Source organism: Zonotrichia leucophrys, chromosome 2 (assembly GCF_028769735.1).
Source record: "Zonotrichia leucophrys gambelii isolate GWCS_2022_RI chromosome 2, RI_Zleu_2.0, whole genome shotgun sequence".
Classification (NCBI taxonomy): domain Eukaryota; kingdom Metazoa; phylum Chordata; class Aves; order Passeriformes; family Passerellidae; genus Zonotrichia; species Zonotrichia leucophrys.
Genome location: NC_088171.1, coordinates 97,423,852 through 97,712,209, shown reverse-complemented (window position 1 = coordinate 97,712,209; position 288,358 = coordinate 97,423,852). Strand labels below are relative to the sequence as shown.

Here is a 288,358-nt window from a genome sequence, read left to right as displayed (position 1 = left end):
ATTAAAATCCTTTCGTAATTTGAGATATGAATGGGAAGAAAACTGCACAGGGATCAGTGCAAGTATATGTCTCCATTTTGTAGAAGATTTCGTAGTAAGTAACACAGAACAGAAAAGCAGATTTTTTCTGTTTGGCACTGAGAAGATGAGTTTAATAGTCACCACAGTTGTCAGATTTTAATTCTAAGATTATTTTTTACATATGCTAAATTACTAATGAAATTCAGATTGAAAATTACTAAAAAAGTCTTAGTTTCCTAAGTAAATATCTAAATGTCAGGATCTTCAGAGTGCTTGAAAGAGCTTAAAAAATATCTAGGTTTTTTTCTTAAAGGCTATCTTGGAGAAGAGAACAAAAAGAACATGAGAAATTGAGTATTTGGGAGAAAAAACTGAAACAGGAATTGTTGCATTTTGTTAGTAATGAAACCATAAGACATTTTCCAAGCACATTAACACCTTTGGCATTTTATGTTCTAAATGCCTAAGAAAACAATAAATTGATTTCATGTTGTATTACTGCTGCTCAGCTGTAGAGGATGGCATTAAATCTCATTAAAGGTAAAATAAAATCGAAGTAATCTGTTTAAAATGTTCACCACATAGTTGAAAGGGGAAAGAAAAATAAGTCCTAGAAGGCCACGATGTCAGATACAAATCCTGCACCGGACATTTTACTATAAATTTGTTGTTGATGTAAACAATCTCTTTCCAATGCTGCTCAGTTGGAAAATTATGTTCAGGGTGCAGTGAGATAGAAGTATGCTTTTTCGTCAACCATTTTAGTGGAGAAAATGGGCAGTGTATCCATATTCAGTCCCTGACATGCTGATTTCTGCACATACTGATCAAAAATGGGACATCTGTTTCTGTATTTGTTCCAATATTGTTCACAGGTAAATATAATGTCCATGGTAATGAATTTCTTTAGAATAACTACCATGCCTTTGAATTTGTACTTGACAGTTACATTGATGATATGTTGTTTTAAGTCCATCCAGGATGAAATTTTCAATCTGAATTTTAACATAAAGCAGAAAAAGCCAATGGCAACTCCAATATAAGGTTCTGTTTTTTCATTATAAAAAACACCGAATGACAGATACTTGGAACTTTAGTTTCAAAGTATTAACTGGCTTACTTGCTTGGAGGAAGAATCTCGAATGACCTCCAATGCCTTAAACTAAGAACTGTCATCTACAACCTGCCTTGGACCAGTCCCATTCAGTGCCTTATTAACAACCTAGATAATGTAATAGAGTGTCAACTAGAAGGACATTTCTTGATATTCAACAGAGTGGTCAGTGAGATAAACTCAGCTTTATAAAACTGCATTTTACCTTAGGTAGGAGGTGAAAACCAAAGCACAGATATGGAGGAAGCAGCACAGCAGGGAAGAATCTATTGTAATGAATAACAGACAAGGGAATGTCACTACCATCCCCTTTCCTAAACCTGCTAATTAATACTTTAGCATGAGAACTTCAAATACACTTAAAGGAAGGTCTAGAGGAGGTGAGAAAAATCTATGAGCCACAAAAATGTAAGAGAAAAAAGTGCAGGGATATTTCAGGTTGTATGATTTTTACTGATGGCTATTTCAAAAGCTGTCTAGCAAAAGAAAAGAGAGGAATATAATTTCACAAAAAAAAAAAAAATAGAAAGAGCTGTTACTTTTTTTCCATATGTTTATGTCCTGTAATAAATGAATTTTGCATAAAGTAATTCTATGGTAAAGATTTCATTAGATATTTTAATAACTTCCCTATTATTAAAATAAGATTAAATAATAGAGAAGCTGTGGAATTCCCTTTACTGCAGAGTTGTTGTTTTTTGGTCTTTTTTTTTTTTTAAGCAATATCTTGTTTATCTGAAGAACCCAATTACAAGTCATCCAGACAAATAAAAGCTTCAACTCATTCCTGAGATAATATATTTTCTGAACTCAACCAAGTCATTTGAGGGAAAGGTTACTAGGGAAGCTGAATCTCCCTTTCTTGTCCTGAATGGACTCTAAGACCAAAGACCAGAGTCCTTGTTTCAGTAAACCTCAGAATAACCTATGAACCTTCTGAAGTGCTGTCAAACTTCCCAAAAGTAAAAATCAGAATCTGACTAGCAGCAGACTCTTTTGTTTAATCTGTACTTTAAAGTAAATACCTATTAAACTAATCTTCATGGACAAAGATGTGCATCCATAATCTTTGATTTGATTATTCAACTCTATTGTAAGACTTGATATAATTCCTAAGAATAAAGTAATTTTTTGCCACTTGCAAATATTTTTAAAATGACAGTTTAATAAATTAAGTGAAGCTGTACACCCAAGCAAAGAAAAGCAAATTATTTATTCACTACTCCACATTGGCAGAAAGATGCTCAACCACTTTCTGTAGAGCAGGATCTCAGCATATGTCGTGTTTACTTGCGAAGACAAACTTCATTTCTTCAAATGCCTTCACTTCCTCTTCCTGTGCCCAAGCCTGTGTCATGAAATCCAACATCATGTCATTTGGAATATCCCTTTGGTCAGTTCAAGCTGGCTGTACTGAAGCTGTACTTCGAGCCTTTGTAATGCTGGGACTGCCTACCTACTGCTGGGACAGAGTGGGAAAAACAAATAAATAAACAAAGAATGCCTTGATGCTGTGCAAGCACTACTCAGCAAGAGCCAAAACAGCAGTGTGCTATCAATACTGTATTAGTCACAAATCAAAAACCCAGCACCACAGCACCATACAGACTACTATGAGGAAAATCCACTTCTCCCCAGACAAAATCAGTAGACTGTAACAAATAAATTTTAAAGCACTTGGACTTTAAAACTCACAAAGTATATTTGGACTTTCATCAAGATCAAGTATTCTTAAAATTTACAATGGTCTTAAATTTCCACAAACAATCTGAGTAAAATTAACTCCAAGTAAGATATCTAGCTTGTATAAAGAGATGCCTCTAGCTCATTCTAACTCAACTAGGGGACATATTTGTTCCTAAAAAATTGGGCCCCAACCATTGAACAATTTCATATTATGTTAAACATTAAGTGAAAGAGGCAGACATGAAATCCAGCTATAAAAAAGTCTCACATCAAAGAGATTTGTGAGTTATATTTTTGGTATTGACATTCATCACATGCTTTTTGGGACAGAATAACTCATTAGCAGTGTGGCTGTGTGTTAATGGCCTGGAGCAACATATCCAAGGGCTTGTCAGCAGTATTTCAGTAGTGTACACTGATGGTCAGATTATAATGCAGCCTGCGTTCTTCCATATCCTATTCATGTTGTTTTCTTATTCATGGTCAGAAACATGTGTTTTCTCCATGATTAAAGTGAAATATTGCCTCTTAACCAGGGAAAAGGGAAATCATTATTCCAGTTTGTAGGCTGGACTTCATTCTCTTACTAAATATGCAATAGTTAATGCCCATAATCTCAAATCTATAGAATTAATCACAGAAAAGTATAGACAAGAACACAGAAAGAAAGCCAGAAGAATCAGAATGTTAAATATTCTTTGGTTAGATAAAATATAAATTATTCACCACCATGCATCAAATTTCATAATATAGCTTATTTTTTATTCTATTCTTTCCCTAAATTTAAGCAGCTGTTTTCTTTTTAATAATGTTAAAATCAGATCTACAGAAAGGGAAGTCCGCAACATATTTGACAATCTATTGTCTACTGCAATTGCTATAAAGGTCATCTGCTACCACATATATTGAAGCCCAGATACACTGCAGTAGACTGATATTTAGAAGAAAAAGATACATAAGCCCAGGTATATTCCAAAAACAAAATTAAATCAGTGCAGCAAGGAAAGTCAAAAAACATATGATAAATTCTTATCAGGATAATTTCTGTTGTTTTACTTCTTTCAGAAGTTTCATATTGCCATCATTTTGTAACAAGTTGATCCATGAAATTATCAGATGTGATTAAAGTCCACCTTTGCAGAAAAAGTGTTAGTAATTACAGTTCTAATCTAGAGCCTAAGTGAAAGTATAATTTTTTAGTCTAAAAAAAAGGCAATAAAATGGCAATTACTTTTATTTTCCTTTTTTCTAATTCTACCATTTGTCTTCTGGGGGTTTTTTTTGGTTCTTTTACAATTACTGCAATTGTCAGATCCCTCACTTCAGAACATTCCTATAATTCAGAAAATTACTCTTCACTGTAGTGGCAATAATTCTTCTTGGGTTGATTTCTTCTCATTTTAGTAAATGCTAGCAGGTCAGTAAAGTTTCAGATTTCAGAAGTTATGAATGATATAAACACCATTTGTTATCATCATATTTGAAGACATTGGCTCATCCAGGCAAACATACACCATGAATAGCAGCCCTACAACACTGGATTGAGCAGTTCACAACCACAGTAAAGACTGGAAACACTGCCTTTAAGATACACTGCGTGTATTGTGAAAACCTGTGTTTCTAGACAGTAAACTTGTTAATCCAAGAGAATATATATGTGTAAATCACAAGTTATTACAATTATAATCATATATAAAAACTAAATCCATTTATTTTCAGAAATGTCTTCATCCAAAAGACCTCAGCAAAGGAAATAGTTACTGTTAACAAAACATAATGAGAAGCATTCTGTATGCTCAGGAGTTTCATGATATATCCCACTCAGCCTTCTGATGTATGGCAATTTTCTTGTCACAATGATTGTTCACAGCTGCGCTGTGAGTTTTGTACTTCACAAAAGTATGATCCTTTCTTTCTCACACTACACTTCAACATGCAAATTTGGATCATATGTGAATCTTTCAGTTTTTGCCTTGGAAACCATCTAATTTCTGTATATTTCCCAAACACATATTTATTATATGTGTTTGGGAAATATTATATTATTTCATCTGGTGATATATCTACAGCATTATTTATGAAAGTATGAAACTTTTAATCGTTTTTATATTACACTGAATGCACGTTTTTTCAAACATTTTAATGAAAATATAAATTACCAGTGATAGACCTGTGTTAAATACCATCTAAATTTCACCATTTTACATCAGTGATGAAACTCAGTCATTATGAATCATCTTGCTCGAGGATGAATTTAATAGAAAATCCAAGGAAACAGTAGGTATGGAATAGAAGATAAAAGACCATGGGGAACTATGTAGTTGGAAACCAAGCATACAGAAAAGTAAAACATCTGGAACTATTAAATCACAGATTTACTTTAAAATATGGTAAATGCACTTTGGAATATGAATCCCTCTTTTTACTTTTAGCAATGTCATAATTATTTGTACAGCTGTAGAAGGGAAAAACTGAAAGTTCTCAAAAGAAGGTATACTGGCATAAATACAAACCAGAACTGACACCAAGTCTTGCTGCATTTTTTGTCCTATTTTTTCTTGAATAGTTCTTTTTCCACTTTATTCACATAACGAATCCCATTTTTTCAGTCTCAGCCACTTAGATCTGTTATCATCAATCCAGGAGCCATATGTGGGGAATACGCAGTCGTGCCGATAGTGGATTCTCTTGCTCCAAACTATGCTTCCAATACTAGGACAGACTCCGAGGGACAGGGTACACCTGTATTGAGTAACACATGCAGAAAGATCTCAAATGTTATTGTCTTCCCCTACATTTCCAGAATTACTGATGGCCATAGCAAATATATGATCCAATATGAAATTCCTTTAAACCACTACTTTCAAGATCCAAAATGTCCAATTGATTAAAAATGTAATCCTTTATGACCTGAAGATGTGTTCACATCTGTGAAATGTATTTCCCTATTCTGAAAGTCCTAGTTTACTGTTTCTACCAGAATGAAGGACCTGGTCATGCAGCAATGGCTCATCTAACTAGGTCTTGAAGAGTGAGACACAACTGAAATCATTTGTGATTTGCAATCCCATGAGGAGGAGGCTGTAAAGGCTTGTGACTGACTCACAAACATTACAGATGGCAATCCATTATGCATAGCTCATATACTACTTCTTCCCTGCAATACTTTTTGTTAAAACAGAGGCAGTGATGGAATTGGTACCATCAGGGTGTGTTCCCCGGGGAATGTGTTAGTTGGTGCATTCCAGAAATGGATAGCCTGGAGCAACATGAGCACGTGTCAGAAACTAGGACTGGTGCCTCTAAAATGTAGACTTAATAAGATAAACCCAATAAAGGGCAAAAAACTAGTTGCAACTGTGTCCAAAGTAGCTGATATTGCTTTGTTTGCAGTATGTCTAAAGATAAGAACCTCAACTGCCTAAGGAAGATTTAAGAGAATACAAACAAGGAGATAAAGATCTCAGTCAAGCAATATTTCTAGTCTATATTAGAATTAGAAAGAGTGAAATGGAACTGCCCTGAAGGCAGTAAAAAATGAGATCTTTAGATATCAACAGATGTTAGAACATGTAATGGTTTTTTTATGATGCGTTCTTAAGCACACATTAAATACTTCTATATACCATTCAATTAAAAGAGTGGAAAACTGAATATGCCAAAGCATGGGGTAATTACCCTGATGTATCTAAATGTCATTATTCTGCCTGTAATAACTTAGAAATCAGCACCACTTTCGGCAAAAGTTAGTCAAAATATAGTTGAGGCTCTTTTTCATTTAGCAAAACCAAACAGTTTCAAACTCTATTTTTATTTCTCAACAGCTGACAGCAAGAATTTGCAGCCTACCAATCTATGTCTAAAGCAAAAGTGATAGAGCCTAATAAGAACCTGGGATGAGACAGTAACAGATAACAAGGGGATGTGTGATATGTAAATTACAAGGATGACTGGAATCAAGATGTGTTCTCCAACCAGCACTCCGATTTTGTTTTGAGAGATAGTGTAACAACATCTTTATGCGTAGCCAGAACAGAAATAGAAGCTGTTTGGAAGCGATAAAGTAAATTCCTACAAATGAAAAAATAATACAGTATTACAGGCAGTCTTTGGCCTAGATAAGACATAAGTGATACCTCTTTTAGGATTTTAAAAATAAGAAAAAGAGATACTACCAAAATATATTTCAAGTGGTAAGAACACTGTGCTACATCATTAATACAACATCAGAAAAGATAGCTTGAACTAGAAGGTAATTTCCACTTCTCTGCACACTTGTAATTAATCTTTTGTCAATCAGAGAGAAAAACACATTAAAATGCTGCCAATTTTGAGGTGGCAAATATCTCCTCATTTCTTTATTTTCTCCCTAACTCAGGTAACAAAGAATTCAGTAGCAGAGATGAAAATATAACCTGGATGATCAAACAAAAACTAGTTATGAGACACCAGGGCTATTTCATGAGCTATCTAGGAAAACAGATTTGTAATATGCCCTTTAAAGAAAAAAAGGAAAAGGAACAGAAAGGGTTAAGGTAACCTCCTGAGGTTTTTATGGGTTGACTACTTTTTAGAGCTGTCATATATTTTCTGTTGGAAGAAGAATTGACCAAAAATGCAAATGAGGAAAAAGACTAAAGGTTTGGTAGCAGCAAGAGGATGGGGAAAAGGTTGGATGATGCAGGCTGCTGACACGGGGCAGGAAAAAAGAGAAGCCTCATAGACCTGAAGCAACTCATAAGATTCAAAAAATTATCTGTCACTGAAAAGGGCTTTTTGAAATCCTATCCAAACAGTGCCCCTCAGAAAGTGTTCTTTATACAGCATTTTAGCAGAATTTTGTCTGCAAAATTCTAAGAGACTAAGCTGCAAATGGGCCTTCAGTCCCACTCCTTTTTGAGGAAAATCTGCATTGTTCCTGAAAAAGGAAGAAGGTGAAGCTCTTAAAATTGAAGTCCTCATAGTGCCAAAATTTTTACATCCACTAAATGACACTGCAACTCAATGGCATTTATATGAGATATAAATATATTTAAAGGTTGGAGGAAATGTGATTGCTTCATGTAGATCCTGTACCAAAAAGAAAGTCCTCATGGCTAAATATGTAGTGTTCTGAGCAGACACCAATTCCTTTCTGCTGCCCTGTATTCTGAAAAAAACAAAGTAGCAATATTTACATTTTCTATTATAATTTCTATTGCAATAGCATCTATTAAGCATGTTACACTGCTTATTCTACTATAGAAATAGACACTGAACACAGAAACTGAAGGAAATTTCTAAACTTCATGCCAGGATGCTATAATGTTATTTTTTGCAGTATAGTGCTATTTAAAGAAAAATTCTCTTTTTTTTCCTGTAAAAATATTACAGGTGAATTATCTCTATCTCTTCCCTGAAAAAAATCAGTTACAGAAGCCTTATTGATCTATGAGATTTTTTTGTATTTCTCTGTTGCTAAGAGACTATGTCATCCCAATGTTATTTAATTAACGATTGTTTTATCATGGCAGATGTTACTCCTAATTACTCAAATCGAAATAGGAACACTCAGCCAATATTTCAACTCTGAAATACCAGCTGGCCACAACTGGGTAACACTAATTCAGGGTTTTTTAGAGAAGCATCAAGTAAACCTGATAAATATTAAGTCAATACAGCCTACTTCCCCACTGGTCAGAAGTGACTGGGGTAAGGTACTTTCTGCATAAGAATGGTTTAATACCAAAATCTTTGTACATCCATAGCATTTAATTTACACCAACATAATTTAATGTTTCTTGTTGATGATGTGAGTTCTATGTTTAAGAAGTGAACAGCCTCTGTTAGCTACCTGTACATGTCAACTGATCTTACTGTGTAACAGGTAAACCACAAAAGGAAGAAAAAGGACCTGATGAGTACTTTAGAAAATGACAGAAACACCGAGCTGGGTGTGTTGTCATAGGAACAGCAAGAGACCTAAATCTCAGTCTGTGTCTCTGAATGGGCAAAATACAAATCTGTATTTTACACTAAAAATAATAGCTTAAAAAAGGTAAAAAAGAATGTAGAGTTCAAAATTAAGACCTTAGTTAAGAATTGTCAGAACTGATATGGATGGAGTTCTTCAATTCATGTTTTTAAAACATTTCCAACTGTAGCCTGAAATCCTATTTTGCACACTTCCAATTTTTCTTCTGTTGTTCAGTGCTAGGAGCAGCAAAGTGTAGATATAATCAGTTGTGCATTCAGTTCTGGGTTTTGAAGGTAAATTTTCTGCAGCAATCAACAATGCTTTGACCTAGCCCACAGCCTCCTGCACTGCCCCTTGTCCCTGCTCTGTCCCTGGCATTTCCCCTCACAGCACATTTGCTCACCTCCTCCTAAAACCCCACCCAAGGCCCCGAGTCATCTCAGCTTTAGGTCTGGTCAGCTCCCAGCCTTGTGCTGTTTTATACCACACTTCACCTTTTATCCTTACTTACTTCCTGACTCTTTTCCTTGCAATTTTTTTCTCCCCTTTACTCACAAATCTATCCATTTCTCCTTTATAACCTTTCCTATCACATCCATCCTGTTATTCTTCATGCTCTCTAGGTACCAACAGCAGATGTAATGCTTAACAAAGACTGACTCTTACCAAGCCTTTTCCGCTCTTTTCCTCCCCAGCTTAGATGTTAATACGTTAGAGGAAGGACTAGAAGGAAAATGCAGGAATAAAAACGCCTGGAAATACCATGCAAGTCTTCTACAATCCTATCAACACTTACAAAATTATATTTTCTTGTAATTTAGATAAGTTATAAAAATATCTCTGTATGGATAACAAATAAATTTTGTGGTTTTCATAATGTGACTAAAAGCTGGGTAAGTTCACACTATTGCTAATAAACCCCCATTTAATTTTGAGTTGAAAAAGCTTTTAAAATGGAAATCTAAATTTAAAAGTGAACTAATTGTTTGAACTTGGGTATAAGAGCACTTTTCTCCTAACCTACTCCTCAGAAATGTCAATTTTTTAATCTGAACTATTCATTGAAATGTTTGGCATGTTTTAGTAATATCTTCTTGAAAATGTCTGCTTGAATTGATTAAACTGTAGCAAAGTGGTAAGGAACTGAAAACAGATATCCATAGAAAGTATCAGAAAAAATTCAGATGTAGACTTTTAAAAATTCATTTATACCTCAATATATTATAAATAGTCATATAACTAGCAAATATCAACTTGGGAGTTACTTTCCTGTTATATTAGTTAGAAATATGATCAAAAGCAAATAAAAAATTTTGTCCAAAATATTTGCACGTTAAGAATTTATTAAAGCTGAGAGTTTTCCATCAGTCAAGAGGAGAAAGAAAACAACTCTGTGGTACTTTAATGTTGTCTATATAAATGTTGTCTATACAAATGTATAATGTTGTTCTATATAAACTTTCCATGAAGGCAAAGCAACACCTGAGAATTTATTAAAAATGAAGAAGGTAGACTGCAGTGGTATATTTCAAATCTGAGCAAAGTTCATGAATGAACTAAAGTGGCTGCCTCCTACAACAGAAAACTAGAAAATGTTCACATTGACACAGAGTGAGGTGGTAAAGTATTGCTGAATCTCAGTGTTTGGAGTTACATAGATGCCCTGTCTATCTTTGCTATTCAATATTGATGATTTTCCTATTGATTCTTTCTCTGGGATTACTGCTGCACATCTGCCCATTACTTCATTGGGCTCCTGCCCCCAGATCCCACTCAGCCCTAGACTTTCATGTATCTGGCAAGAATAAAACAAGCTATACTAAAATGGTTTGGAAGGGCAGATTAACCCCTGCTTCAGCTGAGGGCCAGAGAACTTTGTCATTATGCCCACAGATTTAGAGTGACCTGCTTTTGAGTGCAGCCTCCAGGGTAGGAAATTCAATCCTCTAAGCAGAGTTACCAGAGAATCCCATGCTCATTCCACACTTCCTCACTAGAAGTGGAGCACTAATTGATGTCCCACATGCTGGAAGTAACCAGGCTATAACCAAAAGCACTGAAAATTTTCAGCAATTTTTGGAAATATTAGAATTGACAAGGAAAAGTCACGTTACAATGTGGTCATTTGGAAGGTAACACGTCTCGCTTCAAACTACATAAATGATCACCAACACATGCACGTCATCTACTCTCTATTATGGTTCATTTAGCTAATGAAATGCTTTGGCAGCTAGTCATAGATTTGCAAGACAGAACACACTAACAGAATACATATTATGAAATAATGGGACATTTTAGCACATAACAGATCAGCTGCACATTGCCTTTAATCCACAGGGGTTTCTTTTTACTATAATCTTATTGAGCGGTAGAGGGTTCTATAAATATCTAAATGTCATCACCGCTAATTCTTTTATTGACAACCATTTTGCTAAGAAACACCACAGGTATTTCTAAACTAATTTACAAAATAGCAAATGCCAGAGACACCATGTGGTATTCATAATGTACTGTTATGAAAGCAGAACAAATTTGATTTCTTTAGTAGATGAAAAGCTGGAAGTGATAAGGACCTTTTGAAAACAAGAACCCAAAAAATGCTAGTTTAAGTCATGAAAGATTTAAGGAAATACAGCTGCTATAAAATCTAGCCTTTCTGGTGCAGAAAACCATTAAACTATAAATAGATGCAATCACATGGAAAACAGAACTCCCTTGTCCATTTTCTACGTTCTAAATCCTCGCCGTACCTGTGAAAATGAGCACAGAAAGAGAGAGGGTTCTTCAGGAATCGGAAGTAGGATTAAATGAGAGTTATTCCATGAGAGCATGGTACTTGGCCTTCATATGAGGAATGAGTTACAGACTGCTCCTGAACCTCTGCAGCAGTTCAACTACCCTTTTAAAGTTTTACAGCCTTTTAGGTGGTGTTTACCAGATCTGAGAGGCCTGGAGTGAGGAGCTGTGTTGACAAGTTAAAGTAAAGCCTTCAGTCAGTCAGTGGAGGCAGTGACTCTTGGGAGTAGGGTTACGGATCAAAAACTTAATATAGATGTTGGGAATCTCCCTATGGATGAAACTACAGTTGCTCTGACCTGTGCCATTATCCTATATTTATTTTTATCTGTCACCAACAAGTCTCAACACCCCTTAAAGGAAGATCTATGGTGATTTCTGAAGAGGAAGATCAGGAATTTATATTTAAGACCTTCTTAGCCCAGAAACTGAAGGTGCAGAGTCATGTAGCCAAAGAAAGCATAATAAATACAACCTGCCTGTAAATATACTATTAATTTTTTAATTATATAAAAAATCATAGAAATAACTTCTCAGTAAGGTATTTTGCCATCAGTGTAGAAATTAGCCATTTTGAAACTGTTTCTGTGTTGAATCTGTGTTGCCTTGTAATGAGATGCACAATTTCATGTGGCCTGTCCCTTTATCATTCAAACTCCTCACATGGGAACTCAAAAGATCTTGGAGGAAGTCCAGGTTAAAGCTAGTGAAATCTGCAGAGCATATTTTTATTAATGTTCAGATTTTCCAAGTGAAGTCCACACTAATTTTTTCCTTGTTTGGAGTCCAAATCCTTGCAGGAATAGAGGAGCTAAGAAAACTTACTCTTCTGAGTCCAGCAAAGATTAGAAGGTTTAATATTTCTATAAATTGAAAAAAAACCCCTATGGTTTAAAAAATGTAAACCAAAGGTTTAAAAAATGTAAACCAAAGGTAGATGTATTTTGTTCACAGAGGTTACAATTCAGTGTAACTGTTCAAATGAAGGAAGATAAATTCTTCAATACAAATAATCAGAAAATCATGGGCCAGTCTGTGTCCTAAGAGCACACCATTGCCACTGTTGCCCATTAACGTAGTTGTTACTGGGGAAATGTTACCACATTTATGTTACAGTACGTACAATGGTATAAAGACTACTTCTGGGGAAAAAATCTAACTAAAATAATCTATTGTTCTCATAGTCAATGTATAACTTTTAAAAAGAAATATCTTTTGCCACCTTTATTTAATAATACCATGTTTATTTCACATATCAAAACCAGTTATATGCTAGTATTGTCATCTCAAATAAAAGTGTTTCTATGATATCATCCTCTACTACTTCATGTTTCATTTCACTTGAAAGGTAATTAGTTATTATTTAAAGTAAAATTTTTGGTTTAGTTTGTTTTGCTCAAGAGACAGCAAAACTGGGTACTATTTATGCAATTATCTAGCTTTGAAAATCTTGTAAGATCCCTGCATTCTCAAGTGGAATAAACAGTTAGATTTCTCCAGATATTGCTGAGAAGAGACAATTAAATCTAAAACCACATTTAAATTTCAAAATACTTTTAAATTTAAAGATCTGGCTACCAATTTAAAATATTTTTGTCCCATGCATTTTTCTCCATTCTGTGGAGTGAATAGAGCTGTACCCCTGCTCCCTGTTAAAACCATGGCAGAAAATGAAAAGTGGGAGCGGTCCAGCCTTTCAAACAAATTCTGCAATATTTGCAAGACAACTCTTTAAATGCTACTGATTCTTACACCAAGAAGTAATAATAAGATTTTGACTCAGCATTTAAAATTTCAAAGGTTAAAAAAGATCAGAGAAACTTTGTTTTTCCTCCAGAAATGGATACATATCTGATTTAGCATAGGTTCCAGGAAGTGGAAGAAAACATCTAAGGAACCCTATTAATATACTAGCAGGAGTGTTTGAAGGACAGTGTGCCAAAATGGAAATGGAGGATTTTTGGATGCCAGACAAAAGGTTGAAAATCTGTTCTGTGCTAGAAGCTGATCAAGAGATTGCATGAGAGGCAAAAATACATTAAAGGTAATTCTGCACATAAAGAGCTGTGTGAAAATCAGTTCAGAGAAATAAAAAGCATCTGTTGGTAGAGAGGGAAACTTTGTACCTATATTCCTCATAGTGTCTTCTCTATCTCATTTTTTAGTTAAAGAGTGTTCCACTATTTTAGGTCTCTATTGACATAACTGTCTCCCAGTTTTAAAATATTTAAAATGTTTGGTTTTGTACTGAAAGAAAGAAGATACATTCCTATTGTACTTTTGACTAAGTTAGCAAAAGTTAACCAAATTTTGGCTGCCTTGGTGAATTTCTCATGGATTTTGTTATGTGCTTGACCATTTGTTTTAGAAAGTTGATGTAAAAAGATTGGGGTGTGGGTTTTTTGCCATAAAAATATGATTCTATCTTCATAGATCAAAGAATATTTAGTTTATTTTTTGGGATTTTGAAATCAGTTCGAAGGAAAATAAAATAAGATCTTAGGAAGCCAACACACCTTCTTCATACTTTAAAAATATCAAACAGGTTTTGCAAAATTCTTAGTAAATTTGAGTTCTATTTTGTACATAGAAACATCAAAGAAATGTAACAGCGGAATCCCTTATTATGTGGCTATGGCCTTGAGCATCCTAATTTAGCTTTGAAGTTAGACGAGTTTGGACTAGATGATCCATAACATCTCTTTTCCCTCTTTGAACTCTTTCTATGAATAGGAGCAGCAAAGAATATAACCAGAGATGGAAGACAACTTTCAAATTTACAATATCTGAACCTATTTCAATCTCAAAGAGTCATTTTTATTGCATAGGTGATTTAATAGAGTAAGGTTACTTTTTTCAGATGGTACAAAATATTTGGTACAATTATTTTACAAATATGTGGGGATATGTTTAGGGTTGATTACGATGGTGTTAGGTTGACAGGTGGATAAGATGACTTTGGAGGTATCTTCTAACCTTGATGATTCAGTGATATTTAAAGTAAAATTATTTTTTTTTAAGTGGGTAACACAGATCCTAACTGCCGTAGTCTCTAAAGCTTTCAGTCATCTCCCTACGGGAAATAGTTTGACTGTAAGGAATTTCTGTAAGCTTGAAGGGAGAACATATCCCACAACCCAGTGAAATTATGTATTTCACTGAGATTCATATGGTCCTTGCACTTCATCCTAAAGCTAAAGGCACACCCAAAGAGAATTTATTATGATATATTTATTTGAAATGAGTATTTAATGCAAAAATTCTAGGCATCTGAGATTACAGTTATTTGAGAGTTTGCAGGGGGCAAAAATGTTTGCTTTCTTTGATATGCTTAAGAAATTTCTTCATCTATCTCTTGATTTCACACATACAAACATATTTACAGCTGTAGAAAACTCACTGGCAAGTGAAGTTTGTTCAATAGTACAGAACAGATGATTGGGGATAAAAGCATCATATAATCAACCCAGGAAAACATGCAATCTATGGTATTCCAAATATGCAAAATATTTTTCCCTCTTAACACAGGGTGACATGACCTACATTGTCCCAAGACATTTATTTGTCTTTCTGATGCTGAGCACCTCAGAATAGCCACAAGCCTCAAATAGAGCAGTGACATTTCATGTTTGTGCACAAACTTGTGAGTGTCTCATCTACTTTGGACTTTGTATCGTTTAAAGCTTCAGACTTTGTACATTTTAAATCACTTCCAGCTTTTCTTGATTAGCATTTATCAGAAATGAAGCATTATGTCCAGTGTGACAAACCATTAATTTAAAAACCTAAAATTAGTTGGGCATGCTTGCCCTCTGGAAGTTTTCAAAGGCACCCAAGTCTATTAACTACTTGGGAAATGTCAGCATTATTTTGGATACAATACCAAATTTCACTGGATCCTTGAAATTCATGATGACATATTTTTACTTGAGCTATGTAGACTAGATTTCCATTATAAATGTCTGAATAATATTTTTAAAAACCTCTTCTTGTTCCATTTGGCAGATTAGCTCTTTAACACTGATTATTATAAGTTTGGCAGTGGGATTGTTCCTCCATAATTTTCAGTGTTTGTAATCATGATCTCAGAACAATTGAGAAACAACCAGTGCCACCTCATAGATTGTCAATGGTAGGGCCAGAGGGTGGGATTCTTACTATTCTAAAAATGCAAGGCCTCAAAAATCAGTGGGAAAAAATTTCAGCCATACTTTCTGAGACAGAGACTAGCTCAGTACAGTACTCAATGTCTGTAAACACATGTGCAGCTCCAAACAACTGTGAGCAAACCTTTCCTGAGGAATTATACTTCTTGAGATTCAAAACTGTGGGATTTAGTATGTTTTGGGAGCACTGCCTGATGAACTGCACATTCTGATACTATGTCCTTCACATTTAACTCAAAGCAGTAAAAGCTTCCCATCTAAATACAATAATTTTATTCAGTGAATAAAAATTGAACAGGTGGCAAAATCCTTTGTGCAATATCAGCACAGATGAATAACACATCAGAATGCTTGGTTGGTAATGGCCACCAGATGTCCAGTCAAGAAAAAGAGACAAAAAATTTTCATCTCTCTGGTACTGAAGTTCTGTAAAAAAAAACCTTACCATTATATATAATAACATCAATCTTAAACAAAAAAAAAAAAAAGAAGAAAAAAAGTAAAAATCTAATATCTAACAGGAGCATAACAGTTGTTCAGTCTCATCAATTTTTGAATTAGGCGTAAAGAGAATTTTCCAATGCTGTAGGAAACAATCATGTATATGTTTCACTCATAATGAGAAACAAGTAATTTGCAGTCAGTCGGATGGGCAAGGAACCATTGAAAGGCAGAGAATTCATCTTTATTTACTATTCTTTCTAAACATCTGAGTGATATGTGAAGCAATCAACAAATATTGAGATTGAAAAAAGTTTAAAACATGATTTTTAAACTTACATCAGACAGAAATACTCTAAAACAACTGGTGATATTTATATAGAGCATTCATATTTCATGATAACATCCCAACAGGTTGTGTGTATACAACACACTGAAATGATGTGACAAAGAACATCATTCAGATGAAAGCTTTTCTTTTCATTTTCCCTCACAGATACGCAAAAAAAAAAAAATCATGTCTAATGTATTCAGGATTTTTTTTCCAGATGTCTAATTATCTAGCTCTTAATAACTAAAATGATCTCTAGAAACTGATACTCTGAAACTGAGAAATTAGCTTTATCTACAGAATTCCAAATTAAATAGTTAGGAGGCTGTAACAGGGATGTCATAATAGGCTGAAAACACTGATTTTTTATTTACTGTTTTCTATCCACTTTTTCCTCAAGTAGAGATCTGAAAGCCTCTAGACAATACCAAAACCCTGTGTGCTACTCTACTTGCTATATAACATTAATACCTGCACTTACATACAAATCAGATAGAGGCAACACTTCAGTAATCTCCTCTGAGCAGCTCCTCTACTTAATTATAAGTGTTTGTAACCACTGATGTGAACATGAATGGGTCCAGCTGTGTGGACTCTCAGTGTTTTCCCAAAAAAGAGCTGGAGAATAGTGTCATTTGGATCTCTGTAACAGAGTCTGTAAAACAGGGTCAGCTCTTTCTAGAAAACAATACCATTTTAATTTCACTGGACATTTTCCCTGAACCAATATTTAAGTAGAACATCTTTACCAACAGATACTTCATATTCCTTCCTTTTTTATTTTTGGGTTTTTTGTTTTTTGGTTTTGTTTTGTTTTTTTGTTTTGTTTTGTTTTGTTTTGTTTTTTTAAATATATATATATATATATATAGGGTTTGCTCAGGAATTCAGAATCAAGCAGGATTAAAAATATTTAAGATGGCATGGTTTCCAGATACCCAGTAGGTTAACAACTCTCTTTACTCTTCTCTCCTTCTCCAAAAAAACAGAATTGATTGGAACACTTATTTTGTTTCAGTAGCTCTCAGAGTTTAACTCCAGGAGTGCATGAACTTTACATGAGAGGGATAACTCAAAAGATCGAAAATTTTAAATACTGTTTATTCCTTTAATTAATAAATGCTTTTATATTCTGAAAGATTACAACAACTGCAAGCAATAGGGAAAAATCCACTGTTAAAAATTGCTTTATAACAAGAATCAATAAAATAAGTTTCCTTTCAGAGTTTTCTTCTTGAATGCAGTTCAGTTTTCAATCATCTAAAAAAGTACTTTTATGTCAATAAATAAATCCTTCATACTCATAAAGTTACAATTCTCTCATGAGTTCAATAGCATTTATTCCACACTCAGTTTCAGTATGTTTATACCATAATAGTAATCTAATATATACAAGTAATGCAAAAATGAAGTGTAATTTAGGATTTCTAACAAACAACTTCCTCTGATTTAGAATTACATGTACGGAACTGATTTTCAAAAATGGTATTGCTGGATATGTGATTGGTGATAGGTCATAATTTTAACTATAAAAGGTTTTTTTTTTTAAATATACATTCAACTAATATGGAAAGAAGACTATGAGAAGGAAAATAAAATGCAGACCTTGCTTTCATAGCAATGCTGCTGTGGTAATAAAGATATTTTAAGCTCTTTGTTATGCTCTGCTGTTTGCAAGTTTAAATGACTATTTAAGCAAACTCTGCTATTGAAAGTAAATGGTGTCTCTTCTGTAGTAGATAAGTGCTGAAGCATCACAATGCTGCTGTGGCTAAAGATTGTTATCCTTAAAAACATAATTAAATTACTTGTGAATAGAGCATTTGAATAGCCAGATAAGCAATGAAGATAAATCAGATAAAAATTAACAGATAAAACTCTGCCTTTCCTGAGACACTCAGCAGAAACCAAGGACCTGAGCATTCTGTGTTTTGAATCGTTCTTTACTCTCTTTTCTGCCTGACATTAGTGAAAAGAAAGACCTTCCTTTAAAGACATAATTTTAAAAATACCCAGTGGGAGTAAACAGACTGTCTAGAATGGAAAAATCACAATGACTGCAATGATATCTTATCTTTACAGAAGCAAAATAAAGTGTCAACAACAGTGAGAAAGAGAAAAAGGTGACACACAAAGACAGCGGGATTTTTGTCTTCCCTGATCCAAGTCCAATCAAGCAAGTGTGGAGGAGAAAAACTGACAGTGCAGAACATAGCCTAGAATTAAAGAAAAAAAAATTAAATATCTATAGTAGTCAAAATATATCCAGCTTTATCCAAACCAGCATGAATTATACACAATACAGCCATTTTTCCTCTTGCCTTTGGAGATTCACTTGAAAGAGAATCTGGACACAGCTAAGGTACCAACTGCTTAATTCCAGCAAGTTTGAAAAGAATTGACTTGTCTGTCTTCCTTCTCTGTCCTTTCATATCTAATTAAAAATCTTTCACGTAAGAACCTTTTCTTTGTGAACAGGTTGACTTTGACACTACAAGGATTTAATTTTTTGACTTCAAAGGACTTCACATGCTGAATTGTAATGCAAAGGCCTGTTTTATCCATAAACTACTAATATATCTTATCCAGTGAACTTTGAGGATTTATACTTCTTTGTCTTTTGTTATACAAACAGGTGTTTTTGAAATGGATCATGACCTGCTTTAGATTAATCTAATTGGGTACATTTTCAATTATTGTAGACTAATTTAAAGGAACTTCAAGGGTCCAGTTTCTCAACTGCTTAATATCAGAGAGTTTTCAATGGAAATAAGCAAATTTTAAAGATCTGTGTCTATATATATATATATATAATATAATTTGATTTTCACAACAGTAAGATTTTAAAGTAGTCATTTATTATACAAATGTTTTTAAAATAGACCACAGTTAAAATGAGTAAGATTTAAGTTGCAAAATATGTTATAAATTAGAAAGCATTTAACTCAACATTCATGTAGGTTTTTATATTTCAAACTTGAATAGCATTAGCTTGTTCTTCACTGTGTTTAGGGCTTATGTTAATTATTAGAACAAGCTTCAATGTAAATAAGGCTTATGTGAAAGTGCTATAAGTAGCAATACACACAGTGTTTCTTGTATGCAAACACAAATTAAAGTTGAAAAAGTACATTTTGTACTGCTTTAGTCTCATTTTCCTTATCATAGGTTTCTATATATATGTTCACTTACCATTTTCCAAAATTCTGTAAAGGAGGAATGCAGTAAGTAGTATGAATATCTCTTTTAACTGTATGATTAAGCAAAAGTGTAAAAAAAAAACAACACAGAAGGGCCATGCATTTTTTCTGTTGGGTTTAAAGTGTAGGTCTACCTTTGTACCAGGATCACAGAACAACAGAATATCCTGAGCTGGAAGAGACCTACAAGGATAACCATGTCCAACTTCTAACTTCAAAAAGGGTAACACAAAAGTTAAAACATATGTCTAAGAGCATTTCCCAATTGCTTCTTGAACACTGACAGCTCGGGGCTGTAACCACCCGCCAGGGGAATTTGTTCCAGTGTTTGACCATCCTCTCAGTAAAACATTTTTATCTAGTATATAATCTAAACTCCAAACTGCAAATTTAAGTCATTCCACCTGACAGCAGAGATCAGCAGTAGGACCACCTCTGTCCCCATCACGAGGAAATTGTCAACGACACGGTCACCGCTCCATCCCCTCCAAACTGAACAAACCCAGCATCCTCACCCACCCATACTGAGCCATGCCCTCCACTCCTTTCACCACTGCTTCCCATCTGGGGTCATCACATTATATTTTCATATCCTACTGATCTTGTGGAGCCCAAAACTGTACAGAATACTCCAGCTGAGGCCACAGCAGTGCTCTGGTTTAGCAGGACAACCCGTTCTTTATGCCCATTCTCTGTACTGTGCTTAAAGCACCCCAAGATACAGTTGGCCCTTTTGGAACACTCACAGTTCATTGTGAACTTCCCATCATGCAAAATCTCCAGATCACTTTCTGCAGGGCTGCATGTGCAGCTCTTGTCTCTCAGTCTCTACTTATATCCATAGAAATATACTTAGAATCTTACAGCCATAGAAGTAGACTTTCATACTTATATATTACACAGTCCCAGGTGCAGAATCCAGTATTTGTCCTTGTTTCACGTGGTTATACCATGAGGAAAAAAGCTAATGCTGCTTTTAATTAAGGATAAACCTGAGAGAAAAGTATTTTCAATTACAGGTCATTCAAAACTATTATTACAAAGCAATTAAAAGCAAATTCTTCAAGTTATTTCACGTACATGTCAATGTAAAATATTTCTCCACTGAAATCAAAGCTGAGGATTGCATTATTTTGTCAGCCAGACAATTTCCTCTCCCAGAGGAAAAATAAGTAGCAGATAAAAAATAGGTAATAACACAGGATAGATGACTGCTTAGAGTGGGAAGCCTTCAGAAAATTTTAGTGTCATTCCCCTTTTAATGCAATGAATAATTTGCTGTCCAACAAACCCTTGTTACTCCTGTGGATATGTTAGGAACTTGGGGCATTCTCTGGCTGCAGTTAACCATCCTACTTCGTGGCAACAAAATGGCAGCCAAAAGATATCTGTAGTACTCTTGAGAGATATTTTTTAAAGGAGCTAGTTAATGAACTGTGTTATTCTTTTTTTGATAAACTGAAAGAGTAATTTGAAGCATAATGTAAGGGTTTGGAAGATCTTAAGATGTCAAAAATGACAGAAAGCCCTCGACAGAATGTTATTTTCATTCCTTTTTATATTTTGCTTTTTGTTAAGGACAAAAGAAGGCTCTTTTTCACAACTGTAAGGCGAAATTCACAATTTGGGTTCTTATTCTTTGTGTAACTATTGAGCTCATCTGTAATTTTAGAAAAAGTTATGCATCTCTGAGATTAACAAGGCATTAAATTTTTAAAAACACTGAAGAAACTGAAGTGACTTACATTTCTTCACTCTTTAGGATGAACATTAGAGGGCTTCATACACCACCTTAACATTCATAAACACCTAGTCATTTTTGCCTAAAATGTCTTTTTTGGCAGACGACATGGGATTGTACCTTCATGTGTGAAGCAGTTGAGAGGAGAGTTTGATGGAAATAGTGTGATACTTTTCAAGGATTCTGCTGAGCAAAATCTCAACCCAAAGGCACTCAGACCCATTTTATCATCCTCTTATGATTGTCCTAGATGATTCTGCTCAGATCTTCCATTAAAATTCAGCTGTACTAAAAAAAAAAAAAAAGAAAAAGTGTATAGGGATAATTATTGTATCTGAGAAAAAGAATACAAGGTTTTCTTTTTCAGTCTCCTTTTCTATCTAGCCTGGTTACACACAGGGCCAAGAACTAGATTCCCATAGAGCACACCTATACTAGCAGGTAGTGCTGTATCAAGGTTTTGGCTGTGAAGTGAAACCCTTCACTGACTCCCTCAGTGCATGGCTCATCCCTGGAGCTGTCCCTGGCACACGAGCTGGGTTCCTTCTGACTCACTCTGAAGATCTGCTCCTGTTCCGCTGTGCTGCTTGCTAATGAAGACATAGCCAAATGCAGCTCAAAAACCTGATTAAATATTTATTTGGAGAATAGCTTTAATTCCGGCCTTTTAGGAAGGAAATCCCCTTAGAGATGGAAGGTGTGTGTTTGAACTTCTCAAGATGAGGCAGTGCTTAACCTGAATTCCTTTACAGCCTTACTCACTCTTTCACTTCCCTCGTAAAAGGAAAGCAGCACTTCTTCAAAGGAAAGCAGTGGGGAATATTGTGTTTCAGTGAAATTTAACCCAGCTGGTTTGCCCTGGTATCATACTCCTCCCTCCACAACAGAAACAGCAGAGCCAAAGCACTGCCATACCAGGCCACATCAAAGGTCCTCACAGCCCAGCATCTGTCCCCAACAGAGGCCCATAGGAAATGCCTTGGGAAGGGGATAATTACAGGACAGAATGTTGTTCTTTACTTACTTGAAACTATTTCATTCCTTTGATCATTATTACTGCCCTTTCCTGAACGCTTTGAAGGTGCAATACTTTTCAGGAGATAAAAATACAAGAATGACACAGAGTTTAATAGATTTTAGTGATTTGAAATTAAGACATAGGGGTTTTTTATCATTATTCTTTTCCTAATAATTTTAATATCCTATCTGCTTCCAGCTGCTACTGGACATGGAGTTTTTCAAAAAATATTGCAATTCTAAGATCAGATTCCCAAATGGCTGGTTAAACTGCATCCTTGCACAGGTGAAGTCAGGTTTTGGGATGTGAATTCTCTTTACATCATTTCACACTCATCTACATTGATTTTCTTTTGCCATTTTGTCCCCAGCTAACTCAGGCAGACCTTCCACTGGGTCTCATGGTCTTACTCTCACTTTGAATACTTTAGGTTGTTAGGACACCTTTTCACCTTACTTCCCATATTATTTCCCAAATAATAGCTGAATATTCTGAAAAGTATAAGCTCCCTGAAAATCTCTCTCGGAAAACATTAACATTTATTCCCATGCTAATATTACAGGTTTGTATGGTATTACTCACACAGGTAAGAACCTTCACTTTCAATCCAAGAATCTCATGTTTGTAGGTGTTAGTAGCTCTCACCAAGACAACCTTTCATTGTTTTAAGTTCTTTCTTAAGATTAATTCATTCTTAAGCTTTATGCATAGAAGCAGAATTTTGGGCATTTAAAATACTTTCAGGACTGGCTGTAAACACAGCTGAAGTAACAAACTGTGCTTGTCACCAGACTTAACTCACTTTTACTGAGGGAAAAAAACCTGGAAACACAGCAGGTGGTGGCTGCCATCACAGGCTGCTGTGGGAGCAAGAGAACAGAACAGAAACTGTGTTGGGCTAGGAGCAAGCAGAATTGTCTCTCAGTGGCAGGAAAATTCATGCCAGGGACACATTGCTTTTTCTGTGATTCTTCTATGGGTGGATTGATCTCTTGTAGGTTCCCACTGGAATACTATATCATTTTTCTTCCTAACTGATATATTCTATTCTATTCTATTCTATTCTATTCTATTCTATTCTATTCTATTCTATTCTATTCTATTCCATTCCATTCCATTCCATTCCATTCCATTCCATTCCATTCCACTCTTCCTTATGGTCGCACCACACCTCTCTGTGTCAACACAGCAAAACACTGAGGCCAAATTCTTTAACAGTAAAATTTAATTTTACTCAACCTGGCTATGACTTTTAAGCTACATCTCAGCCCATAGGAAAAAAAAAAAAAAAAAAAAGGAAAGATTGACTCTGTGTTCACTTTTGGCATTTCTACAAACCTGTCTATCTAGGCATCTCGTGTCAGCCTTTGCAAAAGACTAACAGTGTCTCTCAGTTTATCTAGACAGCTCAGTATTATCAGCACAAACCCCATTTCCTACCTGTGCTTTTGAAATTTCATTTCCCTTGGCCAGAAATCCTTTTCTGCGAGAGTACACATCTGAAAATGAAAGGCATAGGAAAAGCCAGAATCTCTGGAGAATTAAGTTTGGCTCAAACATCAAATAATACTTTGGATCTTAAGATGGTCTTAAACTAAAAACGATTTTTCATTTCTCCACACAGAAAGGATTTCTTTTTTTATTTCAGAGAGAAATACAGCTTTTTGTCACGTAATCTTCCAGAGCATCCAGACTCATCAGCAGTATAGTTTGTGAGTATCTAACTTGCCTGTCAGTCTGTATCATACTCAAGAGCATCTGCTACCACACTGCATAGAGAGAGCTACAGATTTCATGAACAGGTGTTTATTCAATACTGAATTTATTTAAAAGGTGTTCTGTTGTCAATTGATATGCTTCCAGCAACACCAAGATGTTTCAGGAATAAAAATATCAGGCACTTAATGAGAATTCTGTCTGTAACAGGTGAGAAGACTATGAAACAGGTCAAATTCACTCCTTGGCAACACTGGTTAAAAAGTTTTCCTAGCAAATACCCAAAATCAAGGCAGAAAAAGTTGTACCTGCTAATAACAAGAAACCTTTCCTGCACAGTGTCTCAACGTATCTCTTGCACTAAGAATTCCAATGGAAAATCTGAAGCCTTTCAAGGGTGCAGGAGAACTATAGGAAGCCAAAACTATTATCTACTATTAGCCTTTATGTAACACTCCTTATGATGAGAGTAGTGAATATGCAAGAGGTGTAGAATTGGATGAAATTTGCAGATTAAATGACTCAAAATAAAAAGGGAAAACAAATTGTACACATTAAATTTTGAGGCAAGTATCTTCAGAATCCTACATGCTTATGGTCCCTATTTTTAAGACAGAGTTCATTTTATACCTCTTTTGACTTGATGAAGTTTTAAAATGCATCTCACGTAATACAATTACAAGAAAATGTGTATTTGTTGCCAAGATGATTAGAAAAGTGTGGGTTTATTTAGCACAGCAGGTCATATTTATATGAATGACATGTAAAATAAGTGGAGTATTACTCCTTTTTTTACATATACTCTAGAACTCAAACCTAAACTATGAAATCTTCACCTTATATGGATCTCTGCAAAAAAATCTGCAATCATGGTGATTCACAAAGATCCTGAATTAAAGGTAAGAGTAAAAATCTTCAAATATTTAAATTTCCTTCAATGTGTAAAACAACAGCCATTTTTTCTGGCAAAAGACTGATACCTGTGGCAATGAAAAAAACATGAGGTCACTACAATTTATAAAATCTCATGGAATTCTTGAGCAATTGTTTAATGAAAATATGGACACAAAGGTCTGTGTGTTAATTATAACTGTAATGAATATTCATTCCAAAAATTCCTGTGGTGTCCTAACAACATATTTCTAACAGAGAAGAGGTAAGGAGGAGAGCAAAGGCAGAAATCATTTTAATATGCCCACTTTTTGCATCTTCCTCTTTTTCTAACAGTATTTCTTCTTCACCTTTTCTTTCCTTCACGTTCATTTCCTTTTATAAGTTTTCTCCCTGCCAGCCCAGAAGATATGCAGTAGCTGGCTTCCTTGAAGCAGGAATATTGTTCATAATTTATAATCCATTGCCACTGAAAGGTACAGGGAGAAAGAGAAGAGGAAGAGAAGAGAGAAAGAGAGAGAGAGAGAGAACAGAAACACAGAAAAATGAATGGTAGCCTGCAATAAAACCAGTCATTCTTCTCAAGCTAAGGGAGAAAACAGAAGCCATGAAATAATGATGGGTCTTGCAGCCCATTTGTTGACTTTTTGAAATAGGATGTAGTAAGCACAAGCAGGATAATTTAAAATATCAATTTTAAATTGGAGCTTGAAGCAGAGGAGAGGATGGAGGATGCTCAGGTGTGGCTGGTGGTACTGACAACTGGCATGGGGACTGAGAACTACCCGAGCCACATCAGTGCAGGCAACTCCAAAATGAAACTCCTGTCAACTCCATTTCATCTCCACCAGTGTCAACACTGCACTCCCTCCATTATTACAGTAGCCTTCTATCTCTTTTCTGATTGCTATTGCAGTTGATACCTCAGGGAATAATGCTGCATTATTTTTCACTTTGTGGATAATCACCTGTCTCTTTAAATCAACATCAGGTGTCAGCTCAGGACCTTCACAACTAAAAAACCTCTTACTGAGTTGGTGGGAAGTAAGACTCATATCCTAGTGCCTAATCAGTTTTTTTAGCAGCTGCTTTATGAAAGCAGCCTCACAGAAGAATCACATTTTCACCTGTTTTTATTGTCCTGACACCATTGTTTTTGTTGTGGAAGTGTGCTTCTCTGGCTCAATTTGCTTTGCTAGGACACACTGCACTGGGGCTTTCACAGCCACTCCTGATTTGCAAAAGAAATACCATTACAGCAGTGCCATATTTCTGTGTGGTTTTCTTTCCCCAAATGATGTATGGATAATTCTGATTGGGATAATCCCAACATTTTATGGCTAAATATGTCGAATTAGAAACCCAAAAAATCCATCAAAAAGCCAAAAACAGGTGAAAATCACATCACTTCATTTTAAAAAAGTATTTACATGGTTATGATTCCTTCTAAGGAGGAAAGTCTAGGAAGATGAAATCTGACCATTGAGGAAATACAGAATGAAGCTCTGTGGATGCAGCTAGGTAATTAGAGGGTAGACACAAGTTCTGCTGGTTGGAGAGTGTAATGGTTTAAGCCAAAACCAGCACAGAGAGCGTTAGTCTTCAGGCACTGCCCCTGCCTGAGGCAACTCAGTGAGACCCAGGAACTGGCCACAGCAACAGCAGTTCATCCAAGAAAATACATATTCATGCAAAGTGACTAACCAAGGTCAAAATGTTAATTTTCTCCAGGAAGACAGACAGTGGAACCTCCTCTAGACCTGTATTTTGCATCCTTTTTCCATCTGATGCTATTGGTTGACAGGTACTTCACATATTAAAATCCTTCTAGTCAACCCAGATAGGTAAGAAAGGTGTAAGTGTGTGATTTTTGCCTTTATTTCTTTAGAAACCCCAGAGATTCACCAGTACAAAGAAAGGGAAGGAGAAAGAACAGGGAATAAGGAGCAAGACAAATTATTAAGAGCACCTTCAGCAATCACTGTATCCCTTTTGAATGGCTCGTGATGAGCTGCACCTGTCCCATTTTCAGCTAAGAAGTATTTGAGATGTCTGAGAAGATGAAAAGACTGATAATGAAGGTATAAAAAAAAAAAAAAAAGAGGGGTATCATTTCTGCAGATATAAGAAAGAGGAATTGGTGTCCAAGCTGCAAAAGGAAGGAAGAGAAAGGTTATATGTGGTACAGATTAAGGGGTAGAAATCTGCAGATAGAGAAGAGAATTGAGGATAAAAAACACATAAAGAAGAAATGACAGAGGAAATAAGCTAAGGGGTAAGAAATGAGAAAGGAGTAGCAAAATTAGAAGATCATGTCTCAACATGGCTTTGCTGGAGAGAAAAACATCTGTTGAGGTAATCAGAGCAGTTGTTGGCCACCGACACCCTCTTCTGTCAGGTGCTAGGGTGGCTCCATGGGTCTGTGGTAACAGAGAAGAGGCTCATGAGGGTCAAAGTGCCCTTAGAGAAAGCACACTTGATCCTGCTTCATCACAGGGACAGATAAAACTAAATAGAGAAATGAACTCGGCTTTTTGAATGGAGAAATTATTGGCACCTTTTGTGGCTTTTTTTTTTCTTTGGGTCCTATCTTTTCGATAGTCTTTAGAGACAACAAGAGAAATTTACTTAATTTAATATACTTACAGTTAGAACAAACTTTTGAAGATTGATTTTGGTATTAAGAAAAAAAAGTGCAACTTAAACAATTAAACAAATGCTTAGGGAAAAATCCTTTGTCTGCCCTCGCCATGCTAACTTCATTCCAACACCTTTTGTGGTGAACAAAAATCGTCTACTTTTCACAGTCAAATCTGAAATCAAGAAGCCTTTTATATTCCTATACATAGTCTGCTGTTAATTACAGGACTAAAATTGTTATTGATGAAAAGACTCATTAATTCCAACAATACAGACTAAATGGAATGTTTTTCTGCATATAAGCAATAAATATCTCTACTGTTGTAGACCATAACTTCTGTCCTATGTTAAACCTGCCAATTAACTACAGTAGTTATGATTGATTTCAACACCCACCTTTCCTCCACAATTAAAATTAATCCTTCTACTTTATGCTCATTAGTGAATAATTTAGTGTGCTTGGAAATCATTCCCTTTTTGCTTACCTGTGTCCATCTTGAGAGTCAAGAAGAGAATTCCTTGTAACTTTTTTAAATATAAAACTATACTTTTTGCCATATAGGTCAGTTTTGGAGGTGTTGCTGCGGGGGATTAAGACATCATCATTAAATTCCCTTTGGCAAAAACAGCCTCAAAAACATTTTGGACCTTTCACCCCTGCATTTATTTCTCAGAGTTTTAGGACTGAGAATAATGAGAAAATAGATGTTTTTGTAAGATATATATATATAAGGAAAAAATGTCCCAACTACTGACTTTAATTTATACACTTACTAAATAATTGAAGATAAGAAGATAATACTAGACCTGCAAAAGCATATACTCTGAGAAGAAATTAGATCATTTTGGATGCTTAACAAGAGCATGAGAGCCATTAAAGAAAGAAAATGTTACCCAAGAAGGTTTTTTTATGCTGAAGTAGAAGTCCAGCTGATGTGCTTTCCAAATTTCATATGAAATGTTGAATTTCATTGAATTAGCTCAATTTCTTTCCCTTTACTTTTTGATTTCCATAGGTGCTAATGTGCAGCAAGAGAGGGCAGGGGTGGAGTGTGCACTGCAATCGTGATTTCTGAGGAAACACTTTTAAATGCTGTGCAGTGCAGTTCAGTGCAATGCACAAGATTGTTTGCTTATCCAGGAAAATAAGACATCTGAATAATAACTGAAATGTAGAAAAGCAAACAAACGGACAAACAAGTAACAAAACTACTTCCTGCTATCATGGAGCCCTGCTAGCATTTGGAAAAAATGGATTTCTCTGAAAAAAAACATTGATGAACTTCTTCAGAAACAGACACCTGAGCTGAGGGAAGGGATTATATATAAATCAGAGCAAAGGAGGTGAAGAAGAAGGATTAGCAGAACTAAGTGTAACCGAAGCAATTTACCCCTCACTGAATTTACTTTGAGCTACTTAGGAGAGAAACACTCTTGTGCTAGCATTTGAGCCTTAAAGGGACAAGGTGCTCTTTAAAGCTAAAGTATTGTACAGATGCACTTAAAGGCTGTTTGCCAGTCAACTGCTATTCAACCAGTTTGTTCCCTACATCACACACAATGTACAAGAACTGACATATTGCCATGAAAAGGGCAGCCAGGCGTTCTCTGGATATAACCAACATAAAACATAACCTTGGCTATAGAAACATAATAGTATTGTCTAGTGGTACATAGCTTCTACTATTAGTAGTCTTTTTGGTATCAGAATCACTCCTTGATGCACTGTTTTGAAAAGGTTTATTTACCCACACACAGAACACATAGTTTAAAAAAATCTTTAAAGTTTTATGATGTCCTGCTGACTAACAGTACAAGTCATCCTTATTTGCTAAATGATCAGGTTAGCTGCTAAATGGCCAGCTGATGGAATAAGTTATAATTTTGTTTTAAAAGCTGACATGCCACTGTCCTGTGGCATTAAGACAATTACATTGCCCTGTAATTGTCTTAACACAAATCACAGATGTTTTAATTACAAATTTCATAACAGCTGTCCTTCACCTTAGCTGCCCTACACTTGCTTGAATATCTGCAGCCACCAAGTAGTGAAATTCCTCACAGCCTCCTTTGATTCCCTTACTCTTACCATTTCCTCCAGTCCTCCAATTCTCCATTAGCAGTCACTCTGACTACCTTAAAATGAGTCCAAGTTCTGCATTTTCATACTTAACAACTTATTTATAATAACATGCCACCTTCTGCATGAGTTAAAGCCTTTCATTTCTACTTAGAGCATGATTAACAGAACTAAACACATACTTTTCAGTGTTGATAAGCAGGACAAAAAGATGACAAATGAGAAAGAGGGAAGGGTATTTTTAGGTGTTTGGTTGGTTGATTGGTTGGTTTTGGGAGGGAAACACATTCTGTGCTGCATGTTTACAACCAAGACCCGATAAACAACAAAACTGAAAAAAGATAAAAACATCTCACACACACGTACACAGACAGACTCACACCCAATTTTAATAACAGGTGCTCTGCTCCCATACATTGCTCCTGGCTTTTCTTGAATGCACATCATTGACTGCCCATCTTAAGTCATTCGTCATGAAGAAGAAATTACACAACTTCTTATTTGTCATAGGCTTTCAGAGTCTGCAGTGCTATTTTCAGGGAGCATTTGTAAGTGCTTTCAGCTACAATCTAGGCTTTGATTCCTCATCCTTTTGGCAGTAGGGAAATTTCTAACTCAGGCTTCATGAGCACCTGCATGCCTGGCTTTCACAAAGTATGGTGGATTTTGGAAATTTCAACTGTTAAAAAAAAAGTTAACACTACACAAAAGAATATTGTTCTACATCTTTCCACTGAGATGGCTTTAGTCTACTATAGCCACCTCTGGAAAATTTTAAAGTTACAATATTAATTTCAAAGACTACTGGACAACTTTTCTATTATTTATTTTTCAGCTCAGATTTTCAGCAGAAGCACATGTCTTAGTAAGTAGAATTGGTGCAATCACATTTATGACAAACACTGAAATCTAGATTTTCAAGTAGCTAATGCCTTTGATTTCAGATTATCAACTTGAAAGCCAAGAAACAAATTTTCACAATTCTCCCTTAAAAATTGTTCCTTAAAGTTGCTCTAAGGTATATAGTCAGATCTTTGGAGCTCCACATGAGCTTGCAGAAATTTGAGCTCAAAAATTCAGATGAAATTACAACATACAGCACTATTTTTTCCTTCTATAATATATCTTTATAAACTACAAATAGATATACAAATATATATACAAAATGATGCAACATTGTCTTTAATCATGGTATGAATATCTGCTAAGAATGTATATTCACAAAAATAATTGTGATCTGCAAGGAACTCATGGATCATAGACTTTTTGTTCCTTACTAGAGTAAAAAAAAAAGCTTATTTTTTTTCTTGAGTAACTCTAAAAATTAGTTTGCATGAAACTATTTATGCATTTTTCTATTACTTATTTTCTATGGCTATTCTTATTCATCACAGGCAGAATGTTTTAATTGTTTCCTAATTCCTTTTTTCTTATGATTTGTCCTATAAATCATACAAATAGAATAACAAACATTCTTTACATCTGTTCTCTGCCTGCCTGTATTTTATTTACCACAGTTGTTTAAAGAACAGCTGAAATATAACTTTCATAAACACTTATTTGCAAGAAACAAAAATTACAAAAATCTCTTCTCTAGTGAATTATAATTAGTGTAAAAATACTTTTATTTTCTATTGATTTTTTTTTTTTTTGAAGGCTTGGACCTACCTACTTTGCATGAGATGGCTTCTGCTGAAGCCTGACGTCTGAAAATATCATCATTGTTAAACCAAGCAGACATATATCTGCAAAATTCAGTAACTGTCAAAGTTTTGCCTCATTACAAAGGACCATCCAGATGCCAAAGCACTGGAACAGAGTCTACAAGAGGCAGCATCTGGCACTTTGGCAAACTAGGCTGGCAGATGGTTTTACATTTGCTGTTGCTACTATTTTTTTTTTTTACTGCCATATCCTCTTTTTTTTGTTCTTGAAAGAACTTCATTTTAGAAAACTAGACACTATTTGAGTAACTGTTCTATTCTATACAAAAATTTCCTTGCTTTCAAATAAGTGATAAAAATTAAAGAAAGAATAAAATTAAAAAGACTGTGGCTCTGCATCTGTATTGTAATTACAGTGAACTCACCCATATAGCATGCATTTACTTGTGTGTAGATATTGAATTCTGAATTCAGACATCATGTTGATTTTTTGAAACAGATGAGATATGTGTGTCTTTTTACAAACAGCCTCACAGTAAATTTGTATCTGAGAAGCATGAGTAAGCTTCTTAAATGGGGACATTTTATAAACTCCTGTTTTCATAACAATTATCAAAGACCCACTTCTATCTTGACTTTTAAAAATAATCTCATTAATAGCTATGATGAACAACTCCACACCACTGAGTTTAAATTTCTCTTCTGTTTTAGAGTGAAAATACCACATACTTCAGTTATTTATTTCCCTGAGCAAAAAGCTCAGGCCTTGCTACTGACTAAAGAAAAAAAATAAAATTATTGGATCTGGATTTGAAATCCAAAGCTTCACAATGAATTTCTACCTTTTCCAAGGAAGAAACAGCTAAGAAAGACTCCAGGGAGGTAGAAAGTCTGTTTAAGTGATTCCAGGTTTATGTCAATATCTCAGATTTGCAAGAATCTTTAATATCTACCAGTTGCTAACAGTGTTTGGCATCTGCAGTGTGGTGTGACATTTGCTGGTGGACATTGGTTCATCAAAAGTCATTTCATGATGCCTAAATACACAACTTTCCTACTCAAATAGTAGTTACGTGCTCTACCAGCTATGTCATTGAATGTGTGTGTCTCTACTGCCACCTATCAGTGTCTGCACATTTTAAAAAACCTATAGAAACTATGAAGGCAAAAATAAAAGAAATAAAAGGCAGAAATAAAACATCATCCAAAACTGCACAAAGGACAATATTTTTCTAATTCCTGCCAGGCAAAAAGGATCTGAATCTATTCATATTGTTGCACAAAGGTAAAATTTTCTGTACTGGGTTACCCTAAGTCTTCAGTGGTTTTCATCTCAAGTCTTCATCTCATTTACTTCTCAGTCTTTCACCAAAATCACAGCAATATACTTTGAAAAGATGAGTTATTTATACATAGACTTGATGCACTTATACATATGACTAAAAGATTATCTTAAAAGCAATGTAAAAAAAAATGAAAACACTAAGTGCAATTAATGATGAATCAAGTGAAAAGTGTAGGCAATTCTTGTCCTTTTTTGAAAACAGAAATCTTGAAAAGAACACAGTGAACTCTTACAGTAAGGGCAATACGGAGAAGGAAGCAACATGAGAAGGTAAAGTAAAATTCAGGACACAATGTGGCACATAAGTTTAGAAAACAAGTGAGGAAGCCCTCAAACTTAAGAGGAGTTACTGCCCTGATAATGATAGGCCTTGGATTCACTACGGGACTGATTCACTTTGACTCATAAAGTCACTGCCAAGAGGCTAAGCACTGGAGCAGTGCAGTCTAAATTATGCCGTAAGGTCTACACATGTAACCTGGTAATTTGCCAAGGCCAATGTCAGTACATTATGTTTGCTCACTGTTTGCAGAATAGACATTTTGTTGCGTGAAGAATTTTAACTTTTTCTTTACTTTGATGAACTCTGAGTCCTGAAAGTTGAATATGTGTGAGAATTTTGCCACCACTGTCCAAACATAATGACTAATACACTGAGGTTTCTCTTGGTATTTTTCTTGTAAATAGCAGACAGAAAATGTACTATTTCAAAGTACAGCAAGAACAACAGCTAGAGTAACTATTTTTTTTTTTCCTTTACAAAGGTTTTTTTTCCAGTGTCTTTTCATTTCAGTGGGGAACCCATTCAAGCATTGTACTAAAGAAGAAAGAAAACATGAATGATAAAACATAAATGGTCCTGAGAACATTGCAAGTGGCTGTAGACTTTTCAACGCATGTATGAGGCCCTACAGTCTTTATGTCATCAGATAGGTGCCACATTTGAAAAAATATTCCTGTATTACTCAGCATATTATAATAATGTTGGCTGCAATTTACTTCCCAATGTACTTGCAATTGAGGTGTGAAAGGCCCCTGGCAAATGCATGTATTTGTTTTTGTGAGCTGAAGTTACGATGCAGATTTTGTCCAAGAAGACTGATATGAGGAAGGGGAAGAAAACCTCTTGGTCTCATGCCTGGAACATGTTGACAGTGAATGCCAATGACACAGACAGGACTGTGAGGTTTTACTATCACAAATTATTGACAAATTATTGGGAAAAAATGACCTCCATTAGCCGAGAGAGTGGCATTGCTTGGCAAGGACCACCAGACAGGCGCTGTAAGGAGCGTCAGAGAGCACATCAGCCAACATGGACCTGAGACAGAGCCCTGATGCTCATGGCAGAAACTCACCGTCAGAAAGACAGTGGATAATGCCTGCGTGGAGCTGAGTGTCTGCCAGACATAATCCCTATGGACTAGAGACAGCCAGCAGTTCAGCTGAGTAGGATGAAGAGAAACAAATGCAGCCTTTCCAGAACACATTCCCAAGGCAAGGCCAGAGGAACCCCATCTCCATGAATGTACTGGGTTTGCGTGGCAAAGTTTCAGTAGTGGGGTGAGGAGGGCTAATCAGGTGGCTTCTGTGGGAAACTGACAGAAGCTTCCATTCCCAATGGAAGCAATGCCAGCTGGCTCCAAGATGGGCCCACCACTTGGCAAGGCCAGTCAACATCAGCAGTAGTGTCTCTGGGGTAACAGAGATAAGAAGGGGAAAAAAGATGTTGTGCAGCAATAAATGGGGCCAGAGAAGAAAAGAATCAGGATATGTGAGAGGAGCAGCCCTGCAGACACTACAGTCAGTGAAGAAGGAGGAGTAGAAGCTGCTCCACGCACAACAGCAGAGATTCCCCTCCTGCCAAGGAGACCATGGTGAGGAAGCTGTGTCCCTGCAGCCCATGGAGAACAATGGGGATGCAGAGACTCACCTGTAGCCCATGGATGACCCCACACCAGAGCAGGTGCATGTCAGGAGGTTGTAGCCCCATGGGAAGCCTGGACTGTAGAAGACTTCTGCTAGGACCTCGGCCTCTTGGAGAGAGGAGCCATGCTGGACCAGGTTTAGTGGCAGGGATTGCGACCCCATGGAGAATCCATGCTATTCTTGAAGGACTGCATCCCATGAAAGGGACCCACACCAGAGCAGCTAATGGAGGTAATTGTCTCATGGGAATGGCCCCATGTTGGAGCAGGAGAGAAGTGTGAGGAGTGCTCCCTTAAGAGGGAGGAAGAGCAAAAACAATGTGTGATGAACTGACCAGAACCCCCACTCCCTTTTCATCTGCACCATTCAGATGTTCCAAGGTTACAGCTGTAGTGGCTTCAAACTCCCTAAGGGGTTTTGGGAGAGGTTGCAGAGACAGGGACTGCAAAAGAAGGACATTACAGACCATTCACGGCAATTAGAACCTCCACTCCCTCCAAACTCTGACAATTTGGATATTACCTTATATATTTACAGGTGAGTGTGGGGACAAAGGTGGAAATCACAAGATGTGCAGTGCAGTCAAGGTAGGATGAACTGATTGCTGTGAGATCTTTGGGGACACGTGGATTTCTGCACAGTCAGGGGTCAGGAGATACCCTTTCTAGGCTGAACATGGTTAGGGTATTTAGGATGTTGCAGTTTGAACAAAAAAAAAACATTTTTCAGAATGAGCTTCTACTGACAACACCATTTGGAAAATACACGTGGCATAATAAGTGAATAAGAGCAGCTAATTGTGCAGAGGTGTAGGGTAAACTAGTTATCTGATTGTCTTCTTCTTGGGGAAAAAAACCCCTCAAAACATAAAAAGAAAACAACTATGCATCCATATGGTTTAAAAAAAATCTCATTTGAGATATTAAATACAGCATACAAATTCATAAAGTTTCATTTAAGATATGCCTGTTCCTCAAGGTATTTCTGTAGCGTTACTTTCTTATACTCCTGGTTAGCCAAGTGTGGTACCCTGTAGAAGTCAGACATGATATTTGTGATTCTTATTTGTGGGCTACACTGTGTGGAAATCCCACCTCCAAAAGTCTCATCCAAGACTTCCTAAGGAAAAGGTTTATCTCTGTTTTCAGTCCTTCACCTCAGGAGGTACACCTTGGCACCTGCAGGGATGCTGCAAACATGGCCAGCTGGTGTAACTTAATCCCTAAGGGAAAAAGTCAAGTTACCCACAGTATCCTATGAGTTACATGCAATAGGATATATATCTCTCTAAAAATTCAGAAACTAAATGGTATACAAAGAGAATGTAAGCTTTTCAGACAAGTGTAAAAGGCCTCACCTTTAATACCTTACTATTAAAGCAACACACTTTAAAATGTTGTGAGTCTCTAAAATAAAAAATCATTTGAGTGTTTTGCAAGGTTTGAAAGTCCAGTTAGCTTTCACTTAAAATTATTCTGTTAGGTGTGACTTAGCTTCCTCACCCCACTGAACTATCTAGAAAAGACAGAATATGAAAGAATCTAACATTACAATTTCTGGATTCTATATGAAATACCATATCAGCTTAAATAATAGTATTATTTGGTACAAGTAAAAAACTCTTACTTACTACTACATTATATAGTCAACTGTCAGAATTTCCAAGCTGCAGAATCAAGTAAGACTCCCACAAACCACAGTATCATAAAAACACCATCATTGTTAAAAACACCTAGGTTAAATCAGCCATTTCAATTCCATTCTTAGCTATATTCCACCAAGGCATTCCCTTCATGCCAAATGTGCAGAAATCCCAACACAGTGAACACTGGGACTATCATACTTTGAAAAACTCAACTAAACCTTGAACAATAATCTGAGCAGATGTTCTTGTTTATCTCACAGTATTTTGCTGGTTTAAAGCTGCACAGGACTAGAAATCTGTTGATTAAGGCCACTCTGAATGCCCCCAGCAAGGGTGGAGGGGAGAGAAACTTAACAGATGCAGCAAAACTCATCTGACCTCCTAATTACAAGTGATCCATGGGAAATACTGCAAGTGTATTGGAGAATGGAAGTATGGACTTCAGTCTTTCTCTAGCAGATGAGCAGTGCCTTGAAGAAGCTGCCAGCTGGCATGACCTATAGTAATTGGAACCTAAAATGTCCTAAACAACTCTGCAGATCTTCCGTCAGAACTAGAGAACCACAACAGACTCTAAAGACCTTTTTGTGGGATTTCTTTTAGTCCTAATTAAATGTTTTTGGAATACAAACCCAAAACTTCTAGTACTTCTCTGAATCTCTTTTTATTTTCCCCATCTGCAACAATTTTTTGTACATTTGTCCAACATTTGGCCAATCATGCAATTTCTGGCGGAGAATGGCACAGCAGCTGCGGCTAAAAAGACAAACTCCACTACTAACCTGTAGTATATAAAGTATACAGGCATTATGGAGGAAAGAGTGATGTATTCTCACCTAACCCACTTTAATATAAGCCAATATTCAGCAAAAAGTTCCCATCTAGTGTCAAGAGGAATGTACTCCCACCTTGTTGAACAGCTAGATATATAAAGTTGTTACAGATGGAAGGCAAACATCTGTCATGATGCCTTACCTAGCCATTGTCCCGGCTCAACCGCTCTTTTCCTTTCTGTTCACACAGTAGCATTTGTCAGCATGAGAAGATAAAGTGCACAGAAGAAAAGGACTGCAGAAGCAAATTTAATCTGTTCCTTCATCAGAGGAAATTTTAGGAGCAGAATTATAGCAGGGAAGTTTCCATAGTTAAAGCTTCCATAATTAAAAGTTTCCATAGTAAAAGCTGGGTATTTATATGCTGACATTTGGAGGGTTCTGTCAGTTTCAGAACACAGGAATCCTTTTTGATCTCAACCAACAGCCTGGCTTATGTAAAAATCAGATCTACATTTTCTCATTATTGGATAAACTGAAAGATCAAGTCCTGTGTGTTTACTGGTAGAGTTGCTTTTTGAAATTAGCATACATTCTTGAAATGAAACCAATTTATGGCACTACAAAAGGAACACGTACAGACTGCAGTTGTGCACTGTGTGGTGTGTAAACCCCATTTCTCACAAACCGCAAGAGAGAAGCCAATTCCAGAGCTCACAGCTGGGTCCCCACTCCCTCGGGTGACCTTGTTAGCAGCCTCCCTGCCAACTCAGTCCCACACTGCACACTCCCCAGTCCCTCTCCCTCTGTTAAATACCAGGTATCCTAATGAAACACGGATTGCCAGTCAGCAGGGAATGTGAAGCATTGCTTGTCTTCATTTTATGCTTTAAACACATCATTTGTTTCGTTGCTTTCCTTCCCCTTCCCAGTCGTTACCTGCTGTCATGTCATCCTGTCTCAATTCTTCCCTGATGCTTTATGTTTCATTGCTTTTCTTTCACCTTCTCTCCATGCTCTGCTAAGCACCTTGGCTGCAGCCAGCTAGAGGAGATGCTCTCCCTCGTTTTGTGGCTTAACAATCACCATGCCAAACCCTGTTCAGTTTCACTGGGTGCATTGGAATTAATAACCATTTGTTGTCTCCATGCCTTTTTTACTCTGTCACTGATTTAATGGAGAAAAAAAAATGTTTTTACTGGACAAAAAAATCTACAGCAAATTACATAATTTTGAGGTATATCAAATCCACTTTACTCCATTAATTGAAAAATATATTTTCATATAATTTCACATCTGTGCAAGCTGCTGAGTGTAAATGTGCCTTAAAATCTACATTGGTCTTAGGTGAAATATCTAGAAAATCAGGAATGAACATGATAAATGTGGGAATCGTTTTGAGAGGATAGGAAATAGATTTTGCCTATATACATGGAGAGGCAAAAAGTGAGGAAACAACTTGTTTATCACCATTTATCCTTCTACCATGCTTCCACCTCACCTTCCCTTGGCATGGCATTATACTCAAAGCAGGACATGGGCTCAGTTTCTCCACAATTGTAGACGATCTCCTGTTTGATGATTTAACTCAGCTGCCAGTTTCAGTGGTATTTACATTCCAAAACATAAGGCTCTTAATGTATGTCATGTCCATAAAATGGAAATATTTAGGGTGATGCTACACCCTGTAATTCCTGATGCTTATAAGCTTGCCTGGGAAAGCTATATTAACTCCAGCTGTGCCTTTCCGGTGAAGCATGAAGGGTATTTTTGGCATGGATTGTTTATGTGTTGACAGGGAGTTCCCACTGACTTAGATATCTGATCTTGATGTTAATATGTTTTTTGACCTAATTAAATAGGTTTAAGTGGTAAAAAAATGTAAGCTACATGGGTTTTTTCAGGTTTGCAGTAAAATGGTGTATATATGAAATACTTAGGTTATTTCAGGCTCTTTCTCCTAAAATTCAATTTAGAGTAAGGGATTAATCTTGAAAAAAATCATACAGGCTTGTGTGACTCATGAATTATTGTGATTGATAGGCCCTTAACTTGACTGAAATTATCTTTTCTCACTGGAGTGTGAGTTCAATGCATGGCATATGCAGTGTTTCCAGTTTGTGAATGAATAAGTTCGTATCATTTTTCCCAGCATGCTGAGAGGACGCAGCATGACACAGCCTGCTATATGAGGAATTGATAAGGAAAAATCATGCCTATTCAAGCAATCGCAAACAATTGCTTCTGCAGTTGCAGTCAGGGGAAGAACCTAGAAAGCATTCATGGAAAGATATATTTCATTCACCTCGTCTTTTACCACAATGTGAAAGTGACAGCGAAACCAAGTACAGAAAAAGAACAGATCAGCTGATTGGGCAGGGGCCTTCAGAAATTGACTGCTCAGGAGTGAACACAATGCTCACTAGTACAAGATCACTGCATGACACATACAATACATACACTTATGTTTATAATGTGTGCATCTGCACTAGAATTACGAGACAGAGGTGTGCTTTTAAAGCTTAACCTCTCAAATCTCCATTATGTGCTTTGCTTTATACTTCAAAGTCATCTCAAAACACACAAAACAGCATTTCTTTTGTGCAAGATGACCTGGAAAATCAGCTCCACCCATTCACATGTACTACTGAAACAGATATTCTTGGGATATTGGATTCTCAGCATCAACTGCTCAACTTTACCACTTCACTTGCCTTTCCATGTAAACACACTTTTATGAACCAAGGGGAAAGTTAGTGGGCACAAAATATTGTATACATATACTGTACTCAGCGAAGCTTTTTCAGAAGTAGGGAGCCTAGCCTACTTCTAAGAAGGCATCTCCTATTTCCTGATACTCCAGGACACGCCTGCCTGGAAAGGGAAGACTGTAAAGCATCAGTCACTTTACTCATTGGGGTTTTTTTAAATTCAAAATGTCATAAACATTTTTCAGTAGAATAGTTCATTTTGAATAATTTCTATCTTACTGTTTTGTGTATTCTTCATTTGTCTTAATTAAATAGCATTTTTCCTGTGCTGGATGAGTGCAGAGAAAGACATTGGAAAGATTTAAGATGGACACACAGACATCTGGACGAAGCTCTTAATGACAGGGACATTCACAAACACGTCCCTCTTAAAAACAGTGGGGATTAAAATTTGCCTGCACTATTTTTTTTCCTTCTTTCTGTATTTGTTTAAGGAAAATGGTTGCAAATGTTATCCAAGTGACTCAGACTCACTCATTCAAATAAACATTTGCAAATACTTCCTGCTCTCACTTGTTCTACGCATTTTATTAGCAAAAGCATTCAGATTATTCTGACTACTTGCCTGAACACAGAAAAACTAAACATTTCTGAGATAGTTTTTGATGTTTTTGTACATTCCATGCAGTGAAACAGGTATATAAGTTTACATATTCATATTTGGAATGAAACCACTGATTTTTAACTCCTTGAGGAGGAGCATGGCTTTGTATTTCTTTTTTTTTTTTTTTTGTAAAGAAATCTCCTGTACTGTTTGGGTAAAAATAAGCAAACTCAGAGGAATGTTCAAATACATGTCATGATGCTAAACACATCCTGTAGACTCTCCAAAGCACAGAACAGGCACTACCAATAAAATGGTCTTCATGAAGAGGGACTGTAACTATCTACATAACTATCCTGCTGGAAAAAAATTAAAGGTCTAAATTTGAATGAAAAGCTCTGATGAAGTCACAGAAATCAAAAGAGCACAAGTATTTGCCCTCCTGAGTTCCATTTTGTTGCATCTCCTCATGTTTATTTACCAAAATCCATTCAGAAATAAGTAATAGTGGAAACATTTTAGTAGCAACTATGCTCATCTAACTGCTTTCTCCTACTTTTCCTGTCTTTACTCATTACTACTATGTAAATTATAGAACTTACAGAGAATTTCTATAAATTATAGAGAAAGACCCTATGATGTTTGAATGGAATAGAGCTTTACACTGCAGTTTCATAACCAGTTTAAGACGACATAAGCCAGCTCAACCATCAAAGAGTCATCCACCACCCCCTCATTCTTGGGTGATTATTTCTCCACCCATAACTGCAAGCACATGAAGTCATATGGCCTTGCAATGAACTACCTCAGGGAAGTCATCTGAGATAATTAACCTGGGGAAAAAAAAGCCAACAGGAAAAAAAAAAAACAAACTATATTTAAATCTCCTTCTTCCAGCTAGGTGTTTTTTCAAAGAACATCTCTTCAGCTGTTTCATGGTGTTGTTTTTTTTCCTATTTTTACATCACAAAGGACAATGCTTGGGTCAAGAAAACACTGCCAAGAATTTCAGGTAGTAGTGCCACCTTATGCAGACCTAAACTAACATGAAATGATGTCATCTTCAATTCTGAGCACTTTAAAGAGCTATTAGCTAAAACGAATACAATGCTACTTAAAGCAAAATGAAAACGACCTGCTTAAAAAAAACCCCAATGAAATATGAAGTAAAAAGCATATTTTTAGAATGTATGTCATGAAGAAACATTCAATGCCAGCTTATATATCTATGGCTTAAAAAAAGAAGCAGGAAATCTGTGAATTTTTCACATATTAAAAAAAAAAATCAAATTACCTGTGTTATTTCACAACCCAGCTTCTGTTTCCTGCATAAGTAAGAAAATGGACAGGTATCTTGCATCATCAGAATTCACCTTAGCATTTGTTATTTTTTCATGAAATGAAGGTGAATTTCACAGTAGGTTAAAGTTCATAAAGTGAGATGCTGACAAATGCAGGCACGTACATGCAGAGTTCTGAGGACTTTTGCTTGGAGGCACTGTAATTCTGTACGTGGCCAGTTTGCTTCTTCAAACTCGGCAGTTTGCACATCCCACTCGTACTCTCTGAGCAGTGTCAGCAGCTGATTTGTACCAAAAAACCAGGTCAAGATCCACGAGTCTAACATTCCTTAGCACACTTGGCACTGATAGAATTGACATTCCTATAAAGCGCAGCTACTGTTTTCTTTCATGGGGGAGGAGATGATCTTATCTTTTGTATTCCACAGACTGTTGAACAGCTCATCCTCACAGCAGAGGGAAATACCCTTAACTAGAAGAATGGCATGTCACTTCACCCTAGGCCATTTTTTGCAACATATCTAACATATCTTTCACTTCTCATTTTGAATCTCTGCTGCTGAACTGAGAGAAATGAATGGGTCAGGACATTTCTGAGCTGTAGAGAAGCAATGAGAATGTCTGAGTAGCCAAATATTTAAGGTATTAGCCTAGGAAGAGAGAATCCCTGTTTTCCTGTCTTCACTCCAAAATTATCTCCTGGTTTTGCTTTTCTTAAGACACTTTATCAGGTACTGGGTAAAATATAGATGTGGTGCTTAGAATCATATGCTCGCTCCACCTTAACATCGGTACTGTAAAATCATACTGTACCTCAGCGTGAGTCACCTACAGCCCTCCAGGATTTGTTCTTCTCATCCATACTCCCTGCTGGACAGTTCCAGGATCCTTTGGCATGGTGAGCTGCATGGGATAATTTTGAGGCAGGAAACTTCCTTTGTTCACTGTGTGGGAATTTATGATATTTGTTGGTGTGTTTGACTGCATTTGGGGAACCTGACCACTAAAAATTCAGCAGTGAGGCAATTTGTCCATCTGGAAATGGTCTGCCCTTTTTCATGCTGGTTTCTATAAATTATTTATACTGTAAATTGGAGGCTTAAAATGCAGGACCATAGTAATTAATAATAGTGCTTACTAAGTAAGGAATAATATTATTCACTATTGATGCAGTCATAACAATAGAAGTAGAAAATAATTAACAATTTAAAAGGAAAATTTATATTATTATAGAATAAAGCTATGGGGGAAGAGGAAACAAGGTTTATTTAAGAACATCTGCCTTTCAAGCAAATAACTTCTTCAACAGAAAATGGTTTTTTATCACATCAAGTATAAAATCAACTTCTTATTTTACCTCAAGTTCATTCTTTCAAAAGTTCTATTATATATTTTTTTTGCTTGAGACACATTTGCTCTCTCAGTATTTATTATGAATAACATTGTGATATTTATTCTTCACAGGCACACCTTAAGGTTGAAAATTTATTTGAGGTAGAGATGCAAACATCGCAATATTAAGCTCTGCCTTATCCCAATTTTCCAGGGATTTTGTCAGTAATTAGTATTCTTCTGTGTCAATAAATCATTTATATTTTCATTCTGAAACATAATTTCAGCCCAGAGAGAAGCTGTAATAAATACTTATTATGCACATGATATATTACTAATGAAGAAGATGATAAATTGCTAATAGAAAAAAAAAAAGTAATGTGTAAGCCTTGCTGAAATACAGGTAATAAATTACTACTAGAATACTTAGAATACAATTTTCAGGTGATCAAACATTTTTATTAGGTTTCATATGCCCTTCATACACACAGTGCTCATCCAGAAAAATTCTACAGTTTTCTTCCTGCTCCACTGAATCCATCAGGACTTTGGACACTGATATCTGGGAATTAGTGAAGGAAGAAAGACATCTAACATGATTATATGCATCAGCAGGTTGTCCCATTGTCCCACATGATGTCAAGTCTGAAATAAAAGAAAATTGTCTGAGGAATATTTAGCAAAATCAGTCCTAGAAGAAAATGGGAGGAATCAGAATTCTGAGTGGAGGTCAGCGTGCTTGTCAGGAAGCTGCTCCATGGAGGAAGCTGAGAGCCAAATGTGACAGTGTTGCCATCAGGGCAGGGACCTCACCAGCATGGGATCTGCTCCTGCTCCTGAGCAGGAAGGGCAGAGCAGGGCCTGAGCAGGGTCACAGCTGCAGGCTGGGCTGGCAGGGACACGGGGATGGGGATGGGGATGAGCTGAAGCCAGGCTGGGGAGGTGGTCAGGGTCAGGCATGAAGAAGTGGGAGGCTCAGGGACACCTCCACCCAGCGCAGGCAAGACCAAGGGCAAGAGCTGCAGCTTCAAACCAGGTCAGGGTGAAGACAGGGGGGACCTCACCTCTCTCAGCCACTTGCACACAGCTCTGCTGCGTGGCTGCATGGCTCCAGGATTAGCCTACAGGTGGGTGGGTGGAGGAGGGAAGATTTGCACACAGGAAGGCTTTGAAATGTTCTGCTGCTCCTTCCTGGGGTTTTAATCATACAGTCATCAGCTATACGATAACATTTCCAGAGTTAAATACCAGATACCAAAGCGATTACAAGAGGTCAGACAAGTAGAACCATCTCTCATATATATAAAATACAAATTCAAATTTCTTATCATCTCAGAAAGGAGAAATATTCCCAGTGAACATCTGCCAAAGAAAGAGTTTGTCATTCAGTTCAATAATCTTGGATATAAATAACACAAAATGGAGACTCACATTTTAATGCAAAATCCTTAGTCCAGTTAATTTAAAATCCAGAATTTTAACATCCTGAGAGATGTTAGGCAAGGTCAAAACTTGGAGTACAAGCTCTGCATTCCCAGAAAGCTCAAGCAGATTTCCTTAATAGTAAATCAAATATATTAAATGCAAATCTTTACTCTTTTGAGAGTATGTATATTCTACCAGACATTAGAAAGTAGATGTCAAAAGTTCTTAATTATAAGAGGATATTTTAGCATCATTATATACTGATTTTAGACACTAGGAATGTCTACAACAAGATGCCAGTTATTTCCTTCCAAATAATCTACTTCAATGCTTTGATGAGGTTTATTTTTAAGGTTTTTCACATTCAAGCTCTAAATACTTCAATATTTTAGTTATCCCTCAAAATGTTTTTTAGACAAAACCACACATTTTGTTCCTGCCCCCCAGGTAACTTAAACTATTGAATCAACATACAGGATGTTTTCTATTTGGAGAAAAATAAAAATACTTACATTACTAAGTACATTACATTACCTCTTTTTCTGATTAATATTACTTTAATCAGACTTTCTGTCATAAAAAATGTCACTTGTGTATTATTCTCTATTGTTTTTAAACAGAACCAAGTAGTTACTTTCTTCCAATCCAATATCACAAACTACCTAGTAGTTTTCCTTCTTTTAATACCTGAGACATATGGTTTAGAATTAAAATGCTCATATTTCACTCTATTATCTTTTGGATATAGCGTTCACAGCTTATTAACTAGGGATTCATTAAGCCATATGGTGAGTAGTAGTTTCACATCAGGTACGACTCAGTCAAATAAGGAAACAGTTGCTCTGTTCTAAATGCACTTTTCAGTCCCAATGGGACAGGTGAAGATAATGCTTACTTAAACATTATTCTACTTAAGTGCACTTAAAATAGATTCATATCCTGGTTTGTAGCAGCAACTCAAATCCAAATAGATGTGTGCCTAATGTCATTATCTTTTAATCAAATACAAAATTGTGCCAAATAATAAAGCGGGGCTCAGACCTCTCATTAAGGAAGAGCTCCTTTTGTCTTTCCAAACAATAATAGGGGTTTATCAGCAGCAATTTACACTTTAATAGTTTCTGACAAAACTCTTCTGCTCGCATAAAAGCTTAGCAAAAGCATCTTAAAATTTGTAATCCAAATTGAGTTTGCCTCTTCAAGTTTTTTTATTAATGCAAAAAAGTCTAGCTGTGTTAAGTATAGGTTGTCAAATTCTGTCTTACTCCAACCTGAGTCCTAAGATGATAAACAACTTGCACTGTATCCAACATGTATTGCTGAAAATTCCCATGTTCTTAGCTCTGAAGTGCTTTAAAATTAAATGATAACAGAAAAAGTACACCTTTCTGTCCATTATCTGCTTTTATATTACAACAAAAAGATTTGATTTTTTTTTCCTATTTTCAGATGTTTGCTGATTCACACAAAGAAAACCCCAGATAATGTCGCTATTTAAAATACTCTACAAATTTAAATGGATTTTAGCTGTTTGGGAAATTATTCACTGTAGAGATGTCAAAGAATTATTTATGCTACAACTGAAAGTATATTTTCACTTTTTAAGATTTATATACAAGAGATTTTAGATCCAGTATATCAATGCATGTTTGCTGGTACTTGTGAAAGGAAGATCAGTACCTTAGCCCTATTGTAGCTCATTTTTAAACACAAGACCAAACTGAGTAGAATTAAACATTTTAATGAAAATATAGTCAATAAATAATGAGCTTCAAAAGTTGCAGAAAAGTATCATCCACACATTTAGTTGTTTTAGCTTACTCTTATTAGTACTATTAGCATTCATCTACTTGTACTCTTTGTATTTATAGTTGTTCTACTGAAACTAAAAAAAAAAAAAAAAGAAAAAATAAGTTAAAGCTATTTAGCTGCTCTACATAACCAAAATAACACAAATGTAAACTACTTAATACTTCCACCACATGGCCTTGAAGAGAGATTCCCAAATAATTTCAAATTTCCTTGTTCTCCAAATATGGATCCTCTCTATTCAGAATACTTGTGTGCGCCAATTCTTCAGTCATGGCAGCAGCAGGCCTGGAGCTGGGAGAATCTGTACATGATTGAGATTATACTACACTGACTGAAAGACTGCACACTGCTGCTGTGAGAAAATTTTATACACAATTAACACTTTTCAACCTAATTTTACTTAGGAAAGTAAAATGGAGATATGCAGATGGAAATATATACATTTTGATAGGTATATTTGTAACTATAAAAACTATTTCATCTTTGAATACAGTATCTGGCACAAGTTTTTTGCAAATGCTTTCCTCTGTCAGCTTTCTAGAGCTCTGTTGGCTAAGATACAGAAGAGGAAATAAAAGATGACGTTTATAAGCAACTCAAGTAATTTACATCCCTACAAATTAAATCTTCTTGTAGATAGCCACTTGCTAAAAAGCAGCACACAGGACAAGCTTTGAAAGAAAGCAACAGAGATGAATGCATTTGGGAACAGAAGGAGTTGAACCAGAAATATCTACAACGCCTTTTCTACATCATCTATGTTAAGACTAATGTTTAGGAGCCTTCGCCTTCATTAATACATTCATTTCCCTCTAAAAATAAATGAGGAATATGATGCTATCTGGATGGCAATGTGTTAGTGGTCCAGACAAGGAGCCAGGAAATGTTACATAGTTTGCCTTCAGCTTTCTAGAGACACCCAAGAAAAAAAACATGTACAAAGGAGGAGGTGGAAAAAAATTATGTTATGGGGATTATGGACACCACTCAAAGCAATAGTTACATCCATCCCTCTGGGATTCAGCAGAACAAAGCTAAATCTTTCTTTTAGAGTACAACCAGCATCAAGTGCCTGGGAAATGTCCTATCTGATTCTTTGCTCACTGGAAATGAATAAGTCCTTTGCATCCAGAAATGCCCTTCCCAGACAGAGAAAATTACTGTCTCCTCTGTAATGGGGAAGAGAAAGACAGCACCCTTCTGTTACAGATGGGAAAAAAGATAATACCGTGGGAGAAACACAAGGAAAGCAAATCCTTTGGGATATTGACAAGACATTTAACTGTGCCCTAGATTTTGGGTCTAGCTTGGAACCGTACTCACATTTGGTGCTAAAGATAAACATTAAAGTGTAGCTTCAATACAAATTATGAGGGCAATTTATAAACTTTGCAGATATGTGTGTGTTATATTCATTCTCAGCACATCAGGGATTAGACCATTTAAAGGCATTTGGCCTGGAAATACCCAGCTTCTCAACCTTGGCTAAAGAGTAATGAGAAGTACGCCAGGTTCAATGCAGATCTCGCTGGCACAAAAGTTGATACATATTGGAACATAAATCTCAGGCACCTCAAAACTTTAAAAAGAAGCAGCAAGGCTCCTGCAGGGTTTGCATATCAGCAGAATTAAGCAGTATCCATCACAAAAACTTCAGCATTGCAATTTTGGGCATTTAGTCTCTAAATTTTGCCTTGTATGAAATAACCCTTCCATATCTTATTTCTGTCTGATCTATGGTCTTCAAATAAACTTCATACCTAGTTTTATATAAGCATATGAAGTTTCACTGCAAAGTTTTTATAAACCAGGTCTCAATGAATCCTGTTTATCATTCCTTCTGCATTGATACTGTCCTTGGCAAACGGCTTCAGTCAGTGATGCAGAGAAGTGCACTTTAGTATTCAGCTAATGTACAGCTGGGACCCCTAATGACTCATGCTATTATAAAATTGACTGAGATCACCTAAAGGAAAGAAACAAGATCATTACAAAAACCTCAGTATTCTCCAAGTCTTGTAATGCTTGTGCTCTGAAGACAGAATTCTCTATTAGGTACTCTGAAATGTCTAATGAAGGCTGTTGCAGCAATTTTGACAATATTTGCAATTGAGGAGTCTCTAGCTATTCTAATTGTTCCACTTGTTTGGAAAAGAGATGAAGGATAAACAAAGGTCAAAATGAAATTAACAGATAAGCAAAAATTAGAGATGAAGATGCCACATTTAGCTCAGTCAGAATTAAGGAGTATTTCTAGGTCAGGGTTAATAGCAAGTGTCTCAGCTCTCTACCCAGAAACTGCTGTAGATGATGGATTAGGTTTACTGGAATATTTCAAGAGATTGGAAAAGCAAGGATTCCTGGTAATGTTTATCTCAAAGACCAGCATTTTCTTATTTCTAATGAATCTAAAGCCAACTTGACATACTGTCATAGTTTTATTGAAATTTGAGGTTTGATATTCAGAAAAAGGAATCAGAGAAACAAGAATCACAGAACAGATTTTCTAAAAGGAAATGGTAGATACTGGCGACATTTACTCACACCATGAAGATTTTTCCCTCCTTTACACATAACTCCTAGTTTTCTAGATATTTGATTTTGTAGTTTTATTCCCACCAAATCATATGCAGCAGTGAATGCTCTTTATCCAAATGCAGCAGCAATGATCCAAAGCCTTCACTAAACCTATCTTATGGAGAAAACACCCATGCAATTTCAATGTATGATGCGTAGTGAACACACAAAAAGGTACAGATTGCTCAAATAAACAAAGCCATCTACTGAACACCATCAACAGCAACTTTTCTCAGGATGGAAGAAAAAGTTATGATTAGTTGAAAAGTTAGACAGGTGTGGCCAGTTAGTTACAAAACATAATTTAAAATCCAAATTAATGATTTCTATAAACAAGTAACAGGATAGTAATGAGGGCTCAGCTGTTCACATACACTGAATTTGATCCTTGGGTTGGGAACAGTTTCTGCTTTCAGCCCTGCATTAGTGTCTTGTACTAAACTTCTATTTCAGCGTTATTCAGAGTCAGAAAGTTACTAAACACAAATAAGCATAAAAGCACACTATGTACCATACTTTGCAGTTCAAAGACAAAGAGGAAGGAAGAACATATAAAGGCGAGGAAGAATTTCCTCCCATTAAGGCATTGAAGGAAAGAAAGCTGTCAAGTGTTTGAATAGGATTTCCTTCTACAAACAAAGACTTTTTCTTAGGTCTGCAAAAACACCTCTGGAAATGCAGCATGAAGGAATCAACTTTTGAAAAGTCAGATATAATGGAAGTATACAATAGGTGACATAAAATTGCTGTTTAATAAATAAATAAATCCTTGTTATCTTTTGCATTTTGAATATTTTCACATTTTCCTGGTCAGCATATTTAATTGCTTTATTTTTATACGATTCATAGTATATGTTCCAAAATATTCTGCCTTATTTTAACACTAAATAAAATTACTACAGTGTTTCTTTAATTTAATCTTCTTGTCTGATACAATACATAAAATTTAATTTACCTCTATAACTAATGCTAGGTAGGAAATTTGTCCATTGAGTTATACCTTTCAACATTTTTCTTGCAGGTAATGGAATATATAAAAATAAATCACATTTTACTCCAGTACTTTATGGTATGCTGTCAGCAAATGTCCAAAGAAACACAAACCTAAAGCATTAAAAGCAAAACCATTAACTTGCAGATAAATCACAGAAACTTCTCATTTAAAAATGATTTGTAAAGGTCTAATGAACTGTTAGGGATAAGAACTGAAAATTACCACATATTAGAATGGTAATTTTCCTCATCTCTAAAATAAATACAACCTAATTTTAGCTGGACTCAAAAGTAAATTCCACTAGTCCCATTTATACCTTTTAAACCATAGAAAGGGTAACTATAACAATGCATGAGCAAACACCTTCTTTCACATTCATCGCCTAGGGAAAAATGTGAATATATTTCCCTCACTTAAATAAAATTCATGCCTGAACTGAGATTAAAATTAGAAATTTATTCCTGAACACATAAATATGACAGTACTGTATTTAATTTCTGACGACTATAACTGTCATGCTTGAGTTGGCTGTTCATTCTCTAAAATAGACGTATTTATGTATCACACCACATTACTGAATACTGTTAATCTTCAAAATATTTAATACATTAGGCCAAAAAAAAAAAAGTTTCTTGTGGGTTTTACTGCAAGAAAGTATAATTGAGACAGTCATTTTGGTCTGACTTTGCCAGTTGTGGGGGGAAAAAAAGACAAACAAACCAAGCCACCACAAAACAAAACAGAAATTTTGTGGAAATTTAAAACTTGTCTCCTGACAAAGGAAGTACCTTGTAAAATATAGGTTAGAGCCTTCCATTTAGAGATGCCTAAGAAGAAGATAATTTAAATTCTGCTGGTTTTGGGGCTTTTTGTCATTATTGGTTTGGGGGTTCTTTTTCTTTAGTTGTTCACATGTTGCCCACCCCCTCTGCCCCCCAATGAGTATGAGACAGTACAACGGACTTTGATAAGATACTATGAGCTACCCTTTGTTACTGCCATGCTGTGCGAGACAACAATAGCCTCAATATCATTTATTCAGTATTAGAACAATTTTGAACCTAAAAGATTTCTGCCTTCCCCTATGGCTCTAGTTAGAACGAATTTACTCCATTTTTCAAAAGCAATGCATATTCAGTATACATGGCAGAAAGAGTGTGAGTTGAGGTTGCACATGCTCTCAACAACTCCAATGACCAAAACTTTGGAGCTTCTGAAATATGCAGTCAGGCTGTTTCTCAAAAATTAAGTACATCAGAGAAGTCATGCCACTACTGGGAAAAGGAATCTGAAATGTCATTTGAGAATTATGTAGCTATCATGTACTATTGACACTTTAAAAAAAAAAAATCACATTTTTTCTTTAGGAAATACTGTCAGTATCTTATCTATCTCTTCCTCTGCCACCCAAAGGTTTGCTCATTTTGGCATTTCTGTGGATTGAAAGTTTTACAGAGCAAAGGAAAAACTCATGCAACAAGTGGAAAAGTTTATTGAGAGAAAAGAGGATGGCTTCATTTTTCCTCTAACATCAAACTAAGTATTTCGGGTAAAGTAAGAAATCCACAGACTTCCCCTAACTTCAGATCTTATTCTGAAGCCTAGTTTTCGTACCTTGAGGAAAAGAACAGGAAATTTAACAGAAATGAAGTGGAGGGAAGATATCACAAACCAGTTCACTCGCAGAGATTTAGTCTTCACCTTTTAAGCAGTATTTACTGAAAAAAAAAAAAAAAAAAAGAAACCAAAACAATAGAATGACAGGTGGTTTTTTAAATTTTTATTTTTATTGTCAGTCAGGCAAAGAAATTCTCAGCACATATCTAACGCAGACTATTGAAACTGTGTAAAAAAAACAAAGTCACTGAGTTACGATCACTCTACTACAATATCCAGGCAAATCTTTCTTCTAGCCTACTCAGAATTCCTATGCAGTTGATAGTGTTGGCATGTTCATAGCTACCATCTGACACCACACTATCTCAAAATCCTCAGAAGGTTACTCAATCTCATCACATAGGGGTGTAAACTACAATGATACTACTGAAATACTATTGCTACATGGCTGAAGATTCTGCAGCACCAGCAAAACTACCTTACCACAAAACCCCACTAACACTTGCTACTAAATTAATGGACTACTTTACTAAAGACAAATAATGGAGGGATGGGAGGTGTTGTTAGAATCCAAAATTCTTATGAGCAAATCTAAAATTCAGGGATAGTTTCATTATGAAAATGTATAATTTCAACTCCTAAAACACCTGGAGAAGGCTAGCACTGGAACAGTACCATCAGCTGAAGAAGACACAGTACATTTCATTCACCTTAAAAACTTTCACCTGGGAGGACTGGATGTTGCAAAGGAAGGATAACCTCATTCTTCCTTTTCTAAGTTCAGGTCTAGGGGCAGACTTTTCCTAGCTATACAAAAAAAAAGGCACAGCTGTGGAATTAGAGCTTTTCCTAGTAACTTAAATGCCTATAAGGTACGTGAGAAAATTTTTGAAATATGCTCTATGAAAAACAGTCAGTTGTGAAAGCCAATATATTGTATTGATTTTTCATTGAGTTTTTCAGACTTTCTAACATGACCTCTGTATTCTTGATACTAGGTCTCTAATACATCAAGAGTAGTAAAACTAAAATTACTACTTAAAAAAGGAAAAAAATATTAAATAAAGACACAATTAAACTCTTCAGCTGATTTGTAACGATTTAGTTGCTCTGCGACCTCCACAGTTTTCAGTGTTACACAGCTAGGGAGACAGAGTGCACGCAGAACTGACCTGAGCCACAAAAATGCTGGGGTTCAGGGGCCCAGTGTCTGTTAGGTGAGACATAAGACACGTCTGCTGTCACCTCTGCAGCATCCCAAGGACAGCACAATTCACGCAGGGAGATAGATTTGCTATGAGTGCTGTAGCCCAGGGAGATCTGAGAAATGTGCATTGCAAAAAATCAAGAGAGGAGAGAGTGAAAGCACATCATTTATAAAACAGCTTGACTGAGCAAGTAAGTCTGATTACCTGCGCCGTGCCACTATTGTCACGACGGCTCCACAGGGAGCACATTCATTTGTCATTTCCACCGTACCGTATCTCAAGACATACAAGTATTACATCGAATGCATCCCTCAGCAGTTGGCTCGCAGCCTGCTTTCTGGCACATCTCAAATCCATAGATAAATGCTCAGGAGCAGCACGCTGCTCTTCATCACCCTATTTCTAACCTCTTGTAAAGCATCTGCACGCAGGCTTTATTTCACTGGTTTCAGCTTTTCCCAGGTTACTCGCCGTTACAGGTATTTGCGTCTGAAATAGGTGAGAGTGCTCCTTGTGGGACTCCAGGGCCTGCGGGACCCTGCCAGGGCCAGGGTACTGCCAGAGGGGCAGGAGCCGGAGCGAGTCAGGGCGGCGTAGGCAGAGGGAGAGGGGGAGGCGGAGCGGGGTAGGGTAGCGTAGCCAGAGCGGGACAAGGTGTAGGACGAGCGGTTCAAGGAGCTGTAGGGAGGGCGTGAAAGGGTGCCGTAGGTGGCACGGGTCGAGGAGTAGCCCAAGCGCCCCTCGGGGCTCCACAACGATCGGGAGGCGGGAGCCCACGTGGAGCCAAAGCGAGAGGTGCTCTCATAGGAAGGGCCCCACTGAGAGCCACACAAGGAGCGAGAGCCAGAGGTGCCCACAAGCTGGGAGAGGGAGCGAGAGGTGGGGGCACAGAGCGAGCGGGCTGTGGGACCCGCCAGGGGCCGCGGCGATGGGGAGCACGGCAGGCAGGCCGCAGCCGAGGAGTCCAAGGGCTGAGCGGCCGGCGAGCTGGCGGGGCGGGCCCCCGCGGCCACCAGCGAGGCGGAGCTGGGCGAGCACAGCGAGTGGGCGGCGGGGGGCCCGACGGGGCGGGGGGCCGGAGAGCACAGCGAGTGCGAGGCCGGGGGTCCCACGGGACGCTGGGGTGCCGGGGAGCACAGCGAGTGGGATGCGGAGGCAGTGCCCACCTGCAGCACTGTCGGGGTGCTGCTGCGGTCAGCAGCGCGGGGCACCGGGGAGGCCACTGGGGAGCACAGGCCGTGCGCTACGGCGGCATTCAGGGGCTGGGAGGACAGCGTGGCCGCTGGGCCGCACTGAGGCTGGGTGCTGGGAGAGGGTGTGGAGCTGCAAACGACGTGTGAGATGGAGGCACCGGGCACTGAAAGGGGAGTTGCAGACTGGATGGGGTTGCCAATGGTGTGGATTACTGGAGAGCACATGGAGTAGGATGGCGGAGCAGTCATAGGGACTGCTTGGGTTGCCCCGTTGGGACTGGGGCCACCCATGAAGTGGGTCAGCAGCGCACTCACCGCATTATTCGTGGGGACAGAGACAGAATAGGACATCGGCCCCCCTCCACCTCCAGCAGGGTGTGTGGGAGCAGGACCTGTCTCAAACACCACGTGAGGCATAGTGGTGCAAACAGGGTTGGATGCTGGGGCTGGCATGGAGCTGTACATGGATGGAGCCATTGGAGCACACGTAGCAGGAGGTACAGTCTCACATATGACACGGAAGCCAGGATCACATCCCATCTCAAAACCGGGATTGATGCTTGCATTGAAGCCTTGGTTGCAGATGGTGTTGCATAAGGGATGGCCTGCAGGGAGGTACACAAAATCGTACACAGGCTGTCCCCCTGCGCTGCAATTTGGGTTGCACACTGGGATACATATATATTCACACATGGAGTTGAAGGCAGGGTCTGCCACAGGGACAGCCGTTCCGGCTCCCCCAGCGCCGTTCATGGGGACGGAGCCATTCTCACACACGGGGAGTGACCCGTTCTGGCCGATGGGCAGGACACCGTTCTGGCCTGCCGAGCAGCATACTTCAGCTTTGGCACATCCCTTGCAGTAGGCAAACTTGTGGCACCCGAGGTTGGCCAGGAGCCGGTGGCAGCCAAGCCTGTAAGGTGTAAACTCCACGATGGTCCGTGCCTGTTGGTTGGATGCCAGCGTTCCCAAACTGGAGCAAGACAAAGAAAAGAATTAGGACCCTAATCTTTAACACTCAGAGACCTAAGCGCTACAAGATGAGCGCACAAATAAATTTGATTTGCTATGACATACTTTAGAAACAAACTGCTATGACAATTTTGTTATTCTTGTGTTTTTCCAAAAACCCCATATTCTCTTGTGAAAAGCATGGGAAAGCTTTTGTCCCAAGAGAAGATTTGGAAGACTCCCATAGTCACTTTTGTAATGGGAATTGGAAAACCATTTGTGGTACTGACTTGAATTCTTAAAAAATGCAGCACCTTTCTGCCTCAAAGATGTATTTATTGCTTACCATTTCCAGCAGTTCAACAGGGCAGCTTTGTGGAATCCAGTTCATTACTATTCAGTGAGAACAATTCTTAACTTCTTGCCCTCAAAACTAGTCATACTTTTGTCAGTTCTCCTTGTCATGAAGAGAAGCAATGCATATTAATGAACAGCTACTTTTACTAGAATGTTACAGCTACTCGAAAGCTTCCCGTTTCCTGTGATTAACGTGTTATGAGCTTAGAATGCATATTGCTATTTCTCGCTGTTGTTCTCTAATTGTTCCTATATGTGGTTAGTGCCAGTTCATGAATATTTAGAGGAATTTTATTATAAATTCAATACGATTGTAAGGGATGGGGGACCTAGCTAGTACTTCTTGTAAAGAGAAGTGTGCAGACAGATATTTGATGCACCCACTTAAATTAAATCTTGAGAAAAATGAAGCAGCAGCATTCCTTGCCAGCTTTAAATGATCAGTTTCAAGAGGAGTGAGGCTTTTAATAGAGTCTCAAACTAACAAGAGGCAAAATGTCCTGTTCATGTGCTAAATGCCAAAAATATCAGAACTATTTTCTCTCTCAAAACCTGTTCTGAACTTGCACACTTTAGTCAAACCCCAATATTGTCCCCATTTCCAGAACTGATGAACTTACTCAATGGTCATTGGCTCTTTGAATAAACCACAGCCTTCTAATGTCATTACACAATTCTTCATATCCTCCTGGAGAGGATTACAGAAGGAGATCTCTGCTGTACATGGTACTTTCAGTCTGGGTTGGCTCAGTAGCTAGTTAAAAAAGAAATAAACATATTTTATTATTTTTAATCCTTACAAAATTGACAATGAGGTAAATAAATGGAAGGGGGAAAATTAAAGTATTATTAATATTTCTTTTTTACTTGCTTCTATGATCTCTATACATTACTAAGTCAACTATTTTACTTTAAAAATCACACCAATATCACTGTATTTTAAAAAGGCAATAATATAGAAGAAAAATGTAAAATATTTCAAGTTTATTTGCATTGCACTTAGGGAGTGGCCAATAAGAGTCCCCAGGTCTGTTCCTTAGATCCCAAATTCCATAATAAAAGTTACTTACCTTTACAATAACAGGTGGTCTGTTGACCACAATATCCCTGCTCACCATCAGAATTTCTCCACACTCAGGGTCTGAGACAGCAACCACTTTCATAATGTTGTGATCACAGAGATAAGGTCCATATTGATTATATGATATACACAGTGGAATTTTTTTCACTGTAAAACAAATTTTTTTCTTTTATTTTTCTGTATTTTTTATTAGTATTTCCACTTTCCTTCCTCCTAATGTTTAACTCATGCTGACAAGGGCTTAATTAAGTATTAAGTTATCATGGCATCTTTGAAAATAGACAGAATTTTTTCCTGACTTAGGGTGATACATTGCTATCTTCAGCAACCAGTTTCGCAGTTTTCAATTCATCTATTAGTGAATTTGCAAGATTAGTCGATGATAATGATGATGATAATTATTAAGCAAAATTTGGAGTCTTTCCTTCCAGTGCAATTCTTAAAACAATAATTCAAATACAGGCAAATTAAAGCCTCGTAAAATAGAATTTTAATATCAGTATGAAATTCTGTCTTATAATGGTGTGGTTTAATGAAAGAGATCTTGTTTCTTCTAGAAAAAAGACATTAACCATGAAAACAGGTGTTGATGTTCTGCTACACGTTTGCACTTCCAAGCATATGGTATGCCTAGGTGCTCTAAGCAAGTGTTTTACACTGGCTGATATCTTCTGGCCAAAGAAAACATTACTTTTCTGATAGACAGCTGCAGCTTTATCTTTGTATTGAGTATGGAGTTCAGAATTGAAATTTCAATGAAACAATTTTTTAAACTATCATAAGAATCTCTAAACCTTGAGAAATTAAGGAAAGACTACAATTTACTTGTCACTATACATGTAGAATTGACATGGTGTTGATTTTTGAGTGATCACCCTAAAGGGAATTCAGCTGTCAATATTTAACACTGCACATCTCACTTCCCACCACTATTAGGAAGTCTCCACAGATCCTAAAAACCAACTAGCTCTGAAAAACAGCTGAGTGTCAAGACAATTTCACCCTCTTACCTTCCCTTGGACCCAATGTGACATTCACACAGTCTTTCCAAAACTGATCCATTGGGACACCACTGTAGGTTATAATTTGCGCGCACAAATTGAACTTCAGGGTTTTGTTCTCATTACGCAAATTTTCAAGCAGCCAGTTCAGCTGGACATCTTCACCATACATTGGGCAGTTGGCCATCTTTAACCTCATGTTAATTCCAGAGTCACTCAGAAATGGGTTTTTCAGAGACGATAGCTCCCTGTCGATATGACAGTTGGAAGCGTTGCAGTACCCTGGGTGAATCCTTCTGTAAGCCCGGTAATAGGCTTCTTTGTTTTTCACAGAACCTGTTGAAGAAGATATATGATAATGAATCTGCTGGAGGCACAAGAACCCTATTATTATTCTACCCAAATAATAAAGATAATTAAATTTATTGCTGCTTCTTCCTGAAACCCAAAGTAGCAGGTTGTTGTAGAACGAATGCACCAGGTAATGAAATATAAGATACAGCAGACTGAATGCACGGAAGGAAATGAACACCTCAGGGAAAAAAAAGAAAAAATTATAAACCTTATTTTACTTTTAAGTAGTTAAATATAAAAAATGGTCATGTAAATCTCAAAATGTATAGTTAGTAAAAAACTGGAAATACAACTCTCTAAAAGAATAAGGGTGAATATGAGATGCTACCATTCTCTCAAAAGGCAAAATATGCCATTAAAACAAAGAAACTGTCAATTGTTTTCCAACCAACCAACCAACCAAAAATAAACAAAAATCCCCACAGAGCTTGCAAATGTACAATCAGCTGTGATCTACTGTTCAGTCCTTTATGCAGTCTTGCTAGTTGAACTCCTCCTGTCTACTGGAATATGAAAATCAGTAACCTCAAAGTAAGAGCAGCAGAATATGCTAATAATACATGAATTTAGTAAGTAGGCATATTTTGTGACAGACCCAGTACAAGAAGCAACAAGTAAGGTGTTAATCCTAGGTTTAGAAGAATTTATGGGTTTTTTTAGATTATCTTGAGTCTGCTAATATTTAAAACTACTTTCAAGGTGAGACCAAAACATATACCTATAAACAGTGTTATTTAAAGCACTGGAATGCACATCCTGTTAAGAACAGGTAAAAATATTTGGGTTTGTCTAGTTTGGAGAAAAGCAGGCTGAGCAGCAACCTCATTGTTCTTCCTAGCTTCCTGAGAAGAGGAAGTGGAAGGGGAGGTGCTGAGCTCTTTTTCCTGGTGTCAGTGACAGGTAGCATGGCAATGGTTGAAAGCTGTGCATGGGAGGTTTAGTCTAGACATTAGGAACAATTATTTAATTGTGAAGCTGGTCAAACAGTAGAACAGACTTCCTAGAGAGGTGGTTTATGGGCCGTGGTTGTCAGTGCCTTAAAAAGAGATATTTAATAGTATGTTTCGACTTTCATTTAGTCCTGACATGTGACCAGGATGAGATGGTCATTGTAGGTCCTTCCAGCTGAAATTATCCTATCCTGTCCTGTCCTATCCTATCCTATCCTATCCTATCCTATCCTATCCATTAGTATGTGCTTTGTTTGAATCATCTAAATATATTTAGAAGTTTTAAAAGCACGACGTTTGAAGAGAAAAGCATCTGCCTCTTTCTCAAAAATGAAAAGACAATTTCAGATTGTTCTGCACATTTAAACACAGGAGAGATTACTTCAATCATATAAAATGTGAGAGATCACATTTTATATGATTAGTCTGTATAATTTCCTCTAACCCATTCAATATGTTTTCGTCATACCTAGCTCATACTTGTAAGCTCCAGTGATATCTTCAAATTGCTCACTGCCAACACTCTTGGTGATTAGGCGTTGTCCACATGGCCATGTGTCACAGAAAAATTTTGTTCTTTTGGCATTGTTTTGGGAAAGCCAGCCAACGTAGTTTGAATTTACTCGAGAAAACATATGATGACCATCATAATCCAAGTCCAGTTCCCCTTCCCTGATGCTCCGAACCCATGTAGGACCACTGCAAGCTGAACCTAAACCAGAGAACAAAAATGTTATAACACATTGTAACCTGAATAGCAGGGAAACTCAGCAGCGTAATCTGAGTAATATTATTCCAACTATAGTAAAATTACCTCTGCCTGTTTCCAGAGGTGTTGGATCCAGACACTGCCAGTCACCACAGCACTGATTTATATCTCTGCGAGCCATCCAAGATTCATTCCAGCAGTGGTATCGCCTGTAGAATGGGGGAATATACAATTAAAGATGTCTCTTGGATTACCAAATTTAACACCTATGACAGAGGAAAACCATGTCAGCAATAATTTTTTGATCAACTGAAGATTTTGTATGTCCAAACACTGTTAATGACATTTACGACGGGAGTGGTTTTGTTCACTTTATATCTCTCAGGCTGGAAATTTGTTCCAGAACCCCATAGACCTGATTGCAAAACATGTTTCTTTTAGTAGATAACATGACAACACAGTTCTTTAGATTAAGTTTAGTAGATAACATGACAACACAGTTCTTTAGATTAAGTTTAACAGGCATTGAAAGATTTATAAGAATTCCATTCATTAAGATTTATAAGAATTCCATCCATTCCATAAGAAGTCCATTACAAGGAGCATCAGGAGGACAGGACAGCACAGGTATCAACCAAGTGATTGTGATTGGAGATAAAAGTCCAAATTAGGGATAAATTTTCCCTAGAATTTAGTGATCTACTGTACACTTTTACAGCTTCTAAGCTTGATGGCCTTATTTTTTTCAGCTGAGAGTGATAAGCAAGCAGCATGGATTCTCACAAGAGGTTCTGCATTTTTCTTTTTTGAAAATCTACACTGAGTGGACTGCCTCTTTAGTAATGTCATGGTTTTGAAATGCATTATTAGGAAACTGAAGAGCATTACCCAGATAAAGAAAGAGATACACCAAAGAGAGACACGATCTGCTAAATATATACTGGTTTTCCTATTATGTAATTTTTAAAAGGGAAAAAGAGCTTAATATTTTTCTTATTTACCATAGTTTGTCTTTGCCACACAGGTTTTTACCAGTAGAGTCAAAAATCTCATTGATACCAAGGGGATTCTCAATTGAGCAAGGAAAACAGAAGCTTGTGACAACACGGCTTGGAATTCCCAAACATCTCATCACTGTAAGAAAAAATATGAATGAATCATTACAAATCACAATTAGTCAGTCAAATCCCTCACTTATTTTATAAATTATTATCTTATATTCTAATTTACAGTTATAGAAACACAATGGCTAGGAAGCAATATTTGGGGTGCTGTATCTTAAAAATTCTTTTTAGTTCTTGAAAAGTAGTTTGAAAAAAAGCCTAGCAGAAAGGAATGTTTTTGTACTCTTCCATCTTAAAATAAAAACCAAAAACATCCACAAAAACAGATGGTTTAAATTCAGAAATCATTAACCTGATTCTGCACTAATAAAACAATTTTTTTTAATAAATAGTGTGGCACATATAGATTCACCTACAGGACTTCAATTTAACTTTCTTCATTCAATGTAGAGGCCAGTTCAGTAGATAAATTAACTCAGATCTTCTGTCTGTAGAGTTTAGTGCACTATTATCTAATCTTTTGCATTAAAAGGAGAATATAGCCTTGTACTTGTGTTTTGGGGGAGACATTACAATAGATCTTCCTGCTCATAACTTAATGTTTTTTCTTATCCTTCAAACATCACCCAAAGCATAAATTTTGGCTCTGCAATGGGGTTGTGGAGGTTATGTTGGTTCTTTCCAACCCCAATTACTCTATGATTCAACAATGCTGCACTTGCTCTGAGTTTTAATAAAAGTTTCAGTATTGATAACTGGATAATATAAAGGTAACAGAGAAGGTGGAACTACTTTTCTTGCTCTTCAACCTGTGTAGGAAAGCAAAAGGTTGCTAATAAACACTTTATCAGGAGCATGAGAAAAATATTTCATTTCTTTTCTAGAAAAATTCTTACAAGTGAAATTATTCAGGTAGATTTTAGGGTCAGATGTTTTTGACCCTTGTTTTCTTTCTTCTTTTTTCTATAAACTAGATAAAGGCAAACTGAAATATCATACCTGTGCACATGACTGAAGCAAGAGATCCACAGTACCCATATCTGACCGGCCTACATCTACCACTGTACCACTGCTGTAGAATAGGGACACTTCCATTCCAGGAAAATGGCTTTGTTCCTTTCAGGTAATCACTGTTTTCTGGAATCTTCATGATACTGTTAGTGGTATGGCTGCTTATCTAGAAAGAGAAAAGAAAAACAACCATTTCAAATGACCGACCATGTCTTCACATTCTAAGCATGCCTCAAAATCATCAGAGGTTAGCATTAAAAGTTTAATTTTCCTGTGAATCTGAGCAGAGGAAGGATTTCCCCCACTTGCCTGCTGCGTTAGATTACTGTGCAGTCTGTCCTTCTACAATATAATGAAGTGTGACCTGATCTATTCCGAGGTCTCACATGCCCACAGATCTTACCATGTGATTCACCACCATGCTGACATGCACGGGGTCATTGCGCCAGCAGTGGTCACGATCAGAGCCGTGATGGTAACTCGCACCCATATCTAAGATCTTCAAGCAGATATCCAGAATCCCATCTTCAAACTGAGGAAAAAAAACAATAACATAGGCATCATGGTATGCTGATGTTGCTAAAGTAACTTTCTTATCAAAAATCCAGTCTTTTTTAATTATATGAGTTGCTTTTCACCTCTCCTTTGGTTTTTATTTTCTTTTTTTTTTTTTTAATTTTGTTAAATCAAGCACAGCTCCTAGTGGTCTGCATGGTATTGCCTATCTGCCTGAAGGAAAACCAAAGGCAAAAACATGTCATTTTTATGTTTGACCAATGGAATAATTTTCCTTCTGAAGCACAGTGTTTGTTCCACCTGTTCCCAGAACATTGTGCAATTTCCCTCATTTTACTAGATAAAACTTTTTTCCAGTTATTTGGGCTACAGTGAAATTCTCAGACATTTTGGTTCATGTATACATAGTCTGAACTGATCCTAAAAGCCTTTGCACTACAAATAGGGCATACATTTCTGAAAAAATACAAACAACACTTAATTTATCAGTATGTGGATGTCATCTATTTCTGGACAAGTATTAAAAATATACCTGTCCAAAGTGCCATGGTCGAGAGGTTATGTGCTTGTGAACTCCTTCATATAGTATGCCGTGTTCATTCAGAACATATTCTTCTCTATGAGCCTGATTGTCCAAATATACAGGATCATCTGGAAAAGATGAAGAGCTTTCATTCAGACAAAATGTACCTTTCTAGTACTTCTGTGTTTCTGCATCACTGGATCCCTCTCTCCTTTACTACCAGTTTTTGATGTATACTTTTATGTTGAAGGTTGTGGGCTCTTTAAGCACTCACAGACAACTCATTCCTACTTACAGCTAGATAATATCTTTATTAAATCTCTCCCTGCTGTAAAACACATTAATGGAGGAGTTTGCAATTTATCTTCACACTAAGCTGTTCTACAAGTCAAACACTCAGCAACATAGAGTTGTGTATCTGATTTAGATCAAATCAGCACAGACAATGTGAATATTTGTCACGTAATGATTTTGGCGAGGTCCTACAGACTCCAGAATTGCTTGCTACCTGAGCCAGATCTAAAGAATTTAATTTGTATTTGTACTGTATTATTTTATGATGACAACACAGTATTCACAGAATTACAAAATGGTTGAAGTTGGAAGGGGCCTCTGGAGGTGATCTGGTCCAACCTCCAGCCAGTTTCCCAGGCCATATCCAGATGGCTTTTGAATATCTCCAAGGATGCAGACTCCTTAAACTCTCTGGGCAGCCTGTGCTAGTGCTCAGTCACTCTCACAGCAAAAATGCATTTCCTGACAAACAGAGGAAGTTTCCCAATGCTTTCTGTCCTGTCAAAACACTGTAATATTGTGGGGAAAAAATTATACCTCACCCCTACTACCACTAAAAATAAACCTGAAACAATGGCTTGAGACAGTCTTGAACTTGGAGGAAAAAGATTAAGAAGAACAGAATTAAATCTCTCCTTGATTCTCATTGTTTCTGTTACTACATCCTTTACGCACCAGGTAAATAATAAATATATTCTACAGTTTTACTCATCACTAGTTTTTTTTCTTAAAACAATCTGATTGTCATTAGAGTTCTTACCTGCACACCAAGGGTTAAAAAGGACATAAAAATCTCCAAGACAGCGCTGGTATGTGTGACCACAAGATGTGATTTGCATATTGAGAATATAACGGCCAATGCAGACATTGGAAGGAGGAAACACGCTGATAGTGATGCATTTTGGCTGATGAACTTTGTAGGAAGCACTCCAGCAGGTTTGATCCAGACATCTGCCCATTGGGAAGGTGCATTTTGTCTCATTTGATTCACAAGGTCTGAGGCCTTTTCAGGAAAATAAAAACCACTTCCATCAGACTACTAAACAAAGCACATGTAAAAGGCTGGTAATTTGCTTAGGCATCATTTGCAAGGCGAAGCTCCCAAGGGTGGATTTCTTTTTCACTTGTCACTTCTCTAGCAGAGTGAGAAAACTTTACATCTTAGAAGAACTGCCTGATTTAGGGGAGCGTAGTCTCTTCACATAGAACATGAGTAGGTTATGGGAATATGAAGACTATGAAAGAAGTCTTCTGAAGTCTATGGGAAATATTATTAATCAACAAAGGCCTAGGAAAGTCTGCAGAGTGCTTGGGAGTGACTACCTGTCTCCACGGTGAAAGCAGCCTGGTCCACAGAGTCATCCCATTCTCGATTTTGGAAGCGAGCATATAAGCTGAAGGCTTGCCCTCTCCTTATTATCTGTCTGTCAGTTCCGAAGAAATGGGTATTATGTATTTGACAGTTGGAAGGACAGTTCAAGTCAACTTCTCCCAGCTCAATAACTGCAGGACAGAGAAAGGAGCACAAAGAAAAACCCCATATAATTAAGTTCCCAGCTTCGACTGTGGTTAAGATTAACTGACAGAGGAGACAACGATGAAAGAGAGATAACTCTTTCAAAATACATTCAAGACTTTGTTCAGAATTCAGTGAGACTAAAATTGAGACATACATCCATAAAAGTTCCTTTACAAGTTCACCACTTTTCTAGCTTGCAGATGGAAACTTGTCTAACTCTTTGATTTTTGTTGCTGTCCTACGAGTTTCACTTCTTTTACATAGTGCCTGATTGTATTATAAATACCTGATGCTGAAGGCCAATATTAGTATCTCTACTTGAAAAGCTGACTTTGCATTGTAATAGTCTCTCCACACATTATAACATTCTGTCCACAGTTACAGTTTTGCACATGCTATCATTTGAGGTGTTTGAGTTTTTTATAAAAGAAATTAAAAAATTAAATAGAATAAATAAAAAAATTGATAACATGTATGTATTTGAAAGTTTAAGTAGCACTCCAAATTATTTATGAAAAAAATAGATATGTATAAATATCTATCCAAGACTTAAAATAATGTTAAATATGCTTGCAGATGTCTCAGTCTGCACTCCCAAAGTCATAAAAAAGTTTGCAGATGTCATTGAGGAACTTAATGGAAAAGGAAATATTCACAAATTGTGACATTTTAAAATGCTGACGATCAATCCCAGGTGCTGTGATAAGCTTGACAAAAATCTTGGCCGATTCCCCCTTAGGCATCCTGCTTGCATATCAGTCATTTCATAGGAGTAATTATGACACTGGTGCCAGAAGGATGGGTGGCAACATTCATCTTTACTTATTTGCATACAACTTTTTATTTTCCAAAGTTCTTCATTCTAATTAAAGATGATGGGAGCCACAGATTCTCAGCAGTTTTGGAAATTGGCTTTACTGATGTGCAAAGTCTTGTATTTTATTATAATATTAAAGTGTTAAGTTTGGTCCTGCTAAGCCTACAGACAAATCTAAAAATGCAACTTCTCTAACTACATGGGTACCTACAGAATTAATATTTAAGGGAAAATACTTTTTCCTATCCAATATCAAGGGTGTATCCAATCAAGGGGAGACACATAGCTAAGCCCTTAGGATCAGGAAATTTTTAACACAAACCAGTGGAGTTTCCCAGGATCACATCCTGAATTAAATAATAATTTAAATTAACTGGGGAGAGAGTGGGAACGGGTGGAATAGGTAGAGAAGAGGCAAAAAAAAAAAAAAAAGCAATTTTTTCTAATTTGTTTTCCTTGAATAAAAATAATCTTGTTTCTCATCTAACTATTTAAACTTAGTCATGCATTGGTCATTCAGATCTTCACCAGAGATCAGCAACAAATGCAGAGCTGCGTGCTACCATGATAAAAATTTGCACACGATCAACAATAACCAAAAAATACAGGAGTGCATTGCATCATTATTGCTCATGAATACAACATACCTGCTGACAAGAATGAGCAACAGAACTGAACTGAACTGAAAATCTCATATCTTAATGAGAGTTGTCAACCATAACAAAAAGTATTCTGGTCACACCGAAAGTACTTACAGCACACATGGCAAATTCCTGCGGTCAAGAACACTGAAAGAACCTGATTCTTGCCTGGCCTCTGGAAGTGTTTATAAACCAAGACAACTACTCTTCATCCACTCAGTAATCCAGCTGAACTGGAACATCAGGGAGCTGAGGTATTACATTTCCCAGGGATGTTCTCTAAAGTCAGCCCACAGTTTGCTTATCAGATTTAAGTATCGCAACTGGATCATAAACGAGCTAATGATTACTTTCTTAAGCAAAGACAGCGCAGAAAAAATACGAAAGGCAATTCAGTTTCACGTTTCTTATTGGTTTTCTGCCTCTGGTCTGGGAGAAACCTGACTATCCATACCAGTCACAGGGTTTTCTCTATCAATTCATATTTTCCCTTCATTCAAGACAGAATATGTCAGGCATTCACTGGAAAATAATTGCTTCTATCATGAGAATACTGAAAGCTAGTACTCTGTACTAATGCTAGCAATAAAGTTTATTCTTTTCCATGCTATTTCCTATTTTCAGAATTGACTGTTGTTTCACTAAATCTTTTCCATAGCTTTATCCTTCATAGTAGTTTTTTTAAAAGTAGTTTTTTTTTCCCTTTCTCTCTAGTTCCACAAAGAACATCCAAACATGCAAGTAATCCCTACACAAAAATATGTGCAATTTTTTAGGCCCGTACACATGATCATTTAATTATTTCTGTTTTCAGTCCTGGTTTAAGGGACATTAAAGTTTCAAGACACTTACCTTCCATTTTTTCTTCTTCTACATGTACTTGTGTCAGAAGCACAGTACTGGTGGATATACCAGCTCCTCAGCAAGACGCACTGCAAGGTCTGGCTGATCTCCTCTGCCAACCAACCTAATTTCCTCTCAGTAACACTTATATTCAGAACTAAGAGGCCGTCACACGTGTTGCATCAACAAAATACCAGTTTTAAAAGAGGCCCCACCCATGTGTCTACTGATGCTCATAAATGATTCATTTTAACATCCAGCATTATTAGGGAGAGTCCTGGGGCTGAAGGGAGGGAAGAGATCTTGGTAACCTCACCTATAGCACAGTGCTCTCAGTGTCCCACAGCTTGCCCTGTCTCAAAAATACTTTAAAGCCAAGGTGAATCTAAACACATTTCAGGGTAAGCCATTATTTGTAGCCATCCAAAGTTGCCATAAATACCAGCACCTACAGTTCCCTTCTGGCTAGTCATCTTCAGAGAGCTATGGAAAACAATAAGGAATACTAGACTAAAGCTGAATTTACGCTCTCAGAATATGATAAGCAGTGGACATTTTTAGCATAATGTAAGCAGAAAGCCCAGTTTTCAGACAGTCTGCACAGCACTCCCTCCAAGGGGAGGTCAGAACAAAAACAATCAGCTACAAACTTTTCCAACTAAATTGTAAAATATGCAGAGAGCGTTGAAGTTGACAATAAAATTTAACCTGAAAAGTACATAAGTTGTTTATACTATGTATGTATTTATTTCCTAGCACACAGTTTTGCATCTTCTTAGCTTACTTCACCTCATTATCCTGAAATTTTGAAAACCATTTCAAACAATATCTGTGAATAAAAACCATGTTAATGCTTTAACACAAAATTTGTGCTATTTATTTAGGTTCCAGGCATATGTAATAAAATAAAACAAAACAACTACAGCAGTGTTCTCTTTGTACTTTCAGTGATGAGTAGTTTAGCCTGCAAATAGGAGACATGGGCTGAAATTTCTTCTGGCAAAACCAGAACAAACATGTGCTACTAGCTTCCTCCTATCCTTCTTATGCCTCTGTGCCAAGCTTTACTCCATAAGCTATCTTTTGAATCCCTCAAAGTTATTCTTTGGGTTGAAAAAACCTAACGCTAAAATAAAAAAACCAAAAAACTCCAAACCAAGAAAAACTAAACACAAAAATCATTCATTGATACAGAAAGATTCAGACACAATGACTGAAGTTCAATGATTTGCATAACTGCCTGGATTCTAGACAGTGCTTTAAGAAATCATGAAATGAAAAAGCTTAACAAACAGTGAAATAACTTAGTAAGCATAACTTAACAGCTCAGGTATTGTGAAATAACTTCAGAGAAATTAAAGCAAAGAAAAAAATCACATCAACAGTGAGTTTGGAAGAGAGCAGTTAAAAAAGTTTGTATGACTGATGCATATGAAAGTGAATGTAATTTTCAATGTGTTCATATTTTGAAAATTATAAATGTTTGGCTCGTCACTAGACAGACATAAAAAGTCTGAATCCTAAGTAGTTCATTCACCTCTCATATATCAGAAAGATTTCTTTTCCTTAGTATTTGCCATTTGAGTATTGAAATTCAACTCACTGAATAAAGAAAAATTAAAACCACCACTTTTTCATAAGAAATAATTTAGCAGCCATACATACATAACCAACTTTCAATCAGCCTACAAAATTGGAATGGTAGTAGTCAAGCCAGCCACCAGAGACCTGCCTCTAAGCAGATGCACATAGTTGCATCCAGATAATAGAACAGGAAAGTACCAAAGTTGTTCACAGTTTCCAAGAATATATTAAAATCCCCTCAAATACATCTAGTTCAGTCTTCTGACTGAAATATCTTGGTAAATGAAAGCCTGTGACAAATAAAAGAAAACAAATAGCAAGCATCAGTAAGTGGCTGCACCTGTGGGTTCAAAGAGACTTAATTAAGCATTTAAAATAATAAAGACCTGAATCAGGAGAAGAACACTTTCTGTATGGATATGAGTCACTGGCTTTAGTAAGTATGCTTGCTTAGATCCTTGAAGCTGCTTTGGTGCCTATCTGTCTCTGCAGGATCATTATATAGATGCCCAGCCCCACAGCAAAGCCTCCCAGAGACCCAAGTTCCTGCCTATCGGTGTCTGCAGAGCCATCCAATTGCTGCTGCCAGCTCACAGCTATCAGACTGGTTGGTCCTCTCACTCAGGCCCAAGCCTCATGCACCTAAAGTAAGAATCTTTAACAAGGCAGAAAATCATAGCATTCTGGCTCTCTTGAGTTCTTACTCCTTTTGCCTACTAAGCCCTGCATCGTGTTCCTTGCATTCGGGCCATCCGTACAGTAAGGGCCACCACACAATAAAAGAGCCATGGGAAACTGAGCACAAACAGGAAACACAGATATGGTTCAAAGAAAGGTTTTGCCTCTCACTTTATGGTGCCTCTGATGTGTCCAGACTGCTGACTTCCAAGGCAGGCTGCTGACGTCTGTCCCAAGTGTCTCCTCCTGGATAGAAACAGTTCCCCTCCCTGCCTGACAGTGAGGTTGCCAAGCTGAGGCTGATGAGCCCTTGGCCCCAGCTTTCCACTCTGCCTCCATCTTTTTCCCTCACACTTTACTCATCATTCACACAAGCTGTCCTTGAGGTTACTACAGTATCTTGCACATCCAATATTCTCTGACATGTACAAATCAGATGAATGCCTGATGCAAGCCTGAAAATTCTGCAAGATAGCATAATTAGGAAGATATTCCAAAATTTAAGCCATTTAGGTTATTAAGTTTCTTTAATGACCTTGACATTGGCCTTACAACAGTAATGCTAAACTTAAGTTTTGCAGTGGCTTGGTGTTTTTAAATATTCCTTATGTTGCAATAGACTGACACGTGATGAGCATTTACAAAGTCAAGTGGTGGGACTGCTAAGGGTCCAAAACCCCCATAGCTTTCAATTACCCATTAAGCCACCAGGAAAGGGTGAGGATTGAACAACAGGGCATTGCAATCACAGGAAGAACATCTGTGAATGGCACTGATGCAGTTCCACCGCATCACTAATATATTTGGGAACAGTAATCAAGCATCCAAGCAAGGAATCCTTTCAGGAAAAAAGTACACAAAATGACTGCTCAACAGGGGAAAATCAGAAATTATGCGAACTGAGATTAAAGTATTTTGGTGAAAGTGTCATCTACTGGAAAGCTGGGGTTATTGCAGTTGTTAAAAAATATTTTTCAACTTATGCATGTTTCAACAACCAGCCCTAAAGTTCAGTTTTTGTACTTGGTAATATAACTGTATTCCTTTGATCACTGGACCTGGAGTTGATCTTATAGCAATGACTGACAGTGTAAAAAGATAGTGTCAAGATAGTGTATTTGAAATCATTAAGTGGCATCACCTTCTGCTCCAGAGAGTTCAGGAATATTCATGTCTAACAAGGAAGGGGGATAGAGAAGAAAAAAACAGATGCCACAGGTTAACTCTAAAATAAGCACGTGTTAGGAATCCACATCTGACCTTCTGAAGTTTCATATTACAAGGGCTACAGGCTGGCAAACTAATAGAACTCTGTCACAGAACACACCCAGAGTTTCTTAAAATTCATAAATTAATTTGCAATGAAGTTGCCTTTCATTAAAGAGCCTGAAAGCACTGGCAGGTACTCTGTTAAGTGTAAGCAAGCATTACAACATCATATTTACAGATGAATTAGGACAAAGAAATGCTTCAAATGAAATCTTAAACAAGAAGTCTGTGTGTTTTAAGAAGTAGATGGCAGCTTTGTCTTTCTAGAAGCTGGAGGAAATTAGTAGCATTAAATAATTATAGGTGGTTTCTGACACAACCAAACCACCACTCCTCATACAAAGAAACCAAAAACTCCTTCAAGGGAGTTCCCATCCCATCCAAGCTGGACCATCACTTGGAGTTGTGGTGGAGCTACTTGCTCTCTTGTCTCAGCCTCTTTACTGGGTTTGCATTTACTGTATAAGCCACTATTTTGCTCCATGCAGTAGGACTTTTTTTCAATATCTCTGGTGCAGATGAGGAGCACACATACACCTATAATGTTGCAGTATATGCAGAATTCAGAAAGGTCAGTTACAGGACATGTACCTCATGACAGCAGGCAACATCATTTGTGCTTAAGGCATATTGTCAACATATTTAGAATAGAACCTAGGTAAAATGCTAATCCATGTACCTTAGTAACAACAGTGACCAGGTTAACTGAATAGAATAGAGCCATAAACATTACATAAGTTTCAATTAGTAGGTTATAATAAAAAGAAAAATTTGATTTGTTTACCAAAAAAATTCCCAAAAAACCCCAACAAAAAAACCCAAAAAACCAAGGCCCCACGCCCTTTTCACAAACTAAGCTAGAACTTATAGCTGAGTAATTTGCCAGGTAACCTACTGTAAGTACTGTAAATTCACTTTCAAATGAGCTTGTTCCCAACTATATTTAAAAATGGAACTGGAATAAACTAGCACTACTGTAAATTCAAACCTCAGCTCACTGAGCAGTAACTTTCCCACACAGGAAAACCTATAAATCACCCAGCTGTGATTATAACCCACCAGTCTAACTGCCCCAACAATCCAGCAGATACCACGGATCTGCTACCTGCACAGACAATGCTAATTGGAGGAGATTCAGTCTGAGCAGTGGGAGTTGAAAGAATAAAACAAGGTGAGACATTTACCAGGTTGGATCATAGGAGATTTGAGGCTCTCTGGAAGGATGCAAATTGGCTCCTATTCTGTTAATTTAAAGCTGTAATTTTTAATGGAGTTGTTTGTTGTTTAAAAATACCCGTTTTCTCCTCTAATGCTTTTCTAGTAGATGTTTGTTTAAAATTTAGTCATATAGGAGTAGACTTCAACATCTTGGGACACAGGTCCAAACCACAGATCTACATCCCTGTGAAAAAGTGAGTCCCAGGTACTATTATTTGGAATATAAAGAGCTCTTGATTTCAGCTGTGAACTACTTAATGTTAAAAACAGAGATGAGGAAATACTTTTATTCTAACAAACTGAGTTCAACACCTGACTGATGTAACTTTCTCAAGATTTTTAAAATTTTCCATGCGCTGCTTATTTTGAACCTAAAAATATGTAGTTATCATGTGGTTTTATTTTAAGCAGTCAGGAGTAGAAGATAAAATAGAGTTAAAATTAAAAGGGACAGAATCTTAAAATTCTTGTCCCTTTCAGATTTATACAGTAGATATCTTACACATGTACACAACATGGTTTATAAAGAAGACAGTAAAGTGTATGAAGAGTAAGGAAGACGCCTTGTATCAGAAATGCAAATTCGAATTTTCTTTTTTTTTTTTTTGAACATGTACAGGCACACTTTCTACAATGAGAAACAGCATATTAACTCGCTTGCAGGCTCTGGTGTCACTTTGGGGTTGCTTGCTCGGCTTGTTCAGGACTAATTAGACAGCAAGTTTAAGCAGACAAACCAACACATTTGCTGGAATACCAATCAATGGCATTGCTCTAATGGTATTTGCCTCAGCTTTCAGAGTCTTACCAATAGTAGGGGATTAGCAATTGATTTTAGTGAAACGTGGAGCTCTGTTTTCAACAGTATAAACACAGCACAAGACACAGAATAGAAGTGTCAGAGGGTAAGGAGCTGGAAGTGCTGGTTTAGATGGAGACGGGCAGTAGCACAAACCAAAGCAATAACTATTGTTCCCCCTTGATGGAAGCATTTTTATGTATTTTTTAGCTGTGTTATAGGTTCCACTTCACTCCTGATTGCTCATACAACTCAAACTCTGCTCCTGCAACAGATTTTTACTTCTAGTTCATTACTTTGTCATAAGGGACAGACAGGTCACGTCAACCACTAATAGCAATGTATGAAAGGAGGTCAAAACATAAGTCAGGACTGGCATGAACACAGCTGATGTCTCTCAGTATAAAGCAGCAAATACTTGCAGCTCCTGTACAAGCATGGCACACAAACATAGTCTTAGAATGATGCAGTAAATACTTCCAACTCTTTTACAAACCCAGCCATACAGACACAGAGGTAAACACCAACACCTTTCTTTGAAGGCCCTTTTCTCCCTTTACTAGAAGTTCCTGAGTCAGTAGGCTTTCTTTTACTGCAATAAATGTTCTTGGCTTGCTTTGAGGTGTCTGCCTTGTGGCAAGATGATCCTTGATGTCATATGTGGTGACACATGAGGTGTCATAAAGCACCTTAACATAGAGTGGCTACAATCAGATTTTTAACACAACCATTTCGTAGTTTTTTATCTTTTCCACAATAGCTTCTGATACTCACCTAATTTTATATTAAATAAGTTTTACTAAGCAAAATACTCATTAGCATGTTCTATTAGACTATATAGGTGCTACCATCTTCAAAATGGAAAGACACAAGAAGTCTTACAAGATGATTTTAAGAAAGGTTTAAGTTTAAGAAACTACTTTAGCTTAATTTAGATTCAATATCCAGATGTTATTCAGTAAGCTGTCATATGCACAGTGCAGGTGTTTTGGCAAAACTTTTTGTAGTTCTTCTTGATTCAGCATTAATTTATACCATCAAATGACATTACAGAATTCAGAGGAAAACAGCTTTTTTGGTTAGAGATTTTTAGCAAGATGCAGTATATATAATGTCATTGTGCTCACTGGACTGAATTTTAAGTTAATAAAATGGATTTAGACAAGTGTAAGGTGTTAGTTACATCTTGACATGCTTTGTTTTGTCCTGAAAATTGGTATGGACAATTCATTTTCACAACTTTTAATGAAATTCCTTCACAATTTGAAAAACATAGCATAGGACTGAATATGCATTCTTTTATACCAAGATGATCAGTAATTCAGAAATTATTTGCTGTGTACCGTTCCCCTCTGTACACAGGCAACTTCTCCTAATGCAGCTGAGCAAAATTTCATGATGATGAAAGTAGAGGAATGACAACTTAATTGCATCATAAAAATAAGCAAGGAGACACCTACACACCCAGATATCACATACTTCAAGCAGCACCATCCAGTTTTTCTAGTCAGGTTTTAAATACGACTGCATTTTAAGGACGTACTGAAATGCTTTGGGCAAGTTTGCTACCTACAAGCATGGATTCTCTGCTTGCTAAACTTACAGTAGCCATAACCTTGGTTTGCTGCATTTTAAACTAATGCAGCTGCCTTCAGTAATGTCTTGGTCTAATCATGAGCTTAATTATGTTTCAAGTCTTTTTCTAACATCAAGTCTCTCAGTTTCTGTGCAAAGAAACTGAATACTCACATGCTCTCTGTCAAATAATTTTGCTACACTAAGGAATCAATAAGAATATCGGGTCTAGTTTTTTGCTGGTTTCAAACACCACACAGAGAGTGCCATCCTACCAGCCCATACAATAATCTGCAATGAGTTCTTTTTCATAAGCCCACATCCAGCTGAGCAGTAATTACAGTGAAATGTCCTGTCATCTTTCCAAAGAATAGTAATTAGGGATATGAGCCTGGATGTCTTGTATGGTTATGGAAACATTTGTTCTTCCCAGCTAATGATCAGCCAAACAGTAAATCATTAAAAGGAAAATGACAAAGGGTGTGGGTAGTGACTGTCATCAACCTGGTTCACCAGCCCCAAACTTTGTCATCATCCTTCGGAAGAGAAAGCCTGATGATGCCAAAGTTTCAATTCTTTGTGCTTCTTTAAAGAAAACAAATATAGCTCATTAATCTTGTTGTTTTTTATTGGTAACAAGTATCTTCCTCTTTACTGTTCTGGGAAAACATCTTTGTATTAGACAAACTATCCCTGTTAGGGAGGGCAAAAGGAGTCAAAACCATCTCACAGAAAATGTAGCAGTGTATCTATTACTACCACAATAATTTAAAACACCACCTAAGAGCTCAGGTATATACCTCTCTGAAACTAACTTAGAATAACCATCACCTTCCACTTTCTAGTCTGACCAATTTTTACTGCTTACCTACTGATTGCCAGGAGGAATGGAAAAGACCTCCCAGGCTGCCTCACTCCTCCATTTTTCTGAGAACAAGAATCTTGTGTTACATGCACAGGTAAAAAAGTACCTAATGGACATGAAATCTGGAGCTAGTTTTGGTTTAATGTCATGTTGTCAAATAAATATTTAAGAAAGTAACTATTACCAACTCTTGGTATTATAATTTTTTTATTATTATTTTGCAATTAACACTACCAATAGCAACTGGTACCTTCTTTGCAGTTTTTTGAGTGATACACACCAGTGTTTTATATGACCAATGCACCAGTAACCGTAACATTTTCTGGGAATTAGGAGAACCAGACTCCAGATATACAGGAAAAGCTGCTTCAAGCCTAACAGTGTAGGTGTGACTTTAGCTCTTATCTTTCAAATTATGTATGACCTAATCCTAAAGCCCTTATGGCAAAGTTTTATCCTCTCCACAAATTCAGTGAAAAATCATGTTGTTAACCTTGTTTATCAAATAAGCACCTTTCTTTTTTTTTTTTTCCTTTTTCTTTCTAATCTCAAGTATGGCAAACTTAGGTGAATTTCCCTTCAATGGGTGAACACATTCCAATGTAAAATTTTTTTTTAATCTACTGCTAATTTTGAACTTTTTCAGACTTGTGAGACCTTCTCACAAGTTGAAGAAGCTGTTGGCCACCACAATAATGATGCTGCTTTGATTTTGGAGGCAGGAATGTGACAGTTCAGAAAAAAGAATTTTTAGAACACGGGAAACATCAGCACAGAAAGAAGACAAAAATGGTGAAGATGATGACAGCAAAGCAGGATTGAGAGATTGTTTAATAAAGAATGCTTCCCTCTTTTCTAAATACTCTGATCAATCCTTTATTGATTTTTTTTCCCAAAAAAGTAAATGTCATCAGGTCGACTAAAAACTATTCCCCTTGCAAGTATTTGTTTTTCTTCTGCCAAGCAATAATGCATTTCAGGTTTTGCATTTCTTAAGCCAATATACTGCATACAAACCACAGGCATGTTAAGACACAAAGACACACATTGCATTTCATAACCTCACCGTGATGAAACCGGTTTGTACATATTCCTGGAGCATTTTATTGCTCACATTGAAGAAATCCCCAAAGTGCGATGGCTGCTATTCATACTCGTGATATAAAATTTTTAAAACTGATAACAGTCCACAACAATATAATTTAAACACAACCCCAGTAAAGTATGATAATAGATAGGACACAGGTCAAGAACAATAATGGTTTAGGATATTATGCAAGATTTACAAACAATGTAGCTACAATCTGCATTAAGCACCACAAGCAAGCTAATAACACAGAGCCATGGTTTAATCCCAACACAATAACCAGAGAGATATATTTTTTCAGATGTTTGATGACACACAAAACTGTAATTATAGGGATATTCCCATTTAGCTGTGCGTAAGGAATGGCAAACAAATTATAAAAGCCCTGTGCACAGAAGGAACAGGCTGGCAGCACCTCAAGAGCACGTCTATCTAACATTTGTCATTTACCACCGTCAACAAATCACTCTTGCAGAACAGGTTACACATTTGTACTGAAATTCCACTGCTTTCATTATGACATCAAAGAGCTTCCAATCTAGGAAAACATCAGGGCTGATCTGGATCTCAGAGCTTTGCCATTATGGCATTATTTTTCTTTAACAATTTTTTAAATGGACATATATGTATTATAAATTGCATATTATATTAGGACACATATACAATTTACCAGTCTTTTCTAATCCATGTTGTTGCTCAATTTTCTCCATTTTGTGTTAAAAATTTCAGTAGATTTTCCACATTGAGAACAGATTAGACCTTTTAAATAAGTAAATCAAATAAATCCTTCAAAGTCTGCCTATACCCCAGACCAAAATATATTTTTCACATGGTTCTTCCCATACATATTCAATTAGTATTTATGACTTGGTGGAAATCATGACAAAGTTATGAACCATTCTCATTTGTTTATAAGTCAGCTATACTTTATTTATAAAGTCATTTATAATCTGCTGAAAATTAGATAATTCTTTCCTGCACTTCAGCGTTTATGGATACGAATTTATCTTGTTCATATATCAATCCTTGTTTATATAATGAAAAATCTGTATTAAAATCTGTATCCTGCTACTGAACTGACCTTTCAAAAGTATCTGTTCTGACAATCCATCAGTATGATTTAAAATTTACACAATTTTGGCTATATCTGGCAAATTAACTTTCTGAAACACTCAGCTTAATCTTTCAAGTTGATTTAAAGATATATACAGAAATTCTTGGAGCAAAAAGAGTAGGTAAAAAGTGATAGAAAAAAACTGTTATTCCTTACTAGACATATTATTAACCTGAATGACGTTTCCTTGAAACAAATTTAAATAGATTAGGAAGTTTCCAAAAAAAACCCAAAAAAGCTCTTCCATAAAACAGAAAAAAATGCCTTCATATTCTAAAAAATGAGTGCTTACTATAATCTAAGTTGGAATATAACTTCTCATATTTTATTAATAATCACCATAAAACACAGCTTAAAAATAATCTAAACACAACTAGAATTAAAGGCCTTTTAAAAATATCATGAAAAATACAAAATGATTTGTTATATCCAAAGTGCAAATATGTAGCCAAGTAAGGAATATATGGCACATTTTTGAATCTTTGATGACTTATTTGCCCCTCAATAATTAGTTACTTAACTGTTACAAAAGAAATAGGCAAAGTGTAATCATATCTCAGCTAGTGCACTGCTCGGTCCTCTGGGGATTTTTTCTTTTTTTCCTAGTAGTGAAACAGGCACAGAAAACAAGCATCAAAGTAGAAAACATTGGGGGTCACACTGACAGTCAAAGTTTTAATTGTCTTTCCAGGAGTTCCTACACAAAAATCATACAGAGCTTATGGTCAGATTGCCAAAGTAGCTAACATTTATGTTTTATCAGCGTGATGCAGACCTAAGACATGTTTATGAAGAGCATTCAGCCATCTACATGGATGCAGCTCTTGTCTTCTTTTAAACTGGTATTTCATTGTTTTGGTGAAGAAATGCCTAAATATCTTACATATTGAGCTATTGGGGACTCAGAAAAAGAACTCACGCTCTAGTGTTTTGAAGTATATTTGAAAAAAAAGAAGTTAGTAGATGGCTCTAAAAGTTATGTTTTAGACGAAAATATAGTGTAAGAGTCCCAGAAATTCAGTTCTGTGACAATTCCATAGTGCACCACATAAGAAATGTTTCCAGAACAGGACAGAGTATCTTCATATTAGAAATGCATACATTCACATACTAAAGTTGAGTAGAATTTGTATGAGGAGAAAGATACTAAATTTAACAAACATCTAAATATAACCCATTTTATTTTGCTGCCTCAGTCCCAAATACAGACTACTGAAGAGTACCCCAGCATGGAGAAAAAATAGCATATTCATGGATGAGTCACAACAGTAAAACCAAATGCATGGAGTTACAGCAGTGATGCTTCAAAGAAAAGGAAAAAGAGGGTTGAATTCAGTTTTTTTTCTTTTCTTTGGTTTGGAAATAGCATCATCAATGACATTTTGTAAGCCCACTTGGAACAGCACAGCAAAGTAATTTTCAAATTTTCACCATTTTAGGTGCATAACTTTTCTACAGAAAGGTATTATTTTGGATTACTCAAAAGGCAGCTGAAGTGGGTAATCAAAGCATTTCTGAAAACTTGTTTATAAAAATCATGCAAACGGCTTGCAGCAGATAATTTAGCTCTACATCTAATATTACAGCTTTGACTCAATCATAACTTATACACATGGAACTCTTTTAGAGCTGAATCAAACCTGTGATTCCTTGTGGCAATGTAGTCCCTTTTGAGTAGTAGGATTTTTAACTGACAGTCATCCTTCTCTTAAATATATATGTTAGAATTTAAAACCAGTTGACCAATTATATAAATTATTTAAACTGCTGACCAATTACTTTCAAACATAAAGCATTAAAAGCCACTTCTGGGTTTTATTGGTTGACTTAAACTAAAGCGTCACAAAGTGACTCTTCTGAGAGGTGGGGATCATGAATGAATGTCAGAACATTGCAAAGAGAAAACATTAAAGGAAAATGTTTAGGATATTATGGAAAAGACTTTAAAACATTATTATTTGAATTTTCTTTTTTTTTCTTTGCGATGTTTTTCCCCCAATTGAATTACTTTAAAATATTCAATTATATTGCAGCTGCCTTGAACTAGGAGGACTGGTTTAAGTTCTTGATTATTAAGATCCCACATTAAGAACACATAGATTCAGAGACTTGGCATTTACTTCTATTACCATGTTAACAGAGAGAAATGGCTAGAAGATTAGGACTTGAAATCCCAATCAAATTCCATGGTCTGTTCTCACAAGAAATTGTCCAGTACTGTTTAAATTTTTGTTAAAAAATGTGAAGTGTTAACTACAGAGATGTTCCCATGGCATTCTAAAAGTATTTTTCGGGGTGGGGATCTGTATTTTCTCTATTAATTTCCCTAGTAACTGAATCATGTGCTGTTAGAAAATTGAATTATGCAAATGACTGACGGTTATAATCTTTTTTGCTTTTTATTCACTAGTGTGATTTTTTTTTCCTGAATCTCAGAAGACTTTAAGGATAGATAATTAAACAATGCTTTAATATTGCCCTCATATGAATATATTAAACTGGAAATACATAGATATTAATTTAAATAGGTATATTATAATTTTTACCTGTGTAACAGTTGCACCTCTGATCTAGGTATAAAATTTTATTTTATTAATGATGAATTTACTTTGAACTTTTATATTTCGTTGGGATTTTCAGTTTTAAAGGAAGTTCAATTATTTCTATGCTTCCACTGTTCACATATAAAGACATTTCATAGCAACTGTGTAGCTATATGGAGTCTATAAAATTATAAATTTAGATTATTTACCATTATGCAGCAACTTACTCTAGAAAAGCATTAAGATGCTGATTGTTACATAGAATGCAAAAGCAATGAGAGTGAAGCATATTAGTTTAGAATTCTGTTTCAACCAGTAGTATTTTAGAAAGTTGAAAGGGAGAGATTATTTTGCTTTGAAGAATCTGCAGATAAACTTCTGTTTAGGTTACATATTACCTTAGTCTTTTATCTCCCAGGATCATGGTTCAAATATTTCAAGGAACCACAGTTTACAAGACCTCAACTACATTTCTGCAGAACCAAGTTAATACAATTTCTTTCTGAGAGACTTGGGGTGTGGCATGGCCTAAACAGCACCATAAAAAAATCGAACATTTCAGCTCATTACAGCAGACACAGATACTAGAAATTACATTAACTAGCAGTCTGAATCCTAAGACTTAATGAATACAGGCAAATTAACTTTGTGATGTTTGGGGGTTGGATTCTACATGACAGCATTTGCTGAATCATCATTTTTCCTGTTGCATTTCTGTAGGTTGCACAGAAATTTAGGCCTTGCTCAAATAGAATTTTGCTAACACAATAACACTGTCAAACAAACAATTCATGAAAAAAAATTGCCTTGCAAAAAGGTAATTAACTACAGTGGTAGAAACATTTGAAAAATCTACAGAGATCTTATAGTTCTATTCAAGAATAAAATATTTGGACTAATAGAGAATTATTCTTGTAAATACTACACAAGCACTGGCCATATCTCAAACAAGGGAAATGAGATCTTTTCATTCTGAGAGCTATCCTTGTGGCATATCAATTGTATGGGACACAGTAGTTTGTTTCTAAGGTAGTCTGCTTCTATCCATACTAACAAAGAAGAGGAAGGAGTAAAAGGTCTCCATGAGCACACCTTGGCTATTTGAGAATCAGAGCACCAGTACAGCAGCCTGGAAGAACAAAGAACATTAGTTCTGCTCAGTTAAAATAGTTCTGCCAAGAGAATATCAACCCTTCAACAGTAACCATTGTGTTTTCCACAGACACTGTGCCAGTGCATTAAAATTATTCCGTTCTAGATCACATCATCTTCTTTCTTTAAATTCCACTCAAAACTATAAAAACAGGAGACAAGGAGGAAAGAAAAGGACTCTGAAGAAAAAACTGAAAGCCTACATTGCTTTTTAAATCTGGAAAATATATGCTCTGCATACATATTCTAATTAACAGGAATCAGTTGCTGATACTAAGATTAATTATATCAACACCAAGAGTAGCAGATAAGTTTGTTTGTACAATAATTGTGGAAATTAATAAAAGCCTAGGGACAAAGTAGCTTGCAAGACCATATTTATCATCTTGAGTTAAAGATAAAACTAATCAGTAAATGCTTATCTGTATGTTTGAAGGGGAGCCTTAAATCCTGCATTAAGTGCAGCAAAAATTCAAAAGGAGCAAATATAAAATTATAGTTCTCCAAATATAGGAGTGAAATGTGGTAATTCCTAAGGAAAAAGTTCAAAGACAACATGTTTTCTGTACTGCATGCAAATCTGTTCAATCTCAAATCTGCAAGTTACCTGGAACAAGTTTTAATCTTATTTCAGTAATAAAATAGCCCATTATTTTCAACTGAGCCAGTCAAAGTTAATGAGCAATACTAGAATGGTGAGCATGATGGACCACTAAGGAAACAAAATCTTATGAAACAATGTGAGAGCTCACACAGTAACCTGATTTCTAACTATTTATTGTTACAGCATTATCAGTTTTTAATGTATATTTATGCCTGCTATTATATAGGAAAAGAAATAATGAGGGATTAAAAAAAAAAAGAAAAAAAAACTTGGGAAAAGGCAGGGGAAACAAGATGGTAAAAGAATAGGAATGCAAAATACAAAAAGATACAAAGAAAATTAGAGCAATGGGAAAAAGAAGTGAAAGAAATCAGAATAAATTGCTAGATATAAGAGGTAAGTGAACACCTGGTTGAAGAAAGTGGTCTTTTCAGTCATAAAGAAGGGTCAGCACACATCTCTGGCCACTGCTAGTTAAAGGTGTTTCTGCTTTTCTGTCAAAGAGTATATATATTTATACTAGGAGTATAAAATAAATAATTTTTGGTACTGTCTCCTCTGCTTCTTCAAGTTTACAACCACATTGTTCTCATCTAACTTGGAAAGTGTTTCCAAAATAAAGCATTTCACCCATTTGAGATTTTCATTAGACCTTCTCTTGCAACAGTCCTTAAATCTATCCAGTTCATAAAGCTCTTAATTCTCACACAGAAAATTATACAAAAAATTTTGTAATTGCTATGTGCCAGATGGATCAGTCTAGAATTCCTTTATAGGAATAAAGGGATGTTTTCTCTATCTATACATGAAACAAATTTTTCTTTTAAAATGCAAGTCTGAAAATCCTGTTCCCTCTTATAATGTAGCTCCTGCTTCTCTTGGTTATTTGCATAAGTAGTCATGCACAAATGAAACAGATTGCTGAGTCTGGACTCAGACTTCAGGCCTTTAAAGGTTTGACATGCACATGCAGAGCTTTAAAGCAGAATTTGTCTACAAATGTGTAACCTAGTGAGTCATCTTATCCCTGTGACAGTGACTCCCCACAGTTATACTCTGTACATCCCACTCTTACCCAGTTACATCCCTTGCAAGATGCATTTTGCTAACATGACAAGGCTTCAGATTTTTCTTCTTCCATTTTAACTCTCTCCTGGAAAGGAGAAGTTAAGAGACATTACAAACAATTTTATTTCACCACTGTAAGAGGGATCTTGGGATAGCAACTCACAGTTCCTTCATTGTAAGGACATGGCCAAATCACCTTTGGTTTCTGGAGGGAGCAAGTAGAGGGCAAAATAAATATGTAAGTCAGCATAGCCAGCTTGTCATGAAATACCATTAAAATGTTTCCCCCTCTGCTGCTTCCTCCAAACTCTTGGTCTCTCATACACTGTCACAATGTTCAAGGAGTTGTATTCAACTGGATCACTTCATTGCTCCACTCACAGCATTGCTTTTCCAATAGCTTGCCTGGCCATAATTTGAAGGACAGCCTACAAAGGTATGAGGATAGAAACTCCTTAAGCCAGCACTGTCATTAAAGTTGCAGTATAATGAAACTATGGCCTAAGCAACTCACTTAAAACTGCACTTCACGTCAAAGGGAGATGGCCAGAAACTGAACTTAATGCTCCATGGCATGTCTACACTCTAATTGAAACATGACAGGGCAAAGTCACTGCCCAAGGATCCACAGGCACAGACTAACCTCTGTCTATGATCATGAACTTGCTGTCCCCAAAACAGAGTGGCCTTGTCCCAGCTTCAAACAAGCATGCATGGGCCTGAGCAGAGGAAACAGCCCACAGGCTTTTGTGTCTGCTCACCTCTGCACCTCATGTATTCTTCCTCCCCTTATGATGCATCATCACAGCAATGCAATGATGACTTTTTGAAGTGTGCGGAGCGTCCTTCCCCCTGTGCCTTCAGATGGCCATTAAAGCTGTCTGCAGCAGCACACATCCTGCGTGTCAAAGCTGGGGCTCCTAAAGTCCCTGCTGCCACCACTTTTCTGGCTCCTGTTCACTGTGGCCAACTCCTAATTCTTTCTGAAAACCACCATGGGATGACCCACATGTGTGTGGCACAGCTTCCAAAGCTGCAGTTCACCAGAGATGCTGCTTTGTGCAGTCAAGCTCCTGCTCCTGGGAAATGGTGTGAGAAAAGCAACTGGCTTGGAGGTCAGCAGTGCTAATTCACACCAAGGGTCAATACAGAGGTATCTCTTCTTCCAAAGGGAAGGAGTGAAAAGAACAGCCAGTGCTGTGGAAACTTCCCTTTTTCTTACCTACAAGGTGCATCATATCCTGACACAACCACAGGCTCATTAACACTCTTTAAAGATGACTGGCATGGTAGAGCAGCGTATCATTTCAACAGGGATATTACAAGCTTCATTATTTTATTATGTGTTTACTTTACAACTATTTCCTAGCCTCCATTGCAGTTAAACATGAGGAATAGCCTTCGAGATCACCATACCTTTAGCTCTCATTGCAAACTTCATTCTCTTATGAGCTTTGCTGCACATTTCTAGCCAAGATCACACCTTTTAGATGTAGTATGAAATCATGCCAGTATGAAAAATTCCTCCCACCTCATAGCCACCATTTGCGAAACCAAAAGAAGGCTTGCAACTTCTCTTCTTGAGATTGTTTAAATCACAGATAATCAGATAATCTCCATTAGCTAACACACAATGCCTGACTTGGATTAATTTTCCTCACATGGCTTGAGACTTTGCAAAGCTAAGTGAGCAATTCAAAGCATTATTTTTAGCGTATCTTAGCATTTAAATTTCTGACATCTGAAGCTGAGGCAGCTACAGCCCACAGAAAGAACCCCGTGCTTCTGAATTATGCTTGAATTCCAGGTGCTCTCTGGAAACTAAAACCCAACACAGATTCACATTAATGCACTGACAGCTTGCCCAAGACAGACCACTTAAACTAACAACACGTATGCAATGTGTAAAAACAAAATGGCACTATGTTCAAGATTGATATCTTCTTTTAAATCCTGTTCTAGAAATCAAGTATTACTTACCCTTCCTCTGCTAGAAATCCTTCTATTTTAAATCATGACAATGTGATACAAGAAGCTCCCATCTCCTTAAAGATCCGAAAAGGAACTTCTCATATTCTGGCATTTCTGTCTGTCAAAGGAATTGACACAATACTTCTATTAACCTTTTAAAAAATACTACCTCTTCTTCAACCCACTGCAAAACACTATTGATCTTACCTCACAGTAGTATCAGATAAATCTTAAGTTAACACCACAATATATTGAACCATCTCTTGTAACCCACAGCATTTTTGGATGGAATTTGGGGATTTCATAAATGAGCCATGAAGATTAAAAATATGTAATCCTTCTGCATTTGTTTTTAAAAAAAGGTATTTTTAAAAGATAGGAAAGCAAAAGACATGTACTGTGACAATGCCATCTCAAGGTTTAGCTCAATTTTCAAGTGTTTATTTGCATAAAGCACAATTTTGCATGAAGGCACAGCATAATTTATAATTATTTTATCCATCAGGAGCCAGACACAGCTTTTAGATGTTAAATCTGCTGACGGCAGTTTATCTCCTCCTCCATCTTAGAAGTAGCTAATGCATTGTCAAGGGCTTGTCTGGGCCAACAAGTATTTCTCCCATCTTCTGCAGGAAATACCCTTCAATTTAATTTTCATAGTGACTGAAAAGGAGGAAGTCTTACCTTTCTTCTACTTTATGTATAGAAGATCTCTTCGTTTCACAGTAGATTTTTATTCCTAGACAGATCATCTACACCTTTTGGGAGGCAGTCTACCATAGGAGCACCGTTTTGCTGAAGCATCTCCTGTTCTACCAGATGCTCTGTTCAGAAAGTTATTCTGATATTTGAAGATTTAACAGTTTGTTGACAAAATAATCTCAAAAATGTCTTACAAAAACAGTCTGATATTTTGATAGTGGTATCTGTACAGGGATTTCATTTTATTTCAGCTTTAGTCTGCTTTCAGAAAATGTTACTGAGTAGATTATAATACCGACCTGAGGACAACAGGCTATGTTTAGTGAATTTTCTGATCCTGCAAGAAGCACTAAAGAGAAGTGGCTCAACTGGTCCAGTATGCAAAGCTAAGATCAAAAAAGACATATTTTACAAAAGGAAAGAGGAAATGAACAAAATTACCCAGTGGCCATCCAAATCACCAGTCTGCATTGTAATTTTTCAAGTACAGTATGCTGTCACAATACTCAAACAAATGATTTCATAAAAGCATGCTAAGAAAAAAAAAGAAGATTAACAGAAAAGTTACAATCGGTTCCAAGCAAAAATGACTCAATGACAAAAGAAAAAAAGAATTACTTTGGAGGGGATTAAAAACTTAGATACTGAAGTCATAAAGTCTTTTTGTTTTCTTTTAGTGTTGTGACAAAGTTTTAACAGTCCATGAACAGCATATTGTCTATTTTTGATTGAGTCAACATTTGCTATTCAAGTAAAGAGAATTAAATTGCAGCCACTACTGCAATATTTGTATGTTTTTTTATTTAGAAAAACCAAAGCCACTTCTTTACGATGGAAATACACATCCTACATCATTGATTAGATCTTTAATTCCTGAAAGCATTAAGACTACAAGTTGGCACCTTAGCACAAATTTAAGTATTCTACAAATTGTCATTTCTTTAAAGTAGAGGCGTAGCAACCTAAGACAAAAGAGAGCTGGGGTTCAGGTCTTGTTTTGAACAAATGATGACCATTTAAGTATCTTGAGTAACCTGGAGTGTACATTTCTGTGGAGAAACAGCAAAAACTTCCACAAATTACCTTGATTTGGTAATAATGTTACTCATGGTATGGCAGGTAAATTGATCAGCCAAAGGTCCTCTGCACAGTAAGTAGAGAATAGAAGATTTCTTTTGGAAGGAATTAAATGCATAGCAGTGGGAGTTTATGTTAAGCATAGCTCATAGCACAAGACGCTGGTATGAAAACATATGGCCCTCCTTCATTCCTTTCTCCTATTCCATTTTCATGCCCTTCATGTGTAAGCCATAGAGCTTAGCAAAGCTTCCATCTCTTAACTCAAGACAGCCTAAAAGCACCCACCGTTTTGGCCAGGACAATCATCAACCCAGATGAAGTCTACACCAATCTTGCAACTGGACTACAAAGCAACTCTATTCCTCTCACTAGTAATTCCCTTGGAGGTTTCCTTGCTTCTCTTCAAAGGTTTTATTGCTGAATATTATTATTGCCACAATTCTCCATTTAAAAATGCTTTATGTAAAATACTTGTAGTCTGTGTATCCTTGCTATTCCTGCATTTTTCTCTACTCAGTGTATAAGCAGGAGGAAGTTTGCTAGCAACAGGAGAGTTCACATCAGCTGCTAAATGGTGCTTTATGTCAGCATAAACTGTATATATTCACAGTAATACTTTAAAATGGTTAAAATTTCAGAAATCAGAGAATTGTTTCAGGAACACGTACACTGCCTAGAGAGCTTAGAAAAACCTCCCAGGAGCCCAACAAAGCATTCAGCACAATACTGTCAAAATTGGCTTTGTTGGTTCCAGCAACAAAGCTCAGGGTGATTCGATCTGTTAGAGATGTGCTCAGTGATGGGAACAAAAGTGCAGAAAGTGGCTTTGCTCCCCGAGAAGATTTGAGAGCCAGTACAGTCTGTCACAGGATAACACAGCCTGAAATATATGTAGTCTCAGGAGATTTCAACAGCTTAATGGAAACACATTCTGGTTTTGCACCCTTTTCACTGACCTGAGCTTTTGGCTGTCCATAGAACAATCCTCCACCCTCCCACTCCTCCAAATACAATTCCTTCTCCAAACATGCTGACAGAAGAGGAATAAGGTAAAGCCGTTCTAGACCAAAACAGAGCAAGTTGAACCTTTTACTTAAGTACTTCATGAGAATTAAGCACTTTTGTGCCATCTTCATCACATCAGATGTCTGAGAGTGCCATCCTCCCGTCCTTTGAGCAGTGAGCTCCACAGTGTGGACAAGAGCTGTTAAAGCAGCCCAGGCACACAAGGAAGCAGCATGAGACTGAGCACGTCCAAGTGCCAGGACTACTCAAGTGCTTCCAGAAGGAAATGTAAGCTAGGACAGGCTGACTCAGGTTCCCTTTGCTACAGAAACTCCTGTATGTCTGGTATTTTAAAACTGCTTTTTCGGAGATTCATTGGTGTTATACTGCTAGAGTGCTCACTAAATCACAGACAAGCAAATATAAACTCCTACCTCTAGAGAGTGTTTTCAAAATCCTGCAGAATAACAGCTGCATTTCTGCACTGAATGACTGGGGGCCTAAAGTGCAAACATCCCAGGAAACAGCCTCCTACAAAATATGTAACATCTAAGCTTGACACTGTAAAGTAATCCAAAGGAAACAAGCTCTTTTACGTCCTTTTTATTACAGAAAAACAAAAGGCTTACACTTGACTTAAAAAAGCAGCATTATTTTATGAATTCAAAGTTATTACAGTGAAGTTGCTTTAAGAAACCTCTAGAGACTGAAGGAAAGAAATAAAATGCCCCTCCTCAGACAGCATTCTAGATTACTTGAGTGACCACAGCAAACACCTTAATTTCACACCACTTCTGACACCCAGTATATGACCTGTCCCCCTTTTTTTCTCCCCACGACTTGTTCAATGTAGCTCGGGGAAGGATTTGATGAAAACAGCAGTACATTTCAAGTCTAATTTTCAACAGTTCAGTACACATCTGATAGATATTAGAGTTCAGAAGTGACTGACACACAGGCTTTCCTCCTAACTCCAGCTATTAAGTGCTACAGTTTGAACAGATCCCGGTGTGATCCATTTCTACCACAGTATTTATCATTATTCAGGTCCACATCTCAGAATACTTCCCAGCTAGTCAACTGGCTACTACTGACTATAAACACAAACAAAAATAACCACAAAAAAAGAAGGCTCCACGTTGAAACAGTTCAGCAGCAGAACTCAAGCATTTTTTTTTCTTTTCCTTACACTCCAGAGAAAGAACAGCACGGTTCCAGTGACCATGTCAGGTTTTTTTATTAAGTCAAATGCTGCAGGTTTCCAGCCTGAGCCAACATTAAATATGCAACTGATCTGTACTGAAATCTTAAGAAAAGAGACAAAGAAAAGATACTACTGTCTTAATAGTCCTACATTTTGACTAATCAGCACTGAGTTGTGCAGAAGTCCAAAGAAATTTACAAGTTTTTCATTAAGTGATTTTCAAATTTTTTTTCAATAAATTGCTCAGAGCTCAATGCCATTAAAGAAAATACCCCTTTCTAAATACATTTTTAAGCACCTATTCCTCATGTATATGCTAAACCTACATCTCCTAAAGGTTCTACCAAAAAAATAAAACCTCAACAGAAAGGAAGAAAACTAAGGTAACTATGTACAACTGGCTATAATGAGAAAAATGAAAAAAAAGGCAATTCACAGAAAGAAAACAGAGAAAATATAAAAAATGGGGAAAAAACCGTATCAGATACCTGCTACTCAGTTTCTATGACTGCATTTATAATCTTTCCTTCAAAAAGGAAAAGGTTTGTATTCATAATCAGACATGGATTTTTTTTTTTTAAATCCCTAATCTCTTTACATGTTGTTTATACTGTTTGATAACCAAAATCTTTCAAGTCAGAGATCTACTTGAGGTACTCTGCATGGCAACCTGAAGCCAGCTGTTACCAAGCTACTTAAATAGAAGAAACAAGTTTCTTTCCCACAGGGAAGAAGAATGCAATACATTTTCCCTGGTTGTAATTCTACAGCATTATCAAATTTACTCACACATAGAACTTGTCTATTTAAACTTACTCATGGTTACTACTTAAAATTCTTAAATTTAGTGCTGTAGCACTAAATAGCAATTTCTTATGTGATCAAGCTGCCTTATACGGAGGACATAATATTTTGTATTATACAGTAATATACCCTTAAAAAAAAAAAAAAAAGAAATAAAATGAAAAAACCCAGCATGAATAGTTTGAGGTGGAGTAATATAAGTTTCGTTTTTGTACTTTTCAAGGCATTGATGCCAAAGGCTGCTTTATAGCTTACCCTTGGAGAGTTTTAGCCCTGGACACAAATTAGTCCTTTTTGCAGTCACAGGTTTGTATTAAAAGTGGCTTTTACGATGAAACAGGTAACAAACATGCTTTATACTGATCAGTCTTTACCAATGTTAATATTAAGCTTCATTAACTCCCTCCTACAGAGAGGGTAACAGTCTCAAACAAAACTACCTATTTCAAAGATATATAACAATCTCAAGTATACACTGTAAAATAAATAAACACCATTCATAAAGCTTGTCATTAGAGAATTATACAAATAGTCAGAAGGTGTTCATATTGATGTCTTCCTTTATCAAGCTGTGCTGTGGATTCAGAAATCTTACAGAGCTTTTGCACTCTAAGTGTGCAAGCACTCACAGAAAATAATTACCAGGCAATCATGTTCTAAAAGGTTTTTAACATAATTTTCCAATATTTTTAGCTGCTAAAGCACTAATAAACAGCATATAATTCCCATATTCTGTATCTAGTAAACATTCTTGACTGCTATGGTAGAACGGTCCTCCAATTCCCAAAAATTTGCATTTAATTTGAGGAAACAGAAGTTTGTTGTTTTGGTTTTGTTTTTCTTTTCCCACACTAATGTGCAACAGGTAGAACATGTGACTTATGAAACTTTTAAGTTGTCTTCAGCTATCAGGCTCTAAAACACTTTACAGCTCTCTTAACTTTTCCTTGTTTTCAGCTTTAATTTTATATGATTCAGTGCATAGCTGGGCTATATTAATAGCAGTTCATCACATATAGTAAGGTCAAGTAACATTATCTCTGTTTTGGAAATGAACAATTCAAAACTCTTACAAAAATGGTATAGAACTGTATCTGAAAATTTCTTCAGTTTAAATTGCTCTTTGTTAATCTACTAAGGACAATTAAGAGAACATCCATTTTTTTCTGTCAATTTCTGAGAAAATGTGAATACATGCAAGTCAAAACTACCATTATGCAGATAAAACGATCCTCTTTCATGAAGATAACCAATAAATGACAACCGCCAATAAATAAGTCTATTTGGAAATTCTAGAGAATTCTCTTGCTAAACAAGTTAGTCTTTTTTCTTTTCCATAATGTCTTTCTGTTTAAGCTCTCCATCTGAAAGTTCTGTGTATTTTCCATTCTTTTCCTCCTCTTGTTCTTCCTCACTGCCTTCATCTGTGAGCTCTCGATCACCACTTTCCTTTTTGGCTCCCTCATGCTCAAACACCTCTCCCTCTGTATCAGCTGTGCAGATTCCATAACACATGATGCTGATGACCCCCAGGGGTAACCCAAAGAGAAAGCATCCCAGCAGTGGTGAACTCTTGAACACAGACTGTTGAAATAGAAAGTAAAAACCACTTTCAGTGAATATACAAAGTTACTGCATTACTTCTCTTATCACTCTGTGTATTTATTCAAAAAACATCCAAAATTAAAATCAGTATTTTTTAGAGGGATCATGGAACCAACTAGGTTGGAAAAGACCTTTCAGATCATCAAGTCCAACCTATGACATAACACCACCAACAAGAGCACAGCACTAAGTGCCACATCCAGTCTTTTATTAAACATCTGCAGGGATGGTGAATCCCATCACATCCCTAGGCAGTCCATTTCAGTGCCCAATCACCCCTTCTGTTAACAACCACTTCCTAATGTCCAACCTAAATCTTCCCTGGCACAACTCAAAACTGTGTCCTCTCGTCCTAATGCATGCGTTATTTTGATTTTTCTGCTTGTTTGGTTTGGGTTTTATTATTGCTGTTGCTTTGTGGGGCTTTTTTATAAGGTTTGTCTGTTTGCTTTCTTCTGTAAAAATGGCAAGGAGCCCTCCACCTCAGCAATTTCTACTATAAGTTCATAAAAAATGACACAAGTTCAGTATCACAATATTGCATTGGGATAGTTAATGTTTACATGCCAACTGCATATCCTATGCATTCTTTGAAGTTTTAGAAACAACTGTTCTAAGGGCGTTAAAATCCACTTTTAAGAAAAAAGTTTCAACTCTTACTTGTGTCTTCTTGTCAAAAATTAGTCTGCAAAAAAATTCTGGAGAGCTTCCTGTTGAGGAGTAGCTTAATGGCACAGGCAGAAGGACCAATGTTTTCAGAAACTGGTGGCTAAACACTTTACCTTCACAAAAGTTTGGAAGACACTCATTTAGAAGCAAGTGAATTTCAACTTAAATTCACATAGGTTTATTTGCTTGCATAGGACAAGAAAAGAAATGGATTTGTGTACATCTTCCCAACAAAATTTTGTTAAGCATAATTAACTTATGAGAAAGATAGTAAAAATGTTTGCTTTAAAACTACACAAAGAGTAGTATTTAATCCCTTACGCTCTAAGTAATTAAACAAAAATGCAACATTCCTTAGAACAGTGAAGTGGTATCCAGTTTCAGGTAAGGATGTCAAAAGGGTCAAGGACCTTGAATTCTCTCTGTTCTATCCCTTAAAATACATGTCAGGCATACAGAAAAGCAGTGAAAAATGAAGAAACTAAGATATGTTGAATATTTATCACACATATTATTAAGAACTTTAATGAAGTTAAACCTATGCATATACCTATAATATATACAATAAAAACAACTCATATAAAAAAATATTTTTAAAACCCTATGGAAGTGTTTTTATCCTGACTGACAAGGGCACCATCTAATTCAATGAAAAATAAAACTTACCACTATAGTAGACTTGGCATCATAGATTATTCTCTTGATTCTTTGCAGAAGTCCATCACCACCCTGTGCCTGAAATTTCAAATGGAACCATGTCAAAACTGCTGACACTTTTCAGTTATGATTCCAAAAGTTCATTCTTCAGACCTTGCAATCTTAAGTCCCTTTAGAAGGAAATGAAAAGTAATTATTCTTACATCTCATGATGCCCAGACACTTCCCCTTGCCAAGCTTGGACAAAGATTATTCAGCAGTCTCATGAAAAGGTCTCTCACAATTGTTTTAAACAATCAGTGCCAACTTAGACAATGGGCTGACACTCTCTCTTCTACAATAAAGAAATGTGAACAAAAACTAGCAACGGTCCCATGTAACAATGGTAAAACTGCAGAGTTCTTCTGAACTTTCCTGCATTTGTTGAATATCCACTTATGGATTACGACAGCACAGTTAGAAACATCTAAGAACTAAGCAAAGAGAAGATATGAACGTGTAACAAATAAAACCTGTGTCAAGCAATGACAGGCTACACCTACACTGCCCTCTAATTCAGCAGTGTTCAAAATAACTACATGAACCAGAAGGTAGCCTTTCTGCTCAACAGGACTGGTTTTCACCTTCCTTGGTAGCCAGAGAAACAAACTCATATTTGGAAGTCAACTCATCAGCACATGATCTGACCAAAAACCCCCCAAACAACAAAAGAAGTCCACAAAAATGACTTGTAAAAAGTTACCTACAGAGTCTTAGAGAATAACAGTATCATCCAGGAGAATAATCCAACACTTCCCAAGGAAGAGAAGTTGGAAAGCCAGACTGGTCAGAAACTTCTCTGTGGTTCAGAAAGTCTGCATCCTATTAGTTGTTTACCAGCATACTTTGAAGACTCTCATTCCTCAAGAGCTGCACAATTTCTTGGGCAGAGAATGCAGCCAAAGTAGTGCAATTTTATGTCTACAGACACCTTAAATATAGACAGCTTAAATGAAGTCAGATCCTGTATTTTTGTATTGTACAGAGATGTGAATTTAGACTGACCTTTAATCACTCTAGCTGAGATACTGCAAACAAAAGATATAAAGACCTAATTGACACTATAGCAACAAACACAAGGCATCCCAAATGATTCTTCTCCAAGTAAAAAAAAACAGACAGAAACCAATTACATTTGTTGTTTCAACCAGGAAGAGACATACAATTAGAGTCTAATTGATGCTGATAACTCAATGCACTTAAAAACCATTAAAAAAGCGAGAACTCAAGAACAAAGAACCACTGAGTTATAGCAATACCCCTCACACTGAAATGGTAAGCATGGCCAGTAAAGTCCTGAACAGCACATAAATCCACCCATACCATGGTCCACAAAAACCAGGCAGATTAAATAAACAGAAATAAACCCCATGACAAATATCTTCTGCATTATTTGCCATTCCAGCCAACGACCTAAAACTGCTGGCATGAAGTAAAGTGGGTTTAAGCTAACATAGGAAGCTCTCAATATACAGCCAATTGGGGTTTAAACCAAAAACAGACTTCTCCCAAGAGGCAGCCAAATTATTAACTATCAGTTGCCCTTCGTGGCAAAACCTTTTTTCCCCAGAAGCACAAATGAAAGTTCTGCTCCATGACCTCTTTCCTCATCCACACAACATAGCTTTCTGTTCAACTTACAGTACACTGAGGGAATAAATACCCAAAAATATCCAAGTCATCAATTCCAATTAACTTTGCTGTTTTAACAAACGACAGCTATTTTTTAGTTTTAGAGCAGAGAGGAGTAAGCTTGTGTCCATTTCTAACATCCAAAGCAAGTATAATACTGCTTTTTTGACTCTGAAGTTGTAATTCCTCCAGCTATTTGATTTATTAATTTTCCACCCAAAAGAAAAGGTGCAGTTCAATTATGCACTATCATTCAAAATTTTAAACAAATGCATTTAATGCAAACCAGGAGATGAATAAAAATCCCTCCATTTATAACTGCACCAGCAAAAGGAATATCAAAAGAAGCTGTCTACCATTATGCTATAAACAAAAGAAAGCTTGCTTTGTACAACATGTAAGAGCATGACTGCAGAATTTACAATCCCATATTCAGTGACAGCACCCAAGACAGTAAGACAGGACAGGAATATTAAACACACACATAAATATCAGAGTAACAAATTTTTTCCTTACTTTAGCATCTAAGGAAATAAACATTAACCAATATATTCCAAGCCACTATGAAGACTTACTTCAGCTGTACCATCCAGGATATTGTTAATAAATTGAACCATGTCTTCTGTGCTCTCAATGTGCCTATCTGGTAGAAAATATTGCTGATTGGAGGTATTCAATACAACAATAGTAGGGATTGTCAAGTCACTGGAAACATAAAAGAGACAGTTTATCTATTTAAACAACTACCATATAAAATATTCCAATTCAAGTAGTCCCTACATTATTTCAAAAGGTAATCTATTAATCTTCATATGTGCTCTTTGTAGTAATTCTTTAAAAACAAGAAAGCAAGAGAAAAGGTATGGCATGGTATGGTATGAACATGAATGATATGGGCACGTTTCTCATTAATATTGTTTTCCATCACATCTCTGTCAGTGACACTATTGATGCTTACAGCATTTTACATACCCAGAGCACCAGAAAATCAGGTACCTTATGACTTTGCAAATAGTAAGAGATCACAAATAGCAGCCTTGTATATGAAATACATTAAGTATTTAAGTTAACAAAGGCAGAAGTGTAACTCAAAAATTTAATCTCACACAACCATTGTCCAACTGATCACCTTTACCAATCAACATCTGCTGGTCAAACTGAAAGAAGAAACCATGCCAAGCATAGCTTTTCTACAGCTCTTTTAGATATGGTTTATGAGGAACAGAGTTTTTAAAGAATTATTACTCAGCAGTTAACTGTCTTGTGCATGTGCACATACATAAGTGGAAAGAAAAAAACGTTAGACATTATTTCTGGACACAAACCAGTTTGTGGACACAGATTTGGACACAATCTTCTGCTTGCTATAGCACTAAATTCAAAATAAGATCAGGTTAAGAAATTTTAATACTGCAAAAGTACATTGTTCAAAAAGAAAGATTTAAATATATTAAACAAGTTTAAGATCTCCTGTAGTCTTTATCAATTTTGTATAATTCTGTCTGTAATGAATTCAAGTATTTCCTTCACAGCAGAAGCAATGCAAACCTCATTTTTCTACCTTTTCACCCTTGTCTAATGTGCCCCATCCATTTACATTTGTAATATATGTAAAATTGATGATGATTTCAGTCTTATCTGTGGCTATCAATTAATAGTAAATTATTTAATGAAAATACTGGTTATTTACTCAAGATGTCCATTTTTCTTTGGAGTCACTGAAATTATCCTAAATTTTTTCTCACATTTTAGGTGGGGCTTTTGGTTTTGATTTAAATTCAAATGCAAACCTAAAAGTGAAAAAATTTATTAATATATGCCAATTTTCTGAACTTCTAGAAAGCTGAATACTTAAAAGATTTAAGATGCAGTCTCTCTTCCTAATACTGAAGCTGAAACCATGGTGACACCTCAAAAACCGTAAGGGCAATTACAGGGATAGCAAAATAATGCCATCTTTTAAATACAACTTTAGAAAAAACAACCAAATAACACAACTTTGTACACCAAGGCAACCTGCAACATAAGATTCAATAAATACAATATTTCCCCTTGAAATTTTTATTCTCTTCTTACTAGGGACAAAGAAGAAATCTAAGTAGAAGGCCCGCTAGCAAAGTCACTGTTTCTGCAAGCATCTGGTGACAAGTTCCCAATTCCTGCCAAAATATGTCCTTCCAGCAAAACAGAACAAGTTTTACTTTTTAGATGCAGTATTTCTGTTGCATTTAACAGTCTGGTAACTACTGTTCTTGGAATTGGGTAGAGCAGCTGAAAGGTAACCTCCATGTACAGATTCTTTATGCTATACAGAAGTTCACAAAAGCACATTTAATGTGTTACTTTCAAGAGCAGAGTTCTACATACCTGACAGTGATATTAGCTGTATTTTTGCTTTCAGTGAAATACTGAAATGCATTTTTAAGTAACATTTTAGGCAAAATTATGTATTTTAATTAAGATACATAATATTCTGATTCCTTCTTTTGTGCATGGTTGCAAATGTACCATTTCTAATCCAACAAAAGCATGTTCATATACTGCTGAAAAGACAGAAGAATTATAATGTCTACTAATGGAGTAACAGTCAAGTTCATAAATGTACTTTTTTCAAGGTCTTAGTCTATCCCCAGAAATCATACAATATTTTGTCCTTTGTAAAGAAATCAGAATTTGTTCCTATGTACATCTAGCACAGTGTTTTGTGATACATTTCTCATTATTCCGATTTTTTCTCTTTCTACTTGCTGCCACCTGGTGACAAACTGAAGCAGTTGCAATACTTTTTTTTTAAACTCGAATTATTCATGTAGCCACATGAAGAGCCACTGCTTTGAACATAATTTGCTGCATTCTTTCGCAAATTCCTGCTCATGCTTGAAAGGTATACACTAGGTTTAGAAAATAATTAAAAGCTGGTGAGTACTTGAACCAGAACTTTCCATATACTACAAATAACAAAATCAGGCATTTTGCAGATTCAGTGAAACAAACCAGCTGAACAGACCTTGCCACTAGATCACTACCACTCCAAGTGGCAGTTCTGTCTTTTTTCCCTTAATTTCCCTCCTCCCAGGTATCTCATCTCCCTTCCCTGCTTCTCTGCACATCTGTGCTGATACTCAGCAGAGTAGAAGGGAATAACATTCACATTGTTGAATCAGCAAAGTAACTTCCCTACTTGCTCAGACAAAAACCAGACACTTTTCTGACAGATAAACAGGATGAAAGAGCTCAGCAGACAGACATAAGAGCCTGCACAGGAGAAGCAATTAATGAAGTGAGGGAGGTCTCACTTTTGGCAATTATAAAGCACTAGTTCAATCATATCACATAATTTTTATGGAGAGAATTGTTTTTAAAGCAGGAGTTAATCTACAGACATTCTAGAGAAATACAGACCTTGTTCTTTTGGGTCTGTATAAAGCTTCTAGAATCTTTAAGGATCATGAACACATGCTTAATTAATGTTTTGATCCCTGAGAAATGGATTTGGAAAACTTCAAGAATTATAATACTGACTCCTGGTTTTCCTGTCTTTCAGACCTCCAAAGGCCAGAGGAGAAGAAGTAGTGAACTACAAATGCCAAGCAACTCAACTCTAATTATGCATGTTTTAGAAAAGGATCATAGTAAGGGCAACTGTCAAGCATCTTGCTAAACCATTTATATATTTCAAAATATACCATGTACATATCAAGTGCAGACAGCATCTTCCACGCATTCTATGCTTCTCTGCAGAAGTGCATTTCTATGCATGTCATAAAGATACACCAAGAATGAAAGCCTCACAACTCTAACAGAAATTTAACAAAGTAGACCTAAAAGATAAGCTTTGTTAATCAGCATTATCAGTAAGCTAAACATCTAACATTAAATTATGTATTTATACCATTTAATTTAACAATTAATTGATACTACAGTACAGGCTGAATTCTGATGACAGTGGTTTTTTTTTAAGTCATGAAAGCCAAGAAATTTCTGTAAGATTATTATCAATTAAATACATTTGGTAACAAATACAACCGAAGAAAGATATTCAAATAAGAATTTACTTACTCCATTAGTAAACTATTAATGTAATCATTTCCATCCATATGGCCAAACTGGAAATCCCTGAAAGAGAAGCAGTTAGAAATAAAATTATGAAAAAGAAAATGCAATAGTGGGTTTCAGCAAAACTTCTCCATTAACATTTTTCCTATAACTGAAAATGAGAGCACACACTTAGAAATGTAATTCAAAAAAAGTGATGATCTAGAACACAGCATTATCAAACACAGTCAGTTAATGAAATGGTTCTATTAAATATCAGTATAAAAATATAAAAGCACACACTGTAACGTTTTTCACTTAGGAAAAAAAAAGTGACTGCTGTCTTAGAAAGATTAATGCAGAAGAAGTATTAAAACATCAGAGTCCCATGCGCGTCCCAGAGTCCCTACCTGTGAAAGTGATCCCGATAATCTCTGGCAACTTCCTGAATAATCGACTTTAATCTGAAAGGAAAAAAATTGGCATGGATATCCAGGATAAACTCCTGCTAAATACAAACAATAAACATTGAGATTTCCCCAGTAAGCAGCAACTCATACCTCATCAGCAAAAAGGACTATAAAAAAACACCTTGTTCATCTTGCTTAGTTCCTAAAGGTTGAAAATAGCATACACAGTACTTGAACAGAATTTTTTTAGTCTGTATATGCAGCCAGAATGGGATGAGGGAAGGTCTTGTTCCTCTCAGTCTCTTTGGCAAACTCCAACCCCAGCAAAAACATCCCTTGTTTAAAGTTCCACAGACAACTAATATATAAGCATCACTAGCTTCATTTTCAATGTGAGTGAACTGAAGTACAGTCATTTGTTTAAACTCACTGAGTTCATCTCAAAGTCATCTGAACTCAAGCACTTTTGTCTTTGTTTAAAAGGTGACACAACAGCTTTCAAAAGCTATGAGATCACCATTAGCTCCTGTGATCCCATTAACAAATGGCAAAAAAGTGATACAGGAACTCCCACCATCTCAGTGAACTCACATGTGCTTTGACCAAGCCATAAATTAAGTAAAATTAGTACACTAAGTCAGAACATTTACAAGTTTAACCCACTCATTTAACCTATATTTCTCAATACTTAAGCAACTTCCAAACTTCCTTATGTCATACCAGCACATCTCTTCCATAGGGTTACCAATACTTAATTCTGTACCTGGTATGTTCCACTGAAGAGTTTTTATCATCAATGACTGCGATAGCCACAAGTTTTCCTAAAATAAGGAATAAAATTCTTGAAACCATTTAAAAAGAAACACACATTCTCCAATGGGAAATATGTCAACTTAGAAGATCAGGTACTTTCCAGGGACAGGAATAAGTTTCTAAGTATAAACACGAATCACAGCCAAAGAGCCTCTTCAAGCTGACCGAGCTGTGATCTTAAAGCTACTGAAAATAAATTAAGATGGAGCTCAATGCCACACCACTAGCATTGCATGAAAAGCCTATCTACAGAAAGAAGTCAAAAGGGAGAAAATGCAGATAAAAATTAATTTCCTACTCAAGCTGCATATTTACATATAGCTAAATATGAGGCTATGGAGACCTGTATTATATAGCAGCAATTACAAACTGATTGTAAGTGATTAAATCACTATTATATGGATTTATTAACAACTATTTTTCATACTCTTGTGAGCATTAAGGAAAAAAAACTGGAAAATGTACTGGCAGAGCCCAAAATTCATGACATCAGAAACACAATTTAGTTCACAGCCCTCTGACAGATGAGCTTAAAGGTCAACACCAGAATATACCAATCTCTTCAAGATTTACTTTGTGAAGTTTTTCTGATTAAAAGAAAAAAATCTCCAAACCCAAAGAGTGCTATGGTCAATCAGATAAAAGTATGTTTATAAAGCTGCCCAAAGTTTCTCCAGATCAAAGCCTTGCAGTTAGGAAAGTAGATCTGTTAACAGTGCAGTCAGTCATCAACCATATTAACCCAAGCCTCCAGAGGGCTGATTTTTCAGTTCTCTCCACATGCCACAATTCACTCAAAACCCTCCCCATCAAGACCATCAATTGCTCAGCTCCTACCTATCACCATGCCACAGGAAGCATTCCCCTCAAAAATTAAGTCACTCTTGTTCAAGTAATACTGAAGGGTTTTAAGGGCAAGACTTATGATTCATTTCCATAATTCCTTGTGAAATAGTAGCTTCTCCCCATTCCACTTCTTCCATACATCAGTTCTCAATTTTTCCCCATTTCTTTCCACCCTAATATGTTACCTAATAAATACACCAGGAGACTTGGCCTTTAGAATGCAAAAGATGATGTAGATAAATTCCAGGTACTATGTATTAATACATAAAGCTCTTTAAAGTAAATGATGGCTTCTCCAGTGTATTAATAAAGTTTTGGGTTCTGTTTTTGAGGAATTGTTAGTCAAAAATGTAACAGGAAGAAATAACTTATATTTAAACAACTCCCAACAGCATTTCTGTAAATAACCATTCAAAATGTAGGTGTAACAATATTAGCTTTATAAACATGTAAGAACAGAGATACTTCATATTCTTTAAAACCTGAAACAACTCAGTGTTGATTGAATCTAAGTATTTTGAAATGGAATATGGATGATAAGATGTCCTGGCCTGGAAAAATCAACACTTAAGAGTATTTCCACTGGTACCTCAGTTGTGTATAAACCTTAAGAGCAGTACAAGTTGTGTGCCTTTTCCAGAGGCCGCCTGACTGCAAAATTTTCATCTGGCCTGTAGAACTTTTGCTAAAGGAAAGCTGAAGTTTTCTGGGAAAAGTCCACTTCAATACATGCTCCTCTCCTGTTCTTGCCACATCTATTTCAAAGATATCTAAATCCACTAGATACAAGATATCTGGACAATCCATATTTGATACTTCTAAATCTAGTTTTAAAATTCCCTGCATGTATTGCGAGAGGTAACATGAAACTTATGCAAAATGTAAGGTGCTCTTAAATTAAAAGTCCTACTAATTTTTGTGATTATCAGAGGATTAGACACACTAACTTTTATGTTGTGAGGAATGGACTAGTGTAGACTGTATGTGAAACTTCTAGTCACAGGTCAGTTCAACATCAACAAAATACTGCAACTATCAGCTCTAATCTGATATTAATTTCTAAAGTTTAAAAACGTGTTCTTAGTACTCTTTTGACTTTTCTTACTTTAGTTTAGTACATAGTGTCAAATGGTTTAGCAGCAGCAGCATCTCACCTGTATCTCCAAGTTCATACAGAGTAAAGCCATCTACATGAAGGTAGCCTTGAAATCTTTCTCTGTTTATCCAGGATGACAAATCACCATCTTCATACTCTGACATTAAAAAAAAAGGATTACATACATTTTTTTAAGAGGTGGACCATCAGATTTACTATTTCAGTACTAATGAGGCAACCACTAATTTTTCTCCCTTTTTCCTTTTACCCTTGTTACATCAATTATCACACTTAGGGCATTTAAAGTTTTAAAACTTCTAAAGCTATTTTCAATCACTGAACAAAAAAGCATATTATAGAAAAGCAAGAAAAGTCGATTTGATAATTTTATTTTCCAAATCAAGGATAAATGATACTATATTAGAAGCTAACTGTGATCCAGTGCAGAAAGTAACAGGTTTAAACCCTGCTTTTAAAGGGGTGTGTGTACATAACTTGTCAAGTAGAGATACAAAAATACAGAAAGCAGTATTTGTGAGAGTCCTTAAATGAAACAGAAAGATGAAGAAAAAACAGATGCATTAAACAGCACTGTGAACATAAATGAACCAATAATCATGTATGACTGACAATCTACTGAAGGCTAGTTTAAGATCCTAGATGTGTTAACCTATTAAGAATGAAATTCTAATACATACCATCAATTAGATCTAAACCACAAGTAAAACATATATACATATATGCTGCATTTTATGTCAAAAAATGCACAATAAATAATTTGTCTCAAATTCTATTATAAAGACTGAAGTATCAATAATTTCAGGTTAACAATTATCTGCTGTGAGGTAACAGCAAGCAATTCCAAGCACAACACATCCCATGGATCTGCATCCATTTCCCCTACTACAGAGGGGGAAAAATCCCAAACCAAAACAAGACAAAGGTCAGGGCAATGAAGTGCATTTTGCTATAACTTTTTCCTTATAGTGAGCTCTTCATATTTCTGCCAGTTTTAACAGTTGCACATAAAACTTTATTCAGTCTCTTAAAATACGTCTTCATGATTTGACTTCCAATAATATTTCTGGTACATTATAAAAAAGTAAAATTTTTACAAAGTAAATTAAAGGCCTGAATTATTACAGTTTTTGTATTTGTTTCAGAAGGTGTGGAAAAAGCAAGCAGGCCACAGAGCAAAAGAAGTGTTTCTCTGACAAGCTTTCCTTTTCCCAGATTGCTAAAAGAGATCAAAAGAATTAAATGCAAACCATGGAGGCTGTAGAGTGAATTTTTATTTGGAAACAACAAACTCGAGAGGAAGACAAGTACATCCATTCTATGAGGACACAAAGAATACTACTTATCCTAAGAAATTAAACCTGCAGAACAATCTCTGAGTGATGTCTTTCCAACTTAAAGTGAAAACTTGCATTTGAAACAATGTGAATCAAGAGGAGATGCTTTTGAAAGTAAGTGGTGTGTCTCCAAGCCCAGCTATGCAATGTAACTGAGTATGTGTACGTGCTTCTAACATGCCTGATGGTACAGTCTGAGCACAATGTAATACTTTCATATGGATGTGCACACATATACACAGATACACACTTTTACAGCAGTGGCAGGCGTACTGGCCTTATGTACTGCATATACACACTGTAGAAACAGCAATGCTATAAAACACTGCCAGTTTCAGGGGGCCTTTCTACAGCTTACACACTGAACAAACCAGGTAAAGTAGTCTATGTGTGTGATGAATTTGTACAGTGAGGGAAGCAGTAACTCTTCTAAGCATGTTAATGCAGGCAAAACTGCAATACTGCAAGTTACATCTTACTGAAAACATAAAGCAAACATCACCACTTCAACTTCAGTATTGCTTGCATTGCAAAATGCAAAATTGCAAAATCCTTTGCAATGCGAAATTCCTTGCATTTTGTTGTGGAAGAACTAGTAAATTTTCTCTCTTTTCCTTCACGAAAGAGCTGCTATTTATCCTAAAACTGAAGAATTTCCAAGTATCCCTACATACCCTTCAAAAAATCCCAACTCCAGTTTCTCCATATATGCTTTAAATATCTTGTCTTAAGGTAAAGTCCACTTTTACTTACCATCATAAACAAAGTAAGTTCCATCTTTGAAGACCATAACAGCAGGTAATTCAGGCAATGTCACATACTGAAAGAGTCAGGTTTTAATCAATCCATGGAAGATTAAAAGATTTTTAAGCAAAAAAAAAAAAAAAAATCTGAAAACATGTAAATGTAGTACATGAGGAAAATCTCTAAGTATATCTAAATATTTTTTGCCTACATGTACTAAGATAAATTTATCAGCTTCTGTATATTAAAAATAATGCAACATAAATATATTTTTGAGAAGTAGATCTCACGAAGCATAAAAGAAATGTGATTTTTACTGAGATCTGCAGTAGCATGAGCAGTTTATGGATTGGACATGGAGACTCTAGCTAGGAAATTGTAACTTGAGGGTTTTATCAATCATGCTTTCAGTTCCCAATTTGTGCTGTTGTCAGCATACCTGTCATACTGCTGCCTCCACTAAATGGACACTCAATTTTGCAGAGTAAATAGTACCACCAGTAACATGTGCCACTAAATCTGAGCTATTTCCTGTGCTTCAGACTGATGGGAATATAAAGAAAAAAGCTTCAGCACACAGGGCTGCAAACAGACCTAATTTAGACAAATAACAAAAGCCTGTATTACCATGCTAAACATGGTATTCACGATGGCCAGCAAGCTGTAGAAATTTTCTTCTTAGAACTCAAAATAATTTTATTTAAAAAAAAATTTATTTTACAACTCATGTTTTTAGTGAACTGCCGTAGAAAAAATACTGCATCTACTGCTTACAGCTTGCTAGCATTCTAAGTTAAAATTTTAACAGTATTTCTGGTTAAGAAAGAACTGTATCATAAGCTTAATTTTGATCATGTAATCTGAATCATCTGATTTCCTGATGTTTTGGAAAGGTAAAGGACAGCATCATTTCCAAATGACATGCCTTCTGTCATTCTGCATTAACTTTCTTGAAAGTTAAGAAAGTTAAAAGCAGTAATCTATAAATAATATAATAGCTGATATGAACAATCAAGAAGGTAGTCCCAGATGATGCTTTGTTCTCTCACTTGCCTAAAACCTAATTTAACATCGTTGAAGGACAAATCAATCTGTGTACAGCTTCAAGCTTGTGAAAGATGCCTTAAGCTTGGAACAATATTACCTAAAGTGATGAAACAAAGCCTAACAGTGAACACTGTAATGCAAAGGCTCATAACAACTCACAACCACAAATTTCTGAACATTTTTGCATCTCCGTAGAATACTGAACACCATCACTACTTCAGCTTAAATGACACTGGTGGGAAATTATCTTCTGGGGGAAAAAAGAGCTCACTGCTTATGTCAGTGTGATCACAGAACCTCAAAGACTTCCAGCCTTTTTTACTCTTTCCACTGCACAACTGAACAGTACTTTTCTTGCTCAACTGGAGCTGAAGTGCAAATAGCAATATTTAAATTAAGGTAGCTTTTGATACAAGGCTTCTGGAGAACTGGAGAACAATGCACTATTTGTAAAGAGGCCAGTCCTATTTATGGTGTTGTAAAATGCAGCTGCCTAAGTTTGCCCCACAAAACAACAAACCAAATTATGCTAGTTGTTACCCCATTAATCACCAAGTGACATCAAAGTCACATATAAGTAGGCATGGGGCAGACTTAGGTCTCACTTGGAGATAACAATAAATGAAAAAGTCTTTTAATTTTGTTACAACAAGTAAGCAACAATGCTTAGATTCACTACAGTAACATCAATTTTTTCCACCCTTGTGGTGAACTGTAAACAACTTCCTTATCACAGAAGTCTTAAAAGAAGCCACAAGAGAATTCTGCAGCCAGTGGACTGGATTGGCTGATGCCTGGGGCACATTAACGTGTTGATCAGCTGTACTGTACAAGATGAAAGTAACTTCCTCTTCACTTCTGCTAAATCAGGAAACAGCAGTAATTCATGCTAAAAACTCCTGATTAGCTTTAAAAGTGTTTGGTGAAAAGACTGTTGGGAGCAACAAGAGTTTTGCACTGGGTAAAAATCCAACTATCTACTTTCTTGAGCAAGTTCTGTGGCCCACACTGACTTCTGCTCATCCTCTGATTAATTTTATTAATATGACTGAACAAGTATTTTGGCCTTGTTCAGTCATATTAATTCAAACAAAGCGATGACAGACTGGAATTTGGGTTGTATTATTTTCCCATATAGAGTCAAACATTACATGTTTCAGTGTAATTACCCAGATATCTACCAAAGCCAAACATACTGTAAAAAGCCACCTCTCTGCCATCAAAACAGCAAAATTACATAGATGAGGAGAAAAATGCCATTTCTGGGGAAGCAGTAGGAATGGAAACAGCTTACCTCAGGCAGCACATCTTCTGAGGCAGAAAAAAAGTATGTATAAACTATTAGTTCTGAAGCAACCTCAATGTATTTTTCCTGAAAAAATACAAACAATGTTTTTTTTAATTTCTGAACTTTTAGTATGTGTCAAACAAAAGCTTTGTCACATACTTTATCTTCAAAGAGCAATTTGAAAACATATTTATGGCATAAGATTGTAAAAGATAAATGTAAAAAAACCCAAGAATTTGTTACAAGCATGCACTTCAGTATTTTGAAAGATTTTTAAAATGACTCCCTAAATAGCCAAGAGAAGTAATTTTATTTAATCAAGGTTCAAACCTTTAAAGGAGATTCACCACCAACATACACAAAAAGTACACGATGTCTCTTTTGCACATGCTCAAACATATGCTGGCTAGGAAGTGGCCTGATGAGAGGTCTGGAAAGGGAAACAAAGACATAGAAAAATCTCAGTTTGTGCAACCTGCAAAACTCAAACAAATAAAAATTCACAAGAAAATGTCATACAGTTTTTTGTAACGTTTTTCAAAAAATAAATTCCAAAATTTAGAAAATTAATTTAGTTTTTCTATTTATTACTAAAAGAATTATTATTATTATATTTTATACTAAAAGAAAAAAAGCACATTCCCTCCCACCCCGCTCCCCAACCAAGTAACATATTAGGTTCCTCAAACAGGACACTTAAAATATGAAATTCAGATCTTACTACAAAATGCTGCTATGATTTAAACATGGATGCCTTTTACTGGTCACAGAATCACAGACTAGGCTAGACTGGAAGGGACCTTAAAGATCATCTGGTCCAACCCTGCCACCCTGAGCAGGGACATCTTTCACCAGACCAGGCTCCTCAGTGCCCCACCCAAACTGGCCTTGAACACTTGCACAGATGGGGCATCCAAAACTTCTCTGGGCAACTGGTTCCAGTGTCTTGCCACCCTCACAGTAGAGAATTTCTTCCTAATATTTTTTCTAAACCTATCCTCTTTCTGTTGAAAATCATTTCCCCTTATCCTGTCAGTACAGACCTTGATAAAAACTGTCTTTCTTAGGAGATGTCTTTATACAGTGGAAGGCCACAGTAAAGTCTCCATCATTTGAGAGAGAAAATTCTGAATGTAAGCACAACACCCAGAAAATGTGGCCTTAGATATAAATAATCTTAACTTAGCACCAGTCTCCCATGCAGCCACACTCATAGCACATATAGTTTTTTTTTATTTCAGTATCTTGTTCTTTTTTAAAGAGGTCTTGGCCCACTTCAAAGTCCCACATAAGTTTGAAGTCAGCAGAACCAGTCTCTGAGAAGAGTATACTTACCCTGCCACTCTATTAGCAAATTCAATTATATCATCTTTGGTTCTAGGTCCTCTGTAGTTGTAGGCCAAGTCACCTTTCAAGCTAGACAAACAGACAAAAAAAGAACAGAAAAGCAATCATCTAAACTACATTTGTACATACAAGATTTCTCAACCTTCATGTTTACAGTCAGTGATAAGCCAAAGAAGTGGTCAGTAAAATATAAAACTCAATAATGCAATACAATGGTATTATGGAATAAAAGCTTATTTACACAGTATCTGACTCACTGATTTGTTGAAATACTTAAAATCCTTTTACAATTCTTTCTTCTAGTGCACAGTGCTCACTTTGTAAGCATACAGATAATTTAGAACACTTAGAGCACACAGAACACTTGTTTATGACCATATTAAAAAGCCTCCCTAAAATGATGAAACACCCCACACGCAAACCAAACCCAACCCACTCAACATCTATACTACTTAGGGATTAGTCCTTGTAAAAGGAAAGCATATAAACTTATTTAATGCTTTTTTATAAATGAAATGTATCAAATGATCTGCAAAACCTTTCAAATTTATGTATTATGCTTCAGTGAAGTGTTGGTCAGGTTACAGTATTCTGTTGAGAGTGGATGTAGCATGCTTGCATTAGCAAAGTATTCAAGTCAGTTTTACTAATGCTGACAGGCTTTCTTTAAATGCATAGAGATTTAGGAAATTCAGAGGAATTTTCAATTCCTCTATACGGCATGAAAATTTTCATCCTTAAAGATTATCAAGCTGAACATCTCTGCTTCCTTTTTTGAAAAAACTAACTTGACAAGATTTATTATCATCCATTAGGAATACTGTTTGGTTAAACAATAACCTGCTAAAATCCCCAGTATGTCCACAGTAAAAAGTACTTAGGACCACTGAGTTTTTATTTAATGTGACATTGTACTGGACTATACATTACACAATTTGAGACTTCTAAATGGACAGTCATTTAGATTTTTTAAATTTTTTGTCATGAATTCATTGATAGAAATTCAATAAGAAGGATCGACTTACAGCTTAATTGTTGGATAGCCTCGCACTCCAAATTCAGATGCAATACCTGAAAGAAATGAGTTCATGCTAAAGTGAACCAAGACTTTTTTTTCTCTCCTACCTTAATCTTTAAACATGTTTTACTATTCAAGCCACAAAAACAAATGAAAAAAATACCACTTAGCTCAATATGGATTACTTTACTTGCTTAAAAAAAAAGCCTGCCGTTATTAAGGTACATCATTAAATTTTAGACTTCTTTCAGAGGTGCTGCAGGGTGCCAGGATAGCCTCCCAATTCATGTGCCACAACTCAAATGTCATGAGAAATCCTCTAGACAGACATGCTTGGTCTGCTTTCACCAAAAGCAGCATGCATTGAATATGCACATACAATTGACAGAAAATTTAGAGGCAAAAATTAAGCATTGAGGATGAAGAGCTGTAAATACTAATACTTGAAAGAAATGCCTAATGAGAAATGCAGAATCATACTGCAGTTATTACAAAAAAGTTTTTAAATCATACTCCACACAAGTAAATGTCTACTATCATTGAACCTTACCAGAAGCAGGCGCTTTCTAATCAGATACTTACCTGATGTTTACTGAAGTGATTAAAAGTAAGACAACTGCAGAACTTTTTCCCTCACCTCAGATCTTTTTAAAAACTTTTATCTTGCTTCCACCAATTGGAGGAGTATAACTTGCAACCACCCTTCCACTTGTGAACATAGCAACAGCCACCTTCAACTACACTTTACATCAAATTCAGTTTTTTCCAAAAGTTAAACTACACAATCTCAAAAAAGGATTAAATAAGTCTAAAATTGTGGCAATACTTGTGCAACTCCCTGTTGAGCAACAATCCCTGCACTCAGAAAGCACCTAGAATCAATGCTTGTTACAAAATCATTCTGAAGCTACAAAAACACGCCACAGCAAGCAGATGTTGGATGCCTTCTGTGCAAAGAGTTTAGAAATTGACCCCAAGGTTGTTCACCTAAATCGGGTGCAAGTACCTTATTGCACAGCACTACAAATAAAACCAGCAGCTCACCTACAGGCATCTAATCAAAGACAACTGTTCTAAGAAATACACATGAGGATCAATTTGATTCTGATCCTTTTCTCTTACAGCTCTACTACACAGAACTGCAATGCATTAAAATGTGTATTAGAGCACTTAATCACAAGAGCTGTCAACAGTTTATTTCTCCTTGTACAGCTCTTGTGTGTGCTTAGGAGAAGGAGAAGAGACAATTTTTAATAATTTTTTAAACATTCCAGCCATGGGAATTACCAAAATTCTCTCATCTTCATGGAAATTACTTACTTACATCATCACCTCTACTTCTTGATATCAAGAATACAGTAGAGGCAAACAGCAGCACTTGTGGCAGCCCTAGGTGTGATGTATTTCTACTCTGCTCTCACACAGCGGACTCCTGAGGCCAAACACCTTGAAAATTAAACTGATGCCACAGCAGGTGACTGCTCTGTTGATGCAAGAGCTGTATCCTCATTCCACAGAGCCACCAGAGGTAACATTTACTGGATGATTTATATGTTCACCTGTGATCTCAGCTCTCTGACAACAAGCTTCCCAAAGTTCAGCTCTTTCATACTACTTCATATTCCTACGCAGAGCAAACCACTCACGTTCCTTCCTAGTGACATGAACACATTGCAGCTGCATTTCCTACTGATGTTTTCAAGACTGAATTACTTTGATTTCAGAGAATCTTTAGACTGCAATGGTATTAAGCTGAGTGGAGTTTTTTGTATTCAGATGTAAAATTTCCTCTTTGAAAATGAGAGTAAAAAACTATTTTAAAAGATTTATCAGACACTATGAAACCGGTAGCAAATCTGAGAAGAAAATCTTTTCCAGGGCACAAAGGAACCCTTGCAGCTTTTAGTGATTTTCATATAAGTAAAAATTAATTATATAACAAAAACATAGTACCAATTCTGTTCTGGGTATAAACCACAAGATTTCAGTAACAGGATGACAAATACAAATATTTCAGGGTAAGACTTTATACAATTTATAGGATTTAGAATTTTATATACATGACTGGAAAGTCAGAGAACCATGAAATGTATTCCCAGTTTTGAAGTTACCTGGTTGCATCAACTTGAAACTTCTAGTTCTCCAGACTTACTTTTCCATAGAAAATAAGTATTTTTAAGATGAAACATGAAGTCATATTTATTTGGTTTTACAGAAAAAGATATATACAATAAATTGGTCTTTGAGGCAAAATGATTTTAATCTCAAAAGACCACACTCTCCCATATCTAAGCACAGGAAAAACTGGAATACCACTGAGAAAAGTATTCTGCATAACATTTTAGGCAAATACAACAAACCTGAATAATCAGGTTGAATGGATATTAACTAAAAACACTACATGTATTTACAAAATTTTATTACATGTAGATCTCACTTGGGCCCCACTCCTCCCTATACCTACTCTTTTAAGTATCCTCCTGGTTCACCATAGATTTAAGCAAATTGACAATAAAGAAGCACACAAACACAAAGGAAGTACTGTGAAGCATTCAACAATCCTCTCACGTCTACAAAACCACTCCTCTGAGCAGCGAAGGTTTGGGGTTTTCTCTGAAAATGTCGGCACATATGAAAGGCATCAGCAAGCAAAAAGGCACTGAAAGCACTAAATTTGGTTCTTTGAGAAGACATTTACAGAGAAACATGGGAAGAAATCAGCTGAGCAGTGATCAGTGATGCAATGAATTCAGTTATTTCAGCACGCTTTGTGAAAGAGTTTCAGGACCGATTACCTGAAATGAGTAAGTGCAAGAGCACGGGCACTCCTCCAGCAGTAACAGAAGGAACCTAAAACTGGATGCTCTCCAGAGACACACCACACAAAAGTGCTTATATAACAGTACTCTAAGAGGCATATCAAAAGCAGATCTTTGAGAGGCTTTTACTTTCCATTTGTCAGGAAGAATTCCCTATTCAAGCAGAAACAAATGCGCATATAAAAAGCACACACTACAGAAAGTTGTCACTTTTGGAAGGAAAAATAATCAGGAAAATTTTTTACAATTACTGTTTTCGTACTTGTGCTATGACAGAAGAACAACTACAAGGAAAAAAAATTAGTTTCAAAACAGAGGCTGTAATGACTTACCCCTAAAAAAACCATACTTACTAGAAAAGGAAGTTGCATCCATCTTCCCAACTTTTACTGGAGAACCCATGTTTCTCATTTCTATGCCCACTTCATTCCACACAGGCTCCAGTTTCTTACAGTGGCCACACCAAGGTGCATAAAACTGAGAAGCAAATAAATTTCACAAAAAAAAAAAAAAAAAAAAAAAAGTAGAAATTGATCCTACAATTAACCCTCAAATTATTAGCAATACTTATTTTCCAGTCCTGGTACTCTATATGTCTTAATTAAATTGCAAGTTAAAAGGTTAGCATGACAAGCAACATTTATGATTTAGTCTTACTTTTAACATGAATGCACAAGTTTGAAAAGAATACATTAAACTGCTGCACTACTATATGATTTCTTATTTAGGAATAGACTGCATGATAACATTTTTTTTGAAAGTCAGAAGATCGTATAAACAATCTATCCAGAAATATGAATTTGTCAACAGGCAGAAGATATCAATGTTTTGGTATTACAAGATAAGGTCACAATTGAACAAAAGTTGGATTTTGTTTTGCTATACACTGCTGATAACTCTGAAGTAGCTCATATAGTTTTTCCCACTCAAAAAATCCCTAATCTGAGTAACAGAATTTTGAGAATTACAGTACGTATTTGGGTGAGAAAAGGAATGTTACCTCATTCACAAGCAAACTCAATCTTTTTAAAAACTCTTTGTCCCTGAAATAAGGGGCACTGAGTCTTTCCAAACAATTTAGAAAAGTAACAGGGGTCTCATATATTTGGTCTTTCAGTGCTAACAGAAGTCTAGAACACAAATCAGCTGATATATTTAATGAAAGGAATTATAAAAATTTTCAACAGAGGTTATCACCTCCTGAGTGTGTTAGGTAATCTGCTTTCCTTTGTAAAGGACTGCAAAACATAGACTGAAGCCTATTCAGCAGTCTATTCAGTCTATTCCTGGCTCAGCCTGAACAGCAGATTGCTTATCTATCCTGTCAGAATCACTGTCATGAAGTTTTTCTGCATCATGTACAAACAATTTTCCAAGCAATGAAGCAGCTTGACTACAGGGTGTAGCACTGTGCTTTCTGCCTTTTGATTTCCACCAGCAGAACTTCCCGTTTTTCTGAGATACTCACATCCACAAGCCAAATATCATCTTTACGGTTTTCTTTAAACCTGGAAAGGGGAAAAAATGAAAGTAATAAGTTATGTATCTGAAAATAAAATAGTGAAATGTATGTATGAAATAGAAAAACTCTACAATAAGGTTAATATAAAGGTATAGATACAAGATTTCTGGTTTGTTTCTTTCTTTGAGGGTGGAGAAACAGAGGAGATGCTTATTTTTTAGCGTAATATTGTCCCTCTACCTGACACTACACACACAGCTGTGCCAATTAGGTTTCTCTAACTATTTCCTAAGACAAAAAAACCCCAAAACAACAAAACAGAAAAACAGCAAGAAATAAGAATACACACCAAAACACACAGAAGATATTTGACTAGCATGTGGAATCTAGGGAGAAGAAGTATTTTTCAATTGCCTTAGTTATATTAAATATATTTGGTTTTTTGGTTAATATATATTAAAGATATTTAATATATATTAAATATATTTGGTTGTATTTTTATATACCAAGTAATACAGATCTTTTGAGTATTGGCTTAAACTGTTAATCTTAGCCTTATTAAACACAAACTAACTAAATTATCTTTAATATTAACATGCAAAGCAATTTTAATTCAACTTCCTTTAAAATTCTACTATAGGCGTGTCAGTTTATAGTTCTATTAAAGTTGCACACAACCAAGAAATCAAGTTAATGGAATAAAAATGATCAAGTTATTGATAAAATCCAGAGATAAAGGGGTGCTACTGAATTTTCTTAATGCTAGACAAATGGCATTTAAATTAACTAACTGGTGTTATTAACTGTAAATCTGTCACTGAATTCTAAAATCTCTAATACAAAACTAAGCTTGATAAATCAAAGTTCTTTGGTATCTCCCAAAATGCTGCTTACACATTTCACTGTTGTCACTACAACATCATATGAATTACTGCATTAGTTGACTAGTTCTGTGTAGGGAATTAAATTAGCTAGAACTTTAACCTAAGGTTTATTTTTGTACAAGACACACTTTGTAAGTGACTAGGACTGGGACTAAAGTCACACACTATGGCATACATGGTACAGCATTTCAGCTGCACCACTCTTCTTGCAAAATGAGATATTTACATATAATTATGCCTAAGTGTGGACCTATGATCCAATTAATACAAGTTATAGCTCAACTTGTCAGTTCCCAATATGCAGTATGCCTATAAATGGCCCATAAGCAGGAGGCAGAATTTATTATATTTCATTTAAAGATGAATCTGTAACACTCCATAATGGTCTTGAAGAAATACTATGGCTGATAATTGGCTTGCTGTTTGACAGAAATAATTCAGAAATCATGAATACAATCTAATTACAGTGTTGAGTGTTTGAAACTCAGAATTGCAGCATTTCACTGGTAAATTCCAGCCTATTTTACTGATGGCATACCAAGGCTGCTGTGCCTGTACATCAGCAGGAAAGGTATTTGCAGAGACTATGCTATAGAACTGCTAATAGAAAGCAACATTTTTAAGTCACAAAATTGCTTAGTTGACAACCTCACTAAAAATTTACCTCACCACCCCAAGCACTATAGAGCTAATGAAAGAACCACTAAGAGGCCAGCATCTCCTGAGAAGTCTAACAGAGCTACAGCTAACTTCCAGTAACAATGCCAAATAATTGGCTATGATGCAAGAGGCAGAAAGCAGTTACTGAATCATAAGATCCTAGGCTGTGCTTCAATTTAGCATATCACTTTTTCTTTGCATAAGAAGAATTTACAATTAAATGTTCTCCTTCCTCTGCCACAGTACAGCTGTTATGGCAAATTGTAAAGAGCATTAGAGTACTGAGAAAGGTAGACTGCTACCTTGCCAGCACACAGAAAGAAAAGAGAGAAAGAATGAAACATCTGGAGGCTGAGCTTTCCAACAGAGTTTAATATTGTATAAAAAACACTGTACTTTTTATAGTAATGAAAAGTTTCAACATACTTCTAATCAACTTCCACAGAAACTAAAATCTGAAGTATAACAAAACCCTATCAAAACTCACTCTAGTTTTGCTAATGTCAATGATTAAATTACCAGACAATGTTAAGGAAGTTCACTTTCACACTGCTGAAGAAAACCAGAAATCTGTCTACAAATGAGCAGTGAAGCATTTTCTGAAGATGCTGTTTCTAGGCCCTATAAATATGCTTTCCAGGCACAAAATTTCAGTGTCTCTTCTAACTGTTCTGTGCAAGCCTCTGTCAGCTGACAGAAACACAATCACACTGATGGGAAGATGGCATAAATGTTGCACATCCTTGAATCAAAATTATTTGTCTCAAACCCATACATCTTCCCAGCCACATGATCAAATGTTCTCTCAGCCCCCACTTAATCATGAACAATTAAAAAAAAAAACAGCATGAAGCAAAACTGAACACCGAGGTCACAATTCCAAAACAACCCAGCTACTGTATCTCTTCCTTGCTTCCCTCTTGCACCATTTTTGATGCTTCTGATCCTGGTTTGAGCCACCCCACAGACAGAAAACCACTTCCTTTTTAAGTCAGATTAGTTATCTGCTTCATTATGCCACCAGAACAAGTCCACACCCATCACAGTCCATTATGCCATAGAACAAGTCCACACATCCTCACTGACCTGAGGCAGCAGATCTGCTATCAGAGCAGCACAAGCCAAGAGGAACCACAGCTCATTTTGTGCACCCTCCCGCAGCCCAGCTGGGCACTTCTGTCAGCTCCGCTCTGCTCCTTGTTCTCCTAAATCCTGTAAGCTTAGGAAAGGGACCTGTGCCCTGTACTAGTCCCCATTGCTTACAACCACTAAAATTCCAAAGAACACAAAGCTTTCAGCAACAGCAGAACATCCATAACATTTTGTTGTCTCTCAAATGAAAAACTTGAAACTTCACCAGTCACTGCTCTCTGGTTTGGAGCAAAGTTAAACTAAAATTTAAATTGTTTAAAATAAATTTTAATTTCAATTAAATTTAAATGGGTTTTCTGACCTCTCTCACCACTTGCCAATTAGCTACAAAAAATCACCCACAAAAACTGCCTAAACAATTCTTCGATTCTTACTCTCAATTGCAAATACATGCTTCTGTAATTGAAAAATTCAAGTGTTCTAAAATATGATTTCCTTTTATCAGTTACTTTAAAAAGTTATGTGACAACAGAATCATGATTTGTCATTCCAGAACAGCAAATATATTTAAACACACACGTGTGGAAACATGATACAGGAACATGAAGTAGGAGCAAAGATAGGCTAAGTGAATGCATCTTCAATCCGTGAATATACGAGCATGTTTTAAAAACAAAAAAGCAAGTTTTGAAAACCAAGTCCAAACAGTTCCCATGCTTCAGTTGTTGTTTCAGAAGACCAGAGACACTGCTGTGTCTCTCCTGAGAACTCCTTCCATATGTTCCCATCCCCTCACCCATAAAATCACTACACCTCACCTGATCTTATGATTAACAAGCAATATTGTGAAAATGTGAGTGGTTTCCTGACAGTTTAGCTCTTTGATGCAATTTATTGTGGACTGAAACCTCATGAAAATGTCACCTTTAACTGGCTGAATTTATCCCAAAGCAGTCATCTAATGCCAACTTCTCCTCCCTACCAGTCATACCTTCTCTTTCAATTCCAATAATCATGCTGCACTTTGTAGCACTTGATATCAACCTGATAATCTGACCAAAAAAAAACCCCAAAAAACATTTGGGTAATTTTCATGGGAAACAGCAACTATGTAGCTACCAAACTGCTACAGCAAACCAGTACACCAACACTGACACTACACAACCAAGCTCATGGCACGACTATGAACTTCAACTCCTGCACAGTCTTGGGACTAACTGTGTTGTAAAGGCACATTTTTACACAAATACTACTGGCACTTCAAGCAGCCATGAACTGGTCCTGCAGCCTCTTTCTCTCTTCCATTTCTGGCCACGCATGAACACACTTAGACTCATTTTCCCAACCCCTCATGGCAGCCAGGCTGCAAACTAATGAAGAACTTGGTTAAATGCAATCAGCTTTACCTGAGGCAAGCACCAACACACCAATATATTTACCCTTCCAGAAAGAAAGAACAAGCAAGGAAACCTAAGAACACTTCTGGCAAAACCACTAGAGTAACAGCTTTAAAGGAGCTGAAAAATTAAAATGTTCCTCAGCTTCATTAATTGAATCTCCTCAATAGGTGAGACTGAGGAAAGACCTCATGGGAGTGTACAACCTCCTCAGGAGAGGAAGCAGAGGAGCAGTATCTGATCTCTCTGGTGGCCAGTGGCATGACCCCAGGGAACAGCATGAAGCTGTGCTGGTGAGGTTTAGGTTGGGTATCAGGAAAATGTTTTACACCCATCCAGCGCTTAGGCTCTGGAACAGGCTCCCCAGGGAAATGGGTACCAAGCCCGACAGAGCTCAGGAACGGTCTGGACAACACTCTCAGGCACATGGTGTGACTTTCTGGGAGTCCTGTGCAGGAACAGGAATTGTACTCCAGTGATGCTTTTGGGCCCCTTCCAACAGAGAATATTCTATGATATTTCAGGCCACAACCTCTCTGTCCTTCCTGCTACAAAAGTCACAGCCTCTTCCAGTGTAGCTTTCTCGACAAGAACACCACGCACAAAGTCGGGGGTCATGTTCCCCACAAGAAGACAAACAATATCTTGGCAATTACGCAAGACACCCCAATACTTACGACTCATCTAGATCCTCCACAAAACCCGCACCTGACGCCACCACATGTGCAACCACTGCGAGGGGAAGGAAAAGGGTTCCGTGAGTGATGCCCGAACCAACCCGGGGCGCTCACCCACGCCAGCTCACAGCATCCCTTCCCTCCTGCCCCCCTCAGCGCTTCCCTACACTGCTGCCTGCCCCAGCGCTGCCCGCCGCCCAGCCCCGCCGCTGTTCGCCGCCGTGCCCTGCAGCCCAGCCCGGCACCGCCCGCCCGTCACCTGCCGCCCAGAGGAGGCAGCCCGGCCGCCCGCCCGGCGCCGCTGCCATGTTGACAGAGCCGCGGCAAGGCCGGAAGGGGAAGCGCCGACCTCTCGCCACGGCGCAGGCGCGGAGGGAGCCGCGGGTGGCGGGGCGGGCTCCGGTCGTTCGCCCTGCTGAGGGGTGCTCGGGGAGGCGGGAGGGAGGCGAGCGTAGCACCGCTGCACGGTGACAGAGCGCGGCGTGAATATTCTCTTGTCATGTCCCCAGCGGGGAGACTCTCGTTCAGTGAATCAGTGCTCTGTGTGAGAAACGCCGATCTCTTGTTTTTAAAATTTTAAAAGTTTAATAGTAATAAAATGGGTAAAGAAATAGTAATACTATTAGAGTAATAATAGTTTGGACAAATTGAATTAGGACAATATAAGACAATAAATACAAAGAGTTACGGATGTCCGGGTACCTTTTTCTTGGCAGCACGAGCCCGAAAAAGAACTCCCGTTAACAAAGGATTAACCCTTAAAAGCAATAGCTTGTTGCATATTCATACACTTCATACGTGGTGTATAAAGTCCATTCAAACACAGGATTTTGTCTGGTCATCGTCAACTTCTTCCTCCGAATCCTAACAGCGCCTTCGAGGTGGGAAGAAGTTCGTTTCTTCTGATAAGAGGGCAATAAATTCTTTTTCTCTGAAAGATTTGGGTGTCCTGTGGCAGCTATCTTGCTGAGAGTCCTTTCTTTAAAAAAAGTATCCTACATAGCATCGTTTCTATTTTAACATTTTTTTCTAACCTAAAACTATATTTAACACAGTACTTAAGAGAATTAATACAGCATTACTTTCTAACACAACACATATAATATTCATTTTAATATTTGCAGAAAGCCAATCATAAAAATACATGCATTTTTCACCCTCTGCTTCTTTGGAAGAGCACACCTCGCCCTCCCTCCAGCAGGAACACGCGTGCCCCCTGTCCTGTTGCTGGGTCGCTGCCCTGGGTAGAGCTCGCCCCCTGCCTTGATGCTGTTATAAATGATCAGTCGAAAAGCCACATTATCAAAAATGCGAAAAGATTTTATTTATCTTTGTCTGCGACCAAAATACAGTCCTCAAAACCACCACAGCGCAAAGAGAGCGTCGAGGCCAGGATCTGTGCTGGGTGAACGCACATCCAACCTCTGTCGCCTCGGACCTCCCTCTGTTCACACATGCCGCTTCCAGCGAGGTTTTTTATACGTTTTTTTATGCCTGAGGCAGGAGTGCCCCGATTTCTTTGGTAACCCCGCATATGCATGAGAGTTTCTTTCACTGTGCTGGCCTGGACAATTGCTGTTTAGGTAAACAGGGTATTGTTCTCCTGCTGCCTTCAGGAATTTCGACGTTCGGAAGTCGACATCTGTCCCTGGGCTGCTTGTGGTCAGAGACTCCTTTGGATTTTGCAATCTTATAAAATACATTCTCTCTTTAAGCATGAATTATTTCATCACATATATTACACTGCTGTGTCAGCAGCCTTCCGTCAGCACAGGCAGGAAACTTGCTCACTTTAATGTCAGTGTCATTTCCTCGTTGGTTCAAACCTGTTACAGTCTTTCCTATCTTCAGCTATGGGTTTTTTTTCTCTCAATGCAGATCTGCAGGTCCTGGTAGGGCAAGTAGTCCTGCTTGTGCAAAAATTTCAATTAAACAGATCTGGGATTGTTCAGCCTGGAAAAGACAAGGCTTAGGGGAACCTGAGAAAACACTTCTTCACTGTGAGACTGACTTGAGTGTTGGTCACCAGTCTCCCACCTGAGAGATACTCATGATGCACCTGGACTTGGTCCTGAACAACCATCTCTAAATGGTCCTGCCTGAGCAGAGGGTTGGACCAGAGGACTTCCAGAAAGTCCCTCCCAACCTCAACTACTCTGTGGTTCTGTGGTCTGTCCCATTTCAGTTTTGATTCCTGTCGTGTAAACCCTTATCCTTTCTCCTTATACTAGAATCACTTTCCTCAGCTGTACATGCAAAAAGTTTGAGATCGTTGTCGGAAAAGGATAGATTCTTTCCAGGGACCATCCAGTTCCTCTGAATTAAGTGTTTAAGCCGTTTTGTCTAATGATAGGGTCTATTATCTCTTTGAATAATGTCTACAACCTGCAGACACTGAAGTTGCTTCATTTTTGGGCTGCTCTGTGTGTGTGTGCTCATGTGCTCGTACTTACATGGATGTAGATACATGTTGATGTTCTCTTGGCTACTCATTGCCTTCCACACTGCTCCATACCTGCTCTGGTGAAGATGTACCGTTCACTTAATGATTTGTGGGTGTAGCCTGTTGGATTCATCAAATAATCCCCAGAGTTGCCCAGCCCTTTGCAAAATCTTCCATGTCATAGTCTGAGAAACAGGTCAAGGCCTGAGAATATATACATAGCTCACATTAGAATTCTACAATATCTGACTCTGGCCTGTGGTAGATGTTTTTTTCCTTCTTACATTTAACTGAAGGATTTTGCAATATTACGACTATTTATTTTTTTTCCTCAAGCTCCAGTGATGGGAGAACTAACAAGTTCCAGACATCTGTATTGAATGAACAGTGACAATTGTTCACTGAATGCAGAAAATTTCTTTTCCACAGCATTTCACCCTCTGTACACCACAGTTAGCTAAGTGGTGTCTGTATGCCTGACAGACATATGACCAAATAAGAAATGGCATCTTTCTGATCCTAATCTAACTACTGTCTAGACTGAGACAATGAAAACTATTTACTCCATCAATCCGTTAGTAGAAAATCCATATGGGAGAAAACGGGCATAGCCAAGTAACTGTTAAATTAGTATAATCCTGTTCTCTTACTCAGACTGTTCATGACTGGCTTTAAAAAACTTTTAAAGGGAAATAAACATTTTATATAGCTTTGCAGAGATTTGAATGAAGCTCTTTGTACACCCTCTAAATCCTACTTGCCAACTTTTATTCTTTTTGCAGGTAATGGAATATGATTGTTCTAGCTTTTGTATTTAGTGAGCCAAACTTGTCTCATGGAAAAAAACAGCCTGTACACTATTCTTGAGCTATTTTATCTTGAAATTGAAGAAGTTGCTGTACATTTACTTCTTTGTAACTAAATTTATGCTCACACAGACAACTCTATGCTATATTTATTTATACAGTTATTGCTGAAGCTTTGCTGTGAAAAATCTGTGTAAAAGATGGTTCTTGCACTGCAGCCAAGTAAAAGTATCATGGAAAAACATGTAAAAACATGGGAACCAAATAAGCTGAATAATGATAGATGGCCTCCAGAGAAATGTCAGGGGGTTTTTGTGGTTTTATTATTTCTACTATGGACATTTTGTTTGAAGAAAATGCAGGATTAATGTATTACTATTAATGGACTATTACATCCAGTGGAGAATTTAGTGTAGAAAAGGGATGATTTGGTATATGAATTGAACACTCCTGTTCAATATGAAAAGAAAAAAAACATAGTGAAGGGTAAGAAGCAAAAAGCTCAGAGAATAGTGTTGAAATCCTGGGAGATATTGCAGGGAAAAGTGGGAATTATAGGGAAATTAGGAAACAATGAAATATTGGAAATTGAACATACAAGGGTTCAAAGACTCCTTCCAATCCATATTGGGTAGGATGATTTAATGGTCCTGCTGTCTCTTTTTGTTTTTGAATCTCATAGTGGCAAGTTTCAGCAAAGACAAGAGCAAGGCTTTGCCTTGTGGCCTTGCCTTGAAGGAGGATTTGCAGAGGAATCTAAATGTTGCAGGATTTTCAGTCTGTTCATGCAGGTTGTACACTCTTCTTGATCTGTATGAAGGGCATGGAAAAGGATTTTTATGTAAGTCTGTCTAAATTATGCAACGTGGACTTAGTTTTACTGGAATGCATTAACTTTTGCTTTAAGATAATTAATATCTTTCAAATTATTTCCTGTCTAACTTTCATTAACATTGTAAACAGAATATCAAGGTTGATTTCAATACATATTTGCATAAATAAAATACTTAAAAAATTAAAATTCTTTGTGCACATCTTTGTTATTTTACAGGGGTTAACATATCCATGACACCATATTCAAGGAAACTTTCCTGGGGAAATGGCCCAGGAAAACCAAAGTCAATGCAATAAGAAGGGTAACTTAAAATGAGGCATGAGGGAAGCATATCTTGACACCAATAATCCCTATATTAACAGTGCTAAACTTTTGGCCTGTGAGCTTGGTATGACTCACCTGCAGAATCATAGAATGGTTTGGGTTGGAAGGGACCTTCAACATCCTAGTTCCAACCTCCCCTGCTCTGGGCAGGGAGCTTTCATTAGACTCAGTTGCTCACAAGCCCCATCCAACCTGGCCTTGAACAGTGCCAGGGATGGAGCATGCACAACTTCTCTGGGCAGCCTGTTCTATTGTCTGACCACTGCCATAGTAAAGAATTTCTTCCCAATATTGAATCTAAACCTGCTCTCTTTCAGTTTAAAGCCACCCTACCTTGTCCTGTCACTACCTGCCCTGTAAAAAGTCTTCTCCAGCTCTCTTGTAGGTCCCCTTCAAGTCCTGGAAGGTGCTATAAGGTCCCACTGGAGCTTTCTCTGTGCTGAACAACTCCAACTCCCTCAGCCTGTCTCCACAGGAGATGTGCTCCAGGCCTTTAATCATCTCTATAGCCCAAAGGTTATTTTATAACTTGCTTCTGATTCCTTCCTTCATTCCTGAGAACCATGAAAGCAGCCGGTGGCTAAATCTAGTAAATTATTTGTTAGTGTGGCTATGCTCCCAGCCACCATCTTGCTAGGGCAAGTCAGGAGCAACTTCAGGGCAACTTCAGGACATGTGTGTACTCTTTGCAGTGAATTAAGCCTGTTAGTCCCAGGAGTCTGATTCAAGCTTGTGTGCATGCACCCATTTTTTTCATCTTCGGCACATTCATTTCCTCCTTTGCCTTGGGAAAACCTGTTGTTTCTCTTTGGCCAGAAAATTTGTGCATCCATTTTCTATGCTGTCCCTCAGAATTAAAAGAGCAAAAGCTGAGGTGCTTGACTGTAGAGAACCTAAAATAAGATAACTCTAACAATCCCACACATGACTGAGGACTGTCTTAGTGTAAGTATTATATAAATTAATAATGTCTTCAGTCTTACTCTGTCATGCACAACAGCCAGTAGACTGAGCTTATTTACTAGCACTGAAAGAACCAACGAGTCTTAATTGTAGCATTTTTTGATGGTAAATACCAGCAAGTCACACTGATGATAGAGATGAAGACACCAAAGAATTTTAACAGAACTCACAAAAATTACTAAAATTCACATTAGAGATTTCCTTATTTTTGATCTTCCAGTACCTCAACTAGTTTTTTTCATCAGTTCACTGAAGGAGTCAGACTCAATGATCCTTTTGCATCCCTTCCAGCTGAGATGATTCTGTGACCTGTACCATAGCACCAGCTCTCATGTCCCCCCGTCGATCCCCTGCATGGCTGCTGTGTTTGGGACCCCATGGCCAGAGATGGCAGCTCTGCCTGTGACTCACCAGTCTTACATCCTGCCTGTCCCATGGCAGCCCTGGAGGGCCTAACTGAGCCCTCCGCATGGCACAGCGTGGCCACAGCTCCCCCAAGGCCAGGACTCCTCACTGTCCCTTCCCATGTCTTCGTCCTTGAGCCAGGACCTCGGTGGTGCTGGAAGGGAGGGCAATCAGCAGGCCCAAGCCTCCCTCCTGGCCCAGTGCTGTTTCCCTTGCACTGCCAGGCAGTGTTCAGGAGTTTTTACAGTGCTCAGCAGTGAGGGCAAAAACAAAAGCCCTGTGGCAGAGGTGAGTAATGAAGCCTCCACCCTGGGCACACCCGAGCTGGCTCTGCCCATCCCATTGTCTCCTGTGACTGCCCCAGCTCAGGCCTCCAGGAGCATGGGGAGGAAGGAACAGACACAGCTCATCCTCTCCACTGTGCTGGCAAGGCAAGGCAAGGCAAGGCAAGGTGTTTTTCCCCTGTTCCTGCTGACTGACAGTTTTGCTGAAATGATATCCTGTTGTGATACAGGCAGAAGGGAGGGAGGAGCGTAAGGCACATATGGGCATAGAATATAGAACTGCTTTATTGTGGGTAAGGTAACCCCAGGAGTGACTCTGACCTTCAGCACTGTCTCTGAGGGTCACAGGGCTTTCACCATTAACTACTCAAGATAGGGAGTGAGAAACAGAAGACAGGAAGGAAGGGCATAATGACAAGGTGAAGAACAAAGTGAATTGCTGACAATTTTGCTCTTTCTTCTCATTTTCTTTGCCACCAGTTTTTTTGTATAAGCTGAGAGACCATGAAAGTAAGGGAGGAGAAACACTCTGGCTGTGATCTCCCAGTCAACAGTATTTTAGGGAGGATGAGAACTGTATTGAAGCAGGAGAAGAAGCTGTATTGATTGCAGGAGCAGAAGATGCGCAGATTTTAATCCTAGCTAGTGGCATCTAAGTGAGGACCAACAGAGCTGTGGGTGTTCAGATTATGTAAAAGTGTGTTTGTGTATGTGAGAAGGGGGAATGTAATGTGGGGAAAAATCATCTGCACATTTCTTCTCAAAGAAATGCTAGCTTGTCCCTTCATTGTGTCAGAACGTCTGTTACCTCTCAGCTCCTGCATATCCTTTAATTTGCATAGGAACCTAATGCACTTCTAGCATTGCTGCTTCTTACATCCTGAAAGACTGAATTTTGTCTTTTGCTGCAACTCAAAGCTCAATCCAATCTGTCACATATCAAAAAGGGAGACATGTTAGGGACTTGTATGAGGACTTTTGAAAATCATTTTCTTATAACCCGTGGAAACTTGATGCAATGGACCTTCTCTCCTCGCTTGCAGTGCTTGGTACCTGTCCCATTATAATCATGACCCTATGCTTTTGCCAAAAAATTACTTCAAGAAAAAGAGGAAGGAAATGTCAGGGTTTTCTCTAGTGAATTCCTGTGACTCTGTCCTTCAGGTAAGGAGACTGCAAAGTAGAAGGTTGTGTTCCTTACCTGCTAACATTTTGAAGAGCAGAGAGAAGGTTTTAATCTCTTTTTTCACATTGATTTGGGAAGTTGCTAATGAGTTAGGAAATAATTCAGTGACACAGCATGTCACACACACTGAGGAGACATTTGACTTTATCTTAGTGGGGTTTTTGTTGTTTGGTTTGATTTGGTTTGGTTTTGCCTGCACAACTGTTTTCTTTCAGTGCCTAGGGAAAGCTTCAGTTTCAGTAGGTTCCGGACCCAGTCCTATCATATCAAGCACTTGCTAATAATACACTATTTATCTGTTTCAGATGCTGAAATACAAATACTGTATACTATACAGATTTTGAAAAGAGATGACCTCCTTCAGCTTGTGATAAATGCTGTTTGGAAACAATGCATAGATAGCCACAAAGGGAAGCTTGAAGAATGGGAAAAGGCAAGCACCCCTCCATGACCTGTACAGCCCAAGAGAGGAAGCTGTGACCACTTGCAGCACCAGAACAAAGAACACCATGCAGACATGATTTTGAGCCTGCAAGGGCTCGGCTGAAGTATGCACAGGCCTCAGAAAAATATGCTTTTGTACTGTTGTATATGAGGAACTACACCCTGCCACCATGCTGCAGAGCACAGCACAGACACTGTACTGCATCAGCTGTGTCAGATGTGAGCTCTGTGGATGTGAGGTGCCCTGCCCAGCTCATCAGTGTGTCAGCACATCCTCCTGTGCCTCTGCTGTCAGGATTTTTCCACCACCCCGAGTACCTGAACTCCATATTTCAACTACAAGCTGACAGCGTCCCCGTTCTTGTAATTTCCGGCACTTGCCAGCACGTGGCACAAGAGACTGAAATGGATTTCCTTCCTAAAATGTTTGTGCAGCTGCTGCCGAGTCTGTGCTCCAACACCATCAGGGTTGTATTCCATAAAAGAGGGAAGGTTCTCCAGATTTCTTATGGCACAGTAGTGATCTTCCTTTACACACACACACAAAATGATTACATATGGATCCGACTGTGTCTGGGTAATAGCTGCAAGGGAAAGGGTACTGAAATACCACTTTTGCAAGCAACAGAGTGATAGAGGAACTCGTGCTCATGTCAAAAAGAGTAATTATCAAAAATCACAATCTCATGCACAGAAATGGCAGCTTTCCTGTGATTAAACAGGAACAGTTGGTGTCCTATTGAATAAGGACTCATAAATGTGTAAATACATTGATACAGTTGGGCATGCAACTGTGAGAGAATGGAAGAGATTGCTGGCTGGAAATATTTTGGATGCATGTATGTGAAGGGAAGGAGCAAGTTGGGCCTTGCTCTGGTGGGGCAATGCCCTGCCCCACACACCCCATGTCCCTGGGCCTTATCCCAGCCTAGCAGTGGCCACCAGTCCCTGGCACACTGAAGGCAATGCTCCACACCTGCCTCTGGAGCCCCCATCCAGGCCTAGAGTGGCCGAGACAAGGGAAGAGGAGGAAGGAAGGCAAAATGAGAGCTTGAGCAGGAAAAAGAGGCATAGAGGAAGATTATGGATAAAGTTTTGGAGGTAGATTTGCTGGTTGGTTGGTAATCAGCCCACGCCAAGAACTTATGATAGAGAGGGAGGAAGAGAAGTCATGAAAAGCCAAGATGCTGTCTAATGATAAAGGCAAACCAAGGAAGTTACACCCCTTCTAATATTGCATCCAGTAGTATCCCTTAATGATGCTAGTATTTTTTGGTTATATTTTAATATTTGTTTTGTATAATTTTGTTGTATATTTTTACTTCATTGTTTATTTGCTAAATATATTAGCTATTATGTGAGATGTGTAAACATCAAAATGAAGTTTGCAAAATACTATTTCTGAGCATTTACACAAAGCTTTTATACAAAAATTTTCCAGTTATTCATGGGGTTTTTGCTGTTATATGAAATCTTTCATATGTTATATGAAAGAATATAAAATGTTTCAATTTTAGCAATAATCCAATTAATAATTTACTAATTTCTAAATTTAAATATGTTCTGAAATTATAGAAAAATATATTTTTTTCTTTAATTAGGTAGAGGTGTTCTGTATTTTTAGAATATTCATGTCCTTAGTATTTGATACCCTGGTATCAAAGGGTTAAGATTACAATGCTCACAATTAAGAATTGCTGTGAAAGACATGTTAAACAGAGCAATAATCTAAATAAATATTACTCAAATAGCCTTTTGCATGTATCAGGCTGAAGCAACAAAGGGGAAAGGAGGATGCGCTCTTTAATTTGAAAGTGGTAAGCCCACATTTGTGAACAAATACTTTGTGTTGCTATATTTTTATGCACTTTTATAACTACATGCCACCTACAGAAGTGTTTGTCTTCATGTTTAATACCAATACTGTCACAAACAAGGTTGTCAGTAATTGCATCAATCGGTATTGAATATTTTGATAGAAATATGCAAATTTGTGCTGCTATAAGAGTTTATATCATTTTTTTTTTCAGTACAAGAATAAGCTATACTGATATGTAGTATCTTCCCCTAATGACTTTATCTATGATAATGGGTTTGTACAACTTTATCAGTATCTAAGTCTGTGCCATAAAATGAACTAACAAGTGACACATTTGCCATAAATCATAATTAAATTCAAAGCAATGATAAACTTGTAATGAGATAAATTCATGTCTAATTAGAAGGACAGATAATTACACATTATCTGGTACACTTTAGAGATTTTTTTAATGTGCTTTGCATAAGATTCCTTTCAGTTTTTGCAAGGCACATCATAAAGTACAATCTGAATTAAAAGCATAATTTTGAAGGCATTAATACTGCTGACCCTGGCAGTAAGGTTTGCCTGGTCTTGCATTAACACTTCACATTTCGGTATAACCCTAGTTTTTAAAACAGTTTGGACTGATCGCTAGAGGTTTTTTTTTTGGTTACGGTTTTTTGGGGTTTTTTTTGTTGGTCTTTTTGGTCTTTTTTTGGTTTTTTTGTTTTTTTTGTGCTTTGGCTTCTGTCTGTGTATATGTTGAAGATTTAATTCCTTTAAAAACTTGTTTCTTAAAACAGAATTTTTTTATGTATTTCTACATACATTCCTTTTATTACAGAGACACCTGGTGGTCTTCAGTTGTATTTGCAAAAATAGTGTTTTCCTTTTCTGTCCCTGGATTTGTTTTAAAGTTTGCTGTATCATTTATAATATATTACTTATTTAGAATCCCCTCCATTATGGGACTATGCAAGTTGCAAATCAGACTGAGAACACTTACACGTTGTGCAGCATGCACAAGGTTTGATTCTCATGGCTGATCATGGGTTTGTCTCTTGCATCTTTCCTGTCAGGGCTATAAGTTGACCAAGTGGTGTAAAAATATATTTCTTCCAAAATTTATTTTTAGAATAATGGGTGTTTGGGTTTCATGCTTTGAGCATTCAGTTTGTGTTTTATTTCTGATTTGTTTGTTCTAAGAGATTGAAATGACAACCAAAAATTTATGTCAGAATGAGTTTAATGTCCCAGTCAGCGTGTTAGTACATTAAGGAAAAACTTTCTACACTAGAAACACTGGCAAGAGTAGGACTATTCTGCTGTAGAAAAGTTTTAATAATACTCCTTGCATACAGCATTTTCTAAGTAATAGGCAATTACAGGTAATTACACGGTATAATAGGTAATTACACGGGATGCTGATGTTAGAGCTCTTCTCACACCGCTCCCAGACTGTCAGGCAGACAGTGTTGATCAGGTCCTGTTCGAGCAGCTTCTCCCAGTTTCCACGGCTGTAGCTGCCGTGTCACAGCAGTCCTGACACCCACCCGCAGCAGGGCCCTGCTTGCACAGCTCCTGCAGATCCGCGACCTCCTTGTAATGCAGCTGGGCACGGCCACAAGCAGCTGCACTTAGGGGGGTGTGTGCTGTTGTCCAGCCATGGCATTCCTAACCAGCAGCTAGGTTTGGGTTTTAGGTAAAAAAAACCCCTTCCATTCACTCTTTCCTCATAGGCATGTCCTGCAAAGTTTCAAATGCTAGGTATCTATATTTTAGTCATCATGGTGTTGATGAGAATCAAACTGCTTTTTTGCTGCTAAAACAAACACTATTCACTTCAAGAAGTACAAATTACATAGGAACATCCTTATCCAAATGTAGAATGTGCTTTTACAGCTTTTACCTTAGTGAAACAAAATTGCTGTTGTTTTTTTTTTTTTTTGTAATTATCCTTGTGGGGTATTTGTTTTGGCTTTCAACAGTTATCAGGCCTGTGCTCATGATGTCATTTAATTAATGCAGGGGTTTTTTTGTTGTTTTTTTTTAAGAAAAGTTTACAGACACTTTGAAGTAATTTTTTGCAATGCTTACATTTACACTTCAGTTGAGGAGTGGTTTTCACATCTGAATTTCTGTTATGCTTACTGCAGTGATTTTCAGCATGTTGCCACACTGTTTTGTTACAATTTGAGAGAATAATTAATGCAAAAGAAATGTATGAAACTCTAGGGAGCTTTCCTCTGCAAGATTTGTATTTAGCTTTATTATATTTTAATTTTCACCCTTCTGCTGGCTGCCAGAATGCTTGCCTATCACTATGAGAACCAGAACATAATCATTATATTTTTGGGAGATACAGAGGAAATATAAAAATTTATTCAACAGTGTTTTCTTCCTAACTTGGCCACATCTTTTTATAGCAGAAAAATATTCAGCATATAGAAGGCAAAAACAAGAAAACAAAAGAAAATATGCTTTCTGTTAGTTAACATGGCTGCTGGTGTAATTTAAGTCAAAGCACATTAGTAATACTGGGGTCAGATAAAATTAGAAGTATCCTTGGTGTGCAGAAGATGTTGCCTGCCAAATAAAAACCTTGCAGCTTGAGTCAGTACACAGACAAAATTTAAAATTACCCATGGACAAAGTAATTACTGAATTCTTGAGGACTTGAGTGATTTAAACAAAGATTACTTGTACATCTTGATTTTAGACCTGGCCTATAAAACTGAATGCATATATTTGGAGGTATTGTTTATTTTGACAAATAAAGATGATTGCAGACAAAGAAATAATCCTTTTGAAATTCATGTCAAATTGTTTGACAAGCTCTTTAATTGATGGAACTATGGAGAATGCAGGACCTGAGCAAGCTTCTGTTATTGTCACTCGCTTAATAAGGGAATGCGTCCCCATGCTAAGAAATGAATCACTTACATGCCTCATATACTCTGAACCTACACTGAATGTAAAGTTAAATCAGAATACACTTTCTCATTAGGTTTTTTCAGTTTAAAAAAAAGTTTCATTGTTTCTTAGCACTAGTAGAGTTATCTTTCCCCTTTCGGACTTTCCAGTTATATCTGTGTTTGACATGATAGTGTTGCTAGATAACAATGTTACACAGTTTTTCTCTGATATCCTGATGATTGTCTGGTTGGGTGGTATCACTGTAAATGATGGCACTTGCATGTCAGAAAGTTGGAAATCTAAAAGTGGAGCAGGAGCCATCCTCTGAGTGCCAGAAGTAACCAGCTTCCAGCCTCTGTCTTCATGGGAGGCTCCATTTTCACACCTGATAAGCACAGAGTCTACCTGCACCCCCTTCGTTACTGTTAGGTTCTTGAAGCTGCAGATGGAGGTGATCCAGGTATTATGGGATGTTATAAATGACTATCACATCCATCAGCTCCTGGCACAGGGGCTCCTCCTGCCTGGCTACTGCGGAGCATCCCAGTGTGCCAAGACAGACAAGGTTCTCTGTCCCAGACTGGTCCTTGGCACGGTCTCTGTTGACCCTTTCTGTGGCCAGGTTTGTGTCTCTGTGAGCTCTTGTTTTTGGTTTCCCCTTTTACTTATTATTGAGTAAAGAATTGTCATGCATTGAAAGGTTTTAATCAATGTGCTAAGATTCAGCGTGGGTAAGGACAGGAGCTTGGTGGAGTGGACTATGCCTTTAGGACTGAGATGCCTCAAGATTCTGGAAAATCATGTTCTAGTCAGCTGAAATATGGCAATGCAGTCAGAAAGAGGTACTCTTAAAGTATAGCCTTTAGAGAAGAGGAATTCTCTCTGCACAAATGGTCTGGACACACTGAAGAACATATTTCTTTGTTTTAGGACTTCCATATAAGATTTTCATTAATCAAAACAGAGCTGCTCTCTGATGATAAAGTTTGTGTGTTTACCCAATTCTATAGTTGCAGGGAATATTTCAGATTTTCAAGTCTCGTTTTCCTCCTTGTTCCCATAAAAGTAGAGGTATGTAGATCCCATAAAGAAAAACTCTTAGAAAATCTTAAAACATTTTCCTGATTTGGAGATGGAAAATCTGAGGCACATAAGAAAAACAGTGGGGTGTCTATGCACAACAGCTTTAAGAGATAACCCAGAACTCTGTAACAAACCATATCAAAAGCCACAACTAACACCTGGGGTGCAAAATCACTAATTGTAAGAAGTAACCATTTGCTGTATTTTTGGGAAATACACTGAATTAGTAGTAGGAGCCCAGGGTGTCTTACAGGGAAGACACAATCTTTCTACAAAATCTACAAAAAATAAGCCAAATCGACAAAAATCGACAAAAATTATACCAAAGGCTTTTTCTTCTGTGATGACTACACTGTCTTGAAAATAGTCACAGCATATGTTTACAGTTTACCTATATTCTATCTCAAAATTAGTGGCAAGCACATATGAAGTATGAAAACTATATTTTCTAGTTTGAAATACTGCATTTTGCTATATATTACTTCATTCTTATTGTACCGATGCTGGGACATGGACATTTTGCTTGTGCAGAGTCCAGCTAATAATAATAATATTGTTATTTTATATAATTTTGAGTTGAAAAAAAATTGCTTATGCCAGCTCAATCAAGCAGACAGCTTTAGTTCCTATGAAGCTAGTAGATGCTTGTTATTTATTTCATATTACATGTTAATATTGCATCAATATAGGGTGAATAATGAGATATCCTAATAGCTTCCCATATTAATCAATTTGCTTAAAATACACCTTCAACAATTTTGAAGTATTGTATGTGCTCAGTTTAATTTCATAATTAGTCCCCAGTAAGCAAATCTACATAAATGTCTGAGCTATTGACATAAAATGTAATAAACAAGCACTTACATTAGAACCTGGGTTTTAATTTTGTTTGATCCTACCAGCCAAAGAAGTCAGTTACAATTCAAAATTAACTGTATGCTCAGAATGTAAACTAGAAAGTGCATAGATACACTTTTCCAGTTATGTAAGGGGTAAATGGACTGAAGGAAAGAACTGTAAGCAAAAGCAAAGGAAAAAAGGGTAAATTTTCTTTTATTTAAATAATTTGCTATTTGTTGTTATTCTGATACTGTGCAAAGTGTGATTTTTTTTCTCTCACATATGCAGAAAATATTGTCAACGAGACACTATGCAACACTTGCAGGAAGAATTAGGACAACATGTAATAACAGTTGTTCTGTAGCTTCCTTAGTCCTTTTTTGGCAACTCCACAGTTAAAATTTTCTACAGTTAAAATGGAAAATGATTTTGCAGTTTCAGGGTAAGGTGCCATATCAGATTAAATGTGAGTAAAAAAACTTCATAATACTGACCACTGTAATTTTAGTTCCTATTGATCTCATCAACCACCCAAGAATAAACCCACTTAGTTCATGCAAGTTTGTGTGTCACTATGCATATGATGACTACTACACTTCTTGAATTGGAGAGGTTAATTAGTGACTCTTGATCTGCACCAAATACCTATGCGGTTTCTTTCTCCTTCTGATGGAGGGGGTTAAAATGCATACTGTAGCATGGACTGTAATATGCTTGCATGGTAAAGAGCAGAAGAAAAAAGAAAAATAATTTTTTGTTTTAATAAAAACAGTATTGTATTGTTTTAGATGGACATCCAAACACATTTTTATTTCTTTGCAATGGTTCTGACATTTTTGCTTTTTCAAGGGCCCTTTGACAAAGAGGGTGATTAATTCCCAGGGTTCTTTTTGTCTTTGGTGAAATAGTTTCTAAATTGTGGATAATGGCAAACATCTGCAGAGCTCTATTTGCAGAGCCAACAGGATGCAAGTAGATTGTGGGGTGCTAATGTAATAACTGTGATAAAAAACAGACACTGTATTAAAGAAAACCAGCCTCTTGGGCTGGTAACTATTATGATTTTCTGTATTATATCTCTCTGTATACTTTCCACTTGAGAAGGGTTGTCCTCTTTTAAAAGAGAGTCACTGCATTATGTTATGCAGAGCTTAAACCGTGTCCCATTCACCATCTTACCTGCAGGACATCCTTCCTTCATTGCAGATGGGCTGGAGAGCTGAACAACGTGCTGCCCGGGCATCCAGCAACAGCCTGAGCCTCTGAGACTGTGAAACACCAAGGGAGAGCCCCTCATGCCGCTGTGAGGGCTGGTAGGGCAGGGGCAGCTCCTTGTGGGGGTCTGTCAGGCAGGGCATGTCCGCCAAGGCCTGTCCCACTGCCCCAGCACCGGCACCTCCTTGGGCCCTTGGGTGGGCAGAGCAGGGCTGTGGGAGGTGGGGAGCAAGTGGGATTGTTCTGTGTGAGTAGAAGGATGCAACAGAACCAACAGAGGTCATTCTCTGTATTTGAAACATCCAGCAAAACGTAACAGTGTCATGGATTTTCTGTCACTAGACCTCCAGTGCTGCACTGTGATGGCCTTTGCTCTCTCCTAGCTTTGTCATCTTCTCTTGGCCTGAGGTTGGAGGCTTAGAATTAGGGTTTATGTTTTCCCATGGTTCAAAAAGAAAGGTTTGTTTTTCTTTGATGTAATCTGAAGGTATTAACATGTAATCTATCCCTTTGGGGGTTTGAAACACAATTAAACATGCAAAAATTCAGCATTTGCTAGACAAGAGTTTCAACAGCAATCTAGAGAAATTTGTAGGTTTCCAACCTCATGAGTTGACAAAAAAACAATGACAGAAGAATTTTCTAAATGCTGTCTCAAATTACCAACATTTCAAAAGTAGCATACTCATCATAAAAACACCTGCACAAGATACAGAATTAGACCATAGACATTAATAAAATATTACTTTTTTACATATCTGGTAGTGCACAAAAATGACACACAGCTGGACCCCTAGGCTGTGGCCCCTAAGAAAAGCTTTCTCAGCCTATTTTTTTACAGCCTGTGTAGAAAACAGCCCTGTTGCCAGATGTTTTGTTGAGGTTAGATCTGTGATATCCCCTCCAGAATGATGGCCAGCATCTTTGTAATGAACAGCGTATCTTATGCCTTAACTTTCCAGCATCCCACTGATTTTCACAGAACTCTATGTCCTCCTTCCAGGCTTTGAAGCTGCAAAAGAAAGTAATGTTTTGTTGGCTGGTGAACCAGTCTGTCAACATCTTGGGACTGTAAATTACAGCATGATTTCCATGGTTTGCTTGGATTGGCAGAAACTAGTTGTACACATGTCGGCATCCTGTGATTATTAGCAGCAGCAGAAACTGGAAGAGCTAACATAACATGGGAGTAAAGGAGATAGCTGCTAAAAATATTTTTGAGGGTTGCTGTTATCCTGTTCTGATTCTTCCATTCATGTGAGAAATTATTCTGCTTATATTGACCTGAAAACATTATGTTCTGGCAGGCAATCATACAGTTTTGATTGAATTTCAAGAATAAAAAGACCCTCCCAGCATTTTTACTTATAGTATTTCAAATTTATTTGCTTGTTTTGGCACTCTCTTTTCTCCTATATCTGAGCTTTGGGTTTCTGCACATTTTTTAAAGATTCTAATCTGACAGTGTCCAGGAGTCTGAATTCCATATCATCTGTCATTTACTTCATGTGTGACATAGATTATATGCATTTACTTCATCTGCAAAGCCACAGAAAATATTATTATCATAAGGTTGTTGTGGGGTTTAATATTTATGAAGGCTGCTCTAATCCATTCCACTGAGAAATCTCACGAGAGAAAATTTATGCTATTCAGAACATTAGCTCTGAAGAATATGAACATATAAGGCAAACATCTAATTAAAAATCACACTGTGAGAAGATTTACATCAGCTTTGAGTTAAATAAAGCAGTATTATATATGATCTGTAGATACTCCATGCATTAGACCAATATCAATCTGAGAAACAGTATTAAGGAGTTTAAGTGTTCACATAGTTAAATGGGAATGTGGAAAAATTGACAAATTATATGAAAAAAATTTTTGTAATTTCTGTCATTCTTTTATCCCAGATATTATATTTTCCCTGATACCCTGTTTATAAAGTACAGTTTGACTTTGGGGTTTTTTTGTACTTGTAATAACATCTGTGTTTATAAGTATAGTTTTATCATTAAACCTCATAATATAATATGGATAAATTTGAAATATCCATGAACATCAGGGAAAATCTGAGAGATGGGTCCCCCACAGAAAATCTGGAGTAGGATTTAAAGGACAGACTTTAATAACCTGCTATGCCAGAAACTTTCCTTGTGAGAAGTCACAGTCATTGTGTTTTATGGTCTTAGTTTCAAGAGAGGGAAACAGTGTGCTAACATTAATTTGAAAGAATTTAGATACTCTGAGAATGTTATATTTCCACCTGCCTGCTGGAATTTCTCAACAGGATTTCATCAGAATGTTATGAATAACTTCATGCTGATTTAGATATACTTTTATTAGCTGCTTACATTGAGAACATAGGTGCCAGCAACTGAAAATTAGTTTCTGTGTGGATTCTTCCATAGTGTTGTTAGGTGGCTTTTAAAAACTTCAGTGTTCTTTGGATAGCCTGCCTTAGTTGTCTTTATTTTAATAGAACACCCACACCAAATCCAAGTAAGTAGAAATATGTTTCAGCAAAATGCTTTTTCACTGAGAATGCATGTCAGCAGCAGAACTGTTGATGCAAAAGTTTTGTCTTCAATTAATATGTCATGGGTGCAGAGAAAAGGGGGCTTAAATTTTAAAAATTATATTACATTGAATATTTATAAAATAGCTTTAACTTTTCAGTCATCAACTTAGAATTTTGAGATGGCTACATAAGGACGTTAAGTGCTTTCATTTTATCCTTTCTGAATTACTGCTCTATATTTTTGCATTTGATTGTTAGAAATTTCCAGAATTGTTAGATTGTTAGAAATTTCCAGAATTTCTAATATTTCTAATTTCCAATTAGAAATTGCTTTTTAGTTTAATTTCTCATAGGACAGTAAAAGGTTTTGCTAGCTGTACAATAGGCACAGCATTCTTTCTTAGATACCATAAAACCATCTTTTGCCACTTCAGGTGGGCAGCTTTCCCCCTGAGACTCCAGCAGGATACAGCTGAGGAGTATGAAGGGATTTTTTGTTGGAGAATACATTTGACAGCAGGCTAGAAGTAGTAAGCTACTAAGCTAGGTGTTTGCAACCTCTCTGCAAACAGCAGAGTCCTCTTGGACCAGATAAACTGTGTTTTGGGGAAGGGCCAAGCTTCTCCAAATGGGCTGACCTGTCCTGCTGCTGCTTCTGTTGCTGCTGCTGGGTTATTGTCTTCCAGTTCCCTGGAGCTGGCATGAAGGGAAGGTTTTACTTCCTTTTTTTTTTTTGCTTCCCTTACTTTACTTTATCGTTTTACTGAGTCCTTTAGAGTCCTGGAGCTGTTAGCTGTCGCTGGCCCAACAGTTGCACTTCCATCTGTTTTTACTTTCCATATCTTGCTTGTTTTAGCTCGCCTGCTTTCTCACACCTCAACAAGAATTTTCTCAGTGAACCAGAGCCAAGGTCAGGCAGAAGGGCTGTACAAACCAGGGACAGCTGAACCCTGCAGCAGAGAGTCACACAGCTACTAATAAGCAAAGTTACTGTGAGAAAAGTACTGGAATAGAAGCCAAGAAGGCAGTGAAACAAAAAATCAAAGTCAGAGAGGGGGAAATAAAGGGCAAAAGAACATAGTATAAATTTTTAAGAAACTGGATTCATCATAAGAGTATAATTTATTCAAAGTCTAGCTTGGAATTTCATGTCCCTGAATGCAGGTATGAAGTCATGACCAAGTATCAAAGTACGATAAATCAAAGATAATTATCAAAGCTAACAAAGACCAAGAATATATTTTAAAATTCCTGTATACAAGTAAGCTGATTTCTGTAATACAGTTTTGGTTTATATTAATATGTTTTAAAATATCCAATATTAACTGGATTGGAAAAATATACAATATTGCCCCAGTCTCATGGCAGGTTCAGGCTGGGTGTAATTCCACAAACAATTTTGTTCATCTTCACACTTCAATGTCTGCTCACAGTATTAATTTCTGGAAATAAACTAGGCAATATTTTTGGCCTATTTATTATATTTTATTTTTAAGTCTATTTTGACAGCACAAATGTTTTATATGATCATACAGTAACAGTGAGTTTTGTACCTTTCTCTGACTCACGTATATAAAGTACAAGATGTTCCAGAGAAGAGGAAAACATTGTTTGTGATTAATTTTTAAGTCCAGTAAATATAATTATGGATAAATAATTTATCAAGTTACTTAACTCTTTATCAAAATTTCCTTGGTATCCTCCATTTAAAACAGGTTATTCTTAAGCCAAAGTGCCTGTACCATTGTCTCAGCTTCACTGGTCAGCTCCAATCAGGACTCTCTTAACTTAACCACAAAAATTGTTGATATAACTGATATAGGAGCTGATGTAATCTTTTCCCATGCGGGAGCCACATAAAGTCAATTTGAAACACAGTTTGTTTCTGACTATTTGGAAAAATCCATAAATGTCCCTCCCAGAATGTAGCTATATAATTGAGCAACATCTGAAAACACTGGTATGTTCAAGTCCGGCCTTCAAAAAGTGGCAGATGTTTTTCACATGGCAACAAATGTAGGCACATGTCCTGGTTTGTCCCAGAACATTTTTTTCTGCTGAGTCAGTTTTACTGAGAAATAAAAAAAAAATCCATTTGCAGCATTTTCTCTTTGTATTTTGCCATGGTGACAAAAGCTATCATTTTAGTGTAACTATAACCAAGATTTCTTTGTCAGAGTCTGAAACTGTGGTGTCATACCTTATTGGATTTAAAAAAAATATTTCAGCAGCACAATTATTGTTTCAGAAGCGAGCATTTTATAGAGAATGTTTGGTCACATCAGAACAAAAAGATAAATTAAAGATAAATGGATAGGAAAATAGTTATTTAGAATATTCATTAAACAACAATATAAATACAAATATATTCTCAAAAATTCTAGTTGTTTCCATAACTCAATGAAATTTAGTTTTGCAAGCTTGCAAATTATTTGTATCATAGTATATATGGAAGATTTTATTAAAGCAAAGGTTGTCTTGATTTCAGCAAAATTTTGTGTAGATAATATAAGTAAGTACCTGTTAAATCACTTTATTAGCTATGCCTACTAAAGTTCTCCATTACTTATTTTTTAAAGAATATTAATATTATTAGCAGAAAAAAATTTGAGCTGATTATGTGCTCACAGGAAAAAAAAAAAAGAAATACCAGAAGATATTTTAACCCTAGTTGCAGTGCACTTCAGGAAACATAAAGAAAGCCTGCTTGCAAGCTAATCCTGCTTAATGTTAAGATAAGTGATTCTCTTTCTTAGCTGTATTCTGTTGACATTTATGACCCTCGATTAGTTTGCTATGTTAGGATGGCAACTGACACATCATATATATGGTAAGAGATTTATAAAATCCATAAATTCATAAATTTTGAGTCAGAAACCATTTGGACAGGTAGTTAATATTTTGTGATAGACATTTTTATATTGTTGGAAAAAATAGTAATCTTACTGGGCAAGTTTTTGAAGATATGTTGCCACCCCTAAAGATCTTCTTTCATGTATTTAAATGATAATACATTTAACAAGGCTTTGATGAGCACTTGAACAGGACATCTAATCAGAATATGTATTAGAAATGCAAAATTGTTCAGTGTCTTCAAACATGGTAAAAACTATACTTAGTTAAAGTAGGAGCAAGCTACCATCACTTCTTTTCTAGTAGCAGTTGCTGGCATTAGTTGACAATAATTCTTTTGCAGCATGAAATATTAACATGATCACAATACTTTCTACTTGTTAGCCTCAGTTAGGAGTTAAAAGGTTTCTCTCTGATTCAGTTTAATCTAGTCTTCCTCTGGCACAGAAAATATTTTATTTTAGCCAAACACAAATCTGATTAAATGGTACATGCTAGTGAACTACGCTAGTACAAATTAACTGTGTGCTCAGCCCTTTTGAAAAAAACATGGGATGAACTTTAGGGGTGAAATTTTGTTATGTATCTCCTTGGTTTCATCTAAACATTGCACAAGTCAGGGAGAACAAAAGGGATGTTTCAAGTGACTGGAAGAGGATTGGAATAAAGTAATTTCCCATTCTTGTGGAGAAATCTAGAGCTCTAGTGCAAGGCACTCGAGCCAGGCACCTTTGGCATTTTTTCCCTGACAGAAAAGACCTTCAATTGGCTGAGTGTCCTCACAGCTGCCCAGAGAGATCCCAGCAGGAAATGCAGTAAAAGCTAATACTAATGCAGGTGTTCTCACTCAACATGACAATCAGACCTCCACAGCACTATAATCTGCTGAAAGCAGTTTTCCCCAGTTTCTCTATCCTGCTTGCTAATTAAACTTGTAGTTTCACATATTGCTTAGACTTTCAGGCTGTGAAAGATACTAATCTTTCAGATCAGATAAAATTAGAATTTATTAAGTTGGAAAATACCTGTAAGATCATCGAATCCATCCAATAACCTGACACCACTGTGTTCACCTCTAAACCTTCAGGTGCAACATAGAATGATGCAATATCCTGGATTGGAAGGAACCCACAAGGATTATTGATACATTGACATATCCATACACTGTTGGGACACTCCAGGGGTGGTGATTGCATCACTTCCCTGGCAGCCTGTCCCAGTGCCTGACCACCCTTTCAGGGAAGAAATTTTTTCTTTATACCCAGTCTAAACCTCCCCTGGTGCAACCTGAGGTCAATTCTTCCAGTTCTGTCACTTGTTTATTGGGAAAAGCAACAAACCTCCACCTCCTTTAAGGCAGTTGCAGAGGGGGATAAGGTCTCCCCTGAGCCTCCTTCTCTCCAAAAAACAACCTCAGCTCCCTCAGCCACAGCTCATAGGGTTTATTCACCCTTCGCAAACTTCCTTGCTCTTCCTTGCTCTAATCATATATGATGTTGAAACTGGAAAATTCAATAAATAAAGACAATGTTAGTTAATAACAATTTAATTTAGAGTTTATTACTTTTAGCCAGATCTCAGTTTACATAAATAACAGTTTAAAGCCAAAAGCAGTTAAGGGATTTTAAATAACCTAAGGTCACGTGTCCCCTCTTGGGATCTAGCACTTGCTAAAGCCAATAAGGAAGAAAAAAATCACATCAAAGATGAGGTGATTTTGTTATTTCTTGAGTGCTTTCTTGACTATGAAAGCCTGTTAGTTTCAGGTTTATGAATATTTTTTATTCATTTGTGTTATCTCTGCCATATAATCGTATATATTCTCCTTTTATTTATATACACAACTTTTAGGAATGGTAATCAGCAGGCAGTAAGTTTAATCTCATTTTTCAGTGAATATCACCTTGCTGTCTAATTTATATTTTCATATAAAATAAATTACTTTGTAGCTGGACTATAACATTTATTTTAACAAAAATATGCCCAATGTCAAATACGTGAATGCGAAGGATTTTTCCCTACAGTTAAGAGATAATTTTGTCTCAAAATACATAGTAGAACACTGCATTTAATTGTGAATAAAGACCAAATCAAAACCACACATAAGTTAGGTTAACAAGTTTAACTTCTTCAGGCTGACCTCGGTGGTTCGAATCAGCCACAGATTAAAAAAAAAGTAAACATAGAAAACATGTGCATATAAAAAAATGGAAAAAGAAATGTTTCATTTCTTTTTAGTCACGGGACTGTTGACAACTGCATCACTCACAATCAGAGTTGCCAAAAGATATACTTAGCTAAAGGCAAACTTTTACCACTGACATTCTTTATTGACAGAGGAATAAAAGCAAATACTGACGAATTTAACAGAAAGCAGCATTGGGTTTTTTCTTAAGAAAAATGTTATTATATCTGGTGTTCTGAAAGCACAATTATAACTGCTTTTCTAAACACCATATACATTAGAAAAAAATTATCACTTACTTGGAAAGTTTCTCGTTTTGCTTATTTGAAAAGTCAAAAGACAATTTCCATCTCATTTGGTCTTGCCATTCCTTCACAATGCTGTCTACATTTCCATTTGTCTGCTTTAGCAAAAAAATAGATAAATAAGATCAATTGTCACTAAATCTTTTCATTGTAGTAAACTAAATTGTTGCAATACAATAATATGTCAAAATACCAGAAAAGCATAATGTTGGGGGTTTTGGTTCAAAATTTGCTTGTGTTTTCCTTTTTTGCCACCTTTCTGTGGGAAAAGCTCTCCTGGAGGGTGAGCAGAGAGAAGAAAAACAAACAACTGAGCAGGAAAGTGCAATATAGAAGCTGTATATTTAATATTTCTTAGTCTTTAGAGATATATCACAAGCAACCCTTTTATACAGATCCTTTGATCTTTCTAGATAAAAATCTCTACCTTTACAGATATGATTACAAATCTCCTTAAACATTTCTGTAAGACTTTTTGTAATTAATTTTAATTACTAACATTTTTCAAGACTACATTACTTGGAAAACTTTACCTATAACTTTAACAGTAGACAAAGTGCTACTTGGTTAAAGCAATCACTCACAATGACGTTGGCCTTAGCTTTCAGTCCCTGTTTGCAGAACAGTAGAACTCAAGACTCTGAGATTCAAGGCTTATCACTGTGATAGGCTGATAGTAGGCACCACCCATATATAAAACTAAATTTATCGGTAATCTAAGTACACTCGAGTTAATATTATATTAGTTTATAGACATTTTCTGTTTCTAATTCAATATCAAATTGTCCTGCATATTCCTTCTCCTCGCAATTTCATATTTTTAAGCATGTTTTTCATTAACAACGTCACAGTTTTTAGTGATTGTTAAAGCTGAATCCTCATAGCTAAATTAAGAGGGGTAGAGAACAGAGCTCCTTTTGTGTTAGGAAATAATGTCTCTCAAATCTAAGCAATAGATGGAGAGGACATTAAACAGAACAAGGAATGGAAAGCCCTCACCAAAGAACAGCTTCTGACTGGATGCTTGCACTGTAAGACAAAACTATTTTTCTTAGATTACATGTAAAGATATTGCTGTAAGACTGAAGGGATCCTTACTTATAGATATTTTCATACATAAATGTGGTTGATTTGCTTTAGTTTCCCCTCCCACACACAAAATTTCCATATATTATTCCCATCCTCATTTAATTGTCACAGATATTTGAGTGAGGGATTTAGTTACTAACACTTTGTATTTTTAAAATGAGCCTTGTAGCTGGTCACATTATCTGTCTGAATTGCATTAATGAATGAAGTTTCCACAGAATGGTTTTTATTCTGTGTCTGTTTTGCTGTGCCCTTTTCTTCTCATTCGAAAGAAATGCTAGCCATCAACTTAGGTCACGTTAAACAGTACAGAATGTATTTCTTTGGCTTATCTATGACAGGATCTTGGATATTGGAAAAGTTCATCCTTTCATTTCTGCTGGGCATTCCTGTACTTAAGTATGATGGAAAGTCACTAAGAATGGAAAGAGAGAATTAGATTAAGCAGAATACATTAGAGAGAAGATAATCTGAAGCAGTACAAAATTGTGCTGAGCAGTTTGCTAAATTTTTGAAAAATGTGAAGAAGTTAAACTTTAAAAGAAGGTTTTAAAAGAGAGAGCAAATATATTTTAATGTATAGACATCAGCCTTAGTATTTCTCTAGAAATGATGAAGACACTTAAGTCCCTGAGCACAGGTATCAGGCATTGTCCTATTCCATTTCTGTAAAAAAGTTGTATAACAACATGGCAATAGCTTTAGTCACGATGGGAAAAACAAAGTTTAAACTGGATTCAGGTTTCTCATTGATATGTTCCCATTGAATATAACCATTCAAAATAAAATTCAGTCAATTCAGAAGTAATCTTTCCTGTGAGATGGATATAATTTGAGGCTAACCCAGAGCAGCCCCTTGCATATGTTAATTTAGGGCTCTCAAGGGTAGAGTTAGAACAGCTTCATTGACCAATGGGCTCCTCATTACTGAGGAATCATGTGCAAAATTTTTGTGCAATAGATGCACTACAAGAAGTGTGAGTTATCTTAGGGGTGTGACATTTGTAACAATCTTGATTCTCAGATATGTCCTTTATCTTCGTGGGCCCTCATCAGTTTAGATCATTGCTGACAGGTAAACTTTGAAATATCAGTGAGTATGGCTTAGAAACTACATAGAAAGAACCAGAAAAATTGTGCATTGTACTTTTAATAAGAAGGTATTTTAAATCATAAAAAAATGGGGTCTTTAGTGAATAACAGCTCTCTTTTACAACCTCTCCTAGTTCATGCAGCCTATTTGTGATATACAAGTACATCCACAAATACTGTTCCTGCTGTCATAACTGGAAGTGATTTGCACCACAACTTTAATTCAAGACATCTGCCTGACACTCTGCCCAGACCAATGCTTTTTTTTTCTCCCAATGCTCTTCAGTAATACTGTTGGAAGTAGATGTGTATCTATTTTTCCTATTCTCTTATGTTGTATATAAGAGTCTTAGGCGATTAATAGTGTTTGTTTTGAAGCTGTGATTAATTTTTCTTACAATAAAATGTAGGATAACAAAAAATAGAGTAAAAGTTTGCAAGAAGATTCTTGCAGACCAAACCAACCAAAATTACACTGATCCTATCCAAAACAAAAAACCAGGCAGATTCTTGACTTTCTCCACATAAATGAGTTCTGGATTCCAATTTACATTTAATCCTGGGTAAGGACAACTGTCCTAATCAAGATAGTCACAGGAGTGAATAGAAAGATCTTAAATAATATTCTTGCTTTTTATGGCCTCTTTAACTGCTGTTGACCTATAAGTAGTACTAAGACACTAATTTTCAGCATCTGTATGCTGCTGATGTTCATCTTCGTTTTGGACTACAGGAAAAAATCAGAAACACATCTTTCTTCGGATGTTATTTATAATCTGATGATTCAAAGACTAATTATTGTAGCTTCCTTCTGAAATAGACACAGATGAAGTCCAGATATTTAAACTTAAATAAAAACATTTGCTTTATTAATAACATAGATGCTTCCATCTTGCCAAATTTTGTCACTTAAAGTACTGAAGATTCAAGATGTTTTCATTATTGAGAATGGCAGCCTTAAAGACAGAGAGATAGTATTTCATATAAAAGTGAGTAAACCAGTACTTTTTAACTCAGTAACTGTTTTTAGAGTGATTAAGGTTTTTGTGGCAGTCTGTTTGAATGTTGAGTGCCAGCAGTAATGCTATCCTAGTAAAAGGAATAACTACTTTTAGATCAGAAATGAAAATGATGAATGCTCATTTACTGTGAAAAACTGGGGGTTTTTTTGTTTGTTTGTTTGTTTGTTTTCAGAGTGGAATAGACAGTGTTTGTAGTACCAATTTAGGCATCTTTCTTGCTTCAGGTATGGTCAGATGACACAATAGTTATATCCTGCTGCTGTTACAATCCCTTCTGTAGAGTTGGGATGTTCTTGTGGAAGACATTGTTATTCTTAGGATAGAGGAGAGGGTGGAAAGAAAAGGTTATTTCTAATGCTGTATTTATTAATATTACTCACATTCTGAGAACACAAAGCAGCATCTCATCCTGCAGCCTTTCCAACATGATGCCGGAAGGTACATATGCTTCTTGTACACCTCATTGCAGTATTTGTCAACTTTTTCTGAACAAAAACCCTTTGTTTTACAATTAATATCTGAGGAGGAAAAATTGCAAAACCTGGTCATATGAAAGACTCATCAAGAAATATATTTGCTCTAAAATTATGAGGCTTCATATTTTTTATTTGTGTGTTGGACCTTTTGCATTTTTCATCATAAATATATGTAGAAATTGCTTGATTTCTTTTATAGGAATGTGTTGATTAGTATGATTTATTCAAAGTCCTATTTTGGGGTTTGAAAGTGGTGAACTGAAAAATCCTGATGTGCAAATTGTGCCTGTGCTTTCTTTGTACCCACCTATGCAAGTCTTTCTAATCAGTGCATTTGTGGGCAAATCTAGACACCACAGCAGCATCACACCTCTGAGCAGTTAATAAAAGATTTGGCAGGACTGTCCTTACATTCAAGTTATGCTGAAGAGCAGGATAACCATATCTTTTTAATTTAATTCCGTTTAGTTTTCATATTGAAATATCAGAAAATAAGCAATTTTTTTCTTTCATTAAAAAAGAAAAATTCTTACTTTATTCTTAATTTCTTTTTAAATTGTTCTAAATTATGTTGCTGCTATTTCAACATTACATTGCTTCAACGTTAAATTGTAGCCAAAAATATAAATTATGAACTTTTTCCATCAGATGTACCAGAAATTTATAATGATATTTTTTATTGAGACTTTACTTGGAAACTATTTTGCTGAGTTATTTATAAAGTATGGAAAGGGTAAACATTACATTGGCATTCAGTAGAAAATAATATGTATATCACAAAAGGAGATAAATTGTTCTTGCCTTTTTACTTCTATTGCACATCTTGAAACTGCTAGAGTGTCATACTCTTGCAAGTTCCATAACTTCTTTTAAAAGACTTAGAAGAGTTTGGGTTGGAAGGGACATTTGAAGGCCATCTAACTTGCCCCTCACAATGAGTTGTCTTCAACTAGATCAATTGAGTCAGAGCCCCACCCAAGCTGACCTTCAATATTTCCAATCAGAAGTCGTCCACTACCTCTCCAGGCACTGCATTCCAGTGTTTCATCACTCTCAGTGTAAAAACAAACAAACGAACAAACAAAACCTCTTTCTTATATCTCATCTAAACTGATTTTCCTTCAGTTTCAAACCATTACCCCTTGCCCTATCCCTACATGCCCTCGTAACAACTACCATCAGTTGGTCAGGAGACACTCAGAATAAAATCAGGAACAGACAAAATAACTGAAGTGACTAGTCTTGATTTTTTTTTTCTTAACTAGAAAACAATGAAATACCGGTATCATGTGGAAATAAATTCCAGTGAAGAAGAATCTTCAGATTTAGAGCCTATTTTGATAACCTGCTCTACTAATATTTCTTGTTGAGAATCAGTAGTAGTTCTGCCAAGCTGAGGGTTTTTGAAGTATACTTCTGTATGATAAGCAATCCATTTTCAGGTGCTATATATTAATTTTCACTAAAGAATGTAATGAGCAACAGAAAGTGAAGCTTATGAGAATTTTTAAGCATGTAAGTAATTCTACCACAACTTTGCTTACCACATATTTGCTACCACAAAATGTGCTGAAAAGTATTAATAGGCTAACACATCAAATGTTATACATAGTTATTTCCTGTTCACTTCCTATAAGCAAAGAAGTTCAATCAGCAGCATAGATCTTTACAAGATAAATCATCTACATTTATCTGCTATCACTGTTTGCACTTGTGGATTAAATTAACTTGCACAGGCGAAGTCAGAACTGAAAACCAACAAGCTGAGTAAAGTTTTAGCCCTAGATAAGCTTCTTCCTGTTGTGCTTTATCACTGTGAAACTAAGATTTTTTTTTTTAAGTCGTTGCTGTTTGATGACGCTTTTAAGTTTTATCATCTGTTTTAAAGTTACTTAGGAGTGAAGTTTTACATACATAGATCGTTTTATTAATGAAATCTAGTCTGCATGTTGCCTGTTCAGGTGGATTGACCCTGGCAGGACACTAGGTGCCAACCAAAGCCAATGTATCACCTCCTTTTCAACTGGACTGGGGACAGAAGATACAATGAAAGGCTGATAAGTTAAGGATGTGGCGAGATCACTCAGCAATTGCCATCAGGGTAGAAGTGTCTCAGGGAAATTATTTTAGTTCCTTACCAACCAAATCAGAATAGGGTAATAAGAAGTGAAACTAAATTTTAAAAACACCTTCTTCCCCTCCCCTCCCTTCCTCTCAGGATTAACTTTATTCTTGAATTCTTCCCCCTGGCAATGCCGGGAGACATGAAATGGGGGCTGTGGTCAGTTTGTCAGGTGTTGTCTCTGCTGCTCCTTCCTTCTGAGGAGGAGGAGGACTTTTCTATCTCCAATATGGGGTCCCTCCCATGGGAGACAGACCTCCATGAATTTCTCCAAGATGAATCTTTCTCATGACCTGCAGTTCTTGACAAATTGCTCCAGTGTCGGTCCTTTCTACAGGATGCAGTGCTTCAGGAAGAGACTGCTCCAGTGTGGGTCCCCTAAGGGATTACAAGTCCGACCAGCAAACCTGGTCCAGCATGGGCTCATCTCTTCACAGGGCCACAGCTCCTGCCAGAAACTGATCCAGTTCAGGCTTTTCACAGTGTCCCAACCCCCCTTTGCACATCCACCTGCTCCAGCACTGGGTCCTCCACAGTCTAGAGATGGATGTCTGGTCTGCCACGGACCTTGGGGAGCTGCTGGGGCACAGCTTTCTCACCACGGTCTGCACCACAGGCCTCATGGGAAACTAATTCAGCAAATGGAGCACCTTCCCTTCCTTCTTTTACTGATCTTGGTGTGTGCAGGGCTGCTTCTCTCATATATTCTCACTCCTCTCTTTAGGTGCCATTACTGTTGTGCAGAGTGGCTTTTTTCCCCTTTAACCACATTATCCCAAAAGCCCTACCACCGTCACAGATGGTGTGATGGCTAAGGCTCAGATGGCTTAGGCAGAGCCTTAGCCAGCATTGGGACCATCTTGGCTCTGGGTGAAGTTTCTGGCACCTTCTAACAGAGGCCATCCCTGTAGGGCTCCCCGCCATGCATACACTACCTAAACTTTGTGAAAGCAAAGCTTTGCTAAGATCACGTTTAGAATGTGTTAGAATTTAAAATGGGAGGAGAATGATATCTTTCTCTTGCATTTCTAATTTTAGAGAGATATTCTAGGAAATAATTACCCTGTGCCTTTTTCCTAGACTGTTTATCAAATGGAACCACAGTATGTTTTCCCATACCGAGTAGTCTGTGCATGAGATTTGGTGGAGTCTCAATTTTGGTCATTTTGCTTAATTGATTCATCTCTTCTGTAACTATATCTTCACAGGTTTGCTTTTTTTTTGGTATTTAAGTTTGGGGTTTGTTATTGCTGCCATAGAGATGGGATTCAAAATTATATGACTTCTTTGCCTCTATTTTCTTCTTCTTCATGCCTTGAAGGTACCTTCTAAATCAAGTTGTCTTCTATGTGTCTCCATCACCTAAGGGAGCATGTCTGGGTTGAGGTACGGTAAAGGATGATCTCCTATTCTTATATATTCAAACGAAATCTGATGTTTATTGTTTCAATTGTATGAAATTGTGCAGAATAGTGTGAAATAGTAAGATTAAAAATATTTCTATCAATAAAAAGAAACTAGCATATGCTTGTGCTTTTTTAGAATACTTGAGGAAGCCCAATTTCAAAAAGTTACAATTTTAGTGCTTCATCCCCCTCTCTATTTTCCAATTTCAATAGAAGAAATGTTCTGTTTTATTGCAATTTGTATTTGAAGTGCTTTATTGTTTTTGGCTTGAATGATAATTTCTTATATCTGCTAAGGAAATTGCATCAATACAGTAAATATTGTAAACTTCCATGTTTTGAGAAAGACTTGCTCTAACTTTCCTCTGAGACAAATTATTTAATCCTCTTCATTGGCTCAGTGATCCTGAAAAGGATCAGGTCTCTTCCTTTGTGACCCCCCAAAGGGATGAGTCTTAGCATTTAAAAATTCAAAATTTGGCTTTCATGTTCTTTTAATGTTTCTCTCTGGATCTTGGAAAAAGCAGGTCAGGCATGCTGCCAAAGCTCAAATGTACTCAAAGTGAAGGGAATCTATCCCACCCTAATCAAGCACAATTGACAACTAAGGCCATACATTAATGCATATGTTCTAGATTATTGATGCAGCCTATAGGCTTTATCATATTTTCTCAGTACAAGTTTCTTACAAAAATAACAATCAGTGTTGCTTATCATTCTCTTGATGAATATATATGAATGTGCTTTGTATGAACTAAGAATTGTTTACATACATGGAGACTTCTAGGAAGACAATTCAGCTTCATATGTAAAAGTCATGTGTCAGCAAACTTGCATGTTGGCAACATCTCTTCTGCAGTTATTGCAGTGACACAGCATCAAGGTAAATGGTCAAATAAGACTGAAAACCAAGAATATATTTGCAAATAAAGATATAAAAATAGCACTGTAATATCACTTCCTAATTTTACAGTAATTTTTTTAAATTTAAATTCGGATGCATTTTTAGCAATGGTATAAAATTGAGGTTCCTTCAAGAATTCCTGATTACAACAGAATGCAAAAGAATAGAAGCTGAGGGTTTTTTAATAGCTTTACTATTTACTATGGGTCTATTATACATATTTCTTTTTTGTGCCTTTTTTCTTGAAGAGTACAGTTTTCCTTCCCAAAAGGTACTTAAATGACACTTCCAGGATTACTAGTTCCTTCACATGCTGTAATGACTTTTTCCTTTGTGTTTGTTTCTTATTGAATGATAAATTCTCTGTTACATTTGGTCACAACTGAAAATGTCTTCACTTGGGAAGACATTTTCAGTTGTGACCAAAGTTACTTCCCTTCCTTTCTGACAAAATAAATGTGCATCAATTTCTTTAGAAACAACAAATTTGTTTAAATATGGGCAATGGACAAGCCTTCTTGGATTGCTCAGAGATTGTAGCAAGTGAAGAATGGTGGAAAATGAATGGGAAATCTCATGAATGGGTTGAAATTTGAGTAGTTGGAATCTTAAATTATCATGTGTATATAACTTGATTTTTTTAAATGTGAAGCAATTTCTCTCAGTAGGGGTAATGGAATGTATCCAGAGACTATTCTAGGGGGAGATGGGATCTATTTAGTTGCTAAAGAAGCCATGCAAGATGCATAAAGTAGCTGTTGCCTTATTTTATTGTTTGGATTTGGGTTTTGTTGGACTGGGGTGTTTTTTTGTGTGTATGCTTGTTTCTAATTTGATGCAGACTTGTGGTTTTGTTTTGTTGTGGTGTTAGGTTTGGTTTGGGATTTTTTGCATCAGTTTGGGGTTGTTTTGTGTGGAGTCATAGTTTTTGCCTTGGATTTTGGGGTTCTTTTTCTTTGATTTGTGTCTTTTGTTTGTTTGGTTTGGTTTGATTTGGTTTGGTTTTTTAACAGAAATGTAGAGAGAGATTTTTCTTCACCTATTTTACTTGTCTTTTGGAAGACAATGCCTTTTTTTCTCCTGACAGTGGAAGAGTTGGGAGCATTTGCTAGTTCATTTCCCTAAAAAAAAATAAAAATTTGAATGTCCTAGTGTCAGACAAGAGAAGAGTCATGCAGCTATAATTACTATTCATGATGGAAAGACTACCTGCCAAAGTGCTGCTAAAAGTTTTGGGATATTAGTAGAGAAGCAGAGATATGTCCCTTAAAGCTAAAGGAAATCTGGCTTCTCAGTCTGAGATTGTGACACAGGAATTGTCAGTATTCTGTGCATTATGAGGGATTTTTTAAAATGGGAAATATTTGGCTTTTCATAGCCATGGCAAATCACCTCATCTGTGTCCAACTGTATCAGTTTTATGCCTTGAGGACCTGCCAATTAGGTAGCCTGTGATATCAGGCTTGAGACAGTGGCATCATGCTTTGTCATGTTGGTTACAAAAATGTTGGAGTTTGTATTCCAGAAAGAAATAATTCTTACCTTAAATTTTAATATATAACTGTAAATTTTAAAGCAAAAAGAGCTTTTCAATGTTTTGGGTGTTTTTTCCTAACTTTCCTTGCCTTGGTCTTTTCACCTCTCTGATAATCTAGAATACTGCAGTTTTTCCAATTGCAGAGCTAATTACGAAAGTACATGTATTTTTAAGGTTATATCATCCAACTGAGTGAAAAACTAGACTTATTCTAGGTTATTTAAAACTCAGGAGGGATAGCAGGAGCAAGTAGTGGCATAAGAATCCAACCAATTTGGTTGAACATTAGGACCTGTGCTTAAGTACTGTGATTCAAATAACTAATTTAATCTTACACAAAATATTTGGGGGACTGGGGTCAGAGTCTTCAGTTTAGAAAGGGAAGGAGAAATAAAAACTGAGCAAATAATGCTTAGTGAACAACAATATGACAAAAAGTTTTGGTTTGTATAAATGACTTGTACTTAGAAGAAAAATGTGGTTTTAGTTTTGATAATGCCTGACCAATGAGAATCTTTTTCAAGTTACTGTGGAGTGGCCTTAATGCTGTAAATAATCCAATTGGCCAAGTCCCAGTACAGTGCAGATGAGAAAAGGATGCAGGAAATTCTGTTGTTTACACATGTGTCTCTTACACTGAGAAGCAAGAGGAGCCCAGCAAACTCAGAAGGTAAGGGAGTCCTAAGCTTGTGAGTTTAATGTTTAATTTCTATAAATCTCTTCAGGGACAAAGTCTGAGTTACTATCATGCTGATGATAAGGAGAAAAACATCTGAACTGCCCAGAAAAGTACTGAAGATCAGAAAACAGTATTTGAAATATGTAGCTAAGTTATATCTAGCTGGATTCTTCTCTTCTATGTTTTTTGATACTGTCATGTAGCATTACTTCTAACATCCCATTAAACATAACTTGTTTTTCAAGTGTAGCAGAATACTTGCTTACTATAACCAGGTAAGTTTTAAAAATTTTCTAAGTGACAGTCTGTTGAAGTTATTTCTTAGTTTTGATTAAAAATTAATATAAATGCAGATGTTTAACAGATTATCCAGTTTTACTACTGAAAACATTTTTAAACTTACTTTGTGAAATGTATATGCAATGGCATAAACTGATAAAACTTTGGTACCTTTTAATGGGGGTGGTATTATGTACATAAAGGTCATGAAAATATTGTTATGCGTTTGCAGAAGTTTGTACTGCATTTTTTTTGTTGGAAAGCAGTGTTTTCACAGTGTTTCTATTTTGATAAGTTATGCAACTCAATAATGAGTTGTATAATCCTAACTTCCTTCAGGAAATATCTGAAGATGGGATAAGAAAAATGCATTCTTAACTGTATGCTATTATTCTAATGCAATGAAATATATTTTTTGATACTATGATTTGTTGATGTTGGACAAATATATTCAGTCTGTCATTATTTTAAAGGAAAGTATCAGAGATGGTGTGAGACACTGTGGATGATCCTTCTGCAATAAGAACCAAGAGTCAAATTCCAAAAGAAATGTTCATAAGTTTAATAAGCCGATATAGCAAATAATACTAACGGGCTTACTACTGACTATCCAGATAGATGCATTTTGTTTGTATTTTGTTCTCACTTGTTCTTACAAACATTTTATGAAGCAGACTCTGCTATAAATAGTCCTCTAGCTAGAGTCCTAGTTTTTAGTTTAGAATTCCTGGGCTGATAGAAAAGTTACTTTCATGTTTCTGAATGCAGTTCTTTGTGTAAGATAATGAAGATAAAAGAATTTCCAAAGTATATTAGGTATCATTAATAGAACTAGTCATGTCACACCCAGAGACATCTACAAAAATATGAAATTGAAAAATGTGAAATTAGATGTCTGAGGGGTTCTTTTTGTGCATTTGCACATAGCCAGCTTTGAACCGAGGCCGCTCTTTCACCTTAAGTATAAAATAAGCTCAGGTAAACCTGAAAAATAAATCATTTGAAAATGAATGCATGAAAGGAGATGTTAATGAACAGGCTCAAATTATGGTCATTTACTTCAACACAGACAGGTAGATATTGGACAGAAAGGTAGATATTAGAACCATTTGAAGTGTACAAATATGATATTCATGTAATCATAGATTCCTAGAAAGGCTTGGGTTGGAAGGGACCTTAAAGATCATCTAGTCCCAGTCTTACTCCCCAGTACAGCAGGTTGCTTAAGGCCCATCCAACCTGGCCTTGAACACTTCTGGGGATGGAATCCACAACTTTGGGGAAGCCTGTTTCTGTGGCGCTCACCTGATCTATCCACTAGAAAGAAAGTTCTTTCTAGTCCATACAATGATCTTTAATTAATGGTTTATTATGAAAATTATCCTTCCTGAACAGCTTGATTCTCTGCTCATGCTAATTAAGTAATCTAGGTCTGATTTACACTGGGTTAAATAAGACTAGGTTTTTTCCAAGCTCATTCTTATTTAATGTCAATCACATTACTGGAGGAATACCCTGGAGGAATTTTCATGAAAGCTCCTATTGTTTTGAATATTTTTTAATATGTATTTTCAGTTGACTTGGATGTTTCTCCATAAGTTTTGTAGGTGTCCATTTTTGAAAAAGTGTGTCAACTTCCCTTCTGCCATGCTGAGTAGTCACCAATTATTCAAATAATTTATTCTCTTTTAGTGGCACTACATATTGGCCTAGAGCAAGAGGGCACTAAGAGAATAGACGTGCTTCTCTATGCTTTTAAGTGACATCTAGGATACAACAGATGATACTCAGTGATTTATTTTATTTGACCACTCTAGTAACTGTGGAATCCAGGTAAAAGTCACAATGTGGATTGCTCCTTTGTTCATTTCCCTCAAAGATGATTTAGTGGTACTGGGATCATCATGAGATAATGTCTTACAGCATTAAATCACACAAAATCAAAGTCCTTGAGCTATTGATAGACATGAGATGGTGTTAAAATACTAGAATGGTTAGGGGAAAATGAGAATAATTACATATAAATGTCCAAGTAGCAATCTTTTTGTAAAGAACATTCTTAAAAACATTAATTATACAAGATATGGCTTCTAAAACTGTTCTGATGAAACCAAAAACATCTCCGCACAAGAGAGTTGTCAGTTCTGATACAATTATATCAGAGTAGTTGAACCAGCCAAAGGGATATGCTCTGACCCAGAGAAAACAAAATATTCATGAGTGTTCTTACTTGTCTGCTTATGTGGGTGGGAAAATCACTTGTTTCTAGACTCTGAGGAGTGTTTTGAAGAAAAATTGTTTTGTGTCCTAATAAGCATTGGAATGTTTTATGTCTTGGTCTGAAACAAATCATCAGATATTTGTGATTAATTTTCCCTACTCCCAGTGTTATGAAATTTCCTTTAAAAGTAGGTCATGTTTTGAATAGGAAAGCATCATAAATGACTTCAACTCTGACAAGACAATTCTTGATCTCTCATATCATAAAGCATATGGTTTTAAGATACTGTTAAGGGTTTTAAAACTCAAGAATTTCTCAAGAGTATAAGCAGGGATTAGAAACTTAACTTTTTCAGGGATATGCCATTACATCTTCCTGCTTCATTGAAAATAAAATAAAAGAAAAAAAAGAAAAGACGAAAAAAGCCACACCAGAAAAACCCCTAAAACAAAACATGACTCCCTAAACCCAGTGGGATAAAAAAGCCTGTAAATGAAAGTGAAGCTATCCAGTTAAAGGTCACTTTCCAAATGAGTAACACAAAAGAAAATAGAATTGAAGTACAGACTCTAGAAAATAAATTTGTGATGATTTTGTCTACATAATGAAGCTTCTCTATACATTTAAATGATCTCTACTCTTTGGATGAACATGTTTTAGCATTGCATCTGACCTAATTCTTGTTCAGTAAAGTGCTTTTCATTATGGCTAGTCTGTCTTCTGTTTCCTTTTTTTTACTTTTGAGGCTAAAAGAAACCCTGCTGATCTGACCTGTAGCCTAATCTAAAAATGTGCTAAAAATCTCACAGATCTATGAAATCCTCAGTTGTGTTTGGGAGTAGTTGAGCCTTCTCCACTATATTCAATTATAAGCTACAGTGATTCTCACAAGGAGGTGGATTTGGCTTTTGAACATAAGTAAATGAAACATGAAATAGTAGAATGCTAATACTATCAATAGCTGGGAAAGGAATTTAACCTTTGAGAATTCAACATGATACAATGGTCTTTTGTTTTAATTGTGTGTTATAAGCTTATTTGTAGCTTATTTGCAGTTATTAATATTTCATATTAATAAATTGTTTAACTAATACCCTGAATGAAAATTACCAGCTGAATGAGATGTTTTTAGCTTTCTTGTCTTCTTTGACTTTTTACTTACAGCTGGCTTTAATGCTTGTAAAGGCTTCTAAGACCAGTTATGACTCACATACTCAAAGGCAGATCTAAGCTTGTGGATGATGTATACCTTGGGTGTTATTTCCCTACATTTCTATAGTCTTCCCTCTTTCTGAAAACTTCAGAGGAAATCCATGCAAGACAGTGCATGTGTGCACTGGCTGAGCTCATATCCAGTGTGTAACAACACACTGACTACTGAGATTGAGCTGTCTTTTGAGATTCTCTGTTGTGAATAGTCCTTTCTATTGTGAATGACTACTGGCTCTCTTGTAACATAGCTGAGTGGTGTAAGAAGTTAGCTGCTTATCCTACTTGTTCCCAGTAAAGGGAATGACCCTGTTAGCACTGCAACTCATTTCAATGTAGGTTAAAAATGTTTGTCACGCTAAACACGCCCTGAAACTAACTTATTCTGCTTTCTGTGTAAACAGAGGAGGAAGACACATGCACTCAGTTAATTTTAGTCTTAGCTGTGGAGCTGCTGAAAAACAAACCAAGCAAATAAAAAAAAACCCATACCATTTTAATATTATTAGAGTAAATTTCATTGTGACTGCAGAACAAGGTGTCTGTAGGTATTTCTGTAAATCACAGGAAGAGTTCACTTGTATCTTTAGCTATAAGCATTAAGATAGTGCTTCAGTATAGTGAACTAGTAGTAAAAAATGTGAACCCTATTCTTCTGAAGCAATTACTTGTTTCCAGTTTGAGCAACAGATTACTATTGTTCTAAAGAAATCTCTCTGTGCTATTCAGAAAATATCTATTAGAGCAGATGTTTAACTGATATGAATTATTTTGTATGAATTAACCATTGCCTTATTTTAAATACACTCTGAGTCTGTTCTCAATTGAAGTTATTGTTAATATGCTGATTCATAATCTGTTTTTCCTAATAATAATTCAGACAATATATTCCATGGAGATTACCCATCTTCACATAGAGTCATGAGATTAAATTAGAATTTAGGGGACTACTTGTTTAACTCAGCAGTTTACATTAGATTTTGTAAACCTGTTTGTAAGTCTTTTACTCTGAAAGGATCTAAAACTTTGAGAATTCATACTTGCCCTAACTGCCTAGGAAGTTTGTTTTGCCTCTTTTTTCATTAATCATATCTTCGTAAAATGTGGTAATCAAATCCAAAAAGGGGAGCTAGCCAAGCAAACTGTCTCAAATGCCACAGCTACCAAGTTTAGTTGGGTTATGATTGGTTTAGCTTCTACTTAGCTCTTTTTGAGACCATCTGGGAAAGCTGTTGGTGTCACACACACTCCCTTCCCTCCCTGCATAATCTGATTATACAATATGTTTTTTTAACTGTAGTGGCTGAGAATCAATACTACAGACTTGAATGTACAAAAGATATGGGTGAAATGTTATGGAACTGTGTAACCAAACAAAACATTCTTGGGGAAATGAAGTTACTGTAAATTATATTTAAAGCAGTACTTCAGAGCTTCTTTTGGCCTTATGGGTAGTAAATGACAACATCTCTATGTACAAATATTTATGTTACCCATATTTAACCCTAAGGATTTGAATACAACTTCAAAGATGTGAAGAAAGATCAGCTTGTTGCTGTAAAAGACTTTGAAAGATATTGCAATGATATGTAATCACTTGCATTGCCCAGTAGACCTAGATCAGAGTATATAATTTTGGTTCTCATCTGAAGAAATAGTACCCAAACTGTTTAAAGTTTATTAAAATTGGCAGCCAAACAAAGAAAAGAAAGAGTAATATTTGTTTAGTCTTTACATTTATTGTAATCTGTGACTACCTTCTAAACTGTCTTTTTATGAATGCATATGTTTATAGTATGTATATATAATATGTACACTATTTATATAATCTCTGTAATATTAAACAAGATATATTGTATGCACGTGTTTAGAAAAAACAATTGAAATGCTGAATAGGATTTTATTTTAAAATGGATATTTAGACATGGAGAGAAAATTATAAAAAGAAAAAAGGAAAAAATGAAAAAATGTACATAGGACCACAGTGAAGTGGACCATGTCCTTTTTTTGGTGCATCCTTTTTCAGAGAGAATTCAGCATTTCATTTTGAGCAAGCTTTAAGACACCCCTGACCCCCATCAGCAACAATAATGTAAAATATGCTGTGAAAGAAATCTTGTCCTAAATTACTACTTTTAATTATTGACACTGTTTGTATTAGTGTAACTTAATAGAACAAATTCCCTTTACCTAGGGATGTTTTATTCTGTGGAAAGAAGTAACCACTCAGTTTTTAAAAGCCTTGAGCCATGTCAGCTATACCAACCCTGTGGTCAAATTCTCCTATTGGCATGGAAATTTTCACTATATTTTACAGAAGCAATTCACACATTATAATACCTCATGGTTAGATGAAACATGGTATAGGCAATCATTGCAATAAAAGCATCAGTCCAAATATAAAATTTTGTGAAACTCCATGAAGAAGTAAATGTTTCCTGCAAGACACTAATTTTTGCTGTTTATTCTAGATTGTTTCCCCTGGTGCTTAGAACTGACCTTCAGCCTGGGAAGTATCTGGAAATCCTTGATTATCTTGTTCACCCCTTTCCTTCTTACACGTATTCTCATATTTTCAGTTGCTGTTGGCAGAATAGATTTGGAGGAAAAAGCCTTTTTTCTTCTTTTCTATGTCCCTTACAGCTGGTTCCTGACAAGAGTGCAGAATTGCTGCTTTTAAGGCAGTTCAGTGTTGTCACAAAAGGAGCTTATTTCCTGTGGCTCTTCCCTACTTACGTGGTGTTTTGTGACCCATTTGGCTAATACTTACATATTCTGAGATTCACAATTTGTGATCATAATTTTTTATTATTTCCTGGATGTCATGGCAACATTGTTAAAACTGGGAGGAACAGGCTTCTAGAGCTCTTCAGAAATCACACTGCTCAGAGAATCGTGTTAGGGGGGACTTTAGAGATCATCCCCCTTGCTCAGAGTATCATATTTAGGAATTCTACAAGGCATGCCTTTGTTTCACAAGAATTTCTGTCACAATAGAGATTTAATTTTTTTCCAAAATGAGTGGGACAACTTACACCTGGAATTTTAAATCTTATTTCAAATGATTAAAGTAGATTGTGGAAAAGGATATCAAATGAGGACAAACTGGCAACGTGACTGGCATGGCCAGCCTGAGGGCCACTTAGGGCTACTTCATGTTTTGGTTTTTTTGAAGATATAAATTATATATATATGCAATTTTACCCTACATGCCTTCAAGTGAATTATTAAAACCTTCAGGAGAAGCAAACTACTATTAATAATAGAAAGGATTCCTCCTCTGGAGTCAGAGAATTTTGCTTATCACAATGGATACTGGAATATCAAGAAGCAGTATGCTTACTCCTCTTGCATAGTGTAAAATGCTTATTTCAGCATTATGGTGATCGCTATATTTTCCTTTGGTTTCTGGATGGTTTACTAAAATAGAAAAAAGTTTAACCATTTCTAAGTCCTTCTTTCATTTACTGCTTCCTCTTAAGGTTTAAGTGGTTTATTGTCTTTCAGTCACTCTCTTTGCTGCCCATCCTTTACCTCTTCTCTCAGGAATTTAGCTGTACATGGACAACTAATATAATGATGCACTTCCTGGGGGTACTTCAGAACTGCCTTGTCTGTCACAATGTTTTGTATCATAGTAAAATGCAATTTTCCCTGCAGATCTACTATTTTCCTAAAGTTACTTTCTAGTTTTTACTTTTTTAGGCCTGATAGAGTAGCTGGCAAACTTTGTTTATGGCTTTTTTAATAGAATGCGAAGCTGAAACCCGAGTCTTTGTTTTGCCTTCCCTGTCTGTCATGTTATTCCCTCTCATCATCTGATGTTATCAACTCAGAAGTGAGATCAGACTCCAGTTTTACATAGAGTCTACTATGAAGGGCTTACTTACATTTGGTCCTATACATTTCTGTCTCTGGAGTTTTTTAGTGTCTCTTGATAATAAATTTATTAATTTGTTTTCAAGGCAAAGACATCTATACTATAAAGAAACAATGAGAAAAATAGTGATATTCTGGGCTCCCAAGATTATAAATTTCATCAGACCTATAAGTGTGGAACTTAGCACTTTTCTCTTTACTGTTTCCTCTAAAACCTCACAAATATTTTTGGTTTATGTTCTTCAGTTCTATTTGTTGTTTTTTTTTTTTTTCAAAAACATTTCAGTCTTTATCCTGTCCTTTAGGAACTTTGACAATTAAAGAACTTGGAAACTAAGATTTAGGCCTGACATTGTCTCTTGCACTTCAATTATTCAGATGGATGTTATGTTATAGAAGGAAAATGATGTTGCATAATTTCAGTCTTGAATATCAGAACATTAAGGAATTGCCACTGTAATTTCATTTTATCTCAAAGAGACACTTAACACACATCATACTATCCAAATTCATGTCTTAAGAAGACCAGTTTTTTCACGTATTTTTAAGATTTCCTATTTTCACAAAAAAGTGCAAAACAACAACAACAACAACCCCTCACTGAAGCAAAAAACCTGACAAACCTCAAAACATTTCTCTTTGTGAGGTTAAAAGCAAAACTTTATACTTTGTCATTTTCATAGCATAACTGGTTATAGTTATGCTATGTAAACGACATTTAGTTTATTTACTGGACATGAGAAGGAAGTAAAACAGGTTTTGGAAATAAATTAGATCTTTATTGACATTTTTATGTTAACAGGAAACTAGAGAAATATGAATAGGAGGGAAAAATTATCATGTAACTCCTAACAGGAAGTAAACAATTAGCATTATTTGTCTCTTCAGGCCATTTTTTGGCTGATTTTTAGTTATGACACATGTAAGGAATACAATGTTTGGAAACAACATAGCTTAAAGATTTACCATATGGTTTAATATTGTTAATATATATATTTTTTTATAGCTGTGGGAAAAAAATAAATAGAATCATCTTTGGATGTGCATTAAAAAGTCCTGAATGCACTATCTTTTATTTTCATGAAGTAGGACAATCTGTATATTATGTCATGGTCTGTTTGGATCTTTCAAATTTACAGCACAGTGTACTTTGTAAATTGAACTTTATTTTATGAGCTTATGAGCTCATTTAAAAAAATAAACCTTTAAAAAAAGTCCTCTGTGTCCAACAACACCACCAAAACATCAAGGCATCAAACAATGGTGGAATCATTTTTGTACAGAGTAGTCCAACATATGAGCTCACTAATTCATTATTTCCCTAATTCACAAGCTGTCCTATTTACAAGTTCTCTAAATTGTATTTTTTCCATGAAAAAACTAGTTACCAAGCTGTCAATGCCAGTGCTCACTCTTTCTCCTCTCTTGAGGAGTGAATGTCTCCATACCACACTTACCAGTGTGATGTTTTTTTCACCATACATTTCTGTCATTTACTCGGCAATATTTTTTCATCTAGCCACTGGGTGGGACCCCTAGGGGTTATTAATTAAAACCAACTTTACAGCAGGAACAGACACACAAAATTTGCTCTCCTTTTCTTGAGTTCATCGCTTGGTAGTTAGCAGCCCTTAGTAAACAGCCAAGTTTTCAGGGAGTGAGTTAAATCACTTCCTATATCCTTATAATGACCACATCACCTCCACTCATTTCCTTAAAGCCTTCTCTCTCTGTCAGGGTCTGTAAATGGGTGAGCTGCAGCAATACCATGGAAAGTTCTGGCTTTCCAGTGGCACTTACAAAAGAACATGTTGAGTTCTATGATTCATTTTGTCCTATTCAATTTATATATTAGACAAAAGAATATTAACTGGTTTAATCTAAAGCAGACATTTTCTCTAAAGACAAAATACCTTAAAAAGTTTGGCTGAGGTCTTAATAATTAAGAGACGTGTAAATAAAGATTAAGTCATGCAGTTAGAAAAAGGATGTTGAAATTGTATCCTCAAGCACTGCCCTAGCTACTGAACTGAGTGAAAAAGCTGAGTTCAGTGAGCAGGTATTAAATGAGGAAAGTGCAATAATTTCTTCTCTCCTGGTGATTTTGTTTAACGGTGCCACCAAGGGCGAATATACTGCTGTTTACCTAAAACAATAGGTGGCAAAAATAAATCAAGAGCTCTTCTCTTTCTTACTGGTGTTCAGGATCATTAAGTAAATATGAAAGGTTGCAGTATAATTAAATATCTTTCAGACCCATGTTCTTTTCCGTGTTCACCAAATGTCTGTTTTTTCCTCTGAGAGCTATCATCACTCTGTTCTCACTCTATCATCACACCTCACTCACATGACATGATTAATGTTGCTTCATATATTTTGTTCATGCTCATTTTAAATATCCATTAAGAAAAACAACTTTAAAGTGATGTTGTATTCCTTCTTATCACTCAGCTGTTAAAAGTGGAATGATCAGAAGGCTTCATTGATCAGAAAACCCCCATTTTCACCAATCCTCTAAGTTTATTTTATCTTTCCATCCAGTTATCTTTTATCTAATAATTATGTACACTGAGCTTCATATGCTGTGCTAGCAAGTCTGTTGCTGCAAACTCAATAGTGACTTTAAAACTAGCTCCACACAGTATTGTTTTGTCAATTTTAGACTTGTGATATTTCTGATGTTAAGAAATTTGTGTCTAACATTGGCATGGACCTTTCTTCTTTGAATTATCTTTAACAGACAAGTTAAAAATTATTCTTGTTCCCTCTGGAACATATATAATATGTATAATATATATAATATTATAATATATTTAATGTATAATACATTATATAATATATATAATATTTTATAGATTATAGATATATTTTTATATTTGATAGATATATATTTGATATATAGATCTATATATAATATTTTATAGATGAGAGTTTTCAGAGATCAATGTACATATATGATGTTTTCTGTGACATGGTCGTGTACCAGAGAAAAGAATAATTTTTTAAATACCATTATATATATATATATAGAGAAAGAGAGAGAGAGAATGATTAAAGATTCAATATCAACAGATTCAATACTAAAAGAGTTTTTAGTTGGACTGTTGGACTTATTTTATCTTATTTATAGTTCATATCAATCTACTCTTTCATGTTCTCAAAAATACTGGACTGATGAAATTATGATAAAAAAAAGTCCATCCTAATCATCCCTCTGGAACTGTGAGATTTTTGACAGTTTCAGACCTTTTACAATAATCAACACATTTTTCTAATTTTTAAATCTTTGCTTTCTTTCAAACTAATATTTTAGTGCACTTCTTTAAAAACAAATACAAGCACAAATCTTCAAAATTCATACTTTTAATAAAATTCCTGTTACCTATTTCACTTATTCAGCAACATTTCTATTGGTTTTTCTTTTATCCTGAGTCAGCCATCCACTGAAATGGGTTGTGTTGAGATCTGTCTCTTTTAATGAAAAAATGATATTTTATTCTACCTCTTGCAATCTTAGAGAGAGTACCTAAAGAACCTGTTTTGATTAGATTTTCTGAAAAGGAGACAGGGAAGTCAATACAAATAGAAACACCTTTTCTTTACCACCTTGGAGCGAGATAGCACTTCTGTTTTCTGGAGGAGGAGTGACTACTTTTAATTCTTAATTTTTCTGAATTTTAGTTTCAGAGTTGGGATCATCTATCCATGCTGAAAAGTGCAGGCTGAGTTCAGCCTACCATAAAATGATTAGAAGCCTGAGAGACCACCAGCCTTCTGTACAGGCCTACTTCAGTTGTTACAGTCTAAGTCTGATCTGACTGGCAGTGTCCCAGCCTCCAGAACACTTGAGCCATCACAATGGAGGGAAGCAAGAATTCGTGACCAATGTTTCCTTTTTAGCCTCATGTGATCTCTGATCTTAACATTTCTCCAGCTTTGGAAACATTACTGAATGTCACATGACAAAATCACCTCAAACCTGTAATGAAACATCAGCAACAGGCTATTCTGATTCATAAATAACTCTCAAGTCTTTCAAATTTTCAGATTTTCAAATTTTTCAAAGAAAAATATTACCATTCTTATTTCTCCATCTTTTAAGATTTGTAAATTTTGCATTCCCCAAGTTCTCGCCTCTTTTAATGAATATGCAAAGAAGTTAGCAAAACACACTGAAAAAACTACTGATTATGAAAGGTGTAATAAGTACTTCTGTAGATATATACTAGTTTGGGGCAGGCACAAAAAATGTTAAGAAAATTTATTGTACTTTTTTAAAATCCAAAAGTTTCAACTATTTCATTATGTATTTATTACATTATGTAATATGTTTTTTTATATATTATTATGTATCTAAATTTCACTGTGGTTTTGTTTGATTTTTTTTTTATTGAAGCTTTAGGAAACAAAGGAATTACTACAACCCAGAAATTAAATTAACAACTGACTGCAAGATATTTAGTTACTTTGGCTCTACTGGGCCTCATACAAGTTTGTGGGTGGCAATACCTTTGTATTTTGGATTAGGCTTATTCAAATTATATTGCTGGAAGAAAGTCAAGAAGTAAGAAAGGCTCAACCCTGATGAAGCTTTGGCAGCAGCTCTGCTGCATCTGTGTGGTGCTGTTGTGGGGCTCGATGGTGCTACACCAGACAGAGATAATGAAGGGAGCTGGGAGTCCTTCACTGTCCCTTTCCTCCTCTCATATCCGTACTCCAGTACAACAGCTCTCCATAAGCTTCTAACAAATGGCAAATAAATGTCCTGAAAATCATGGAAAAGTTGAAAACAGCTGGAAAATTGGAATAAAACATGCAAAAGCTTCTATTCAGTTGAAATGAGACATAACTGAATCATACTGCCAAAGCTATCTACTCTTCAGTGTTTTGTTAGCAGCATCAGCCTTCTGCATTTCAAATGCAGGTGTTAGCACTAATTACTGAAACAAATAAACATTTTTTTTACAAATGGATATCACAATACAAAAGCAATTTCTTTTTTACTTCTAACAACCTAGTCTTCTATTGAACTAGTAAGATTCTTAAGTTTGTTTATTTGTCTGAATTTTGTTTGTTTGGCTGCTCTGGTTTACATAACCAAGATGAAAAAAAACTCAAGGAGATATAAGTGGCTAGTCTCTACAGACTGTCCACATCAGCATTTTCTCAGCACTGGGGTAGGGAAACAATCTCTGAGAAACTGCTTTTCTTCTGGGCCAAATAAGTAATAAATAATCAAAAGATAAATAATGAAAAAGAATGCAACAAGATTTACTAGCTGAGTCATACCACTGCGAGGTAGGCTGTACAGTACAGTAATAAGGATAGTGCTACCCTTTCAAGAATAATATAAGAATATGCTACCTAGAAATCTTCTGGAATGCAGACAACAAAATAAAGCCCCCTATAAAAAAATACTTGATTTTTGTCTTGAAAAAAGGAAATCCAAAGGTCACAGGGATTTTGATAATATTTTTTTTCTTAGGTATGCAAATTTTAAGGCAAGTTTTGCCTAGTATGAAATTCCAGTTTGGGAAAGAAGGCAAGTAATTTGTTATTGTAGTTCTAGACAAATAACTTCCTCTTGCTAGATATTTAAAATATATATTGATTCAATTCAATCTTTTCTTGAAGGAAGAAAGCTTTTGTCTGTTTTCTTTAGACTCAAACATTTTTGAGAGCACTATGGTTATTTAATGACTCTTTCTTTGCAAGCAAGTCCTAGCCAAATAATAGATATGTCTGTTTATGCTGTACTCAAAAAGTATTAAATAAAAGATATTTTAATTGCTATTTCATGTTGATAAAGCACATTTCTAAAACATGAGCAGCATCATTAACTCACTATTATAGCAGTAAAAACCCCAACTGTTGAAGGTTATTCATATGATATAATTAATTAAAAGCTAAATTATTGTCTGTCTTTGTCTTTTTTAGGAGTGAAATTAGATGATGAATCAAAACATTAATTTAGACTCCATTCAGAAACAAATGGAAGAGATGGAGGTTTTTGGGACCCAACCAACACAACCTGATAAATTAGATAGATGTTGGCAACCAGGTGACCATTTGTTTCATTCAAGTCTTCCATCTCAAAGTTTCTACCCAAATTCACCTCAGTATGCACATATGCATACAAGTTACAGCAGTGATTGGGAAATTTTTGAAGCAGTAAAAATTCAGGAACTGGAAGAAGTCAAAGCCAGAGCTGCCCAAATGGAGAAGACCATGCGCTGGTGGTCAGATTGCACCGCTAATTGGAGAGAGAAATGGAGCAAAGTGAGAGGAGAAAGAAACAAAGCACGAGAGGAAGCAAGACAATTGAGGATCAAACTAGACAGTGTCATAAAAGAGCTAAGTGTGCTTAAAAAAATAAATCAGGATTTAGTAAATGAGAAGGAAAACTTAGAAAATGGAACTGCTTGGAAAACGGAATGCTGTTGCTCAGAAATAGCCTGTATTAAAAAAGACCAAAGCCTGTTAATGTTTCTGGAACCAGAACCTCCGAAAGACCTAACCAAAATCATCAAAATTCCTGGGGCAGAAGACACAAAGAAGGTAAAGAATGGGAAATGTTTTTTGTGGTTCATGAAGTAGTGACAAAGTATGGATGTGTACATTGGAATGGGATTTTTCAAGAATTTTGACCAAAATATTGCCTGATCCATTCACTAGCAAAACCCTATGGCCCCCTGACCCTCTGATCTAAATATTTCTAATATGGGAAAATACAGAAAACAATTCATACCCTTGCACTATGACTAGACATTTAAGGAACAGAGGCAGACTATTATATCCAATAATTTACATATTGTTTTGATTATCTCTCATGTTTTACAGTAGCAGGATACCTCTCTTGTCTGAATTAATCATGTTTTGTGTACTTACATTCTTTCTCCCCTCCAAAAAAGCATATTAGGTTCTTGGCTTCTAAAGAACCTAAAGTCTAAAATCATTTAATTCTCTCTGAACTTCAAAAGCATGGGAAAAGGTAGGCAGTTCTTTTGCAAATTTGCAAGACTTCTTATTTGATAAGGAGAGCTATTAAATCATGATATAGAATTTAAAAAATCAAGTATATTGGTTAAGCAGCTCCTAACTTTACACAAAAGATCCAGTTACATTCATCAAAAATCGAAGCATTTGTTCATGTTTAACTACCTTTAATTCTGTGCCTTGGAATGCACTGTATAGTCTTCATAGACACCACCAAAAGTCTTTACTTGTTTTCTAACAGATGGCAGTGTTTGTAAATATAGGCAATTTTTTTCACACATTGCTGGAATATTTTATTTCCCTGCATTGTTGAAAGTAGAAAAGTTTTTAGTTCAATTCAAGAGAAACTGCCAAGATCTTAGATCTGTATGTATTCTGTTTGGAAATTTTACTCTCTAATGCATATTAATGATATTATATTCCTGTGAAATCTGAAAAAAAAAACCAACCAAAAATATAGTAATGTTAGTAGCAAGAATAGATTTTGACAAAAAAGCATGCCTTTCATATTTTCAGACAAATTTGCCATTGGAAGGAAATACCACAAAATATACTTTAACTATTTTTCCTTAGTATAAAACTTTTTCTACTTAAAAAATGAAACTTTATATGTGAATGGGAAACATTTTTATTTTTTCAGTGGTTTCTAGTATTTTCTGATGTAAATTTTGGGTATTATTCTAAAAACTCAAAAGAACAGAGTGATGTGAAAGAGGATTGTCAGTAAACTGCTAAAATTAGATTAGCTTTTAAACAAAATTCCTCAGCTACAGTAAAGCAAATACATTTCTAAGGGAAACTTGTTCACAAGAGACATTCAGTCTTCCTCAAAAATGTGTATTTTACTTTTAATTTTTTTTCCCATTTTGATATTAGTTTTTCTTATGTTTTGTATGCAAAACAAGTATCTTCAAAATAGATATCTATATACATTGTTCCTTATGAAAAACTTGTATAAGCCTGCTTCAGTATTCTTTACATAAAAAGTTTGAGTTCCTAATGTAAAGTTTCTCAATACATTATTTGTATGGATAAATTGCATTGCTGGTTTTATTATTTCCAAGATTCTGTCTTCACCAGAGTTATAGCCAAAAAAAAAGAGAAATTGAATATATTTCCTCAGCAAAGACACATTTGAAATATTTTGGATACGAAGCTTGTCATAACAGAATCTGTAAGAAATCACAAAATTACAGTTATTCAAATATACTGACATTTTTGCCCCTTTCCACCCATATACAGTCCAACTGTTTAAGATGTTACCTATTTCCTTTTTTTCTTCTATGTTCCTTAAATGTCTAGAAGAACCTTGGTAGGCCCTGCTGGAGCTATGTTAGACTTTTTCCTTCACTTATGTTTTTCTCAGGTGTCATTTTTTTGTTTTCTCAGGATGTAAACAAAGACCAAAGCAATGACAATAAAAAAATCACCCCAAAGCCTCCCGATTTCTTCCCCAATGGACTTCCCAGCATCTGTTTGGAGAAACCTAAAATCAGTTTAGGCACTACAGCTAAGACAACAGAGAATGATTTAATACATGTATCAGTCTTAAATTTGCATTTGGCTGAGATGGGGAAAATTCTACAGAAGGAAAGAGAGTAAGTGCAAAATATATCCTACTTTTGAAATTCTCATAAAGGGGTTTAGACAGTTTCTAAAATAGATATGGTGATGTTTGCATTTGTACCTCATATGTTCTAAACTTTCTTCATTGCTATTTGCAAGACTTTTATAAGAATTTAGAGAAACAGTTCAGCCAAGTGTGTTTATTGTTTTCTTTGGCTTGTCTGTCATTTAAATAAGAGGTTTTCCATACAAATATGTAATTTGGTATCAATGCAGTGATATCTAATGTATGTTATACCCAGTTATTGGAGTGCTTTATGCATAATAACAGATTTTCATATACTTTACCAGCAGACTTTGAAAGAGTCCAACTGCAGAATGAAAAAGGCTGTTTTTGAATTCAAAATATATGAATCAGCTGCAAAATTCTGTTAACCTCTTCGCTTGTAGCAAAGTCTCTGTTAAAAGCCAGTAACAAAGAGAGAGTAACAGATTTATCATACATTTATGTAGCAGATCAAATTTGCCTGACATAGATACTAAATATAAATTTTGATGGCCTGAAAGAAGTTTTATGTTGTTTAAATGGTCAATATTGAGAAAGATTGAATCTCACCAGAAAGGCTTTTCAAGGAAACATGCAGCATGTGATGCATGATGATGTAGTAGCAGACTTCAGGCTGCAAATACAGGTAATGGTAATTTCAAAATCAGTTGAAGTTAATTGTAAAATTAAAAGGAAGAAAATTTCCTGTCCATTGCAAATATATTCAACACTTTCAGTTCAGAGAGTCTTCAATGGCAAACTGTGCTGAAGAATTTCCTTCCTGTCAGTTTATTTCACATCTCCTGGCTGTCAGTTTATTTCATAACTGTCATGTACATAGCACAAGTCTGAGGTAAAAAATCCTTTCAATTCCTAACTCATATTTAATGTGCTTTGTTATATGAATTAGATAGTTGTAGAAAGCATACAATAATTCTCTAGTTGAATCATATAGCAGAAGATGGCTGTGCTCTCTCTCCTTGAAAGGTATTTCATTTGCCTGTGAAAGCAAACATATGTGTGAGTTAGGAGACTGATGCCTCATATACCCATTTTCCTGGGGTGGAAATATTTAGGGGCCTAGGGACTTCATCAGCAATCAAGTATGCATACATATATAATAACTTTCATTTAGAAAATAGAAAAATTTTCAACTCACTTTTAGTCACTTCTCAGGAAAAACTTTAATAGGTTTTTGTTTGTCGGTTTGTTTACATGCCTCCCTAACCAATATTTAACTGTACTTCACAGAGACAGATTTTTTCATTTATTCATTTTTTCATGCATTTATTTTTTAAATTTTTCATTTATGAATAATTTCACGTTCATTTATTTTGTACTGTGGTATAAGACAATAAATTTACTGGCACACAGTAAGAACTGGGGCATGTTTATAACATGCAACATGTGGCAATGCCAACCTCAGGCACCAAGCAGTGATTTCCACATAGCAGCAGGGATGGGTACAACAACTCCCTCTGCAGGAGGGCAACATTTCCTGCATGGAGAGATGTTATGGAAGCAGAATATATGCAGCTTCTAAGAAGCTACTATATTTGGCAATGCAGACAGTAAATAGCTAGGAATAATGTTACTAGGATAAGTATTATCATAGTCACCAGTCTCTTGAGATAGCTGAATCTCAGTTGAGCAGGCTGTCACCTGCTATCTCAGAAAGGGTTGGTCTCCACCACTTGGTAGAATTGGCGGATTTTGCCATATTTCCGACTTCAGATTTCCAGTTTTCTCTCTTAGGTTTTATTCTTGCTCATGTCAGGATTTTTAATCCTGTATTCTGGAGTTGCTAGTAATGACTATCTCAACAATCTCACCCCGTTTGCATTTTTACTCCCCTTATCTTGTGTGGCTCTAGCTTAAGTATTTTCTCACAGCTTCTTTCTCACAACTTAGCAGTTTTCTCAGTGAACTTGAGCCAAGAACACACAGCTGTGTTGCATCAAAAGCAAACAGAAAATAGACAGCTTGAACCCCAAGGCCAGAGGTTACTTTAGCAGTCAGTGGGATCTTACTCATACAGCAGAGGACTTCTCAGCAGTTTCCTGGTTTATATGCAGCACTCTGACTGCTTTTTTTCTAGAGTCAAGTTAGCTGATGCAAATCCAGTGTTTGAATTTCCCTCTAAGTTACCTACCTAGTAACCTTTTTGGTTTCCTATCTCTCTCCATAAGATATTTTGCTTTTTCACCCTGAGAAGACTTCTGCTTTTTGCATTCTGCTTAGAGCTATCATCAGTAATGTTGACATAACCTTATGCACGCAGATCAGGCTTTGCAAAGGACAAAAAGAAAGAAGGTCTAAAAGAAATAATAAAAGTAAAGGGATGAAAATTAATGTTTTGACATTCAAAAAAATATCTTGGCTTGGGTTTACAGTGTGAAATTACACACCAACATCCTCTACTAGGTACTAATGGCTCACATCAATTACACATTTGAGGTCCATTAGCATGAATGGAAATTACAGACCTTATGAATGGCTCAGCATTTTGCATAATCATTTGCTTAAAATAGCTGTCTTTTGTCATCTTTTGGATCAGTGTTCTCATCTAATTGTCTTCTAATTTTAAGGTAGTAATTTGTTCTGTTTTGAACTTAAAAGTGTTTATTTCTTCTAAAACCAAAAGCTCACAAACTAGTTGACTGCTAGTTAATAATATCAAAGAGGAACTTCTTAAGACTGGCTGGGTAACACAGACAATGGATACAAAAGGTTCTGACTAAGCAACAAAAAAATCCTCTTTTTTCCTGTGAGGATCACTGAACACTGGCAATGGTTTCCAGTTTCCAGGAAGGTTGCTGGGTCTGCATCCTTGGAGGCATTCAAAAGGCATCTGGACATGGTCCTGAGCAATCAGTTCTAGGCAACCCTGCTTGAGCAGGGGTTTTGCACCAGATGGCCTTCTTGAGGCCACTCTCAACCTCGACCATTTTCTGTAATTCTGTGATTTAATTAGATAATGAGTTAAAATGTCTCATTACAAGATCCATGAAAAATGCCCTGAACTTGATTCTAGTAAGTAAGTTGCTTCTGATGTCTGCTATATTCTTTCTTCCACTCTTCATTTTCTTTATTTAAATAGTAAACTTTATGTAATCAGAATAATTTCTTTCAATTAGTGGTATCAGAGGGAGCTGACCTCCGTTAAGAAGTACTGTAACACAAAACAAAACTAGTGTCTTCTAAATAAGCGAAACATATTGTACATTTCTCTTACTTTTCAGAATAGACCATTTCTGAGGACTTTCACTGCATTCAATGCAGTCAATGGACAATTATTCAAAGTATTAGAATGTCATCTTTCATGCTTTCACTTTCTACTGTATTAAATGTCTCGCTAAGAATTCCCTTAGTTCCCCAATGATATCATTCCAATGAAATATCCCATTACTTTGAAAGCAAAACGGTTGAGTTGAAATGCATGAAATACATATTGCTCCATTTTGCTTTGTGAATAATGGTGTTTATTTTATTACTGTAATGTTATGGGATTTCTAGATCTTTGCTAAGATAAGCAGTGCTATATACTAAATCTAGGCAGAAAAAGGATATCCCTGATTCAAGAGCATTCCGTTTAGGTATAAAAGAAGAGAGAAGATATTTCACTATAGTGGATTGCTTCATTAAAGTAGCTGACATTGCTTCCAGGACCTGAGTCAGCCCAGTCAGTGGCAAGTCTTATCTCTATATAAGCCTGCAGTCTGCTGCATAGAAATGTTCCAGACAAATTCCATCAATACACTTTGGTTGAACATGTGAATATTTAAACCAAATATTGTCAAAATATATTCTAGTAAGGCCGGCAATAACGTCTTTGTTAAAAAGGTTGAAAAATTCTATTAGCCTCCATTAGAATAGAATACTGTGGCACGCAACAGTTTCTTTAATTGCCAAGTATTAGGTATTTCTTTTCAACTATTTCATATTTTTCTCATTGTACAGGCATAGTACTTCTACACTAAATAATACATTTTCCTGAAATTCTTCTAGCATTTTCTTCCAGGAGCTATTATTTTTTGAAACATGAAATATACATCTTTTAGTAATGTTTTTTAGCATCAAACATCAATCATCTTTGGTTTCTGGTTTCAATAGTGTATATTTCTCCTGTATACATGTGTTTAATCTGTTGTCTGTACTAAATGCAAGTGATTTAATATGTTTTCTTTGAGGATCTTCACTAATGTGAAGAAACTTGTGATAAATTAGGTGGCCTGAACCACTAACAGAAGTTAAATTTTCTTCAGTTTATCTCAAAATTTTATTTTATTTAAAGTTTCAATTCTCTACTACTGGATTTCTGTTTTCTCTTTAACTATTATTTTTGATGAATCTTTTGGACTAATTATGCAATCATAATAATGGTTTTTAGAAGAGTCAAGATATAACATTGACAAAGGCAGCATAACTCAAGCTATGAGAAGGAAATTCAATGTAACTTTTGTTCTGTCAGCTTCAAAATTGTACAATGCTAAATTTTAAAATACTTTTTTAGAATGAATGTATTTCTGGAGAAAGAAATGGAAAAGATGGAAAACGAATTATTTCTTTGGAAATGGAAATATGAAGAATTGAGACATACCAAGCTGGAAAGCCTGAAACAGGTATGTTAGCAGTACATTGTTATCACATGGAGTAAGAAGGAAAATTTAGACTTCTGATTTCCTGTGTTGTAGCTAAGAGTGAAATTGTCTCCATGGTTTATGAATGTGACAAATCCACCATATATCAATAAGTATTCTGTGTAGCCAGGTGGGAGGGACCTGGTGAGAGTGTGTGGATGCTGCCATGGCAGCACCTGGTGCTGGGAAGCTGTGAGAGTGGCACTGGGATGGCTCCACAGGCTTCCAGGAAGGACGAGCCAGAGCAGGCAGGTTCCATGCCCCTTCCCTTGTGTGGTGAGGCTGGTGGTCCCGATGTACAGCAGTGTGTGATCAGGGTCCAGTGGGGCTTGTGTTCAGAGAGAAGGGGTCCATGTGGGGTAAGGGGATGCTCAGGAAAGCCCTGCCACCCTTCCTGAGAGGCTGGAGAAATACAGCACTAGAGGTGTAGAAATTGCCTGAAAAAATGTGTCGTCCCCATCGACGTGGACAAGGAAGTAAGGCTGGGCAGGATCAGAGAAGGCAAAGAGGAGATTAACAGGATCTTCACAGGGATCCAGAGATAAAAACATCTGAACCACATGGGAGGGGCAGTCAGAGGCTGTGAGTTTCACAGTGAATTGAGTCCCACAGTAGGAGGGCTGGAAAGGTATGTTCTCCAGCAACTGCCGGATGGCTCTTTTTCCAGATCTGCACTTCAAAAGGTTCAAACACCTGGTAGTGAAGTAAGTGAAGAAAGCGATAACTGTGAGGCATCAGAGCCAGCTTTAACAAACACCATGCATTAACATCAGGAGAAGCAGCAAATGGTGGTAGTAGGAGGCTTGCTCCTGTGAGGATAGAAACCCCTTTGCTCCCCACTTGCTTTTTTGAGGGTTATGTGGCTTGCTGTGGGCTAGGATCCAGGAAATTGCAGAGAGATTGCCGAGGTCTGTCCAGTCCTTAGACTGCTATGCTGCTACCCATCCTGATGGGCACCAGCTGGGGGCATATTGGGAATGATCACAGAGCTCTGGGTCTAGGTCATGGGGACCTGAACTAGGAAAGGAAGCAATGAGAGATTGCAGACCACAGTGAAATGAAGAAGAGGTGGTCAGCTGGAAAACTCAGAGCATAGGTTGATAGGAACATGAAAGACTTCAGGAATGGTAAAACAATGTGAAGGGACACCCGCCTCAAATGTTGGTAAAAAATGCACACATCCTAGGAAACAAGCTGGGAGAATTAGAGCTGTATGTTGTTACAGAACTACGATATTGTTGGAACAATTCAAATACTATGCCGAGTCCATGCAAGTGGAGTACTGTGAAGGACTTCTAGAAACACTGGCAAGGAAGGGCTGAGGAAATGGAAGTTGCCCTCAGATCTAAAAGCAGCTCACTTCTTTTGAGGTCTCCAGAAGGATGGGAGATAATCAGACTTGTGAATTTAGGATCAGAGAACAGGCCAGTGAGGGTGTCATTGTGGTAGGAGTTTGTTACAGACCACCTAATGAGGAAACAAAAAAAAGTGTTTAAAGAGCACAGATCTTGGAGTTGTAAATCCCAGTTCTCGTGGGTGACTACAGCTGCCAGAAAGTTACAATAGCTTGTGCAACCACAGAGATTTCAGTGGGGTTTCAGGAATAAATTCTTGCTGAAGGCCCAAAAGGGGTGATGAATAGCTGGATCTGCTGTTGACTAATATGAAGGAAACTAGCTGGGTATGTGATGATGAATAATTTCCTCCTCTGTGGTAGCTTTGAAATAGCGGTGTCAGTCACCCTGAAAGAAGAAAGGCGAGCAGCAGAGTACAGACCCTGAACATAAGGAGAGCAGGATATTGGCTTAGTCAGGGAACTGCTGGGAAGGCTTCCAAGGGAGGCAACTCTGATAGGTAAACAAAGGAGTCAACCAAACCTGTCAGGCCTTGGAGTACAACCAAGGTTTGTCCTAATACTCAAGAGAACAGGTAGATGTGCCAGGAGACTGATTTAGCTCAGCAGGTCACTCATGGTGGAGGTCTGATGCCAGAAAGCAATGTACTTTTACGAAGATCAGCCTTGAAGGAGTAATTTAAGAACATTGCCTGGTTGTGTTGAATTGGTGTTAGGAAATACATGTTCATTTCAATCTGTGTCCATGATTAGAAGAATAGAAAATATTTGTATTACAGTTTGCAGGTTTTAGCTTTCAGGACAATGGATAGAGGACCTCTTTGGTCCAACAAAACTCAAGATGTGTGTTTATATAGCTAAACATAGATAGTGAATTTAAACTGTCCTATGAATTTAACATCTCAGATTTTAAATAATGGAGAGAACTTAATTAGTTTTCTTTCATGTTCTGGAAAGAATTGCAAGCAGTCTATTAAATCTCAAGTTCCAGTTAATAGGTGATGCATATGCAAAGCAGCAACAAACTAATATCTATCTTTCATATTTGAGTTCCTTTAAATTTTAGTTCTTTATTTTCTGTTTGCTCATTAAGTAGGATTTTAGCTTGTTATACTTGTGCCAAACAGAGGAACTCTAGGTTTAGTTGATAGTTTTACTTAAGCAATTTAATCTTCATGAAATGCTTTATGGCACTGTCATCAGGAATAGAACAACAGAAAGTAAAATTTTTCTGAGAATTCATTGGAGATAGAGAACAATATTTATGCATTTGCATGTCTACATATATGTGTTGCTGCTTTTTTCTTGGGAACATGCTCAATTGCTTTAATTGCTAACAGGAGGTAATAGTTTGAGCATTCTTTTCAGCTTCTGACATTTATGACATAAATCTCATTTTTAAATTGCAGAAAAAGACACTGATCTGGATGAATCTGACTAATTTGAAAGAAATTATTTATATCAGTGGAGGGGGTTTCTGTAAGTGGAAACTCTACTAAAATAAACCAAACCTTTTGTGTTGTCAACACTGATGTGAATATTGCTCACTATATATTACTGTTGAGAAATGGATGCTGGAACAACAGACAAGAATTTTGACAGTGAAAAAATTGAAAGTGGAATAAAGTAAAGTGCAGACATCTACTAGGCTAAGCCTGGAATCTGATTCCAATATAAATTTCCAATATTAAATCACAAAGGAATTTCTAGATTAAAAGCAGATCAATCATTACATCTGGATTATTTTCATGTCCTTGACTGAATTAATCTGCTATTTCCTTTGGTAGATTGCCTAACAGTCCCACTGTGAATGTGAAAAAAAAGTGCTTGGTTTGCAAGTGACAGTGCCACTGCAAATTAAACCATTTTTAGGAGTGGATAGCTCTTCTAGCCTTTTGGAAATTGGAGAGATTTTGGGGAATGTTAGAAACTTCACAGCTGTCAAGACTTGATTATTAGTGCTCCCAGTAACTAATCACTTTCTTTAGTTACTTTCATTAGAAGACAAGTATTTACTCATCTTGGGACAAACAAAATATGGAAAGCTTTGGTGATCTTGATGATCGTTGTGTTAACATATTATCCATTCAGCATCAATTTGGAAGTTGCAAATGAGTTTTCAATATATTGAGTTAATTAAAAAAAGTAGGAAAGTGACAATCTATGATCATAGTAACCATGAGCATTATAGGCAGCTTTGTGTGACATTGATCTTGACTTGTTTGAGGTCGTAAATTAGACCATTTTAACAGGTACAACAGAAAGTTGCATTTGGTGTCGTAACTGATAATTTCTTTTTTTTTTTGTTCTAAGAATTATATGTCTGTCCATTAAAAGATGTAAAACACTTTGTTATTTTAAAAACAGGAAAGAAATTACTCAGTATAAAATTGCACTAATTGTTGTATTTGCTTGAGTATCTACAGAAAGGCAAAATTTGTTTGAAAAGCTGTTGAGTAAATAAAGAATATTGACATTAGTTATACTTGGGTTTAAAGTAAACTTTGTTACAAAGAGGAGGAATCTTTAAGTTCTCTAAAGAGCATTAAAATTTTTACATCCCTAATTTTGCTTGTTGAATGTCCCCAGGAATGGAGTATGCAATTTTTTTCAGATACAGTTTAGTTTACAGCTCAATTAACCATCAGTCTGAAAAACACAAAAAGTATGTCTGAGTTTGATTAGTTAGGTCTTTGGCCTCTGGAAAACAACGCAAATCCTTGGTGTGTTGCTGTGATGTTTGCAAACAGAGAATTGGAATGAGCAAGCCTGATGAAGTTTTAGGTTTTAGAATGATCATTTTATCTTATGTACAATTAAACATTCTTGTTTATACTCATTGCAAATCTTCCTCAAAATTTTAGATCCATCCTTATAAATCCTGAATGATGTGCTTTTCTGATCATTTAAGAGTTAAATAAGATGGGATATTTACAAAACTATCCTGAAAAAAGTGGAAAAGTGCATGTCCTACTATAGTCCACTGGTGTGCACTGTAGACTTACAAATGCCATTATAGGCAGCGCAGGTCTGTGTGGTTTAAAAGAATTTTCAGTTAGCTGAAGTACAGAATGTACTCTTCCTTTCCATTATTTAGTGCTTTGGTAGTTAATGAGGGAAATTCCTATCTTGTTCATGGGATATGAGGCAAAAATTACACTAATTGGTACTTAAATCTTTTTGGAACATCAGTGATAAAAAAGTATACCTAGATAAAAAGGAAAACAAGGTAAATGAACATTTTGTATATTTGGCAGAGACATTTCTGTTCTTGCTCTTTTTTTTTTGTTGTTGTTTACAATTGAAAATAAGTCACCAGCTATTGATTTTGCAATAGAGCCAAAAAAAACACCTTTAAACATTTTTTAAAACAAATTTTTTCTGTTCTCTCTCAGTATATAGATTTTTTACACTATATTACAACAATCTATGTATTGTTACTTAGGAGCATTACTTTCTTTAAGAGATTGTGAATGGTTTCCTACCTTTCCTTCCTTCCCCAGATGAAGGAAGCTCCACTGATGTGAGTGAAGCTTCTGGATAAATTAAGTCTTCTCCTATCACTGTAAGCATTTAAATGCTCTTTAAAGTGGAACAGCCTATTTGGAGGCTCAGGTTGTCAGCAGGTAAATCTTGTTAAAGACTCTGGATTATTTCTACCTTCTCCAGAAATCTTTATTCTGAAGTTACCTTATAGTGTGAAGGTGCTACACAGCTGTTTACCTGAAATTGCCTCTTTCATTTGCTTAGTACATATATGAAATAGAAAAGTGATACTCTTATAATCTTACAGAAAATTTAGATACATTTAGTAAGATCATCTATTCTGCCACGTGCTCTTCACCTGACTCAAAAAATGCCTTCTGTCTGTTCCCTGAATCCTGCAGAAAGCATAATAATTACCAGACATAAACCTGAATGGCTGTACTGCCTCCTATGAATTTCTATGTTAAATTTCTTACCTAAGATGCCCAGAAATGTTGAGTACTTTGCATGGCTATCATAGGAAAACAATTCTGTACAAAAAAAAATTGTAGTGCTTTCATAGAGAATAGACAGTAGTCTATTTTAGTGCGCTAAAGGAGTTTTTATAAAGTTTGATATCAGAAGCCTCAAGGCTGAGATTTAAAATATCATTAGGCAATTTTCTGTAAACAACATCTGAATTATTTGAGAATGCAAATGACTTCATAGAATGGAATCTTGGTGCAGTTAATTTTCCTGTAATAAAATCTCATTATTTTTAGACTATGTCTAGAATTTTGAGTGTTCCTGTGTAAATTACAATAACTGACAGGTGGTCAGAGAGTAAGGACAGAATTCTGTATTGTTGTTTCAGCAGCAATTCTTGCAAAGAGTTAACTATTCTTTCACTCTTTTCATATATCAGGTCCCCGTTCATATTTAGTTTTATCTCTGGAAATGATGTACTTAATGTTCTTAGTGTCCAGCATAAAGTATAATTTGTCATGCCGCATAAAATTAAGGTTCCATTTGATGTTTATTTTCCCACAAATCTAATTTGGAAAGTGCAGGATAAGCCTTTAGTTTCATTGACTTTTTTGCTCTTACTGGCTTCTGACAAGATATTTAAACTCCATTGACTCATACTTGCCAATATTTTCTCTGTCTTCATTACACAATTTGCATTGAAAACACCAAGCAAGACAAGGATTATTTATTGTTTATTTTTAATTTAAGGACAAGTGAGAGATGAAAAGTTATTTCTGTGAGAAAGCATGTTCAGAAGAAACATGTGTGCATGCTGAAACATATTTCTGCACACAGATTTTCTGTGAAAGGAACACCATGACCAAATGGCACCATTTGAGGAGGTTTGTTGAGCTTGTTGTTCTGCCACTGGCAGAAAGTATAACTTGGTGGTGAAACGAGGAAGATAAGGGAGGAATGTGCAGATGCACACACTCATAGATGTGTGTGTATTTGTGTGTTTGTGTACATGAAGTGATCTTGGTCCTAGGGATGAGTCAAGGTTCTCCTTCCCAGGGCAGGCGAGTTGGATCTAGATGATCTTCAAGGTTCCTTCCAATTCAGGTCATTGTATGATTCTATGACTGCATTTTTAATTAAAAGAATTTTTCATAGTTCAGATTGAAAGGCCCAAAATTATGACAAAGTTGCTTCTTGATAAGGTATGAATGTGGTCAGTTCACCATATGGCTCTCTATATCAGAAATTAATTCTTTGCAGTGTATAGTTAAAAAAAAAAGACTATTTAATATCTAGTTTCTAACATATGTTTAACTGTCCTGAATTTACCTTTTGGTATTCTATTTTAACATTCATTTAGTTGTTGAAGTTAATATTTCTGCTAGTGGGCTTACTTGTCATTCATACACATAAAATCAACTTGGGCTGAATTTACTTGAAAATAGTAACAAACCACTGAAGAATTAAATGTAATGACAGGTAGAATGTTGAAAATTGATGACATTAAAGGTATTTAATTAAAGATACAAGCATTTTGCAGTTAGTGATTCAGTTCCTTTTTTTATTCTTATCTGGAAAAGGGGAGCAATGTGTCACTTAAAATTTAACAATCCATTTTGGGAGGAGGCTTGATTGGGAAAACAGCCTTAGATAATTTGCTTCTAATTGATGAAGTACTGCATATTTCTTCAAGTAACAGCATGAGTGATGCCTTGAAGTCAATGAGAAATCTGCTGGTGTCAATGAATCTTTGATCAGTTCCTAAACTGTGTAGTAACAGGTGATTAGGAATTGTAACAAAAGATTCTTCAGGGACACTTGAAACTTCAGAGTATCAGTATAATGTTCTGCTTTCGGTATGGTTTAGATAAAACAGAAGACATGTAAACTGTAAGCAGTAGAACCATTGCTACAGCCACTTTACACCAGACCACTGCTATACAGAAATTATTTTATGTAGTTGCTTATCCAGATCAAACAACTAAAGCTGTATATTTCAGGTTCTTACTCTGAAAGGAGAGCTGTATGGAGAAATGACCTATGATATATTTATCTATTGGAATATGAATCCCAATATTACCAGTTAGATTGTGCCTGGGCCAGTCTGACCCTCGTGGCTGAGCCAAAGGCGGCTTCTGTGGTGTATCACCCCACAGACACCTTTAGCTTGCTGATGGTTCCAGCTGGGCACTAAACAAGTCCAGGCTTGTTAGGAACTCTGTTTACCTTAGGAAGAAGCTTCAGGCGAAGGTGAGGACAAAGGAGGGATTCTGCTGGAGGGGTTAATATCCAGAGGTTTATTCCATGGTTACAGACGTCTGAATCTTGGGAAGAACTCCAACAGAATTCCAAGCACATGGCATGCTTCACCTTTTAAGCTCAGGGGGAGGGGAGGGGAAGGGACAGGTGAGCCACCAACCAGGTGGGGGGGGCGGGGTCTCAAGGGACGAGGGACACCTAGACAGGCCAATGACCTCTGGGCCTGAGGGGCATCCTTTGAATTTGACCAACCACACGACGCCTTTGCTGGAATGTTAAGCCTGATTGACAGGACTCACTCCGCAAGGGGGTGAGAGGGGAAGGGAGGGTTTTGGCACACCTGGGTAAGGGACCCGGAAGTTTAAAACACACCGCAACATTTATCTGAACTCTAAGCAGCACAACACTTTTAAATTTCCTTGAACAAGTAATTTCCTCTGTTTCTTGAATCTTATTGAACTTACAGATCAGAAGAGAAAACAAGCTTGAGTACTGGTTTAATCTGTCCTTTTTAGCGTAGGTTGTTAATGTTTAAGGAGAAAGCTCACGGCATCAGAACATGGAACTTTTGGAATCTGGTGTATTATAGTGCAATTTATTTGTGCTTTAATTAACATTGGTATCATATCTGGTACTCATCAAAGAACCTTGATGCCATTTTGATTTTCCTGAATATTTCACATTATGTCAAATCAGATTTGCAAATTTTAATTAAATATGTTGGTATGGATGCTTTTTCTACAGGAAAGTAATGATTGCAAATTCTAGTGTGATTTCACACTATTTAGTATTCTAGTAATCTGACATGTATTTATTTGTAGAGACCTACAGTTACAGAAAACATCCTATTCCCAGCATCTCTTGACCATTAATCTGAAAAGTCAACAGTTCTCATCTGTAAGATAAGTGAACTTGTGTAGTCCCTAAGTTAAATGTAGAGACTTTGACTGTTGCTGTCATTTTGATGGTTTTTGTTATGATTCATTACCAGTTGGATTGAAAAATGTACTGTAAGTTTAGTTAGTATCTTATTTTCCAATATATCAATTAACATTCCTATTATACTTTTAATATTATTAATTTGATAGTTTTGTATTAACAATTAAAATTGAGTTGAACAGTGTTCTGATCTGCAACATGTAATACCTACACAGTTTAGGAACTTCTTGATTCTGAGAATTTGAACTTGTTTTGAATGCTTCCTAATTATGCTGACCATTATTGATTTTTCTGTTTCCTTACAGTTCTTTATTTAGCTACACGTTTTTCTCAATTCAACAATATAAAGTGAGGATGGGAAGTTGGCTAAGAAATTGGTTGTAAGCAAAAGAGTTATTGACCTTCTGTACAGCAAATAAAACTTCACAAACAAATAAACAAATATATTACCCATTGCACTATTTACTCTTTTTTTCCAGATGATTTTCTACATGTCTGCATTCATCTTCTTATGGCCAATCACTGCGTTTTTTGAGGAAGAGTTGTCATCTTCCTTTTACAGTGCTTATTAGAATGGCTTGTGACATATTCTAGTTCCTAAATTAATTACTAATAATAACTACATAAACTCACAGCAGTAGATAACTATTTGAAGTAACAGAAGGCAAGCTTTTATAGTCTGGACTTCAATTAAATTTCTTGGCTGTTTATTTGTAAAAATACCAAATATAAAAATTATGTTCTGTAAATGATATATAAATTGTTAGTGCTCAGAAAGTTAAGAATGAAAATTTAATTGGTCTGGTCATTTCTTTCCATAGAATAGGAGCTCATTTTTTCTTCCATTAAGGTCTGTACATGTATTTCTGCTCACAGCCATACAAATCTATTTTTGTCTTGCTATTTAAAAGTGGTTTTGCATTAGTCAGTCTCAGGTCTTCCAGGGCTTAGTCTGTGTTTCTTTTTCTGGGAAGAAGCTTGTTGTATTAGGTTTGGCTAGGAAAAACAACCAAAAATCCACATACATACATGGTCCCCTCCCCCTGCTAAAAACACTAGTAACAGAAGTAAGCTAAATGCAGATCATAAAAACCCTTAAACCAGGAAACTTCAGTCTTGCAACAGTAAATACTTGCAACAATAAAAAAAAAATACTTGGATGAAAAGGGAATTAAGCAGAGTTTAATAAAAAGTTTCAGGTGTCATTAAAAAAAAAAAAAAAGATTCTCAGCAGAGGCCTATTCCACCTTATTTTAAAATATAAACCAGAATTAATTCGAACTTTTCAGCACAGAGTGAGAAGTCCTCCCTGCCTCCTCTCCCACTCATAAAGCTAAGATGTCAGTGAGGAAAATTAAGGGGTAAAATTTCCTGCTTTGCTTCATATTTTTTGGGCTTAAGAATGCCCAAAATCATCTGACCTTTGAGATTTCAAATTACATTAAGAAAAATATTAATGTAATCCTATGCCTGAAACAATCTTTGCCACATACTTAGGATTTTTAACCCAGTTTGTTTATTCTATTACCACTGCCACCGCTTCTGTGTTGTGTCATAATCCTAACATAATGCTGTGTCATAAACGGTAAGGAAAAGTAGGCTACTGCTTGTAAAGTAAACAAATCTAGTCCTTCATTGTAAAGGTCAAGACCTCAAGTTTTACCTTGTTTGTTAGCGAAACATAAATATGAAAGTGTGTTTTTTATTATTTTAATTTTTTAATTGACTTGAGCTACAGTTATTAGATCAGTTGACTATTGGTTAATATGGGAATTTTTGCTTGTTTATTCCCTGGAATAGAAACTTGACCTCACCATGCATAGTAGCAAAAGGAAATAGTCATCTTTTCATGCATTGGAATTCTCACTCTCCACATGAGTGATGGCTTGTCAAGTTTTGAGAGTTTTGGTTGGCATGTGTCCCTTATAAATTTCAAGCAGTATTCTCCAAGGGATTAGCTGAAATGTGAATTATTTCCTTGAATGAGATTAGAGAACATTTTTAAATTCACCTAAACCACTGTATGTTTGTATAGATGAATCTTGGCTAGAACTCTAATTACTATGTTCATCTCTAGTCAAAAAAAGTAGTTTGATAAATTAGTCATGTTGGTCCATCTCAAATCTCATTTTCATTTAGGAATACAGCAAACAGCATCTTGTACATGCCATTTTTATGTAAGGTCATGATTATCTAAGCACCAATATTTTGCTAAACACAACAACAACAACAACAAGATAATTTGAAGAGCTTGCAGTACAAGGTATGCTGCAAAAAGATGCCCACTGCATTCAAATTACTTTAGATTCAGTCTCTGTTTCTAATTATGGGAAGTACAGAAACCCCTTGAATATGACTGGTTTTTTCATTATTAAAAAAAAATAGCCTTCAAGTCAAATGCTGCTTAAAGGATGCCTAACATTAAAGTTATGAGTAAATAGTAATTGAATTATGTTGGAACCAATTATTCAACTTTTGTTTCTGCAGTCAGGAATTACTCTGAAAACTGCTCTCAGGTTTGTACAGGAAAGAATGAAAAGTGTTTGATTATAGGCAATTTGCAGAAACTGAGAAAACTTTTGGAAGTGGTTCGTATGAAGTAGGATATGAAAGGAGCCCAAATAAAAAACTGATACTGGATAGTCTGAAAGACCATAGTGAAGGAGAAAATTTTGTAAATTCGCAGAGTCAAATTACTGAAGTCAGCTAGTGAAGCATCTTTTTTGTGCAGCTAAGTTACATTTGATATAGATGTTGGTGCATTTTATACCATGGGCATTACTTTTGAAATACAGCAAGCCATAGAAGTGGGAGGGGAATATGGCTGAACAGCAGCTGAAATGAGAAATACAGAGCAGGAGAAGTTGTGAGCGATGCTGACAAAAATTCTGGAGGTGAGGTTCTTTGCCCCAGACAGAGACAAAAGTTTCTCTTAGGGCTGAGAAAAAGAGAATGCTTAGAGTTGCTGTTGGAATGGTACTAGAATTGGGGTGTCCAGGGCATCCAAGTGGTCTGTACTGAGGGTCTTTGTGGTGTGAGCTAGAGGTGAGGGTCTTAGTCCCAGACAGATGGAAAATAAAGTCCTTCCACTGTTGCCCATATTATAATAGAGGTATAAGGTCTACATTAACTTATCTATGGCTTGGCTATATAGAAAATAAGAGAATATGAGTATTGGTTTCTAAACAGTGAAAGTCTTAAAGGAAGAATTATTTGATGGACAATTTATTATTTATATTTTAATTGGATTTTTTTTTTTCAATAAATAAATAGCTCTCACTTACTGCATTCATCTTATGGGGGAAGAGAGGAGAATTTCAGGGAAATTCTGGAAAATTCCCAGTATCTTGATAGATTGGATATTTGCAACTGAGATAATCTTAAACAAGCTGTAGACCAAAAGAAAAAAACAGGCACTATTTATCATGGCAAAATTTTTAAAATGCTGGAGGAGCAGATTACAGATTACATATCTTTTTCCCTAATTTAGAAACTAGGTTTCATTTTTCTTGCAGGGGCATTTTTTTCTGTCTAAGATGTAGCAAACCAGATTCTGGTGGTGAAGGTGCAGTTACTTTAATGGTTCCTTATGTAGCAGCAGCAGATAACCACAAATATCTGAGAGGGTTCCCATGAGCTCCACAATGATCTCTGAGAGGATGCCTGGAAAGTCAGGACAAGACTTAAACCAGAGCTTTCAACTTCAACCTGGAGAATGTACTCACAGGGATTTTATATAGGCTACTTAGAGATTCAGTCAATATCAATATAATTGACAAAATTGAGGAATGGTTCTTACTCAAATATTTTATTTTTGAGGTAGGCAATATATGACCTGCTTCCTTTTGGACAATATGAGGGCTTCCCAATCAGAAATGGTGGTAAAATACGGATATATTTATATTAGCAAATATGAGCCAAAGCTGCATCAAGAATAATGTCAATTTTTAGTTTTTATTGTTTTTACTGTTTTCACTTGTTAAATTTGCATGTAGAAGATGCATTACTTCTCATCAAGTAAATCAAGTGCACATTTTCCAGTGAAAAATGAAGGAATCCTTTTTTTCCTGTGTTTCTCTCAGCTGAAACACACTTTAGTCATAACAAAACTAACAGGTGTTTGTATGGACTGATATGATAGGGTAAATGTATGGAGGCTTGCATTATGAACTACAGATTTTTTAATTCAGCTCTGCAAAATAATAAAGTACATGGTTCATTTTTCATGTGCATTAGTGATTTGGCTGGTCAGGACATGTGGATACGTTTAGTATATTGCCTGACTTTAAAAAAAATAAACAGTATTTTTCTATTTGCTTGTTTTTTAAACAATGGGTGAAAGTCCCTTAGTTTCCAAGACAGCCTACAAATGGTTTAACATTTATTTTATATATCAGTGGAACACTGAGAATAGAACAGCACAAAATGTATCAGAAAAAATAATCACACTCTTCTTTGTTTTGAAATACTCATGCAAATACTCATGCTTTTCTGGCAAGCTTACAAGAATGTCTACTTGACAAAATTGTCCTTACATGTTATAAATATCAGATTCTTTGTTTATAGCATGTGTTCTTATATCTTCATCATAACAGTCCATTCTAGTTTTATATTTTTTCCTATATAATTTTCAAAATTGTTTTTGACACATGAAAATGTTGACTAAATAAGCAGCACTGTACCTCTTGGTAGACACTGATTGTTTGGACATTCCTCTAGTCTCAATCTTGTTATGAACTGGGATTACAATGAGGAAGGTTAGCATACCCTGCTTGAGCAGGCATGTTGGCTCAGATGGCCCACTGTGGTCTTTCCTACCTTATCCATTCTGTGATACTGAAAGAAACTTCCAGAATTTGTTTAGTCATCTTGTTTAGTTTTTCCACATGAGAAATGTAAGTATTTATTGTTTAAAATTAGTTCAAAATGCAAAAAACTCTTCATAATTTTAAAGTAGAAATTGAGTGATGATGTATTACTGATTTCAAATGTTTAGATAGGTAAAGGTAGTTCCTCAGTAGTATTCAATGATTTAAAAATAATTAGTAAAAGTAGAATTTTAGATAGGCATTATGGATAATTTTCTATGGTAGATGTTGATAGAAAATTTGTTTTCCTTGAACAAATAGTAGATTCTCTTAAAGAGAAGGTGTTAATTTTAGTATAATACACAGTCCATATGAAATTGAACTCATAAGAAACTGATGAAAGCAGTGTCAGATTCAGATGGAAAGAAAAATCTGTAAGATCAAAGGTAATTTTCTCCACCCAACCATGTTCCTATTCTTGAACTTATTTATGTCCCTCTTCATATATTATTTCTGATTGTTGTAAATTTTCATGCTTAAACATTTTTATGTATCTATGGACAACTTCTGTTCCTGCATAAATCACTTCTTTTAAACTAGTCATACACACAAAAGAGTTTTCTCTGTGTGCAGACAAGGGGAGAGGAAAAAAAATACTGGTAAATCAGCAACTTTCCATTTAATGTCAGCATAGTGCAATGATATCAGCTTGCAGCAGACTTAAGCATTTGAGTAGAACCAGGAGGAAGAAATATTTGATTACTAAATCTGCTGGTGCTAGGCATTGTTATGAATATAAGCATTCATGAAAAAGTTCCATTTCTTGCAGGGCTTTGTGTCTCAAGATATTGTCAGGCACAATAACATTTATCAAACTTTCAGCATAGTTGCTGATGGACTAAATGGTGTTCTTGGCAGACTTGCATACAATAGGAGAAAAAAACAGAGTAAATTTTTTTTACTGTATTGAAGCATTTGTCAAATGAAATGATAGCAAACATTTGTCTTCCCTTTCCTGTGGAAAGAGTGCTATGGATTCTAGTAGTCTTTGATTGCACGTTTCAGGTGAAAAAAGAAAAGAATTCTAGAAAATGCCAGACCTACTGGAAATAATCATTGCAAAACTGCCCAGTGTCACACATGTTAATAATTTTGTTTGCCAGCAAACATCACACCTGCATACAGCAGTCCTGATCTTGGAAACAGGAAACCTGATAAGTTTTCTTTAGGACCTTAGGAGCTTTGGCAGTTTTCCTCATGTTCTTACAGACATCTAGCTGTGGAAATCTCAAAAAACAAAAGAAAACAGACTCCCTCCCCTATACCCCAACAAAATAGAGGTTACTTTGCAAGCAACAAAGATTCTTGGAATTGTTTTCTATTCAGTTGCACATGATTGTCTTGCTATGTGAAGTGCATCTTCCTCTTACAACTTTCTCAAATGTAGGTGAGCAGTGGAAGGGAACCCATGGTGTATCTTCCATGTTCTGTAGATACAGCTGAACTAAAACTGGAAGTGATTTAAGAGAACCAGATTCATCAACATAACTATTTTCTTCCCTTGTGTATCTCTTTATTGATGCTTCTGGCTGCATGAGTTTTTTCCTGATCCTGCAACACAGAAGTTTTTTCTCCCAGTTGTGCTGAGAGACTCTCTTTAGGCACTTGATACCATTCCTTTTAAACCATTGATAAAATATCTTCAGAACCCGTACAACTATGTTACAAATTGTAATGACGTTTCATAATGAATTCAATGAAGGAATGTGAGGCTTCTGCTTGATGTTTGCTTGATATTTAAGCAAAGCTTGCTTTCAACTCATTGATCCAATCTACCTTGATGCCATATTTAAGGAAGCTGCATGTTTGCTATTCCTTCTAACAGCTGAAGCACGTTCCATACTTTGGAAGTTGATGACATCTCATAAATTACCACTGTGAAAGGGTGGATTCTCTGTCCTTGCATTTCTTATTGATGTGCAATCATTTGAAAGATGGTTGGTAAAACTGCACAATTTTTGAGTTCTTGGCTCTGAAAAGACCGTTGGATATGACATTTTTGAGAGACAGTATTCCTGTCTGAGTTACAGAAAAGAAAAATTTGCTTCTTGTGCTGAGTTTTCTGAGTAACTATGGGGAAGAAATATGTAAGAATCAAATTCACTTGTGACTTTATGAAGATTTATGGTTATTTCAATAGGCTTTCTTTATTAGGAGGGTGTCATGGTCCTTAATTCATAATCAACCTTTGGCTTATTAAATTTTCAGCGTAATATACCTCTTGCTTAAATTCTGTATGATAATTTGCAGCATAGATGAATGGAAATTACCTCCATGCACAATACAGTGAAGATATCAAGAATCCTGAAAATATGTGTTCATTTATCTTGCTTTGCAACATGAAAAAAGCCCTGCATTGTATTTTTAAGGACAAAAAAAAAAAACATATTGGTTTAAAATTTTAATTTTTGACCTGCACAAACTGAAGCAGATGTTTTACATTTGAACTTGAGTGAGGCTGCCCGAGGTCACTATTTTAAACAGGAGTTCTTCCCTCTCTGGGTCACAAGTCTGTAGGCCTCATTCAGCTTACCTGTAGGCTCTGAGTATAAAGAGAGGTAGCACTAGAAGCTAATGATTTGCTGTGGTTGTGTAAGATTCAGATTGGAAATTTAAAAAAGTAAAAATAAAACTCTTCTATTCTCAGTCAAATCAGATTTTATTTGAGATATGCAGATTATCTTTCACAGAACATGCTTTTGGTAAAGAAAATGTCAGTTGTGTAGAATAAAAATTTTACAGGGAGAATTTCTGGTTGGATTGGCAGTTTTTAATTTCTGACATCATTGTCAAGTCAGATCAGATCAAAACTACAGGTTTTAATTTTCTTAACATAATGCTTGTGTTCTGTCCAACTCTATTTTAAAAGTTTCTTTTAAAACGCTGAAGATCACAGTTCTCTAAATACATTTTCTGACCTTTTCCAAGTTTTATAGAAAGCTAACAAATCTTTGCACTAAAGAAAAAAAAAAAAAAGCAGAAGGGTGCATGGAATTTCTTCTGTTTACTGTCTGAAATTGTGTTGACTGCTAGATTTCATCTTCATCATCTTTCTTTTTGCCTTCATTGCACCTTAATTGTTGCCCTTCATCCTACTCTATCTTTTCTTAACTAAGGGGAAGGAGAAAAATATCTTGTTTCAATAAAACTTTTGGAACTAAAACTAAACTAAACAAGAGCATTAAGATTTTCCTGCTAATGAACTGTGCAAGGTGGAGTTCCTTTTTCTGTGTCTGTTTTTTTCAGGGTTCTGCCTTTCATGTTATTCATGAAATGGTGTGGGCTAGCTCTAAGATGTAATTATCCAGTTTCAAAAGGTCAGTACTCTGTACTTCATTTCCACCGCTCACCTTTGCAATTATCCACTTCATTCACACTACCTTGACCTCATTCTATGCTTCCACCATTATTCTGGTCTTGCTATTAAAAAGTAAAATTCAGTGCAAGTCTGCACAGATATTTTATGGAGAGAAAATATTTGCATTTTAAGGGAAAATTAAAGATCTCAAGATTTTTTCACATGTTGCAAATTTTTTCTTAAGCTTTCACTTTTTGTTATAAATCAGAATTTAGAGTTTCACACAACAGCACTGTACAGAATGGAATGTCCCTGTAGCTGCTTTGGCTTAGCTGTCCACTCCCAGATTCTTGTGCAGCCCGAGCCTCCTTACTCACAGGGCAGTATAAGAAAATTAAAATGCCTTGACTTAGTGTAAGCACTGCTCATTAACAATGGAAATATCCCTCTGTTATCAACATTATTCTCATACTAAATTCAGAACATAGCACTGTACCAGCTACTAGGAAGAAAATGAACTCCTATCCCAGCTGAAATCAGGGCTGTTAAATATGTAAATTTATCATAATTATGTCTTGGCTGCAATGAATTAAAAATTTAAAGACATAGGTAAATAAATTTATCTTTGACATCAGATCTTCATGTGATAGTCATCTTCTGCTTAATTTTTTGATGAAATTCAATCTTGGATGGTATTGTGATTTCTCTCTATTTGATGTCTGACACAAATGAATTTGTATTGATTAGTGTCAACACTGTGAAAAGGTGAAATTTCAGACTTAGAATTTCAGCTGTGTATTTTGGCAGGCACTTTGTAAGAAGACAGGGTTTTCATGTTCTGGAACTTTCGTGGATACTTGAAATAATAAATATGCCTGCATATTTATTTAGGAAAAAACATGGAGCTTGTGATTGTAGTCCAGTAGGAAGTGTTCAAACAATTTGCATAACTTTGGCGGGGAAGAAATAATTGCTCCTAAATAGGAGTATGTGATTCCTTAATTTCCAACTATTGTACAGAAATTCAGTGGATAGGTTTTAAAGACTTCATTGGGAACATGTGAGCATCAAACATTTACTTGTCTGTTGGAGTTAGCAACTTGTAGTTGCTAACTCAAATACTTTGATGACCTGTGCCCAAAACTGCAGACAGTGCTCAAGGCGAGGCAACACCAATACATAGCAGATTGGAACAATCCCTTTTACTGTCTTATGATAATCTGAATGAGCTTCTTTAACTTTATTTGGTTTCTAATTGTTTTTATTTACTCAGAAATAAGGCGGGAACAGACAAGTTAGCAATTTGATTTAGCTAGAGAATGACATTGTCACTATTCATAGGGTCAGGTTATGCTGTAACCACTCATTCTCTTCGCTCAACATTGAGAATATTTCCATTATTTGCCAGAAATTGATTTTAGAATAAAAGTAACCAATCAAACTGAAAAAGCACACCTCTGTGGCTCTTTCTAAAGCCTTGTTGGCGCAGATATCCTGTTTCTTCCATGAAGTGTTTCACAATGTTTTCAGTCACCATTTTTATCAAACCATTGATTTTAGTTCTCACAGAACTGAAAATTGTAAAAAGCTCTTAAAATTTTGACCTTTTATTTAATATATTCACAAATCTCTTCTTTTTTTCACCTCAATTAAAAGAACTGGAACCTTTTATTTTTACAGTTTTTAATCTATGTTAATCTCTTTTAATCTCCTGTTTAGAACCAGTTAATAATAATTTATTAACAGTAAGTATTTGTCGATAATAATCTTCTGATAAATTTCCATTAGTACCTGATAAGTACCTGGTTTGTATTATAAACATAAATTCACTTTACAATATTTTCATTTGAAGTCTGAGAAGTATTTAATGCAGCCTTGACAAAAACCTCTATGTAGTTGTCTCTGAAGAATAAATCAGTTCTTTGATAATTACTCTATGTGACTTAGTAATGTGTCTTTTTGTTGATATATTTAATTTGTCCTATATTAGGATTTGATGAAAAACTTCATTAAGATATCCTAAAATAACATTACAGCATTGGCCATAAAAGATAATATTTCACTTAAGACTATTAACCATGACCACAAGAAAGAGATTAACATGAAAACTTAAAAATCTTTCCTCTGATTATGAGGATAACTCTATGTAGTACTGAAGGTATACTTTAGACCTTCTTCAGTTTAATAAACATTCATTGCAATCCTTCTAAATTGTAAACAGAATAAAAACATGCTGATTTTTGTCTTTTAGAGAATAAAAAGTGAACTTTGACATTGTCAAGCCAAAATCAATCTCAGTTTTATTTAAAACATTTTATTATTATTTTAATACTATTTTTCCAGAAATAGCAGGAAAAGAATAGGATTTTGTTACCAGTTACTGTATAAAAATTTATCTACACTTTACTTTTTTGAAGGTACATTTGATGAGAAATTGACTGTCTTGGTTATTTTAAAAATAAAATATTTAACTTTATGACACATGGAAAACTTAGACCTTGGGCTGTTTTCTAAGGTGCCGTCCTTACTCTGAGGTGAAGCCATTAGCCTCACCCAGTGAAAACCAGAGGGTTTTAATCAGATTATTCCTCTTTCTTTTTCTTTCTTTTTTGGTGATTCTTCCTCCTACCCTCAACCTTCCCAGATGGAAAGAATGCGGTGTGAGAATGCCTCCGAATGGGGAAAGAGAGAGCGACAAGAAGCAGAAAAACAAAGTTTGGAAGAAGAGACCAGAAAACACAAAATGCAGGTAAAAGAAATTCAGGAACTTCTGGAGATGAAAAAAACCCTAAAGCAACACTACCTAAATTGAGTTGTGATAATAAATATGCACTAGGTAGGCTTTTGGTTAAAAATAAGCTTATTTTTACTTAGTCTAGTAGTGTTACTTAGTTGTATTATTTTGGGAGCATTCACACCCAAAATTACTATTTCAAAGTGTCAAAAAGTGTCCATAAAGCAAAGATTATACAAGACAAAGTAGCCCTTACTGCATCCCAGACTTGAGCAATTGGACCTCAGTGGCTTAGAATTTCTGTAGGGTACAGAAACAGGAAATATTTTCTGTTCATTTTTAAAAGGTGCAGGGAGAAATGACAAGTATAACAGGACTAGGAAGCAAAAGTGAAGACTGGGAGGAACAGGAGAGATTAAGTGATCTTTGCAAGCTACAAAGTTCTGATGAAGGTCAAAGCAAACTGTGAGACAAATCATTTCCCTGTCTTGTTCAACATCAAATCTCTTCTTAGGAGAGGGAGAACGGAAAGAAGCGCCTATTCTTATTTTTTTGTGCCTCCAAAGATCTGTTCATTTATTGTCCTGCTAAAAATGACTTGATAATTTATTCAAAGACCCTTAGCTGAGCATATTCCCTTTATTTTATGGTTCTTAATGCTGATGACTAAATAGTAATCCAGAAGGCTCCAACTTTCATTGAGACTCTGAAAGTTCAAAAAAGAGAAAGCAAAAAGGTCCCCAAACCCACCAATCAATCACTAAATGTACATATCTGATGCTATGAGTCGTATATTGAGAAACAGTAGCTTTTTTTTATTTGCCTGAATAACAAATAATTTCATCTAATATATGTGCATTTGCTGCTGAATAATAACATCTAAGTAACTAGATTTAGGGTTTAGTAACTAGGTAATTTCTCTTGGGAAAGACTGAGAGAGAGGTTTTATACTTGATAGCTGTTAAATGTAATCATAAGATTTTTCTGTTTCCATCATGACTGAGCAATGGCAAATGGAAGCTCATGCATATAAGCCTACCTGTCTAACATGTTTTGCGTAACAAACAATGGGTTTTAGCTTTTCTTTACTACTATTTATTTTATGGTAACATATACATATCATATCATACCATATCACATCAGTACTTTCTTGATTTATTTGTAATGCAAGTAACTTGAGGTTGGAGATATGGCCAGAAAGAAGCTCATGTACTTAGGCATATTACTATGTTTCAAATCTCTGTTGCTTGTATATCTGTGCTGGCATGTTTATGTGTTTGATTTTGTTTTAAAAAACAGTTAGTTGCATAGACAATTATTAGATATCTGTGATCAACTCTCTCTGTTAGTATCAGCTCTCTCCATTAGTAAAGCACCCTTATATTTCATTTACAATAACTGCAAAACATGGAATCACAGAACAAGTCAAACTGGAATGGACCTCCTGCTCAAAGCAAGACCAGCTCTGAAGTCAGATTGAGTTATTCAAGGTTTTGTCTAGTGCGGTCTCAAAAACATCCAGGTCTGCACGACCTACTCTGGGCAGTGGGTTTGTGATGGCTTGATCCCAGCTGGCAGTGAAGCTCCCACCCAGCCTCATTCACTCCCCAGCAGTGTCTTGGGGGGACAGAATTGGAGGGGCAAAATTGAGAAAAAAAACTTGCAGATTGAGATAGAGACTGGTTAATAACTGGGAAGGGGGAAAACAGAAAAGAAGGGAAAATAAAAACAAGTGATGAAGAAGGGACCAACACCACCAGCAGACTGATTGCCTAGCCAGTCTCTAAGCAGCAGCTGCTTTGGAAAAAACATCATCATGTCATTGCAAGGGACTCTTCCTTCCCAGGTGTAGGACTTTGTCACTGCTAAATTTCACAAGGTTCTTGTTGGCTCCTTCTTTCAGCTTAACAAGAGAACTTCCTGATCCCACCTACAGGCAAGGATATTGCCCCTGCCTGTCCCAGCCTCAGAGGAACACAGCAAGACCTTGATGGGAGCATTTTCCCTCCAGAGCTGTGAACTGAGCATGTGATGTGTTTCTCCATTTAGGCCGGGAACCATGCCCTGCGTCATCCCCCAAGGCTAAGCTCTCTTGCAGTCTTCAGAGGCATTTCCAGCCAGATCTCCTTGCCAGAGTCTGGCATAGAATCCTAAGCATTATTCTCACTGTGTCCAGGGCTCCTGGCCTCTGGCTGCAGAGAGGAAGTGGTACCACTAAAAACGACACAAAATTGACAACATGAGTAAAATTAAAGAGCAACAGGATTAAAGTGCAGTGGCAAACGCTTAATGAGAAAATTTACCTTGCTGCTGCTATTAAATGCAAAACAGGTGTTAAGAAAGGAAAGAGTTCCTTTTTCAAGGATTCCATCCTAACTCAATTTAGATGGAACCTGTCTACTCCTTTGCAGACACATTCTAATGTCACTTGTTGAACCTTGCTAAATTCTGAGACTGTTTCTGATTTTCTCTAATACTATAAATAACCTGAAAACAATTGCTTTGACTTCTGGTTCACGACCCTTGTATTTCTGGGATGGTAGCTTAAAGTTGAAATAAAATAACATTATAAGCAGGGTTAGAATAGTAAAAAAGAATGACTGCTGTAATGTGTTTGATGGTTAGATGTCTAGGTCAGCAAAAATTGAAACTACAGCTTTTTAAAGGTCTTTGTCCATCTTTATATGTATGATTTTGGCTTTATTCAACAAGTAAGCAAAAGACATACAGCTAATTTTTCATAGAATGAATCCCAAAGGAAAATGCAGTTGCCTAGTATCCTACTTTTTTTCCAAAACCTCTATTTGTGAGATTATTTGAATCATCCATTGTGGTTGTTTAAAACAATATTCAGTGTTATTATTTGATATATGGCTGATTTGTACTTGTAGAGGATATAAGCAAACAATAGCAACATTTTTTTATTTAGTGATGGTTTTAGTAGTACTAAAAACATAGTATCGATACACAGAAATTAAATCCTTATATCCTTGTCTAAACAGTTTCATGCTGACAGTTATCTTGCTCTCTGATATGTATACATACCTCCAAAGGATACAGAATTTGTGCAATCTCTTGCCGCTCATGGTATAAACCACGTAGATTGAAGTTCTGAATATAAAATGTAATATTAATTATGTCTTTCAAAAAGTGTGTGTCTTTAATATTATTTTTAGCTAGCAGTTTGTTGGTTTAAAATGTTTCCCTATGCAGTTTTTGAAAGGTTAAGTTCTGTTGTACAAGATGAACAGAATTGATGAAACAATTCAGATCAGACATTGTTGCTGTGCAGTTTTATTGATTGTACTTCTTGAAATGGAAAATACCATTTAAATTAATAGATGTATTATTTGACTGATATCATGGTAACAAATATTAAATGGATCTAACTGGTTCATCTAGGAAGGGATAGCATGAAAAAACCCACCTTGTTGATGGTGTAAATCAATACCCAAAACATGATGTTTATGGAAAAATATTTTCTCTTTCATCTGTGAATATGACCTTGAAACAAATTTATAAATTAATTTTGAGGAATATTCACTATTCTTTTGTATTATCTCTAATGATTATGGTAAATAGCTGGCTATGAAATATTAAATTAATGGAATATATTCATGGCATGTTAAATTAATGGAATATTCACTGGACCTGAATATTGAACTGTGGAGCTTGTGGATGCATGAAATAATTTTTATTTTAAGTTTGATTTCTAGCTGTAGTATGATAAGCTTATTATGTTGTTAGCAAAAAACCCATATATCTGTGGGGTTTTTGAGAGGAGCTTAGGAGCTCCCCCATGCCAGACACAAGCAGCTCCAAGTGGCTCCAAAGGAAACCCAGTGGCCAAAGTTGAGCCATTGTGAGAGAAACAACCCTGCAGACGCCAAGGTTGGTGAAGCAGGAAGGGGAGGAGTTCTCTGGGAGCCAGAGGATGGATTCCCCTGCAGCCCATGGTGCAGACCTAGGTGAGGCAGCTGTGTCCCTGCAGCCCTGGAGGTCCATGGTGGAGCAAATGGACATCTTACTGCCCATGCATGACCCTCTGCTGGGCCCTGTGCTCTGAGGGAAAGTGCACACGCAGGAGCAGGCTCCTGGCAGGAATCTCAGACCCTGGGGGTCCCACTCTGGAATAATCTTCCTTAAAAGTCTTTCGGCATGGAAAGCTCCCATCCTCAGCCAGTTCTTGAAGAACTGTGGCCTGCAGGAAGAAGCCGCGCTTGTGCAGGTTTTGAAGGATTGTATCCCATGGGAGTGACAGCCCTCACTCTGATACAGGGGAACACGTGAGGAGGAAGGAGAAGCAGAGAGAAAATGCATCCTGACATTCCCCTTCTGCGCATAGACAGAAGAGGGAGTGTAGAAAATGAGTACAGAAATGATGTTGAGCCTGAGAGGAAGGGTGAGAAGGAAGGTAGATTTTAGTTCTTTCTTTGTTTTTAACTATTCTACCCTATTTTTAACAAGTAATATATTTAATTTTACCCTAGTCAAGTCTGTTTTTGTGAGGTAAATTTATCTCAATCCATGAAACCTTCTCTCTTCCTTTCCACTCCTGTCCTGTACAGGGAGGGTGTGAGGGAGCAGCTGTGTGGGCATCTGGAATTCAGACAGGGTCATCCCATCATAGTGTCAGAGGTGGGTGTGTTCCTCACATTTCACAGGCAAAAGTTACTTTTAATGATGCAACTTCATTGAGGTTGATTTTCCTTGTATTTGTAAAATATAGAAACATTATCCACTGTCGCCTTTCCCTTAGACCTTTTCCTTTCCCCCCTTGGAAGTGAAAGGGGTATTTCTTCTTTCTAAATATATGAGGTATTTAATGATGGTTTTCTTATATGCAGAAAATAATTCATCTGTTGTAGCCATGAAGTCTTCCTTAGCCATGAAGTCTTCCTAACAGTATCACTCTAATTTTTATGGATACAAAGTTTTGGTGTAGGAATAGGAACAATGGGAATGACATTCTTCCTTATTTTAACTAAAAAATAAAACAAAACTAGTAAAGGCTATAAGATGAAATTGCTGCTCCTTAAATCTATCTTTTTAGTTGAACAAGAAATCAAAGTTCAAATATTCCCTTTTTTTAAGATCTAGAAAAATCAAATCAAGAAAAAATCCAAGATAAAAATCCAATATAAAAATCCTCTGTCTCTGCACATCTCTAAAGAAGATGTTATAACACAACTGTACTCACTTCAGATTTATTTTTTAATAAAGGCTAGACGACTAAAGTAGCACACTTTTGATGAGAGACAATCTTATTACTCTGAGCTGCACAGAAATGTATGACAAGTTATTAATTAAAACAGCTTTTGCAAATTCAGTTGAAAAATCACATTTAAGAAGTAGTCAAGAAAAATAAATGGAGCAAGATAAGATGAAAATTGCTGCAGCTGCATAAGCATACCTTTACATTTTGGTTAAAAGACTTAATGTGGCTTTAAGACAAATTCTTTCATCATCCCCACTTGCATTGGTGTTGCTTTAATTTGGACTGATTTTGTGCACATTAATTCCTTCTAAAGGAAACCATGTGGGAAGTTCTGCTTCAGACAGTCCTTGCTCGAATCCCTCAGAGAGCGGACATGGCTGGAGCACTGAAGTTTTTGGGATGGCCTAATGCCACATGTGGATTAAGGGCCACAGGAGCAGGAAAATCTTGACTCCTGTCTTTATGTTTTGTCATGTTTATGTTAACTTTTGCTGCTCTGGCCTGTTCACCAACTTCTGCTGTGCTGAATTCGGGGTGTGAGTAGGGCCAAATGTGGAAGGAGTTGCAAACAGCTTCCTTGTCAACAGTGAGCACATTCAGAGTATGTAGATGTGATCTGTCTGAAGGGTCTCTGAGTGCCTGGGGAGTGACAGATGCTTTTTGAGAAGGCATCACAGTACAGAGGAGGAGTTTTATGATTTGCCTGGATAATAAGAGAGGAATTTAAATACTTAGGGGTTATATTAATTGCCACATGTTCAATTCCTGGTTTTGTGTCACAGATCTTTTGGACTGAATTGTATTTATTTTTTCCCCTTCATCAGAACAAAACTCGAGAAGAGATGTAATTATGGTAATGTTGTTAAACCCTTTGACGTTCATCTAGCACTGTTCATCCAGTGGAGAAATAGATTTGTTTCAACCAAAACCACTGGGGCTGGTTGTTGCAATGATAAAACAGTACAGACTGCACAATTTGCTCCCTAAATGGATTTTTAAAACACAATATATTTTGTCAGAACTACAACATGGAGTACCGTTGTTATTATATGGGGTTTTTTTCCTAATTACTTTCTGGTGAAATGCTCATTTCAATTCCTTGGAAAATTGTCTAAATTGTAGAGCTAAAACTAATAAAAATAGAGCTTTACAGATATGTTTCCTCTAGCAAATTATGCTGATATTTAATAAAAGACAGGGAAAAAATCACTGGATTACAAACTGTTATAGATCAACACTCAGCACTGTACTTTACTCGCAAGTTTCCAGTTTCGAAGATAATAAATTCAGAATTCCTGACAAGAAAAGCTGAAAGTTCAAGAACAGATTTAAAAATTAATTTCTCATTTGCATCTGACTAGTGGTATAACTTTAAGAACATTAATATGCTTCAAATTTTTCCTTTAATTTTATTATTTTATCATCCATTTTCTAACTTCTTGAATGGGCCTGTAAATTGTAATGATATATTTTTCAAAGCTCTTATAAATATTTTTAATTACACATTTTTTTGTGATGATGGAACCCAGAAAAGCTATGTTTTTTTGATGCATGTGTATAATTAGCTATTCTATATTTATTCTTTCTTTTTAGAACAATATTTTTATTTCACTTTTATTTCATTTTATTTCATTTTATTTCACTTTTATTTCACTTAAGGGTAATATTGTTAGTATTGTTCTGTAGTTTCCCAACTCTGTTGCATGACCTCCCTCCCTGTTTTTTTCAGTCAGTAGGGAAAGCTTGCTTTAGAAAAGCCAATTACGTTTTTTGTTTTTTTTGCAGAGTAGCATGAGAATAGTTGCAGGCCATCAGAATAAAAGTTCATCTAGCCCTGTATCCCATTTCTGACATTGACCAAAAATGGGTATGTACAGAATACTTACTAAGAGCAGCACAGGAATACTGTCTCAGAGAACTGTCATGGGCTCTTAGCAACTCATGTCTGAGAAGTTTCCAGAATGAGATCAGTGTTTTTCAACTCTAATGCTTCTTACTGAAATTTTTTGGGTAATTTTTATAAATTATTTCGGAGCACATGTTAATTTTTAACATCCACTATGCCCTGCCATGAAAAATTGTAAATTTAGCTGCACATTAGTAAAATATTTACACTGTTTGCTTTACATCTACTTTTACATTTTCATGATACTGAAACAGAAAATTAATTCAGTTCCCTCTTTCTTCACACCATCACTGATATGATCTTCCAACACCATGGAAACTGCTCAATTATTCCTCTCTTCTTTCCCTTCTCACTTATTTTTTCCTAATTTAGTAACTAGGTATTCCTGTATGTAAGGGCATTTTTTTATGTCAGCTAAGTTTCTCTAAGAATCATTGTGAAAGATCTTTGTGAAATGACATTTGAAGGCCTGCCAAGACCTCTGATCCAGCAGAGTCAGTTTATTGACTCATTCAGAAAACTGGCATAAGTTAGTAAGCCCTAAGAATTTTTGAATAAAAATTGTTTTGATTCTTCCTCAATAAATCATATTTGCCCATGCCTTATCTTATTTGTAGCTAAGAATATCAATATCAGTTCTTTCTGGGCTTTTTTATACCCTCTAGAAGCATTTTAAAAATTGTCCTTGCATTAGCTGTTTCCTAGGCTTTTTGAATTCTTTAATGTCTGATATCTCATCCCAGGAATTTTTAACTACCCATTTTGTCTCCTTGATTTATGACAATGCTCAGTTTGAGATAGATCTTCTGATGTAATATATATATATATATATATATATATATATATATATATAAAATATGGGCACAAAATTTTTTTCCATGCTTCTCCCATGTGAAAACAGAGGAAACTCAAGTAGCTTTCTGGTTTTTTGAAATTTTTTATATTGTTTATGTAATTGTCAATAGACTCTGAAGTTTCTTGCTGTTGATTTTTTAGAAAAATGATTAATGATAATTTTTATAATTTCTGCAAGTTGTTCCTCCTATCCTTTTTGGCTTCTCTTAGTTATCTTTATAAAAGTACTGCCAGATTTTAAGATCTATTTTTCTCCCTTGTAAAAAGATAATTACACTATTCATGTGATATAATATTTTATATAGTTCCCTTATGAAATAATCACAGTAAACTCTACCCCAGAATATATGTATGTGAAATTGATTTAAATTTCTTCTGCTCTATTGTCAGACTTGAATATATTTTCAAATTGTTCCCACAATCTGTAATAAGATAAAATTACAATCTTTAATTTTCCCCCCCATTTTATTAATTCTTAAAATATTTTCTTAACATTATTACTGTTGATAGAAGGTCAGGAATTATACTTGGTTTTTTTTTTTCTCTTGTCTCATGATTAAGTTGTCATTTGGTGAAGGGGAAAATGTGCGTCCAAGTGTGCGAATCTCTGTTAAAGTTTCATTCCTTTGAATCCAGCCTGTCAAATCTGATTAATCAGTGATTAATCTTTTCAGTTACATAGAAATTTTGGCCCTGTGTGAAATATCTGAAAGCTTGTCTCAGTTGTCAAGGTACTTGCTACAGTTACCGAATATTTTAAAATACTTCCTCTGATTAAATTCCAGCTTCTTTGAAGTAGCAGACTTTCAAATTCACTTGTTACAGGAAAAGGAGTTATCTTTGTGGGGACCTTCTAACTCAGGATATTCTGTGATTCAAATTATTTTTTAAGAAAAAGTAAAAAAAATATTAAAAAGTAAGGAGAGGCTGATTCAGCCTTCAATTTGGGACATCTTTTAACAGTCTTGGAAAAAGAACAAAAGAAATTGTTCCTTAGCAGTATCTCTCTCAAAAATGCATGCTCATGGATTTGAAGATTTTTGACATTTGGAAATTTCAGTTCTTTAAACAGTCAGCAGTAGATGTTTGGAATATCTTGTGCTTTGCCTTGCTCTGCTATGTATAGCCCATTGCTTTCAGAACAGCTATCTGGGGTTATTGTGTTCATTGAAGAGATCGTGGCTCAGCTGTCCCTGATCTGGTCTCACTTATTAACACTTTTAGCCAAGTTTTTGTAATGATATGTCTCCATGTAAACCTTCATAATGTTTCTTATTCCTTCTTTCTTTCCTTTTCCTTCTTCCCTCCCTCACTCCCTCTCCTCCTCCCTTCTTCTCTTACTCATTAATCCCTTCCTCCCTTCCTCTTTCACTTATTTACCCCAATATATCCAGCTCAAGAAGTGGGACAATGCAAATCTCATTACGTTTAACAAAACCAAGTGCAAGGGGCTGCACCCGGGTCAGGGTAAGCCCAGTATCAGCACAGGCTGTGGGATGAACAGAGTGAGAACAGCCCTGTGAGAAGGACCTGGGGCTGCTGCTGCTGGGTGAGAGGCTGGAAGTGACCCAGCAATGTGCTCCTGCATCCCAGAAAGCCAAATGTGCTGCATCCAAAGCAGTGTGGGCAGCACAGCAAGGCAGAGGACTCTGCCCCTCTGCTCTGCCCTGTTCTGCTCTGGTGAGATCCCTCTGGAATGCTGCATCCAGCTCTGGGGTCCTCAACACAAGAAAGACATTGAGCTGTTGGAGCAAGCCCAGGCCACCATGATCAGAGGGATGGAGTTCCTCTTCTACAAGGCATGGCTGAGAGAACAGAGTTTGTTCAGAGTTGGAAAAGAGTGGGTGCCTGCTTGCAGCCTTCCAGTATCTAAGGTGGGGAGACAGAAAAGGACTTTCTACAAGGATGCGCAGACAAAAGCAGAATGGCTTCAAACTGGAAGAGAGTAGGTTTGGATTAGATATTAGGAAGCAATTCTTTATTATGAGGGTGGTAAGGCATGGAACAGGCTGCCCAGAGAAATTGTGGTTGCCCCATCCCCAGAAATGTTCAAGGCCAGGTTGGATGGGGCTCTGGGCCACCTGGTCTGGTGAAGGATGTCTCTGTGTATGGCAGGGGTTTGGAATCACATGATGTTTAAGGTTCCTTCCAACCCAAACCATCCTATTACTCTATAATTAAAGGGAAAAAGTAATCTAAATCTAATTGGAAATAGTGGAAATAGTCTTGTATTTCTTCATTAGACCTTATTTAAAAAAAAAATCACAATACTTTGACACTTGAGAATTTCATAAAAACGTAGTCCTGTGCCAAGGAAGAGAACAGAAATAACAGCTTTTATTTTGTTATTATTTAAGGTAATTTTGTAAAGATTCAACAAAGACAGGTAGTGTCCTAACAGCATAAATTCTTGTCTATGGATTTGAACACCTCTTTTCTGACATCATCTCTTCCCTTATGCTTTGCTTTTCTCATTTCAGGAATAGTGGTGTCTTTGCCTTTCTCTGTTCCAGAAAGTTTGTGATGAAGGAAGATAATAGTTTATGTAAGATAACCAAAGTTATTTCTCTAGCTAAAGGCAAATTCCTTTTTTCCTGTTCTTTTGTTCTTTTTCCTTTTTTTTAAGATGCTTTGACCAGAATTTTATTTCTACTTGATGATACTAAGGAAATTATTTTGTTATAGTCTGAAATTGCACTTCTTATTGCACAAACATTTTTTTGCAAAGAATTTATTTTTTTTTTTGTAAGGGAATAACATAGAATATTTCTAGTATCTTTGTTTAATTGTAGTTGGGAAATGAATGTGTTAAAAAACAATTTCAAGACATTCTCAAGCTGTGTTGACATATAACATAATTGCAAAGGAAAATAAATACTCTTCAACATTATTTTACCTATTGTCTACATGCAGAAATATCAATCATGTAGTCATTTAGCAGCAATTCTTAGATAACATAATAAATCCTTACTCTCAGCCATACATCTTACCAAGGATATTTATTTTCATATTACCAAATTTATAGTACAAATGAGTTGCAACCATGTTGGAAGATGCAATTTCTTTAGTGCCAGATATTTAATAACTGTTTTACACCATGCTTAAGCAGGTTGTAGAAACCCTTACAAATGTTATCTTAGGAAACATTTTTCTGTCCTAGAGTTTTCAAGAGGTCCTTGTAATTTTGCAAGTGATTAGTCTGTGGAGACTTCTTTTTTTTTGCCAGTGTTGTAATGGCTGTAAATATTTAGAATCCAGAATTCCTCTTCTGTTGCACTTCTGTAATTTCAGTGTCAGCATCAAAACCAGTATGTTAACCTCTACCCCAATATGTCAGAGGGGCACCCATTCCCTAAGGGAAACAGAGTCACGAGCTGAGCAGCACTTACTTTGTGTTTGCAGCCGAGCATTTTGTCCAAGCTTTATTAAAGGTCCTTTCTAAAAGGGGAGCAGGGGCATGCCCTCAGCTATACTGCCTCTAAATTGGCCCAAAGCCCAGGCAGCCCAGCCTCTGCCCTTAGAGCCCCTCTGTCCATCACTTAGCATCAAGTGACTGTATCTGAATTAGAACTTGGATAAGAGGCTGTAGAACTGTTGAACGGGGATAGTTTCAGCCCAGCCAGATTCACGAAAATAATAGGTTTCTTCTGTTCATATTGATTAAATGTGAACTTGTTTTTTTTATTTTTGTTTTTATGAGTTTTTTGGTTTTGTGGGTTTATTTGTGGATGGGGTTTTTTGTTTGAGTTGTTTTGGTGGTTTGTTTTTGTATTTTTTTTTTGTGTGTGTTTTGGATTTTTTTGTTATTGTTTTGTGGTTGTTCGTTGTTCTGGTAAACTAATCAATTAATAACTTTTATGTCATGTTGAAGGTCAGCACTGGTGATGGCTGACCTTCAAATGGAAATGACTGTAATGGGCTCCTCTATAGTTGAGTGGAAATACCTTTTACCAAGTCTAATGGCCTAGAACTGATAAGTTTAAATCAATTACTCTACATTCACACTCTTGTGGTTTTATGATTACTGGGTGTAAAGGTATCTGCAGTTCTGAATTGTCTTAGACATTTACAACTCATCACACGGCACCCCGTGATTGAAGAAGGTGCTTTTTCGTGAGTAATATTTCCAGCTAACTAAGTGGAAGCGAATGCTTTTGGCAGTTCTGCATCCCTGGCTCCCATGGTATAAGGCAGATCAATTTACATGAAGAATATTGTTGGTAAAATCTGAAAGGTCATGGTACTCAGACATACATAATAGTCTGCCTTCTGAAAAAATCAATCTGTCTGCATTGATTAGGTGAAGAAAGCTATTGATGTTTCTGTTTGTTTCAGAAACTGATGGTTGTGCTGAGAGTAAACTTTATTTTCATTGACCTTACTGGGACTTCTTAAGTCTAATAAATAAAATATTTCATTTTATATACAAGAATAATCTTTATGATTTAGAAAATACTGACTCCATAAATTCAAAAATTTTAGGAAAATGTCCTATAAAGAGAAAGAACATAAGGCCCTAGAGAAAAAAAATGAGACATTTTAAAATTTTTTATTTCCCAACAAAGCTAGATTTGACTGTACTCTTTTCTGTTTTCACAACGCTCCACAAAAATATTGCAGCTTATAAACTGTTCCATTTGTTTCCATCAAGATGTAATAAAAGCTTCAATAATGTAAAAAAATTGTTGTGTTCATACTAAAAGATGAAGGATAGTGAAGATAATAAAAAGCCTTGAATGCTTATGGGATTTTTTTGATGAATGTATGCATCCCCTGCAATAGGAATAGAGAAATGTTAAAGAAATTATATGACCTGACACCATTGTGACTACAATGGTGTCAGGGCACTACTTCTGTTACTAAGTGATTAGGTAACAAAGGGTTGGAAAATATATTTTCTGATTTTCTAGTAATTTTTCCAGTATATTAGTTAGTTCTTATCCAAGAAAAAAATTATTTTCTTCCAAGTGCTTATTTTTCTGAAATGTTTCAGGTAATGCAATTTGGCCTCTAATTTTTTTAAAAAGAATTTATTACTAGTGACTTAAATACACAATGACAAATCACAAGAGGTTTTCAAGACCTTTCTGAGTGTGTGGTGCTTACTAGCTTCTAAATGCAGATAAGTTAATTTCACTGAACAGTGGATGCAACTCACACAGAAAAGTTAAATCAAATGCTTCAGGATAAGCCTATATTAAATTTCATAAGAACCAATCAGGATCATGTGCATGAAGCAGAAGTTTTACACTTTGGAATGCTGAAGGTCAAATGCCAATCAAGGAGAAGTTGTGAAAACTGGAGTTTATGAGGAGAAATGTCTAGAAATAGCTTCAAATTCTTCTTATTCCTCACATGGAAAGAAAACAAAATTTTTCTCTAAATACTTGACCTGATTCCCTGACTTGCATACAGTACTTTGGAAAAATAAAATATATTCTATATAAATTTTTTATAATTTTCTGAGTAGGTATATCTATACTATGCATTTGTGTTTTGTCCATTATAAAAATGTGTTCACATACTGAAAAAATAAAAAAGAATCAATTGATGAAAAAAAAACCTCTAAAATATCTGTAATTAAAACAATGTAATATTTTAAATGGAGTTTTAAAAAATATTGGTGTTCAGTCTTCTAAGCCAAGACTTCCCTTTTTCTTTGTATTCTCTAAATTATTAAATGTTTAAATACATACATAGTAATACAAAGCTAGACACAGTAAAAATTTTTACTTATTTGGGGCTTCTTGCTTTGAACCAAGAAGAAGAAAATGGAATTATGCTTTAAAATAATACAGCTTTAAAAATTATTGTAAACATGTTTGGATTGAAAACACATTCCACTTTAGGCTGTTTTATGAAAATGAAGGAGTTATTAGCTGGCGTGTTGTAAATGTTCATTGTATTTTAAATAAGCTTCTTTGGGGTTTGAATTGTTTCTGCATAGAAGGTAAAATAAAGTTTTCTGAAGAGGAGTGAGACAAGGAGGGAACAAAATTTAGAACTTTTTTTTTAATCCTAAAACATTGATATGAATGACAAAGCAATTAAAAAAATACATGTATGTTACATACTCCCAAGTAGCATTTATGGAATAATAGAATCAGAGAATCATAGGATGGGTTACGTCAAAGGGACCTTAAAGACAATTTGGTTCCAACTCCACTGCCATGGTCAGGGACAATTTCCAATAGACCAGTTTGTTTAGAGTTCCAGCTCTCCTGATTTTCAACTCTTCCAGGGATGTGACCTCCACAGCTTCTCTGGGCAACCGGTTCCAGTGCCTTATCACCACCACAGCAAAGAATGATCATAATATCTGATCTAAACCTACCCTCTTTCACCCTGAAGCCATTCCCTCCTGTCCTGTCACTACACATCCTTACACAAAATCCCTCTCCATCTTTCTTGTAGGCTCCTTTCAGGTACTGGAAGATTACAATTAGGTTATCCCAAAGCCTTCTCTTTCCCAGGTTAAACAAACACAATTCTCTCAGCTTTTTCTCATAGGAGAGGAGCTCCTTTCCTCTAATCAACTTGGTGGCCTCCTCTGGACTCGCTCCAGCAGCTCAATGTCTTTCTCATATTGAGGACCCCAGAGCTGGATGCAGCGCTCCGGGTGGGATCTCACCAGAGCAGAGCAGAGCAGAGGGGCAGAATTCCCTCCCTCTCCCTGCTGGGCATGGTGCTTTGCATGCAGCCCAGGGCACATTTGGCTTTCTGGGATGCAGGAGCACATTGCTGGGTCATGTCCAGCCCCTCACCCAGCAGCAGCCCCAAGTCCTCACAGGGCTGTTCTCACTCTGTTCATCCCACAGCCTGTGTTGATACTGGGGGTGGCCCTGACCCAAGCACAGCCCCTTTCACTAGGTTCTGTTAAATGTAATAAGATTTGCATTGTCCCACTTCTTGAGCTTGTAGAGGTCCCTCTGGATGGCATCTCATCCTTCCAGTGGGTTAACTGCACCACTCAGCTTGGTGTCGTCTGCAAATTTGCTGAGGGTAAACCCAATTCCTTCATCTTTGTCATTAATGAAGATACTAAATGACTCTGGTCCCAGTAGAGACCAGTACAGAAAAATATAGTCTGGTTTTATAAATAGTAATGGTAGAAATAGAAGTCTTTACAGAGACTTCCGCTATTTATGAACACTAAAATAGATACTATGCAATCACTTGTCTGCCTGTTGTGATCTCTTACCTACCAGATATATTTTTCCTTCAACACAATAATTTTTATATATTAAGATATTGAGTATCTTAAATTAAATGAGTGGTCTGTGTATTAACTACTGAGCTGTGGATTTGGACTAGTAGAACCAGGCTGATAGAGTCCAGCATGTAGGCTGCAGTATTTCCTATCTACCTTTGAACTGTGGACAAAATATTTGAATTTGTATTTTTCTTATTTTTAAACAGTGCTGCTGGGCTAAGGAACTTGCACTGGAGTATTTGTTGAGTTTGGCTCCAGAGAAAGAGGAGCTGTTTCATAAGATCAGCTAAATTGATATTTAGAAATGTCACCCGTGATATGGTGGCCTTTTCTAATATATCCCAAGGCAAATACAACCTTTCACTCAAAATTTTTGTTGTTGAAATTATGTACTTGTATAGTCTATTTCTAATTTGGGGTCCTTAATATTTAGATGATTTTACAAAAAAAAAAAAAAAAACCAACAAAAATTAAGCAGATCTACCTTTTTTTTTTTTTGCCTCTCAACATCATTGATTTATTGATTCCTATTTGTATATATGGTAGAAAGCATGTCCTTAGCATGGTAGGAAATGGTTTAGCAGAATTTGAATGTTTGATTGAACAATCTTTACTGAGAAGGGGAAAAATAGACCTTATTAGATTGGGCCAAAAGGAATTCTTGGTGTGAGAAACATGGGAAATGGTGGAAAGCCTGCATACTAAATAAAAAATTTATGATATGCTGCTATCTTTCTATGCATTGTCCTCACAAGACAAGAGGAATACTGCAATAGTTTAATCTTTAAACTTTTTTAGTTTTTCTCTGTATTGTGTCCTCTTACCTTTTGCCCCAGCCTGCTGCAAAACCAGGGATAACTCCCCCGATGACACCAACAAATGTTGACAGGAAAATTGTGCTGCTTTAGAATAGTCCTTGGGTAAATTGCTCAGGAGACCTGTCAAAAATGCCTTACAGTTCTCATAGCACAGATATTAAAGCTTCCTTCTGGGTGATCTGAGGGAAGAATAATGCTACAATAAAAATATTACCCTGGCTTTGGATACGCTCTGTAAACTCCTTATTGTGAATTCTTTCCACCACACTGTACTAACTCAATTGCTTCTAGGAATATATAAAAATTATACCATTTTGGGGTGGTTTTTTAACCCTTTTTGCCAGTTAGCATTTCCGTGTTTTTACTGCAAAGATCTAACATTCACAAAAAACTCCAATGATCAGTGGAACAGAAAAGTTTAATATGTAAAAAAAAAATAAATTAATAAATATGAATATATTAATATGTTGTGCTAATATAATGTGCTAATCTGTATTTAGGACAAATGTATGGAATTTCTTACACAAGCTAGTAAGGTAATCTAGATGGGAACGTGACTTTTAACTTTTCCATATGGATTAAATGTACAGCAGTTGTGAGGAATTGGTAAACTGATCTGGATTAAAGTATGCATTAGATATATTTGATGACATATGAAGGACTGTATTTACAGAAGGACTGTAACTGGCAAAACTAATGGTTTTGTCAGTGTGATAGTACCCATCTCAAGATGTAGTACAAGGCTGCAATAAAAAAAAAGCAAGCAAAAACTTACTGATGTTTTATGTTAAGGTGTTCATATCTCTTCTCTTCCCCGCCCACAGAAATTATATTCAAGTGACATTCAGAGGTCTTCTCAATAGATGCTTGGTAGTGGTCTTGTTCAAAATACAAATCTTGAATTGATTACAAAATTTCCTAACTGAAAATCTGAGGATCCAGGGCAAGTCCATTATGTATATCAGCTTCATAAGACTTGTGCAGTCGTGCCTTGATTTTGGGAAAAGCAGATATTGTGCTGCAGTACTCTGCATTGTTGATTTGACCACACACAGTAAATTGACATGAGAAAAATGTATTGCCTGTCCTGAAAGTGTGCCTATCATCTGTGCACATCATACTCAATAGAGCTGACTTGGAAGTTTTAATCTGTTGTACTAATTTTCTGAGTAGGACAGCGGTTACATGCTACTGAATGTCACAGACATCTTTTCATAAAAATCCTTTCTTTAGGATTTTTCCCTCTTCTGAGAAGCTGTGGCCTCAGCAACAAAATGTAAACAATGGCTATCTGCTGCTGTGGAATGCAACAGGTGGATTCGTGATTGGTCTTGGGTGAATGTTTGGATGTACTGACCACTCATGGCAGGGCTGTTCTTGCTTTCTGCCTGGACACAGAACTTTGTTATTCATTCATTTTCTATTCTTAGCTTGCTACCATTCTGAGAATTTACCTTCTATTATTTTAGCATAGTAATAATGTAATATATATAATAAAATAATAAATCAAGCCTTCTGAACATGAGGTCAACATTCTCGCCTCTCTCTTCACCCTGAAAAACCCTTGCAAGCTCTGTAACAACTGAACACTAGGGCAGTATGTCTACCTGAAACAGGTAAATAGTGAAAAAACGAGATTTTTGGTATGTAGTTTTCCTACTCTGAATGCCCTGCCCTCCCTCCCTTCCTCTTCCTCCAGCTTTGTATGCTGAGCATGACATGGTAGGGATATCTCTTTGTCCAGTTGGGTTCAGCTGTCCCAGCTGTGTTCCCTCACAGCCTCTTGCCCATCCCCAGTCCCCTCGCTGCCAAGGCAACACGAGAAGCAGAAAAGGCTGGGATTTTGTGCAGGTACTCTCGGCAATAGCTGAAGCAGCTAATGTCACAACACTGTTCTCTCCAATAATTCAAAGTACAGCATTGTAGGAGCTGCTATGGAGACAAACAACTGTGTCCCAGCAAAATAAGTACAACTGTGAAAGATTTCTTCGGGTTACATTGATCTCTATTTTGTGATGATTTAATGCAGTTACTTTGCTTAAAATGAGGCATCATTTGCCTGTCGATAGCACCTCTTTCAATAGTTTATTTTACTTCTTTATTTTGATAGAATGTAGGCAATAAACAGAGTGAGTGAATCTAAACTATGTCAATGATAGATACTTATTTAATTATGTTTATAGAGAACTATAATTAAGTATTTCTAATTGGACATTTTCTTCTAATAGTTTTGTCAGATATAGATTTACAGCCTTTAGAACAACAGCTTTTAGCTATAATCTGGAGGTGGACCAGGATCCCTGTACCCATCTTTATTAAAAAATAAACATTCCATCTGCTCTTCTTTTTTGTACATAACATATGGTGACAATAACAAAGTAATAATACCTGGGGGAAAAAGTTCTATCTCTCTGTGTAGCTAAGGATGGCTGCATAATACTGTGAGATTCTGTTACTGTCATTCCATTACAATATGTTACAAAGGCAAAAAATACATTTTGTTGGTCTGTTTCTATGTCTGTGGTAATATCATGATCATATTGTAGTAACATGAGAAGTTTCATGATTTGAACAGGATTGCATTAGAAAATTGCTTGTATAATAATTCTAGTTGATTCAGTCTTAGTACGGCCAAGCTAAAGGAAACAGACCAGTAAATTCATTTATTACTATTTAAATAGCAAGAATGCATATTTATTTGGCATATTTATTCTAATCTAATTTGAAAAATGATTTTATCATGGAGTTCCTGATTCACCCAAGAATCAGGAACTTTTCCCACCACATCAAAAATTCAATGCTCCTAAAAAATAATTATATGGAGCATCTCTATTGTACTTCAGTATTTTGTCTTCAGAAAATAGCACAATAAAAGTTGAAGATACTGATTAAATGGGGGTGATACTGGGGGGGGGAAGGAGGGAAAGGGAGCTGAAATTTTACTTTAATATCAGTAAAAATTACAGATTTTTGGTTACTGTCTAAATTTTGTATTTTGAATGTCTAAAGAAACAATTTTACTTCCAGATGTAAGTGCCTGACATTGCAACTAAGACAGAACTATGGCAAACAGGGGGAAAGAGTGGCAAAGACAGAATTTACAATAAAAGTTAAAACAAGCTTATTGGCTTGCTCTTAACTGCCTTTCTTTCCCATCTAGCAATTTCTCTGTGATAGAACTTGTCCTTTTTAAATTATTGTTGTCTCTAATTATTTGACCATATTTGAGGATTCACTTTTTCAACATAATTCCTTCCTTGTTTTCCATAGTTCTGTCTTAGTTGCAATGTCAGGCACTTACATCTAGAAGTAAAATTGTTTCTTCTGTTGTCAGGATTAAAAAGAAAACAAAAAACCACTGTCTATTATTGTCCTTTTGTGCTATTTTAGATTGTTCTTCAAAATATTTTTTATTCTTTCCCTGTCTACCATCAACATAAGCAGATTCCATGTAATACCAGTAGAGTTCAGCTCTGTTATTTCAGTTGCTACTTCACTGTTTATCAAAAGCATTCAGAACACTTATTGAGTTTTTTTTTTTCCTTAACAACTGAGTTCTGGAAAGGCCTTAAATTCCATCTCTTCCCATTTTTTGAGGGACATGCAGCTGTCATCCTATGCACTTTTTGTGTAAGTGTGCAAAATTATTTTTCACATCTCAAAATCCAAAGACTGGAATAAAGCAGAAAACATCTGGTTAGGTTGGCAATATCTGTCAGTTTGCCAGACTATTGGCTTAATAATAGAATATCCGTCAAAATAAAGAAAGAAAAAATGTTGGGGGTTTTTGTTTGTGCACCATAAATGGATATTTATGTTAAAACCAGTGAGGACATTGAGGACATCTCAAACTTTCTTTACTTCTTGAGCCACCGCAAAGAATACTTCATCTGAATTTTTCTGGGTTCTGTGATTTTTTTTCATCTAAGAGGGATTAGAAGCAGAATAAAAATAAAGTAGTCTCTTCACAAATCCAATCCATCTTGATTTTTGTTTTACTCTAGTAAACAAACTCTAGTAAACAAACTCTAGTAATGGACATTAGAGAGGAAATCATTAGTTAAATGCTGTTTAATCACACTCTTCATTGAAAATCAACTGTCACTCTGTTTAAGATTTGGACTTCACTACTCTAAGTAAACCACAGTTTGTTGGCATTGTTTCAAGCATAGTAAACTTTGAAGCTGTTCCTGATTCGTTGCTTTTTCTTTTGGAGTGATTGATGAAAGTTGTGGAGTGGTTGCAGTGTCAGACTAAGACAAAGAAAGAAAACAGAAAATAAATAAAGGAGTTCATAATGAGTATATCTTGAAATTAGGGGGATCACATGAAATTGGTACGAATTCAGGAAGCACATCCACACTTTGGATTATGTTATAAAGTTCATCTAATTAAAATCTAATTGTATAATCCAAAAGGTAGTTACTATCTCAGTTACAATGACACTGATATTTACAGACAAATATCTAGGTAATAAAGAAAAGCTTTCAGTAGAAATACAGTTAAATTTGTAGTATGTAAATTACTCAAGTTTTCCACTTCTCTGATGTTTTGTTCATCTTTCTGCTGTCAACCTAGTATTTTAGGTTGGTACACATCCTCAGGAGGGATGGAGTCAGGGGGAGGATTACAGGAAGCTCTTGGTCCTGATTTTTTTAAATGAAGAATTTTATGATTGGTGGTGACTATTTCTTTCTTCTCAGATTTGAGTCTGTCATGGGATTTTTAATTTTTTTTTAATTTTTTTAAACACACTGCCATTGTTTGACTTCTCTTTTTTGATTGCTGCCTAAACTGTGTTTGCCCCTTTGTGAAGGCAGTTTGCAATTATTAGTTTGCATTCTGTGATGGCCTCCTCAAACCCCAGTGTAACCTATAGGGGTAATGTTTGCTACTTATCAGCTTTATAGATTTGTCAGACCTTTGCCATAAATCATATTCACATTCACAATTCTAGTCAAGACAAGACATGAGATGTTGCACTGCTGAGTGAATAGAAATTCTGTGGCCTTCCATGGGTAAGGTCAAATTGCTACATGAACTGGCATCACCACCACATTCTCAGTTTAAACTTTGAGATATATTCCATGTAGACATCCTTTACTGTGTAGATTTTTAAATTTGGGGTTTGATCTCTTGTTTGGATTAGGGTTTTTAATATGGTTTTGCGGGTTGGGTGGTTCAGCTTTTAAGGCTAATAAATGAAATTAGTTGGAAAGCTACTCGTTGATCCTCTGACAGGTAGCTGCAGCAAAGATACACTATAATTTTATTGTATTTAGCTGGGTTGGATTCTATGATCTTAAAGGTCTCTTCCAACCTAGTGATTCTGTGAAACTGTGAAATGTTCCAAATCAAGTTGCATCAGACATCAGATTTGCTGTTAATATATTAGAAGTATTTATGAGAAAAAGACTAATAATGATTTAATCTTTGAACAATTGAAAGTGAAATATAACTCAATATGGAGAACCAGAAGGAAACCTATGAGCTTATCCATGCTCCTGTTCTTTAGAACATGCAAGGTTTGATGTTCTGCAGCCTTACTCAATGACCATTTTTCCTTTTTTAACTTTTCATTAGAGGACACTGATGGACAGTGAGGTCTTCAGAGATATATTATGGAACTAATCAGCTTCAGTAGAACAGCTTGCCTTTCTCTCCTTTTTATTTTCCAGCTCCTACCTAATAATAAAACAAATAAAAAAAATTATCTCTCCCTTTGGTCTAGAATGCTTTCTTCCAGTGTGTGGTAACATTTAGTTGTTTTTATGTACCTTGTCCTACACTGCTGTTTCTCAAAATTCTACTGCCTGAGGAACATGGAGTCTTAAACAAAGAAAATTTTCTATAGTGCTGTAAATCCCTATAATTGAATGGCCCGAGGTGCACGGATTCTTTTGAAGGTAGCTTATTTAAACCCATACTTCACTATTTGTAATACATCCCAGCAGATCCTGATCACATAGTGACCCATAAAAGCTGTGAAGTGGTTCAGCTGATACCCATAAGAGAAAGTAATTGACTTGGGAGTACAAACAAAGGTTCATCTGGCCACAGATAACTCATTCTCTGAGATATTGCAAAGATACTGCTTGGAAAGGAATTTGCTGTGACTGGAGTTGGAGAAATAAAGTCACAAGGATGAGTTTGTCTTGAAAGTTTAAAAGTGCTCAATGAAAAATGTGGAAAACAAAAAAAAAAGTTTAGGAAGGCTTGCCTACTGACTTTGGCTCTATTCCTATAGATTTGAATGGATTTAAACATTTGAGCAATATTTACTGCTTTTAAGAGACAAATATGAGAAAAAATAAGAAAAGAAGAATGTAATTTCAGAGTATATGCACTATTAGGTATAAAATTTATCTTTGAATTGTTTTTTCCAGCTATTTCTGTACAGAACATTTGTAGAAATTGCACATACTTTCCCAGTTTCTCTTTCCAATTCATTGGAAAAATGAATCATCAAAAATTCAACAATTTTATTATTCAATAAATTGACAGTTATTTATGTCTTTTGAATAGAGAGGGTAATAAATCTTTTACCTTGAAAATCTTGGTGCTTGATGGATCAAACTGCAGTGGGTAGAAAAAACTAAGGTAATGCTGTGACTTAGGTTATGGATTGAATATGAATCCATATCTACCAACAGGTAGATGGATTCTTCCTGTTCAGCAGGTGTGTACACCAAAAATGTCTATACTGCAATCTCATAGAGCTACATTAACTGTTGAATTTTATTTTGTATATCTGCGTATCGGAGGATTGAATAAGGATTTTTGTTGTTTCTTCCTCTGGCAATTGTTGCAGCAGATGTGAAAAATTTAAATGAAAATGAATTATCAGTTCTGTAACATCTAAAAAGAAAAGGGACTCATAATTTTACAATATTTGCATCAGTAAATGCGGTAGAAGTGTAAGGCTATTGTCGGGGTATACCTCAGGCTTGCTAAGCAGAATTTCTTATTTGGCATTTTAAATCTATGGAGATCTGCCCTTGTTTAATAAGAGTCACATGTAAATCTAAGATTGTCCTAACTTGAATTCAATCCACATGTAGATGTCTTTGTTAAAATAAAAGTAATACAGGCAACAGACTTTTCACCCAGATTAAAGGTATGCGGATCTGCTCAATGATTTTATTTTATGCAAAAAGGGTGGTAATATCCCTTTCTTACACTCCTTGTGGGTAAACAATCATACTGAGTAATCCTCCCGCTTACAGATTTTTGTTGGTCTTTTTGACATATCCGTTAAGGATGTTGAAAACACCTCTGGGAATTAGGAGAAGTAATTATTAAAATTGATTAGTAATACCTTAAAGAAAATTTTCAGTGCCTTAAGAGCAGTGAATTATATGATGATAAGAGATGTTTATTTACTTCATTTAGCAAACTGAGAGTCAATAAGGATGGAAGGTTTGGAAGTATGCTGTATTTTAAGCCTTTTATACCTGCCCTGGAGAATTTTCAGTCTTTGTGAGTGGCATGCACTTAAGTTACATCAATATTGGACTATTTGCAGTGCTTTTAATATTTTAGATTTTTCTATTACGGTACTCTAAAAATTCCCTATTGTTTTTTTGCTCCTGACCAAGTATGAAAACAATGATAGCCCTCAACAGGAGGTATTGGAAGGAGGTCACAACAGTATTTGCCACAAGTGTCTGCATGGCCCAAGTGTGACGTAATATATTGTGTATAATTTTGAAAGACATAACCATATTGCAGAGATGTTTCCAAACTTCTGGAATTATGAAAAGTTAAAGAGGAGAGCTGGTAGGTGAGCTCTGTAATGGTACATCTCTTTTGCCTCCCCTATGTAATGATCTTATTGCAGGAAGTGCTCCTGAAAGCTTCTGCTTTTTGAATATCATTCCTTGTCAATTGTTAATGAGCTGGTCATTTAGGAAAGAAGTGCTGGATTAAACCCAAACAACATGTAGGTCCTAATTGCACATATTTCTGTGAAAGTTCATAAATGGCCTGAAGGATCAGTGCAAACTGCTTGCTCTATCTCTAGCACAGCATTCATTCAGCACAACTTCGTATTTTGTGATAGCTCAAATTCTGCTGATTGGATATTTTTATCTCATAAAATTAACTGCAAAGTCAAAAATTTCCATCTTCCAAAATTTGTATATGAATGCAATATACCTAAGAGAGACATGTAGAAGATAAAATATTTGGTTAATTTTTACTCAGTAGTTGATCTTAATCAGTAATTACTAATAGCCAACATTTTTATATGAGACGAGTAGTGCTAAATAATTTAAACAAGGTGTTTCCTGCATCTACTGTAACTCGATGATATAATATGTGAATAAAGATTTAAAACAATACTCATACAAATAAAGCTTAGCTTTGAGATTACACTTAGTTCTCTGTGCTTTAGGGATATTATTATTGGGATGTTAATATTGATTTTTATTTACACAATCTGTCAACTGGAGCTGGGAAATAACTCAAAGGTAAAAAAATAATAAAGAAGAGATGACTATGAGTGAAATATGAATAAAAGTAAAGGAAAGATTTTTGGCTCGCTTTGGTATTGATATACTGTACTGTCAGTAACTGCAATAATCAGCAGGTCTCTGCAAGGTAGTGATTTTTTAAGCATTAAACTTCTGCATGTGTTAGTAGTTTTAGGTACTGCTACAATTGCTTTAATGATGGGGAAATTTTTTCATCTTCATGCTTATTTTGTGAGTGCTGCTGTAAAAACTCAAAGACAAATAGAATAACAGAATTTTTTGTATAACTACCATATGCATGTGTATATTTATGTTCTACCAAAGTAAAAAGGAGGAATTTTTACTCTAAAACTTTAATAATTCTGGTTATATTCAGTAAAAAAATTAAATTTAGCTTGCTGTATTTTAATAGAAGAAACTTAGAGTTTCTAGATTTTCAATGACTTTTTTTCCTTATGAAATCAAAGTCATCCTAAATAATATTATATTAAGAATTAGCAGGAAATCCTCCACTATCCAAATAGAATAGGCTCTGAAATTATTATATTTTGGTTTTGCCTAGCCAGCTTCCAGTGGTGGTTCTCCTAGGCAGAGAGGCAATATTTATTATCTTGATTGTTAAAGTAATCTTGTTTGCAAATATATCTCCTTATTTTTATTGTTTTGATTTGAAAACAATCTTTACATCAAGTGAGTTATAAAAATAATTGAAGTATTGATAAAACTGCAAACCTGTAGGTTTTAAATTGTAAAAAATGTACAGTTCATTTGGTTTCTGCATATTGATCATGTTGAGAATATAAAAACCTTGATAAAGTGGCAACGATTGCAATTTAAACAAAAGGAAATGAAGCTGAAAAATTAAATGAGTCTTTGAATTAATATCAGTAATTGAATTTTCCACATTCTGAATATTTGTGATTTTTTCATATAAACTGTGTAATACTAAAGTTGGAAATTAATCTAATCTATTGTGGATATTAAAAATCTATTGTTCGTATTTTAGAATATGGCAGACCAAAGTGCAGATGCTAAAATCAAAGAACATGGAGAAACTATCTTGTTAGTATAACAATATTTAAAAAGGATTGTGGAGGGAGTAGTGACATCATCTTCCTGTGATGTTTAGCTTGGATACAGTTCAGAGAGTGCAGACATTTTCAGGTGCCATTCAAAGCAGTCCTACAACAAACTGTTGATTAGAAAAATGAAAGATAAAATTGTTAGAGTTGTGGAAACTTGAAGTATTGCCGTACTAACAGGTGTCTCAGGCAGCTTGGTCACAACTGTGTTTCTGGTTATTGACAAATAGCAGCAGGGCCACTGCTGATTAGCTAACAGCAGCTATCCTGAAGGAAGATAAATGGTTCCATGCTGCTCTACCACCACCATTTCCATGATTACCATAGAAACAATCAAAAATGGGATATTGCTGACAAAACTGCAAACTGCAGCAGCAGTCATCAACTTCAAAAAGGCTGAGCTTTGCACTTCATCAACCTCAAACTTAACAGTGGGTATCTTTCCTTGTATTTGGTGATCTGTCCTTTTTCAATGGGGCAAGCAGGGGCTAAAAAATGGCTTGAAGTGTGGATTGTTGGATATACAGGCTCTGGTTATTGGTTTATATTTTTGCACATGGTCAGGTTTATTTGGCAGAAGCTCAATGGAATATATGGCGCAGTACTTTTTATGTGAGCAGAAATGAAAATGAGATTTCACCATGGTTCTCATGATTGATGAGATTTGTAAAATAAGAGGGAGTCCAATTACTAAACGGTGTTTCAGGCAAAAAGATCACTGAGTTTCTCAGTCACTCCTGACTGCTAATCAATTTGTTGAGTGATGATTAAAATGTTTTGCTTTGACCTAAAATGACTTAGCAGTTTGAGTCCTAGCTAAATGGTTCTCTTTGATAAGGAACTGCATTCTTATTCTATATATAAGTTGCAGTTCCCTGTTTTAAAATGAAAAATTGTGGGTAGCTCTTTCAGGATTTTATAATTTCCTCAATTTTTTACTTCTTCAAACCAGGAATTTGTTATCTTCACAATACCTAAGTAACTACCTGTTTGTGAAGGTAGGAAAAGAGGATGAAATGTGTCAGAGTTAAAGAAGTTATTAGTGTTTTCAGAATGTTTTTTTCAAGATATTCCTCCTCAACATTTTGAACGCTTCATTTTCTGTTTTTGAGAGGGTATTGAGACCAGGGTGCCAAAAATATATTTATAAATGTAGGTGACATCATGTTTTATTCCAGATAGTAAACCCATTTTTCTTAGATAAGTGAAAAAAAAAAAAAATCACTAAATTGTGATACAAATTATTTTCATTTTTTTTTTCTGGAAGAAAGATTTCATGTGAGTGCGCCAGTGTATTCATGGTTTTTGCCTGCATTTCTGAAGTTTTATCAAAAAATATATGGTTATATGTCAATTGTATTGTTGAATTACCAATAAAGAACTTCAAGAAAACAAAGAAAAATCTGATAGACTGTATCCCATCTACAGGTAGACCAAATTTCATTGCAAGCTCTTCAGATGGATAAAGGTGATGCTTGGGTAAAATCCAGATAAAATTTTGGAGAATGGACCCATCATTGCCAATAGCTTTGGTAATCCTTTTGCAAGATTTGTCCAACAGTCAGATAAGAACAAAAAATTTTCATTCGTTTGGTCTGAGAAAAAAAAATGCTGGTACATCAAAATGTCAAAGTAAATGATAATATCAAAGTAAGTAAACCTTTTCCTCATAGTAACATATGAAACTCCTGAAGCCATCAATTTCCAAAGTAGATTTATGATATAATAGCTTTGTGCAGATGTCAGGTATGATTCAAACACACAATTCTGACCAAAATCCCAGATTAGATACTGTATCATTAAATTTATTACTAGCCAAAAGACTTCTTGTAAGTATCTGTACAGTTTGTGAAGTGATTCAAAACCAAAGAGGCCTTAATACTCTTAAGCAGTTTTATTTAGGCAAAACCCAAATTTGCTTTAATTTTTATTTTTTCTAGCTTAAGCAAGCTAAGATATATGCTAATTAGAGGATTAATATATGCTTTCTTAGAGAGTTGCACTGTCTTTGGAGAGCTCTAAACAAGCTTCTTTAATTTTTTACTAGTTTGTATTTCACTATTAAAATTGCAGAGAATACAATTGTAAATTTCTAGAATTGTTTTTGAGTTTACTTGCTTTTCTATTGATCACATTTAAGAGGCTGAGTACTCTAGTTGAGGGCATATGGAAATCTATGAGTGTAACTTTTGTATATTAAGAGGAAAAAGTCATATTCCATATGGAGGGTTGTTTTGGTTCACTCATTCTGAATTTAACTGAATTCTTTAAGTGCCATAGGAAAATACAGAAATTCAAATGCAGAAAGCAGTGTCTGTCTTTATATGTATAGGGTCATCTATAAGAGCACAACATATCATACACAGGCTTTCTTGAAAAGTGCAAAGGTGGGGGGAAAGCTGAATTGGCTTATCCACTGCCTAGCAGCAGAGCCAGGCTGTTCTTTGGAATACTTTATTTTGCCCCCAGGCACAAGTAGTGCCAGTATTCCCTATTCCCTCTCCACATTTACTCCAGATAGCAGAGCTTTTTGGGAAACCACTCTAAGCAATGCTGAGTAGGAAGTTGGAAATGCAGAGCAAGCAGACTGTTTGCTTGTGGGGGAAAAGACAATCTGTCTGTGCTCAAAGGAGTAACATCTCACTTTAGCAAGATTTATTGCAGCTTCAAGCTGAAACCAGTTTCTTGAGATATATAGAAAAAGAGGATGTGGTTGTCTTGATCAAAGCACTGTCCTAAAGATTAATTGATCTGTGCTGTGTGTTCGGTTTTGTACAGACTTGAAGAAGACAGGTAGTAGCACCCTGCTTCAAATTTCTCATCAATCAAAACAGATGATACTTTTTTTCTTTTTAGCTTGTTATGAGCAAAAATAATTCCTCATAAGGGCTCTAGAGTATTGTGGGTCCATAGTTCTGGAGAGAAAGTACTAAGTACTAATATTGATTACTTCTATGTACTTTCATACTAATATTTTTCACTGTGTTGTGACCTCTGCCAAGAGGTTGTCCCCTGGTTTGTTTGGATTTAGAGCAATTTACCTGTGTCACATAATTGCCTGTGGATACCTTTGCTTCTCATTTCTATGTGCATACATGGAAAAGAGGTTTTCAAGTTGATTTTAGCTATAAATCATTCATATATGTAATTATAGGAAAGCTGATGTCTTTTTGACACTTCAAGTTATTTTTTAAAAATCAGAAAAAGGTAAAATTATCTAGCTGACAACAGATAAATACTTAAGAAACATTAGGAATATTATTGTATTATATGGTCATATGAGGTATATAAAAATTCTCCACATTCACTACATGATAAGGCATGTCTCCTTCTGCGTAGTACCAAATATTTATAATGTTCCAATTTTCCATGCTAACCTTTTTGCAGAGAAATGCTGTAGCTTCAGTATCTTGAGAAAAAAACAGGTAATCTCCCAGCACAGAAGAATTTCTTTAATGAATAAGCCCTTTAATTATGTTCTCGTTCTGCTATATGCTCAAGATTGTAAAATTGCTGGAGAGAAGAGTAAGTAATTGAATAGCAATTTAAGTGTGAATTTATTAAATCAATTAGATTTACAAAAGTAATTTGAGACACAGTGCTGCTATGTTGGGCGCACCAAGTATATAAAAATTTTAAATAGATGCTTGTAAGTGCAGCATAGTTTCTAATGGGAATTTGTCTTGGTTATAATAGTAAAAATGATTGATTCTAGGTGTCTTGTAAAGCTTATTCTGTAAGTTATTCTTATCCTAATAGCACCTCAGAGGTAGGCCATTTCATTTCAGATTGCTGGGGAATCTCTAGGCATAATAAAAGATTTAATAAACTGATGAAAATTTATAACAGTGATGGAAATATTTCTTTGCTTTTATTTTCCTCTAAAACAAACACATCTTCTGTATTAACTAGTTTGATAAAGCCATTAATTTCTCTGCCCTCGGCACTTCCATGAGCATTATGTTAAACTTTTATGTGTAATGTACTATGTAATATTTTATGTTGTACTTTAGAAAACTAAAGGAAGGCTAATTTGTGCACTTTGATGGGTGTGTGTACTGTAACTAGCCAAACATAAGGACAGAAAATGGTTACAAATGCTTCTGTGATCAATTGCTACATTAGCAATGTCTTCCTAAAGACCTGACCTCATACCACGGTGTTAGGTGCAGGACATCAGAGTGTGAGAGAAGTTATCATGCATCAAAAACCAGAAAGAATCTTACATGAACAGTGTGACTGCTACTCATTTCTTACCTTTCCTGCCTTCCAAAGGATGTGCCTGTTCAAGCGTTCCTTAGTGTGATAAAATAGATTTAATAGATGCAGAATTTATTGTCTCTAATGGATACAATTTCATTGTCCTTCCAATTTAGTGACCGTTGTCTTCTGCCTCCCATAAACTATCTGTGATCCTTCAGATCATCACATTTCCTATCCCATGAGACTCTCTTTCCCTGTTTGCTATCCAGATGTACATGGTGCCATGAAACACAGCTTTATTCTTCTCCAATTTCAAATTTCCTTTGACATCTAATATTTAGAACCACAATCACTGTTTTTGTGTTCATTTTCTTCTCCTTGCTTCACCTCCACCAGGTCATGTGGAAATACAAGATCTTCTCCTTCTCCTCTCATCAATCAATATTTTAGTTTCCAGATTCTGTATATTAGTTTTTCGCTACTCTTCTTAATCTTTTGCATTCAGGAAATTTTCAATCTGAACAGGAAAATTTCATCCTTGATGAATGTTTATTATTATAAGAATTTTTTCCTGATTAGTCCACTGTACAAAATCAGTGTTGAGGCTACGTGTTAGTGTCCACATTAAAAGGGGATAGGAGAGTGAATTAAAAATATTATTTGCTAAGAAGTATATACATATTCCTGTGACATTGAGTAAAATACCATAAAGATCAAAGCAGTAAATTAAACTGTTCAGATTAAATAGATAAATCATTTATTTAACTCAAAGTGAAACTTGAAAAACATTTAGTTTAAAAGTTAAAAGGGAGCAGTTGAAATATTATTATGAACAGTTAATTTTGTCCAGAGAGGATGATCTCAGGATACTAATATAGGAAAATCCATTTACTATCTGTTTTTAAGGCAATAAAAGAGAAGTGTTGGTCGACTATCACTAAATTAGCTTGGGTACTTTCTGTATGGCCTCTTTGGGTATTAGGCAATCATTTATGGAAGTAAAGTAATAAACCTTATGTCTTAAAATATTACAGCTCAATGAACATGGAAATATCCTAAAAGTCAGATCCCTATTTTGTAAGATATGAAATGTTAGAGAAGCTAATGAAAAAAAAGTGAGCTCAAACTGCTTGGCTTTATTAAAGTTTCTGTATGTATTGAATTTATAACCACAAGGAACAGTGAAATGTGAAGGATGAAAAACTTCTAATTAAAAACTTCTTAATGTCTAATTGGTTGCCAAAACAGCCAATAGGAAAGCTGATTGGGCACTTTCTCTTGAGCAGATGACAGAATCTCAGAATGGGTAAGGTTGGAAGGGGACGCAGTTGCATCATCCAGTCAAATATTCCAATTCAGAGTTGTCTAGAGCCCATGGCACAGAATTGGATCCAGATGTCTCTTGAATATCTCCAGTGAGGGAGACTCCACAACCTCTCTGGACAGTTTGTTCCAGTGCTTGACCAACAGTCAATTTCTCCTTGTGTTCAGGTGGAACTTGCTGTTCATCCGATTTTTATGTTCAGCCATCAGTGGTTGGCTGGGTAATACTTTCCATATGTGGGAAACATTAGCAGCAGTGACACTTAGGAAATTCAGCAACACTTGACTCTTTGCCAGCTTGTGACTTCAAGAGGCAGAGATATGTCTGCAATATCCACAGTCCCTACTCTCTGCTATCACATTACCAGTGAGAGTAAAATGAGTTATATTCCAAATCCACAGGACCTCCTAGGCCTGGCCTCACTATCTTAAGCAATGAGTTTCCCCATCTTGCACCACCACCACTCCATGCACCACCTACCCCAGCCCCTGCCCCTCACTAATTATTTGATAGAGCCATTGCCCAGCAAACTTAGCAGGGCATATGAGCCCTTCCGATCATCCACAGGGCACTGATGCCTTAAGTACACACTGCTGCAGATTCTTTCCCTAGGGAGTCTTGTTTAAGGATTCAGAAGTATTTACTGTGAAGTAGACAAGTACCATGCTAGTCACTTCAGAGCCATTTTGGTGATCCCCCCTTACAGAATTCACCTGTTAGTGGGTGTAAAGTAAATGATGTCTTCCAGAAAACTTTCTGGAAACCAACTAGTGATATTGGTTATCAGGAAAAACTGAAAAGGTTTTATGTTCTCGACAGAGAAGGCCTTAAAATTTTGTTCTGTTTCTGAAGGGTTAATATTTTTTTCACCTTTTTTTTTTTTCATCTGCAGTGGCAATGCACCAAAATCTGGTAGCATTGTAACTCAAGGAGACAGTAAATTTGACGGAGAATACAGCCATTTCTTTTTCATCTGCATATAAAATGGTCACAGATGAAAGAAATGTTTTCTTCTGCTGCCATCTAACTGAACATGTGACCAATATTTTACTAACTAATGCATTTTAGGTGCATTAGTTAAAAGCTGCTACTTTAGGCAGAAGAATTATGAATTCTAAGGCTAGTAGGTACTGGATTTGAACTGACATTCCTGTGAGGGCACATTGCATCCTCTATACACAAGATATTTAACAGCAGGCTGATTAACATCACCCTGATGGCATGCTTAGAGTCAGGCAAGGTATGGTGTGGTCGTATTGATGGAATGAAAAATTGAGTCACTCTTGAGGCTGGTCTAGTAGGGAATTCCAGAAACAAAGTTGAGATATTGCACATTTCTTAGGGGAGTGACAAGTAAGAAGACACTTCCTTTCAACAATCATGGCTAAAATGTTGCTGAGGGTAGTGCTGGTAAACATCATAGGGATCCTGAGAAAAATGTGTGAAAATCACACTAATGTGCTATGAAAATGTGCCAGCAAACCATTCCAAGAAGTGAACTATCTTTTTATTTTTCCTATTACCAGACTTCTTAGGGTCTTCCAAATAGTTATGGAATATGGCCAAAGAGAAATTGTTACACTCATGATCAGATATCACTTAAAGAAAATGTCTTAATGAATATTCTGAACATTGTAAAGGTCAGGCAGAGACAGACAGCTGGATCTCAGCTGTAACAGGGATGGTGGATGCTATACAGGATTAGGAAGTGTGCCCATGTTCTTTAGTGAAGCTCTGTTAGCTCAGTATCTCAGTGCCCTTATCTGTAATACAAGTGGTCTGAGAGAAATTAGCACTTTTGCCTCAATATATTAAGCTCACAAACTAGCATAAAAATTGAAATTCTCACCAAATTCATCAACAATTACATTTTGGAGTCAAATGTCTGTCCTCAAATTCTGTCATGGGATAGAATTCAGAAGATTGGAAAGTCAAGAGTAGTAGAAACCTTTTCAAATATTATGTCTAAATACATCAGTACTGAACTATTGATCCCAATTTTTAACGTTTTAATGATTGATTTCAATATCAGTAGAGCGTATCTGTGAACAGATTTGTATTTACCAAGAATTGCACAGTTCAAAATGAAATTACAAAGTTCTGGTGTGTGAATACTGTAGTACAGGCCATGCTGGTTTACTCCCACATAGCTTCTGCTCTTGTTCATTGTGTGGATACACACACACACACACACACACACACACACACACACACACACAAATCTTTGCATTCATGCATTCCCAGACAGAGTTCTTTGTGATCCTGAGCAGTGCCGCAAATAGCAGTCAATTTTTTTTTTTTTTTGCTGCTCTCCCATTGGTTTTGTTGTTGTTTTCAGAGTTTTTTTCAAGCAAATGTTTGTTTCCTCTTAGGTTTTTGAATTTTGACATATTGGCACTGAGCATTTCATTACTTATCTATAGTCAGATTCCTTTTGTGCTGGCTCCTCTGGTAGGTAAAAAGGATAAAATTCTTAGTATTTTTCACTGCTTTAATACTTTATGTTAAAAGACAGCTTGCTTTGACAGAAGGATTTTAGAAATGTTAGGACATAACAGATCTAAGGCTATCATGATGGCTCATTATCACAATCTAGATTGATGTAATTGAATCCCACACCTGTGAAACAAAAGAATGCAGTAAAAGAGTGTTTCTCCAGTTACTTGCTGTTTCTTGACCGTGAAGTATACTTGGCATTGCATGAAACCTTGGCAAACTTGTGGCATTGAACAGATCAAAAGGTGTTTTACTGTAATCTCTAGATTGAAAGTTAGATACACGTTGAGAAATAATTTCTCTTTCCTCCTTTTCTTCTAACTTTTAAGATTAGTTTGCCATGTGTTTGTAGGAGTGAAACACTCTAGTGTGGATAAATGGTGTCAATTCATGCCAATGTTAAACTTTGCCCATTTCTTCACTTACTACCTTGACTTACAAGGGAGAGGTCACCATCAGAAAAAGGCATTTTTATTCAGTCATCTCAAAAGCAAACACTGTGTTCCAGATAATAAGGAAATTCTTCTTTGTCTCTGATGCACATTTTTCTGCTTTTCTGAGAATCAGTGATCTTCTGGAATTGTTATTTTGGTAATTCCTGGTGGCCCTTGAAGGCCTCATGGCATCCAAAGCATCTGTGTAATATTAATTTCCAGGTCCCCATGTAAATAAAGACAGCTATCCTCATCTAGACAATATTCTTGCATCAACTGCTATGGAATGCAAAGCTGATAAACAGTTACAGACATATTAATGTGTGTGTTTATAGCAGCTGAAGAGATTTGCAGCAGGTAAAATATACACATGTAAGGGAATTAAAACAATTTTTTAACATTCAGAATTCACAGACTGAAACTTTGTACACTAATTTTTTGTTTAATCAATTTTTAGTCATTGCACTTACTGAATCATAACTTTTTACAGACACTGTTATCTCTAATGTGCATTGGTTCTGTCAGAGAAACAGATGTACTTTCAAGTCTTTGGAGGAAATCTTGTCAACTTTGAGAGTCATCGATTCAGTCATAACTATTTCAAAGTTCTTAGAATATTCCAGGCCACTTCCCCAGACAGGTTTTTTATATATATTTGTATGTGTGATTGAAGGGAGAGAATTAAACACTGTTAATACTAAATTACAGAAGAATTCTAACTTATGTTTGTAGATAATTAATATTACTGATAGGTGTCTGGTCTCTAAAAGAGGATGAATATTTTCCTAGGTGCAAGGGAGTGGGTTGTGTAACCTGGGTCTTCTTGATGTGAGGTAGTAACCACAATTAGCTGAAAAATAGACCAAATTAAAAAAAAAAAACATTTACTATGCAATAACTATTTACTATAATGGTAGTATTTCTCAGTTACTTTTAATTGAATAGAAACATCCATTTTACCTTTCCTTCAGTCTCCAACTTTCCTGCCTGCATGAATGCAGCTCAGACTTCAAATGTAACTTTGGATACAAATAATGAAAATCATTTAACTTAATTTAACAGAATGGGCTATTCTAAGATACAGTTCATTTCATCCTAAAGTGGATGTCTCTCTGAAAATTTCTGTTATCTAACAAGTCACACATACAACATCAATATAGTGTGAGGTATGAATGTTCAAGGTATAGAAATTATTAGTTCACTACTTAGAAGCTCAAAGCAAATTTTATTCAGTTCAGGCATTGCAAATGTCATTCTGATGTATGGTTGACCATTTTTGAACTCTGGGAGGTGAAAATTGCAGTAATGGATGGTGAAGATGGGAAATATGGACCATTCCTTCTACATAATCACCAATGTGGCTTTTTTCACTACTGTGAGAAATTAACACTATCGTAGTCAATAACAGTTGTTCAACTTTGCAGCTGATGGGGCAGGTTTCTTCAAATTTTGCCTTCAGTCAGGTTCTAGTTTATTTATGTTCTATGTTGCTTGCTTAGCATAAAGTTCTCTTTTTCTGTGTGCTCTCACCAGACTGTCATGGTACTGCATGTTTTTGGTCTAATGGTACCAAGCACCAATGTGATTAAAAACACAACGTTTGTCCTTAAGTCACTTTCGCACATTTATAGACTACATTGCCTTTTTTTTGTAATTTTAAAAGCTGGTTCCATTACCTGCCTCTACAAACTAAAAGAATTAAATTAACTATACTGCCATTTTTCCATATAAAATAAAATAATTATTTCTGATCAAATGCCAAAAAACTATCACAAGGGAGGGATGGTATTGTAATGTAAATATAAATGTAAATATATCAGAAATAGCAAATTGTGCACAGGATTGGTAGAATAGCATATGATAATAGTGACAGTGTCACAGTAGGGTTATTTTAAATATCTTTTTTTTTTTTTTTCCAAGCAGCCTCTGTCATTGCTTACATTTCAAATAAAAAATGCACTTGTAAATATAAATTCATTTTTTAACATAAATAAAGCAGGAATATTTTTTGTAATTATTTGAAAAGTACATATCTCTGAAAGTCTTACCTTAGATATAGCAAATGTGGACAAATACAGATCAAAAAGAATAACAATCACCAATGTACCCTTATACAATCTTTTTGTCCCTACATACTGGAAATATTATAATGCTTTTTTCCTCCCTAATAGTCAGATTCTTTGACAAAACTCTAGATAAGATCTTGGAGTTCCAGTGGTGGGGTTTTTTTTCTGTTCTTAGTTAAAAGTAACTCCAAAATCTACGACATGCTTACACCAAGCTGAAAATAGAGAATCAAGAAAAACTAGGAAAACTGATATATGAAAAAAAGTAATAGAATAGCTTGAAACTGAAGCTTAAATACTGATAATTCTCAGGAAATCTTAGGGAGTTAAGTATTCACAAGCTGAGGTACATCAAATGAGAAGTTACTAGTAGTATATTATTTTTTCAGAAGCACTTGGCTGGCAAGGTTTGGAAAATTTATATATTTATTGGAAATTAATCAAGGTAATCTGAATTTAGACAAGGATCAGACTAATCCATTGCTGATACTCTTCTTTCAATATCTTTCCTCTACACATATACATACTTTCCTACCTCTGTGTGCATGTACCCATAAAATTTAAAATGTCTGTATTTATGTAAGTCATTGAGATCATGACAGGCTAAACACAGCATGGTTTTAAGGTTAAATCTTAATGCTTTTAAAAATATATTTAAGTAAGTTTCAGCAGTTGTGTTAGTGTAAATCAAAAGAAGCTGATTTTTCCTCAGATCTCAGGATTATTTACTTTGAGGAGACCTGAAGGAGTTATAAATCAAAATGGTTATCAAGAAGGCAATAAAACCACGGTTAGTTATCTAGAAATTGGTATTGGGCAGAAGCAGGGCACTTTTGTTAATTAAATTTAATTGTAAATAATTATTTAGCAGGTTTTCTTAAAATGCAGTTCTAAGATCCTCATGAATACTTCATTCGATACCTCCCTCAAATGAAAAAATATGTGAAAGAAATCAATCTTTACCTTTAAATCTGTATGTGCAAGGTATTAGTTCTTCTGCATCTGTCCTCTTTCTGAAGATAATCTGGCTTAATAAATGCTCTTGCACCAGTGTCGGAGTAAAAGTTTCTCGTTGTTGCTGTTGTGATTGAGTGTCCTTAGTAAGACCATGGGAGTAGCTGCCTCTCATTCTCTGCAAAATGGCTGGACTTTCATTATTGCACTTCATTTCAAGGATCACTCTTCATCTACTAGTGTGTGCAAGCTCTGTGTTTGCTCTCCCCTGAATTCCTGGAAAGGGACAGGGAGAGGTGAATCACAAGCTTTATTTTGAAATCATAGTCATGTATCATGAAATCATAGTCACTGTATCATGACTATGATTTCACAAGCTTTGTGAAATCATAGTCATGATACAGTGTAGAGAAGGCCTCTCCCTACTGTTAACCTTGAGTTTTTCTTTCTTGTGTAAAGTGTGTAGGAATAAACATTTTCTTATCAAACAATATGACTCTTGTGAAAAACCACAATGCATAAAAAACTCAGGTGGAGGTGAAGTAAAATAAAGAAACTCTTCCTTTATCCTGAAGAATGTGTCAATTTTTGTTGAGTTTTTGTTAGGTTTTTCATTTCCTGTGATTGAATTTCTGACAGTCAAATCCACACAAAGACCAGACCCAAGCAAAGAGATTTCAAAGAAAAGATAGGAAATCATAGAAATAATAGGAAAATATGGGATGGTGGGCTTTGAAAGGATTTTTAGGCTCATTTTGAGTATTTTGGATTCGGGTGTTTTGTTTGTTTTAGTTTGGCTTTTTGTTCGTCTTTATTAAGATCAAATCTTCGCTTCATATATTCCTGTGTAAAACCTTCAATTGCCTCACTTAAGCTGGAAGAACTAAACTTGCCTCATCGCTTGGTTTTTCATGATCTTCCTGAGCCTAAATGTGAACCTCACCAGTGCTTCAACAGGTGATCCAGCAGGCTGCTTGCACTTTAGGTACACAGATGCAACTGCTCATGGCTTTAGCTCCCACAGGTTCCAAGTCCTTTAAAACTCTGAGTAGCAACACAAGGATCACTGCAGTCAGTAGGGATATCTATCTGGGGAACAGACTCCAATTGCAGAATGCATTAGAAACCCTGTCATTATACTTTTTATTTATTCTTTATTATAGTGTCTGCACAGCATCAGTAAAGCACAGTAGAACTTTTATGAATTAGTACACATATATTTGGCATGCCTGCTCAAACATATTTTAGTGATAAGGGTACCTGATCAAAAGTGTTTGGAGACATCTGTACTAGACCTTCTCCAGAAGTACCTTCCAACCTCAGCACTTCTATGACTTTTTGATTCTGAAATTAATTGACACATTTCATAGAAGTGTCAGGAAAGGGTTTATATAAGGAATAACTACAAAATAATTTAACTTCCTTTTCTAAAATATACATCTTGTTGTACTGTTAATGCTTTTGAAATAAAACTACCACACATTTGGAACCTTTCCTATAGTGCGAAAATACAAGCTTCAAGTCTATAATATTATTTACCTACTGAATTCCCTGATCCTCAGCAAAAACTTCCTCTCTGATCTTTCTGGAATAATGAGTAAAAACTCAGGAAAATGCCTACAGTTCTGGAAGAATATATTTCCCTCTATTGCTTAAAAAAACCCCAATGTATATGGAGAGAGAACTTGTAGTTTTAAAGTATCACATAAAGTACACATAAAATATCACAACATGTATTTATGTTCCTTTCCCTAACAAAGCCATTTATCAGTGATTTAGCAAAAAACAAGAAGATCCTGTTTTCATTTTAAATCTGAGTGGTAGGAATAAAAGGATAAGACTAATGCTAATGTAATTTTCTTTAGATTGCCCTGAACCACAACATATTTGCAGTTAATATACGTTGCACAGAAGAATTGTACTTAATGGTATGGGCAGTATGTCTTTAACGCACCACAAAAGTGGTTGTTTTCTGTTTACTGTTTTCTGTTTTCTGTTTACTGTTTTCTATTTTGTCTGTTTTCTCTGTTTCATTTTGTCAGGAAATTATCTTGTGTATTCAGATGAAATGTGAGATGTGATTATTTGTATTCTGAGACTCACAGGAAAATGAAAAGTTCTTGGTTTTTCTGACTCTGCTACTTTTCATTTTACTGTATGGTACATATTAATTTTCACTGCTCCTCTTAAGACTACATTTATACAGCCATAGCATAACCTAGCAGGTTTTGAAGGAATTTTTGACATGCAGTTAATATTCAATCTGATTTATGTAGATTAATGCAACAATGGGATGTGCTGTCAGATTTTCTCATTATTTTGTGCACTGTTTAGGACACACATCATTAAAGTGATCAAGGCAAGCAAGTGTTATTCCAAACACTGTTGGCAGTGAGTTTATAGTAAAGATTACAATTTCAAGGATAATGAGGTTCATTTTTTCTTTAGATTTGTTATTCTCAATTCAAATAAATTTTACAATGCATGTTAAAAATATGTAGCACTCAAGTTTTGTATGTGAAATAACGTTTATGTACAGCTGTGGATATTGCTGAAAATGGCAATATTGCCTTGTTTCCAATGAGGTAATAGCTCATTATTATAGTATATTCCTGTACAGGGTTTTCTTTTTTCCTATGGCTGTAAATGTTTAAATCCTATCATGTGGTTTTAGACTAAATTCTTTATGGTGAGTTAGGAAAATGAAATTTTTCTCACGAGAGACAATAAAAAGATACTCCTTTAAAAATTTACATCCAAAACTTTTTGCTGTATAAAAACACATACAACTGGAGTATGCATGATTGGAGTAAGCAATACCTGTTATTTATGAATATTAATGTTTTCTGCCCAAAACAACATAATGTTGATTGTAACGTGGCTAAAAGCAAAGAGAATTTTGATGCATAATTTTATTCTCTCAATAAATAAAATCAGAAATACCTATATTTTTTTAACTCTGTTACAGCATTTTAGGATACTGGTCCATTAACTTTTTTTGTGAGCAGTAATTTTCATTTAGGCTCTACTCTATGTGGTGCCTTGTAGTCTGTTTTCTGAATGAGTAAATAATTGGGGTATTTTACTCACAGATTCAGTTTAAAACTGTATTTAGTTTTCGAAAACTCTTCGTGTTACCAGGTTGTGTGTTCACTTTAACCAAAAAACCCCAACCAAACACAAAAAAAAATAAGAATGAAAATGTCAAGAGTGGTGTTAAGCCTATCTCCTGTACTTTGTGACAGTAATCTGCATTTATAGATGCAGTGATATTTGTGCTTTACAGAAGTAGTTGAAATTATTAAAGCCTTTCAAGCACTGGAAATATGCTTAATTATCATCTTTACTGTATTTAATCCCAGTGAAAAATGAGATTCTTTACACTTGAAACCTCGAGGTTGGAATGGAAGGGAATAGAGAAGAAAGGAGTACTCTATGAACTAAGAAACAACAGAACAGGAACATTAAATCCATGGATGGAAAAGGAGATTGGCTAAAATCTTGTTCTGGGGATACTAGATGAACAAGAAGATAATGACTTCTACATACATTAGAAACAGCTTCCCATTCACAAATCCTGGTCCTTATGAGAACTTCAATCATGCCAAAATCTGCTGGTTAATTAATATTCAGTGATTTTCTCTGAGCTTTAGAGTGGTCCACACTAATTTTTGAGCATTAAATTGGGTAAAAATCCTAGGAGGTCTGCATGGGTGAAGAAGGTGCTCTTGGTAACACTCAAATGCAAAAAGGAATTCTACAGAGGGTGGAAGTAAAGACAGGTAACTTGGGAGGGATGCAGAGATAATACCTCAGCACGAGGAGATACAGCTAGGAAAGCCAAGAACCAAGGTAATTTAGTCAGGCTAGGGATGACAAGAGCATCAAGAAAGGCTTCTATAAGTACAAAGCAGATAAAATAAAAACTAAGTAGAATTTGAATGGGGTAGGGGCCCCAGTGACAAAGGATATGGAAAAGGCCGTGGTCATGAATGGCGTCTTCACCTCAGACTTTGCTAGTAAGATCAGCTTTTAGGAATACCAGGGCAAAAGTCTGGAGCAACAAAAATGTACACTTGCTGGAAGTGGACCAGATCAGGGAATTCATAAGGAAGCTGGACGTACATAAGAAAACTGGACATGCATAAGCCTCTGGGCTCTGATGGGATGCACCCACAAGTGCCGGGGGAGCTGTTTTTTGTCATTGACAAGGCCACTTGATTATCCTTGAGAAGCAGTGGTGGTTGAGAAAGATGCTTGAGGATTGGACTATCTCCTCTCCTCAGGAAGGGTGAGAAAGAGGACACAGAGAATTACAGTCAGACTCACCTTGATCCCTGGAGATGTGACAGAGCAAATAGCTTCCAGGCAAGGACAAGGTGTGGGTGTAGTCAGCATGGACTCTAAGAGAGGAACACCTGCTTGGCTAGCAGGGAGAACTTGTTGAACTTATTGGGTTAATTTTGTGAATATTAGGATCTGAACTGGAGAGGTACACAATGCATATACAAGTAGAGAGATCCTCATATTAAAAAAAAAAAAAAGAAATTGCAAAAAGAAGTGGATTGCATGAAGAATATTTACTTGTAGGTTCTTCTTTCATTCAGGACTTTTTTTGATGGCTTTTGCACTACAGCTTTTTTTCTGGGAAGTCATTCAAGGTGAAGCCTTGATGCTTCCAATTGCAAATGAGATAATGAAACTCCCATTAGGCAGAGTCAAGACTCATCATTTTCAGATTTTGGTCTTGATTGCAGTTTGGTTCCTAGATTTTGTGGCTCCAAATGAGGAAAAGACATAGTAAAGATTAATAATTTTGGCCTGTGTCATGCAAAGAGGAAAAATGCAGATGGCTAATTAACTGATTAATCACTGGGAAAAAATGCAGTTTTTCATAGCTTTTAATTGAGAAAATCTATGAAAGGAATAAAATTAAATAATTTAAATTTTAAAATTTAAAATGTTATATAAAACTAAAAATATTTTTAAGTTAACTTAATTTCTTTATTCATTTTTATTAGGATCATGGACTGCACTAGCATACCATGCAAATGTGTGAAAATTGTCTCAAACTATAGCATAGTTTCAACCCATCAGATTTATAAGACTGTGAGATGTTCTGATGAGGAACAGACATGATAACAGCTCCATGTCTTTTGAAATGATCTCTAGCACAGAAATGGTTGGGAAAGCTGATGAATTCTGAGGAAAAGTTGAATGTACAGTGTCATGCTAGCATTTATTTGAAAGGAAACAAAGTTTTCAGCCCAACAAATCTGAATTTTTTTCTGCAACGTTCCAGGTGACAGAGTCTGCATAACAAGTTCAGCAGGAACTTTGCACATACGTGATTTTAATAGAGTGAAAATAATTTAAAAGATCATATCTAAGCATAAGAAATGATTGAGTAATCCTAGACATTACTAAGAGGATATAATTTTTATAAATAATTCTGTTAACTAAATATCTGGCCCTTCACAAAGCTCCTGAGATCAATATTGTTCTTGCAAATTAAGAAAAAAATAAAAGATGTCTATACCTGGAATAGTGCCAATAAATTGTCTGCATCTAGAGTGATATCTTGTTATAGGTGAAAAGATAAATTGGCAGTGTTTCTAACTTCTTTCCCCGAAAATAGGCAAAATTGTCTTTCATACCTAAGGATATATCTCTCAGATTTAGATCAACATTGTTTGAATAAGCCTACTAGGATCAAACAGCAAAATTCTTACAATTTATATTTTTATCTTTCCCTGACTCGAAGGCCATTACTTTATACCCTGTACATTTTAAGACAAATATTAGCCAAAAACAAAAACAGCTCAATGCATTTATTTTTTGTTCAACATTGCCCTAAGGTAGATAGTTTGAAGGTATGGTCAGTGTGGCATACAGTTTATCAAGCTTCTTCTTTATTTCAATAACAAACACTATTCAGATGTGTGTAATAATAGTGCACTGTTCTACATATACAATTTACGTTTTTATGGTAAGGTGAATGAAGATTTAAAACAAAGCAGTTGTATGGATAAAGCAAGACCCTCCTCCTTGTAAAATTCCTTCCCGTAAAAAGGGCCACTTTTGTCTGTGTGGAATTAAAATTTATTGTCCTACTCTTGAACCATCAGTGCTTCAAAACAGTACAAATTCACTTGAGAGAGTAATAGACAGATAATTTAAAAGAGAAAAGAAACTTTAGAGAGATATTAAAAGTAAGATTAATAAAATATTTTATTAAATTTTGTTTTAGATAAATGTCATAAAAACGTCTAAGAGATATTTGAGGTCATGGAGGTTGCTGTCATGTAACAGATGATGAACCACTGAATTAAGACTCAGAAAACTTGAATTCTCATTCTAGTTCTGCCATTGAGGCATCATGATGTCAAGAGAGTCACTTGTCTGTACTTCAAACTGACAGCCTTGAAAATTGAGATAATTGCATGTCTCGAATCAGATCTTTTCTGATATACTCATGTTTTACAATGTACCATTTCAACTGACTACAAACTATGGGACAAAACCAACTTAGAAATAACAAGTTACTTTTCTTTCAGAATTTTAATTCTTCGAAGAACTATTACCAGTATAAAATATAGTTCATTTCAGATGTGATACCAGGTTCTATCCTCCAGCATCTCCAGCCCAACAGGTCATGCTTTAAGTAATTTTGGTGGTAATTCAATATTCTTACTGTTTAGAAGACTGGGATGATTTCTATGAGAGTCAGTTGTTTAAAGATAATCGATTGAATGTCTAATCCTCCAAAAGAGGCACAGGGCCAAGGTACTGACCACTTGCAGTGATTATTTCCCATGGCTCAAAGGGTTTAATCGGTGTTGAGCCAAACTGTGCCCATTGGTTTTACTGAGATGGTACGACTGCAACAGATGGCAGAATTTGTCTTGTGTTCCTCTGGCCTCCTTCCAAATTGGGTAATTACATTCGACATAACTACAGTTATGTTGAGTTTCAGTTCAGTTCAGTGTTTTTCATCCTCTTCATTGCTAAGCAGTTTTCATATTTGTGGAACCTGTTTGAGCTTTGTATGGGTTCATAGATTATACCTTTTTATAGTTAAACCAGTATTTTTTATTTATAGCAAAGCAGCATGCTAAGAATCTCTCAAATGAGGAAAACGCAATACAGGTTTTGAGAATCTTAGAGTCCATTTGGATTGTTACAGTTCTAATATATTAAAGTATGCCTGGCGACTGTGTTTATATAATGTGAAATGTATTGCCAGTTTAAGAGCCACCACTTCCAGTCCTGCAAGCAAAATGAATAAGGATGGTGCTTTGTAGTGTAATATAAATAAATCATTTTGCCATCAAACAACATTTATTTCATGTGAGTCCCCCCAAACAAAACCACTAAAACAAACCATAGAACAAATGATACAAAGCAAAAGAAAACAAAACAAGACAAAACCCTTTTTAGAACAAAGTGCTTTAATGTTCCAAAATGCATTGCTAATGACTTGCCTCACTCTTTTTCTAATTGTGTTTAAGAACAACAGATGCAAAACCAGAAAATTCTGCTGCAAGTTCTAGCCTAAATATAGGAAAACAATAGCCAGAATAAATCATGTACAAAAAATTAATATCTCTGTGTGAGGAAAAATTTTAACATGTAATCATAGGCTAGCAAAATACTTTCAAAAATAGTTACAGTGATTGCAAATCTTACTAGAACTAATTCTAGATTAGAACTAATTAGTGAAAGCCTTATTTTCATACCTGATAATGTTACATTAGAAATATCCTTTTCAGGGTCCTTGAAGAATTCCCAGTCTTCTCCTTCTCTTCTGTCTGTCATAAGTATCAAAAAAGAACTTTTACTTAAAAGTGCAGATTTGCCAAATGTTGGGTTAATTACACTGTTTTGAGGTGCTTACTATTTAGATTTCACTAGTCAATATAACCTTAGTTTTTAGTTGAATTCAGCAACAGTGAGATTCCCGTGTTCTCTTCCTTCTGTGTTCTTATAAAAGTATACTGACATTTTTGTATTTAAATGCTTATAGTTCAAATAAACATTTCAAGTGATTTGAAATCTGTTAGATTGGAATACCTATCAGCTTTTCCAGTTCCTTTGTGTTTAGATGCTTGTTTGTTTCTTAGGCTCTTAATATCATCCATCATTGTAAATTGCAAAGTATTTACCCACCAAAAGTCTTCTGGTTTAAAACTTACATTTAGTTGAAGCAAACAATATAAATTTGTGGGATTTGACATATGATCTCATGGATATATTAAGATTGACTACATTTCTTTCTTTCCAGGTGAAGATTCACTGAAATAAAGAATTAAGTTGTATGTTGTGTTCACATTGAACCCATTTATCTGAAATTGCTAAGATTCACAGGATATCTTCAGGGATTCCAGAGGTCATGATTAGGAAAGACAATTACATATCTGTAGCTTGCTTAATTACTTCTCTTTTAGTGAGTTTTATTCTCTTGACTCCTTTACTGTGACCAAAGCATCTGGCTGGGACACGTTTTATTATTTCTTAGGGACTATGCTAACATGTCTCATTTTGTGACTTTTTTCACAATAAACCATATGTAATGATAGCTAGATCCTCCCAGATAAATTCATGATGTCATCCTGGCGTGAATAAAACTTCCAGTAAATTAATCAGGCATCCTTTGGATGACATAAGCTATTTGGTCTATTTTTTATAAAATGAAAGTCCCTGTGTGCATTATGTGTAGGAGGAAGTTTCTTGTACACTGCAAACTCACAAAGAGAAGAAAGTCTTTGGTTTATCCCTCCACCAGCATGGTAGCCAATGTCACTAGAGGCACCAGCTATGGCCAGAAACATTCATGCATGCTTGGAGAGGCAGGTGACTCATACTACTTGTTGAAAATTAATTTAAGAAATTAAGAGAATTTGAGCTTTTAAACTGAAAACTTGTTCATTACATCTAGACAAGACGTTGGAGGCCATCAAAGACTTTACACTGAGTTTGTTTCCTGCTTCCTCTATTTTGAGTCTGGTGGATACCATACTGTGACAACTGATGACTTCCCTAACACTGCTGTGAATGGTTCTTAAAAAAAAAATTATTTTCTTTCAAGTCTAGGTAGCCCATGCTTACTTAATTTGCTTTCCTTTTAAGTAAATAAGTTTCACTCTTCTGAGAAAACTGTAAAATAGCACAAATGTTTCCTTTCTCTTTCCCATTCAGAACTTGCCTGTTTATTTGTTTTGATTCTTGAGAACAAGAAATATTATTTTATTATTATTTTTATTGGTGAACATCATGAGTTTTCTTGTCTCTTGTGGAAAATTGCTTTCTTCACAGTGTTCCTGAGATGGCAGTCACTGTCAATTCTGTTAAATTCTGACCATTAATTATATTAACATTTAGTTCCCTCGTGAAAACAATGAGTAACACATTAGCTCTAGGATATGTACAAGTGATATGAGAAGAAAAAGTTATTAATACTTGTACAGAAATGATCCATCTAATTATTGCATAGTTATGATTTTTTTATTTTGTACTCTGTTTCTAGGGACCTATGCATGTCTGGTCACAACATAAAAATGAGGCTAGTTTTACTTGGAAATGAAGCCAGGCAAGATTGCTACCTCTAGTGGAAAACTTAACGAGTTCTCTGTGACTTCTGTTTGCAGATAGAGTAGTTTAAAAAGATCATCCAAATGAATATTTTATTTTTACCTCACTCTTCAGGTTGGCTGAAGAGGTAATGTTCCTTATAGTTATATATATATATATGTATGAAGCATGAAGCAGAGCTGTTATTCTCTTTCCCTGTGCAATTTTGAGTGGTCTGGTAAATTCAGGCAAAGTCATTGACCTGTCAGAGGTTGGTAGAATATTTTGTCCTTTTTTCCAAGGTAATCAAGCAACAATAACTGTACAACAGCAGTTTGTGCCATGACTGATAACAGTCAGAAATACAATACAATCATAGAAACAATGAAAATGTGTCATTTTTGTACAGAGCCATAAAAATAAAAGAATAGATCTGGAAGCATTGAAGAACAGCTTACTCAATAGCATTTGTCTTTTTTAGCATGTTCTTTGTTTCAGTTAAATTATTTTATACAAATTATTTCTCTTTAGCAACTAGTGGAATGGAAGTTGAAAAGAAATGTGGTTTTTTCCATTGAAATTTGTATTTCAATACGGGACACCGTATTTCCTGTGATGTGAATTTGTCTTATGTAATGCAAAGTGACACATATAGTCTTATTAATGACAATACACTCAATTAGGATTGAGTAACATTCCATAAAATCAATATTTTTAAAATCAATTTAGTATATATGACTTCATGACAGTTTAAAGAACAAAACTGATTTTTTAAAATTTTATTTTGTTGTATCAAACATTTTAGTTTCAACTTCACTAGGACATGTTTTAAAGAATTGTAGTTTATGGCATTATATGTAGTATAGCGAATTATGAAAGGCTTTTGAATTATCTTGGAAGAAATTACATATTAACCAACAAAAAATAATTCAGCATGCCAATCACCATCTTCTTCTAGTGCCTTGCCTAGAAAAGAACCAGAATACTTCACGAGTTCAGTACTAGTTTAAAAGAATTCCCTAAATCAGAATGGTTTCTGAGCCATAATATCAACCCTCTCATTAAAAGATTTTCCTCTATTCTATTAACTGTTGTCACTATATGTACATATGTATACACATGAATACACTCAGACTTATTTTCACAAGCATAAATTCAGGATTTTGGCCCACCAGGTTATGCCTTTGAGAAACTTGACACACTATAGTAACTTCTTCAAGATTACTTTTTGTTCTTGAGACTAAGAATATTTACCGCAGTCCATCAACTGTGTCTGAAAGTACAGAAAGTTCCTTTTCCATGGAACTTGGAAAGCAGCTCATGCTCATTTCGAAGTTTTTTGATGACTCCTTTAAAAAAAATGATATGGTTATGCATTGATTGTTAATGTATCAAAACAAACAAAAAACCCAAAACAAACCAAAAGTTTCATCCATTAGAGGTTTTCATTGGAGAGATTTCATAGGGTTCAAATTACAGTCCTGTAGTGAAAATTTTATGTGACTTATTTCTTAATAATCTCTGCACTATATTGCATTTCCAGTCTTGTGAATATTTTGTCAGTGTCACAGGAACAGAGGAAATACATTAAGATAAAGAAATATCCTTTTCTGTCATTAAAAGTAAAATATGTGTGATGCCCTGTTGTCCATAAACTGTCATATAACATTTTAATGGAAGAATTCCAAGGTAGCTAAGACATGTATAGCCTAGAACATATTGTACAATGATATGTGATAAAACATGCAATAAGATCTAACAACTTTTGTTTCAACTATGAGAAACAGAATACTACCCTTTGGAGTTAAAAGCTTTTAAAAGTGAAACATGTACATGTATAGAGAACAGCTTCAAATATTCTTGGATGTTACTTTGCACTATAATCAGCATCATAGCAAAAATGTGCTTAGGATATTTGAAAATCAGTCTATTCATTTTGAGTTTAGTGTTTTGCTAAATTAGATTCAAAAGCTACAGCAGTGCCAGGATTAAACAGAAAGAAGCAAAAGAAAACCTGCAAATTCAGTCTAGGCATTTGAAAAGTATTTAGATGACATTAACAGTTGGGTCTCAATGGTGATGTTCAAATGGCTAGATCAAGGGAAGATGCAGTATATTTTGATTTGCTTTCAGAACATTGATTTGCAGTTCACAACAACAGTTAAGGCAATTTTTTTTTTCCAATTTTCTGTTCTGCATCTATGTTTCAAATCTAAAAAGTTGGGTTTAAGGTCAGATGGATGTAGCAATGTTCAGACAAAGTACAAGCAAGCAGTGTCGTTTCTGAAAGGAAGAAATCTCATGCTCCTGCAGAAGGACTTTCATGAGGGACAGCTAATTTTGCATATTCACATTGTGCCAATTATTCTGTTCTTAATTGTTTTTGTAGAAAGGAGATAGTTAACAAAGTGTTAAATACAAAAGATTTAACATTTACTCCATTTTTAAATATCTTTCAATTACTTGACCCACATTTGACCTACAATGAAGCAGCAGATCAGCTGGCTAAGGTTTTTTAATGTCAGTTCTGCCAGCTACATTACAAAAAGTGGTTACCACAAGTGAGCAGTTAAGCTCTAAATTGTAATATTCTTCCTGCCTTTGTGGTGCTACCTTCTCAGGATACAGGAAGGCTTATGAATTTAATAAACCAAGAAAGTATTAATTAATATACTAAAATTGGCAGACAATTTAGTGGGGTCTGAGTGTACTTTTGAAAGAATCTGCAGATATTGGAAAAGCTCCAAACCACATAGGAGACCTCTATATTCATGTCAGCAGATGGGATTTTGTTTGAAAATGCAGGGTTGCAATAAAAATTTGGGCTACTGCTGGAGGTGTTCAATTCGCTAAGCTTTTAATGACCAGCTGTTTCCTGTATCCATGGTTACCCTGAATGTTAAAACCTTTTTGAAAAAAACTATTTCTATATTGCTCTTTATTTATGTTATACTGCTGCATTTAACTATGGAACAATATTAAACAAAGGTCTATAATAACACAGTACTGGTTTTGCCTAAGAAAATACACCTAGGTAAAATAGTCTAGATACATCTAAATGAACAAAGAGTAATTTCTTTATCCTCATTTTCTTTTTTTAATTAATAGCCATGAAGAAATAAGTTACTTTATGGACTAATAAAAATCTTACATAAAAACAAATGTGATCATAGAAAAGAAATTCACCATTTCAAGAAAAAGAATATCTACAAATATCACAGATTGAGCTGTCTTGGCATTTTTGTTAAAGTGCTGATGTCAGGTTGCATAAGCTATAAATTATAGACTTATGAAGTCCCAATAGATAGTAATTAAATTTATGGGATTGTCACAGAAAATTATGCAACTAATAAGATACACAGAAAGGTTTGTCTATAACAATACTGTCTATGACTTTGGTCTGTGACTGCCTTGGCCTTCGTGCCCAGCTTCAATGTTTATCATTTCATCAGAATTAAAATTCTTTTTTAATCTAAAAAAGTATTTTTGTAGAAGAAAACTAATACAAAATATTTTTAAGATATGAATTAGTCTGTATGATGCACTTAAATAGAATAATTGCAGTTAAGCACTGTGTTTAACACCTGCCTGCATCTTCCTATAACAGTTAAATTTTAAAATGTATTCCTACACTCCCAATCAGTCCAAGATATTTTCCAGTTTTCCTACTGAAAATGTTCTATGGCTGTCCTGCAGTCAAGTCAAAGTTAGCATCTTAAATTAATAGTGAGAAGAAGATAATTTATCAGGAAGTAATCCAGTCGCTTAAGTAAGTATGACAGTATTCTTCATAAAAGTGAATATCATGCTTAATCTGCTTTTCTCTGAATCTTAAAGGCAGCCAAGTGAACTGCTTTAATGCATTTTCAGAAGCAGAATATTCACACTTTCAGAAGACTATTTTATGACAACATAAATAAATTTTTTATCTTTTGATAGTGGTTTTACCTAATATTATAAAGATGCTTTACAGTATGTAAGAAATTCAGGTACTGTTTAGATTAAATGTCATTAATTTTTTATGCAAATCAAAATATTTTGTGTACATTACTTCAGAGATATTTCAAACTTTGGCAGATATTTTAAAAATTTTGTGATTTATGTTTAAAATAAAAGAATATTTGAAAACATCTTTTATGCCTACTAGATTTAGTAAAATAATAGCTTCATTTCGAGGGACTAGATGGTAAGGGACAAGGTTGACACACAACTATTCTTGCACATTGCACTTAACTAGACTAAGGTGATAGTTTTAAGTAAATGTTCACTGATTTAATTTGAAGGAATTTTCAATTTCAATTGAAGTCAGTTTTTATTGACACAAGGTGCTAACATTTTAGCCTTTCCACTGTCAGAATCTTGGCTGTGTAATTGTCTAATTTAGTGTCTGTCAATATTTTAAGATTGGGTTGCTCTTTAGTGTTACTCAGAAAAAGAAATTTTTATTCCCAGTAAAGATGTGAAACAGTATACCTGTGATAAATTCGAGGTTTGATATCAAAATGATGACACATTTATGTTGGGAAGAGTACTGAAGAGTGTCTGAACTCAAAATAATCTGCATGAAACTAAAAAGCCTTCCTTAGATCTCCTGCGACTTTTAGGCAAAGGCAGATCCCAGCTAAATAGTTCTGAAAGATTCAGCTAAAATGGAGTGATGTCAAAAAGAAAAGGAAGAGTCTATATGAAAAAAAAAAAAGACTATAATATTCTTCCCGTTTCTCATTATGTGTAATTCTACTGGATAAGATACCTTCATTGTGTTATGAAAGCACCATGAACTGTTGGTGACACGAATGCTGCTGCTCTGGGTTATCAGTTGCCTGATTAGACAAGGATTTGGGACATGCTGTTCTCTGGCGGTGACTCTGCAGTAGATCTTGGATCAATCACTTCTCTGGTGATTCTCACTTCTTGAAGCAATCATTTCTTCCTTTTTTTACATCCTCTCCTGGTCTCTTAATTTTAATTTCTTGTCTTTTTAGACTGTGAAATGCTCCCTCTTATGCACTTCTCTAGCATCTAGAACAGTTGGGATCTAAATTCCACTGTAATTTTAGCACTTCAGCATATAAATATTCTTGAAGGACTTTTAAAATCACAGAGGTTGTGATAATTACAATTATATGAAGTGTTTAAGATAAAATAACTTTCCTGAGTCAATGTTGTAAAAATTTAGCCTGCTGAGTTCTGAAATATTTAGAGTGAAGTTTCTCTCAGAACATCTCTTCATTTTATTGTTGGAGAATGCTCCAAGTCTGCTTTTCTTATTTGTGATCTTGGGGAGTAAAAAAAAATATTGCAGCCAATACTGTTTCAGCCTCTTTCTTTCGCTCTCCCCTTCTCCCCCACTGTTAACCCTGTCTTGGTTTTCTTTTTTTCTTTTTCAAAAGCATATTTCTATTTGAGAGGAGAAAGAATATTGTTACACTTCTCTCTGTTTTGCATTGTAGCTTACTGATTCCTCTATTTCTTTACTGCTGGTGTTTTGGCAGCAAGTATTAATCCCTTATTCTCTCTTCCAGTCTCATTTATTTTTTTTTTGTTGTCTTGTTTTGTGGGGTATGTTGTTGTTATTTTTTATTTTTAAGACAAACAGGAAGCTATCAGATTACTTTTGATAGCAATGCAATTGTTCAATGGAATTTTGACTTTGCTGGTAGTTAGATAACATAAGATTGATGTTTTCTTGAGTAGAGATTACCACAATCTCCATTCAGGTATCAGGTTTTTAATAGCTGCACCAGTGCATACAACAAATGAAGTGCTAAAATACATAAAACCAAGCTCCATCAAGTCAAGTGTTGTTGCCAGCTTTATGAGTTCCAGATCAATCAACTAGGAAAAGAATGCAAACAAAATATCTATATATTTTACTCTGCACTTGTTCAGACATGGTGGAAATGAGAATCTGTCTCCCAATCAGGCAACAATGTGCATTGATAGTGTACTCTGAGAAGGAAGCTGCTTCATTATTGATTTGGAGTAGTGTTAGGAATAAAGAAAGGTCCTGATTCTTGAACTTTGATGTTTTATGTAAATTAGAATGTTGATATTTAAACACAAACTACAAAAGTCAGTTTGAAATTCCTCATTTTAAAAAAAGCAACCCACACAAAAAATACCCAAAACCTAGTAAAATTTTATGCAAGTCTTGATGTGGTTCTCAGTGATTACAGTATTACAGCCCAACAGCTCTCATTTATTCAGTCTTCTTGGCATTCAGAAATTGTACTTTTAGAAAGATGTCTTATGCTTATTTTATCTTAGTATCTTAGTTTCAACATCTTGATGCAATCTATTCTGGCTACATGTAAGTACATAGGGTACCAAGGATCAAAAATATTTTGACTTATTCACTTCAGTGTGAGTTGTGTTTATCTGTAACAAATAGCAACTTTGCTGTAGCAAAGAGTCCCAGCCTTGCACTGTAGAATAAATTCTAACAATAATTATTAACTGTTAATATACTTGCAAAATAAAATTCAAGAATAGTACTGTATGTTGTTACCAAATTCAGAATGACACTAGGAAGCACAGAGGAGCTAGATGATATTGAAAATTGATCATGGCTCAGTTTCTCTGTGTGTATAAATTTTTTGTGTATACTTTCTTTGCTTTTCCTTAGATTAAAAGTTAGAGAAATAAATATGTTTAAAGTTTACCTTAAATTTTCCCTGACTTGATGTCTTCTTTGTAATACCGACTCACATTTGAATTACATCCACCAATAATACTCAATACATTATGGTTTTGCTAACTTTGCTAAGTACTTTACTCACAGGGTAGGATGATAACCTAGAAACCAGGTTTCTTCTAAATAAAATCAAATAAATCACAAATATGTTTTGTGTCTCCTTAGAGAATGGGTTTTGTTGTTCTGCTGTTCATATGACATATCACAGCAAGGTCAGGGAGCAGACTGAGCATTTCTCCAGGCATTTTATCTCATTTTAGAAAGGATGCTGATAGTAAATCATCCAGAAACACTTTTATTCCCATTTTCTCATTATGGCACTGTAGTCCCTTTTTTAATAGCCAACCATTTATTTATTTTTACATGTATAGTAAAATATTTTCCCTCCTTGAGCTCAGGGTCAGAGTCCATGAAAATGTATCCATGCGCACTGGCTAAGCTGCTCCCTCTGTGATAATTCTGAACTTCAGTATAATTTAACGTTAGTGTTTGGTGTACTCTGACTCTCAGTAGCTTGTTGCTCCTGTATCTTCATATATTTTAAGTTTGACTTTTGAAATCCTGCCATTACAGCCATTTGAACTGTGTAATATCTTTAGGAAATGTTGGGACCAAGTTTATTATTCTTTTTACAAAGGTGGTAGTTGTACTTGGAGTCAGACTTTGGACATAGTGTTCATATGTTCATGGACAGAAATTTTCAGAAGTTAAGAAATTACTATTACAGTTCATTTTTTTTTTAAAGTTGTTCAGTATATAAGACAAACTTTTTATGTTTCCAGACTGCTTGTAATGGAGCCAGGTAAGATGGAATTGTTTTTATGCTGGCTTTTTATATATAAAATTGCTTTTAAATAATATTATAGAAAATATGTAATAATTCAGACAGAAACTGCCAAAATAACACTTTTACCAGTTGAAAATTAAATTTTAAAAAATTCTCTATGAAAATATGAAATGTCTCTGTGCAAAGTATCATGTTACTTCAAATTAATGATTTTTCCCTTTATCTCTGAGTATCTTATTATTCCCATTATGCTAAGCAGTGTCTGCTTGATAACATATATGTAGCATTTGAAGCCAAGGGAAAAAATAGCAGACACACAACACAATAGGTGTTGTATTTCAATAAACACGACTGCTTATTTGAATACACTGAATTGAATTCTACTACTACAGACCACTAATATGTGTTGTAGTATAAGAAAGGCACAAGTATTCCTGTTTTCTTTAGCTTCTGTGCTCAGTCTGGACATTATTGTCAGGTAAAATTTTAGGAAAGAAATTTTTACATGTCATTCGAACTTATCCTAACAGAAAAAAGTTTTTAAATTTACTGTGAGTTTTCTAAAATGTTTTCTTTAGAATCTAGAACTGCTGTCCCATTGTAGTTAAAGTTCTGACAAAAGACAGGGACATGTTGCTCTGCACTGGTGATATTACAATGAAAAATCATAGACACAATGAGATTTTTCATAAATAAGTCAGATAATAGAGAACTGGAGTACAATAATAAAAAGCAAAACATTCTGAAAATAATCAAACAAATTTGTCTCTGAACAATCAGTAGGCTGTTATGAATCTGTGGATGTTTATAGTGAGCACAGAGTATGGAATATTTCATCTTTCAAAGCTCTTTGGGATTAATATTTGTAAAAAATTAGAGCAGATTTTCACTGAATATGCTTGATCTTCTGGCTGGGTGGAGTAGATGAGCATAGATTTAGAAGTATGCACGGGAGTTCTGTTCAGTGTTTGCTACAAATCTCAGCCTCTAGACAAAGATTTATTACTAAAAGACGCTTTGAAACAACATTAGCAGAAATAGCAAGAAGAAAAAAACTTTTTTGTCTATCATTTAGTAATTGTGTTAAAGATGAGGTTTTCTTTTTCTTCCTTTTTTTTTTTGGTTTTTTTTTTTTTTTCCAATAAACGTTTTTCCTGGCTTTATTGCATGAGTTGGCTGGGAAGAGTGCATGAAGAAAAACCCCATGGTCTACTGGCGAAGTTCTTGGTGACACAAAGGAATTAAAATTAAATCAAACTTAATCAAGTGTCATGAATGAATAATCAGGTTGTACATTAAAGCTTAATTGCCTTTTTCTAAAATATAACAAAGATACTTGAAATAATTTTTGCAGTGAGGCAGTGCTTACCTTAACACTTCTCAGTCTGATAATGTTTCATGTTCTCTAATATGGGTAATGAGTTGCCTTCTTAATTCCTTTCAATATTTTACTATCTTTCATGTATCAAAATGTTTACATTTCTTTTTAGAATTACATAGAGAAAAAAGAATTTATGACCTTATGGAATTAGGCTCTCCAATACATTTCAATGAACTATGCAACAACACAATGATTAGGCTGAATTATCTCAGTAATTTTTTAATTTCTATTCACTGTTCTTCTACATTTGAAGTAATTTATTTTGTCTGATCCTGCAAATGATACATCTTCTTTGCAATTGATCAAAAAGTATTAAGCAGCATACTTCTAATCAGGTATGGAGATTTCTGAGGTGTTCTGCCTTGAAAAACTAAGCTAATATATGATTTTCTAAAAAACCCTCCAATTTACAATTGATTTTGTGAAATTTAAGGAAAAACTGAAAGTTCATTTGTGCCCTGTAAACAGAACATATGGATAATGAAAGAAAATAATTGATGTGGTGCTTGTAAATGACAGAAAATTCCAGTTTAAAGCATATAAAAGTAATAACATAAATGTTTGAAAGCAGAAGTTTGGGATTATTTGTGACAATTAATGTGTATTTCATACTCCTAATACTTACTGCTTCCTGAAGTGATGCCTTCTTTGGCACAAAAAGATAATATTGAGTTGTACAGTATATTCAGAATAATTCAGTGTTTTTAAATTCCACTGCAAGTCCTTTGGATGAAGAATTCTGTAGACCTCAGTAACCATTGTTATTTCTTCATATTGTGCATTTACCACATAATCTCATATAATTAATGCAATAATGGGAGGAGGGAGGGAGGGGGGTGGTTTCTTCTTTTTTATGGTGATTCCTGCTTTGGGATTACTAGGTTTGTTTGTTTTCTGTCACAACCCTCATAAAGCATTAAATGCTGTGGCTTTGGTTGCCAAGACTCAGCTGTAGTTCACACCATCCGAGATTTCCGACCACACTTTTTGTAGATCATTAGTTTCATGTAAACCTGCTCATTGCATATAAAACCAATGTTGCTTTTCAGGTTATGGCATAGCAATTGAAGCATAATTTATTCAAACTGCTGCAAGTTCACACTTCTCTTACTTTTGTGTTCAAGATTTCCAAGCTCAATATTTGCTCTGGACAGTCCAGCTTGATTATTCATGTTTTCTTCTTGTCTTGGTTGTATGACAGTGTTTCCAAGGAATGGATTTTAGTCTCACTGCTCTAACACATCAATTTGTTACTTTGCTGACAGATTTCTTTTGCTGTTTGTATCTATAAGGAAGTTAAAATGCTTATAAACACTAAGTGCTTCAAGAGCCTTGTCTATTCCAATGCACTTCTTCATGACTCTGCAGGTTCAAATTTTGGCAATATGAACCTGTAGATCCAAGGCTTGACTATGTTATTAAGAATTTTAATTGTTTCTCTTTGATAGAATATCTTTATTTTGCTATTATATAAAATAGTCTTGGTTATTGATGCTAATATTTTTTTCCTGAGAGCCTACTTCATCACTTCCAAACCCACTGGTTTTATAGTCAAATTAAACCCAGCCCACTTCCAGCAATTCCAGCCTGGAACAAAATCAGGAAGTCCTTTTCACGGTGTAGGATAAATGTTAGGCTGGTGTATGAAATCATTTATAGGACAAACCTATTTCTTATCAGTCTTTGTGGTACCCTGCATCCTCTCTGTTTGCCACTCCCTCCGGAAATGAGCACAATTCCCTGAGCCTGTGTTCATTCCCATTATTTCATAGTTAGTGAAAATGCAGAACTCCTTTATTATTTTCATTTGAGTATGACTATTTTCTATTAGCATTTTTTGGCCTTATTTGTATTACAGGAAACAAGAGGGACTCCATTGTAGCAAAGACAACACCAGAAAACGTTTGCAATGTAATATAAAATGTATAGAATTGGAATTGGAATTGTTTACTTTATTTCATGGGGGTGGTCATGGTGTTGTTTTTTGCTGGAGTTTTTTGGTAATTTCATCAGTGAGCCTGGGTCTAATGCTCTTAGCAAAAGATTTGACATATGGAGAAATGGCAGCAGAGGAATTTTGAGAAAATACCTTTAATGCTGCCATTATATGAATAGGTGAAGGATATTAAATGCAATTCTATTCTTAAAGGGGTAATTAAATGGTACACAGTCATATACTGCATCTATTGCTGCTCTGGGAAGAATCCTAATTGTTGGATGATATCTTTTTATATGAGTAGTCCCTGAATCATGCACTGATCAGATGAGTCATCAATGTTTCTTAATTTTTATTTTTTTAGTAAATGTCAAAAGAATTTATTGATTTGGTTAATTAGTTGTGGATTTTTCTCTTTCTTCAGGTTTTTCCTTATTGGACTGAAATTGTTTAGGTAAAAGTGGGCATATTTAGTATTTCAAGCTGTACTTGTTAGAAGGTTTCACTGCTCTCTGATTCTCCAAAAAATTCTGTGTAATTTTGTGCCTGCAGTAGAAGTTGAAGCACATTGTGTCTTATCACTCTTTCTTTGTTGTTACTCCCAGAAATGACCAAAGTCTGCAAGACTTCTTGGCAAAAATAAAAATTAGTCTGTTTAAAGAAGACAACTTTGTGAACATATTTCTCTAAAAAGGCCAATTAACTGTTGCATAAAAGTAAATTTAGTTCAGAATATTCAGGAGAAGACACTAGGAAATAAATAAAAATTCTAGCCTAAGTTGTGATAAGCGAAAAAGTCTTTATTTTTATAGCATGCCTTTGTACTTTAAATTGCTTTAAACATTTTTTCTTTTCTGTTAAAATTCTGTTTATATTGCCATTTTTCCTTAATATGAATTAAAAATACTTTAAACTTTATAGCGTATAATTAGATACATAAAATAATTTATTTACAGTTTGGACATCAGAAGATCTGACTATTCATAGTAAATTATACTTCTTACATAAGCAAATCCATATTCATGTCTTGTGTCTTTGGAAATTTAGATCCTCTCTCTTTCAGAAATTAACAAAGAAGATTATTTAAGTTCTGGAACTTATGTAGATTTTAGAGAATGTATGTTTTCAGGATTTTTCAAACCAAATTAATTGCAATTGATACAAATCCACGTTTAAACCTGATTGTGTTTGATCTTCAATCTACAAATACTGTACTTAAGCTGAAGTCTTCAGCAATATCTGAGTTGTAAAACATTTATTCTATTTTATTATCAATATATTGATATATTTATATATCAATATTATATTATCAATATAATATCCAATATATTTCTTTAAATCAGGCTATTTAATGGATCCTATTTACACTTATTATGCTTAATAACACTCTGGAAAATAGTCAATGTACCTAAACATTCCTAAGAGTCTCTGTTGTAGAATCCAGTATCATCTCTTATTTCTAATTAAATTATTTGGTAAGGAAAATCAAACAAGACGCTGTGTTTTTGGAACTTTTCAAAGTCCTTAACAACCATTACATTTTCATCAGAAGGAAAACTGAAAAAATAAGCCCTACATTTTAGTCAGACATAAATATTTCAGTTTCAGTAGCATTTTGGAATTAAAATAATTTAGGTTGGAAAGGACCTAAGAAAAGGAAGAGATCCAACCCAATTCTATGCTCAAAGCTGGACTTTGAGGATAAATGTGATTGCTTAGAGCCACTCAATGCTTTGGATGTTTCCAGCAGCAGAGATGCCACAATTTCTCCAGAAAATCTCTTTATTTGGAAATTTACCCACATGCATTCAACAAGAGTCACCATCCCAAACACAATATATAGTATCACTACTGATTAATAAATTATTAGTAAATATTGTCTGAGAAAACAAGCACAATGGGATTCTGAGATACCATCTTTCTGTATATTTGCAATAGTTCTATGGCACTAAAACAAAGTTTTTGAGAGGATTCTCAAAGATTGGAAGAAAGTAAATGAAATGGGTAAGTTTGTATCTATTTTAAGCAAGTATAATGTCACTGATTTAGTCAAAGCAATGCTTTTTTATCTCAGCCCAGGAGCTTCTTTAAACCTTGTCAGTTGTAATCTCATACTGAGTTTATTTTTTATGTTCTGTGTTTTTTCATCTGCTTATTTCTTCATTTCATATTAATTTTTATTTATTGAAGACCTCTTAACTCTTATATAAATAATTTTGATTTCTTTTTCCACACTGGTTTCATATTGGTTGTGACAACTCTTGCACATTAAATGTACCAAAATTATGAATCATTGTAAGACTTCCAAGCCCACTGCCATAAAAGAAGAAGAAACATCTTTGATAAAGTGATAGAGATGCTTCCATTATTTCCACAAGATTGAAGAGTGAAATATATGGTTCCTTTTTTATAAGAAACTCTCAAACTTAGAAATATCTGATACCACATAATGGGATTAGGGCTAATACTGTTTCTGTTGCAGTCAGGAAGAAGGATATTTGTCTCCTGCATTGAAAGAAAGGGCAAGATATATTTGTTCCTATCAGGGCCAGGGCTGGAGCAAGAGGCTAGATACACAATGTCGCTGTTTAGACTTTTCTATGGTCAATATACATTCTCAGTGCCAAAGTCAATTTGTCTCTCAAGAGAACAAAAAATAATGAAATTCTGAAGTTTGTGTTCTGAACAAAGCAATTACCTTGCAGTCAAAATAAACAGACAACATTTCTGCAGCTGTCTGAATCATGGATGCTTACTGTATCATTTTTCCCTGTGGTCCAAGAATAATGTTCCATCTGCAAAATGATTAAATGGATTTCATAGGTAAACTCATTTACGATTCCATTTTAATGGAGTTACCCTTCATTAGAGGCTGTCATTCAAAATTAATATGAGGAGCTATTATTGAGATACCAAAAGTGAAGAGCTGAATGTCATAGTACTCATTTTTCATAAGTATGGATGCTCTTGAAGTGAGAATTGAGCGCTGAGAGCAGATTGATCAAATAAATATTTGGTGTAGTACTTAGTTACATTTTTATGTCAATTGCTTCTGTCAGTCAAAGCATGGCAAACTAAAGGAGAAAATACAACAGAACAAATATTCAAAGCAACAAGCACAAACAAAATAATGTCCTTCCCTTGTCCTTTTTCTTATAACACTTCCACAATCATGGAGGAAGGATCTGAGTTCATTGTTTGTCGGGTTTTTTGTTGGTTTGTTTTATTGGGTTTTGTTTATTTGTAGCTATAACTGAAATTGTTGACTATTCAATAAATTCATATTTCAAAAGAAACAAGTGAGCACTGATCCTATACAAGTTTAGTGAGCTAGAAGAAAATTTGTATATTACCACTGGACTTATATTTTTACCTAGAAATTTACCTGACAATGGAAAGAAAAAAAAAGGAATAAAGGAGAAACATCCAGTATATTTGTATTTTCAGTAAATACAGTGTGCAAAATATCTCTCTTGGCCTTTTTGATTTATTGATGAGTAATATATATTGCCAGGATTATTTGGTCTTACATATTACTTCCTAATGTAATTAATATAATTTTCTACTCTTGTTTCCTAGTAGATATCTATATTTCTGGTCTCTTCAATGAAAGTCTCTATTGTCTTTCAAATATAATCATAACTTTTAGAAGATGACAATATGTATTCATAATTTGTGTGGGTCTTTTTTTTTGAGGTATGCTGTGGGAAATGGATTTGTAGAGAGTTCTCAGGGCCTGACAGAAGGCCCACACAGTATGCATCCACATTCAAACTTTGAAATAAGAAATGCTGACTTAGAAATGCCATGGAATAAGATAGAAATTGTTGAGATAGAAATGGAGCTAGAAAAAAGTTTCAAAGGATGGCCTTGCTAATAAGACTAGATACTTTAGAGAAATTAAACCATAAAAGATGGATTGTAGTAGGACTGACAAGGGGTAGTTTTAGATGACTGGCTTTAAGGAGTCTACAGCATGGCGTGTGAAAAAGCTGATAGGCCAAGAAACACTTTTAGTGCATTGTAATTAGGAAATAGTTGGCTGCTGATTGTGATAGCATGAATTATAACATCTGAATTGTCTCATCCCTCTCATGAGACTGAAAATGGAATAAAAGTTTTCAGAATACCTCTCAGTTGCCCCATCTCTGGATCAGGAAAAGAGTATTGTCCGACAGTGTACATTTTTATGTCCTTTTAAAACATATAGCATCTTTTGCTGTCAGCTAGTCAAGGCTGTAGAAATATTTCTTTGCAGCTATTCAATCGCCTCAGCTTATATTTTGTTGATAGAAATGTGTAACAAGGGGAGAGTGGGTCAGAGACAGAGATCACACACACCTCAGAATTCCCATGCGACACCTGATTGTTTTATTGTCTGCACCCTCCTTAAATAGGAGGATTTGAATCTCCCAGTCCAGACAGCTCATTGATCTGGCTTAAACATCATTCAGCTCCTGTGGCAGTGAGATATCTGCTGCTCAGGGTGGAACACGATTGGGTCAAGTCCCTGTATGTGTTCAAATCTATCCTATCACAGCTCGGTCAGGGGCTGGTTTATGGAACTGGGCTGGGTTTCTTATTTATAACCAAATTATTTGCTCAGCCACGGACCAGCTGTGACAGTAATGCTATTAAAATTTACATGTAATAATTAGTATTGTTTAGTTTGATTAGAGCATGCATCTGCTCCCGAAAATTATGATGCTTCAATTTTTATTTTACTGTTTGCTCTTATTACAATGGCAAACCATTGTCAGTAATTAGCCTATTGTTTACTTCAAGAAAGTGGAGTAGTCATCTGCCTTCAGCAGCATCTGTGTGCAGCTACCATCTGTTCTTCTCAGGCGACCATGAAGTACTGTCTGTAAATTTTCTTCCTTTCACCCTGTGAATGGTGTCTAAAATTTCTTAATATTTGCTGCTAAGCAAAAAGCAACTTTTTGTGTATTAAGTTAATAAGAGGTGGTATAATATCATTTTATAATATAGAAGACATTATGTCTTGGGGAAAAATCTTCAACCTTCAGAAGATGAAGGTCCACAGAGACCTTACAGCAGCCAACCAGTACCTAAAGAGAGCCTGCTGGAAAGCTGGACAGGGACTGTTTACAAACGCCATGAAGTGATAGGACAAAGAAGAATGTCTTCAAATTGAAGAGGACAGGTTTAGATTAGACATTAGCATGAAATCCTTCACTGTAAGAATTGCTAGGCACTGGAAAAGGTTGCCCAGATAACTTGTGGATGCCCCATCCCTGGGAATGTTCAAGGTCAGGCTGGATGCAGCTCTGAGCAACCTGGTCTTACTGGAAGGTGTCTCTTTCTGATGCAGTGAGGTTGGAACTAGATGATCTTTAAGGTTCTTTCCAACTCAAACCACCCTATGTTTCTATATAAATTATTATCTACTAATCTGCAGAGACTATGGTTCCATGATGCAAAATCTAGTTTTCACTATTGCTTAGGATTCTGTAATAATTTCCACAAGAAAATGAGCTGTAAAAGTGAGATGGTAATAAACTGAAGCCTTCTGTAATCTTAGAAATAATTTCATTATCAGTAAAATTTAGGAAATGTTTTCATCATGATAATCTGTTGTTAGGTTTAGAAGGTTACATTTAGACTACTGATGATTAGGTCAATGTATTTTTTCTCTTGAGGAAGTTAAAAATTAAAATAAGGCCAGTTTAACATGTGCATCTCATTTGTATTTTTACAGAAGTCATATATATACATATGCTGAGAGACACTATTAATCCTGGGACATGGTTAATAGACACCATAGAGAGGAATGAGCCTCATTTTAATATTAAAATTATTTGATTTCAGAATTTTTTTCAAAATATCTTTAAAACAATAGCAAATTGGATATTATTAGTGTTGAAATCATTGCTATTATCACAAAATATGCAGGGCAGAGTTTTGTATAACTTCTGTACTGCAGAAGTTTAGGATGCATTCTGTGACTGTGACCTAATTAGTGATGAGGTTAGGGATGGAAGGCTTTATAAACCTGCATTTGTGGCCAACCTCTTGGGAAAAATAACATTTGAACTGGCAATATTTTGCATTTTATATCTGCTTTCTATAGCAAAATGTTCTTGTGGGGTTTTTGTGTCATTGCTGGTCAACAAGTGGGTATCAACAACCTCTTTGAAAATGTAGAACAGAAAAAAATAATTAAAAAAGGGGAAAAAAGGGAAAAAAAAGAGGAATATTACTAAAATGATTGAATTAAAATTTGAAGACTTCTTTCCTGAAATTAAAGTAAGAATACAAAGGCAGATACTTGATATACTCATTATCTGTGGTTTATATTTTGCCTTAATCCTTTTCTTCCCTCCACCACCAGATTCTCAATATTAAAATGGAAATATAAAGAATATAACATTATAGACAAGAAAAAGTTTGGTTCAACCAGACATAAATCAACATCAACTCTTCATAGGTAATCTGCAGTTCTTAATCTAAATGCAAGGTTAATGGTAAGACAAATTCTGGGCAAAGGGATATGCCTATGGTGGTTAGTCTTTTCTGGTTAGTCTTAATGTAATATCAATGTTTTCCTTCCACTACTTTTTTTTTTTAAAAATACACATACATAAAAACCTGTGTAAAAATAAAAACCTTAAGGGATAAGAAAAGGAAACACACTGCAGTATTTTCATCAGATTTTAAGTATGCATTATTAAAGTGCTGGTATTTCCGAATTCTTGACAATATTAATCAGAATAAGTGAAGATTGATCAAGTGGCCGATGTAGGTTTGTTTCAGGAAACTGAAAAGATGAAAAATGCCCACTTAATACTTGCACTGAAGTGTTAATTATAGTCAAGTTCTGCTGATTTTGTAAAGCTGAAGTCACATTTTCACATCAGCATTCAATGAACATAAATAACTAATGAGTAAAAATGTTATTTCTATTAAAGATTCTTAATAAACCATAAAGACTAGATTGGAAAAATGGTGGTTGTTCAATATTAGCATAAATAAAGGAAAAGCATGAGAAAATTAATCTAATAATCTTTATAGTGACAAATCAATTTTTAAAAATAAATTTGTAGGACAAAAAGCCAGTATTTTGCTGATAAGCAGCAATTTTCTGCTTAATAATTATCTTTTAGGGAACAGTCACATTTTATAAAAATGACTAATTAACTCACTGTACTGCTGTGCTAATAGTGAAGGAAGCACAGTAAATGAATATTGATAGCATGATTTTTTAATAAGAAAAGAATTAAATAACAGTGTGTTCCCCATATTTCATAGCAGTAATTTAAATGCAAATGTACAATACAAAAATTACCCCCACTCTCCCCCTACACAGAAGGAATATCCATTCTGGTGAAGGACATTCTTAGTCAGAAACAGGCCTGAGAAAAGAGATGAGCTAATAGGGAGTTATCAGTTGTTAAAATGCAGTTGATCTGTTCAGCAGGGGGAGATTTCAAGCAGGGTTATCCTCCTTGAACTGAGATTTCAAAAGCTGTAATCTCCAACAATCTAATTTCCTTAGTTTTATGTTTCTCAACACTTGCTAAACCCGTTTACCATTTGGAACAAAACTGGGAATACAGATATTTGGAGAACAAAAACCTTTTCTCTAGGAATGTGATAGATGGATATGGTACAGGACTAATCGAGGTCTCATTGCTACCAACTGCACTTCTGTCACATAATATTCAGAATTTTTGCTTTACTTAACAGTCAATATATCATGCTCAGAGGGGCTATATAGAACATGAAGTCATGGCAGGAAACATGATCTGATGGAAATTTTTGCTGAGAAAGAGAGCATGGTATAAATAGTAATGTAAAAGCAATTTGGAGATTTTCATCAGTCAGTATTTTTCCATGTCCAGTCGGATTTGGATTAGTCATGTACATAGACCAATGGGAATTTTGTAGTTAAAGAAGAGCTCACATTTAACAGGAAGATTAGAGTTATGTGGTGATTCAAGGCATATATTAATGATAAATTAGAACTGATTTATACATTGTTTCAAGCAAGCAATATGCTGTTTTGGAACAGCCCTTACCTTTTATAGAGAGACTTGGCATCTAAATTTTACATCCAGCTAGATATTTGAACACTACTGTCATATTTATAGCTTGATAACCTTACTTTGCTTTGGCATTTCTTATTTATAACTATGCAGTCGTCTAAATAATTCATACTGAATATTTGCACTTGCAAAGTGGAGAAAATTAAAAGTCTATGAAAGAAAAACTTTCTTCTAGTACCTTCCAACTATGCTTCCAGAATGATGAAGGGAAAAACAGATACCAAACTGACATTTGGACCTGTTAGTAGGTGCAGTGCTACATTGTATGTCAATAACAGGTTTAATCCCACCGTGTTAGTTGTGTCATTGCAAATGTTGCTGACAATTAGCTTCCTACTATGGAAATCTAGTATGGAAGCACTTGCACCAGAAGGCGAGCAAAATACAAATAAATATTGCCAATGGAATTTTTCAGATGATGCTATAAGTTTTTTCTACTACGACTACTATTATTATTATAATTTCTACTAATATTTTCATTCTCATATCATACAATCTCTCTAGTTGAGCAGACAATTTTTCATTTCTTTTGTATTTTATTTTATTTCTCTTGCCCTTGTTTCTCTCTGATTAGAGTAGCCACAAACCTGAAAACTGTGGGGTTTTATGTGAATTGAAGTAAGAATTGATTAAGGTACTTTCAGCCTGAATTTATGATGGGAGTTATAGCAACTATTTTCTTCACAATGTTGCATTTTACTACAGCAGTTATAGCTAAAAGTACTGAGAAATTATTCACGTCAAAATTAGAATAAAAAAATGAAGCTTAAAACTGCAGACAGCAAACAAAGCAAGAATTAGGTTTTCAAAAGCAACTGTAACCCAAGGCTAGGTTCTTTAGAAACCTGGGAGCTGATAAGGGTGGAAATTAATAATGGAACTCAAAAAGTGTTATGAATAGTTCCCAAGGCTAGAGGCAAATAAGATGTCATGCAACATTTCTGAAAAATAACACTGACAATCAAATGTAATCTTTTAATAACAGCCTCAGACAGGATCATACTAAACATAATGTGTTAGTATATACTGTATTCCTGCCATTCAGCTCCACATCATTAGTTAAATGAGATTTATGTCTTTATAAGCATATCTGGAAAGAAGCTTTTAACTGGAATTATGATTTTGATTGCATCCTGTTAGGAACTACCCATGTTCCTAAACAATACCTGTGCCATTAAAATGTAATGTACTCTGGAATTTCCTGTGTTCCTATCACCTTGTAATAGCTCAGTAATGAGAATCTCATTCTGGAAATGATGGATTGAGTTCCTACTTTGCTCTACTCAGATTAGCAATTCATTGTTCTAGCTGTAAAACTCAGAAATAACCCCCACACATTTGAGCTCCTACTTCATTGCATTTCTCCAGTCTCAGTATGGTAACATTTTCTGTCTGTCAAATAACATTCTGAATGAGTATTCAGGTACAGAAAACCACTTAATTTGCAATTAGTAATTGTAATAATTATCAGATGAAGAAAAAATGCTCACTTCTACAGCCATTGGTCATATTTTTCAATCACAAACCAGTAAACATTTATTTTCAATTTAGCTCTACTGAAATGGAGTTACTTGCCAGCAAATTAATTGACTAAATAAACAGAGACTTTTTAATATACTGGTGCTCCATGATGAGCATCGATCAGAAGTTTGGATGTAGTTCATAATTTAACTAGCAGCTTTAACTAGAGGCATTTTTAAGAGGTATTGTGGTGACTAAGAGAGAAACAAGAAATAGATTATGCCAGTCTGTAGCCTTTCTTCAGTGAAAGATTAAGTACTTGTGTCCCTTTTGGTTTTACACTTAAAGCAGGCCATCTTCAAACCTGCTTTGCTTTAGCCTTTAGAAAAATACTGATGAAGAGACTCATTTGAGACAAAATAATAGATTATATGTGAAAATACTCACTATACATATCAAATGCTTTCAAACAATGTAAATGGTCAAATATATCCACATTCTTTTCACTATCTTTTCTTTTGATGAACACATAGGCAAGAACCAATTCCTCTTAGGGTTTTGGATTCAGAGTTAGTGTTTGGAAAAACAAGTTGAACATTTTCTATTGTATCATCAAATGAAGTTATGAAGGAAAAGAAACTACTGTAAGACTTTTCTACTTACTCCAGTCAAAGTATAGCATGGTCTCCATAGCCTGCCTGAGCTGCGCCCCAAAAGGCAGTTTAGAAAATGTGAAATTTTCACAAAATTGGAAGACTTTGTGTCCTTACTGATTTTCCACAAGCTGATACCTTTGTCAACAAATTTTTATGTAGCACTTGTCATATGTTCTGAAATTTGATGCAGTTTGAAGTTGAAATTATTCATTTTTAAAGGAATTATCTGCAACATCCATTAACTTTCTCATAATTTCAATTCCCTTTCAAAAGCTAAAGACCTTTCTTAAACACTCACAGCCCTAGAAGAATGTTAATCTACAGCTCTGATTTAGATTATTTTGGTTTTGTTTTACATAAGAGATATGCAGGAATCTCATCAGAATACAGCAATTTTTTTCTAGTGGTGTTGAGAAATTCTCATGTGTAATATGTAGGCAACTGTTTGGACACATTAAAAAAAATCCATGGTATTATTTCATAAAGGTATTCCTTCCTATGTGAACAGTCAAAATTTTAACTCCCTTGGATTGTGATATTTTGTTGGCTTACTAAGGACTCTCAGATAGTGAGCAATAGCAGCCTTATGTGGCTTGCAAAATTAGTTATGCTTCTTGAGTTTTAGGTTAGCATTGGTCTAAATCCTTGATTTCCCACTATATGAAGCTCCAGAGTGATATTTTTTATATGCTGGAGCTCATCATCAAACCCTGAGCACTAGAAAAAAAATTAAAAATTAAAAAAGTTATGTTTTTAAATTAAGCATTTGGTGACTAGGAATATAATGCACATGAGTTGTTTAAAACTAATATGAGCTGAAATTCTTCCAATAAACAATGATTAAAATGACTCAAAACTATAGTTACTGGGTTGGCTTTTTTGTAATTCCTAAATGTCAACTAAACACAGACTGATGTGCTGAATGTAGCAGAGCACTCTGTAATTACTGTCAGGAGTGACAACACTCAGCCTGCTGAGTGAGAAGGCTGGGCTTTGGGCTGTCATTTTTTCTTTCTTCTTGTATAATATCTGTGCTCATCTATTAAACTGCTGGACTGTCTGACTGAGTTTTTATTGTAGAGATAGCCTTCTTCAGAGCCAAATGGTTTTAGAATAACTCGGGTGCCTGGGGTGCAGACTTTTTTTTTTTTATGTCAGTGTTGTTAGGCTTTTCTGTGACACAAAAACAACAAACCTCCAGCTCCCTTCACTTCTGAGGTTATGGAAGTATACTTACATCCCCCCCCATGAGAAAATGTTTTTTGAATTTGTTGTAATTTTTAGTCTTAAAAAAAAATGTAGATAATATTGCAGGCTGCTTGACTAACTTCGACTATTGCCATCCTCTAGTGACCCCTTACGATCCCCAAAAGTTTCAAATTTCTTACTTAAATATTCAATCTGATATGAACAATAATGTGACTTGTGAAAAATGTTCCTGGAACAAAGATTAAACCTAGATATAAACCCTTTAAAGACAGAGACACTGAAGAAAGATTTTATTTAATGTTATGCAGAAATACAAAGGAAATCTCCTAAAAAGCTCATCATATTCAGGATTTCAAATATTCTGTATTAACTTCATTGTAACACATTGAGAAAATATAGTGAAACAGAAAGAATAAAAAATACTCCAAACCACTCTACAAAAGACAGAAATATTACAATTGAGTAACTCGTGTGGTTAATTGCAGAATAAGTTATTTAAAAGGTTTAGGTGGATATTGCTTTGTAGTCTACATCCACCACTCACCCTGCATCAACCAAACTTGTTACTTTGTTGTAGCAGGACATTAGAGTTGAGAAGCATCATTTGCCCTTGGTGAACCTATGCTGGCTTTTCCCAAACCCCTGCTTCATCTCATTTTCAGAACCTCCAGGAGCATTCATTCCAAAACTGTCCCTGGAATGAAGTAAGCCTGATGGGCCTGTGATTTCCTGGATCCTCCTTCCAGACATTCTTGTTAATGGGGGTGACATTAGCCTCCTTCTGTTCTGCAAGGACATCCCCTGACCTACATGGCCTCTCAAGGATCATGGAGAGTGGCCTGGCAATTGTGCCAGCATCTCCCTTAACACCCTTGGGTAGATAATGTCAGGGCTCATCAGTTTTCAGGGGTCATGCTCATGTAATCATTCACACACAGCCCTTCCTTCACTGACAGCAGCTCTGTGTTTTCATCTACCTGGATTTTTGTTCCCAAAGCCAGGAAGTCAGCAGGCAGAGGTAAAGAGACTGTGGAGGATCTCTACTTTTTTAGGTCTCCTTTTCGACATCAGGCTAATATTTTCCTTCTGATTTTGATTGTTATTTATGTACCTGAAGAACCTTTCTTGTATTTTTTAACATCTCTGGCAAATTTCAATTTGAGCTGAGCTTTTGCATTTCTAACTGCATCTCTGCATACTCTGGCAATGCCCTTGTAGTTCTCAATGTGTGTTTGTGCACTTTTCCATTTCTGGCACAATTTTTTTTGTTTTTTGCATTTGAGCAGACTCAGATACTTGCAGTTAAGCCAAGGAAGTCTTGTGCTTTCCCTGCTTTCCCTTACCTTAAAGGGGATGAACTGATTTTGTGCTTCCAGAAAAGTGCTCCTAAAAAGCTTCTAGTACTCAGTAACTCCTTTATCCTCCACGGAAGCTTCCTGCAGAATCCCTCCCAAACAAACTCTGTGCCAGCTGGAGTTTCCTCTTCTAAACCCAGAAACTTTTGTCTTAGAAATAACCTTCAGTGTGCTCAGCAGGATCCCAAAGTCCACATTCTTGTGATCACTGCAGCCAAGGCTGTCAATAACAGAGATAATACAAAGCAGGGTTTCTTGGTTTGGGGTCAAAATTTGATTGAACTCTTAAGACTTAGTGGCTGTAATCTATTTCCAGAAAAACAGCAAGTGAAGAATTATCAAAACAAAATTATTTATCCATAATGCCTGGTTGTTGGGGGGTTTGTTGGTTTTTTTTTTTTTTTTTTTTTAATAAAACATAGTTTTGTATAAAGAGTAATTAGTGGCACAACTATAGGACATTAAATTTATTTTTAAAAAATAATATTAGAAAAGCTTTCTATCTCAAGTTTAGCAGTCAGTCACAGAGTAGTTGCTTGAAGTGCATTTCTTAGGAGTTCAAAAATTGATTTAAGAGGACAGTCCATTTTCTGAAATATGAGAGCAAAGTGGGGTGGAAATTTCACAATTATACAAAAACCTAGGGCATGATGCCACATTAGATTGTGAAATGGCTCTCAAAGTTTTCTGAAACTAATATTCCCCAAGTTTCCTAAAACTAATATATCTCCTGTGTCCTTATATAAATAATATTCAGTGGTAGACAAGAAGTGATTTGAATATATGAGGAACTGATATATGTGTATGACCATGAAGAAGAGACATTCCCAAAAACCAATATACATCAATGACAGCACCATCCCTAACCCTCCTTGATGTAAACCAAGTGGTCAGGAGAGAGCAGAAGGCTCACTTTGGTTGTCACCTTGGTATAATACCTTTTTTCTCCCATTTTGCTTTTAAGTGATTCCCTTTGACCAAGCTTGTCAGGCTGGAATAAAGGTATAATCTGTCAGTAAATCTCAGTTCCCTGAACAACCTGGTCTTGCATGAAGGTGTCTCTGCCCAGGGCAGGGAAGTTGAAACTCGTTGATCTTTAAGATTCCTCCCACTTTCTGTGATTCTATGATTTATCTTTTTTCTCTCTGTAATTTGAAGGAGATCCTTTCCTTAGGTACACTTTATTAGCTAGAGATTGCAAAAAGTCTTCCAAGTATGTAGGAAACTTACAGGTCTTTAGCAAAGCAGTTTAAGACAACAAAACCCTTGACAAACTTATAAAAGCAATTCAGTCTCTAACCTAACAGCAGTCTTCTAACATATTTTCTAGGAATATTTTAGTGACAATATCCTATACAGAAAGTGTTTGTTTAATTGATCAGGGTGCAATCATGTAGAAACAAGTATTTACCTACATACACTGACAAATATTTTTGAAGTTAAGTGTAGTAATGATGCAGTAAGTTTCACATGAGCCATATAAATTCAGAACAGAGCTACCATGGCTGAACACTTAGGGGAAATTTTCTTTTTAACTGTGTTCTGAAAGTTGAAAAATCCCAGTTCAGCCAGATCAAGGCAAGAATGCAAAAATAGAGAGCTGCTAAGAGAGAAGTATTATTAGCTCATTCTTATCTCTCAAACTCTTCCTCTCTCAAGCTCTCTTCCCTCCCATCACTCTCCTCCCCTCCCTCAATCTTTCTCTTCCCCACTCTGTCTTTCCCTCTCTTCATTTTTATTTTTTTAATACCATGGATTACCAGCATCAATATGGTTGTTTTTCAACTATGGTGGCAAAAAAATCTGGGAAACCAGATTATAGACCAGTGAGGACCTAATTCAGTTGAGTTATCCCTGTCTACATAAAGCTTATGCTGACCTCAGTGCAGTGACACATGCTGTCTGGTTCAAATGGTTGGTCATTCAAATTTATTGCACCTTGCCTGAGCCCCATAAGTGCCATGTGTGTTCCCCAGAAAAGCCAGAGGATGTATATTTTTTGTTAAGCAGAAATGCAAAAGATACACATTTCATGTTTTTTAATCCCTCAAACTCCAGTGAGGCTTTCAAATATAAATTTGAGATCCATTAGGTGAAGATTTGTTTCTACACTGTGAGCATGACTAAGACATCTATTTAAGAAAAACACTCTGTGTAAAAATAATGATTTTGACTTTGGTATATGCAACTAGACTGGAGAAGGTGATTTTTTAAAAATTTCATTAAAAAGTGTACAAAAATATTTGACCTATAATGAACAATGTAAGTTAGAAATTTGAAAGAATCTTAAAATGTTGAAATGGAAGAATTTGTAGGAATAAGATTTTCCTTTCTGGAGGAAATAATTTAAACAGGTTATTCCCTTATTAGTAACGATTTTTTATTTAGTCTGAAAAATATCCAAAGCTACAAATAATATTTCTTTGTATTTTTGTCAAGAAGTGTTAACCAAAAATTATTTTCTTTACAATTTAATGGTATTTGTAAAGAAAAAAAAATGGGCTTTGCAATTAAGAGCTCTTTCATTCAACCATCTAGAAACATTTCCTAAAGAGACTATAAGAAAATTCTGTCATCTAGATCCTGTGTATTTTTTTGTATAAAGTATTCTTAGCCAAAATTTCTAGATGCTTCTGACCTAAAAAATTGCACAAACATGGAAAATAATCCAAATAATAGCATGTAGTACTTATGCCTATCTTATCTATTTAGATCTTGCCCCTTGCAATTCTGCATGAGATCTGGATTTGTCTCAGGAGCTAATGAAGGGCAAAATACTTTGGCAGGAATGTGTCTGTATGACAAGTATTGCTTATTTTTGCTACAAAGAATTGAAGTACCATTTTTATTTCTTGCCTGCAGTATTTTCCTCAGCCCTGTTGACTACTCCTGATTATCCTAGATTGTCGGACTGAAATGAGATATTTATTTGCTTGTTGGCTCAGAAACTTCAGCAGTATTTTGCATCTCTAAAATTGGCATTAACATTGCCCATTGGCTTTGATAATTAAATTGTACACCTGTTCAAAAATAAGCACCAGATTGTTAATGGTTCTTGGCCATCACACTGCCGGTTGTTTTCCAACAATATTTCTCTTCAAATTATCAGAACATTTTTGTATTCCTCTAATTGTGACATTAACTATTCCAAGTCTTCCATGGCAATGCCTGGATAAAACCATAACACCAGTATTCTAAATCAATAACACTCTAGCTGAAGTGGAGAACCTGATGAAATGAGGGTCATTAATATTAAGGGTTTCTTTAATTAATCAGCTCATAATTTCTCTTAATAAGACATTTCATTTTGGTTATTTCTAAAAAGATATAATAACTCCACATGTAACTAAATCACTGGAGGTTAAGTAGTTTTAGTAAATTGAAATCCATCATATAAAATTTGCTGAAAAAATTGCTTTTAGATTTAAAAGTACATGTTACTGAGTAATTAAGAGGAGAATAAGAGGCAGAGAATATTGAAGAATAAAGCATTTCACCCATAAATTTTATTGGTTGGTATCTTTTTTTATGTAATAGATGTGATGAAACACTATTTGCCTGTTAGAGTTTGCCTGTTAGAGTTTTATGAACAAACCTTTCTTGCAAATTCCTTTCCTAAATAGGTCATTACAAGATTTATGAGTTTTTTGTTTCATATAGAACCTTTCCACCAGGACAAGGCTTCATTTCACTGAGTGATTGTTGAAAAACAAAGTACAAAAGGGACTAATACAGTGTAATAAAGTCTTTCCTTACCATATTATTATAGTCTGATTCATACATTTCTAGACACCAGAAGGGCAGAAAGAAGAATCATTGGATACTTCCTGAGTAATGAAACAAAAAAGGGCGTTGTCTCTTGTTGTCATTCACTCTCTGCAAATTTGAATTCCTTCTAGAGTTGAAGTTTAGCTTCTCAAGGATTGCACATTTTTTCTTTTAATTTCATAAAGTACAATTAATCTTTGCTTACTTGTAAATATAATTCCAAATTTCCTTCACAGCTGATTTTGACCTGATTACTTCTGGTCTGTAGAATCACTAGGACATGAACTATTTTGCTTTCCATAGCATCTCATCCTGCTCAGCTGGGTCTCAGCTGCTGGGCTTCCCAGACCTAGAAGCAGAGATACAGCATCAGTGTCTGTTCCAAAGTGCCATCTGTGTGGTGCTCTGAAGTTGGTTTACTGCATCTGGCAGCACTTCTGCTTTCCCTGGGCTGTGCCTTATTCTCACCTTGTAGAGCTGGAATCTCTAGCTGGCTCTGCAGAGAGATGAGCATTGCATTCAGCAGGGTCATCTCCCTGATATGTTTTAACAGCTACTGCCCAGAGTGCACATCTGCTGAATGGCCAAAGGCAATCTGATGAAGCTGTCCATGCAAAGTACCATAACCAGTAACTCCTTCCCCATCTCCTCTCCTCTCTCCATATGCACTGGGTGACTCCTGATTTTATACAGAGTACCAAGGAGCATTGACCTGCTCCAGGGGTGGTCTTTCTGATTTCTTCATACGTTAAAGCACTTGTTAGTTTTTTTTTCTTTTATTCTGATACGGTTTGCATTACCTTTCTCAAAGCTCTGTAAGCTTCAAATAAATATGAATGAAGCAAAGAAAATATTGTTTAGGCCACATGTATGATTAGACTGTATTCATGTTTGTAGTGAAGAGATTCACACCATATCTGGCAGATAACTTAGCCATCTCTCTCTAATAGTCCCAAAGGTCAGTGTTCCAAAGTATGGTTGTATGCTGCACTAATCCAAACCATGTATTGTCCAAACTTTCTTCTTGGTTTGAGAATATATCTTTAAAAGCACTCGGAGGTGCCCTCACAGTGTTTCTTATGTGCTTTGTTGATTTTTCTTTCATCTTTGTTTTGACTTTCCCAAGAGTGACTCTAAGTTTCACATCCCACTGTGTAATAGCATAAATATTTTTTGTTTATAAAACCAAATGGTTCCATTTTTTAGGACAAAACCAGTTTGAGTAGACTTGTGAATACAACTAGTATGTCAGAAAAACTTTCTCACATCTCCTCCAGTGTTTTCCCTTCTGTATCATGAGATCCTCTTGTCTTTATTTAACCTACAGGCAGATTGGTGTCATCTGTGACAGCAAAATAATGTCCACATTGTCTTTGTAGATTTAGCCTGAAGCAAAACTGAGAGAATAGTCCTTCCTTCCTCTCATTGGAGGCGAAAGAAAAGAATCTTTATAAGGGAAAATGAGTTTTCCTAATCTTGTAATTGGAAAATCCGAGCTCAAAGAAATATCAAAATATTAGTTCAATGTATTGAGGCCATAGAAAAATATTCTGAAACACATTATAAAGCAATTTACACCTATATTCTCTGACGGTGTTAAACCTGTATTCTCTAACAGTGCTGTGTTATTTTAATGACCCTAGGTACCAGTTTCGGAGGATACCATGTTTCTATCCAGAAAAAAAATAAAATTGAGGTTTGTTACTATATGGAATTTTATCAACTTATGTGACAGGTGTTGTCATTTGCAGCACAGCGACCATGAATGACAGTAGTCCAGAGCTGTTGGTGTATCTGCATCATAAGATCTGCCAGAAGCAGCTGGAGAAATATGAAGGACTGGCTGCACATTTCAACATGTGTTTGTTTAACAGAGGATAAAATGAATGAGAAGAAAATAGTATCACCAAGAACATGGAGAATCTTCTAAAAGCATAAATCGCTAGTTTTAGGAATTGAGTTCCTAGCATCTTTATCCCAACTAACCTCTCTTGTAAGTGATTAGGAAGTGCCTTTCAAGCCTGTGGCACCACTGATACTGATGCAATTTCAAATGCATTTGCAGGACTAAAAAAGGGATAGGAACCTCACATGGATAAAAATGTATGCTGACAGAGTCAGCAGACACAAAAAAATAATGGGAAGGATGTATAAAAATCTTAAATCCAGGATTAAGGCAATAATCTTTTATTAAACTAGTAGATTATCCAATTATTCCCAATCAGGTTTTAGTAGAATTTATATATATTTATATTTATATATATATATATATATTTATATTTATATATATATATATAGTGATATATAGTGTCTGATACTCTCTGTGGATTGTGAAGAATCTTTACACTGAAATTATACTGGTTATACTGGGTTGATCGACACAGACCTCTGGTATACCTATTGTAGTGTCTGAGACAGCTGCATTTTCAAACACAAAAGCATTTTGGAGGAAAACAAGTGACATGGCTACATCTCCTTTTTTGACAAGATACTGTTATTACAACTCCTTTTGTTTACACAATGCTTACACTAAATTGTATACGAAGTAATGAAAAATTGGAAAAATTTAAGAGATGTTTCACAAAATCTGTAAAATACTCATTCTTTTTTGGATTTTACTGGAATTAAATTAAGGTTTTGAATTTTTTTAAAAAATACCTTTATCAAAAGTAAAACCTTTTTAGATATTTCATTCATACCTACATTTGTAGCAAAAACCTGAGGTAACAAAGAGGTGATATTTTTAAGTTCATTTACTCTTCAGATAACTTAAAGCTTTAATTTGAATTCTTGAAAATGAGAGTTTATTCAGTGCATTTACTTTTGCTTCGTTTTTAACTCTGTGATGTTTCTAATGTTCTAGCGGATGAATATCCCACTTTTCCCTCCTTCCTTGCCACCCTGAGGGCTCCTGAACTCTGTCACAGGATCCTGCCTGTGCTATCGCCTGCCTCTTCTTTCTGTGTGCAGTGGGGACAGAATTAGAACCAGTGCAATCAGCTCAAAAAGGAATTGAGTCTGGGAAAGGGTCAGCAGGTTTTAAAATTAATGATGGTGGTGTGGACCCAACTGATCCTGGTACTAAAGGCTCTGATCTTTTAATTGATTGAAGTTTAACTTTTGAGAAATCAAGTGAAACACAGTAAAATCTGTAGCATTTAATAATTCCTTCTACAGACATGATTTTGGTGTTAAACCTGAGAAGTGGAATTTATATATATTAATGTTTTTAATATATATAAAGGTAATGGGAAAATAGCTAATACAATAAGGCACAATAGCTAATACAATACAATAGTTTTAGAAAAATATAAAATACTACGAATTTTAGAAAAATTTAAAAACATGCAATCGTATAATGAACCTCAAAATAGTGGAAGAATAACCCATGTAATTTTTCTGGAAAAAAAGATTAATGTACTCACAGATGTATATATTTTCTTCTAGTCAATTCTCTAGTTTGAGAGATTATGCTGTTATCTACTTTATGAATTTTGTTAATTAAAGTTGCTACAAAAGCATAATTACCAGCAAATAAGACTTAATGAAAAAGGAAGCTCAAAACATGCTGCATTTTTTCTCCTACATCATCTGTGCCACCCTTTTGCTATTCCTCAAATTCATAATGTCATTTTTAATGAGCTAGTTTCGATTTGGAGCAGGAGTACAGTAGAGAGTTGACAAATTAATACTACAGAGCTGTATGAGCACATTTTTCAGTCCCATCGGATTTAGACTTCAAATTCTTTACTCATTTATCCTTTGAAATTCTTTTAGTTAAGCTATTCATCTGCTGTATTTCCAGTTTACTTAAACACACTGACAAAAAGGTTGAAAAAAAAAAAAACACCAACAAAATATTTCCAAATAATTTGAGTGGAAACCAGAGGCACATTATGATACAATAAAAAATACAGATTTTCTTTTTAATAATATATTTCAGAATATGGTATAATATACATTTTCTCTTAGAGCTTGCTCTAAAAGAAAATTCTGATGTTTACCCTTCAAAATCAATTAATCTCTTTTGAAATACATGAGCCAACATTTCTACTCACTGTAATTTTAACAGTGTAACAGATAAGTATGGGTTTTTACACATTGGAAAGAGTGTGACTGCTTCATGTCCTGTCCTGTGGCTTACAATGGAAGGATAACAAGATTTTGCCTCCTGTATTCACCTTAGACTTTAAGCCAGAGGAGGACTTGGTGGCTATTAAGAAACATGCAACTCTCTGAAATTTATGAAAAATGCAGCTGTGCAAGGAATACAATTTTACTTCTGTGTTTAGAAGGTTAGAAAGAAACTATGGACATCTGTAAAACAGCACCTGTAAATGTTGAAAAGCTCTGCTCCGGCACAGTAGCATGTATGTACAGCTCGTAAACAGCAGGAGACACCAATCTTGATGTTCATAATATTGGATGGATCAGAATCTCATAGAGCAGACTCTTCTATTTGCACAGTCTCCTATAGTAGCTCATTGTTGCAGTAATAAGCACACAGGACTCAGTTTCTTCATGCAGGAAAAGCTAATTCATTATTCACATAACTCATTTTTATACAGTTTCCACAGATCTGTAAAAACCTCAAACTCCAATTGTCTATAGTTTTCTTGCTGCTCAATTCATTGGTTAAATGGTGTTTTGTATGTAGGTGCTGAGACTCTCTATTCTTAAATTGTTTATATATATTCTTCACTTGATCTCGTGGGATAGACTTATTGTTTTTGTAGGTTTGAACAGTTCTCTTACCAGAATAGTTTGTTGTGCTAACTGCTTTCATTCTTATGATTTTTTTACAAGGGAATTTACAAGCTGACTGCTAGCTTAGCTAGAGTAACAAGGCCTAAACCATATTTTATAAGGACTTCCTTTTATAATATCTCTACCAGTATGCAACAGCTCAGGTACTGAAATAAAAAAAAACAAATAAAAAAAAAATTAAAAGAGACATCTTATATGGCTTTGTTTAAAAACAGCAACCTTTATTCCTGGATATGATGATGGTGATGATGATGATGATGATGATGATGATGATGATGATGATGGCAACTGAAAGAATTCATCTTATTATATTGTACACTTGAAAAACTTCCATGGCAGAGCATTACGCTGTCTGGAAAGGCCTGAAGCTGTTTGTGTGTCTCTGTGAGTGTTCATTGCTATATAAAGCCCCTATAAGCCTCCACAAAAACACAAATATTTGCTTACTTTAAAATAATACCTGAGTTTAAACTTTTTGACTCACAGGGCTTTAGAGTACAGACTTTAAATCAGGTAAATTGATTGTTCTGCTGTCAGATGCATGCCTTTTGCCTTCCCTGTTAAAACATGGAATATTCTGATGAAGCTGGCAGAAATCAATTTCCTGCACCAAAGACTCGTTGAGACTTTTGAAGTGAAATGCTTCATAACTTTTCAGTCTACCTGTTGTACATCAATCCTGAATCATGAGGTTATATAATATTTGCTAGAACTTCTTCTTCCAGCTGCAGAGAACCTGTGGAATCTGCAGTGTTTTGAGGCAGGTTCTGTTCTGTGTGTGCAGCTGGCATCCACGTGCTGAGATGGGCAAAGGTCTGCAGGACTGGGCTTGAGGTGATGCTCAGTGGAGGAACTGGGGGCAGAGGTAAAATGGGAATGGCAAACAAGGGAGTATCAGATAGTAGGGGAAGGGACAGAAGGAGATTCGGAGAAGAAAGGGTGGTTAACAGGGCAGGTGTGAAAAGGGATGCAATTCTCAATCACGCTAGTAAGACTGTATTTTAAATAAAATTTGGGTCCACCAAAAAGTTGTGAGGGTCAGTTCTTCAACTTTTAGCTTATGAGACATTTGATTTCTGCAACCATAAACTTATATGTATTTTGTAGCAAGAGGCAAGAGGAGAGCCTACCCAGAAGTCTTACCTTTCCATCATACAATTCCTCCACAATTTGGATTTTTTCATTTTTTTTCCCTGTCCTCAGTGGAGAATAAATTCTGAAGTTCTGTACCACTTCTATCCCCCCAAAATGTCTGTCTTTCTGCCAGTAACATACGTTTTCCAGGAGTAACGGAGGAGGAGAAGGCAGACTTAATGTTTCAGCATGATGTATCTAACTAAACTGATCAATATCACCATCTTTACTGAATAAAATTAAGTTTTTCTTTATATAGGATTGAAAGAAATAGAGTGAGTGTTTTTTCTGTATCAAGGGACTTCCAAGCCTCCAGTCTGTGATCTTACGAGGCAGCTATGCAGTGTAACTCAGTTCTTTCTTGAAAGTGTATGATTTATCACCATGGAAGAACAGTTTGAAAAGAATATATAAAATTTTCGTTTCTTAAAATGAAATTTGACGTCTGGGAATAAGGTTCCAGGTTTCAGACTACATGAAAAATGAATTATTCAGATGCTTACAGGGGCAGTATTCTTTTTTTGATGTAGTTTAACCTTATTTCACTGAAAACTTGCCTTCCTGAATAACCATCAAATATTCAGCCCATATTCAGACACTAATTACTCTGAGTTTGCTTTTTTATCCATTTTTGTGTGTTTAATGCAGAAAAGCTTCTGATGAGGGTTAGCTCATATTTAGATACACACAAAGGAATTTTTAAAAAGTTTAATTAAAAATTATATAATTGATTAACTCACCAACAGCATTAAGCAACAAACCTTTAGAATACATGTTGTAGTAATAATTTCAATAATGAGTTCCTCTAAAAATAAAAATGTATTTAAGCAGATTCAGAGAGTGACGAAAGGTGAAGGTTTCAATTACATACAGCTAGATGAATGGGACTTGGAACAGGCAAAGCTGAAAGATGTAAAATATGATTGGTGTGCATGCTACAGTATTATATCCTTCAGGGGCAGTAAATTATGGCTACAAATTAATGCATTGTAACATCAAGCAACATCACTAAACTTTTATGCTTGTATCAAATTCAAAGTGGAAATTTCATTTGAAAGTTGGGTCCCAAAAAGGATTTTTCCCCTTAGCAAAAGAGTGTGAAAAATTGCATTTGCTGCTCTTGCCTCTGCAGTGGAGATATTAAGTACCTTGAAAGGATATAAAATTGGGTTGTTTTTTAGTTTGCTTTTGTTTTTTTTATTTGTTGGATTTTTAATGGATATGCCCATTTTTCATAGTGGAGTTGACAATTCAAAGAGTTCTGAACCAATGGGTCTTGGGAAAGGAATCCCTTCACAGGGATTGATTCATTCCAAACTTCATAGCAAACCTTCCTCTAACCTAGAGCTTAAATTATTCACATCTTGCCAACAAATCACATGGATACTATTTCAATAAACATGAGCTATTACATTGTCTTGTGAAAAATGAATGTGGAAAAGAATATCAAGTGATATGTAAAAGTTTTGTAAAGACAAGATTTTGTATACTTCTACCAGTTTAAATATTCCAGGCAAAAGGCAAATTGTACAGCAACCTGATGCTATTAGCTTCTGCAAAAAAATAAAATACTAATATTGTTTCTCTATAGCTTTAGAATCAGTGTTCCAGATAATTCAAACTTATTTTTCTATGTCCTTCATTCTCAAATTGAATGTGTTTTCTAAGCTGACATCAGGGATGAATTTATCTTATGACATACTGATTAAGACCTTGAACTCTTTTTGTTACTGATTTAATGTCAGCACAGAAGTAAATTTCAGTACTAGAAAGAAATATTTAGTAATGCAATAATTCAAGTCCTTTTTTTTTCATTGTGACTGACAATGTTGTAATGCCCACAGCATCAACCACATTGCTTCCTATAGGCCTGCAAAACTTTGGCGTATGAGGATATTTTTATTATATGCTGATTATCTGCTATATCAGCAACACATATATCATTATTATCTACTCATATGAAAGGTTCTTTTCCTTACATTATATTCTTTTGAATTTTGTGTCTGAACTAAATATCCACCCCTGCAAGCAACAGCATTTTGACAAAATTCTATAAATGTTTCAAAAGGGAAAATGGAGCCTATGATCTCATGGTTCCATGAGATCTATTTTAGTCTATTATTAAGAGATTATTAGGTCACTAGTGGAGTAAGAGTTTGGCTAAATCACTAACAGTTTTTAAGACAACAAAAAATTAGATTTCAATATGTGAAATAGGTGATCTTTTTTTCTAAATCTTCTTCATGATTGCAATAACATATTTTCTTTCAATAGTATTGAATTCATATGTACAGTAGAGGTAACCAGTGCATTAGTCTGAAACCTAACCTGAAGTATTGGATGATTTTCTTAAATATAGAAATATTTCTGTCACTGTGAATGTTCTTGAAATGAGTTGTTGATCTTTCCTGAAATTGTTCTGTCACTAAGCAGAAATACCATTTGTAGAATGATTATTAAGATTATTAACCTGTAATTAAACAGCAAAATGCTTTACTTGAGATGAGATAGTAATTATCATAGTCTTGAAATGTACAAGATGGTGATTTTACAGAAGCTTTTTAAAGAACCATGCAAGTCACAAAACATTTACACAAGAAACACCTTTTTACACATCATTTAAAGTTTCAACTTTTCTGAATGCATCACTTCATGCTGAAGAGTATGAATGTGTTTCATGACCAAGATTAGCTAATGGTCTTCAGCAGAATTTGAAAACGTTTTCTGTAGTCAACTGTGCATTTTCTGGTCCTGAAAGATTGCTCAAAAGATAATTTGTCATGACAGTTTCTGTGTCAGCAGCTCTTTTCTTTATTCCTGAGAGCTTTAATTAAATCTTTTAGCTGTGCTTATCACTTCTTAGAAGATATTTCAGTTATGTTTTATTCTGGGGACCAGAAGAATCACTTTCTTCTAGTTTTCACATAGCAATGTGAAGAATTTTTATTATATAGCTTCTTCCAACAACATTTCCAACAAGTTAAAACTTACATTACATACACTTTTTTTTGGGGTAGCATGTTTGTCACTCATCAGTTCCATACTTGAAAGCCTCCTGCTGTGCTTTGCATTTACTGTCACTTGCAAAAAATAATACTGTTTGTTACTCATTTTTCTTCAAACAAGTTCCTGAGATGATTTTAAGGAACGGATTTTGTCTGCTTGCCCACACTGGAAGTGTGTTTAAAGACATAGAAGCAAACAAAAAACATGGATGGTTTTTGAAGCATCAATACAGATCTGCGGTGACCACCACTAAAATTTTATGATAAGTCTCACACAAGACAACCTGCAATTTTTGAGAAAGTTCCCCAGGGTGTGGCATCATTCCATCATAGCAGCATATGGACTGAAGTTACTTTTCAGTAAAACTTCTTTATTTGTAATCACTAGACTAAACAAGAGCAAATCATGCAATCAATATTTAGCATTTGAGGAAGTACAGATTTTCAATATTTAAGCAAAACTATTTACTTGACACACAGGGATAAGTTTTTTATCATACATTATATCATTTTAGAAACCAATTCATAAGTATACATATTGCATTGCAGTTTTTAAATAGACAAGCTTAAAGTCTTCAGAGGCACTTAAACTTTTGTGGTTTGACATCTAAATGAAAAGTTAATGCTTCTACCCAGAATTGATCTACCAAAAAGCTTGCAATTTGTAGCAAAATATATGACTTCAGAATAATTTAAAAATTAACTTGTATATTCAAAACAAATAGATGCAATAGAAAAAAGAGAATGTGGAAAGGAGTATAAAAGATGAACATTAATTAGAAAGTGATGTATGACCAAGTGGTGGGATTTACAAGCAATTATGCACTTTGAAGAAGGTCCTGGAAACCTATCATTGGAATGATTACTTATTTTCATAAGTGTTTCAAAGATTTACTTCCATATTCTAGAGTCATGTCCCTAAGGAAGCCAGCTAAAGCTGGTTTCATGAGATATGAAAAATGAAATACCTTTGGATGGGATGAGGGGAAAGTGTGGAGTGAGAGAAGCAATATTGCAAAATGGGTGCCAAATAGGCTAAGTTATGTGAAACTGGAGCATACAGCAAAAAATTACGAGACTAGTGATGCTTCCAGTTTTATATGTTTTAATAAGGCAGACTTTTGTTGGAGTCCAGTGCTAGCCAATAAATTTTAATTCTCAAATGACAATTATGGAGATGTTATTTCAACATTTTTAAGGCCATTCTTGATCTCAAAAAAAGAAATAAAATACACTACAATTATCTGAATTACGTAAATTCATCAATATTAACAAGAAATTTAACATTGATTGCAATGTATAAGGTTGATAATAACCCAGAGTTCTCCAAAGAAGAGACTGTAATTTGACCTTTTGCTTGAATTCATAATACAGACAAAATTCTGCTGGGTTTTACTGGAGAGAGAAAAATCCCAATCTGAAATCAAAAAGGCTGAACTTTATGTTTGCTTATGCTGCATTTTGGTGCATTGGTAGCACTTTAAAGTAAAAGAGAAACTCATCCTTATAAATCTGAATGTTTCTCCCTGGTAAGGGAGGATATGTGTCCTAAATTCAGTTGGAGTAAAAAACCACCAGAAGCAAAAAGTCCTGCAAGTTCTGGCAGACTTCATTTCACATTTACAATTCTTCAGATGCCACCTCAAACCCAGCTGGTTTCAGATTTTGTTTTGAATGCTCAACAGTGCCTAATGAGTGCCACAGAAAAACATCACACAAAATTCCATCCAAACTGGTGTCCTTTCTGGGATGGAAAAAAGTAAGTCCCTGAAAAACTTTAAGAACAAAGCAGGTGTCCCAGGGATACCATGCAAGATTCCAGGAAAATAATCAAAATCCAGGACTCCTCAGTCAGAGGTGATGTCTTTTAAGCCTTTTCCTCTGCCAAATTGTTCAGTTGCTTTCTGCTCCCCTGTAAAGCTTTTATAACAGATTACTACAAGAGGTCTTCAGACTCATGTTCTGTTAAAATTTATTTTGTACTGATAGAGGTTGTGACCTGCTCCCTTTCACTCCATCATATGCTTCCTGAAGTTTGTTTAGTCACCTCTGCTGTTCAAGCCAGACCATATGTGTGTTAGCATTTCTGTGTGGTTCTGCAAACCTTTTCTTGGTTTGGCATGATTTCTTGTCAGGTACAATAAATATTTTATTCAGTATTCATCATGTGATCATTTATTGGATTAATATTGTAGCATAAATATTGTGTGCCTCACTTATTTTCTAGCAATTCACTTTTTTCTTTTTCCTTTTTTTTTGTGCTTTACCGCTCCAGACCATTGTTACACTATCTTATCACTTTCTAAATTCTGCATAATGATCAACCATTTTCTTCTTTAAAAAGAGGGTAAATGTTCTCACTGAAAAAGCAATGGGATAACTAAGAAAAGCTATTAGTTTTCTAAATGGAATATTTCAGAAGTTTCCAACTTGAACTCCTGCAAATTAAGATTATTTACAATCTACTTGTCTATAACTAATCAGAAGATCAGAAGTTAGTTATTTCCAAATGACTTTTTTTTTCTTTTTTTGAATGCTGACAATCTGATGATTCCTTTCACGGAATTGATCTCACTGTCACTTCACTGATCTCAAAATATCATATTTAGAAATCCTGAATGATGATGTGCAAAATTTTTTCTAGATCCTATAACTCCAAGTACTGCACTTTTATCTTTTTAGGCAGAGAAATAGTAATGTATTTTTCTATATCTATCATGGTGTGACTTATCAAAAAAAAAAAAAAAGAAAAGAGATAATCTATTTTATAATCTACTAAAATTAACAGCAGCAAGCAAGGATGGTCTGTCAACATGGGTCTGTCAGCATTTGTGGTGCCTATAGGCTTGTGCTTCTTTACTATTACCTGGAAAATATTTGGCACTTAGTTTTTCATTTGTGCAATAGTGCTTCAGTTGTGTTCCAAACTTTAGAAAATTAATAGAGAAAAGCAGATCCAGTGTTCTAACATTCTTACAGTTTTAGATTCATAGCTGTTTTTCTTACAGACATAAGATTTTTAAAGTAAAACAGCATCTCACACTTGGAGAATGCAAATGTATTCCTCTTAGAGGCACTTTAAGTGCTTCTTTATGCAGATGACACTGCCACTAAAGAGTTTCTTTCCCTTCCCAGTACAGTTGCACTTGTCATAAAAATTCCAAAGTGATAGCTGAAGACTGCAAAGTTAAAGTTGAGCAAAGATTATTCATATTCGTTGCATGTTGTATCTAAATTTCTAGGTTATAAGGAGGGGAGGCTCAAGAAAACTTCAAAATTCTTACTGACGCCAAAGAGTTGTTCCAAAGAAATTATTTGTGTGTGCTCATGATTTGTATTAGTTTTGTGAATATAGCTCTATAAATTTTACAGATACATCAACATTGACCTGTCAGTGCTGCTTCTTTCACAATTTCCAGGGGAAAAATATATTTCTCCCATCAGGTTTAGGAATAATTAAATGCTGTGTTCATGCCTCATCTTATTCAGAGGTAAATTAACTCATACACATACATGAGTTTGTGACAAATATGTCTCTATTTTCATGTATGATTGGACTATGTTCAATTTTCTATCTAATATAACTTGAAATGGATGAGCTACTTCACCAAAATGTCAAGGCCAATCACTATTGCAATCTCACAGTGAATAATTCTAATACTCTTTGTGCATCAGTTTATGCAGTTAATGTAACTATAGTGGCACAAAACCAATTAAATCCAGCACATACAAGACATGGACAGAATTCAGAACCACATGATGAAACAACCAGCCTGCTTGGTTTAACTTTTTGTGCTCTTTAAATCTAGCATAGGTCATGTATGTATGTGCCTCTGAATTCTGATATTCTATGGATCTTCTGTATCTTCTATAAAATGCTGTAAAAATTCTTAAAATCTAAGAAAATCTACCAAGAAGACAATATTTTCAAACTGTTTTTGGATATTTCAGAACCCAGTAAAGTGATGGTCACTCTAAGTCCCCTGCTGTGATTCAGAATTTTCAGGAAATAAAGAAAATACATTAAATAAGCTATGCCTGTTTAAAAACATAGCAGAAAGATGGATTCAGTTTCTAGTCAGAGAAGAGCTTCATAGCATTTTGGTCCAATATTCTATTGATTTTAATGACATAAATACAACTACAATATTTTTTATTTATTATATATATTTTTGAGAAGTAGCAATTTACAGGCATCTAAAGAATTGTTTGAAAAATTTAATCTGGAATTAGCAGAAAATTTAGAGATCTGAAAAAACAAGGAACTGCAAAGCAGCAAATAGAAAAATGGAACAGTAAGTAAATTAATCTATGAAAAAAAAAGGAAAAAATTACAAATTTTCTGTATTGCAATTGAAAGAAAGAACGTTCAAGATATAAAACCCTTTCTATCATTAGAAGTTATAAATAAAATCGTAGAGGATGTGAAATTAAACTCAATTACACACAATTAGAGCTACCAGTATTCCATCTTCATGTAATGTTTAGGGGTTTTTTTTAGCTTTAAAGCAAAACTGTGCAATAAACCAGCACTGTGTGTGCTCCAGCTGCTGAATGGGGCATGTGAGAGTATTGGGTGCTTTGCAAGAAAAGAGTCTTGGACTGTTCCACTCATAGGCAGCGAGCTGAGAGGGGCATGAATGAGATTTACAGAATCATGAAGGCAGGGGATGGGCTGAGCATGGCACAGTGGTGGGCCAAAGGTGAGAAACAGGGGTCACTGGAGCCTGGGTGAGGGCAAGGATAACAAGGCAGCGTTTGCGCAGCCTTTTGCACAGAAAGGTGCAGAAGGGGGAGACAGGAAACCATAGGACAGTCAGTCTCACCTCAGCCCCTGAAAAGGTAACAGCTAAACCTGGAAACCATTTCCAAGTGTACTGAGGACAATAAGTGCATTGTCTGGATCCAGAATTGGTTATCTGAGTTGCTGGGCAACAGGACAGTAAGGGAATCCTGAAAGTACAAAGTTGGAACATCTCCTCAGACATTCCCGATGCAATGGTTCTGGATGCTAGAGAACTACCAGAAAAAATAGTGGTAGAAATGCAGTCATTTCATTAGTAATTTTGTCCCAGCAATGTTGTAATCCAGAGACACCAAAATTGGACTTTTCAAAGGAGTGTGTAGGTAAGGTCAACTTATCCTGAAATGCATGGTGAATTAGGTGCATCAATAATATAATTGAGATATGGAAATTTTCAGGCAACTTTTCTTACCAAAAAACCCCCCAAACTTAGAAAAGCAGTGCTGTTAATTTTTACCAGACGTATGAATAGTATTTGGCAAATATCAATTTGTTTTCCTAACACGTTGGTAAATAGATAAAACACCATTGTGAAAAATTGACAAGGGAAAAAAATAAGCATGATATATATCTTATCTATTTGTGTTTTTCCTAATCTTTAACTGCTTTACTCTTTCACTGCTTTTGTCTTTGTCAGCTTTACTGCCATTTTGGCATCAGAGGCTTTTCCCCTGTTGCTTGCATACATAAGATAATTTTACTGGTCCTGAGAGCCCTTGTACATTTTTTATCAGACATGGTAGGTCCTAAGATAACAAAACCTTCATGTCATCAGATTACCATCACCATTTGTTGCTTTTCACTTCAACTCCCACATGATTTCAGCAGTCAAAACCTTACTAGGCACAGAACTGGAGATTAGTGCTTTGTGATACTTGAAAGCTGAGGTTCCAACTTCCAGCTGTATGATTTTCCAGCTGCATGCTATCTTTAACAGCTGGTGAGATAGTAGCTGCTATCATGTCAGAATGTGAAGCTGTGAGGAATGGAAGGGAGCAGAATGACTAATTGTAATGCACACATTCCCTTTCTATCTCTAGCTTTGCAAGTTTTGAAAGAAATGCCTTCCCTGTTGCAAAGCTCATAATCACAGCACAGCAGTTGTGCACAGTATTTGTTCCCACTCCAGCAGGTTCAAGAGATACCAGAATTTAATACTGTCAGAGATGAGCAGTGTTTTGGGCAATGATCCAAGGCAGAACATGGTCTATAGCATAACTCTCTAGTGCTTCCCAGAACTCTCATATAATTTTCATTCAATGACTATAACTAGGAGGCATAATATTGAATGATACCACAATATACTAAGCAATTTTTTCAGGAGTTAAATTATTTCTTTTCTTGAATGTACATGGATTTTTTTTTTCCTTTTTTTGAGGAGAACTTGATTTTGAATCTAAATCTTAGCACACTGTAGTTTTTTTCATTGTGAAAAGTACAAAGAACCTGCCCAATATAATTCTGAAATTACTTAATTTAGTTTCATGTCATATTTGGATGGAAAATAGCAAGTGAATATTGGACATGGGGAGGAAAGTTAATGTCTGCTTCATAGAGTTGTATCTTTCATACCTGGAAGAAGTAAGAGGAAAGCAATGAAGATGCATGCTGAGCAACTGTTAAAAGTTGAGAACTCTGAAAGGGTAAAAGAAAGGAAATTGAAGCTGGCAACCATGTAATTGCTGGGAAGGGAAAATATCGTGATTTTTATTGGTCTGGAGATTATGTAGGTGAAGATTTTGTGGCAAGTGAATTTTAATGTATTAACAAAGGAACTAGAAAAGGGCTTGTGCCAAGTGCACTTTCTTAGCCTTTTTTTTCAATTCTTAAGAAAAAATTGCTCAGAGAAAACATTATATACAAATCACACTTAAAACAGAAAGGAATGTATATATTATTTATATCTTCTTCTTTGTAGAACTAGAAGAGCTATTCCTGTGTTCAAAATCAAAAGACATTTTAAAAAAGAAAGAAATATATAAAGCATTTAAAAGAAATATTGAAACATGTTATACAAGTGTGACTTCTTGTGTCTACTTATAAGTCCTATGTCCTATCTGCATCCTTCAATATTCCTGAAATCTCTTTTCAATTTTTACTTTCAAATGTACTTAATTTTTGAGTGCTTGCAATACGAATGTAAAGCTTTGAATAATGAGAAAAATGGAAAAATCAGTTTGTATTTAGCCTAAATGTATGCTTAGCAAGAGCAAAAATGCTGAGACATGCTTTCTTTTCAAACATAAGGAAATTTTCTGATATCTTATTGTAATATGCAAGGAATTAAATATTTATTGGCAAAATTACATGAGTGATAAATGGAGATGTACATAAGAGAAAAAAAAATCTTCAGACAAATTTTGAAAAATGTATTCTATTCTGGATACTTTCACTGTAAAAGCAGATGATATTGGTATTCTGCTTCATTCCAGGAGGTTCAAAGTATTCTAGAAACCAAAGATAGAAAGGCCATTACTCCCCTATTACTATCATTCCCCTAAAGGTGAAAATTTTACTTCTTGTGTCCATTTTCTTGGGGAGAATGGATTGAATTTTTCTTCTATCATGTAGTTGAAAGGGAAAGTTGTCTTATTTGGACATCCCATAGCCTGCCATGGTCATATTCTAAAATGTTATAAATGAAGACAGATGTTATTATGCAAAGCTACTATGAGAAAAATATCTGAATATCTGAGAATTAACAACTTAAGAAAAGGAGAGCTTTTATTTTAAAGGTCATTTTAATTCTTATTATATGTCAGAATCATATGTCAGAACAGCAAAATAATTATGTTATAAATGGAAATTATTCTTTTGGAAAACCACAGTTAACAAAGGTTATGAAAGACTGTTCAAAGGAGTCCTTTCCTATTAAGTATCCACTGACTTGTATGTATCTTCTGCCATTGTGAAAGTTCTTACAGTGGGTAGTGAATTCAAAATTTCAGCACAGTTACTGTGATACAGAAGCAAAAGGTCTTGTTTAGTAGGAAAACTTTGATTAAAATATTCATTTTGTCATGTTTTCTAGGGAAAACATTACATGTGATTGTATAGTGAATTCCAGTGATACCTATTGTAATAATACACTGTACCCAGAAATGTACTTGGGAAATTTATTCTGACATAAATTTTGAAGTAAAAAGGGGTTATAATTAAATAAGAAAACACAAAAATTTTCTTGAAAGGAAAATAAAATCATAATTTATCATGGGTTCAGTAAGTAAAAATAATTTAATGATAAATAAAGAAAAAGATAGCTTGTGCTCTGGTGGATCTCAAAGGAAACACAACCTTTAACATTTAAAGAAAAAGTCATGCTGTTTGAGAGCACATGTAGTATTTTTAGAGATTGGAATGGCATAGTGGGTGAGTTTACAGTGGGTTTGAGTAATTTCTGCAGTATAAAATATGAAACCTAATTCAATATCCATATGTTCACTCATGATCTTTTACAGTCCCCTAATGCTAAATGGCAAATACATTTTAATTAAAGCAGAAGCTGACATAAATCCAAGTTCTATAATTTGGGCACTAACTTGTAATTCCACTCAGAATATTAATTATTTTATTCATAAATAAATGTCTAAAATTGTAGTTTAGTTTATACCAGTAGATGCTAGCATAGAGTTTTCCTTTCTGAACTCTGATTAGGTTTCATACCAGAGATCTCTTCCTTCCTTACCCACCAATGAAAATAGCTTAGCATAGCACCACTGTTGAGAGAGTAAATGACAAATGGAAGTGGTTCTGAACTGAAATTTATTATTGATTATTGCTAAGTGAAGTCTCATCTTTTTGTATTTAAAAATTACATATCCAGGATATTAATTATTTGTCTAAATTATTTGATCAAAACGTTTCTGATGCAAGTATTTGAGATTTTAGTGATAAGGGTTCATTTTCATTCTTATTTCACTTTCTATGTCAAGATCATGATGCAATATATGCCTTTTAGAAAAGCACATGACATAGTAAAGAGAATTCTTTTGAGAAGAGAAATATTTTTTTAGTCTCCATAGGAGTCCTAAATTTTAATAGGAATCTTGATAGGATTGAGCTAGCGTGGCAAAATTCAGCTAATCTAAGAGTCCTATGGAATCTGTAAATACCAAAAAGAGAGACAATGTGTTTTACAAAAAACTATCATTGTGTTTTTGGAAATCCATAAATTCCTTAAGCTTTAGTTTTTCAAGAATGAATGTCCTTAAAGGAGAAAAATATTTTGTACATCTTCATTTCCCTCTCTTCTCCACAGGTACCGGTGGATATTTATCAGAATATAGTCACCTTATATTTCTTGCTGTATTTTCATTCACGCTGCTACACTAATCCCTTACGATTTTGCCTCTAATCTGTACTCCTGAGAGAAGCACACATCTGTCCTTGGGAAGTCATCCTTGATTAAAACAAACAGCAACCTTGTAATGTCTCTCTGCAGAATCATTACAGTAAATTGTGTGAGGATTAAATAAAATGACAATAATAATTTAAGTATCATGAGTAGCTACCTTAAAATACTTCTATCTAGCTCTTCCATCTATTTAAGGTTTGCAAAGAATCCTACCTTCCATTAATACTTACTGTGCACTTTCACTAAAAAAGAGATTAATTGAAACAGCAGTGAACTTTTTAAAAATATTCTGTGGAGAAAAGAATGCACAAACGATATTAATTGAGCTCTAAAATACTGGTGCTAAACAACAAAAGCAAGGAAATGCACAGTGAAGCAGGAAATGTACCATATGTTATTGTATACCTGGGCACAATGGGGACACTATCTTAATGGCTTTCTTAATATTTCTGTTGTACCAGATATTGGTGGACATATGGTATGCTGCCTTTTTATACGCTTGTGTCTTTTCACAATTTTGTTAGCTGACTTTGATAGAATTTTCTGTTTGTCTGCTGTTAGGAAAAAGGCTTTAAAATGTTTTGCTTATTTATCTGGAGTTTGAAACCCATGCACATCATTTTGCTTATTAATTTATACCCCATTTTTAAAACTTTCTTCAAGAGCTGTTGCTTATTTCTTTTATTTTTAAGCTTTCCATAGTCTTAGTCCCTGTCTGGAAGTAATTTGAAATACAGTTGAGTGTTTCACATGCAGATGGGTTTTGACTCAATGTCAGTGCTGGCCAAACAGATGGCTAAAGAACAGCAACAGCTGCAGAGCTCACCAGGCTTTGCACAACCAGAATGGTACAACCATAGAATCATAGAATTAGAGAATCCTTTCGGTTGGAAAAGACCTTCAAGATCATTAAGTTTACCAGTTAACCCAGCATCACTAAACTATGTCCCTAAGCATCATATCTACACATCTTTTGAACACTCTCAGGGATGATGACACAACTACTTCTCTGGGCAGCTGGTTTCAGTGCCTGACAACACTTTTACTAAAGAAATTTTTCCTAATATCCAATCTAAATTTCCACTAGCACAACTTAAGGTAATTTTCTCTTGTCCTTTTTCTTACTTGAGCATTCATGCCACTGGCTTCTTCCCTACTGACCCAAGGAACCTCAACGAGCTCCAGCTGGCAGCAAAGTTTCCCATTTCTCTTGGCTCCTAGTGCCCTTCCAGCTGAGAAACAAAACAAAACTTCTTGTGACATCATTTCCGGGACACCACGTGTTTTCCAATTCGGCTGATACAGAATACCAAAGGGAAAGGTTTCCCTAATTTTTTATGGCCCAATCTTCATAAATGTTAGCATTTAAATAGGTTGTTCATTGCTTCCATCACATGGAATGCAACACATTGAAGTCACAGAAGTCCAGAGGTAGTTAGAGGAAATAGATCATGTAGCAGAGAAGAGCAAATGGGCCAAATCTTTTTGACATACATGTGACTTACTCCAGTTATATCCTGGCAAAAATTCCCTTCATTAAAGTGATCTCAGGGCTTCTTACTGGAGGTGATGGAAGACTGTTTAAACCAATGTAGAAACAAAAGGACGTTGTTGTACATCAGCTGGTCAATCGCCATTCTTAAGTCTTATAAGACATTACAGATCAGGGCTAGTTTTTTAACTAAGTTTTAGTCATTTCTGGCAAGTGTGAGTACCTTTGTCTGAACATTTAAAACTTGCCATTCTAATATTCACAGAGCAGTTCTGGTAGCAGCTCATTATATGTGCAGCTGCATTAGTTTAAATATGAAATAGAAGGCATAATGAAAGTCTCCTAACATTTTATAATGTCAGTAACCTTACATTGTATCTAGCAATGCCAGACTAATTGTTTCTGAAATGTTTAAATAAGAAATATTTTAAAAACAAATAACTTGATTTGTCCTGAAAGCTTACCATGTGCATTCCCAGGAAATCAAGTAATTTAAGTCCATAGCCATCAGTTACACCTAATATTTTTTCATATATTTTAGGGTTTTTTTCTTTAAATTTAATTTAAAACTTTTTCAGTTGCTAGTTTTAGGAATTCTATTTTTAATTTATATTAATATATGTTTGATTAGCACATGAATGGGAAAGGCTAGAACTGAGTAATTTTGCACAAGTATTTTAATAAGGAGTTGTTCATATAACTTATCTGGAATTTTTTATAAGGCAAAATCATTATTGGAAATCATTAAATGAAAGTAATTAAAAAGGAAACAGCCATCTCTTTCAAAAGGATTCCAGTAAAATTCAATACCAGCAACCAAGTTGCTGCGCAGCCCAGTCTTGTGTATCCAGCAGGGTGAAGAAATTGCCAGCTTATTGATTCTTACTGATGTAGGGCTTGACAATCAGTCTGTATCTGGAATAATTAGTGGGGATGTTAATCAGTAGACAGGAGCATCATGGTGTCCCTGACACTATAAAGAATTACACTGCTATGCCAGCTCAAAGGCTTTTACACTTTGGCAGCTTAAATGCTTTTGACATCTGACGCTGTTTTCTCTAAGAACATTGTTGTTTTATAAATAGTAGGCAGATTAGATTAGATGTGTGTGCACAGTGGCATGACTGACCTGTCCACACTGTCAGGGAATGGATTTACAAATGCATTACAATTGCAAAGAATTAACTGGGTACCATTACAGTGGTAAAAAGTCGCAGGTTCTTTGACATTTTATTCAGACTTTGTTCACAAGATTATTGGGGTCCAAAAATTAAGAGTAAACCAATGTGTTCATGAATTCTCTTTTCTGAAAACCTGTTCAAGACACATAAAGGGACAAGTAACAGAGTAATTGCACCATGGCTTTTGCTAGCATTTGAATGAAAGTGCCAAGATGGTATGGAGGAAATTGGAGATGTATGCCCCTAAGCTTAAAGCACAATTAATTAATCATGGATGAGATAAAAACTAGTAACATACAGAGGCAGTTCAGATCTGACATGATTTCCTCACTTTTACATAAAGTCTTCTCAAGTCAGCTTGTACTGTAGCTACTTTGGGTGTACTTAAGATCATAAATTTTGATAAATGTGTGCCTTTTTGTGCAAGGCTACTGTCTGTTCACTGTCCTCTAAATTCCCCAGAGTGTAATAGCCAGTTTCTGGCACCCAGCTTGAGTGGATGTTCTTGCTCTGCTGCACATTGTTATTAGGAATGAAACTTATCAACTCAAAACTTATAAAAACTGACATACTTTTATCATAGTTATGTTTCAATTATAAATTTTATAGTGCTTGTACTATCTCCCTATTGCTATTAATTTAATATGAAGACATTATGCCAAACTAGTGGCTAGAATTCTGTCAAATGAGGAGTTTGAGACCTGTTTGATCTTGTACACTATTTTCCACTTTCCCTTCTTGCCAAAATGACACATGAGTTAAAAGTAAGTGCTTTAAATGTATCTTGAATAGCAATAGGACTGATGTTCAGAACTGCCAATCAATAAATAATGGCTCCTAGCCATCAAAAGTGTAGCTCGCTTCTTTCTGTGAAAGACAATTCCAAGTAATTGCTCTGAAACCTTATGCTTTTTCATTTCTTATTAAGGAATCAGCTGAAAAAGGATCCAATGTGTACACTACAGAAAGGTTTCCTCATCTAAGTTCTAATGTTTCCTATTGGAATATTTTTCTTAGAAGAAATTTGAGCCGCAACTGTTTAAACTTGAACTGACTTTTCTGTTTCCTGTTGTGGTCACACTCTTTAAAAATTCCATTCCAGAATAAAGAGGTGGAAGGAAGTGAACGCAGGATTTGGGACCAGACGAAGTTCCTTGTCTGTTGTTGGAGATTCTACCAAGACAGTGAGTGAAGATATGGGAGATCACCAAAAACCCCTGCAGCAACGAGGCTAACAGCAAAGAGGAGAGGCCAACATTGCTCATAAAGACATACAAGAAAGTTTCATTGAAAAAGTGCATGTCAGATATGTATAGGAATACTGCGTGCATTGTTTCTATGCATTCCTGATTTTTTTATAGGAACCAAGGAAAACATGCTAGAGTCAGGGTGCGCATTTCTAGAAGACATGTTGGCCATTGTCATTCCTTTCCAGTTGTTCTAACTGTTCTCTTCTAAAGCAAAAGGTGGACTTTAATTAAAATGTTCTATATTTTACATTTGGGAAAAAGGACTTTAAAATTTTCATGGTCTATGTGAGAGAGGTTCACATTCTTTCCTGGGAAAAAGTTGAGTCTGAAATGGAAGTCAGTGGTTTGTTTCTTGCTTTCCTCATGTGTTTTATTTCATAACACAGTGGAAAAAATATCTGTATCACAGGATCCCCAGTTCTACCAGAGTGACATGTCTATTACACTTTTCTTTCATTAGAAAAAAGAAGGGAAAAAATTATTTTAAATATCCAAAAATTATCACATACACCTTTAGACTTAAAAAAATCCTTTCCTTATGTGTTTCTTGTACTCCTCACATAACAAAATAAATGCATCTCAAATTTACCTTATTGTCTACATATCACATTTTTATTTATATTTTACTTTATTAATTGTCCATTAAAAAGATTTGTAAATGTCACATAGGAAGTAGCATAAATAAGATAAACTGGAAAAGCAAATTTTGAGAATTTTAGAAAATTCACAATTTATAAAAACAATAGCAACTTTCAGGCATCAAGGGAGACATAAAGTATAATTTTGTTTGCCTTGTGCAAATGATAATGAGTATGTGCAGATTCTATTTCACAAGGCTTGCTGCAGTTGCTCAGGAATATGTTTGTTTCACTCCTTATATCCCTATAAACTGAAAACATATCTTAATGCTCTAGTTGTATTTAAAGCTATTTCCTTTCTAAGAGAGGGCTGTTAGATCTCTTGATTTCTTTTGTACCCTAGGACCATACAAAAAGTGAAAAGTGAAAAGATTATTTCTTACACAGCAATTGCATTTTTCCCAGGAATTCTCTGAGCTGCAGATACTTTGAATCTGGGAACAGAATGTTCTTATGACCCTTTCTGAGCTTTAGGCTGCTGCTGGAGATGGGATGTGAGAGCAGAAGTATCTGTGTTTTGACAATCTTTATATATTCTTAACCCTCTTTCTTGTTTGTAATGCTGAACTAATTTCAGGCACTACCCCTCAGTGCATGCTAAGGGATATACAATGAGGGAATTCTGTCTTTGCTGCCAGTAGCTGATTTGCAACTTCGTCAACAAGGTACAGGGATGCAGTGAGAAAATTTATTTTTAAATGGAATCTAAACATGTAATACTTACAAGAATTGACAATAAGATTCATAATTCTTTTTTTCATAATTCAAACTTCCTCCCTTTATTAGCTCACTGGTTCAACGTTTTATATTAGACAAAAGATCTCTGGACTTTTTCCATGCATTGTGAAATGGCACACTGACTTTCTCTAAAACTCCATCTCCTTTTCTTATGCCAGCATCCTCACGATGCCACAGTGTGTGAAATGGCTGCATTGAAAATGTTGATGTGAACAATAGAAATGGAAAGTGCATAATTATTGATTTTTAAGTGCTGCAGCAGCCAAATTTACTTCTATGGTTATACTGAAGCACTAGAAAGAATGGCAACACAACAGCTTACTGATAAAAGCTTGTATCATTTAGATTAACTTCTAAGATAAGATCTTTCTCTTTTTTTCCCTTTGACAAACCATTAGAAATACAGCTATTTTAGAGATAAAGTATGGTTTCAGCACTGACCAAAATACCTATAAGCTCCAGAGTATTTTTTTCAGTTCTCAGTAATTGTGCCTAAAAATCAAGTCAAATTATATTAGGGATTACTGGGGAAATTGGGATTCTGTCTTTTCTGTCTCTATTTCTAAATCTGTAGGAAAACCAATTGGTGCTGGAGAACACTTCTGTGCTAGCAGCT

At 35.6% G+C, this 288,358-nt stretch overlaps 2 protein-coding genes across 3 annotated transcripts; one reads left to right on the top strand and one right to left on the bottom strand.

The window, feature by feature from the left end:
* Positions 1 to 89,816: 89,816 nt before the first annotated feature.
* Positions 89,817 to 116,809, bottom strand: TMX3 (thioredoxin related transmembrane protein 3). Its single transcript, XM_064705766.1, has 16 exons — positions 116,732 to 116,809; positions 116,473 to 116,527; positions 111,769 to 111,808; positions 110,654 to 110,777; positions 107,489 to 107,534; positions 106,452 to 106,532; positions 105,447 to 105,546; positions 105,123 to 105,200; positions 102,791 to 102,857; positions 100,741 to 100,839; positions 98,691 to 98,748; positions 97,928 to 97,981; positions 97,542 to 97,598; positions 94,058 to 94,187; positions 91,821 to 91,889; positions 89,817 to 90,464 (listed from the first exon to the last, which is right to left on the bottom strand). Exons 1-16 carry the CDS (start codon positions 116,778 to 116,780, stop codon positions 90,198 to 90,200), a joined length of 1,374 nt encoding a protein of 457 aa, XP_064561836.1. The 5' UTR covers positions 116,781 to 116,809; the 3' UTR covers positions 89,817 to 90,197.
* A 46,995-nt stretch (positions 116,810 to 163,804) lies between these two features.
* On the top strand, positions 163,805 to 286,423 carry CCDC102B (coiled-coil domain containing 102B). 2 transcript variants are annotated; one of them, XM_064703471.1, is made up of 5 exons: positions 163,805 to 164,354; positions 166,182 to 166,390; positions 170,918 to 171,026; positions 190,358 to 190,462; positions 286,219 to 286,423. In XM_064703471.1, the coding sequence occupies exons 1-5, from the start codon at positions 163,926 to 163,928 to the stop codon at positions 286,306 to 286,308; spliced, it is 942 nt and encodes a 313-aa protein (XP_064559541.1). In that variant the 5' UTR covers positions 163,805 to 163,925; the 3' UTR covers positions 286,309 to 286,423. The 2 variants fall into 2 exon arrangements, with proteins under 2 accessions (XP_064559541.1, XP_064559542.1); XM_064703472.1 differs by lacking the exon at positions 286,219 to 286,423 and adding an exon at positions 192,351 to 192,677.
* Positions 286,424 to 288,358: the final 1,935 nt, after the last annotated feature.

Coding starts and splice junctions, on each gene's coding strand:
- TMX3 (XM_064705766.1), bottom strand. CDS start 116,780: ATGGCAGCGGCGCCGGGCGGGCGGCCGGGCTGCCTCCTCTGGGCGGCA. Junction 110,778..111,768: donor ATGATATTTGGCTTGTGGAT/GTGAGTATCTCA, acceptor TTTGCTTCTCAG/TTTTATGCACCTTGGTGTGG. Junction 91,890..94,057: donor TCCTGGATGGTACAGCTGAA/GTAAGTCTTCAT, acceptor TTGAAATTTCAG/GCACAGGGTGGTGATGGACT.
- CCDC102B (XM_064703471.1), top strand. CDS start 163,926: ATGCATACAAGTTACAGCAGTGATTGGGAAATTTTTGAAGCAGTAAAA. Junction 166,391..170,917: donor ATTCTACAGAAGGAAAGAGA/GTAAGTGCAAAA, acceptor ATACTTTTTTAG/AATGAATGTATTTCTGGAGA. Junction 171,027..190,357: donor AGCTGGAAAGCCTGAAACAG/GTATGTTAGCAG, acceptor CAACCTTCCCAG/ATGGAAAGAATGCGGTGTGA.